Source organism: Amphiprion ocellaris, chromosome 19, assembly GCF_022539595.1.
Source record: "Amphiprion ocellaris isolate individual 3 ecotype Okinawa chromosome 19, ASM2253959v1, whole genome shotgun sequence".
Taxonomy (NCBI): Eukaryota; Metazoa; Chordata; class Actinopteri; family Pomacentridae; genus Amphiprion; species Amphiprion ocellaris.
Genome location: NC_072784.1, coordinates 30913754 through 31140288, shown reverse-complemented (window position 1 = coordinate 31140288; position 226535 = coordinate 30913754). Strand labels below are relative to the sequence as shown.

Genomic DNA, 226535 nt, shown 5'->3' with positions numbered 1-226535 from the left:
CTGAGAATATCTCCATAGGGGTACAGAGGAACATTTCCAGCAACCATCACTCCTGTGTTCTAATGCTACATTGTGTTAGCTAATGGTGTTGAAAGGCTCATTGATGATTAGAAAACCCTTGTACAGTTATGTTAGAACATGGATAAAAGTGGGAGTTTTCATGGAAAACAGGAAATTGTCTGTGTGACCCCAAACTTTTGGTCGGCAGCGTACTTTGAAACTTTATCGCCCCCTCACCTTTTCTGTTTCATTTCTTACACTTGTCTCATTTGCTCCAGTGTTTCCTCTCTTTTCCCCTTCATACCCTCGTGTCTCTCTCTCGCTGAGGATTATGTTGGCATACAGTTTCAGTTTCAGCCTGTTCTCAGAATTCTCCACCGGCCAGCTGCTGCGAGCTTTCGGGACACACCGAGGTCAACAGGAGGTCAAAAGCAGGATTGTGTGCACGTTTGATTGTGGGTTTGTCTGCAACCTTCGTGTGCGTCTCCATTGTCTGCATGCAGGTGTACAACATGTGGCCCTTGCTTTGTGGTGAAGGACGTATTCGGATGCTTTTGTTGCCACTTTTTTATCTGCAAAAAGGGCTGAAAAATTAGCTTTCTGGGATCATGTATGACAGTTTTGGATGGTTTTTCATGCAGGTGCATCAGTGTGTAACAGCATTTTCAAAGTAGATTACCTGAATGGTTTCTAAAAACTAAATAATACACCTGGAATCATATGAGCTCAGTAATGAGACAGGAAACAACATATTTTTGGAACAAATTTATTTAAGTTTAGAGCAACTCATTAAGAGCAACTTTGATATGGAGCAGCTACAGCTAATATAAAACAACTTTAATATAGAGCAACTTTTAGTAATAATATCAACTTTAGCTAATAAGGAGCAACTTTAACTTATGAAGAGCAACTTTAATGAATATACAGCAACTTTAACTCCTTTAGAGGAACTTTTAATAATATAGAGCAACTGTAATTCATTAAGAGCAACGTTAAATAATGCAGAGCAAGTTAAACTCATTTTTGAGCAACTTCAAATAATATAAGGCAATTTTAACCAATACTGAGCAACTTTAATTTGTGTACACTATTGTTCAAAAGTTTGCGGTCACACAGACAATTTCCTGTTTTCCATGAAAACTCCCACTTTTCTCCATGTGCTAACATAACTGCACAAGGGTTTTCTAATCATCAATGAGCCTTTCAGCACCATTAGCTAACACAATGTAGCATTAGAACACAGGAGTGATGGTTGCTGGAAATGTTCCTCTGTACCCCTATGGAGATATTCCATTAAAAATCAGCTGTTTCCAGCTACAATAGTCATTTACCACATTAACTATGTCTACACTGGATTTATCATTCATTTAATGTGATCTTCATTGAAAAAAATGCTTTTCTTTCAAAAATAAGGACATTTCTAAGTGACCTTATACTTTTGAATGGCAGTGTTCATATCAGTGGCTCAATCAGAGTCAGTACAAACATTGTGACATTTATCCACAACTGTGACGAAGAAACACTTTAAACAACCCACTGTCCGTCCACTAGGGGGCACAGCACCAGCATTGTAGCATCCAGGAAGTAGGCCAAACCTCAGCAGCGTGGGGCCATAGGTGGATCCAGTGCCCTACCTGATCTTTGTGGAAACGCCACACGTGGGCACATTATCAAGCTCCCTGGAGGTTACGACAAGGCCGAGCGGTGACGCCAGCACTTCAAAGGACAGGCGCAGTTCAAAGCAGTGTGCAATTTCAGAGCAGTAAAAGCAGCAGAACAGAAGCAGAGAATAGAGCCACAGGTGGGCACTTTATTGTGTTTAGCCCGTCTCTGTCAATGCAGGCATTTCTACTTACTGCTGATGACAGATGATTGCTTGTCTTGCTCCCTAGGTCTTCTGCCTCCTGCAGCCTCTCTCCCTGTACTTGTTTTTCACCTGTGTTTTTTTTTTTTTTAACTTTTATTCTGTTCTTATGTGTCTCTCGATTTGTCTGCTATCCCACCAGAGAGTGGCACCCGTTAACCAGTGCCAGGGCTGCAAGAAGAGAGAGAGAAAGCAGAAACTGACATGGGAGAGTAAGATGGAGGGAGGCGGAGGGGAGGCGTCCCCATGGCAACTGTGTGTTTTTGTTAGCGCTCGTGAGTCAGACAAGCAGTGAGTCACAGTCAGGAGGAAACACACACAGTCACATTCATACTCACTCAAAGAGAAGCCAAATAAGGACAGCTACATGCACAGAGCGAGAAGGCAGGAAAAATAACCAAAAAAAAAGAAGAGCGAGAGAGACAGAGAGAGGGGAACGGGGTCGGATAATTCACTCAAATCTAGAAATTAGCCAAACCAAAAAAAGAGATGCAGGATTAAAGGGTTGCAGAGTGTAAAATGGAGGGAAGCTGGAGAGCCAGAGGCAGGAGTGTGGGCGCAAACCCTCTCCCCAGAGCACCCTTCACATGGGTGGGGGTAGCGGAAACATACACACCGACACACCCAGTTTGTGCACACCTTGGCTTAACTCGCTAAACCACCCGTTTATTGTCTGACGCCTACACGCTTGGGAAGGCCACCTGGTCGTGCACAGCTTTAACTTTAAACTATCTGAAGTCAGCGTACGGGACATTTCCAGAACTGGAGGACATTTTACGTCCCACCCATCAAAATTCAAATAATCTACATACAAAATACTAAAACATGCCGTAGCTGTGTAAATGTACTTGTCCTGAGACCAAATCTAAAAAAAACTAGGAGAAAAGAATGTTTGAAAAGGTTTTTAAAGTACCAAATAAGTCTGGAGTTCCCTCTAAAATGCCATTTTTCTCTTGTCCCACCCCCCTGATGACCAAACTGAATTTCAAATAGAACAGTTAAAATGAAATTTAAATCTCATTTTTTTGGTTTTATTTTTTTCATTGATGTCTCTTGTAATTGTAGGAATATTTTTTAATCAACATAATATTTTAAATAATAACTAGAAAAGCACTCAGAGAGTGCAGTCCTCCTCCAAGGCTGCTCATTCCCCATATATCTGAAATGCAGCATTTGTTTATTAGTTATTGATGATCAGAAATTGCAGCCACATAGAATGTGTCCATATAATATAGATGTACCCACAAACAAAATGACCTTGTACTGAGCACAGGTGTGTGTTCTGCATGTGTACGTTATGTACGGATACCAAATCACATGATCTAAATATGTAGCGGACGGCGGGAATTGATGGGACTCAGAAACACCCCCACAATTTAATCAGTTGTTCCTTGAATAATTTCCAACGGATAAGTCCTGATAAGTCCTCAGTGGTGGATTTGTAATAGATCACAGTCATGTGATTGTCAGCAGGCAGCTGACGTAGTGTTCACTTGTTGTCATGGTTACAGTGATACCGTGTCACTATCTAAGAATGATACAGAAATCTTTAACAAATCCATAGATCCAGACTATAAGCTGCATCACTGCCAAAATCTAACCACTTGGTCCTTGTGTCATTTCTGACCTTCCCTGAAAATTTCATCCAAATCTGTTGGTCCGTTTTTGAGTGATGTTGCTGACAGACAGACAGACAGACAGACAGACAGACAAACCAATGCCGATCATCACAAAGCTCAGTTGTATTCCTTGGCAGAGTAATTGTTATACATGGAACATGTGTACCACAACATGTTAGCATAACCTGTTGATGAAATTTTTGTCATTTTCTGTCTTGCTTTTGTCGTGTACATCATCCAACAGTGTTCCTATAGAATGTGTAGAGCAAAGCTATGTCCTCTCTTCTATTTTTCATCTTTCCATCCCATTGTCAGCCTTGATTGAATGTCTCACTCTACCTCATATTATCAGGATCAGACTAATTCTTTGGACTGTTTTCCATCAGTCAGTTTGTCCTCTTGGTCAGCAGTAACAGCAGCTAAATATCTAGCTTCTACTGCTGAGAAAAAGATCACATTAGCATGGATTAGCAACCCTGTTACTGTGATTAGAGTAGGGTTAGCAAACAACACAGAAAACATGGAATAAAAATGCTACCATTGATGTGGAAGCTGAGCCAATCAATACCTATTATTGATGAATATGGAGCAGAAAACTGTAAAAGAGAAGGTTTATTTTTCAAACATTTGAAGCCCAAATGTCCTCCAGTTCTGGAATGAGTCGTTTACATTTCACACCTTACAAGTGGAGCGATTATTCTCAATCTCTGCTCCACTGTTTTCCCACGGCCTGGTGTTTCAGGCTTTTAGTGGGTGGAAATGACAAACTTTATTTACATGGAGGGGTCTGCAGATTTATGCTCATGGTGGCTGGGATTTACATGCAGCTACAGACTATAGTTCATCCCCTGCTAAAAGGGGTATTTTGGCTACTGCTGACCCCGACACAGGCCCCTTATATTCTCCCTGGAATGATGTGTATTTTTACAGTATCATAAAAATGGAAAATTCTCACCGCCTCTTTCAGTAAACGTCTCTATTAATACAAGCAGTAGTATTTAGAATGTAATATACAGTAGCTGGTGATAATCAGTCTCATATAGCCATATAAAACTATTGCAAAATTAGATTAATCTGCAACTTTAACCTACTTTCGCTCTCTTTCTTTGTGGCTGAAGTTCAGCTCTAAATAGCCGAGTCAGAGTTGATGATCCTTCTTGTCAGGTTTTTATCTGTGCAGAGATAAGACGGGAGAACTATCACCTGTCCTCCAACGGATGTTTCACAATGCAAGTGCAGCAAAGCCAAAGTACACGCTCGGTTAAAAAGCAACATGCTTGATAAAAATCTGTGTTTAAAGACATCGCAGATCTTACAGCAGGTGAGCAGCAGGTGGAGGAGGCACGGTGTGGGTTTTGGAGGTTTTATAGCCGGGTGGAGGTTGGAAGAGGGGCTAAGGGGGTCAGAGGTCGGCGCTAAGTGGGCAACGCCAGCTGGCCTATATCCAGCATATCTGCCCTCCCTCGATAGCTTCCCGGTTCCTCTGGCTCTTAATGAGTTCTTAATGAGTTAAGTTGCTCTATATTAATTAAAGTTGGTCTAAATTAGTTAAAGTTTTTCTATATTAGTTAAAGTTGCTGTATGTTATTTAAAGTTGCTCTAAATGGGTTAAAGTTGCTCTATATTAATTAAAGTTGCTCTAAATAACTTAAAGATGCTCTAAATAAGTTAAAGTTCCTTTATATTAGTTAAAGTTGCTCTATATTATTTAAAATTGCTCTATATTAGTTAAAGTTGTTTTATATTAGGTAAAGTTGTATGTTAGGTAAAGTTGCTCAGAAATTAGTTGAAGTTGCTCTACATGAGTTAAAGTTGCTCTACATGAGTTATAGTTGCTCTCTATTAGTTAAGGTTGCTCTAATATTAAATTTGTCCTTCTACAGGGCCGATGGAGGCTGGAAGCTATCGAGGCAGAGGGGAATGTGGTGTCGAGCTGTAAAGGCCGCTAGTGTGTTAGCCGCCTGTTAGCACTCCAGTGATTAATGAGATGGAGGAAGTCACTCGGCCGTGTGTCACTCCGGATGATGTCAGCGGTCCAACGGAGGAACACGTGGCCTCAGATAGGCTTCCTGACCACCGCAAACAAACACCGAAAAATGACCATCCCACGTGAGTACGCTGCTTTTCATCAGTTCCCCAAAAAACCAACCAACCAAGCTGGTTGCACAAGTTTACTTCATTCTCATTAATTATTCCTGGAGGTTCACTTCTTCTTCTGCTTTTTTACATCCACTGGGACATTTATTTTCTTAATGACTTGTTATGAGAACAGTCTGTACAGATGATTAGAGTTGATAAAACTGTTTTCTTACCCTGGTTTTGCCTCTCAGTCTACATGTAGGTCAACTTTTACTCATTTAGAGCAACTTTGACTAATATGGTTCAGCTTAAACTCATTTTAGAACCTTAACTAAATGAAAATCCAGTCTAGACATTGTTAATGTGGTAAATGACTATTGTAGCTGGAAACAGCTGATTTTTAATGGAATATCTCCATAGGGGTACAGAGGAACATTTCCAGCAACCATCACTCCTGTGTTCTAATGCTACATTGTGTTAGCTAATGATGTTGAAAGGCTCATTGATGATTAGAAAACCCTTGTGCAGTTCTGTTAGCACATGGATAAAAGTGGGAGTTTTATCATGGAATTGTCTGGATGACCCCAAACTTGAAACTTAGCTTGAATGCCAGTGTATAAGCTACCTCACCTTAGAGTTGTATGCAAACTAAAAGGAAAAAATTAGTGGTGGGACACGATTTTAAAAAATAATCTAATTAATTACAGGCTTTGTAATTAATTAATCGCAATATGTGATAACTTAAACTTTTTGCTTTTCTATTTATCTGCATTTTTCATCTGTCTGCTACATTCACAGATTACCGCAAACTCAAAGTGCAATTATAGCGATTTTATTCAACATTTTAAGACTTTCTGTAAACTCAAGCACTGTCTAGAAAAGTGGTCTATTATGGGATGGCTACACCATTAGCCGTTAGCATGACTCGTAGCTAACGTTAGCTCTGGTGCTAACAGCAACATGTTTTGCATTGAGGTGATACCGTCAGCTCTAAGTGCTGCAGTGATCAGAAAAGTCTTTGTTACACAATTTGCACACAACCAGGCTTTCATCCAAGCTGCCATCAGGAAGATTTTTACAAGAAAACTTTCTGCCCAACAAGCTCAATCTCGTCTTCCTTCACTGTTCACCAAACTTTCTTATGTCACTCAGTGTGTCCTGTGGATATTTTTCACGGCTACAAACAGACTTTAGGTTCATTACCCCCACCTACTGGGCTGGAGTGTTCATCAGTGCTACCGGTGTTCCAGAAATTAGGGAACTGAGAAAGGTGCAATTAAATGTGTTAATTTATTTAACGCGTTATTTTGGCTGCAATTAATTAATCGAAATTAACGCGTTTAAGTCCCAGCCCTAGAAAAAACTTCTACTCAGAAATGGAAAAAATCCCACTGAGGTGGTTTCACAGTTTAAGAAAAGTTCAAATATATACTGAAATGCTAATTAGCTGCTCATTTTCTCCATAAAAAGATGCTCAAATTGAGTAGGAGATAGTTAGTAGTAGTAGTAGCAGTAGTTTAGCACAGCTTATTTGCTATGCAGATTTACACCTGGTAATATTGAACTATTTAAATTAAACAGCCTTGACACAGAGCTTGTTAAAAAAAAAGTGAAAATACAAAATGGAAACTGTTCAAAGTGATGCTGTATAAAAAAAAGTATATGTGATTAAGTGCATCGTACTGATTTAAAAGCATATAAATTCTAGAAACAGCACATTTATTAGTTTGTTTCTCTTACTTGGCAGTATTTCCTTCCAGTTCTGAACCACTCTTTTAACCTTCCCCTTACTGACAAACAAGGATGATGGATAGAAACTGCTAATATCTTAAGCATATCTGCTTTTAATGTGTCCTCTTTGCACTCTCGCTCATTCCCATGTGATGAGCTCACTTGAAGAAAATCCACCTCCGCTTCTTCTTCACTGTTTGTGTTTCCTGAGAATTCATCTGTTTGCCGAGTTTCAACACAGGTCAGGCCTCCGATGACCAGATGGATGGACGGACGGATGAAGGATGGATGGATGGATGGATGGATGGACAGACGGATGATGGATGGATGGATGGATGGATGGATGGATGGATGGATGGATGGATGGATGGATGGACAACGGACAGACGGACGGACGGATGGATGGATGGATGGACAGACGGATGATGTATGGATGGACGGACAGACAGCTGGATGGATGGATGGATGGACGGACGAATGGATGAACAGATGGGGGATATTTTTTGAAGGCACCTCTCCAAAGGGGCTTGATAGGAGGAGTAGGTGGGAGCAGAAAGCAGAGTTAAAGCAGTCGGAGGTTAAAAAAAGCAAATAGCTGAAGATAATGAACTGGTGTTGAGTTCAACAAGTGAACAAGTGAGTGGGGGCTGCAGTCAAACGAGGGGAGCGAGGGCTGAAAGAAAACCAAAGACGGTGGCGGGGGGTGAGGGGTGCAAAGGTGGTCTTGGCAGGATATTTTTAGCATGGTGAGTGGAAGAGGGCGGTATCTTCTCAAGGGGTTTTTCCAGAGGAGTATATTTAGAGCCGGGATGTGTAAAAAAGACAGAGGGAGAACAGGAGGGATGTGCACTGTACACTCCAGTGTGTCTGATGTAAGAGTGTGCAATAGGACCACACACATTCCTTCTATTCTCCCTCTGTGGCGCTGCCCTTCACTCTATCTGCCTCTACAGAATACAGCATGCGGCCTCATGCATATTTCTACATATACAAGTCCAACGCTGATATTTTTCACCCTTCGGCTTCATGCAAACTCCACAACACACACTTTCCTGACCCAGTTTTGAAGCAGGGGAGTAGTTTCTCGACAGTGAACGCCCTGCAGACAGGTCGAAAATACTGAAAACGGGTCGATGCCCGGCTGCTTTTCAGCACATCCACCGACACCAGGCATTCCAGACACCACAAATCAGACAGCGATTTTCCAAACACCGAAGCAGCTAATGTGGTATAAAGTCGAAGAGAGAGAGAGAGAGACGGGCCGACAGCTGAAAAAGCAATGCTAATAATAATGAGAGAGATGAGAGAGAGAGAAAAGGCGGTGTGGTCTCCGGATAGCTTGCTAAGGATAATAGCATGCACGCTGGCTGGAGGAGAGAGAGAGCAGAGCGAGTGCAGAGCCGCAGTGACGCCATTGTGGTTCCACAGCACTTCCTGTCTACCGCCACAGTGTTTGTGTGTCCTGTCTCCACGGCAACTGCCAACACATAAATACCAGAGAGGTAGGAGAGAGGGAGTGAGAGAGAGAGAGAGGAAAGAAAAAATAAGGCCAGACCAGTCAAAGTCAAGTGGATCCATTCGGCTGCTCTGAGCTTCGGCTTAGACGTCGCTGGTCTTTTCGTGGACTTTATGACTGAGTTCTGGACCAGTTTCCAGGGACTGGGTCCAGCATGGATGAGGTGTAGAAAAGTTATGACCTCAAATGTCCCAGGACTGGGTCAAGGGGTGGATGGAGGAAAAAAATGGAGGCCAGGAATGAGAGGAAAATGCCTGAGGGTGCTAATTCAGGGTGGAGATGAGGATAATGAGAGGGATGAAGAGTTGACAGGTTGATTAGGAAGCTGGTTCTGTCATCCCTAGCAACAATACCAATACTGCTGGAGATCCCCCGAGTGGGATGTCAACTTATTTCATTCAGCTACACGAAAACATCCATATTTAAAACCACCTCACCTAGAAAAAGCTCCCAAAATGTGGAGTCGCTTTGTCGACCAAAAGCTTTCATGAGGGAACGGGTGCATCTTTAAAGACGGTATCCTGCTCTTCTTTAGACTTTTATGGTCTCTAAAGCACAGTGGGGCTTTGATCAACTGTGCAGATGTTTTGTACACAGAATTGTTAAAATGCAGTTAGAATCATATTGAATGAAGTTAAATTAATGATGCATCAATAGTCTCCACTGACTGTTTTGGTGGAACATTTGTTCACAGAAGAGCGACTGCTGTCAATAAAATGGTTAATTCAGCAACAAAAACTAAATAACAGGGTTGTCATTATCCAAATCTTCTGCACACTTGAAATTTTCAGTGTGGCACATTGCTAGCTTGTGTAGCTTATGTAGATAGCAAAAGTGAAGGAGAAAGTTGTGAGAAATGCATTGCCAGTAGCAAGCTTGAACCTGCAGTCTACTAAACACTAAAAACCAAGCCGGGGAAAGTTTTACAGGTAGGGTGTTTGCTCATAAACCAAAAAAAATCAACAAAATTGACACTTTGAGCTGCTGTGACTGTATGGAAAGTCAGTAGACTTATCGTCTTCTGTCAAAAATGACATATTCTGTTGCTGATTTTTGTTTTTAGTGGACAAAATGACATCCCCATCCATCCTTGCGAGGCTCAAAAATGCAAAAATGACCAAATCTAGAATGTTAAAAGTCCAAAAACTATCTTTACCCAGTGGACAGAAAGTCTTGCATGGCTTATATATGGGAAAAACTGATCAGGCAGGTATTATCTGCATGTGGTGAAGGGAGGCTGGATTGTTTTAATTCCAAAGACTGGCTGTAAAAAATGCAGAGAAAGTGTGCACAGGTTGTTTTTGTCAAGGTACCTTTGGGCGACTGAGAGCAGAAGAACACTATCAAACCTCCACAGGAGAATGTGAGAAACTGTTGCTGGTAAACTGGAATGTTCTCTCAGCCGGCATGTCTGGTTAAATAAGGGTAACGCTGATACCTTTCAGATCAGCTGGCACCGCTAGCAGCTCTTTCTCTCAGTCTCCCTGAATTTCCTTCCCTCTCCAAAACCATTTTCCACTGCTTGTTGCATAATTGGATCTGACTCACCATGACAACCAAATGGAAGTTGATTTTTTATTTTTTTTTCCCAGACCCTGTGGCCCAGATTAGAGCCACTTACTGTCATCTGACTCACTGACGAAGATGGTCACTGAGCCGAATGTCCCCTGTGACCAACCGAGACACGCATACAGTACATCCGTCACATGAAAACACATATTTACAGACTTGTATGCACGGAAAATGTGAACAAAAATGCACATGTAGTGTCAGAAAACACTGAAAACATGTTTTAAATATGTATATACGCTAGTAGACCTATAGATCCTTAGTAAAGTTCAGGCTAGTAGACTGTAGAGAATCTATAGTCTGCATATCTACACAACCATTCAAAAGTTTGGGGTCACCCAGACAATTCCATGTTTTCCATGAAAACTCCCACTTTTATTCATGTGCTAACATAACTGCACAAGGGTTTTCTAATCATCAGTGAGCCTTTCAACACCATTAGCTAACACAATGTAACTTTTGAATGGAAGGGTAATAAAATATAGTAAAATACAGTAAAAATATAGTAACAATATAGAAAAAATATAAAAAATACAGCAAAAATATTGGAAAAATACAGTAAAATATAGTTTAAAATACAGTAAAAAAATAGCAAAATTACAGTAAAAATATATAAAAGACAGCAAAAATATTGGAAAAATATAGTAAAAATATAGTTTAAAAAAATACAGTAAAAAAGCAGAGTTAAAAACACAGTAAAAATATAGAAAAAAAATAAGTAAAAACACAGTAAAAATATAGTAAAAATATGGTAAAAATGCAGTAAAAATATGATAAAAATATAGGAAAATTCCAGTGAAAATATGGTAAAAAATACAGTAAAAATACATTAAAAATCTGAACTACTGTTCAAAAGTTTGGGGTCACCCAGACAATTCCATATTTTCCATGAAAACTCCCACTTTTATCCATGTGCTAACATAACTGCACAAGGGTTTTCTAATCATCAATGAGCCTTTCAACACCATTAGCTAACACAATGTAGCATTAGAACACAGGAGTGATGGTTGCTGGAAATGTTCCTCTGTACCTCTATGGAGATATTCCATTAAAAATCAGCTGTTTCCAGCTACAATAGTCATTTACCACATTAACAATGTCTACACTGGATTTATCATTCATTTAATGTTATCTACATTGAAAAAAACTGTCTTTCTTTCAGAAATAAGGACATTTCTAAGTGACCTTATACTTTTGAACGGTGGTGTACATGAATTAAAGTTGCTCTATATTAGTTAAAGTTGAACGGTGGTGTACATGAATTAAAGTTGCTCTATATTAGTTAAAGTTGAACAGTGGTGTACATGAATTAAAGTTGCTCTATATTAGTTAAAGTTGAACGGTGGTGTACGTACACGTACAGTTGGTGTGACCTCTAACCAAACAGCAGAACATGTTGTGGAGACTATTTCTCAGTTAACTACTATAACCAAAGATGACACAACACCACCACCATGACTCCACAGAATCAACCACAAACGTTGACGGAGTTCTGCAGCCCACAGTGAAGCTGAAGGTGAAAGTATGCTCCACTAAATAGACATCAGGTAAAACACAGACACATGTTTACGTCTCATTGTGCTGATACATAAAGTCTAGATTACGGCCTTGAGGGGGAAACGAAGTGCAGAACTCTCTTTCAGCTCCATTTTCCAAATACCGCCACCCTCACTGCCAGCAGGAAAAAAATTCAGAACATTACAGTTTGCCCTCAGTAAACCAGCATGGGTGGAAAAGTTGCAAGATATGGCATCAGTTTTACAGTTTCACGTCAGTTTCGTTGAGTTCATATTTCAGAGTGAAAGAGCCGGTATTGGCCTGAACCGAAAGCTGTGTAAGCAACTCTGGAGATAAGTGGATCATCTCTGTTTCAGATCTCAGTCATTACAGTATTGGGGTTGCATGTGGCGATGCTAATTAGCATGTCTGCAAGGCAAAGTAAGAGGGCAGCATGCACAGCACGCACTGTGGTTTAGAGAAAGGAGATGAAAAGGTGTTCAACTTCATATTCTGTCAGCTCATCCAACGACGGAATCACACTCAGATGATTCATCGCACGTGTAGAGTGAGACGAGTTGGAAAAGATGAATCTTATAAGGCTTTTTGCAGCTCTGTCATGCAACCTTTGCTAACCGTCAATCAGAAAGCGAAGGCATTCATTAAACTTTGGCTGTTATGCAAAGTTGTAAATCCCCCCGTGAGGACAACATAGAAACTGAGGTCCATAAACAAAACATTATCCCATCTGAAGATAAACGACGTGTTGCGGTCATGTGTCTTACTGGCATAGTCATTTCACTAAGCTTGAGTGTGTGCGTTGCTAGGAGACACGCTGTGTGTGTGTGTGTGTGTGTGTGTGTGTGTGTGTGTCTGTGTGTGTGTGTGTGTGTGTGTGTGTGTGTGTGTGTGTGTGTGGAATGTGTGACGTCTGCAGGGGCGTGGTCGGTCGACTGTGCAGGACTTTGCCACTCACACTCACACACCCAGAGGCTTCAGGGGAAGAAGGGGAAGTTGTAAAGCTCCTAATAGCCCCTCTCAGAAGCTCCAGTTACCGTCCCTGTGCCCAGGGGGGTGGGGGGTGTTGAGGTGGAGGTAGTGGTGGGGGTTGGTGTGTGTTGAGGTGGGGGGGGTCCAGTGTTTGACAGGTGCAGATCAAACCAAGCGTGGACACCAACACCTCACATGTACGCACAAAAACAACCACCTTACTGAGATCTAAAGCTGCAAAAACAATGATTTTTGCTATTTTCTTCTTGAAACCATCACAACCATTTAATGCATTTTTGATTATTTATTATTATTATGTTACCACAGTAGTGTCGCATCTATTAATTCAAAGATCTCTGTCATTTTCATTATTACATCTGAGCTGAAGCTGTGTCTAACTTGAACTTGAACCGCTAAACCTTCACTCCAATCTCAGTTAAAGAACCTCTCTCAGCATGAAAAACCATCTTAAAGCTTCACCAAAAACTTCATAAATTAGTTTTTTGACACATTTTCTTCCTGGCTGCACAAATAAAAATGGATTAATGAGATCTGAAGTCGTGAAAACAATGGTATTTGCTATTTTCTTCACATAAGAAGTCCTGAAACTACCATTGCTACTAATTGCTATTTAAACATTATTGATTATGTATATTCTTTATATGTAAAACAGAAAAAACATGTTATCTTTCTGTGACAAAGACATTGATGTTACCACATTAAGTGTCTCACCTGCTGTTTTTAAGATCTTATTATTTCTGAGCTGAAGTTGTAACTTGAACTTGAACCACTAAACCTTCACTAGAATCTCAGTTAAAGAACCCCTCAGCATACAAAAAAGCACTTTAAAGCTTCACAAAACACTTAATAAACAGTTATTGTGCAACATTTTCTTCCTGGTTGCACAAAAACAACCACCTTACTGACATTTGAAGCTGCGAAAACAATGATTTTTGCTATTTTCTTTCATAAGAAGTCTTGAAACCATCACTACTATTAATGCATTTTAGATTATTTATTACTATTATTATTATTATTATTATTATTATTATTATTATTATTATTATTATTATTATTATTATTATTATTATTATTATGTTCCCACATTAAGCATCACATCTGCTGATTCAAAGATCTGTCTCTAACTAGAAATGAACTGGTAATCCTTCTCTCCAATCTCAGTGTAGAAGCACTTTGAATCTCCACCAAAACAAGAGACAAGACAACTTCATACCAACTTAATAAACTGGTTTATGCCTGGGCTGCACGGTGGTTCGGTGGTTAGCACCATTTCCTTGCAACTAGAAGATCCCCGGTTCGCATCCCGGTCTTCCCGGGATCTTTGTGCATGGAGTTTCCATGTTCTCCCTGTGCATGTGTGGGTTTTCATCGGCTTCCTCCCACAGTCCAAAAACATGCTGAGGTTAATTGGTGATTCTAAATTGTCCGTAGGTGTGAATGTTTGTCTCTATGTGTAGCCTTGTGATAGACTGTTACCTGTCCAGGTGAACCTTCACCCTCAGTCAGCTGGGATAGACTCCAACCCCCCCGACCCTAATGAGGATTAAGCAGTGTGTAGATGATGGATGGATGGTTTATGCCTCATTTTCTCACTTGTTGCATTTCATTATTTCATACAAAGCAAGATGTGCAGTTGTGATTTGACATCTTTAAGCTCAGTTTTAAAGACATGCTTTAACCTATATGACTTTTAACTTCCTTTTGTGTCACGTCACTATCAGGAAAAGTTCTGCATCCAAACAAAAGACAGAGACTCTCCAGGACAAACTTTGTGCAGCTTTCCTCTCAGACCGTCCCAGTGTTTGTCCCTCTGCACATTTAGCTTCATGCTCTTCCTGCCTGCTGTTGACTCAAACAGCCTTTGCTCATTTATTAGCAGCTGTGCGGCCAATTATCTCCCTGCCCCCTTTCCTGTGTTCTACCAGCAGCAGCAGCAGCAGCAGCAGCAGCAGCAGCAGCAGCAGCAGCAGCAGCAGCAGCAGCAGCAGCAGCAGCAGCAACAGGGAGGGAGCCGAGGGAGGCGGGGGAGAGAAGGGGAGGGTTCCTCTCCTCTGACATCGTCATAAAGGAATCCCCTCCGCTGGGCTGGACCCGCCCCCTCGCTTACTCTCACCCCGTCTGGCTCCCAGACACACTCGCGTTCACACACACTCCTGTCTGCACAGCCGAAGGAGAGGCAGGCCGACACGGAAGACAAAAGGGCGAGAGACACCGAGAGACAGTGGGGGAGAGAGGGGAGGCAGAGTGTGAAGTTCAACTTTAGAGTGTGACACTGAGGAGCGTCAAGAAAGTGAGACTGAGAGAAGGAGTAAAAAGTGTTGTCAGGTAGGTGCAGCATCGCCTCTCCTCAGAAGATGACTCTTGCCTTTTTTTTTTTTACTGTTTTATGACTTCATGACCCGGCAGAACTGTGCACTTTTCTTTGACTTTTTGTTGTTTTTTCACATCTCGAACCGCCAGTCTTCCCCAGAGAAGACTTTCTGCAACCTGTTGATCAGGACAGAGGAGCCCAGTAGAGTCCGCCTGCTGTTCTAATGTACTGTGATGTTGGAATATTGCCTGTTGTGAGCTCTGCCACTGTGGACCGGCTCCATTACAAAGGTCAGATGTAAATAGTTCCTTTAAACAGGATGGCTTCGTTTCTGCCTGTCTTTCTGCCTGCCTGTTGATCCAGAGATTATATCACCGCCCGTCTGAGTGATTTACTGCGTAATTACTTGGCCTCTACCTGTTTGACTGCTTTCTTTTGCAACCGTCTGCTTCCAGTGTGTATGTCATCTGTCTGTCTACACGTCCGTCAGTCTGTGGGGTGTCGCTGGCAGCTCAGAGTGCAAACACAGGTCATAAAAAGCCGTAGAAAAGCAGCCGAGAGGCGTAATGGTAGTGCTGAACGAGGCCGGAGCCGCTCAAACATTCCTCTCATTGTTCAGAGGCCCTGTAAGTCTGCGAGCTCCCAAACCTCCATGAAAGGAAGGGAATCCAGCGGCTACTGTAGCTAACCCAGTTAGAGCTACAGATCAGGGCCGGCTGTCTCTGCCTTCCTGCTCAACACCAATCTGGGCAGCTGAAGGCAGAAAACTGGAGGTGGAGGAGGTTCGGCTCAGAGAAGGGGCAAGACAAGTTAATTTAACCCAACAGGATCCGACTGATAACCTTTAAACCAAAGGACATGGGAAAGAGAAGGCGGAGGTCAGAGGTGTTGTTATTTTGCCTTCTACAGTGACTGGGGATGGATGGATGGATGGATGGATGGATGGAGGAGAGAAGGTGGGGATCCAGAGCTCTTGGCTTTGGTGGCTGGTTGAGTGGGTGGGTGTGCCCAGCAGAAGTCTGCAGGATTGGGCCTGGGCTCAGGAAACCGTGGCGTAGTGGAATAAAAGTGTGTGCGTACGGTTTCGGCATCCATTTGTGCATGTGTGGTTCGGTGGCAGCGGGGCAGCTGTACACTAAGTACAGGGCTGGTGGTGGTGAGGGTGTTTGGCAGTGAATCAGGCTGAGGATAGAGTTACACGCATCGGGCTACAGGGAGTGGACCATGGGCTTGGGCTGGGCTCCGCTCTGCTGAGGCTAGCTTTACAGCCCAGAGAGACTTTGAGCTTTTCTCTTTTTTCTGAATCCGCTCTGGAAATACTTTTTATTCTCAGACTAATGTCCCACATGTGGCGCGTTCCATTGATTCCAGGCCAGCCAATGAACGGCCGCCTTTAATTCAGGAAAACTGCAACAGAAGAAGGCCCATAGTAGAGCCCGAGTTCTCATTTGAATGTCACTGAATGTCACGGCCTTGGCAGTAATTACGCCCTCACACACAACACGAAACAAACGCATTCTTGCTCACACACACACACACACACACACACACACACACACACTCTGTTGTGTGGCAACTTGGTCAAGGTGTGGAACTGCAGAAGGTGTGTAGGATCAGATGGTGTTTTGCAATTTCACTGCAGGTTTAGAACAGATCTCAGAAGCATTTTTCCAAGAGGTTTGTTATTTTAGCCTTTACGGTCAGATTGATGATTGGGAATCCTGTTTTGACTGTTTAAATTGTTGAGTAAATCCACATTTTCTGCTGTGTCAGGTGTGATTGCGGCGGGCGCCCGTCTCCCAGTGTTTTCGGACTCAGGTGTTCGTGTACTTTTCCACGTTTTATTCCACTGTGAGCCCACACAGAGAGGCGTAATGGATACGACAGCAATTACGAAAAGCAAACCCGGCATATTTACACTTTCAGTAGAGAATTCAGACGTATTTGTGGCCCTTCAACTCCAGTGTTGACACAGCGTCTTGAATTATTAGACTTTAAACACACTGATTTCTCACGGGCTGGAAAAAAACTGCACCTTCTGTAAAATTCTGTGATGCAGTGGAAAGATACCAAAATAACTCCACTTCAATACATAGTACACCACCATTGAAAAGGTTGGGGTCATCCAGACAATTCCATGTTTTCCATTAAAACTTCCACTTTTATCCATGTGCTAACATAACTGCACAAGGGTTTTCTAATCATCAGTGAGCCTTTCAACTGTCGAGACTGTACTTCTGATCCATTTAGTGTTATCTTTATTGAAAAAAACTGCTTTTCTTTAAAAAAATACGGACATTTCTAAGTGAACCCAAACTTTTGAACGATAGTGGACATGAATTAAAGTTGCTCTACATTAGTTTAAGCTGTTCAAAAATTAGTTAAAGTTGCTTTCCAACAGTTAAAGTTGCTCTATATTATTTAAAATTGCTCTAAATGAGTTAAAGTTGACCTACACTAGAACAATGTCTAGACTGTATTTATGATTCATTTAATGTTATCTTCATTGAAAAAAACTGCTTTTCTTTCAAAAATAAGGACATTTCTGAGTGACCCTAAACTTGTGAATGGTAGTGTAGATAAATTATAATTGCTCTATACTAGCTAAACTTGCTCTATATGAATTAAAGTTGCTCTACTTTAGTTAAAGTTGCTCTGCATTAGTTACTTTTGAACGGTAGTGTAGTTCTTAATGAAGTGCACAATGGCAGCCGGCGGAGCGTCCAGTGAGGCGGTTCACAGCCCAGAGGTGTGAATGATGTCACTTTGGTATGTATTTGTACTATTCCTGTTTTATGAGACGGTGAAAAACCCAGCTAACGTTCATGCCATGTTCACCCAGCAGCCCACTGGCATAACTGTTTATTGATAGTGAGCATATTGTGTGTGGAGAAGGTGGATCATGTGTGCACTGCTGTGTGTGTGTGTGTGTGTGTGTGTGTGTGTGTGTGTGTGTGTGTGTGTGTGTGTGTGTGTGTGTGTGTGTGTGTGTGTGTGTGTGTGTGTGTGTGTGTGAGCACACAAGGGCATAGGGAGAGAGAAGATATGTGTTGAAACAACAAGGGCTTGAGATCCAGCTGTCTCAACAGAGGCTTTTCCACTTAACTGTGTGCCCTTGTATAAACGGCAATGTCAATTCTGAACTCCAGCTGAAGGGGAGAGAAAGCAGCCAGTGGCCACGTCCACACATGGACCTCCATGTGCATGAACGTATACACAGCAGAACACACACATAGTGTACACTGTACACCATTTAACAACCCGCACACAAGGCCGGGGCTCATGAAGACGCTCCCTGAAAACATTCTGAGTACATCTGCTGGCGATCGGCGCTCGGTGATACTAATTTTCCGACTCTACGCCTCGTCAGGATGCAACATGTTGGCACAGTCGTGAGCAACCAATAAGCCTGCATGCCAGAACCGTATGATTATTTCTAACCATAATAAACATCCAATTTGAGGAGAGCGTAACAACAGGATCGCCTGTCTCCTCAGTCAAAGTAAAAACAGGCCAAATGCAACAGAAAAAAAAGCAGGGAGATGTGTTGAGATCCTCACAGCGGCGAGTGTTTGAGGTGAGGTATTGGACGGCCTGTGTCAACCAGAATGCCGTCATTACAGGGGAAGGGAAGGAATGAGCTCATAGACATTAACGGCTGTGGGTTCGACTGGGGGAACGCGAAGGGGAAGAGAGAAACCGATGGAAAAGATGAAAAGGCAGAGAAAATAACACACAAGATGAGCCAGTGCCAGATGAAAGGGTGGCGGGATCGAGGGTTTTAGGTTGATGGGGGAGAGGAGCTAAAGGGGAGTTAGCGTGATGTCTTTGATGGCTGCTGCAGACCTTAAATGACCTTTTTTTTTTTTTTTGCTTCTTGAAGCATCTTGTTGTGACTGTGTAGAGACAGAGTGACAAGCGGAATTCAAGAAGATTACAGCTAAAATCCAGGAAAAAAATACCACCGTTCAAATGTTTAGGGTCACTCAGAAATGTCCTTATTGTTGAAAGAAAAGCAGTTTTTTCAATGAAGATAACATAAAATGAATGATAAATCCAGTGTAGACATTGTTAATGTGGTAAATGACTATTGTAGCTGGAAACAGCTGATTTTTAATGGAATATCTCCATAGGGGTACAGAGGAACATTTCCAGCAACCATCACTCCTGTGTTCTAATGCTACATTGTGTTAGCTAATGGTGTTGAAAGGCTCATTGATGATTAGAAAACCCTTGTGCAGTTATGTTAGCACATGGATAAAAGTGAGAGTTTTCATGGAAAACATGAAATTGTCCCGGTGATCCCAGACTTTTGAACAGTGGTGTACGTGCAAACTTTATGTAGATATTTTTAAATTACACAAATCTAGCCGAGGCTTCAGAAATGCTTTTGATCTGTAGCAGAATGTAACAAAAAAAAGAAAAAAAGGACCATGTTTTCCTCCCAGTAGCGCTAAAATCACGTGTTCTGAGGCGGTTCTAATTCGGTGTCATCAGTTGATTGGACCACAGATGGAGAGAGAGAACATTGGCCTGGAGAAAACTGCACGTTTTTTACATTTTCTGTGTTTTTCACAGCTGAGTTTTTAGAGGTTTTTGTGCTTTTTTTCGGAAGCTCTTTCCAAACTGCAGTGGTTTGTGACAACAATGATGCAGCGTTGGCGATAGCGCCTGAGTTCACCTTGTCCCTGGCACTGATCTCCAGCAGGCCCACGGTGACAACAGGCAGCCGGAGAACACTTATTTAGAGTCTGGAGTTCCCCAAAAGCGTCCCACTGACTCATACCTTGTACACGGCGGAATATTCATGCAGCTAAATATAAAAACAACTCAAGGAGAGGACGTCAAAGTAGCCTTCCGAAGCTCATTCAGTTATCTAAATGTGTCCCATCCAGACAAGTGAAGTCCAACAAGGAGGAATTTGGACGTATATGTTGGATTTTACAGTATGTTTACACAACATGAGAACTCTTCACAGTTTCTTGAGAGACTTAGAAGCGAGAGGAAACACAGCCTAGTGCTCTCAGGTCTTTTTTTTTTTTTTTTTAAAGCCTTCTTATATAAAGTGCATTTTTAGGCATCTTTTTTAATCAGGGAGGACGTTCTTTAATGCATAAGACCCCAAAATATGAAAATTTCTCAATATAAAATGCATTTGTAGGCATCTTTTTTATTCACCGGGGACCTTTTTTCATGCACAAGACCCTAAAACATGAAATATTCTTATATAAAGGGCATTTTTAGGCACCTTTTTTTAACCACTGAGGACGTTCTTTAATACATATAACCTCAAAATATGAAACTTTCCTAATATAAATTGCATTTGTAAGCATCTGTTTTATCAGTTAGAACCTCCTTTAATACATGAGACCCCAACATATGAAATTTATTCAATATAAAATGCTTTTGTAGGAACCTTTTTCAATCAGTGAGGACGTTTTTTAATGCATAAGACCATAAAACATGAAACATTCTTATGTAAGTTTGATATTTAGTCAGGTTTTTTTAACCACTGAGGACCTTCTTTGATGCATAAGACCTCAAAATAAAAAAAATTCAATATAAAGTGTATTTGTAGGCACCTTTTTAATGCACAAGACCCTAAAACACAAAACATTCTTATATGAAGTACATTTTTAGACAACTTTATAAACCACAGGACGTTTTTTCATACATGAGATGCCAAAAAATGTAATTTTCTCGATATAAATAGTGTTTGTAAGCACCTTTTTTAATCAGTTAGGATGCTCTTTAGTGCATAAGACCCTAAAACACGAAGCATTCTCATATAAAGTGCATTTGTAAGCATCTGTTTTTATGAGGGAAGACCTTCTTTAGTACCTGAAACTCCAAAATATGGAACTTTCTCAATCTAAATTGCATTTGTAAGCTTGTGGCAGTAAGAAATACAGTATGTTTACACAACATGAGAACTCCTCACAGTTTCTTTGGAGATTTAGCAGCGAGAGGAAACACAGCCCGGTGCTCTCAGGTCTTTTTTTAATTTATTTTTTTTCCACACAAGGGGCACAGATAAAGAGGCAGAACAGAGCAGGTCAAACGTCTTTAAAGGGAGTGCCACTCGACTGGCCACTTCCTCCTAACCCAATTCTCCATTCTGTCATTGAAAAGCTATTTTTATAAGAGGCCACGGGAAGTCTGGGAGCTGACAAGAGGCGAGCGTGTTCAGCACAAACAAGCAAACGGTACAGATGTGAGGACGGCGTGAGGTGGAGGTCCGAGTGTCAGCCGGGTCTCTGAAGCTTCTCTGTCGGCCAGGGGAATTCCTGGCAGAGTGATTTTTGAGACTACAGGACTGAATCACATTGCCAGGGATTTCCAATGGCTGACACGAAAGAAAGCGGCATTATTTCTCACCAGTCTGCTCACTCAGACGTCTCATTTGCGTATCCACACACAAACTGTCTCCACCAGATGCTCGCTCTGAACCCGGCTGTGCGGCAGCAGGACTTAACCCACATGTGAACAGTGAGTGTGTTCCATGTTCACAGTGGTTAAGTTCTGCCGCCACAGGGCTGCAGCCTGCGGGGGGGCAGTAAAGGTCAGGGAGGGGCCGCACTGCGTCAAAACCACCTCCCCAACATCATCACCAGACTTCAGATGACCACGACAAGCTGCACCACTGCTTCCTGTGTACGAGTCACATCCTCAAAAACCCCCAAAATATGAAACACGCACGAAATAAAATGCATTTGTAAGTTCATGGCCTCATTCAATACATGAGAGCCCAAAATATGAAACTTTCTCACCATAAAATGCTTCTATAAGTACCTTTTTAAATGCATAAGACCCTAAAACAGGAAACATCCTTATATGCGATGCATTTATAAGCATTTATTTTTATGAGTGATGCACGAGACACCAAAATATGAAACTTTCTCAATATAAATTGCATTTGTAAGTGTGTCGCCTCTTTTAATACACAAGTCCCCAGAATATGAAACTTTTTCAGCATAAAGTGTATTTGTAGGCACCTTTTTTAATCAGTTAGGATGTTCTTATTACGAGACCCCAAAATATGAAACCTAGTAATATAAAGTGCTTTTTAAAGCACCCGTTTTATAAGTGAGGACCTTCTTTAATACATGAGAGCCCACAATATGAAGCATTATCAATATAAATTGCATCTGTAGATACCTTTTTTAATCACTGAGGACCTTTTTTCATGCACAAGACTGTAAAATATAAAGCATTCCTGTATAAACTGCATTTTTAGGCACCTTTTTTAACCACTGCGGACATCCTTTAATTCATAATACCCCAAAATATGAAACCTACTCAATATAAAGGTCTTTTTAAAGCACTTGTTTTAATCAGTGAGAACCTTGTTTAATGCATAAGAACCCAAAATACGAAACTTTCCCAATATAAAATGCATTTGCAGGCACCTTTTTTAATCAGTTAGAACCTTCTTTAATGTGTATGACCCCAAAATATGAAACCTACTCAATATAAAGTGCTTTTTAAAGTGCCTGTTTTCTAAATACGGACCTTCTTAATACATGAAACCCCCCCAAATTGAAACTTTCTCAATATAAATTGCATTTTTAGGCACATTTTTTAACCACTGAGTATGTTTTTTAGTACGCGACTCCAAAATTTTTACTTTCTCGATATAAAATGCATTTTTAAGCACCTTTTTCAATCACTGAGAACCTTCTGTAAAGCATAAGACCCTAAAACACAAATATTCTTAATATAAATTGCTTTTGTAGGCACCTGTTTTATTCACAGAGGACCTTCTTTAATGCATAACACCCTAAAATATGAAAGGTTCTTATATAAACTGCATTTTTGACATTTTTTTTAATCACCAAGGACCCTCTTTAATACGAGACCCCCCAAAATATGAAACTTTCTTAATGTTAATTGCATTTGTAGGCACCTTTTTTAACCACTGACAATGTTCTTTAATGCTTGAGATCCCAAATTTGAAGCTTTCTCAATATAAAGTGCATTTGTAAGCATCTATTTTTATCAGTGAGGACCTTCTTTAATAAATGAGGCAAGCAGAAATGCAGATTTTATAGATGATCCTTCTTTCTGAGTGGAAAATTAGTGCCATCATTTATTTCTTTTTTTTGATTCACATAACTGTAGCAGATGGAAATTTGGCAATTTTGTGCTGAACTTGAACGGAAACCCAGCTGACGTGAAAACTGCGTGTCAGAAAGTGCTCTAATGTCGGTAATTTGTGACCGGAATAGAATAGAAACACTTTATGTGATGCCCGGGGGAAAATTCTGCTGTTAGAGTAGCAAGAAGAAAGAGTGAAATATATAAAAAATATAAAAGAAAGTGTCAGATACAAATATTACATCAGGCTGTTCCGGACTTGGTTTTTATGGACCGACTGAGCTTGACCTCTCACCTGATCACCTGAAAGCATGTGAGGTTTTTTTTTATGGGATGCAGGTATATCATAGCTGCTAATCTGCTGAATTAGCTTTAGTGCGGTAAATGTCAGCTGTCTCATTAGTGCTGGAGGCTGCTGCTGCTCCTGTAGGGCGACCGATGGGTCGTCTTCAAGGAAAGAAATATTTTGTTTGCACCTCCAGCTGTTGGTTTTCTGCATGAAGCATGGCAGTGTGTTTGTGTTTGTGTGTCTGCTGTATGTCTGTCCATATGTCTGTGTGTCTGTGTGTTTGTGTCTGCTATGTCTGTGTGTGTGTCTGTGTGTTTGTCTGTGTGTTTGTGTGTCTGTGTGTTTGTGTAGTGGCCTCTGTCCTCAGCCCCTGCTGGGTCGGTCTCCTGTGCCTGCTGTGCTGATAATCAGTGTGTGACGTCGGCTGGCTCAGTTCAGCAGGAACAGGGGACTGCTCTCATTTCCACACAAACACACACTTTCACATAATGACAGTATTATTAAGATGCTTTTTTCCTGCACTTTAAATCTACATCGTTCACAAACCAAGCAATGAATAAATGTAAAAAACATGAACATCTTGTTGCAATAAATTCAGTGTTTTTGTGTTGTTGCCGAGCTGCTGCAGCTTCATGTATAAATTCAGCATCTTCTGTTAAATGTGGTTCAATGAATTAAAAATTGCATTGCTCTCAGAAAAATCAGCATCTGTGTCCTGTGTTGTGTCCCATCATTGCTTCACCTCTAGAAAAGAAAAGCACTCAGAGAGCACAGTCCTCCTCCAAGGCTGCTCATTCCAACATATGGCATTGTCAGAAATGCATCATATTTTTTTAAATGCATCATTTTTTTATTAGTTATTGATGATCAGAAATCACGGCACTGTAGAACGTGTCCATTTAATATAGATGTACCCACAAACTAAATGACCTTGTGCTGAGCACAGGCGTGTGTTATGCATGTGCACGTTATGTACGGATACTGAATCACATGACCTAAATATGTAGCGGGTGGCGGGAATTGATGGGACTCAGAAACACCCCCACAATTTAATCAATTGTTCCTTGTATCATTTCCGACAGATAAGTCCTGATAAGTCCTCAGTGGTGGATTTGTAGTAGGATCACAATCATGTGATCATCAGCAGGCAGCTGACGTAGTGTTCACTTGTTGTCATGGTTACAGTGATGCTGTGCTGCTATCTCGGAATGATCCAGAAATCTTTAACAAATCTGTGGATCCAGACTATAAGCTGCATCACTGCCAAAATCTAATCACTTGGTCCTTGTGTCATTTCTGACCTTCCCTGAAAATTTCATCCATATTCAGACAGACAAACCAACACCGATCATCACATAACTCTGCTGTGTTCCTTGGCGGAGTAAAAACACAGTCATTTATACTGTAAAATTCCTGCAGCTGTGGTCACCAGAACACTATCGTAAAATTACGGAAAAGAAATGTATTGATACTGTTGATTTTACAGTGAAAAAAAAGTTTTAATCTTTAAAAAAATATTTAATTTTACTTGAAAATGTACACGTAAATACCATACAAAATTAAGTTTGTGTGACCTATTATATAATATATGACATATTACATATATATTATATTATATTATAATATTACAGCATTTTTTCATTATCAGCACAGCAGAAGTGAATTTAACATTTAATCTACAACACCATTCAAAAGGTTGGGGTCAAAACTCCCACTTTTATCCATGTGCTAACATAACTGCACAAGGGTTTTCTAATCATCAATGAGCCTTTCAACACCATTAGCTAACACAATGTAGCATTAGAACACAGGAGTGATGGTTGCTGGAAATGTTCCTCTGTACCTCTATGGAGATATTCCATTAAAAATCAGCTGTTTCCAGCTAGAATAGTCATTTACCACATTAACAATGTCTACACTGGATTTATCATTCATTTAATGTTATCTTCATTTAAAAAAACTGCTTTTCTTTCAAAAGTAAGTATATTTCTAAGTGACCCTAACATTTGAATGCGTGTACGTGTTTTCAGGATGTCATAAATGCAAAAATTGTGGTTATAGCTGTCTCTGTTTTTGAGTAATGATGCTAACAGACAAACAGACGGACAAACCAACGCCTATCGTCACATAACTCTGCAAAAGAACTCATTATCGTGTCATAAATCTCACAAATGCAGTGTTCACCCTTTACCTCTTTGTTCCCTCCATCACCTTGTTTGTCTGCTGATCTGTTGAGGTTAGAAACAGGAAATAAAAGACGCCACAGACGGGTGAGAAAAAAGCTGCAGGTTGAAAATTACAAAAGGAGATTTCTTCACTTTCATTTTTACCTAAGTTAAAGTCTGCAGGTGGGAAACTGAGTTGTTGGGTCATTTAGGAAGTTCTGCAGCTTAAATCAGATTTCTGTACAGTTACACAACGTTAACCTTTTACTTCCTATGTGAGAAGACATTTCCACACATTTACGTGGCTGAAAGTCTTTGAGCCGTTCTGTAGACTACAAAGAAGAACGTCAAGAAAACCGACAGACGTAACGAGCTTTCGGTTTCATGGTGGTGCTAATAAAAAAAAAAGAATGAAAACACAGCGTTGTGGTGCTAGCTGGCAGGAAAAGAGGATTCAAAGCCAAACTCGCAATAAAATATGTCAAGCAGGAGACAAAAGAAGATAATATATATGTACTATAGATCAGACAGGTTTAAATTTGCCTCATTTTGAATGCATGTTTATTTTTCACAGACTTATTTAACCCTGTAAGAAATAAAATCAGAGTTACAAGTGAAAAGCTTTTTCTAAGGAGAAAAATATGTCCTAAAAAATCTAAACATAAAAATCTGTCCTAAAAAAATAAATAGAAGTAGAAAAATCTGTCCTAAAAACATAAACATACATAGAAAAATATTTCCAAAAAATACAAATATAAGCAGGAAAATGTCCAAAAAATAATTAACATAAAAATATGAGCTAAAAACATAAATATAAATAAAAAATGTCCTAAAAATATGAACACAAATAGAAAAATGTTGTCATTTTTTGAACCACATTGTCACCAAATTCACCTCTTCTCTATAAAATCTGATAGTTTTACTGCCATGAAGACATTCTGCACATAATAAACTATCATTTAATCTAAAGAGAAGCTATAAAATGCGACTTTCTGTGCATCAAAGTGTGTTTACCAGACAAAGTCCAGGTTGTATTTGGTGAATTTTAACTGGTCCATGTTTGTTTTTGTTTTCAACTATCTTTAATCCACATATTTTATTCTAAAATTCATTAAAATACTGAGTTGCCAAGAAAGTAAAAGTTCATGAAACCTGCAAGTACAGGCGAAAAATATCAGAAATAAAACTATAACACAGCCTGTTTACATGTAAAGTCAATTTTCCAAGTTTGTTTTTGTGCATTTTTTAACTGAAGTTGACTTTTAGTTGTTTTGGGTTTTTTTTTTTCAGTTTTCTGAGAAATCTGAGGTTTTTGTATTAATTTTAACTTTAAAATGATCTGTAACCATTTTGAGATTGGAACGTGTGGAAATGTGGCTAAATGTGACAGGAAATAAATAATTCAAACCGATGATAAACTGCACATTAATGCATGAACGATGATAATCTAAAGTCATCATTTATTTCAGAGAAGCAGAACGATGATCACTGACGAGGATCTAAAGCTAAACAACCGCATGAAAGCTGGAACTAATTCTTCATTTTGGGGTCGAAAGAAACATAACCGCTGCTATCTGTCTTATTTTATAAATTATGTTTGTGTTTTTCTGTCAATAAAGTGTGCACTTTATGAACATGTCTGTACTGTTTTAATATATTCAGTTTAATTAATTTATTTTCTATCTTTTACATATTTTGGTTCAGTTCTTTCTTTATTGTTGCCTGTAAAACAAGCTTTAAATAACCATTGTGAGTGAAAAGATGCTTTCTAGATCAACTTTCTTGCTATTTTGAGACCTGAGTCTTCGACACTGTAAAATAAAATCATATATAAAAACGAAAATTAAATTCCGTATAATAAAAATAGAAATAAAATAATAAAAGATGAAAATCTGGATGCAAGGATGCCAGAAAAAATATGTAAAAAGAAAAATTTAAAAGAAAGGTTAGTGGAAGTCTAGATTATTTTTTTTTTTAGCTGTTTCAGGTATAGAAAAACTGATTAAAGAAATAAATTAATTAATATAAAAAATTAAAAATAGATAAAATAAAATAAATTCTGTGTATGTATATTTGATCTGTAATTAAACAAAATGGGGGAAATAACTGTTTGGAAAAATGATTAATCCTAATCTACATAATTTATCTTTCTAATAACAGCAAGTATCTGTAAAATATATTTTTTTATTTCTTATCCACATACAGTAAAAATGGTGGAATTTTACAGTCAAATGCTGAAAAATAATAATTATTTAATGAATAACATTTATTTAAAAATACTGATTTTTGATGAAGACATGATTTACAGTATTGGACTGTTTTTTAACGGTAATTTACGTTTTTTGTGTGATTTTATAAGTTATTTTTATTATTTTCCTTGAAATACCTAATTATTCTTTTCAATAACAGCAAATAATTCTAAAATAAAGAATAATAATATTAATAAATACAGTAAAATGGTGTAATTTTAGAGTCCAGTGCTGTAAAAGAACTAATTACTGGTTATAAAAGCTCAGATTTTGATTAGATTTTTTAAGGCTAATTTGTAAATTGATAATTTTATCCTGTGATTTTAAAAATTCTGAATAAAATTAGCTGTAAAATATCTAGCCTTAAAATACAGTTTCTCTTTGAATGACAGAAAATAAAAAAATAATTTTTTTGTCGACTTAAATACAGTAAATTCAGTGAAAAGGAAAAATAAGCCTTTCATTCTGTGATTTTATTAAATATTATCTATAATTTTTTCATAAATATATTTTTAAACCTATTAATAAATGTTAGTTTTTTTTACAGTGTGCTTTTCTTATCTAGAAAAGGTTTAATGTTCCACTGAATCCTGTCAACGCGGTCTGCTCGTTTATCCGTCTCCATGGCGACGCATGATAACGCGGTTTTCGCCGTGACACGGCAGCCGCCCAGATGTTTGTCCTCTGCCGGCAGGTCGCCATGGCAACGGGGGCACATGACCGTCATCACAGAGCGGCTGCGTCACAGGAGGCGGCGGTTCGACAGACCAGTTCCCGTTTCTGAGAAGCGACGCCGCTCCGGTTCCTCCGAAGCGTCTCTACCGCCGGAACGTTTCCTCCGGTGTCTCCGTTTATCTTTCCGGCCCCTCCTCACCGAGTACATGGCGTCTTTTTTCTTTTTTTCTATCCGCCCACGCACTTGCACTCGCTCACCTGCCGCCGCAGGTGGGGGGTTGCCATGGCAACACAACAGGTAAATAAGGGTGGAGATAAGCGGCGGGGACGCTGCGGCGGGGAGAGAGAGTGAGAAGAGGGCGTGGGTTCGGTTCCAGAAGACACACTAATGTGTTTTATAATGTTAATTATACTTTAATAATTAGTCTTAAATACATTCATTTAGCTCCTTTTCTGGGCTTCATCAGACAGATGATAGTGAAAAAGAAAGTAAAAGAGGCGCTCTAAACATTCATCTTTCTTAATAATTTATTGATCTATAAACGGAAATTGCTGAGCTGCTCCCATTCAAATTCTTAGAAATAATAATAATAATAATAATAATAATAATAATAATAATAATAATAATAATAATAATAATAATAATAATAATAACAACAATAATAATAATAATAATAATAATAATAATAATAATAATAATAGAAAAATAAAGTAGAAAAATCTAATAATAAAAATAAAAATCTAATAATAAATAATAATAATAATAATAATGTAAGTGTAATAAAATGTCCTAAAAATATTACCATGAGTAAAAAAATAAAAATAAACAAAATAATAATAATAAGAAGAATAAGAATAAGAATAAGAATAATAATAATGATGATGATGATGATGATGATGATGATGATGATAACGACATTAGTGTAGAATAATATTTCCTAAAAATATTAACATAAGTGGAAAAATATGTCCAAAAATAGAAACATAAATAGAAAAGCAAAAAAATACAAAAATATACATTGTGCTAGGACAATAAAAGCAGCAGAAATAATATATAATAATTATAAATAACAATATAAGTGTAGAAAAATGTCCTCAAAATATAAACGTAAGCAGAAAAATGTCCTAAAAATACACAGAAAAATATGTCCAAACAAATAAACATAGTAGAAAAATATGTCCTAAAAATATAAACATAAATAGAAAAGCAAAAAAAATCTACATTTTGCTAGGAAAATAAAAGCAGCAGAAATAATATATACTAATTTTAAATAATCATAATGCAAGTGTAGAAAAATGCTCTTAAAATACAAACATAAGTAGGAAAATATGTCCTAAAAATCTGCTCCCCTTTGCAGATATTCCATTAAAAATCAGTTGTTTCCAGCTAGAATAGTCATTTACCACATTAACAATGTCTACACTGGATTTATCATTCATTTTATGTTATCTTACTTTTTTTTAAACTGCTTTTCTTTCAAAAATAGGGACATTTCTAAGTGACCCCAAACTTTTGAACAGTAGCATACATGCAGTGGTGTACACAAGTTGCTCTATATTAGTTAAAGTTGCCCTACATATCCTATCAGTAGTCCTCTATTATGTGGAATGTGGTGGCTAATATTATTATCAGGATAGACTCAGAAATTACACACAAATGAACTCCAAATGTGACATAAATATGTAAATGTGCAGACATTTCTTTGTTTCCCTCCACACTGCAGCTGGTCAGCTCCGTCTTTCCCCTCCTGTTCTTCTTCCTCTCTGTCTGCCTCTTTGGTTCTCACCATGAAAAAGCTGCTGATCTGGCCGGGAGGAGACATAATTGCCATTATGACTGCAGCTCTCTGCACATCACAGTGTGCCGATTGTTCCTCAGAGGAGGCGTGGAAACACTGTCTGCTCTGTGCAGACGCCACACAATATTATCATAGCGTGACTTCAGCTCATCCACAGCTCGCTTTATTGCAGCCTCGCAGTCTCTCTGTAATCTTAACCTTAAGCACAGAGCAAACATGCATTTCTATAGGGCTGAGGATCCGTACACCGCCTCCTTTGAAGGGGAAAATCTTTTAACTGTCAAACCCTGGGTAAACAGTCTGACAGAGCCACCGCCGCCAGTAGGAAACGATAGCAGGAGAGTCCAATTCATCTTAGTTCAGGTCCACATTCAGCCCAGTTTGATCTCCAGTGATCCAGACCAGTAAAATCACAGCAGAATAACCTATAAATAACCACAACTCCTAATGTTTCCTTTGTTTTAGTGCAAAAAATATGGAAGCAAATCAGACTCATCAGATTCTGAATTTTAAAAGCTGCTGAATTTCTTACTTTGAATTTTTTTGTATCAAAATTACGTATGTGAATTTTTTATGCCTGAATTTAGCTCATCAAAATTCTAAAAACCAGTTAAAAATTCAATGTCTTCAAAATTCGCCATCAAAAAAATTTGATGTCTTCAAAATTCACCAAAAAATTTGTTGTTCACATCCGGGGGACTCAGGCGTAAAAAATCGATCCTGGCCAAAATCGAACCAACGCCCAGCCAATCACGTGGCGCTCCTCCGGTCATGTGACGCAGACGGTTCACCTCACAAGACCGGGGTCAACCACGGCTACCAGCATGAACGACGGCGCTTCAGTGAGTGTGTTAATCCTTTTTGTCCTGTATGTGGTTTGTTTTTGTGAGAGTCAGTAAGCTGTAATGCATGCCGTTAGCTGCGCTAGCACAGCGTTAGCCGCGCTAATACAGCGCTAGCACAGCGTTAGCCGCGCTAATACAGCGCTAGTCACGCTAATACAGCGTTAGCCGCGCTAATACAGCGCTAGCCACGCTAATACAGCGCTAGCCGCGCTAGCACAGTAATGAGGTCATACAGACAGCACGTTCTGCAGCTGGGTAGTTGAGTAACAATTTTATAAACGCACAAAAGGGTGGAAGTGTGATTTATGCGCCCGAAAATGCAGTTAAGTCACAGAGCAGTGTAAAGAAACTGGTCATCTAGCAAACTGAATTAGTCTAGGTAACACTTTGTTTAATATGTGTGTTTTCTGCTCAAGTTAATGTCCTGGTTTGATTCATTTTAAATTACTCCTGATCTTGAAAGGTTTTAAACTGTGCAGTCAAATTAGTTACAACTGTGAGGGAATAGCTTGAAATGAACTGCCCTAGACTGCCCTGTTCATAGCCCACCATTCTTTCACAGCTATATCAAGAGTTATTGTGCAATGATAGATAAATGCAGCCCATTTTTTCAACTGTTTCCTGTTTAGTATGCGTACCCTAGATTGTTTTTGATAATTTGTTGTAGCCATTTATTTAATCCATTTAATCCACTCCATAGCAACACCGTCTGAACTGACCAGTCTGGTGAAATTCTGGACTGGATGGGAGATTCTACCAAGAACTCTCTCCTCAGAAGTAGTGAATGGCAGATACCTGACAGCCTGCACCTGCTATGAGACCTTACATTCCCAGGACATTACAAGGTATACGCATCACTTAAGACTGATATCCTGGCCTGTATTTGCACTTGCCAGTCAAGATATGTTAGGTGTTGTTCTCTAGTTAGTTTTACTTGACTGACAAAACTAAGTGCACTTTTGGATTCCCTCCCCTACCTGTTCTCCCAACTCACCTGACAGGTTATCTGGCTCAAGTATGCGTGTTTCTGCCATACATTTAAAGTATCTGAAGTTAAGAATATTTCTGGTGAACAATACATGCAATCACGGCATTAAAGCAGGAGTTAAAAATGAACTGGACTGTACTGACTTTATTTTCTCACTGGTGAATGGGATGAAAATCCGTTGCAATATTACAAAACAGCAGCCTATATATATATATATATATATATATATATATATATATATATATATATATATATATATATATATATATATATATATATATATAGGCTGCCAAATACTGTCAGAGCAAAAAATATTTTTAAATTGCCTGTCACTGTCAACCTACTTCAACAGGCATTTTTTTGCACATTGAAATTTGAGGTTGTTTGAATTACACTATCTCAGAACAATGATGAAGAATCTATAATACTGAACAAGTAGATCAGTAATCTCAGATTATGGGTGAGTTGAAATATGAAAAAAATGAAGTGGTCTATGAAAAGTCCAGTCTTCGAAACCTGACATGTTGTTTTGTGTAATTTCTTTGTAAATTAGCCCTGCATCCAATCATTACCATGACATTGGCATAATGGAACCATGACCACATATATCGTTCTGGAGATAGTGGCATTTTTCCAATGGCAAATTTTCATGCTTTGACAGATACAGTGGAAAAAAGTTTTCAGGCACCTTGAAAATTTTCCACAATCTCAAATATTATCGTGAAATATTTGTTGGAAAGTCTTTTGTGTTTCAAAAGGTGTGACTGCATTAGACAGACACAAATGATGCTTTTTTGGTTTATTGTTTACGTGACTAACAAAACTAAATTCTACCAAAATGACCCAATACTCAAAATTTCTTATTTTTAAGGAACCAATGAATTTCAAGTTTTTATTGACTTTTTTAGGATTTGTTTCGTATTATGGCTGTGACTGAACTAATAGAAATTGCATTTGAAGACCTCAGAGAGATTCTTAATGCAATATTTCACAAATGTATGAGGTGTCCAAAAACTTTTTTCCACCGCTGTATTTAATAGCAATCGGATATGCTTATGTTAGCAAAACAAATAAGTAAAAATTTCAGGCTTTTATCTTGAATTATTCTTGAGATATTATATATAATATATATAGCATCAAATTTCAATGTGAGAAAAAAAATACTGAAACTAGGTCTACTGTCCACTTAAAAAAATCTAAAAGTATTTGACATACTCAGCTAATATTTCACAGATACCATTATCTATACATGGGACAGACATATTAAGTTCCAGTAAGTTACAAAGGTGCTCTGGGGATGTGACCATTCTTTGTCGCCCAGCTGCTCCTCTCTCTGAGTGCACAGTTGCAATGTACTGATTCCTGTTTTCTTTTTCTGAGCTGATAAGATGGTGTAGCTGTGTCAGTGCATTTAAAATAGCTGGGCAAACTTCTACTTGGTTGGATAAAGCATTTAAAAACACAAGTTCTTGTGTGCAAGTGAACTCTAAGAAGTCCAGTTCCAGAGGCATGCGTCCGAGAATATGCTCCAAACGAGAACAAAGTCTCACATAAAGATGATTTAACAATAGTTCCTAGAACAGAGAAAAACAAAGTTATATAATGCAAACCACCAATGGGAAAAATGACTTAACCTGACTGAAAGACTAGACTGCCTCATTAGACATTTCTTTTAGAACAAATTAAGAGGAGGTTACACATACTAAACAGGGAACGGTTGAAAAATGGGCTGCATTTATCTATCATTGCACAATAACTCTTGATATAGCTGTGAAAGAATGGTTGGCTATGAACAGAGCAGTCTAGGGCAGTTCATTTCAAGCTATTCGCTCACAGTTGTAACTACTTTGACTGCACAGTTTAAAACCTTTCAAGATCAGGAGTAATTTAAAATGAATCAAACCAGGACATTAACTTGAGCAGAAAACACACATAATAAACAAAGTGTTACCTAGACTAATTCAGGTTGCTAGGTGACCAGTTTCTTTACACTGCTCTGTAGGGTTGCCACCCGTCCCTTAAAATACGGAAACATCCTTTATTTGACAATTAATTGTTGTGTCCCGTATTGAATCAATACGGGACGCAAGTTGTTCCGTATTTTCATAAATGCCCCGTACACGTCTGTCACACACTCATCAAAACTGCATAATGAATAAAATAAAACACAGGAAATATTAAGGGCAGCCAATTTCATCTTCGTAGGACCTTTGTAGCGAGGACCCGATGCCAGGTCCAGTGGACAGACTTCAGACGTCTCTGTGTGTCCCGTCCTGTCCGGTCCTGTCTCTGGTTGCCTGGTTACAGACGCTGCTGCACCCGCACGTTTAAAAATGTCTACACCTGAAACTCCACCACGTCTAAAGAAGCAAAAACGTTTGCAAATGTACAGACTGGAGTAGGAAGAGTGGAACCCCTGGCAATGGATACAAGGCAAACTGTGTTTTCTGTTGCTCATGGACTGGCTGAAGTAAGGCAGCATCAGGAGACAAACATGGAGGAAATATGAGAACAGAGAGAACCCAACCAGCAGGTCACAGTTTATCATCATCTAATCATCTCCTGAAGTCCATATGGTAAGTGAACATCATGATGAGATCAGCTAGATTTCCTACAGTATATGGCTGTGAATTTACCAGAGGATGCTTATAATAATGCTGATGTGGCCGTAGACTCTACACTATTTTAGTGACTCAGTAAGTGCCTAAGTTGGTTATTATTTTTTAATGCTTTTTAGTTTTTAATAAAAATTTATTTAATAGCCTATATGTAATCAAACATGGCCTTTGCCTAAAAAGAATAATATTTTATTGCACAAGTAAAAGTATAGTAATTTTTAAAACTGTTCAAATTATTATATGTTGCTAAAAAACAAAAAAACACAAAAAACACATCATAGTAATATGTCAATTAAAAAAGCCTATAGTATAGCATGTTCCCAACAAACGTCATAGTATAGCATGTCGCTCTAAAATTGTCATAGTTTAGCATGTTGCTCTAAAAATTTCATAGTATAGCATGTCGTCCAACAAATGTTATATTATAGCCTTTGGTCTAAAAACATCATAATATAGCATGTGGCTCTAAAAACGTCATAGAAAAGCCTTTAGTCCACAAAACGTTGTTGTGTCCCGGCTGTCTGAAGTAGGTGAGGAGCAACACAAAAACAGTACAAACGCTGGTTTCCAGAGGGTTAGACAAGTATTTATTTGAAAGAGTAAGTTTACAACAACACAACATGTGAGGGGGTTAAAAGCAAATGGGTGTTAGTAAAATAATAATAAATAAACAGAACTAAAAGTGAACTTCATGTTGACATTGATGGGCATTCCAACCAGGAACAAAGTAAAAGATAATCAATACAAAAAAAACCTCTTCCTGTTCACCTCTTAAAACCCCAAAACACACCGCAGTAGCACCTAAACTAAAACTACCAATGGGTTCCCTGTTTGCCTTTCTGAACAATTCAAAGGTCCCTCTCTATCTCCCCACACATCCACCAACCACTGGAACACATCTCCAAAGTTCTGCCAGGCCAGCTCAGCTTCCCCTCAGAAGAAGTGGCGCCACCTGCCAGATGAAGGAGCCTTTTGAGAGGCAGCTGGCATCGTGATTGGACTGTACTTTGGTCTGTTCCAATCCAGCTTCAGCTCCAGAGACGGCAGGCGGGACGAGTCAACGGAGGCCTGGTGGACGAAGACATGCAGCTGAGTACAATCCAGAAAACAACAGAGGAGGAGGAAACAAACGTAGTAGTATAGTAGAAAATATACATCGTAGATTGTACAAATAACAAGTCAAAGGAAAGAGACATACATTGTAGAATTGTAGTAATTGTGGGCTGACTGATTTACTGATTATCAGTATTTTATTTTTTTTGCTGATTTATGGGAATAAATACATTTAAAAATGGCGCTACTTTGGCTCTGAATCTTTATCTACCTCTAGTCGCTCTGTCTTCTGGAGTGATTTGATTGGTTATACGTCACGAATAAAACTCCTTTAACTTAACATCTGTAAACAAAACAAAAACGTATCAACAAAGTTTAGAGTTTAGTTAGAGTTTGTGTTCTTCTAAGTAGATAGTAGTAAATATTTTCATTTACTGCAAATGAATATCTACTCCAAATGTTTCACTAATAATCATTATCAGCCTTAAAAACCCACAAAACACCCCTCTATACTCAACCACACTTAGTACAGTCCGGTTCCCCCTTCTATAAATCTGCTTGGAATCTTCCACTTCCTGTTTGTCAAAGTGGCCTTCTACCTGGACAGGTTTTGTTGGAGCTCATGCAACAAACATTTTGGGTAACTGCACTTTAATATGGATGGATGACACTGAATTAGAGTCTGTTTTAATGACACTGAGTTAAGATGTGTAGCTCTGTCATTAAATAGTAAATTATTTCTCAGAATTCACAGAGAAAAGTCTGAAATGTTTGCTAGGTTAGCGTCCCACATGTTCTTTGGCTCAGCTAAAGCTAACTCTCTCCAACTTCTGGATCTCTTGAGTTGCTTGTTGTTAAAATATCTTGCTAGAGGTGCTGAAGCTCAGAAAGTCTGAGATGTTTGTTCAAAATAAGCTCATTCTCAAGTCTGATCTGAACTGTCCTCTTTTGTTTGAACTTTCCCTAAACTTAGGAGTTAATGACAGAGCAGCACATCCAGACTCAGTCTCGTTTATGTAGAGATTAAACTTCAGTGTCATTCATTGATGTTAAAGTGCAGTTTTTCAAATGTTTGTTGCACATGCTCCCGACCAAACCAGTCCAGGTGGAAGACGATGTGAAGAGAAAGCTCCAGGGGATGAATATCTCACATTTACGTTGGAAATAAATGTCCTTTCATTAGACATTGTCATGCAAAAGTTGGATTTCCCTTTAATGATGTTCAAATCTTTGTTGAGTGTTTTGTGGATGTTGGTTTCTAAATGTTTCCTGACACTCGGCCCCAAAGATTAAAACCTTTTATGGCTCACAAGCTGCAACAATTCACACATTATCAACTATCTTTCTGACTAAACTAAGATAAAAAGTGAAAAACTGCCTGATTCCTGCATCATGAATGTAACTCTTTTTGGTTTTTATGACAGTAAACTGAATATATTTGGGTTTGACATTTTATAAACCAAAACAAGAAATGAATTACTGGAGAAAACAATCAACAGATTTATGGTCAAAGAAAATGTGTTTTCCAACATGTATGGCTGAATTACTCCAACATTACAAGATACATACAATTTTAATTCAATTTTATTTATATAACGCCAATTACAGGTGAAATTGTCTCAAGACACTTTATTTTTCCATTTTCTGTCATATTTAAAATATGACAAAGTAAGAAATTTAAACCTCTTGACTAATCCAATTTATTATTTGGTTTTTAAGAGACTAATCAACAACTAAAATAACTTTCTCCACTAAAACAATAAACATGAGGTGAAATAGAAGGAACAGTTTTAAATACTGCAGTCCTACAATGACAAGAATAAAGTTTGTCAACAAAAACTAAATCTGGTGGTGGATTCCATTAAAGTCCTAATAAATGATAAAGTGTGATACTAAAGGTTTGTGGTGCTAAAAATCTCAAAGTAAAGATATGAAGTTGAACATCTGTATGGAGGTTGATAAAAGTTGACCTCCCTTCATTTCTCTGGAGCGACTCCATGGATTTTATGGATGGTGGTTAAAGACCTGCTCTTCTAGTGGTCTTCCTTCTAGTCGCTGTAAAAAGTCAGTCCATCCTGGCCGACTTCAACACCTCTTCATGACAAGTTGTTCTGCCTCCGACCTGGTGGAAACTCCAGAAACTCGGGAAAACCTGTCGAGACTCGAAGAACTCGTGGAGACTCGAAGAACTCGTCGGGCGGGGGAAGGTGTGGTGGGTGGTGGGGGAGTAGAGGGGGGAGGCCGCCACCCACCTCCCCGCCTACTCTCCGCCCAGACTCCACCCAGACTCCGCCTTGGCTCCACCCATGTGGTCACTTCGGAAACTACGATGCCAAAGGGACGACGAATTTATTTCTTTTTATCTGATCTGTAGCTCAGTGAGTTAAGGATTTGCCTATGGAGCTGCAGGTCGCTGGTTCAAGACCAGACACTTCTTAAATTTTATCAAAATCCTGACAAAGACAAAGAAAGAAAAATGCCGCTGGTGGGTCTTGAACCGGCGACCTTCCAGTTGGTAGTCCTCTTCTTATCCTCCTGAGCTACTCGCTCAGATACTAATTCTTCTTTTTTTTGCGCATTTATCATCTATTTTTTGTCGTTTTCGAGATTTTTTTTAACTCGAGTCTCGACTCGACCGTTTTTCTCAGGAGGTTGGACTTCAGCGTTTGTGCTGGAGGGTTGAACCCTCAGTTCCAATACTTTCCAAAGCCTCCACACCTCCCGAGTCCTCAGGACCTGAGCTTTCACACAGTCTGAGGGCTGAAATTTTCTAAGTCCCACAGTAGTTCTCTGTTAGATTTGACTTTCAGACAGTCCAAGGACTGATATCCTCTAAGTTCCTGAGTAGTTCTCTGTTAGTTTGAACCTTCAGACAGTCCAAGGACTGATATCTTCTAAGTTCCTGAGTAGTTCTCTGTTAGTTTGAACCTTTCCACAGTCCGAGGACTGAAATCCTAGAAGTTTCTCAGTACTTCTCTGTTAGTTTGAACTTTCTGGTTAACAGAAGCCTTAAAACTTGTGACCATGAGTCTTGATTTCACATTTAGATCATCCATCTGAGTTCTTCTCAGACCTTCACCTGTGGGTTTTTTAGAAATACTCAACAAACTTTGATTCTCTTCACTGAACAGTAAAGTTTGTGGAGATCAGAAGGTAACATTAGTTTGATCAATGCCTTCAACTACTAGTAGACTTTATCTGGAAGCAGTTTTCTGAAATGAGTTCTTAGTAAATCTGTCCACAATCAAACCAAGAACATAGAAAGAGGAAACATTTGAAAAAACAACTTGTTTTCATTTCAGACTGGAAAACACTTTAAGACTTTTTTCTGTTTTTGCTCTTTTGATCATTTTATTGCTTCTTCTGTTTAATTTGATCTTCTAAAGTTTAACTGGTGTCTTTTCAAATGTTTTGTCTTTAGTTTGATTCTTCTTAAATGTTTAGTTTTGCTCTTTTCTCACCTTTTATTCTTTTCTAATGTCTGAATTGATTTCCAAATGTTTTGTCTTTTTAATAGTTTTTTCAAATGTTTTATCGGCTTGTTTGAAAAATTTCCTTTTCTTTCCCCGTGTTTAATTTTTCGATTAAATCTTAAAGGTTTTTCTTTTTAAATGTTTTACCACCTTTCAATGTTTAATTTTCTTTTTAAATGCTTCATTGTATTTTCTGTTTAATTCCTATTTAAAGTTTTATTGTCTTTAAGATTTAATTTTCCAAATAAACATTTAATTTTTAATTCAATGTTTTGTATTTTTAAAGGTTTAATAATCTAATGTTTTGTATTTTTAAAAAAATGTTTAATATTCTTGTTTAATTTTATTTTTTAAATGTTTAATTATCTAAAATATTTAATCTTTAATGTTTCATATTTTTGTTTAATAAATTTTGTTTAATTTCATAATTACATGTTTTGTATCTTCTGTTTAATTATTCAATTAAATATTTTGTCTGTTTAATGTAATTTAATTGTATTTAATGTTTAATTTTCTTTTTCAAAGTTTTGTTGTATTAAATGCTTTTTTCCTTTGATTTGATTGCTTTTTTAAGATGTAGTTTATTTCTTTAATCTTTTTTTTTCTGTCAAGATTTTAACCTCAACCTTAGAAATGAAACAAACCCTTAAATCACAATGAAAATACTTCTGTTGTCACAATCATGAGTTAGTCAATTATTCAGTTTATCAATTCAACTTTATTTGTTTAGCACCTTTCACACAGATGACAAAACTAAACAAGCAAAGACAAAAAACTATGCTAAAACTATGATTAAAACAAAAAACATATTTAAAAAAAAAGATTTTACATGGTAATAAAATCTGTTGTGTCCAGGGGATGGAGGGAGTTTATTGAAGTCTTCTTGGGCTCACATGAGAAATCATTTAAAATATAAACTTGATATTCAGTCTAAGGAAACTGCAGAGTGACAGAAGAACCAACAATATCTCCTGTTTTCTCCTTTAATGAGTCGATTCTTGTGCTTTCAGACTAAAGAACTACAGACTCTTCACAACCTGCTCAAACTCTTGGTACAGGACCTCACCACACGGGTCAAGAAGGTTTCTGTCTCATTTCTACTCTGAAGCTCACCTTCTCCTGCTCAAACTGCTGACAAATGTTTCTGCTGCTCTAAAGTCTGGTCTCCAGAACTTCCTAAAAACTCTCAAAGTCTCTTCTGCTGCAGGTTGCTTTGTAGAACTGTTCCAGAAAACCTCACTAAACCACATGGAGGGGCCTCAAGATAGTCGTCCAAATGAAACCATACAAAAACCAAACTAGCACAACCCAAACACTAAAGTCTCCTGCAGCCTACCAGAGAACCTCTGAGAACAGAGAATCAGGACAGGAACTCTTACCTTCTGGACAACCAACGCTGGTTCTCCAACAAGAATACAGAATGTGTCTGAGCAAAAACCTCTGAAGACTCACTACAACCAAGATAAAGACACAACTCAGCTGCACCAAACCCACTAATCACTGCACACATTAGCACCATGTGCTAACTGTGGCTAAAGAACCACCTTTACCAAGACAACTATCCAGTACAAAGCCCTAAAACACACCAAGAAACACATTAAAGACGATTTTACTGCTGGAAGCTGCAAGCCAACGCCTAAAGAACAAATTAAAGCAACGGAGCCAAACCCGGTTCAGTGGTGAAGGAAAGCAGAGGAAATGTTTGTCTGCAGCTAAATAAAGCAGGAAGACACTGAGCTGCTCAGGTGTTTCTGATAACACCAAGCAGCCACCTGGAAAGCCAATAGGAACACAGCTTACTGGAAGTCCAGAGGGCTGGCTTAGTCAAGGAAATTTAGTTTAATGTTGAAGCAGAAAGTTAATAAAGAAAGTTGAAAACCACCTTCTGATCCCTGAAATCTCTGAGTTTTCACACAAAGAACACCTGAACATGTCAAACTGGTTCCATAGTAGAACCATCACTGTAAAAACGTCATAGTAAGGTGTGTTGCTCAAAAAACATTACAACCTGGCTGTCTAGGGTCACAGAGGAGCAACACAAACACAGGTGGTATATTCCACCCAACATTCTTGAACATAAACTTAAAAAGTTCATTCAAAAGAATATTCCACCCAAAATCCTTCAATGTAGACCAAAAAAATCTTGGTGTAAAGGAGTATTTCACCTTAAATGTAGAGCTAAAGGATGGTTTGGAGTAATATTCTACTCTAAAATCTCCCAATGTAGACCTAAAAGGTTTATCTGATGGTATATTCTACCCAACATCTTGGAACATTTTCCTAAAAGGTTGGTTTAATGGTATATTCCCAGAAGAACCCTTGAACATTGGGCTTAATGGTATATTCCACCCTAAATACTTGTGCATATACCAAGAAGTCAGTGTAAAGGAAATGTAGACCTAAAAGGATTGTTTAAAAGAATATTTAAACGATTACTTTCATTATTTAATAATCTGTTATCAGTCAGAACCCTGGCAAACTTATTTTCATCTGTTTTTTTTAGTGGAAGTCACAAATAAAGGAGCTCTTGGTTTTTCCCGGCGTTACTGAGTCCAAAGCTGCTGTTTCAACACAGAACGTTCACATACATCCACAAACCTCTCAGCACTCAAACACCCACAGACAGGAGGCCGGCTGGACCGAGGCTCGGCGGCATCCTCAGACCCACGAGTCGGGGAGTCGCTGAACTTGTTGGTCCGGTTTGAAGGCCTCCATGTGGTCCAGTAGAAGTCCACGTAGTCGGTGTTGGCTTTGAACCACAGCGACTGGCCGCCATCAGGTGGACCGGCTCGTCCTCGTAGGACTCCTCCTGTAGCCTTGAGGGAACCACAGGAACATTCAGTAGCTGTTGGAGTTCTTCCTGTCAGACTCCTGGTAGAACGGCTCTGAAGAATCTTGTACTCGTCTTATCTGGAACAATCTAACAGCCTAAACTGTTAACAGCGGTGTAAAGAAGCAAACACACAGGCATTGATTAGGACACAAACTAGATTTATTTTAGAAAACAAATCAGCTTAGAGGCATTTGTTCACACGTGGCTGAATAGGAGGCCGTCCAATCAGATTCGAGGTCTTCACTCTGTAGGTTGTTTGTTGGGTGAGACTCTTGGACCTCCATCAGCTGACGTGGATGTTTGATGGTCTTCCTCTCTAGTGCCAGATGATTCATCCATGAATTCAGCAGCTACAGACTGAAATGAAGCTCATGCTGCCGTGATTGAATTCCTGTTCCAGATCAAATGTTCAGATCTCACCTTGAATGCAGCCGTCTGCTGTCTGATAGTTTTTCTCATTGTAGTCTTCAATAAAGTCTTTTTCCTCATGTCAGGATGTGGTGAGACTCTTTCTCAGTCGCTGCAGACGTCCCTCATTGTGCATTTCCAGAGAAGAAACAGAAAAACTGGTCACTGCTTCAGCATCACAAACGCTCTCCAGCATTGAGAGTGTTTTAGGAATTCATTCATTGTGTTGTGAACTTTGAAGAAGCAGAAACTTTACAGCTGCCAAAGATATGAGCTCCAATTCTGGATGTTTTAGGAAATGAAGTTCATCAAATGAACACTTGATTTTTGCTGATAACTCTCATTAAATTACTGAAGAAATCTAATATAAAAACCTGTAAACTCTCAGGCAGCTTTTGTTAAAGTTTGTCTATAATTCTATCATCATGTTCTGGAACCAGGACTCTGCAGAAGTTCCTTCAATCAGATACTTGTGTGTTTCTATTTAAGGCCTCAGGTTTGAACGTACAGCAGAGGATTAGAAAGGAGTGATTTTAATGTTTAAATCAGTCCAGTAAATGTTTGGAGTAAAAATGATTAAAATTTTGATTTAGATAGATTTGTGTCAAAGAATATTGTAGATTCTCACTTAAATATATCCAAATGAGTTCAGTGTATTTACATTTTATAGAATATTTGATTTCTTAATCTCAATACTGTAGAGTCTGACCCTAAATATTATAATGATGTAAATCTAAATAATAAATAATATTGTAGTGCAGAGTCATAAACTTTAATCAGTTAAACTTACATAATAAATATCACTGTACAATCTTAACCTGAACATTCATATTATTGAGGTAAATTTACATAAATCATGATATTCTAGGGTCTTAACTGGAATATTTCTAACATGAATCTTTTTGTATTGTGCTGATAAACAACAATAACCCGACTTTCAGATACTATTTATTCACTGTGTATTGGGTAGTACAGAACTACTGAACTGTGGCCCCAAGTCGCCGTGGTGGGCGTCCTTTATTTTCATTTCTGAAAGGTGGCAACCCTACTGCTCTGGGATTTAACTACATTTTCGGAAGCATAAATCACACTTCCCCCCTTTTGTGCGTTTATAAAATTGTTACTCAACTACCCAGCTGCAGAACGTGCTGTCTGTATGACCTCATTACTGTGCTAGCGCGGCTAGCGCTGTATTAGCGCGGCTAGCGCGGCTAACGCTGTATTAGCGCGGCTAGCGCGGCTAACGCTGTATTAGCGCGGCTAGCGCTGTGCTAACGCTGTATTAGCGCGGCTAACGCTGTGCTAGCGCTGTATTAGCGCGGCTAACGCTGTGCTAGCGCTGTATTAGCGCGGCTAACGCTGTGCTAGCGCAGCTAACGGCATGAATTACAGCTTACTGACTCTCACAAAAACAAACCACATACAGGACAAAAAGGATTAATACACTCACTGAAGCGCCGTCGTTCATGCTGGTAGCCGTGGTTGACCCCGGTCCTTGTGAGGTGAACCGTCTGCGTCACATGACCGGAGGAGCGCCACGTGATTGGCTGGGCGTTGGTTCGATTTTGGCCAGGAACGATTGTTTACGCCTGAGTCCCCGGATGTGAACAGCGAATTTTTTGACAGCGAATTTTTTAACATTGAATTTTTTGATGGCGAATTTTGAACATCGAATTTTTTTGATGGCGAATTTTGAAGACATTGAATTTTTTTGATGGCGAATTTTGAAGACATTGAATTTTTTTGATGGCGAATTTTGAAGACATTGAATTTTTAACTGGTTTTTAGAATTTTGATGAGCTAAATTCAGGCATAAAAAATTCACATACGTAATTTTGATGCAAAAAAAAATTCAAGGTAAGAAATTCAGCAGCTTTTAAAATTCAGAATCTGATGAGTCTGATTTGCTTCCATAAAAAAAAGTACATTGAGAACACATTGAGTATAATCTGAAATGTTCACATTTAAGGGATTATCTTTTTACAAAACATCATGAGCAACCTGAAATTTGTTAAGAAAAATAAATTTAATTTCAGCAACATTCATCCTCAGTTTATCATTTCCACATTACAACTTCCAGATCACAGAGTGTCTACAAAGGAACACAACATTTAGTCACCTGTATCTGGAATTCAATGATGTAGGACTTTATCATCAAAGTGACAAACAAAATTCAAAAAAGCGACAAAAAATTAAACAAAATAACAAAAAAAAACAGACAAACAACAAGCGAGACTGAAAGTATACAAAACAAAAACATGAGACAAATGACAAAAAAGACGAAACAGAACAAAGCAAAAAGAACCAAAAGTTTGACAAAAAAGGAACATAATGACTAGAAAATTGACAAAAAACATAAGTGACACAAAAAGGAAACACGAAACGACAAAAATGAGAAACAAGACAACAACAAAATAGACAAACACAAGAGAGAAAAAACACAAACGACAAAATTGATACACAAAACAATGAATAAACCAAAACACAAAATGACAAAAATAAGACAAACAACACAAGTGAGACAAAAAGGAAACACAAAACGTCAAAAATGACAAATAAAATGACAAAAACATGAAACAAATGACAAAAGTCAGACAAAAAAAGACAAAAAACATCAAAAACAAGACAAAATATTACAAAAATGAGTCACAAAATGACAGAACAATGAAGAATCTTGTATTTTACTTAATGATCAAAACAACTTGTCATGGTCTAGAAATTATTTTATAGTTTTACTCATTTACAATCTGCAGTTAATGTCTTCTCTGTAGTTTTTACACTTTGAGGACCGGATTGGACCCTCTGGAGGGCCGCTTTTGGCCCACGGGCCTCATGTTGGACACCCCTGCTCTAGAAGGACTGAATGGAAAAGCAGCACATGATGCTGAGGTTTTGGGAAAGCTGACCTTATCCCAGCTCCAGTTCCAATTCTCCACGTCCAAAAAAGAAAAGGTCACCAGTAAAAAAAAAAACTCAACTGAGATTTTAAAAAGACCAGAAAGCTAAATGAGGCTTCAGTGAACGAAACAAAAACACATTTAATAGAGAAAACGAGTCCAGATCTAAGTGGAGCTGAGTGAAACATCCATTCCTTATAGCATGCAGAGGGAAATGCTTTCATCACGGTGTTTGATTCAAAGGGAAGGAGTCCCACCGACACATCCACCCTCCGTCTGGCTGCACTTATCGGAGCTCTGGAGCGTCATTTGGTGGATTCTCACTGAGATGTTTGCAGCTTCTTGTACTTTCTTCTATGACTGGATGCAGAAATGGAGTGCATGACGGGCTTTTGTTTGTTTGGAATGTCGACTGTTTGGAAGCTGAGTCAGAGTTTACAGAAAGACGCTCAGATCTAGCAAGAGAAAACTGGTTATATAAAGAGAAGTTTATTTTTAGCTACAACATGACACAACCCAATGCAACTGTTCTGCCGCAAAATCTGCTTTTATGAGGCATAAAATGTTCAGTTACATTCAATGATCGGGTTTGTGGCAGAGAAATGGAAACAGAAAGAGACATTTCCTGAAACACCTCCTCACCTGTAAACATGTCATTAAAATACAGCTGAATTCACACATTTAAACTGAAAGGTAAAGGAGAGAAGCTGTTTTATTTCTAACCTAATAAAGTGCCCACTTTCTGCAGCTAACAGCCTTTGTTTTTCCTGAATATCTTTCAAATGCATCTAACTAGTGCAAAACAACACATGGAGCCTTTAACACAGAGCAGCTACAGAAGAGTATTTAATGTAAAAGTTCACTAAACCTCCGTTAAACACAGAAAGAACCTCCTGATTTATGAATTGCACAGACCACCTTTAATCCTGTAGCACAGGGGTGTCAAACATGCGGCCCGCGGGTCAAAACCGGCCCAACAGAGGGACCAATCCGGCCCGTAGGACGACGTTGTAAAGAGTAAAAATTACAGAGAAGACATTAAGTGCAGATTGTACATTTGTAAAACGCTAGTGTTGTCTATGTTTTTGTCATTTTGTGTCTAATTTTTGTAATATCTTTTGTTTTTTTTGTCTGACTTGTCGTTTGCCTCATGTTTGTCATTTTGTTGCTTGTTTTTGTTGTTTTGTTTCCTTTTTGTCTCATTTGTGTTTTTGTCCTTATGTGTTTTGCTTTATTCATTGTTTTGTGTATCGTTTTTGTCATTTTGTCTTTTTTTGTCTCATTTTTTGTTGCTTTGTGTCTCATTTTTGTAGTACGTTGTCTTGTTTTTGCCATTTTGATCATAAAGTAAAATACTATATTGTTCAGTTCCAGATCGCTGTGACTAAATGCTTTGTGCTTTTTGTAGATAAACTGTGATCTTTAAGTTGTAATGTGTAGATATTAAACTGAGGCATGATGTGAAATTGAATTTATTTTTCTTAAGAAATTTCCAGTTGCTCATGATGTTTTGTAACACGAACATTTCCAGAATGTACTTTTTTGCACTAAAACAAAGGAAACATTAAGAGTTGTGGTTATTTACAGGTTATTATGCTGTGATTTTACTGGTCAAACTGGGCTGAATGTGGACCTGAACTAAGATGAGTTTGACACCCCTGATCTAACAGGTTAATAATAAAAACATAGAAGCAGTGAGGTAAAATGAATGAAAACAGCAACCCGCTGTGTGTTAAAGTGAAATGAATTAAAACTCTTGGCTGCCTCGTCTCTCTCCTCAGCTAAAACCTCCAGACAGTCTCTTTGGTGCTGATGCTGTCAACCGTCTGAGCAGAAAGGAAAACACTGGGATGGAAGGCGTTAAAGAGGAAACCCTCACCATTGTTCCCTTACAGTTTCACTACATCCCACAACCGGCTGCTATTCTCAGCTAAAGGATTCAGACTCCTGCGTCCAATTACCCAGAGAAGGAACAAAGCTGCTTGTTGTTTCTGACGGAGCGTTTGAGGCCAGTTATTCTGTTTTGTTGCCGGCGGTCAGCTTGTGGGCCTGCAGAGCGAAGGTCTCGGCCACCATGAGAGGGAAGACCAGGGAGGCGTCGGCGTACACCTGAGAACAGAGGATTAGATTACTGCTCTGTCACACTCAACTAAAGCCAGCTACAGTCAACACATTTATGTTTGGGTGCTTCGATGCCACGCAGAGCAGGAACGCTGTGCAAACGCTGCCACCTTGAGGACAAAACAGGCGACACAGCTCATGATTACAGGGAAAAAATAGTTTAAACTTCCTTTTTTTCTTGTTTCACGTGTCCACAGCAAACTGTTATTTAGGATCCTTGTTTTGTGGAAATTTCAGATGTGATATAAAATCCTTTTTAAACACATTTCATCCCCCTGAAGCTGATTTCAATGGGAATGAAGGATGTCAAATGAAGGAAATGAGGAAAAATAGCAGAAGTTCAATAAAAACAAAGGAAAAGGTTTTTCTACAGTATTTTTCTACTTTCATTTATATTTTTATATTTATATTTTACAAACATATTTTTCTACTTATATTTATATTTTTAGGATATATTTTTCTACTTATGTTTATATTGTTAAGACTTATTTTTCTACTTTTATATTTTTAGGACATATTTCTGTATTTATGTTTATATTTTTCTACTTACATTTATATTTTTAGATAACATTTTGCTCCTTATATTTATATTTTAGTACATTTTTTTCTCCTTATATTTATATTTTCAGAAAATATTTTTCTACGTTACATTTTTAGGACATATTTTTCTATTTATGATTATATTTTCAAGACATATTTTTCTACTTCTATTTGTATTTTTAGGACATATGTCTATGTTTATATTTTTAGGACATATTTCTCTCCCTCTGTGTATTAGGTACAGACAACACTTATGTGTCTTTGTTAGTGCAGATTGTGTTTTATCTGACCCTATTGTATGCATATTATATACAGAAAAATCTGAACGGTTCATTTACTTGTACTTAATGCTGTACATGAAGCATGTTTAAATTTCATAAAACATCATGTTAAATGTTGTCATGGGTCTGTTTTAGAGGATTTTGTTTGACTAATGCTGACAAATCCTATCAAAACTCCATGTTTGAAAACCGTTCCAGTCGAGTCATCTGGGAAATGAAAAGTGACACAAACAAGAGGAAGGCATCTCAAAAATCGAACAAATAATCAGATGTTGTCTGAGAACATAACAGCACCAAATGGACGTTTTGTTGTTTGGGTCGTGGTTTCGTTCTAAGTAGCTGAAATAAAGTTGGGTACCTTCACAGGTTTGGCGTCTGTCCGGATCTTCCCCCAGGAAACGGCCTCATCGGGTCGAGCTCCGGAGTCCGAACCGTCGAACTCCTGACCGGTGTTCACGTAAACCACGTAGTCAGCTCCGTTCCTCTGCAGGGAAACCGAGGAGAGAGGAGAGGATTGGGACAGGAAACTGATTCTGCATGCTGTTTTAGGTTTATGAGGAGGTTTGTTTTGCTGGATCAAACTATTTTTCACGAAACCTCATCATGATTTTGCAGTTTCACAGAAAAAGCTCCATTTTATTGACAAGAAATGAAAAATATATAATGACAAAAGTACTTTGGGTAAGTATGAACTGCACTTTAAAAAAGTTATTAATATTAATCAAATGTAGTTAAATCATCAAGTAAATATATTCGTAATTAGGAAATACCGCATATTGAGTGTGATTCTACAAGTTAATTTCTCAAATTAACTTATACTGTGGGAAGTTTTTGTTGTTATAGTTGCAAGATGTTAATATTTTATATCATTTGAGCATCTTATTTTATGAGCTCATCATGTTATGAATGCTACGTTAATCTAATAACTAGTTATTAATAAAAGCTGTCAAATGAAATGTAGTAGAGCATAATTTACATAATTTCCTTCTGAAATGTGTAGTAGCCTGGAAACTACTCAAGGAAAGCACAGGTGTTAACTAAATGGACATGTGGATAATTTAATTCATGAGTTTGCAGAATTGCAGACAAAACCTGATTTAAAGTCGTACAGAAGAGAAAGCTAAAGATCACAGCGGATATTTACCATTAGATTAGCATTAGCTATGTGATGTTTGACCAGCCCTCCTCCCAGGATGATCATTCCCGTCCTCTTGGCAAAAACCGCCTGGTTGTTCATCCTGCGAATATCTGGAATAAACAAACACAGTCATGATGTGGCAAACTGAAGCTGTTGTGGTGATCTTTGTTCTGCAGCAGTGATGTTGTTCTTCACACCTTCAACGATGTCCAGAACCAAGCCAGGGTTCTTAAAGGAATGGAAGTAGATTATGTCGCCCAGAGAGCCGTCAGTCAGAGCAGGACTGAACACTGGGATGTTATTCTGAAACAGAGACACAATTATTCAACTCATCTGTAGCGAAAAACACGCAGTAGACACGAGGAATGGAGTTAGAAAAAGCAAGACAAAAACGTACATATATCCAATACCTAGAAAAGCACTCAAAGAGTGCAGTCCTCCTCCAAGGCTGCTCATTCCCCCATATGTCAGAAATGCAGCATTTGTTTATTAGTTATTGATGATCAGACATCACAGCACCATAGAATGTGTCCATTTAATACAGATGTACCCACAGACAGAATGACCTGCGCTGAGCACAGGTGTGTGTTCTGCATGTTTACGTTATGTACGGATACTGAATCACATGACCCAAATATGAAGTCATTATGATTACAATCCAGGACTGACCTTGTACGTCCAGTAGTAGACCGAGTCCGGATTATTGATCTCCTTGCCGAGCCGATGGATCATTTTGGAAGGAGTCCAACGGGTGCCCTGAGGAAGGAAATCTCAAAGTTTATAAAAAAATAAAAAGTCTCATGGAGTCAACAGCAATCTAAAGGCCATATCTGGAACATCCCAACTGCCCAGCTTTGGGCTCAGACCACCTCTGTGTTCTGCTCCAGCAGCATCTGGTCCAGGATGGGCATCAGCCAGTCTTCAAACTTACAGTAGTTATCGTTGGGCACCAGCAGGTTCCCGATTCTACAACCATGAAAACACACAGAAACAAGTTAGATGTAAAAGCTCGGATTTCTAATATGAACATCTACCTGCTAAACCCTGCATTGTGTCTGGTGAGGACCTTTGTGCTAAGCTAAGCTAAGCTAAGCTAAGCTAAGCTAAGCTAAGCTAGCTGCAGCTACATCCACACTGACAGCAGATCAATCTTCTCATTTAACTCCCAGCAAGAAAGAGAGCCAGCAGCTTTCACATTAGGACTGAATGTGACAGATAAGGTGTATCAGAAGGACAGAAGGAATTTGGTTTCAGCTGCTGGTGCCACCCTACCATTAAAGAAAGAGAATAATAACTATAGAAAGAAGAAGAGAAAAAAAATAGTAAAAACAATAGCAGTAATAAAAATACATAATAAAATAACTACAGAAAGAATAGCAAAAAACCCCACATAATAATATAATAATAATTGTAATAAAAATAATAAAATAACTGTGAAACAAAGAGTAAAAAATAAAATAGCATAATAATAATAATAGTAGTAAAATTAAAAATAACTATAGAAAGAGAAAAAATAAAAATAAAAAACCATCAATAATAATCGTAGCAATAAAATAAATAACCATAGAAAGAAGAAAATAAAAAAATTTAAAAAATAAAATAATAATAGTAATAATAAAAATAAATAATAAAATAACTAAAGAAAGAAGAAAAGAAAAATTTAATTTAAAAAGATAACAGTAATCATAAAAATAAATAATAAAATAATTATAGAAAGAAGAGAAAAAACAAAACTAAATTATAATAGTAGTAATAAAAACAAATAATTTAAAAAATACTTACAAAAATATACACAGATATTTACACATCTAGAATATACAAACACAGTAATGTAATACGGTCACCAACCTGTTGATGCCTCTCAGACGGAGCTCCTTTCCAGACAAACTAAATTCTCCCAAATATGTGTGAGCGAGACACTTGATCAGATCCTCCTCGATGCCTCCAGCCGTCGTCACGATCACATCCACCTGACAGGAAGTAGCACGAAGCGACAGATAAACTACCAGTTATCCTGTTAAACTGGGCACATTTTTATCCTTTAAGAAAAGTTTTTAGTCTTTAAAACCAGCTCTTTACTAAACACCTTTGCACTTAACAGACTGCAAAAAATTTTTCAAATAAATAAAACCTTTCTACAACATCAGCACTGCCTGTAGACACCACGGCCCTGTTATCACAATAAACTTGTTTTATCTCATCCAGGTTGTTTTCTCCTGATTAGATCTTTTCTGGTGTTAGATCCACTCAGATGTACGTCGCTGTGGATAACATATAAATGAAACCATAGAATTGTAGAAATATGACTAATGTTGAATTTGTACCATTTTGTGCTCGGCCAGGTAGCGGATGCTCTCTCTGACTCCGGAGCTGATGAGGTTGGAGGTGTATCCCAGGAAGATGGTGCAGCCGGATTTAGGAGGAGATTCATCGGATTCGTTTCCTTCAGCCGCCTCCACTGGCTCCAGACGCTTCTCTATCTGTGACGACCAACGACGGGTAAAAATTAGAGACATAAGAAAGGATTTCACCCTTCTGTTCAGTAAGAATATAAAAAATCTAATTTCAATTTTAAAAAAGTAAATATCAGAACCTTGATGATTTGGAGAGTCCGTCATTTTCCCATTGGCTCATTCACAGAACAAAAACAACACAAAAACGGAACCATATACAAACACTGTCATAGAAATAAATCCTTCTAATCACAGGAGAGAATCGTTTATCTCGCCATCAAGCGTAACGACTATTCATAAAATCCCTTTAAGTCTCTTTAATTATGCACACCCTAAAACAAATGCAATCCTCGCAGGAAAACAGTAAGAAACTAATCAGGCAATTGTGGAATTTATAACTTCTAAAAAGGTAAATACTTCTCCAGATATCAAATTAAATGAGCTACTGTTGAATAAAACTCCTGCTTCATCACTGTTTGTGTTCATTTTACATCTCTTTCATTAGTTTAAATCTCTCTATGGTCATTTTGTGTGTCTTTTTTACTGTTTTATGTCTGTCTGTAATTGGTTCTGTCTTTCTGTGATTGTTTGGTGTCGCTTTTGTGTGTCTTTGTAGTTGTGTATGTCTCTGTTTGATGTTCTCTTGTAGTTCTTAGCAGTTGTTTTCAGTAATTTTGTGCGTCTTTGCTGTTGTTTTGTTTCATTTCGCATCAGTTTAATCTCTTTCTGGACATTTTTTGTTTGTTTTTTGCATTTGTTCTGGTTTTATTATGCTGTTGTATTTATTAATCTTGAAATCACTTCTACTGTTGCAAGAAAAAACAAAACTACCTGCAAGGCTACTAGGGGTAAACAAGATCAATTCTGCATGTTTTATGTGTTTGATAGCAGCTCCTCTCACCATGTTGTTGATCTCCTGGATGGCCAGGCCTAAGCTGCTGGCCTGGAAGCCCGTGTGGAGGTAGGACTTCAGCACGGCGTGGAGATCCACCCCCTGGTTAAAGTCATAGCCGCGGATCTTCGGCATGTCCTCAGGAAGGTCACAGCTGGGCTTCAGGACAGCCTCTATGGCAACAGAAGGAGCCTTGTCTGCCATCTTCACTGCCAAAATAAAAGGGAACAATTTAGAGAAACCTAGTAGAGCCCTGATGGAGTAACAATGCAATCAAAAGTTTTAGTTAATTAGTGACATTAGTTAAAATTGCTCTACAAAAGTTGCTCTAAAGGAGAAAAAGTTGCTCTAAAATGAGATAAAGTTGCTCTTTATTAGTTAAAGTTGTTCTATATTAAATTTGCTCGAAATTAAAGTTGCTCTAAAGGAGTAGAAGTTGCTCCGTATTAGTCAAAGTTGCTCTAAAAGGAGTTAAACTTGATTTAAATGAGTTAAAGTTGCTATATGTTAAAGTTCCTCTATATTAAAGTTGCTCTATATTAGTTAAAGTTGAGCTATATTTGCTAAAGTTGCTCTATATCAGCTAAAGTTGATACTGATAGTTAAAGTTTGTCTACATTAAGGCTCCTCTATATTAAAGTTGATACTGACTGTTAAAGTTGCTCCATATTAGTTAAAGTTGCTCTAAAATGAGTTAAAGTTGCTCTATTTTACGTAAAGTTGCTGTTTCATGCTACAGAGAAATGTGTTTGGTGTGTGAACCAAAAAAAATAGATCCGATCTATCCATTATTAAATAGCATAAGACTAGAATGACTTAATGTTTCCACCGATATCCAGAAGGACAGGCTCTCCAGAAGACTCTCAGGAGGCTTTCACAGGAATTAATCTTCCTGCATGCTTTTAGTATAATTAGTGACATAATTACAGACTAGAAACCAACTACTGCAGAGAAGATCCAGTTTATCAGCCTGTTGGACAGACTGTTCCTCAAACATTTGTTTACTGTAGCGTGCAAAACATACAGCAACTTAACCTTGTGGTTTGATTCAGAATTCACAGTCAGAATAATAGAATAGAATAGAATAGAATAGAATAGAATAGAATAGAATAGAATAGAATAGAATAGAATAGAACAGAATAGAATAGAATAGCTTTATTGTCATCATACATGGGGGCATGACGAAAATATAAATAGCAGTTACTGGTGCATTGATAACAAGCTAAATGAAATAACAACAATAATAATAAAATCAAACGTACATGTAAAACAAGATTATATTAAGAATTAGACTAGATTTATAAAATACAGGGTGGGAGGTAAATAAAATCAAATAAAATCCAGTAAATATGGGCAGGAGATTGCAGTATTTGAACCACTAAAAGGGACACTGTGTTACTGTTTTGAGTTCAGGAGTCCGACTACACATAATAATCTAAAACAGTGATTTATTTTATTATTCTCCTTTCCTTTTTGGAAACAACAGATGAAACCAGATTTATTGGATGTTCTTGACATTAAAGCTGATTCTGATAAAAGCCTGCTATATATAATGACTGTTTAACCACCCAGTGTAAAGTAGCTCCATCTCCACCAACAGAAAAATGCATTTAAAACCTCAATGCATCAATAATAATCCAGTTTTATATGATAATCTACCAACACACAGGCAAATATGGGTTTACGATTGTTTTATTGTATTATATTTGTCTTAGAATCCTAACTTGTGCTAACAAGACATTATAAAAGATCAAACATTTTAGAAAAGGGTCATATTATTTAGCTGTTTAGTAAAATTTATGATAGAACCATCTGATATTTGACATATGAGACAGTTAAACTGGCTAACACAACTGTGTTTTTACAAATATAACATCAACTTTACCACCTAAAACGTATTCTGTAGATATTAAATTCCGCCCTCTGGGAAAAAATGTCATCCTAGAGGGATTTACGTTTCTAAAAAAATCACAAATTGTCCTTAATTGATGCTAGAACCTCAGTAAAAGAACAAAACCTGAACGAAAACATCCATGTGGTCTGACGCTAGCTAGCAGTCCGGCTAGCTAGCTGTTAGCTGCTTTTACCTTTAAAACGCGATTAAACGTTTAAAGAAAAAGTTAAAAACGAACCTGTTCCTGAGCAGATGTTAGGTGATGGAAGGGTTTAACAAGTAAACGGCTGCCAGGACGAACAACAACACAGATACTGACGATCTGTGCTCCTGTAAACATCGCATGGGTCGCAGTGACAGGAAACTCCCTCTACGGAAACTGCGAAGGGACAAATGTGGAGGCGTAGCGAACTACAAATTTTAAATCCACTCTGTGTGTGTGTGTTAAGTCGTTGCATTTTCTCATATTTTGTCTTTTTCTCCTTTATTGCAAATAACACAAAGCGTCCCCACCATTTGTGTTTCAGTTCTCAGCTCCAAAAATGCACAGATTACTTTATTTCAACATGGCCTTATAACTTGTGGTTTTAGGGCTTTGGCAAAGGGGCTGTTTTGCTCTCAGAACCAATGAGCTGCCGCTTCCTTCAGAACTAAAGTGCTTTTTACATCTTTTCGCATTTTGAGAAATCAGCAATTTTTGAGAATCTTTTGCCTCTATTGGACAATAATCCCGATTTAATCAATCTAAATATTGTGGTTTTAGATCTGGACTTGGTCTAATGTGGTTTATATGCCAAAAAGTTGTAAAATCTAACTTTTTTGCAGTTTCACAAACCCATAACTGTGCATTAAAGACTCTTTATCCTCTCTGCCACAATCTAGCTTCAGGTTTGACCCATCGAAGCAAAGTGGGTTTAAATCTGTACCTAATCCTATACTATTGAGATTTTAAAAAATACAAAACTCTCCTCTTTTTATTTCCATAGATACAATAAAAACACACATACTGTGTTGTAATTAATCCTTTCTACTTTAATCAGTTCAGATTTGACCCATCAAAGCATCATTATTTTACATCTGGACCTGGTCTGAGCACATGAAAAAGTAGTGAAATCTCCCTTTTTGCTTTTTCAAAAATCAGAAACTGTGTTTTAAAGAATCTTTGCCCTCTGCAGGATAATGTGGTTCAGATTTTCCTCCTCCAAAAATAACAGTTTTAGATGTCATGTAACCCTAATCCTGTCCAGATGTGAAAAGAAAAGAAAAATCTCCCTTTTGTTTCGTTTTCACAAATAGAATCTAGAAATCAGAAACTGTGTTTAAAAGAATCTTTAGCCTGTACAGGTCAGTCTAGTGCACAATAAACCTGTCCAAGCATAGCAGTTTTTGATCTGCAGGGAGTGCAATGAACTCCAGATGTGAAAAGAAAACAAAAATCAAGTTTTTGTTTAATTTTCACAAACAGAATAAAACTTTCACAAATCAGAAACTGTGTTTTGACGAGTTTTCAGCCTCTCAGGAGCAATCTAGTTTAGATGTGTTCAGTATAAATAATGGTTTTTGGTCCTTGCCTAATGCAGTCCAGATGTGAAAAAAACACAGAAATCTCCCTTTTTAGTGCAAATAGAAAAGTGGGTTTCAGACACCATGAACCTAAAATGTCGAACACTGTTTTTAAAATGTGGAAAAAAATGAAAATCGGTTCGTCAGTGAAATCTCATTTAATTTTTCCTTAAACATCAGAGCCAGAAGCTTCATTTGAACCCTCAAAATAATATTTCTCAGGACAAACATTCACTTATGAGTAGATTGTTTTTTTTTAATTCTTTATTTCATTAATTCTGTCATTTCTAATAATTTTCTCCCACACCTTATTAAGGTGTGGGGAAAAAAGCTATTTGAAAGCTTTATATATATGAAATCCTAAATGGAAATATTCAGTTTCATGTGCTGTTTTTATTTTAGTGCACATTTTTTGGAATAATCATCATATTTTAACATAAATATCACAATATCAGAAAAATTAAACTGTAAATTTCAGACATTTTTCAGGAAAAATACATTTATTGTAAAAATTAAATTATATTTCTAAGAAGAAAACAATGATTGCCCATTTTTTTGGAAAAAAGTACAATATTTGGTAGATTAAGTCAAAATTTGTGAGAAAAAAGTCGATATTTTGAGATTTAAGTCCTACTTTTGTAATTAAAGGCTCCAATTTTAAAATAATTTCCTTCTGCAACATTAAATAAATCATGTGAAGGAAAAAATCCTAGATTTATGGAATAATGATCATATTTTTTACATAAATAATTTTTAAAAATATAAAAAAATTTAACTGTATATTTCAGACAATTTTAAGGAAACAAAAGTCTATTGTAAAAATTAAGTTGCATTTTTCAGAAAAAAAATAAGTGCACATTTTTCTGGAAAAAACTATAATATTTGGAGAATTAAGTCAAAATTTGTGAGAAAAAAGTAAATATTTTGAGATTTAAGTCCTAGTTTTGTAATTAAAAGCTCAAATTTTAAAAAATTATTTCGGTCTACATTAGATAAATCAGTGAAAACAATAAAACAACTGTTTTGAAGGAAGTATGAGTAAGCATAATAGTGTATTTACTTTTATTTCTGTAAACTTTGAGCCAAATAATAACCTCAAACTTTTCTATTTTTGCAGGAAAAACAGGAAATCTCCTCTTTTGCAAAGCCTGTTAATAAAAAGGAGAAAAAAAACAAAGAGATAATTGTCAGTTTACGGCTCACCTGAAGGACTGAATCCTTCCATCAGAGCGGCTGTGAAGCGATGAGTGAAGTTTGTGACATTTCCGTTTGACCTTTTCTATCACAGAGGCTTTGAACCGACCCCAGCAGTGAATAAAAAGAGGTCAGAATGGGAAGTCGGGAGCTTCTCTGTGCAGAATCTCTGCTCCGTGGATCAGGTTAACTGCTTCTCGTTTAATTCGCTGCAGGACGTTGACTTTCTGTTGACTTTCTGTTGACTCTCTGTTGACTCTGTTGTGTGTTTTCACACTGGAGGCGATGTCAGGGAAGATGTGCAGCAGCAGCAACAGCATCATTCAGGCTCAGAAACTGGTGGATCAGCTCCGGGTGGAGGCGAACATGGAGAGATTCAAGGTATGGAAGGACCTGAACCTGCAGAATAACTAAATATACAACGGCAATTTGTAAATGAGTTATTCATAATCATTTCTGCTGTGATATTATCTGTATCTTTAACATAACAGAAATGCTGTAAAATAACATTAATTTGTTTTAACCATTTTTCAAAGTAATTATGCATAACTTTCTTTGAAATATTTGTAAATATCTGTAAAATAGCGCAATTTTTTACTAATCAAATGCAGTAAAACAGACACATTTTATGATCACACATTGTGAAAGAAAGAATTAGCATTTATTAAAAAAAGATTTTTGATGTGAATATTATTTTTAGTTTGGGGCCTTTCTTTTAACACTAAACAAGTAAATTAATAATTTTAATGTGATTTTACAAAATATTATTTGTATTTTTAACAAAACAAGGAGGAATTGCAAGACATTAAATTTTTGGGGATTTTTCAAACCTTAATATACACAACTTTCTTTAAAATATTTGAATATATCTGTAAAATAATTAAATTCTTTGATAATTAAAATGCAGTAAAACAGAGAACTTTCATGGTCAAACACTGTAAAAGAACAAATTACTAATTATAAAAAAATAAAGATTTTTGATGTGAATATTATTTACAGTTTTGGCCCTTTTTGTAAATTAATACTTTTTTCTGTGATTTTATAAGATATTATTTGCATTTTTAACAAAACAGGGAACCACTACAAACTGTCTGATTTTTTACATGATTTTTGAAACCTTAATATACAAAATTTTCTTTAAAATATTTGCAAATACCTGTAAAATAATTATATTTTTTTCTGATTAAAATACAGAAAACTGTGTAATTTTATTTTTAACAGGCAAGAATTGCAAGATTTTTTAATTTTGCAAGAATCAAGTCAAAATTTGTGAGAAAAAAAAGTCAGTATTTTGAGATTGAAGTCCTATTTTTGTAATTAAAGGCTAAAATTTTAAAAATATTTTCCTTCTACGACATTAAATAAATCAGTGGAAACACTAAAGCAACTGTTTTGAAGTAAACATGAGTAAACATAATATTGCATTTACCTTGCTAAGGAGACATTTCTGCAGTAATTATGTCATTTTATACTGCGATTGCTCCATTTGTGTTGATTTTAACTCCAGATGCATGGAATAAACTGACATTCTGCATACTAGGACTAACATCTGATTGTTTCTATTCAGACTCGTGCATTAGAAAGGTCTTTTCTTCCCTGCAGATTTCGCTCACAGCAGCAGATTTAGTCCAGTACTGTCAGGAGCACCGGCGAAGCGACCCTCTGCTGACTGGCATCGCTGCCTCGTCCAACCCTTTCAAAGACAAGAAGACCTGTGTGCTGCTCTGACACGTCTCAGCAGAAAAGACCAACTTCTGTCTGAGACTGAAGCCACAAACCGTCTACAAACGCAACCAATAATCCACCAAACACTAGAGTTTCACTACATTTAATGCATCTTCCATGGAAACTGTCTTTCAGTGTTTTTTCTGTCAAGTAAATGATTGATAGATTCAGGATTACAGAGGTATCCACACTATAAATATTGTAAGAGCTAATGCACACGAGGTATATTCAGACATACAAATGAGATGATGTTGAGTAGATGTGATGGTTGTGTATAAATAAACAGCTTTCAGAGGGTTTGGGAAACAAATGTCTCACTGTCACAATTTCAACAGAAGAAAACTAAATAGTAGCATTGAATTAAACAACTGGAAGCAACATTTTCAGTTCAAAACCTTTATGTTACCTCTTCTACCTCTCTCAATGTGGCCGGCCAGCCTGCAGGACAACAGAGATGTTCATTTTTAGGGTCTGACATGGACACCCATGCCCAAAACCCAACAGGAAGTCGGCCATGTTGAATTATGTGTCATATTTTGGACGGTTTTGGGTAATTTTTGGACATTTTCAAAAGCTGTAAACTCACACAGAGTAACCCCCGACAGCTTAAATTTGGCCAGGATGTCCACCAGGCATGGGTGATCAAAAGTTATCAAAACGATCCACAAATGTCTGACGGTGTTAAAATGGCGGCCGGCAGAATTTTGACGTTCCACCATGAAACAGGAAGTGATGCATAACTGGCCTGTGCATGCTCCAATCTGCCTCAAACTTTACATGTATGATCACAGTCCCATCTTCACCAGAAACATACATACAGACAAGCCGAAACACACTCTCCGTTGCAGCGCCACCTGGTGGACATGTTTGGATGCGAGGATTTGACCAACGCTGTTGCAGCTTTAATCAGGTTTTTATTTTAATCAGTGAGGTCAGCAGGTGTCGAGATGCTTCAGGTGTTGTCGCGTAGTCTTCAGGTTTTTCCCATTTTTATTTCCTGGGCCTCCAGATTTCCACACTTCCACAACCCGAGGCCACGGCGAGGACTCCAGCCTCCACGCTCAGCTGACAGGAGGAATATGAGGGAGGACGACGACACAGAGAAGAACAGATTAATCAGTTTAAAATATTTTTGAATGCAAAGAAAAAACACAAACAGCTGACAAGTTATTAATAGATCACAACTTTGCATAGACTTCAGCTTTATTAGTTTTACAATTTCTATTCACTGATATTTCTGTGACTAAAATCAAATTAAAGCTAGAATACTGTCAATAAAAATAGATTTTTCATCTTTATTATTGATATAATGTGGCACATAATGACATTTTCAGCTGATTTAAATCCAGTAAAATAGAGAAAAACTGCACTTTTATGTTCACACATCATAAAATGATTTATTTTACATATTGTTAATTAATACTTTCTTTTGCTCTGATTTTACTAGATATTGTTGGTATTTTAAATGAACAGGATTTATCATCAATCTATTAACTGTCTTTAAAATATTTGCAAATATCTGTAAAATAATAAAAAATTTTGCTAATCAAAATTTAGAAATAATGTTTCATTTTAAAGCAAAATATTGCAAAATAAAAATTGAACATTTGTAAAAATAAAGAGATTTGATGTGGATATTATTTACAGTACAAATTAATACTTTTTTATGTGATTTTAAAGGATATTATTAGTAATTTCTTTTCATAGCAAAACAGGGAAAGTTTCTAAAATAACATTTATTTTTCAATCCTCAATATACATTTTAACTTTATTAAAAATATATTTGCAAATATATGCAAAATATTTTTTTTGCAAATTAAAATACAGAAAAGCACATTTTTATGGTCACACATTGTAAAAGAACAAATGATTATTCCCAAAAATACTGATATTACTTACAGTTTTTTGCCTTTATTATTATTATTATTTTATTGTATTATTTTTAAATCTTTAATATATCTTTGTAAGTTTCTTTTTTTGCTAATTAAAATAAAGAAAAACTGTGTAATTTTACAGTAAAATATTGTAAAAGATCGAATTACTATTTGCAAAAGTACTAATTTACAGTTATTTTCCCTTTTTTTTTTTACATGATATCTGTACAAAGCTGGGAAAGTCTGTAAAATAAATTCACTATTTTTGAATCTTTAATTTTTATTTTTTTACAGTGGAAAATATTAGTAAATTTCTCTTTTACTACCAAAAATACAGAAAAACTTGCTATTTATTACTAATTTTACAGTTAAATATTGTAAAAGAACAAATTGCCAAACATTATTTACAGTTTTGGCCTGTTGTTTTAGGGTTTTACATGTAAATTAATATGTTTCCCACATGATTTTGCCAGTTACTGTCTCTAATTGAACTAAATGGGGGAAATGTTTAAAACTGCAGTTAACTGTTCATGAAATAAGAGTGACATAAAGTGCAGCACTAACCCCGTGAACGGCAGCTTGGTACTGCAGGGTGCACAACGTCCTCGGAGGCGAACAGGGAATGTGAACCTGCAGAACAGAGCAGAAATGATGAGTGACATCCGGCTGCAGCTGAATGAGCTGAAAGTGACTCCGCCTACCTTGATGGTCCAATCGGATGAGCAGGTGTAGAGGCTTCCGGGGGTCTTCTGTATGCCGGTGATCAGAGCTGTGTGTCCCACGTCAAACTGGGACAGGGGCTTGAAGGTTCCCGCCTGCATGGAGAAGGAGTGGAGCATCCCGCTGCTGTCTCCGCCCCAGATTTCACTGCCGCTGTAGCTCATGGACATCAGGTAGGAGCTCAGCTACAAAGACAAGGATTGGTTCGAACAGGTACAGGTGAGCATTCTGTATCTGGACATAAACATAAACTGCTAAAGGAACTGTGTGTTTGTTTCTGCATCTACCCGGAGTTTCTTCAAGCCTCTGCCTGCCCTGCGGTCGTACACGGCCACGGTGGAGTCTTGACTCCCAGAGATGATGTATTTGTCATCCGCTGCAAGGCACATCACAGCGTTACCATGGAGACGGAGGCTTTTAATCAGTGGCTCAGGAGCTGTGGATGAAATTTAAACACAATCAGCCTCAATGGTCCAGTCATTCGTCTTTAAAATTTAATAACCAGGACAATAAAACAAATCAGTACTCTGACAAATATATTTCAATAAGTCAATTTGAACTCATTTAGAGCAACTTTAACAAATACAGAGCAACTTCAATTAATGTAGAGCAACTTTAAATAATATGGAGCAACTTCAACTGATTTTAGAGCAACTTTAGCTAATATAGAGCAACTTCAATGAATATAGAGCCATTTTAGCTCATTTTTGAGCAATTTTTAACTAATATAGAGCAACTTTATCTACTGTTACTAATTAATTAAATTTTCTCAATCACACCAAACACATTTCTCTGTAGCATGAAACAGCAACTTTACATAAAATAGAGCAATTTTAGCTCCTTTAGAGCAACTTTAACTAATGTAGATCAACTTTAATGTAGAAGAACTTTTACTATTACAGAGCAACTTTGACTCCTTTAGAGCAATTTTAGCTCATTTTTGAGCAACTGTAACTCCTTTAGAGCAACTGTAACTAATATAGAGCAACTTTAACTCATTAAGAGTAACTTTAATTAATATAGAACAACTTTAATTATTACAGAGCAACTTTAACTAATTTTTGAGCAACTGTAGCTCCTTTAGAGCAACTGTAACTAATATAGAGCAACTTTAACTAATATGGAGCAACATTTAGAAAACTTTAACTTCCATGTGATGCTTTCTGAGCCGCTAAACTTTAAAGAGCTACGTGTCCCCTCACCTCTGGGGTCATACATGCTGACCCTCTTGTCGAAGGTTCCAGCCAGTAACACGTCCGACTGACAGGACAAGCAGAGGACAGCAGCTCCAGCTCGGATCAGGCCTCTCTCTGCACCGCCGGCCTGGAGGTCCCACAGCCTCACGGTGCTGTCGAAGCCCCCCGAGGCCAGCAGGGGCCCCCGGGACGCCAGGCACCAGACCCAGCCCCGATGGGTGCTGAAGTTCCCCTGCCCTCCCAGCGTGTACAGGAGCGCTCCGTTAGTTCCTGCCTGCAGATCCCACAGCTTCACGTTCCAGTCTCTGGACGCGGTGGCGCACACCTTCCCCTCCCCTCCCAGGAACAGGACCGAGTTGGTCTGGGCGATGTGGGCTGAAGGTAGCGTGATGCACTCAAGTGCTGGGGGAGGGCTGGGGCTTCTGGGGGACTGATGCTGCATCACCTCTATCTGTCCTCCGTTACCCAGATTCCCAGGTTCTCCCAGGTCCTGCTGGTGATTAAGAATTGCTTCTTGCAGCTCATCAGCCGGGAAAACCCTCCTGGGGTCCCTTTGTTCTCCATCCATTAGTGCTGCTGCGTCATCCTCCAGTCTGTCTTCCAACTCTTCTCTCAGTCTTGCTAGTTGGTCCTCGCCTTGGACTGGCTGTATTTCCCCGTCCTCACCTTCTATTGCCATCTCCATCTCTTCATCAACACCATAAGCCACCTCCTGCGCTGGAACTCCCACCCCTTCCACCTCATCCTCTCCGTCGTCTTCCTGTCCTCCTGCAACTGCTCCAGCATCTCTTCCTCCCCTCTGCTGCCGCCTCGCTTCCTCCTGCTCCTCCTCACCTTCTCGCTTCTGTTTAGCTACACGATCTGCTTCTCGAGTCCAGCAGGTTATCAGCTGCTCTAACTCCAGGCAAGCAGTCGGCCAATCAAAGCCCTGCCTTGGTCCCACTGGGAAGGAGGCTCTTGGTCCGATGAGTCTCTGAGCCCGGAGCTGACAGGCGGTGCTGTCATTACCCACATCACTGAGTGCATGACAGACCTAAAGAGAGACCAATGTTTTATCTTAAATCAAATTCTCAATATGAAACGCAGCAACAAAAGAAGCCAATGCAAGGACTGCTTACTAGTAAGAAGAATATAAGGATTAAAAATGTCTTTTCAAATGTTGTATGAAGAAGTTAACACATCCAACATTTCTGCTAGACTTCAAGAACACAAAGTTTGGGGTCATCCAGAAAATTCCATGTTTTCCATGAAAACTCCCACTTTTATCCATGTGCTAACATAACTGCACAAGGGTTTTCTAATCATCAATGAGCCTTTCAACACCATTAGCTAACACAATGTAGCATTAGAACACAGGAGTGATGGTTGCTGGAAATGTTCCTCTGTACCTCTATGGAGATATTCCATTAAAAATCAGCTGTTTCCAGCTAGAAGAGTCATTTACCACATTAACAATGTCTACACTGGATTTATCATTCATTTAATGTTATCTTCATTTTTTTTTTTTTAAATGCTTTTCTTTCAAAAATAAGGACATTTCTAAGTGATTTCAAATTTTTGAATGGTAGTGTACATGAACTAAAGTTGCTCTAAATGAGGTAATGTTGCTCTATATTAGCTGATCCTACACTTTTGAACAGTAGTGTAAATGTGGAAATTTATTCATGTTTCTTTGTGTATTCCAGAAAGCCACTGATTCCTGTGTGCAGTGAAAGACAGAAATCCAATAATTATGATTTAGTCATCGAGTTAGCAAGGCAACACAAGTGGGCAAGAAGATTAGATGATGATGTGACATCTTTATAGGCTTTCTATGGAAAAAATGGCCCCAGAAAACACCTGTAACTCACCTTTGGCAGCACAGTGATGACACACTGAGCTGGGAGGTGTGAGGCGATGTGGGTTAAGATCTCCCACGGCAACGACAGCAAGCCGCTCGGCTCAGCAGAAGGCGAAGGACTAACATCTGCAGAGGAAGCAGGAAGCAGCCTGGAAGGAATACGAAGACCGATGAGGCTCAGTTATCTTACACATGTTAAAAACAGGTGTAAGATTTTATTAAATTAAACTGGACGGTGGTGTTGGGTCCCGGCTACAGCCCTAAAAAGTTGTTCTCATCTTTCACTTGTCATCTGCGAATCATGTCACATTTTAAGGTGTTGTATAGTAACTGCTTGTAGGAATGTCTGTGTACTGGTCACACAATGTTTATTTATTTATTTGGTAGGGACAATGCACATTAATGAACATCTACTTAGGCAGCAATAGACGTAAATATGGCGGATTATAGCAGCAATGATCATTTATACCCCCGATGAGGGTGTGAATTAACTCTATAGTTTCAAATTTTTGCTTAAATGTCTGAATTTAAACTTTTTTCCAATTGCAGCTGCAGAAAGGGGATTTTTAACTTGTTCTGAGTCAGAAAACAACACCATGTGTACGCTGCTTTTATATTTTTGTGTCTCATGATGTGCAGTGACATGAACAGCCAGGTGTTTGAAGGTAAAAGTCCAGAAAACCTTCTCACCCCTGCAGGTTGAGTCTGGAAGCTTCACTGCTCTGGTCAGGAGAAGATCCAGTCTGGTCTCCATCAGCTTCTGTCTCCGGCTCATTCAGGTCAACCCTGACCTCAGACATCACCTCTTCCCCTCCCAACACAACACCGAGACCTCATGCACTGAAAGCCAGCATCGCACTAACCTCTAAATGTGTAGTGAAGGTTTGAATTCATTTTTAAAAATGACAAAATGTTAGCTCTTAGCTTAGCTTCACTTCCATCGGTTCAGATCCACAGGTACATTACTTTAAGAAAGATTTAGCCACTTGCCTCGAGTATGACGCCTTTCATTTATTTCGGTTTCTCAGAATAAGCTGTGAATTCAGCTTCTGTCTGTTAAAAATACATTCAGAGAAAAAACAGGAAATGTCTGAGGTAACTTCAGCAGGTTAGCGTTAGCTTTAAGATGCTAATAACGAGCTTTCACAACGCTAGCCACGGGTTAAAAACTGTCGCCAGAGCCAAGCTAAGAGAGCTGAGGCCACTATTATATAAAAACTAAATAAGACTGAAGTAATTCAGCAAAACCAACTGCTGTTTGTCTTCTATCAGCAGCGCAAAGTACAGGAAAACATTCAAAATAGTACTTCCGGTGTCGAGAGATGTCGTCATAAATCATTCCGTTACTTTATTTTTTATTTAATTTTTATCATCATTATTAATAATAATGCTATTAATAATTACTATTATTTATATTTTATTATTATATTATAACTAGTGTCAATAATAACAATAATAGTAATATTCCTGGGGTCACATTTTCCATCTTAAATGTAATTCAAACCTTAATTTTCCCACAAACACTGAATGATGAGCTCAGAAAACAACTGAATGCTATGTGTCAAATATTCCTGGGTCAATATATAACTGAGGGACTTTTGAATTCCATGGGATATATCTTGCATACATTTTTCTAAAAAGTAAAAAAAACAAAAAAAAAAACCTTTCTTATGTTCATTATGATCATGTCTTTACAAATTCCATAATTATTTATTATGGAAACAATCACTTATTAATAACAAATGAATGGATATCACAAAAATCTCAACTAAATAACCATCAGAATTTAATAACAACCACCTTCTAATTAGCTAAACAATAATAAAATGAGCTTATTCAAAAGCAGTTTTGATTGTGTTCTTTTTATTAAGTTGAGGTAATCATGACAGATATTTCTTTTCTGACAATATATCAAATTTTAGATGGAAAATAACAAATTGCATCAGTGTTCGAGAAATCACTTTCAACTAAGTTGCCCATTAGAAAAACACCTCTCAAGGATCTGTGTCAATTCCAAATCACATGACCTGCTCATTTTCTTTCTATTTTGGTCATTTTAGGTCCTTTTGTGGTCATTTTGTGCATTTTTGTAGTTATTTTGTGTGTCTCGTCATTTTGTGTCTTTATATGATAATTATCTGTCTTACTCTGTCATTTTGCACTCTTTTGTGGCTGTTCTGTTTGTGGTGATTTTAGGTGTTCTGTGGTTATTTTGTGTGTTTCTCTGATTATTTTGCAACTTTTTGTGGTTATTTTGTGTCTCTCATCATTTTGTGTTACATTGAATCATTTGTTATTCTATAACACAAAATAACAAATTGTATCTGTGTCCGAGAAATCGCTTTTAACCAAATTACTCATTACAAAAACACCTCTCAAGAAGTGTGTTAATTCCAGATCACATGACCTGCTCCACATGACGTCACTTCCTCCTGAAGAAAAGACTGGCCAGACTCCAAGGCTTTCTGAGTTATTTAATATAAAGTAGTCAACAGGTTTACTACAATATCTTCAGAAAAAACTTTCAATTTCACTCAATTGTATGTATAATATTTAGAAGAATCTTTCTGTAAAAATGCCATGTGGTGTTTGGTTATAGGCAGCCATGTTGATTTTAGGCCTGAAAACAGCAAAAATGTCAACTATGATACAAGAAAGTCCCACAAATATATATTGACCCAATTATCCCTGTCAAAACATGCAGCTGTGATCTCAGCAATGACTATTTGACAGTATTACAGAATAATGCCTTTAAACAAACAGTCATATCTCTCTTTATTAGCATCCCCACTCCCAAATGTTCAAAGTACTCATGGTTGTAAAAGACAAGCTGAAAATAATGTTGAGGCTATATAATTAGAATTAAAACTGGTATCTTTGTAAGGTTCAACAAAGTTTTCTGATTTTAACACATTTATTCAGCTATGCAGTCAGACAGAAGCTTTAATTGGCCCAAAATGTACTTAATCAGGTGTGCAGGAAGTTCCATTAAATATTACTGTAATTGATGGTATACAGTCGTATTCCCGGGTTTCCAACATAGTGATGACCACACAGAAAACAAAACATTCAGCTGACACCAAGCTTAATAGAAAAACTTTTATTTTCCCCTATTCACAAAAATTAAATAAAAAGGGATACATCAGATTACATCCCACCTGCACAACGGTTCAGCAAAAAAAAAAAAAAAAGGTACTACATTAAATTCAACTGCCAGCCGTGATATCAGATTGAAACAAAGTCATGAATTTGTTTTCCACATTCTTCCCTACGGTTTGCACCAAGCACCGACTCGCCTTCAGTCCAACCACGTCAAACCTGACATAATCAGATGGTCCGCTATAAAACAACGAAAACAAATAGTTCTTTAAATAAAAAGAATAAAAAAGGAAAGAAAAAAAAACTTGTAAAGTCCAAAAAAAATTTGTGCGCAAGAGCACAAAAAATAAAATATAAAACGAAATAAATAAAAACAAAACGTTCACATGAGCATTGAAACAAAAAAATTAAAAAATAAACAAAATAACAAAAAACGGACACCTTTGCATTTAAATTTCCTTCCATATGCAGCTCATTTATCCCAACGTGGCGAGAAATGGTGGAGCCTCGACTTCTTTTTACCACGTCTGTGGCACAGAGCTCCATCCTTCTAAACGTCGTATTGAAGGCTTCACTAGTCGCTGCATCAAACATCAGTCTGATCGCTGAGCGGCCGCCTCATGTCTCAACACTTCCCCACCGGCTAACCTGAACAAGACGTGATCACACCGGAGTGTTGCTGCTCATGAAAGTGGTTAAAGATCCAAAAACTCTCATCAGCAACCAACTAAATCCATGTTAGTTTGTTGATTTTTTTTAAAAAGAGAGACACTACAGGCAAAAATATGTCCTCTTTCCTCCATGCAAGGGGAGATTATTTCAGAGAAAACATCCAATACACACATGTAGGTGTGTAGTTTAGTACATTTTGTGCATTTGCATCTGCAGATGTCAATTATAAATCACAACAAACCTCCCCATCTATATTCTGAAGGTTTCTACTGAGGGGTTTGTTCATAAATCAGTCTTATGGAACATCTCATCCTTAAAAATATCACAAAAGTGGATTTGCAAGAACTACTTCAACAAAACGAAACCAGAATTTTGATTGTATCCAGTGTCAGTATCTAAATGTACGCCCCATTCTGCTCCAGAAACGTGCTTTACAAAAAAATGAAGTGTTACTGTGTGACCACCTGGTGAAGTTAAAGCTCATTCACCTGTAGTGTCTCCTCTTAAAGCTTAATCCATCTAATAAATGAAGCAGAGATACCAGCAGATATTAATGCTTCTGAGATGTGAGTGTTCATCCTAACAGCTGCTTGCACCCTGACAAACCGTTACCCGGCGGTAAAGTGTTGATACTCAGCGGCCACATCAACATGCACGACTCAGATATCCTCCCAAACATAACTCTAGAGCAGGGCCGGTGCGAAATGTCGTCTAAGAAGTACTCGCAGACACACCTTTATAGTAAAACACCAACAGGCAGACAGCCGATACAACTGTCCACTACGGACAAAGACTAAAAGATAAAGCTGAATAAAGACCACCGCTCCCTCTCGTACGCTAACCGGTGTCAGGGGAGAACTATTAGGACTCGGTGTATTCCCAGGCATTTCCTACACAGTATCGACGGGTGTATATATGGCAACAACAATCACTAGTTTGATCAGAAGCTGGAGGAGTACCGTATTAGTCCAGCAGTGAGGTGCAGTGCCATCGACAAAGCTCTTATAAGGCGGATCCCCCCAAAGAGATCCGTTAGAAAAATGTCTAAAAGGAACAAAGACCTGTCAGAAAGCATGCAATGTTCATGACGAGCAGAAGCCTCAATGTTGGATGAAAACGACGTCCTCAGACACAGATATGGACCGACGGGTGCAGCAGAATACTGTCATGAAGATGCCTCCCTCTTCTTAAATCCTATTCAGTCCATTTTACAGGAGCTACATTATAAAACTACATTAAGAGGCCTCAAGTCTTACCGAGTCACTTTTACCATTGCTTAACATTATCATTACGCTTACTTTAGCAAGCCGTTAACAGTCCTAAAATCATTTATCAAAAAACCTAGAGCTCAAGTTCAGTATATTATTACTGTACGTCTTAACATTAGAAATTCTAAATTTCTTACAAAAAGAAAAAAAAGTGCATTTATACCAGTAAGAACCAATTCATTCTTGGTGATGTCTTATCGCTCTCATTACGTCCGTTTTTGTAAATACTCAACAAAAAAAGAGAAGCAGCAGCAAATGTGATTCTGTCTACAGTATGTGAACTCTGGCTGCAGTGTCTCCAAACAATCACACGTGAGCTGATTCCTGCATTAATCTGCCTCCAATTAAACGCCACTGATTAGACGACACGCAAGAACGGGAGGACGAAACAACCGAGCACCTGACAGTTTCAAATTTATGGCAGCCTCCCCAAACCCACGACGATTAATAACATTCACTCAAACATGCGTCACTAAGAGGTGATCATATGCCATGCAATGTTCTGGTACTGCGGTGGTGTGAAAAGGAAAAGACGTACTGCATCTTTTTTTTTTGTTTGTTTTGCCTCTGATGAGGGGGAAAAAAACTCGAGAGGAATTCAGCAACCAAGGGAAGAGGAAGGAAAGTAAATTCAGCTAAATGTACATATGAAAAAAAAAGACCCATGTATATGATGCAGTAAAAGGTGCAAATAAATCTTGTGCACTTTAGTTACAGAGTAAAAGTTTATGTTTAGCCTCTGGCACAAGCCTACAGGTGAGTCATTCTACTGACTACAGGTGGTGTTTGGGACTGTGGCACCCTATGCTGGTTCGGATAATTCCTTTTTATGTACCTATCTGCCACCCCCCTCCCCTCCCAGCCGTCATCTATCGAATAATCAAATCGAGGAGGGGGAGGTCAAACTCTGCCCCCCGTTTTTTGCCCCTCGCCTACCTAGGATCCCTGCGGTGCTGTTGGCGAAAGTCACTTTTGAGCGTGTTGGATTTAGTGAGGCGTTTAATCCGAGAGGTATATGTATATATTCCCAGTTTACCCTCCCACACCCACCACCCTCCTCCCACCCTCCCTCCCTCACAGAGACAAACAGGGCGCGGGGGGAAAGGAGGCCGTCCGCAGAGTGGAGGGTTCAAGGCCAGTCACATCCCTCCAGCTCTAGTTTCTCCCCACGATCTGGGCAGTGCAATGAGTTCCCCTGGTACCCTCCCCTTCACAACCTGGAAAACAAGAGATCAGATCATATTAGAGGTCAAATTAGAGCCGATACGTCTCAAAAAGCGGCACAGTGTCGGAGAAAAGTGCGATTCTGGATCAGGAAATTCATTTGGGAACAAAGTGTATCACGGTTTCTCAATGAGCTGGGTGTTTCATCACTTCCAGAACAGGCTCTCGGGCCGATCTGCTGGACGACGTACCTAACAGGTCAGCGTCCTGCGTGGACCGAGGAGGGCGTCGGGTTAGACACCATAGCAGGCCGACAGGCGCTCCTTCAACAGAGGAGGGAACTGCTCAGAGAACTGCTGCCAGTTCTCCTCTCCGACCTGATCCTTGAAGCCGTGCAGGATCTGGGAAAGAAAGAAAACACAGTGAAGGTTTCACATTGGCAGGTTTCATTGGCATCATGGGTAATACTGGCTGCTGGAGTGTAAACATTCTCCAAACCATACCTAACGTCTAAACATTTCTAAATTCAACACATTTAAAGTTGCTCTATATAAGTTAAAGTTGCTCATAAATTAGTTAAAGTTGCTCCAAATTAGTTAAAGTTGCTCCAAATGAGTTAAAGTTGACCTACACTAATGGTGTATATATTTTAAATTTCTAAGACTTTGAACGGGAGCAGCTGGAACATAAAGTAATTTCCCCACAGGGATCGATACAGTATTTCTGATTTAGCCTAATTATCAAAGCAGTTTTTATGTTAACGATGTTAAACACACATTTACACACACAAATAAAAATAACCTTGATAATCATTTTCATTATGTGCAGCGAAACTACCAAACATTCTATCCAATAATATACTTATTGCTGTTTCTGGGACACATTGCTGCTATTTTATCACCCTGGTTTAGCTCATCATGACTAGTAATAATCCTAAATTATCCTAGATTAAGATGTTTACCTCCTCGAAACCTCTAAACTCTACCACACTTCTCAGACTCAAAAATCATCCGCACCATGTAATCAGATTTCGAATGTCTGATGAGTGATCATCACAGCGTGGAGAGTCAGTATTCTAATTAAACTGGTCATCTAAAGTAAGATGAAGTCCTTCTACTGAGGCACTGACCTTATAAAACATGTCTCTCAGGTCATCCTTGGGATTCACCCAGGAGGCCACAGCGTCACAGAAGAAAATAAAGTCCTGCACAGAGAAGGTTTGTTACTTCACCACTCACTGAGGTAGAGCTTTGATTATTTCTGTAAACCTTGAACATGTGCTCACCTGAACGACTCCTGCAGGGTTCACACCGATCATAACGCAGATTCCCCGGAAAGCCGAGTCCTTCTCCTCGTTATCTCTGATATTCCTCAACGACGTGCACCTGAAAAGAAGTAAAAAAAAAAAAAGTAAAAACTGAGGAATCAATTTGGTGATTTTATAAAATAACTTTGACACACGGGACTCACCATGGTCTGATAAAATGCTGCAGCTGTGGTGCTACTTCCTGGGGACAGACGAAGCCCAGTCGGCCGATCGTAATGGCTGCAGACACAGAAGACAAGAAAAACTGTTCACCTTCAACCTCCAACGTGACCATCAGACCTACGCTTGTTTTATGCTCGACAAATTACATCATTTTAGCAGGAATGATCTTCATCAAGCAGAAAATTTCCACTTCGTGCATCTCCAAACTTTTCTAACAATGCAGACGGAAACGCGCTGAAGAACAAGCGCTCCAAGCAGCAGAAGTTCAGGGATTTATACGACTCATCACGGAGATCACCAAGACAGCTGGGCTATGAACAATTCATGGTGTGAAATTTAAACTAACTGCCTGAATGCAGCTACACCAGGTCCTCGGTTCACGTCCTCAACCTACAGCGTTTCATGGTTACGTCGCCATCTCCCATAATTTTTAGGACTGGCCCGAATAGCAGTTTCTGGGCTCCGGATATTCGGGCCCTATTAATGACAAATATCCGAATATTTCGTCCGCTTGGGAGGGGGCGGCAAATAATCGGATCTCAAAATTAATATCCGGATACCACTGTCGGGACCGAATATTCAGATATTCGGGTCCAGCCCTAATAAATTTATTAACAAAGTCGGCGTTGGTCTGTCTGCCTGTCAGCAACATTACTCAAAAACAAACGGATTTGGACGGAATTTTCAGTGAAGGTCAGAAATGACACAAGGACAAAGTGATCAGATTTTGGCAGTGATGCAGCTTATAGTCTGGATCCACGGATTTGTTAAAGATTTCTGTATCATTGCCAGATAGCGGCACAGCGTCACTGTAACCATGACAACAAGTGATCACAGCTGCCTGCTGATGATCACATGATTGTGATTCTACTACAAATCCACCTCTGAGGACTTATCAGGACTTATCCATCAGAAATGATCCAAGGAACAACTGATTAAATTGTGGGGGTGTTCCTGAGTCCCATCAATTCCCGTCGCCCGCTACATATTTAGGTCATGTGATTCGGTATCCGTACATAACGTGCACATGTATAACACACACCAGTGTTCAGCACAAGGTCATTTTGTTTGTGGGTACATCTATATTAAATGGACACATTCTATGGTGCTGTGATTTCTGATAATAACTAATAAACAAATGCTGCATTTCTGACATATGGGGGAATGAGCAGCCTTGGAGGAGGACTGTGCTCAGTGATTTTCTAGTTTAGTGCTGTGGAAGATGTGTGTTTACGATACGCTGCTCCCTGCAGTTTGGGAGCAGAGTATAAAAGCCACCCGCGTTCTCTCGTGCTGATTAAAGCATAATCCATGCTTTAAACCTGTGTGACTGAACGTACCTGTGTTTTCCAGCAGGGTCTTGGGTGTGTTGGGTCTGTTGATGATCTCCACCAGGTGTGGCAGCACCATGCCCACATAAGGCTGCATCTCTGCACCTGAACACACAAACAGCAGAGTGAACACCTGAGGATAACAGGAGACTTCTAGTGCAGAAATGTCACGATGTTAAACTTCTGACAGAGATAAGGAGCCCAAAGAAATACAAATACAGGAATATAATCAAAAGGGATTGAACTCTGGACGATCATCTTGTCTTAATGAAGGGATGAATTGTCCGTAGTAGAAATCCAAGCAGAGTTTAGGCCCTTTACAGATAAAATTAACCATTTGTTCAATCAATTTAATAAATATTTTATTGTTTATTAATCGAGATATTACAAATTTCAACATTTTTTCCAAGGTGTTGCTGAGGTGATAAATTATGTTTTTGAATGCAACAGTTTGAGTCTATTCAAAGTTATGTCCAAAAAAGAATGAAGTACTCGAGTTACACATTTACTCTTAAATTGTGCAGCCAGTAGCCATACAGAGATCAAGCTCTAAATGATTAAAAACTTAGGTGACAATTCTACCGCTAAGATGTTAAATGAAGATATGTTGATGACGTACATAGATATTTTATACAGCAAACACTTTTAAACCAAAACTTAGATTAACTTCTTACCAACATGCTCAAATATTTTCACAAACGCATAAAATACAAGTTGATGAAACAGATTTTTAGCAGATCCTTTATATTTAGTTGGTGTCTTTGATGAATTCTCTATAAAAACGGACCCACCGAAGGCTTGGTGGACGGTTTCCCAGCTTTAAATCTTTCACTTGACAATGTCGTGACTACAGACAGCAGTTTAAGGGCTCAGAACAAACATCTTTTGTGGAAATTGAACTACTTATATTCACTTTTTCCAACAGCAACATGAGACTAGTAAACTGGTCAGAATAAATATCAAAAGATTCAAAAATCACAGACGGATGCTGGGATTGCTAATGAGACAAAGTGATGTGGATAATATCGGTTCCCTGATTGCTGACGTCTCTACGCTCACCTGGACAGCTGCCTGTCTGCTGCTTGACACCTGTGCCTGTAAGGATATCACACAGAGCGTCACTGGGCTGACTGGAATAACAGCCTGCTGGGCATGCACTCACACAAAGACATGCTCGCACAGCAACACACCGAGACTGGTTTTACTGCCGCGTCATTTCATGGCAGAGGTGTTAAGAGGAACAGCAAACTGCAAGACCCACTTCCACAATCAGGCAAAGTCGACCGAAGTCCTGACTGTGTGTAACGACTGCATACGTCCACAAAAAAACAATCTGCCTGGAGGGAACAATAGAAGACGTTCTGCCAAAAGCCAAAACCAGAGTTAACGATCAAGTCAGTGTGGTCTGATCTGTCTGACTGCACACGTTAACCTGCAGGTTTAAGATGACAAACACTCAGAGTCTGATGCAACGCAATATCTGGATCAGAAAACATTATGGGAACAAAACGTATCATTCTGTGTCAGTGAGCTGGGAGTTTCATCATGTCCAGATACCGGCAAGCATTTCTAAGAAAAAACAGGAAACCAGACAGAAAAGGCATCTCCAGTCAGTCCTGCTTTCTTACCCATTTGCATGGAGATCTCTCCAATGGCCCAGGTGGCGTTGTTACACACCGAGATAAACTCTGGGTTCAGGTTGAGCCCGAGGATCGGCATGAACTCGGCTGGAAGGGAGACGTGGACACACCAGTTACAACACAAGCAGTGACATCCAGTTATTTACAGACATGTTGTTGTTTACAACAGGAGTGTTCAACTTAAATACAAAGCGGTCCAGTCTGAGAAAATGTATTACAGCAAATGTCCAGAACATCATAATGTCTAACCCGAATTAGTGATATACTGTATTTTGATGTAACCTTGTATTTTTATTAGCGTCTGTATGTAATCAATAACTGACCGTCAAATCAAATAAATTCAGTACGACTCAAAAACATTTTGACAACATTTATTAACAAATAACTTCTGATATAACTATACATCTTAAAATAAAGTGAAAAATAATGACTGAACAACCTGAACCAGCTTATATAAATCTTTAACAATACCTAAATCTCAAAAAATTTAAACATTTTTACAGTTTTTCCTGTCTTCTATCACTCCCGTTATATCCCTGCTGCTTAATGGGAGAACTAAGCTGCAGCTTCTCCTGCCAGTATTTTTAATCTGCCAGTATTTTTAATCATGGTCTGAATGGTGTCAGGGTCGTTCTCAAACACATTTGGAGTTCATTGCTGAGTCTGGAACCATATTTAGTTTTGATTACGATCATAGCTGAGAAAACTTCTTCCTCTCAGTGTCATTTTATTTATTTCCTTTTTGTCTGTCCTCGTCTCATCTGTCCCTCACTTCTCAACTGTTTTCTTATCGCAGAGCTGTGATGTTTAGCAGCTACAATGCAGAGGCTTCATTAGATGAGTAGCGTCACATGGGACGGCTGAACTCGTACATGATTGGTCTCTGTGTTTCCTGAGCTGATAACCAATGCCGTAAACACTGGAAAAGCTGCGCCAGTAAAACAAAAGCGATCCGTCAAATTTGAAATCCCGTTACAATTTAGTGATTACAGGTCTGCATCCGGACCTGGACTGCGGTCCACCAGTTAGTGACCCCAGCTTTACAACTTTCTATCTGCAAAAATCGCATGTCAATAAAGACATCAGACCATATTTGGCCATAACAGATATCACAATCAGTCAACACTGGTTGTTCCCTGATAACTAAAACGCAGAAGACAGCTGACATGTGGCAGAGTTGCTCTGATAAAGAATACGCACCGATGCAGGGCTTCACGTGGAGGAAACACGCCTTCGTTAGATCACCCAGCAGAGCAAAGGAGCTTTGCCTCACCTCAGGCATGGTGTCCTGTGACAGAACCGGACACCTCAGCGTTACACTCATGTAGTTTATACACCACAGTTCAGAGAAAGCTGTCCTGATGCATGTAGAACTACAAAACCACAAAAACACACCTGCATGCACTGGAACAGCAGGGTCATGATGTTAGATCGAGCCACCAGCTGCTCCACGTGGCCCCCCAGACCCTCAGCCAGGCCGCTCAGCAGATCCAGAGCCACGATCATGAAGTCCTTATCAGGAGCCTCATACTGGTCTGGATGCTGGTTGTACATCTGAACGGACACAACAGGTCAGCGTCTCTTCTATACCGGTTCACAAAACATCACTAAATATGCACCGTATATATTTGGATTTGTTTGGATTCTCACCATGGCCTGAGCTAGCGTCTTCTGGACTAGCGTGACGCAGCGCTGATAGACCGGCTCGCAGTAAGGCAGGAACCCGCTCTGCAGGGCGGTGGCTACCGACGACAGACACTGAAAGACATTCAAGGACAGCACAGTTTGTTTTCTGGTGCGCATACCCATAAAAAACAACATGAAAGCAACTGAAAACTGAAGTTTCTGTCAACGGTTTTGTGAGGAGAGACAAATTAATTACTTGTGTCATTTTAGTATCAAAGAATCCAGAAAAAACACCTCAAGGTCATGAGTCTCTGTGTCAGGACACTCCACACGGTCGTAGATGTAAAAGAGACCTTTCTGCTTAACTGGTCCATAATAATCTAATTAAAAAACACTCACTTCAAGTAGCGGGAAAAGATCCTTGTCTTCGTCCTTCAGCTCATTCCACTTGGCAATAAGAGGGGGCATCAACTTCTGAATGTACTCCTGCAAAACAATATAAACTGGTAAGAGCTCACACTTTACACTACAGCTGCCAACAACCATTATTCTTATCGGATTAATTCGTTTTTTGGTCAATAAAAAGCCAAAGATAGTGAAAAATGTTCATCAGTGTTTTCTAAAGCACAAGATGACATCCTGAAACATTTTCTTTTGCCATAAGAATAAATGAACCGGACATTTATAAAGTCAGAATCAAAGAGTTTTTACTTTTTTCCTCGATTAATCGTGAATTGGAATAGCAGTTGATTAATTTATTAGTTGACAACAAATCAATAAATCGTTGCAGCTCTAGTTTACATTTTAAACTTTTCAACAGAAGACATGATTTGAGTACTACAGGCAGAACAATGTCAAATTCTTGTGAGGGCGAAGCAAACTATACGTAATGTGTTATTAAAAGGCAGAGGTGTTCAGAGGAACATCAAACTGCGAGATACTTTCACAACCAGGCAAAGTCGATCAAAATCCTAACTGCATGTAACGTCTGCACACATCCACAAATCATAGAAACATTCTGCCTGGAGGGAACAATAGAACACGTTCTGCCAGAAGCCAAAGATCAGAATTAAGGCAGGGTCAGAGCGATCTGCCCAGACATGTAGATCTGTCTGAACACAAGATGGCAAACGCTCAGCGGTGCCACCTACAGTCTGGTGAAACACGAGTTACACAATATCTGGATCAGAAAACATTATGGGAACAAAACGTATCATTTTGTGTCAATGAGCTGGGAGTTTCATCATGTCCAGATACCAGAACTAGTTTTCAGAGAAGGCAAGCAGAATGTTTCTATGACTTGTGGATGTGTGTAGAAAAGACAGGAAACAGAAACATTAATAGTGTCAATCAGTGAGACTTAAAAGAGGCAGATTTAGCTCTCTGTGGACAGAACCAGGCTAGCTGTTTCCACCTGTTCCCAACATGTATGATTATATAAGCTAAGCTAAGCATCTCCTGGCTTCAGCTTCACACTGAAGTAGGGCTGCAGCTATCGATCAGTTTAATAATTGAGTATTTTATCTGGGGCTTGCCATGCATGTTACAGCATCAAAAGCAGAACTGAGCAACAGAAATAACCATCCGGGCAAAACAGACGGACATCTGCGGTGCACTGTACATATATATAGCATAGTACAAGGGTATTCTACTAAAACTAAGGCCATGGGAAGCCCACATGTATTAAGGTGGCAATGTAGAAATCACATAATGTTTTTATGTTTGGTCCGCTAAAACTGCTGGTACTGCAGCTGATAGAACACAATTAAGAATCATGCATATTTAGTATTATACAGTGGATTAAATGAAGCCCTGAGGCAAAATTAGTAATTGAATTACTGGACGAATCGTTTCAGCCCTACACCGAGTGCCTCCGAGTATCAATTACCATTTTATTCAATACGTAGTAAGTCTGCACATCGGTGTATTTATTTCCTTCCTTTGCAGCTTCACTATGGACAAAATGCAAGTTTTCAAACCTGAGACCAATAAAATAATAAACTCTCGCTGTGTATGACCTCGAATGTAGCCAAAAAAACTTCAAACACACTCACCGGCTGATTGAGGTGGTGGCCCACTGAATCTGCCAGAGTTCCTATGGCATCATACAAGATGAGCAGGTTCTTATGCTGGTACTTCCCAAAGGCAAAGACCAGCGTGTCCAGGATGAAGCTCAGGTAGGGCACCAGCTCTGTGCACGCTTCCTCCTCCAGGGTGGCAAACGCACTGAGCAAGCACAGATCGTTGACATTTAAAACACAAATAGTACTTGGAGTGTACATAATACTCCATGCAGGATGTGGATCAGAGAACAATATGGGAACAAAGTGTATCATTGTAAATCAATGAGCTGGGGTTGTCATCATGTCCACATAAACAGGAGAGGATGAGTGTGAAGCTGCTCACCTGCAGGCCGCCTCCTGCACCCTCTTGTTGCTGTCCAGGATGCGCTTCAGGAGCTCCGTCATGAGGGGTTTGAGGTAGGAGTCGGGGGGCTGGGAGACCACCCAGTGTGCATAGCGGCTCAAGGTCCAGCAGGCGATGGAGCGAACCAGGGCCTTCTTATCACACAGACACTGGATGAGGTGAGGGATGAGCTCCGGCAGGTAGGGAACCATCCCCTGCATGCAGCCTGACGTACGGACAAAGGAGAATATTAACTGCTGAAGTTTAACAGACTATCAGCTTTTTCATTCTGCAGTTTACGATTTAGATCAGAGGTGTCAAACTCATCTTAGTTCAGGTCCACATTCAGCCCAGTTTGATCTCCAGTGATCCAGACCAGTAAAAATCACTGCATAATAATTTATAAATAACCACAACTTCTAATGTTTCCTTTGTTTTAGTGCAAAAAGCACAATCTGAAAATGTTGAAATTTAATGAATTATCTTTTTACAAAACATCATGAACAACCTGAAATTTCTTAAGAAAAATAAATTCAATTTCAACAACATTACGCCTCAGTTTATCATTTACACATAACAACTTCCAGATCACAGTTTATCTACAAAGTCTCAAAGGTATCTGGAACTGAATGATACAGTATTTTACTTTTTGATCAAAATGACAAAAGTCAGGAAAAAGATAAAAAACAAGACAAAATATTATAAAAATGAGACACAAAACATCAAAAAAATGAGACCGACGGCACAAAAAATTAGACAAAAAAGTTACAAAGCAACAAAAACATGGGCAAACGACACAAATGAGACAAAAAATTAGAAAAAAGGAACAAAACCACAGAAAAATAGACAAAAAAACCACAAGCGAGACAAAAATGTGAGACTGGATAAGTTAGACAAAAAAAACAACAAAAACAAGACAAAATATGACAAAAATGAGACAAAACAACAAAAGAACAATGAACAATCTAGTATTTTACTTTATGATCAAAACAACTTGTCATGGTCTAGAAATTATTTTAAATTTATAGTTTTACTAATTTACAATCTGCAGTTAATGTTTTCTCTGGAATTTTTCCTCTTTGAAGACTGGATTGGACCCTCTGGAGGGCCGGTTTTGGCCCGCGGGCCGCATGTTTGGCACCCGTCATTTAGAGCAAAACCTCATCATGTGGCAACTTAAAGTATGCAGACATATTCAACAAAGCAGAACACATCTTCATGCAAGTGTGTCATGGAGTTTCACATCGATGTGCATCAAATGAGGCGTTTTATTTTACATTTAGAGTCTGCATGGTCGGGTTCTGACCAGCGTTAGAGGTGCTGCAGCTCAGAACCTCACTTTGCTTTTGTTCTCTTGATCAGGATTCACGGCTCCTAGACTGTTGAGCTCATTGCACACACGGAAAGACTTGCATCGCTGTTTTAATCCCGTTCAACTTAAAAAACTACTGTGAAGTACTTTATGCCTCCTCTTAAAAGATGGTACATAAATTAACTTCTCCTACTTCGGTATGCGGAACATATGCTGATAATCTCAGCACAATACAGTGTATTCTGAATATTTCCTCATTCCCACTGAGAAAACCTGAAAGTACTGAGCATACGCAGCCCTGATGAAGTTAAAAAACAGGAATCAGCAGTGAGTGGTGCTGCTGGATGCTTTACATTTCTGAACACTTGACCCCTTAAAGAAGACAAATGTATGTCATATGAACAGGCTTTACAAAAACCAGTATCTGCCAACTTTAACCCAATTTGGCCATGATTAGCTTTTAAGTAGGTCAGTCAACTGCATAGTTTTCACTTCAAATGACTCATTATTGCCTCTCGCTCCGGTCCAGCCTCAACCCACTCAGTTTATCCCACAAGTGGAAACATTTGTTCAAGTGGAGACGCAGATTTTATGAGTTCAGTCAGTCTGTGCTTCTAAATGAGGAACTAAACAAGCTCGACGTTTACAACAAAGTTTAGATTGAGCTACAAATCTGCAGTTTGTGAAAGTTCCTACAGTCTTACCCTCAGCGATGGCCCCCAGCACCAGGATGCCGGACTCCTTGATGACCCAGTCTGGGTGGAAGAGCAGGCCCTTCAGGAGCGGCAGGAGGTGGGGGAGCAAATCATCGCGGAACACGTTGGCGAGGACATCCAGGGCCGCTGCCGAACATTTTCCTGCATCAGAAAGAAAAGCCCACTTACAATCACTCTTGAACACCCAATCTGAGACTCCTAAAACTAACTGCAGCCTTCTGAAAACAAAAGGTTTCCATTCCAAGTCCTGCTACATTCTGGGTGTTTAAAGGCAAATCAGTACAAAGATTCAGACTCATAGCCTCTGACAGAAAATAAGATTCTCCCGTCACATACGCAGGTTCCAGTCAGACAGCGTGTCGTCATCGTCGTCGTCGTCCTCTTCGATGTCCTCGCCCTCCTCTCCTTCGCCTCCTTCGTGCTGTAAGGTGACGGTGCGTGACTTGTGGAAACGGGGCTTGATGTCCTGATCGCTGTCTGGTACCGCCTCATCCTCCTCCACGTCACCCTGCAAACACAAATACGTGAGCTAAACCACCTGCACGTCTTTCCCCTTCTGCTGTCAGACAAACCTCCAGTTTGAGTGTCTACGTGGCCATGTGACAGTCAAAGAGTTTAAAAACGGTAATAACTGCACAGGACACACATCTAGAAAGCTCAATGACAGAATCTGGCATTTATTAGGAAAAATATCCAGAACTGCATCAGGGTTCAAAAGTTTGGGGGTCACCTTGAAATGCCCTTATTTTTGAAAGAATTTTATTTTTCAATGAAGCTAACATTAAATGAATGATAAATCCAGTGTAGACATTGTTAATGTGGTAAATGACTATTGTAGCTGGAAACAGCTGATTTTTAATGGAATATCTCCATAGGGGTACAGAGGAACATTTCCAGCAACCATCACTCCTGTGTTCTAATGCTACATTGTGTTAGCTAATGGTGTTGAAAGGCTCATTGATGATTAGAAAACCCTTGTGCAGTTATGTTAGTACATGGATAAAAGTGGGAGTTTTCATGGAAAACATGAAATTATCTGGGTGACCACAAACTTTTGAACAGTAGTGTAGATCCTCTGTGTTACAGTGGACATAAAAGGATCAGACTCAGGTTTGTGCAGATACCAATCAGCCCTGAAACGAGTTTTGCACGGTCATATTCTGACTTGCACTAAAAGTAAAGCAGTAAAAGAACAGAGATTGTGCTCACCTTCAGTAGTATGATGTCTATCTCAGAGTACTTCATCCCATTTACTAATATGGGGATCAGTCTATACGAAGAAGGTAAAAAACAAGACTTCAATGGTAAAAACGGTAAACAATACTTATATAGAAGCTGAAAAGGTGATTATAATGTGTTAAAATGCATTAAAGAAGCAAGATGTTTAGTAAAATTCAGCTTTTAGTGTTACAGATAATGCAAACGTATCACATTAGCTAAAAGTAAAGAGCTACTCACTGCACCAGGTGTCCAGACAGCATCTCTTTACAGATGGGCTGCTCTGCTAGAGTCAGCCAGAACTCACAGGCCTCCAGAGCCACGTTCTCATCAGGGTCCTGGGTCCGCTGCAGCATGTACTGCAGGAAATAAAGGTGGGAATGAGAAGTGTGAACTGATGACAGCAAAAATGAGCAGAGATTAGGAGGAAATAATACGACTGTGAAATAAGCTAGAATCTGGATCAGAAAATATAGGAACTTTAGGTATCATTGTGAATCAATGAGCTGGGTTTGTCATCATGTCCAGATGCTAGACGGCCTTCTGGGTAATTGTGGCTCACCTGGATGATGCTGTGCATGTGGGGGATGAGGCGGTCGATGCGGACCTCCAGCAGCATCACCAGGGCTCGGCACACATTCTTTCGAACCTCAGAGTCCTCATCTGCTGCCAGCGCAAACAGGCTCTAATGGGGGAGAGAAGAAACCAGACGAGGGAGAAATTAACTCCACATCTGGATAAAGCAGGTTCTGTTCAAACACAGGGATACAGTCGGATCAGTGTTCAAAGACGTGACTCACCTCTATGAAGGTGTCGATGTTGTCCATCAGGGCCTGAGCTCTGCCGATGATGAACTGGTTCACGCAGGCGATAGCATGAGACCTGACAGAGGGATCGATGCAGTCAGAGCAGTGATGAATGAGACCGATTAGAATGCAAAACACATGTTTAGAAACATCTGTACAGCAGTTCGCTTTACGAAAACATGCGACCAAATCAAACTGAAAGACGTCAGAAATAAATCAATAAAAATAATAGTACAAATTTAGGAATATTTAGTGTGTGATAAAAAATAAGTAAAATATCAGAAAATGTAAATGGTGCTGGTCTGTCACGGAAACAAAAGCAAAGCATAGAAGTCAAGATTCATCACTACAGGGGGTCCTCGGTTTATGATGGATGGCTTTTCATCGGAACTGGTTACGTGGAACTAGTTACGTGGAACTAGTTGGTGAGCAGAGTGGATGAATACGTCGTCACGCAGCGCTATAAGACAGCTTTGTTTACTTTCTCCGGTTGTACGCCACCTTGGATTGTGCTACATTCGCCAACGACTCTTCTGATGCTTCGAAGAAAAGGAAAGCCGTCTCCATGAAGTGAAATTAGAATAAAACGCTGAAGCTGTCAAAACTGTGCAACATATTCTGTTATCTTCTTGTAAAATGATTCTTACATAGGTGAAAGTCATTGGTATTCATGATTTTTCCGAAGAATTGATCCGATATTGTGATGCACGGAACGGCTTTGTTTACATTTTAGCTGGAGTTCTGACTTTTGGGGAAAATCGACTTTCATTGATCTCTAGGAACGGAACTCTGACGTATGTGGAGGACCTCCTATTTTGACGAACTGCTGCAACACTACTGGTCCTCCACTTTTACAGAGCACAAAATGCATTTTTCCAAGCTGAAAATTCTACTTGTTCAGGGTGTATGTTAGGAACTATTATTACTCCACCAAGGAACAAGGCAAATGATCGGCGTCTGTCTGTCTGTCAGCAACATTACTCAAAAACAGACAAACGGATTTGGATGAAATTATCAGAGAAGGTCAAAAATGACACAAGGACCAAGTGATTAGATTTTGGCAGTGATGCAGCTTATAGTCTGGATCCATGGATTTGTTAAAGATTTCTGTATCATTGCCAGATAGCGGCACGGAGTCACTGTAACCATGACAACACGTGAACACAACATCAGCTGCCTGCTGACGATCACGATTGTGATCCTACTACAAATTCACCGCTGAGGACTTATCAGTTGGAAATGATACAAGGAACAATTGATTAAATTGTGGGGGTGTTTCTGAGTCCCATCAATTCCCGCCACCTGCTACATATTTAGATCACATGATTCAGTATCCGTATATAACATACACATGCATAACACACACCTGTGCTCAGCGCAAGGTCATTTTGTTTGTGGGTATATCTATATTAAATGAATACATTCTATGGTGCTGTGATTTCTGATCATCAATAACTAATAAACAAATGCTGCATTTCTGACAATGCCCTATGGGGAATGAGCACCCTTGGAGGAGTACTGTGCTCTGAGTGCTTTTCTAGTTAACTTTGCCCAATAGACACTGAATCAAATTATCAATTACTGTGACATTCTAACTAAGCCATGTGTCAGTGTGAGAGGTTAAAATGACGTTCTGGATCAGACACTTTCATTGCCAATCCGATGTTAGCATGCTACATCCCCACACACAACCATCAGTGCCTCCTGCTCCTCCTGTACCTAATCTTGGGGCTGCAATGCTTGAAGAACTGAAGGAACTTAGGTATCATAATGTTGAGGGGTCTATTCAGAGCGTCGCTGTCCAGCAGCTCCGACGAGTCCTCGCAGATCTTCTGCAGTGCGCCAAACGAGCCCTGAGACACGGACATACACAGAGAGGCTGTCAAATAAACGCAAACATACAAGGACACAGAGGAGAGAACGACACGGCATCAGAAAATCAAAGTGGAGCAAAATCCCACTGAATGAACCGCACAGAAGCTGAGTTTAAAGTGAATATTTTTTACAGAGAAATGGTTTTGTCACGTCCAGAAGTTTTCTCTGTCGAAAATCAAGCACAACTAACATTTTAAATTTCAGTTTCATTATCAGAAGAAATAATGGAGATTATTTCATTGGTTCTACATTAAACTCATCACATCCATGTCACATTCAGGTGCGCCAGATCCAGGTCTCATGTATATGTCAGCTAATGAGAGCATCTAATTGGGAAAAAGCAATAACTAATGTTCATAGTTACACTTCCTTCCTTCCCAGTGTTGTTTTAAATGTATAAATTGTTATTACGATGTCTGTCGGTTCGTTATAAAAGGCTGTGCAGTGTTTCAGTACTCTGCCTGGTCAGACCTCTAACGCTCAGACTACTGGAGTTTTAAAAATCAGGCTACATCATGCACATAAAGAAGAACATTCAGATATTATTCTCTCTAACCTCAGTCAAGCACACACTACAGCATTTCAAAATAAGGGCGCACTGCACTAAAGCAGGGGTGTCAAACATGTCACCCGCGGGCCAAACCGGCCCTCCAGAGGGTCCAATCCAGCCCTCAGAGTGTAAAAATTTCACAGAAGGAATTTCTAGACCATGACAAGTTGTTTGGTCCTAAAGTAAAATACTAGATTGCTCTTTTGTCATTTTGTGTCTCATTTTTGTAATATTTTTTCTTGTTTTTTTCGTCTGACTTTTACGTTTGTTTCATGTTTTTGTCGTTTTGTGTTTCCTTTTTGTCTACTTTTGTCATTTTGTGTTTTGCTTTATTCGTTGTTTTGCATATTGTTTTTGTCATTTTGTGTTTTTTTGTCTCGCTTCTGTGGTTTGTCTATTTTTTGTCATTTTGTTTCTTGCTTGTGTCATTTTTTTGTCTCGTTTGTGTCATTTGTGTCTCGTTTTTATAATATTTTGTCTTGTTTTGTCATTTTTTGTCTTCCTTTTGTCGTTGTAAACAAAGTAAAATACTGTATCATTCAGTTCCAGATAGCTGTGACTAAATGTGTTCCTTTGAAGACAATCTGATCTGGAAGTTGTAATGTGGAAATGATAAACTGAGGCTGAATTTTGTTGAAATTAAACTTATTTTTCTTTAAAAATTTCAGGTTGTTAATAATGTTTTGTAAAAAGATAATTCCTTAAACATGAACATTTTCAGAACGTTTTTTTTTTTGCACTAAAACAAAGGAAAATGTGGAGTTGTGGTTATTTATAGGTTATTATGCTCTGGTTTTACTGGTCCGGATCACTGGAGATGAAACTGGGCTGAATGTGAACCTGAACTAAGATGAGTTGGACACCTCTGCACTACAGGATAAACATTATCATGCCACAGGGAGCAATCAGGAAGCAGAGTGCAGAACCAGAAGGTTAAACACGTCTGGATGAGGAAATGGTTGGTAGGATTTTGCTTACTCTTCTGCAAGAAGTGGAGGTGAGACTTTAAATATTAGTTTGAATATTATATAGATGGTTCGTCTCGAGGGCTAGAATGTTTAGCAGTGCTGTTCAGGAGGCAGCGTGTTTATCATAACTAACCTGATTTTCACTCTGCCGGAGGGACAAATAAAATCTTTATCTGCACTTCATGTCTGCTGACCTCAGTACAGATACACATTAAACAGTGCAGATAGTTGAGATATCTTGCTGTGTAGATCTCTAAAAAAACCTACAACCCTGCCTTTATAATAATAATAATAATGAGTGCAGACCTCGCAAGTGTTGTAGTCCTCTGAGTTGAGCAGGTTACAGAGCTGAGGCAGCAGCTCAGGCCAGGTTTGGAGCTCTCCTTTGGAGGCGATGGTAGTGATCAGGATGCCTGGAGGAGCAAACAGACTTCAGGTCAGTGGTTTATAACAGACAGGACTGCAAGCAGCTGCTTTTACAGCAACTCTGGATCAGACAGTATGAATACAAACACCTTCACGGGTACTCAGATTATTATGTTATACATCATCTCCAGAGGGCAGCAGAAGGTTAAACGACTGAGAAAACGCAGCATCGGATGTGTTTATAGAAGCTAGGTCACGAAAATAACAAGACTGATGCCAAACAACAAACTCACCGATTGTGGCACGGATGAGTGGCGACGGATCGCCGATGTTGTTGAGGCATTCCTGCTTGATGAAGTCAGCCACAGCTGGAGGGAAGTTCTGGTAGTGGGCCTTCACATTGTTCTTCAGAATCAGACCACTCAGGGAGCGAGTCGGCTCATCTGAGGGGAGGAAAGAAGAGAATGTTGGAAGTAAGAAAACAGCCAAATAATAAAAGTTACCAGTGTAGCTCTGGAATGGAACCGTTCTGTTGCAGCTAATGTAACATTTTACAAAGTTCAATGTTTTTGTATTTAACTGAGGGCATGTTAAGAGTGTCAGGAAGTAGAGCAGTATGTGATTGAAAACAGCTGTTCTGGTTGCATCTGGGCTAATCCAGCCACATCTACGTACATCTTATGCCTTTTGCAGCATCGTGGGGATGTAGTGATTTATATTGCCATTATGTGTGATTGCAAATGTTTTTTTTTGGGACAGTGGTACATTTGGGAAGTTTGTTGTTGCAAACTTTCTCCAGCTACTAGCGTTAACAGATGTTAATTGATTTTCTACAATCAGCTCATTTGAGAGTATTTACAAACAAACAGATCCAAAGACAAGTGATTTATGTTAAAATATGTTGATGTATATTTCAGGTAACATCCATGTATGGATTTCATTTATTTCAAATAGTGAGTTGAGCTGTATATCTGTACATGTTAAAGCAAGCACGGCATTTATCATGCCTTTTGTCTGTTTCAGTTTTTAATGTCAATTAACCTGTGGATAAGAAGTTGAATGTCTTCAGAGTCTGGATGTTCGGAAGGGGTTTATCTGACTGACTGGTTATATTCAGCTCACATACCGAGGACAGTACAGCAACATTAGCTATAAAGGTGAACAAAAGCCCAACTTTACATGCTTTTAATAATATTTAACTGTTTCCAGATGACCAGTAAAATTCAGCCTTATTCTCACAGATACTAGCTCTGAGTTCTACCTAAACTCAGGGTACTGGCCTTCTGGCAATAGTCATACAAATTAAAGCTAAGCAGAAGGTTCTTAATCTCAAGCAGCTCAAATTCCCCACAAAGCTAAAATGAGATTAAACATTTATCAGGGAATGTGAGTGGAGTTTACCTCCTCGACTGATTTAGATGAAGGTGTTTCCTGTTCAGTCTGTCTTCAAGATTTTTTTAATCTCTACAGCTGAATATATTTTATCAAGCCTGTCAGTATTTAAAGCAAGTAAAACATGTCGTACTAATTTGTTAAGGAGTGTCTGAGGGTGCTGCTGCATGATGAGCTGTTAATGTCGGTTTGTGATTATGAGTGGCGTTGATTTATGCATTCTTATGTGTGCATCTCTGGTAGAATAACTGCTGTAATAACTAAAGAGGATCACAAGTACTAAAATTTAACTATTAAGGATTAAGAATATAGGCCCAAGAGATTAAAAAAAACACCCAAATCTGACTACTCACCTTCAGTTTTGAGTCTTGTGAGCACAAAGATGAGATAGTTGTTGAAGTCGGGGAATTGGTTGAGCTGTTCAAGTTTCTAGGATGGCAGTTAAGGACCGTTTCATTTCAATTAAGCAGCCAAACCTCTGACATACACCCTAAGTACATATTCAATACACCACCTATTTACTTGGCAGTGTTTTATACCTGTCTACATATACCTCTATCTATCTATCTGCATTTGAAAAGTGTGCAGAGGTTTAAAAGTATGCAACACAAGTGCAATTGTGTGCAACTGTATACTTGGGTAAAGTAATACTTCCCAAAGCTTTGCAGATCACTCAAGTGTCAAATATCAGAGCTGGAACAACTGCTCACCCTCTCTGCTCCGGCAACTCCTCAACATGTGCCAAATATTCAACTTAATGTCACATTCAAAACTCAAAAAACGCCTCCTACACGAGCATAAAATCATATCATTAAGGAGGCATAATTTTGTAGAATATAACGAAGTAGCTTTCCAGTGCACCCCCCACCCTTTAGACAGATAGGATACTTGTTGGACAGCTCTCTGTGTGACTGTGTTGGGCGACTGGGAGTCTTTGAGCAGCTGGAGGACTTGCTGGAGTCCCTGCTCATCTGGCTGCCACTCCATCCTGAGGAACACAAAAAATTAATCCACACGTCAAATTCCTGCACAGCATTTCAGAAGACATTACGATAATTTACACAAACTACCGTTCAACAAAAGTTTGGGGTTGCTTAGAAATGTCCTTATTTTTGAAGATATTGGTGTTGAAAGGCTCATTGATGATTAGAAAACTCTTGTGCAGTTATGTTAGCACATGGATAAAAGTGGGAGTTTTCATGGAAAACATGGAATTGTCTGGGTGACCCCAAACTTTTGAACGGTGGTGTAGATATGCAGACTGTAGATTCTTGGTAAAGCTGAGGACTTTACCAAGAATCTACAGTCTACTAGCCTGAACTTTACCAAGAATCTACATTTTGTCTGGGTGACCCCAAACTTTTGAAGGTAGTAAATGAAGAAAAATGTACGCAGGTGGTCTCTGGATCAGACAGTATGAATACAAACACCATCAGTGACAATCAGATGTTTTTTAATGCATCATCTCCAGTCCACATGTACAGCAAACGAAAATCTCTTAAACAACACTCCTTTTTTTTCTTACCACTAAGCTTCATACAGTCAAACGTATCTCTAATAATTATTGTGTGGATATCATTTCATGGTCCTGGCTGCCAGAAGGCCCACCGCTTAATAATCTAAACCATGTTTTCTGTACTTAAAAGTAAAGAAAACGTTCAGGCTGGAAGGGTTTCTGCAGGAAGACAAAGCTGCACAAGGTTCAAGGTGGACCCCCCAGAGCTGGATCAGGGGTAATGTGAGAGGCACTGAACAGGACTGCCGGCATGCCAACACCTAAAATTGTAATTGGAAATCGGCTTGCAGCAGAAAAACGAGGACATTAGACAACACGACCTAGTAAAATCTCTGTGACCCGGCTTAACCGCTCCAAGTTAATCCCACCCCCACCCGGTCCAATTTACGGAAACGCTTTGTGTCTCCGTGTTTTTTCCCGGTCTGATCTTTTTTTTCTCCCCTCAACACCGCCCTGTCCAACACGTGGGCCCGGGATGAACCTGAGGGGTCGCCTGCCTTCAGCCGGTCATGGAGCGAAAAGTTACCAGGAAATAAGTTCGCTGCGGAGCCGGGCCGCCTGTCCGGCTCCAAGCTACAAATCCGGCGGTTTTATCTCCACTACATTTGACTGTTGCCGGTTGATTTATCCCCCATTATAAAGACCCCATCACCGAATAATCGATCGGTTAGTTGGGCTAAACACAGTTGACCCGATGCTAGTAAAGTTGTCCTTCTTGCTCGGGCCTGGTCGACGGGGCAGCTCCCGGCTCGCTGCTCGCGATGTACCCGGCATGAAAACGAGCAAATATCACCTTCACGTATCTAAACGAAGCTTTGTACCGCGACATCACTTAACAGAAGAGTAAGAGCTGAATAACAGACTAAGACAATGCGGTTAACACAACAATGACAGCCTATACTGGGTGGAATCTTGGCGAACACGTTTTGCAACCTGGCCTTAGCCGCTAAGCCGTGCGGCCGTTGACTTACACTGACTGTGCTAATGCTAAAGCTAGGCTAATGCTACCTAACCGACACTGGCTTCAGTATTTGCTTTTTTCAACGCCTTACCCGCGGAGACGGTCGGATGTACGTATTTAAGTTGTTTAGTCAAACTACAGGTGGGCTAATTCAATACGTACAATGTTGACTTAGAAGTTGAATGATCACTACTGGGCCGCTCTCCTCCCGTGCTTCGTAGCGGTTCCTCTTGTTCAAATGAGCACGCCGATTGAAATTGGCCTATGGCGGCTTCCGTTCAGTACACATTTCCCTAACCTCGCGAGATTACCGCGGAGCTTCCCCGGAGCCACTTCGCTTTTTTTTCATATCCCAATTTTTAAAATAACAGGTAATATAAAAACTCAGAGTGAAAATTACAAAAATAAAGTCACTTTACAAAACAATAATAAAGTCAAAGAAAATATATGGGTGCAGATAGATAGATAGATAGATAGATAGATAGATAGATAGATAGATAGATAGATAGATAGATAGATAGATAGATAGATAGACAGACAGACAGACAGACAGACAGACAGACAGACAGACAGACAGACAGACAGACAGACAGATAGATACTTTATTAATCCCGAGGGAAACTCAAAGTATTCAGCAGCTTACATACAACAACAATAATAACAAAAAAACAGGCAGGTTAGTAACATTAACATTAAAAGTTAGTATATACTAAAAGACTTGCTGTACTTTAAACAAAACACTTCTAATTTTAAAATCTATAGGAACACTAATTGTATTAAAAGTCAATGAACAGTATTTACACCTTTCAAGGCACCGTTATTGAAAGTGATTTAAAGTGACTTTGACAGGTAGTTAGGAAGACAGTTGTCGTAAACTACGTGAGGTGCATAAACATTCCACAGTCACACTGGATCAGTTCTAATGTGAGCCACACTGACCACTCAGTGATGAGTTGTACAGTCTGATGGGGACCAAAGAGTTCCTGTTAGTGGAGCAGGTCTGAGACAGCAGCCTGGAGCTGAACACCCTCCTCAGCCTGATCACAGTCCTGTGCAGAGGATGCTGGGTGTTGTCCAGGATGGAGAGAATCTTCTCTCTGCTGCTGAAACCAGAGTCCAGCTCTGTTCCCACCACTGAGCCAGCTGTCCTCACCAGTCTGTCCAGTCGTGCATATTTATGCATTTCTATAAAAGATACTCAAATGGTTTCCAACTTACTAAAATAAATATGATAAAATAAATGATAAACCCGTCCAAAAATTAATATGGTTAACTTTGTTGGAACTGTGTGGTCTTTACCTCAAAAGATGCTCAAATGATCAAGTCCTTATTATTGCAGCTTAGGCTGATCAGCAGGTCTTTTATGAGAATGTATCTCTTAAAAATATTTCAACGCTGATTGTCTAGTAAATAATTCAATATGCACCATTACTGTTACATTTCTGCTGATCTGCACATATAACAGGATGGACTTCACACTGTTCACTCTGGCAAGGCCGTGTAGTCATTTATTTTATCACATACGCCAAGTGTACAAATGTTCAATGCACACTTTACTTATGCAAAAAACTATAAGGTGCAAAAATATACATTTTTAAAAAGTATGCATGAGGATAATTTGAAATAGCACCTGATATCACGACATTTACATTCAGTGGTTCTAAAATAGCAAGCGCTAAGCCTCAGCATGAATGTTGGATGGTTTGTCGGGCTCTTCTATACTGCATACTATTTGGGTCTCCAGTCTGGATTAATGTGTGGATGATAAAACAGTTACAGTTTATTGCACATCCAGTAAAGTATCCAGTATCCATCCATATGAGACAAAAATGAGGAACTACACATGAGTAGACTTCAACTGAAATAGGAAAAGGAACAAAACCTGAAAGTTTACACCATGAGGTGACTCTGATTCAAATGGAATGTAGGTCAACCAAATACTAAAACAAACAAACGCAAAAGTCAGAATTCCAGACAGAAAGAGGGAGACTGGCTGACTGTCAGTAGCTTTAGCTGATGAATCTTTCCAGAGACCTGAGTGCACCCTACAAGGTCCTTCATAGAGAAGCTTCCCTGAAGGTAATCATCTAAAATCACATTTTCACACTGAAAAACTTCTGCACAATAAAAAAGATAACAAACATCTGAGGAGAATGTCCACGATCTGATGTGGAGAAAACATCAAAACTCCCCTATTTCCACAGCAGTTGGCATAAAATGTCTTTCGTAACCTGACGGAACGTCCTCTTCCTCCAAGGAGCTCCAGCAATCATCCTTCTCCTCGTCAGAGTCGACCATTTTGCTGTACGCCTCTTTTCCATACCTGTGGTCTGTCCTGTCAGACTCTTCTGTGACAGCATCCTCCTTCTCATCACCGTTCATCTGTGAGCACCCATCTCTCACCACCAGCTTGGTTAATCCATCAGAGGCCTCGGGCGTCTTTTCCACGACTTCCAACAGAGAGATCTTGGGTTGTGGCTCAGTGGGAATGCAGATCCAACCCATGGGCTCATTAAACTACAGCAGGACCACACACAGAACCAAGATCTTTCATGAGCAATTTTACAATACATGGCAACAAAAATCTGCATCACTCAAGATCAACAATCAGTATAAACCCTGGAGGAGAAAAAGATCAAGTATTTCAGCCCGTCTCACCTGGTGCTTCAGATGACTGAAGATGTGACTATTTCCAGGATCTGGTACTTTGTCATAGAGACATCGAGACATCAGTGGACACACTTTGTTTTCTCTTTGACAAACACTGGCAGAGAGACAAAAAAGTCATGAGACATAATATTTTATGCAAAATCACAACACTCCTATATGAATGTATTCCTATTTTTAAAGTTCACCAACATTTTATAGAAAAAGATTGGTGAGAATTTGAATTTCACATCTTTTTATTACTCCACCAAGGAACGCAGCGGAGTTATGTGACAAGTGGCGTTGGTTTGTTTGTCTGTCTGTCTGTCTGTCTGCCTGTCTGCCTGTTTGTCTGTCTGTTAGCAACATTACTCAAAAACAGATTACTATATGTGGATGAAATTTTCCGGGAAGGTCAGAAATGACACAAGTGATTAGATTTTGGCAGTGATGCAGCTTATAGTCTGGATCCCCGGATTTGTTAAAGATTTCTGTACCATTGTGAGATAGCGGCACGGCATCACTGTAACCATGACAACAAGTGAACGCTGCATCAGCTGCCTGCTGACGAGCACATGATTGCGATCCTACTACAAATAGGACCACAAATTTTTATTTATTGAAAAGGTTAGTAGAGAGACAGACAGGAAAGTAGGGAGAAGAATGGGGGTAAGACCTGCAGCAAAGGGCTGTGAGCTGGAATCGAACCTAGGTCTCTGCATCGGGGACTATAACCTCTGTTCATTAGTGGCCCACTCAACCAGTTGAGCTACCAGGGACCACAAACTCTTGAAAGATTTCATCCGTCAGAAATCATACGATTGAGCAGCCTTGGTGGAGTACTGCGCTTTCCGAGTGCTTTTATTTTTATTTTTCATGTTGTAATTTTTGAGAAACCTGATAAACTGACTGTAATAATAATCATTTACATACATTTTAAAGCATCACAGCAGTGAATAATAGTTTAGAAATGAGTAGATTCATGCATCTGTCTTTTACTTTGACTTATTTGATCCTTGCTATACAAACATGAGTAAAGAGTGAACAAACCAGGACTTTGGGTTTATATGGTGCGTGTTTGAAGGAAAAGCATGATAAATTCTGAAATACAGGAAGTAATTATGATTGTTATGACAACACATAAGCATCTTGGTAGAGAAAACGATTATTAGTGATGCCAGCAGCATTAAAAATTTGTACGTTTTTGTACAATCTTAAATCTAAGCTCGGGGTGTTTCTGAGTCCCATCAATTCCCGCCACCCACTCCATATTTAGGTCATGTAATTCGGTATCCGTACATAACGTACACATGCATAACACACACCTGTGCTCAATGCAAGGTCATTTTGTTTGTGGGTACATCTATACTACATGGGCACATTCTATATAGCCATGATTTCTGATCATCAGTAACTAATGAACAAATGTTGCATTTCTAAAAAAAATAAAATGAAAAATGCTGCATTTCTGACAATGCCATGTGGGAATGAGCAGCCTTGGAGGAGGACTGTGCCCTCTGAGTGCTTTTCTTGTAAATGAATGGATTCCTGTTATTAATGTTCACACCAACATTTTATTAAAAGAGATTAGTGAGAATTTGAACTTTTCATCTTTATTCTATGCACATCTATGCACATAGTTTTAGCAGACAGAGCATTTTTTTTGCTGGTAAAGGCATTTCCAGTGTTATCCACATTTTTTGAAAATGGATAATAACAATTAGGACAAAAACAATTGTGATTTACCACACCTGTGATTCAGACAAAGATGGAAGAAAAGCGCTTCAAAGGTATAATGAGGTCAAAAGAAAGTTTAATGTGATGATCTTACCAGAGTAAAAAAACAGCAAGGGATATGAAGAATACCACCGGCAGAACAAGTCCTACCGTGATTGCCGTTAATTGTCCTGAAAACAAAAAAGAGAAAAAGGAAGCCAGAGTGTAATTCGTTAATATTTCAATGTGAAAAATCAGGTTCATCCACTCATACACACTTTTAAGAAATACTTGTAACTAAGCTCATTATATTCAGCAGCAGAAATAAGGAAAAGCTGAGATACGATGTTGTACCGTTTTCACTCTTTGTTTTGAACCTTGTGGAGACACTTTCTCCAGGCCCAGCCACGGTCACAGCTTTGATCCACACCTCGTAATTCTGGCCTGGACGAAGATCTTGCAGCTTAAAAGTCATCTTTTCATGCTGTGGAGATGCACTTACGTTGTACACTAGAAGAGACGTATTGTTTGGAGTTAGGTGGCGCATTCAAAGACCAGCTGGCAACACGACAACTAAATTAGCTACTACCATATTAAAAGGGCAGGGCCCGTACTTATCAAGCATCTCAAGGTAAGAAATCAGTCATTATCTCGCTAATTATTATGATTATGTATTTCTTTCTTATATCTAGTTAGACAGATAGACAATCATCCATCAACTGGTCAGCAAGACAAAGGTTTACACTCCAGCCAGCCAGCTTAATCTGACACTATTACACTACTACTGCTACACTACAGCCTAGTATTTTATTTGCATAAGGACACATGGTTTAGTAGCATGTTTAATTCAAATTCAAATGCCCAATTCATATTTTTGCATTCATACATGCATACAGTTGTCTGCACTACATGCACACCAAGAGTGAGGTTATTTTCTGTATTCATCACTGCTACACCACACTACATACTTTTTGCTTTGCAGCTGAGACTGTTGAGACTTCTTGCTTACTATTCCCACTCTGGGGTAGAAGTCAGTGCTGCCAGATCTGGCGATAGAAACGAACAACCAGCTCAATGGAAACAAGCCCAGAAAAAAGTCCAACAGCTAAACTGAGACGTCTCTTGACAACAGAATAAATATGTACATTTATTTGTTTGCAGTAAACTGACAGTAAATGTAGTCAACATAAACACTTTCAACAGTGTATTTTGACTTCTTTGTCAGTGGAGGCAGATCCAACTAATTCACCAGGATGATCCACAGCTCTGACAGACGTGTGACAGGCTGTGGAAGTGGCTATCTTTAGCTCATTTATTTTGTAGCAGTGAAACCATTGTCAGTAAGCCTCATGGACGAGAAAGGTGCAGAGTTTTCCTGTGCTTTTCGGTGCCAACATGTCGCATTAAATCTGCACGGTGAGCACGAATCTCACATTCACAAAATCAGCAGAACGCCTTCAAGTTATCTCCCACCTGAGGTCAGATCCAGTTTTTCAATGCATTCTCTTTCTCCCACCCTTTATTATGTTTTTTGCCATATTTCCCCCACTTTTTCCTGCTCATTGTCACTGTCATGGTCACCATCATGAAGTTTGCAGATGACACCACTGTGGTGGGTCTTTATCAGACAATGAGACCCACTACAGGCAGGAGATCCAGCACCTGACCGAGTGATGTTCACAGAACCTGGTCCTGAATACCAGAAAAACCAAGGAGGTCATTGTGGACTACAGGAGATCCAGGAAGACGGCCCATGCTCCTCTTCTCATACATGGAGAGGACGTAGAGCAAGTTGATAACATCCACATCACCACTGACCTCACATGGACCCTGAAAGCCTCTCACCTGGTCACGAAAGCCCAGCAAAGACTTTATTTTTCAGGTGGCTCAGACGGGTTGGACTCAATTCTTGGCTGCAGACAAACTTCTCTAGAACCACCAGAGAGCATTCTCTGTCTCGTACGGTGGTCTGGTATGGCAGCTGAAGGACTTGGCCAGGGTGGTACAGACAGCTCAGGGGATTGTGGGATGCCCTATACCAAACTTGGACTCTGTTTATGCTGGTCACCTCCAGAGAAAGGCAGATTCAACCCACCCTGGTAACAACCCGTTTGTGCCTTTGTCCTCAGGAAGGAGATTCAGGTCTACTAGAACTCCAACCAACAGACTGAGGGACAGCTTCTTCCCCAGAGCTGTAAACTCTGTACAACCTCACTTTAAAAGCCTGAGAGGAGATGGAACTGAAAGTGCACCTTGCACTGCTGCACTTCATTCAGTCTGTTGCAGATATTTTCTTATTTTTAATGTATTTTTACTATTTTTAATGCACTGTATGTTTTACTGCCCACATCTTTTAATGTTGACTTTTAAGCCGGTACTACCAACAGAAAGTTCCTGATGTGACTGGTGAAAACTGATTGCATAATGACAATAAAGATCTTGATTCTGTCTCTCTCTGACACTCTCAGGTTGTTGTGTATGTTTGTGAGTTGTGGGTGGGGGCGGTAACCGAGAAACAGAGGAGTGGACGGGTCCTGGAAAAGGACAAACTGATGTGTTTTGCTTTATTGTGGAGAACTGGGAGAGCATCAGGAGGGGTTCATACGGGCAGCAAAACAATCCCAAATAAGCGACTACACTTTAGAAACCAGCCCAAAGACTTGAAAGCGACTGATGAGATTTTCAAGCAACTTTGCAGAAAAACAAGTCCGGAGTCGCTCATAATAAATGGACCTGGCAACATTGGTGCTTTTACTCCGATGTTATCATTTAGCAGAGATTCACAGGATTGATTCTAAAATATGTAGTGACTTTCATTATTTTTACCCAAATAGACACAGATTTATTTCTTCACTAGTTGCAAAGCAAAATCTTTGCTACTGGGCTATTTCTATTTTCTATGCTTCCTAGAAATGACTGTAATCTACTATACAATACAGAATATTGTTGCTGTGTACCTTTTTGTCCATCTAGTCCTATTTGGTAGAACAAGATCAGCCCGTTCTGCTTGGAGATGGGAACAGGCTCCCAAGACAGAGTCACATCAGTGGTACCAATAGAAGTCACCTCAAACACAGGCACTGCAGAGGGAGCTGTTTGAGACAGAAAGAGACACAAGGACGACAAGTTTATCTTCCACCTAATACGATTAGAGGTCAAAGTGAGCACAGAACTGTATTTTAAAGGATGGCATAAAAACAATGCAGAAACACTGACTGGTTTGAGTAGAATATCCAATCACTGATGCAAGCAGACGGACTTGGAGGTTGTTTGACACTGAGAACAGTAACACTTGGTATGCTGTAAAATTTTTAAATTGACCTGTAGGTGGAGACAAACACCAGGGTAAAATATCCACTCTGAAGGTAACCAACCTCAAATTAAAACAGATTTTATTCCAGGAAATGATTTTCAAGAATTTACTATTCAAGTTCAAACAATAATCATTTATGGTGATCATTAGGTTTCTTTAAATTAACGTCCTTTGACACCTAAATTCAGCATTTTAAATATTTTGCTGCTATGTGATGCATCTGAGTCAAACTGACCTTTAAAAAATGCTACCCTCTGGCTATTGTTCACTTTGATCCAATCAAACCCTCGGCCAGGAGAACACCCAGCTTGTTTATATTGCACCACGTATTCCTTCAGGTTGTCAGGGAACGGAGAGGGTAGATCCCAGGACACAGTGAGGTTCTCTTGGTTCATGTTGAGGTGAATCAGTTGATCATTTCGTTCTTTACCTTTACAAGAGACAAACATTTTGTTAGACATGCTGAGTCACAGGAAAAGGAAAATACATACACTACCATTCAAAAGTTTGGGGTCTTGGTAAAGTTCAAGCTAGCAGACTGTAGATTCTTGGTGAAGTTCAGAAAAGTAGACTGTAGATGCTTGGTAAATTTCAGACCTCCAGACTGTAGATTCTTGGTAAAGCTCAAGCTTGTAGACTGTAAATTCTTGGTAAAGTTCAGGCTAGTAGACTGTAGATTCTCGGTAAACTTGACCAAGAATCTGTAGTCTACATATCTACACCACCGTTTAAGAGTTTGGGGTCACCCAGACAATTTCACGTTTTCCATGAAAACTCCCACTTCTTTTCATGTGCGAAAATAACTGCACAAGGGTTTTCTAATCATCAATGAGCCTTTCAACACCATTAGCTAACACAATGTAGCATTAGAACACAGGAGTGATGGTTGCTGGAAATGTTCCTCTGTACCCCTATGGAGATATTCCATTAAAAATCAGTTGTTTCCAGCTAGAATAGTCATTTACCACATTAACAGATACTTTATTAATCCCAAGGGAAATTCAAGAAAGTTCTGCATTGGCCAGGAATTGAACCCGGGTCAAACTGCTTGGAAGGCAGCTATGCTCACCACTATACCACCAACGCATGTCTAGACTGGATTTCTGATTCATTTAATGTTACCATCATTGAAAAAAAAAGCTTTTCGTTTAAAGATGAGGACATTTCTAAGAGATTCTAAACTTTTGAACGGTACTGTAACAACAACTTCATTAAGTTTTGACAACCTGAAGTATAAAACTCTATTTTTTGTTTCAGTTGATTTGATTAAACAAATCAATTTTTTTGACAGGGAAATTCTACATTTTATAAGAGATATATAATGCATTGATTGCAATGAAATTGGCTTTGTGAATGTTTTCCATTTGTGATCTTCAACAGAACACTAAAAAAACCGTCAAACAAACATTTCAGCACCGGAAACTGCATTTTTCTAGCATCTGGCAGAGAGATGTGTAAACCGTTATCTCAGATGGTCTTGGATTGTTTCAGCTGAACTGATCCTGACTAGCTCAGCTGTGATCTAAGTATGACTGTTAAACGTTATAGTTCTGCAAAACACAGAGACACTGAGGCTCATTACGTGCATCATCCATCAGTGTAAAGTAAGTTTTTGGAAGTTACACATCTTTTGGATATTTTCTAATCTCTCTCTGACTTAGAAGCTGCTTCTGTTTCTAAAATACTTTGTGATTTACTCTCAGACTCCTAAGTTAGGACTGGCACACCCCTATTTTTGAAGTTATTAGTGTCTTCTAATTCAGGGGTGTTAAACATGCGGCCCGCGAGCCAAAACCTGCCCACCAGAGGGTCCAATCCGGCCCGTGGGACGACTTTGTAAAGTGTAAAAATTAAGTGCAGATTATAAATTTGTAAAACTATAAATTTAAAACAATTTCTAGACCATGACTAGTCGTTTTGATCATAAAATACTATTAATATTTTGTCCCTTTTATGTCTGACTTTTGTCGTTTGTCTCATGTTTTGTAGCTTTGTTTCTTTTTTGTCGCTTTGTGTTTCCTTTTTGTCTCACGTGTTTTTTATCTTATTTTTGTCATTTGTGTTTTGCTTTTTCCCTCCTTAGTGTATCATTTTGTTGTTTTGTGGTTTTTGTCTCACATATGTTGTTTGTCTACTTTTTTGTCATTTTGTTTCCTGCTTGTCATTTTTATCATTTATCCATTTTATTGTCACTTTGTAACTTTTTTGTCTAATTGTTTATCTCTTTTTTGCTGTTTCATGTCGTTTGTCTCATTTTTTGTCATTTTGTTCCTCGTTTGTCTTTTTGTCTCATTTTTGTAATATTTTGTCTTGTTTTTTGTCTTTTTTTGTCTGACTTTTGTCGTTTTGATCATAAAGTGAAATACTGCATCATTCAGTTCCAGATACCTGAGACTAAATGTTTTATGTCTTTGTAGATAAACTGTGATCTGTAAGTTCTAATGTGTAAATGATAAACTGAGGCTGAATGTTGTTGAAATTGAACTTGTTTTTCTTAAGAAATTTAAGATTGTTTATGATGTTTTGTAATAAGATAATTCCTGAAGAGTGAACACTTTCAGAATGTACTTTTTTGCACTAAGACAAAGGAAAGATTTGGAGTTGTGGTTATTTATAGGTTACTATGCTGTGATTTTACTGGTCTGGATCACTTCAAATTGGGCTGAATGTGGACCTGAACTAAAATGAGTTTGACACTCCTGGTCTAAATGAACCAGTTGGGAGCTACTTTTAACGTGGGGATGTTTTGTGAAAAAAGGCCCCTGATGAAAGGTTTTCCATAGTTTTAAGGCAGTCTGAGGAACTGATACCTGCTGTTTTTGGCACAGCTAGAGAAGAAGGCACTGTGGCACCCAGAGCGTTGTAGGCGGATACAGCGACTGAAGAAACGTCCTTTAGAGGGAAGTCCAGGCACCATTTTTTGTCATCACGCATAAACTGGCTGCTCGGTTCAGCTGTGGACACATTCTTCAGCAACTCGGTGCCATTGTTGTACAAAATTCTGACTTTATATCCCAGAATAAGTCTACGCGCCGGAGAGATTGAAAGTTTCTAGAGTGGATAACAAGAAGGAGATAACAGTGAGGGGTGAATCTGCGTAGAGTGAGACAGATTTACTGCATTCATTCCTAACATACCTTCCATGTCAGAAAACAGTTAAGACTTGTGGGGGATATCCCACAGTCACTCCATACATCCACCTCTCCAACTGGGACTAAACAACGTAAGAAGAAGTCATAGTATGAATAGAGGGGAACATTTCTCAGCTTTTTCGAAATTCTTCTGCAAACTTTCAAACATGACAAATGATGACTCACCTGACTCTGCATTTATAATTCTCAGAATTGCACTCCAGTCACTCTTTAAGCCCGTGTTACAGGCGCAACGGACTTGAAATTCATAGACTGTGTCAGGCTGGGCGTCCGGGAATGCATAGTTGCATAGGTGCAATCCAGTCACATTCTGTGTTGAAGAGAATTACAAGATTGAGTATGAATTCAATGATCAACACCTGTTCTTGCTCAGTTATGTTTTTTATTCATAATTTGTATTCATTCGTTCACTAGCTCATCAGGACTGTCACTGTATCTCACTACACTGAAGAGACAAAACCAAACTGACCCCAAACCAGACTTGGTCCTCTTCAGTGCGATATCGGACATCACAGGATCCGATAGACAGCTGCAGCTGACCACAGGTGGTGCTCCAGTGAATCTCCAATGGCTCCTGATGACTTGATGTGACACTAGGAGGTTGTGGCTTAACTAGAGAGGCAAGACAAAAAGATTGTTTTTCCATGTAAATCACTCAAATGTCCATCAATCCATTATCTATAATCACTCATTAGGGTCACAGGGGCTGGAGTCTATCCCAGCTGACTTAGGGTGAAAGCAGGGGACACCTGGACAGGTAACAGCCTATCACAGGGCTACACACAGACGAACAATCACACTCATATCCACACCTACCAGTTAACCTCAGCATGTTTTTGGACTGTGGGAGGAAGCCGGAGAACCCGGAGAAAACCCACACATGCACAGGGAGAACATGCAAACTGCATGCATGCAAAAGATCCCAGGCCCAGAACGGGACACAAATCAGGGACAATCTTGCTGCCAGGCGACAGTGCTAACCATGCAGCCCCACTCAAATATCTTACATCTAATTTTCATTTAACAGTTTTTATTGAATTTTCCATTAACTTTATTGTAATACATTTCGGAGAATATAAAACATAGAACTGCTGCCACAGTATTTTGTTTACAGTATCTAAAGTTGTCTCTCCTCTTCCCATCTCTATTCAGTGGGACTTGTAAGCTGTCGTAGAATTCTAAAAAAGAGGTCCAAGTCTTCCTGAAATTGTGCAAAGAGCCTTTCAGGGTGTATTCTACTTTTCAAGTTTTAGAAAATGCATGGTTTCTCTAATCCATCTAGTGAAGCTGGGAGGTGCCTGCTCTTTCCAGGAAAGAAGTATGAGACGCCAGGCTATTAAGGAGGTGAATGCTATTACTACCTGAGTATTTTCTTTAAGTAAAGAAATCTCCTGGCTATATCCAAATAAGGCACACATGGGATTGGGAGTGACATCTATTTGAAACATCTTCATATATGCACCAAAAATGCTAGACCAAAATGTATTAAGTCTTGGTCAGGACCAAAACATATGTAAGTGATCTGCACGTTGGACTCGACACACTCGAGCACATGAAGGATCTGTGTTAGGGAATATGTTCACCAGCCTTGCCCTGGTCAAATGCACCCTCAACACAATCTTAAGCTGCATCAGGCGGTGCTTAGCACAGGGGGAGGAGGTATTTATTAGTTTAAGCACTGCCTCCCATTTATTAGTTGTCATTTCTCTGCCAAGGTCACTTTCCCAAAGTCTCCTGATATCCTGAAGTGAGTGAGGAACTCATTTATCTATACTGCTATATAGGCCAGAGATTAGATGTTTGCAATGTGGGGATAATGGCAAAATGTGATCAACTGTGTTTTTTGCTGGGAGATTATGAGGTTAGGGATTGTATCTAATTTTCAAAGAAGGATCAGAAACTTCTGTTACTACTCTGCCAAGGAACGCAGCGGAGTTATGTGACGATTGGCGTCTGTCTGTCTGTCTGTCTGTCTGTCTGTCAGCAACATTAGTCAAAAACGGACTAACGGATTCAGATGAAATTTTCAGGGAAGGTCAGAAATGACACAAGGACCAAGTGATTAGATTTTGGCAGTGATGCAGCTTATAGTCTGGATCTACGAATTTGTTAAGATCTCTATGTCACTGCGAGATGGCGTCACGGCGTCACTGTAACTATGACAACAACTGAACGCTACGTCAGCTGCCTGCTGGGGATCATATCATTACGATCCTACTACAAATCCACCGCTGAGGACTTGATGGACATGAAGCTGAATACAGGGATCTGATTAGTGCCTTCAGTGACTGGAGTCACAAAAACTGCCTGCTACTCAACGCCTCAAAGTCACAGGAAGTGATCATAGATTTACGCAGATCCAAACCCCTTTTCAGCCAGTGAACACCTGTGGTGTGGACATCGAGGTGGTGACATCATATAAATATTTAGGTGTCCACCTTGATAACAAGTTGGACTGGTCTAAAAACATAGACTTCATCTACAAAAAGGGCCAGAGCCGACTTTTTAGCCTCAGAAGACTTCGATCATTAGACATCTGCAGTAAGATGCTGCAGATGTTTTATCAGTCTGTGGTAGCAAGTGTTCTGTTTTATGCTGCAGTCTGCTGGGGAGGCAGTATAAAAAACAAGGATGCAAGGTGTTTGAACAAACTCATTTACAAAGCTGGATCTGTGGTTGGAATCAGATTGAACTTTTTGGAGGATGAGGTGGAGAGACGGGCACTGAGCAAGATGGAGGCCATTCTGACAAACATGGATCATCCACTTCATATCTGCCTCAGTGAGCAACGAAACATCGGTGGTGGACGACACCTATCCCTGCACTGCAGGACAGAAAGATTTAGAAAATCTTTCATACCATCAGCAATTAGACTGTATAATTCTAAAGTAAACAGATGAGACTTCCAGACGATTGAATTTCCCTTCGGGGATAAATAAAGTTCTTGTATTGTATTGCATTATCAGGACTTACCCGTCAGAAATGATCCAAGGAACAATTGATTAAATTGTGGGGGTGTTTCTGAGTCCCATCAATTCCCGCCGCCCGCTACATATTTAGGTCATGATTAGGTATCCGTACATAACGTACACATGCAGAATACACGCCTGTGCTCAGCAGTCCTTCTGTTTGTGGGTACACCTATATTAAATGGACAGATTCTATGCTGTCATAATTTCTGATCATCAATAACTAATACACAAATGCTGCATTTAAAAAAAATAAATGCTGCATTTCTGACAATGCCATATGGGGGAATGGACAGCCTTGGAGGAGTACTGTGCTCTCTGAGTGCTTTTCTAGTTATTACTGTTGACAGTGCTTTTGTTTTTATTCATCAGAGGAAGGGCAGGGTTCACTCACTGATATCTTCTGTGCTGAAGTCAAGCGGGTCAGAATTGGCGGAACCATGCTGGTTCTTAGCCTGGACCCAAACACGAAGTTCTCCATGGTTGAAGCGGTCACGAGGAATAACGCTACTTAAATCGGTCCCATTGGTGGGATGCCCATCCCTGGAAGAGAAGACAAGTCAGGACAAAAAAAAAAGACAAGATAAAAGAAAAGGAGTCAACAAATTCTGAAGCCTAAAGTTAAAAGTTGTCAAATGATTAAGAGGAATATGTCTGTTTACTCGCTGTTTGCTGGCTGCCAGTGCAGGCTATAGTTAGTGGGGATTTTAGGGTCTGGCTTTGGATCCCACATACACTGTATGTTCATTGAACACCCTGTCCTATAACACTGTCTGTAGCACTGAAGATTAGAGGGACGAGCAGGGGGACCTGGAAAAACACAAAGAGGAAGAGATAAAAACAAAAGTGAGTACATGTTAGTAGCACTTCAAGACTCATGTGGGACAATCCCATGCATTTTCAAGAAAGCACACAGCATTCACCATTAAGAAAGCTAACATGGATGCTGAGAATCATGCATGAACACCTCATATGAACAGCGGCGCACATACAAGAGTCTGTCAAGTCTCATGTTTTCTGATGGATGATTAGAAAACCCTTGTGCAGTTATGTCAGCACATGAATAAAAGTGGGGGTTTTCATGGAAAACATGGTATTGTCTGGATGACTCCAAACTTTTGAATGGTAGTGTAGGTCAACTTTAACTCATTTAGAACAACTTTAACTAATATGGAGCAACTTTAGCTAATTTGTAGCAACTTTAAATAATATAGAGCAACTTTAACTGTAATAGAGCAATTTTAACTAATATAGAGGAACTTCAACTATTATAGAGCAACTTTAACAAATGGAGAGCAAATGTAATTCATTTACACTACCGTTCAAAAGTTTGGGGTCACTTATATATGTCCTTATTTTTGAAAGAAAAAAGAAAAACTTTTTTTTCCATGAAGATAACATTAAATGAATGATAAATCCAGTCTAGACATTCTTAATGTGGTAAATGACTATTCTAGCTGGAAACATTTTAGTTCAGGTCCACACTCTTCAGCCCAGTTTGATCTCAAGTGATTCAGACCAGTAAAATCACAGCATAGTAACCTATAAATAACCACAAATCCAAATCTTTCCTTTGTCTTAGTACAAAAAGTACATTCTGAAAGTGTTCAGGAATTATCTTTTTACAAAACATCATAAACAATCTTAAATTTCTCAAGAAAAACAAGTTCAATTTCAACAACATTCAGCCTCAGTTTATCATTTACACATTAGAACTTACAGATCACAGTTTATCTACAAAGACATAAAACATTTAGTCTCAGGTATCTGGAACTGAATGATGCAGTATTTCACTTTATGATCAAAACGACAAAAGTCAGACAAAAAAAGACAAAAAACAAGACAAAATATTACAAAAATAAGACACCGACAAACGAGGAACAAAATGACAAAAAATGAGACAAACGACATGAAACAGCAAAAAAGAGATAAACAATTAGACAAAAAAGTTACAAAGTGACAATAAAATGGATAAATGATAAAAATGACAAGCAGGAAACAAAATGACAAAAAAGTAGACAAACAACATATGTGAGACAAAAACCACAAAACAACAAAATGATACACTAAGGAGGGAAAAAGCAAAACACAAATGACAAAAATAAGATAAAAAACACGTGAGACAAAAAGGAAACACAAAGCGACAAAAAAGAAACAAAGCTACAAAACATGAGACAAACGACAAAAGTCAGACATAAAAGGGACAAAATATTAATAGTATTTTATGATCAAAACGACTAGTCATGGTCTAGAAATTGTTTTAAATTTATAGTTTTACAAATTTATAATCTGCACTTAATTTTTACACTTTACAAAGTTGTCCCACGGGCCGGATTGGACCCTCTGGTGGGCAGGTTTTGGCTCGCGGGCCGCATGTTTAACACCCCTGAATTAGAAGACACTAATAACTTCAAAAATAGGGGTGTGCCAGTCCTAACTTAGGAGTCTGAGAGTAAATCACAAAGTATTTTAGAAACAGAAGCAGCTTCTAAGTCAGAGAGAGATTAGAAAATATCCAAAAGATGTGTAACTTCCAAAAACTTACTTTACACTGATGGATGATGCACGTAATGAGCCTCAGTGTCTCTGTGTTTTGCAGAACTATAACGTTTAACAGTCATACTTAGATCACAGCTGAGCTAGTCAGGATCAGTTCAGCTGAAACAATCCAAGACCATCTGAGATAACGGTTTACACATCTCTCTGCCAGATGCTAGAAAAATGCAGTTTCCGGTGCTGAAATGTTTGTTTGACGGTTTTTTTAGTGTTCTGTTGAAGATCACAAATGGAAAACATTCACAAAGCCAATTTCATTGCAATCAATGCATTATATATCTCTTATAAAATGTAGAATTTCCCTGTCAAAAAAATTGATTTAATCAAATCAACTGAAACATCTGTTAATGAAACCTGCATTTTTTTTTTGCGTCTCTATTTAATGTTTTAGCTTTTTTTAAATCTAATGTAATACACTAGTTTCGTTTTTAGCTGCTGCTGCACAAGTCTTACTGATAAGATAAAGCAATGTGTGAAAATGGCCCCTGTGCTGTCATGATAAAAATAGAGTTTTATACTTCAGGTTGTCAAAACTTAATGAAGTTGTTGTTACAGTACCGTTCAAAAGTTTAGAATCTCTTAGAAATGTCCTCATCTTTAAATGAAAAGCTTTTTTTTCAATGATGGTAACATTAAATGAATCAGAAATCCAGTCTAGACGTGCGTTGGTGGTATAGTGGTTAGCATAGCTGCCTTCCAAGCAGTTGATCTGGGTTCGATTCCTGGCCAATGCAGAACTTTCTTGAATTTCCCTTGGGATTAATAAAGCATCTGTTGATGTGGTAAATGACTATTCTAGCTGGAAACAACTGATTTTTAATGGAATATCTCCATAGGGGTACAGAGGAACATTTCCAGCAACCATCACTCCTGTGTTCTAATGCTACATTGTGTTAGCTAATGGTGTTGAAAGGATCATTGATGATTAGAAAACCCTTGTGCAGTTATGTTAGCACATGGAAAACATGAAATTGTCTGGATGATCCCAAACTTTTAAACGGTGGTGTACATATATGAAAGCAAAATGTATATTCTCACGTTTTCTATAATATTCTCTTTATTAATACCTCTGTGATTGTCATGTCCCCTTAACAACCTCTCATATTAGAAAGACTGCTTTGTTTAAGATGTTTTTTTTCAGCATTTTCATGTAAAGCATTGTCACATTTTGTCTCTTCCTGTTCTTGCTAGCGACCGTTTATAAAACATCCTAAACACCGACGTGGTCACACAGCTAAACTTTCTCTCTGCTGATTTCTGGCAGACTTAAGGTTCTGCAGAACAGGAAGCCTAATAGGGCAATCTTAGGGGTTTCAGTTTGCTGCTGATAAAATCTCAGAAAGGTATACATCAGGCTGAAACAAGCAACTTAACTGCACAAAAGAGAATTTGCTTCTTGCACGAGGTCTATTATCTCATCGACACCTTGATCAAGCAGCTTTAAATATCCACTGAATCATTTGGAGCAAGGCTACAGATCCAACGGTTAATTTCACAAGAAGAAATGTGGCCAGTGGCAAAATGTGTGATTCACGGGTGAAAATAAACAAAGGCAGTGATCCATTGTGAGAAACTGAGAGGATATGAGTCACAAAAAAAACCACCAAAGATGTACGCAGGAAAATGAAAAGACAATTGGCCCGAGGAAATCAAATAACACAGAACTGATTTCCTATCACTTCTGGGTAATTTTACTGCTTACTTCATACTTCTTAATATTAATGGTTGTTTTAAGTGTTGTAATAAAGGAGACACAAAGAAAAGAGGAAGTCGGTTGTTGAGGGTGAAGATGAAAAAGAAGCTAGAAAGCAACACACAGAAGACTGTTCTCAACCACATTAAAAAAAACATGTACATTGCTGTTTGTAATCTTTTTCTGAATTCATCACAAGCCTGTCACCTACACCCACTTCTCGTAAGCCTGAACACGTTTAGCACCAATCACTTCAATACCTGCACACAAGACGTTTCAGGAAAGCAGAATGCCAGTAAAGCTAACAGGAAATGAACACTCTGAGCAGTTTGGGTCCAAATGACTGCACCCTTCCTTCGTGACCACTTCCCCTTTAATATATAGAATGACGCAAAATCATATACGGCCAGTTTACAGGCATGTGACGGGTTTTCAAAACACGTTGAGCTTGATGTAATGTGTTTACCCTAAGCAAAACTCTATTTATCAGCATGGAGAGTAGTTTTGTAGCAGTAGAACAAATAATTTAGGTCCTTTATTATCTAGTAGTTACAAGAATATTATTAACTTAGCAGAGATGCATCGCAAAAGACAAAAAAGCAGATTGGGAAACGGAGCAGAAAGCTCTCAGAAAAGACAAAAAAAAGAACTAAAGTGGTAAAGGGATGAAGAAGACTGCATAACCACCATCACCTTTTCCAGACAAGACATTCCCATCTAATCCGCACTTACCAACCTCGGTGTGAGACTGGACCCTCACCTGACATTCAACAACCACATCAAACATCAGTGCAAGTCTTCGTTTTTCCACCTCAAAAATATTACCAACTCTGTCCCACCCTTACCCTTTCTGACGGAGAGAAACTCGTCCACGTCTTTGTCTCCTCCAGGCTGGACTACTGCAACACGCTTCTCATCGGGATCCCTAGCAAGAGCCTGCAAAAGCTCCAATACATTCAAAACCGCGCTGCTAGGATCCTGATGAGAAGCAAGACCACATCACACCCATCCTCCACTCACTCCACTGGATCCCTGTCTCCTTCAGAACTCAGGACAAAATCGCTTTCCTCACCCATCGGTGCGTTCATCCACACGAAACCTCCGCAAGAATAACTGTGACCTCCTCCGTCCCCCAGAACCAAGCTCCGGACCATGGGAGGCCTTCTACTCACCTGCCCCTCACATCTGGAACTCCCTCCCTAACCACCTGAGAGCTCCACAGGCAGTGGATGTCTATTTTAAAAAAGGCCTAAAGACCTTTCTTTTTAACAAACCTTTTAATTAAACATGTCCCTGAATTTTTTTTTTCATTTTTATTTCAGTGTGTTTTGTTTTCATCCTATTATATCTTTAACATGGCACTTTGAAATTTTTCTGAAATGAAAAGTGCATGACAAACAAATGTTATTATTAAATTTATCATTATTATTAACTTTTAGACAGCATTTGCATGCAGTGTGGTATTAAATGTGACAATGGAGCTTCAACATACTTGATCTGCTCTTGGATAATGTATTCTTTAGAACATATGAGGTGCTTCACATGCAAAATATTACCAAATAGGTAGAGTTTAGTGGACTGTGAGTGGATGCAAAGAAGAACAGGAACACCTGAGCTAAGCGTCATTTCAGAGCCTACCTGTTGCAGCACAACAGTTGGACGAAGTGGCCAGCAGGATGGACAGCAGCCACCATATCTTAGGTGTGGCCATCACATTTGGACCCAGGGCTCTAGTGCCTGTGAAAAACACAAATACACTTGATAAATCCTAAACCCTCTTTTTGGTGTTTTTAAAACGGTAAATGCAGCAACCAACATGTGGAGTCGCTGCATCCTCACACTTGATTAAAAAAACGGCGGGCTAGACAGTTTATCTGCCAGAAACACATTTCCTGCTGGATGAACTGACATTAAATTAAGCTAATAACGATGACAAAAGCTAGCTTAGCGCACGAAAGCGCTCTAACGCGATAACGGTCCGAATAAATGGTACGAGAATGTGCCTCAAACTATAGAAAACCGTTCTAAATTGTATGTAATAATAAATTGCACTTAAGTGTGAATTATTTACCTCATTTCGAGACACACAGAGACGCCAGCTGTGCATTGTGCGGCGGTATGAACTCAGTTTGCTAGTTGTGAAGTTAAATTGTGCTTCCAGTTAACCGGCTGGCCCCGCCCCTTTCTGGAATTGCCGATGACGTGAGCGAGCACGCACACTACGAACACGCACGTACACATCTGAACCACAACAGCAGGGCACAACTTCCTGCTTCAAAAACCTGCATGTGACACCTTGTCCCTTTTAATTTTTTTTACAGAAAGAACACGTGTTTTCTTTTTTTACTGTTGTTTTTATTATCATTACAGGAAAACGTATGAGAAAAAAGTAAAAAATAAAGATAGTAGAGTACATTTACTGACTTTCTTAACCCTTAGATGCATCAGTGGGTGAAAAATGAGTCGGCGAGGTCGTTTTCTCGCAATATCTTTAAAATGAAAACTTTCTATTTTTCATTTTCCAGCTATTCCTCAAAAAGCATGCTTTTCTATATCATTCCATTTACATTTTAAGCTATTTTTTATACTTTTAAAGGAACTGTAATGTTTGTATTACTACCCCAAGCTCTTTATCACTGATAATATGATGCAATGCACAAACCTGGAAGGACAGAGAACAGGAACAGCTGGAGGAAAAGAGTGGAAAAATGTCATAAACATGATGTTGACATTCTTCAATTTGCTTCTTTCTTTTTCAATGATTAAAATATTCAAAATTTGTTAGAGTGAAAAATAAACATATTTCAAACATGAAATCATTCTTGTGTGGACAAAAATATAATATGAACAAATAATACAGATGGTTATTTTTAACCAATATGACAAAAAAATATATAAAAAGATGCTGATTCTCATTTTTGACCCACTTATGGAAGAATGTAGGGTACAATCACTGTAGCATCTAAGGGTTAAAAACCTACACACACTTTAAGCTAGTTTGCTTTCAGTTCTTCCTTTTATACAGTTTGGGATTTCATGCCACAGCTTACTACCACTATGATTCTACTATCGTTCAAAAAAACATAGTGTTATGACATCTAACTGAATGAAGACCTTTATTGTGCCAACATTAAAAACATAATAAAAATTTAATGAAATGAACTTATCTTTTCTAATTTAGTTAATGTACATATACACATAAGTATATGTTTTGATAATTTCTACTAAACCACTTACCACTTTTTAACTTCAAACTGTTCATTCTTTCAACTCGAAAGTCAAAATGCCTCAGGATGTAAGAACTCCTGTTTCTCAGTTCATTTTATAAGAAACAAACCGAACATACAAGCACACTTCCCAGAATAAACTGTTAGAGTTAAAACTCCTCAGAGATTCTTGGTTTTTGTTTGTTTGTTTTTTGTAGCTTGAGAATATACACATGTTGTTAAACTTGCTGTGTATCTTTACTGCATGTGAATTATGGTTATTTCCATTTATAAAAATCAAAAATCAAAACAATTATAATACTGATGAAGTAGTAGTATGCAATTCAGGCCCCTATAACAGTAGACTTAAAATGCAGTTAGATGCACACACATTGTTTTTCAACTCACTCTGGGTTTAGATAAACAGTTAGATAGATAGATAGATAGATAGATAGATAGATAGATAGATAGATAGATAGATAGATAGATAGATAGATAGATAGATAGATAGATAGATAGATAGATAGATAGATAGATAGATAGATAGATAGATAGATAGATAGATAGATAGATAGATAGATAGATAGATAGATAGATAGATAGAAGTTTGTAGTTCCTCGCTGGTTAAATGAGGTTGGAAGTAGAAAATGTTAAAGGAAGGTAAGTCTGTCTGTAACCATTGTTCGTGTTGATTCAACTTGTTTTTACAAGTTCAGTCAAAGTAAATCAGATTCTTTTACAGTTTTTCAACTCACAAGATGATTTTGAACCAATTAATCAACCAAAGTGCACATTTTTAAAGCAACAGATTTGTCCCAAACGTTGGCTCTCCACACTCGACAACATATCTGATTGTTAGTTAACAAAATAGGTTCCACCTGGTCAATCAGGTACTGTCTGGTTGTTTGTGTGGTCAAACTGTCAGGTCCCAGTAGATGAAGTTCTTGCTTGACCAAAATTCACTACACTCACAACCAAATATGGAAGCGTTGTTACCATGGTGAAGAGTAAGGGTGGAGAAGCTATTCTTTCAGATTTCTGAGATTCGTGCACAGGTCATTGTTCTTCAAAATGCAAACAAAAACTCAAGTATCCTCTGGGTGCAGAAGTGGTCTCAAAGGTACAATAAAGGAGGATTCTTCAAAGACTTGCCTAGCCCAAGACGTACATCTGGCCCAACTGCAAAAGCCAAGGATGCGATGAGAAAGGCCGAGGGTAAAAGACACCAGTCATGCCTGCAACGCAGTCAGAGGATGAAGAATCTTGGAGAAGATGTTACTAAGAGCTCTGTGCATTGTTATTTAACAGAAACATTGTGGCTGAAAGCTTACTAGAAGTAACGTATCACGTAACTCACCAAACTGCAGAAGGAGAAGAGGCTGGCTTTCACAAAGAACTCTGACTCCAAAACACTGGGAGAAGTGGATTTTATTTGGTGAATGCCCTCTCTACTTATTTCTGACACCCAACAGCCAAAACAACTGTATATATACAGATGATGGTGAAAAAGTACCATCTTCTGAGCAGTGAAATTCAGTGTCCATAGTATGGTTTTTGGGGCTGTGTCCACTTCAGGTCTTTCAGAGCTGCACATTTGAGCCTCAAGGTTCCACTGTTTATGCACAATATTAGACCAACAACATTCTAGAAAAGATTCTACTTCCATTTTTGGCTTAGATGAAAAAATCAGGGCATGTGACTGAACGGAAAATGTTAAACAGACATTTGGAATTGGTATTTATGCAAGATGGTGCTCATATGACTCAGTAATGGCGCTCTGAGCATCTACTTGGCTTTAAAGCGGAATGGAACCCAAACTCCCCTGAACCCAACCAAACTGACAACTATTGGGGAATCCTGAAGATCTTCACCAGTCCACCACTGACCACCATGAAACAGCTCCACTCTAGTAGGGGAAGATAGAACCATCCACACTCTAGAGCCTCGTCCATTCCACACCTGAAAGACTGAAAGCCAAGATCGAACTGAAAGGGGGAAATACTGGTTATTGAATAAACTGATTATGTTGCATATTCAGTCTTTGAGCTTTGTTTGTCTGGGGAGGACAAACTTTTAGGACAAGGTGTAAATCAAGTTAATATGACTGACAGTATATGCACCATAAAACTAAACCTCTATGCTATTTTCTACTTCAACTCATTTTACCTTCACAAAAGCTTACATGCCAATAGTTTGTATTCATAGAACAGACTGCCTCTACTTTTTAAAATGCCATATTTACATGTTTTTCCCCTGTTAAGCACATGGGATTAAAGCAGCAGGGCATTAACATTTGAAGAGTGGTTTATTTTTTTAAAATGCCTTTGACTGGGTTTTATTATTTACTTATTTTCACTTCAGAAATCAACATAACATGCAACAGCTTACAGCGGAAAACTACTGGTTCAGTGGTTTAGTTGTGACGCGGTCAGGCTGTGTTGTTGACACTTCTTTCAAAGAGTGATTTCCTCTCACGATGTGTCAGATAGTTTCATTTCAAGTAAATGTTGAATGCCCAGAGGGACTACATTTACCATTATTTCACAGAAAAAACAACAACTGGTCTCATTTCAAACACATACTAGAGTAAAATGCTGCTTTTATATTGTATATATAGTCATTCAAGTTATATATCTTTAATAATATAGGTTACCACAGAGGTCATGTTATGCAAATGCAGTACATCGATTCCTTCAGAATAGAACTTTTTGCTGATAATTCTTCTATTCTTTCACTCAAACAGGGTTTTAAATGCATGGCTCTTGGTGATGGAGAATTTTTACACAGTGGCATCTAAGTGAAGAATCTGAACTTCTTCCACCACTGACAGCATGTTGCTAAGGAAGTATATAAAACATGCCTGGACAGCATATTTCATGTAAAGTGAGGCTATTTTTTGAAGCTTTGGTGATCGAGGAAAGAAGACACGTCAACATATTCTTCAGGAAGACAGTTTTATGGTTGGCATAACATTTTGTTTTATTGTTGTTGTTATGGGCCTGAACCTCCAATTAATTTAGCACTCTGTGTGATGTGAGACAAACACAAAATACCAACAAAATATAGAATGATTTACAAACAGGACGAGACCTTAATAAACACGAGCGACTTCTTCTGCAGTTGCTGTCAAATTATTTGAACAAAGCATCTTATTCCTGTGAGTTCTCAACAGCAACAACACGTCAGCTGGTAATGAAACAAAAACAACTTAAGATTCTTCTTTATGAAGCATAAAATGCATTTTATCAACAGAAACATGTAAACACTTGTTTATATTTCCCCTCTAAGGAGATAAAAACCATAACATATAACTAACAGATTGTTAAACTGAAACACACTACTTATAAAATGACCTAAGATTCATGAGAAGTGGGGGAAACATGACAGTGTGTCTGTTTGTGTGTCTGTTTGTTTTGAACGTATTCACACAGCGACCCTCAGCACAGGGAGCTGATCTCGCTCTTGCTGCAGCCCCACTTGCAGCAGGCGTTGGACAGACCCACCACCACATCCCGGCCTTTCCGGTCGGCTTTGCGAAGAGCCTCCAGGATCTCCTCGGTGATGAAGGAACGGGTTGGCCTGCTGAACACTCCGTCCTGGTTGTCGCTCGATGTGAAGCTCAGATCTCTGTTTCTTTGGAGCAGATTCTCCACCACAAAGTTGTGGCTCGTGCCTTCTGAGGACTCGTCCTGACGGGAGCTGAATGGGTCCTCTGAAACATCTGCTCAAGTAAAACGAGAGAATGGAGTTAAACTAAATAAAAGTTTGTTGTCTATTATCTGTACTGCATTAAAAAATGACTGGAAATGACAACATGGAGCGACTGAATGTCAGAAGTCCCTGGAACATTGTCAGATTCACCTGCTGGGTCTGAGGCTCAAGTAAACATCTGGAAAGTGGTTTTATTACTTCATACAGTAGTTTAAAAGAGAGCTGCGCCTCTCTGAGTCAAGACTTTTATACTTTAAACACTGACAGTCAGACCAAACTACATGAACAATCAGTCAAAATGCTGCTCACAAATAATTTTCTTCAATTGCAATTTGTTTTTTTTTTTCTTTTTCTTCAAAAAGTCTGTCGTGGATATTTAGTCAATTCACATGGACCCAGAAAAACATCACTCTTAATTATGATCTAAGGAATTATATATTAAAATTAAATTATACAATTAATTAATACAATTCCGATTAAATCATATACACAGTCTAAAGATTAAATCCTGGCATATTAAAAAATATATTACTAGTAATATATAAATGTTTACAGAAATAAACTGAAAAGGTAAATACAATATTATATTTACTCATATTCACTTAAAAACTGTTGCTTTAGTGTTTCCATTGATTTACTAATGTTGTAGAACGAAATTATTTTTAAAATTCGAGCCTTTAATTACAAAACTAGGACTTAAATCTCAAAATATTGACTTTTTTCTCACAAATCTTGACTTAATTCTCCAAATATTGTACTTTTTTTCAGAAAAATGTGCAATGTGTGAAATTTACAGTTTAATTTTTCTGATATTGTGATATTTATGTTAAAATACGTTGATTTTTCCATAAATCTTGGATTCTTCCCCCTCATATTGGCTCTATTATCTCTATTACTTGATGAATTAGAAAGATGTTTGAAACGTGCTCCAGATTACTGAGCTCTAAAACACATTTCATTGTAGGATGAAAAACTCACCGTATCATAACTGCACTTATTCATATGTAAATGTCACTTTATCATAATGTACATATCCATATCTAGAATCATCGTGTCTGGTATATTTTTTTTTATAGCCTTGTTGTACTTCTTGTAATTCTTGTGCTTCTCTGTGCCTCATCTGTATCCAGCTGCTGTAAAATGTGAATTTCCCCAGTGAGGATCAGTAAAGTTTATCTTACCCTCTCTTATTTTAATAGAGAAGATGTAGCACCATCAGTCCTACCTGCACTCCTGAGGGACCGTTTCCATCGTGAACCTCCACAGGTGAAGATAACGGCTCTGATGAACTCGCGGCCACAGAGCTTCACGCCGTATTTTGGGTCCTCCATGGGCTGAACTCCAGCCACAAACAGACACACAGCCAGAACCACAGCTTTCCACATAGTACCACAAGCAGAAAACACCAGCAGGAAGCCTTTAAAATGGGAGATTATTTGCTTTGACCAACTCTTAGCTTTCAGTCTCCCAGTGTGCATCAGCTATGACTTCGTAGGTGACCCAGGTGTGGTTTATAAAGGGGTTCGAAACCTCGTGACAGAGACGTGCACACTGCGCATGCAGGCCTTCTCAGAGAGAAGAACAGATTAGAAAGAGAGATACAGTCAGAGACCTTTATGGAGACAAAAAGCGGACCAAAGGTGGCATAATTAACGAATATGTTAGAGGCCTCGATGATCTAATTTGTGTTTCACAATGTGACACACATTTGTCACCTTCCACATCCCTCAATATTATTATATGATTTCATCAGATCCCTCTGAGCAACGCTATATAGTGGTCATATTAGCAAATAAGACAAATGGCAGAATATTAAACAAGGTCAGAAAAATCTCTAATCTATACTACTGTTCAAAATTTTGGGGTCATCCTGACAATTTCACATTTTCCATGAAAATTCACACTTTTATTCACGTGCTATAATAACTGCGTAAAAGTTTTCCATGAAAAGTCACCCATTTCCAGCTAGAATAGTCATTTACCACATTAGTAATGTCTAAACTGGATTTATCATTCAGAACAAATCGCCCTTCAAGGGACAAATAATAAAGTTGAGTTGAGTTGAGTTAATGTTATTTTCATTGGAAAAAAAACTGCCCTTCTTTGAAAATAAGGACACTTCTAAGTGGCCCTAAACTTTTGAACAGCAGTGTACATGAATTAAAGTTGCTCTACATTAGTTAAAGTTGTTCTATATGAGATAAAATTGACCTACACCACCATTCAAAAGTTTGGGGTCACCCAGACAATTCCATGTTTTCCATGAAAACTCACACTTTTCTCCATGTGCTAACATAACTGCACAAGGGTTTTCTAATCATTAATGAGCCTTTCAACACCATTAGCTAACACAATGTAGCATTAGAACACAGGAGTGATGGTTGCTGGAAATGTTCCTCTGTACCTCTATGGAGATATTCCATTAAAAATCAGCTGTTTCCAGCTAGAATTGTCATTTACCACATTAACAATGTCTACACTGGATTTATCATTCATTTAATGTTAACTTCATTGAACAAAAACTGCCTTTCTTTCAAAAATAAGGACATTTCAGAAGCATAAATTAGGAGATAAACACTTTTCTTCTGATTTGATATTTTGTCATCAGTCATTCACTATCATGATCTCTGTTTCCTCACGGATACCAACCTTTGCAGTGGAATGTGTGAAACTATTCTCCAAGCGCAATAAAAATAAACTGATAATTTAGCAAAACAGCAAAATGTATGTTCAGTTTGTAGATGACACCAATAAAGAGCTTTGGGATGCTGAATGCACAGAGAAATATCCTGAATACTAAAAGAATTAAATTTATTTAACAAATAAACAGTGCAAACTAATAATAAAGGCAGTACCTGAACAATGAGCCTTTCAGGATTAGTTATGAATGTTGCCAGATAGCAACAATCACAGGAATATAGCTAGACTGTCGTGATTGATATTTTATTTATTTACATCAGCCATCTTTCATCCACCATATGTGCAATTTTTCCTTTCTCTTGAAAATGCCTTATTCTGTCAGCTGTTTGCCTAAAGGTGAACCGGAGGGACTGAGAGAGGACTAGTGACATTTTCAGTGTCAGATAACACAGAGGTCTTTCTATGAGTCAGACAAAAATAAAACACATTTTTATCTGTGTATCCACATAGCCAAAGGTCACTCATTTAGGAAATTACAATGGGGATGATGAATTTGTAATTAATGTGACGATAAAAAGCAAACTAAATGGCATTTTGGGAGGGTTTTCCACCTTGACACTCATTAACACAGTGTCATAGAAGCAAACCGTGGAGGTCACGGCAGCAATATCACAATGCTATGGACCAGACATAAATAAATAAACGAGGGGTGTTTCGAAACAGCCTACAAATTACTTTTATGCTCAGTATGCAGCAGATGTTGTTGTCTGTTGTTAGATGGCTGCGTTAAATATGAGGAAGAGTAAGAAAATTGCTATTTAGCGGTAGCAGCAGCTGAAAACTGGACTGCACATCTTTTATATGACGTGCATTCACAGATCAGAATCCCCCCAAAAATGTATTTATCCCCTAAGTGCAGTTAGGTAAATATAGATACAGATATATATAATGCAATCAGCTGTAATGTTTATAATGTCCTATAACCTATAATGTCAAACATAAGTGATGACAGACAAGAATCAGAAATGAGAGAAAACTGGCCAGGTACAGATTATTCATAGCTTGAACTACACCATCATTCTTATTCCCCTGCTTACTTTTTAAAATCTATTATTAATATTATTGTTATCATAATAATAGTAAGATTTATATACAATAATAACAACTATTAATTCTATATATATTAATTATATTATATTATATTTTCTATATATATACATATATAGATATATTATATATATATAGCTATTAGAAAATAATTATTGTTATTGTTATTGTTATTGTTATTATTATTATTATTATTATTATTATTATTATTATTAATAATAATAATAATAATAATAATAATAATAATAATAATAATAATAATAATAATAATAACATCTACTTGAGATTTTTTTATAATTTTGAAATTTGAATTTATTAAATTTAAAGCATATTTGTGCAGTTTTCATACTCTTTTTAAAATCACCTTGCTAGTGATGCCGATGTGCATATTCCTTAGATAAAATTAGACTGTGTGTTGCACATCTAAAATTTAAAAAAAAAACATAATAAAGAAGGGATGAAATTGAGATCACTGTTCATTATTTATCTGATAAGTAAAACTAATAGATGCTTAGTTTAGTTTCAGTGTGAACAAATGCACCAGAAAGATGTATCATCATTACAGATAAATGGTTAGTACATGTGTGTACTGGCTCTAGCCCCTGTTTATAAATTTTCCACAGTCACTATGACACTATCAAATCAATACTTGCAGAATTTTGACAAGCACTCAGGCGAACCTATCACTTTCACTGGCGTATCATCCGCCTCAGTTGTAAAAATTTAATGCTTGTGACAGACAAGGATTTTCCACAAATGGGCGTGGAAGGCTTTGTAGTGAAATTTCGCTGCTGCTGTCCCTTTAAGACAATTCGGCGACGCTCAGCCAATCAGACCGGCGCAGGGGGAGGGCAGGGAGCGGGTGGGTAGCAACAGTTGCCCTGGTGAGGACGAAGCGCCATAGCCACGGTAGCCCTGGCGACAAGAACCCAGCAACGAGAATCAACAACAACAACAACTGAATCCGCCATAAAAATAAAAGAAGACATTTTACCAGTGGGAAATACACACGTGGAACCAGAGGTGAAGCTCTTAACATACAGAAAATATTTCATGTCCTCTAATGCTTCAACTGAATTGTGCTATTGCTTTTTCCCTTGTTGTTTCAGTAGCCATAACAGGCAACTGCCTCCCAGTGTTCACTGAGGTTAGCCTGCCAGCTAGCCGTCGGTCCGATAATCGGCCGAGTGCGTTTCTTGAATGCGGCACTTTGTGTGTGCTACTCAGTCGGGTGACACTGAATTTTGCCTGCCATGACGACGCAGCCACAGATGCATACTCAAGCAGGCCGTTGTTATGGCGATGTCAAATGCAAAAGGTACAAAATGGCGGTTGTTGTAGAGACCAGTTAGCTTGCTGTCCGTGTTGCCTTGCCAGAGAGCTAGCATCAGTATTGTCACGACAGGCTAGTGCTCGCTGCTGCTTACTGCTAACGTGTAGAATGACCACAAACACACGCCGGTCAGGCTAACGGTACATTATGGGCTGCCGAGGACGGTTCGACACGTTCTGCTTTTCCCATTAGCCGCCTGAAACACACAGGCTACACAGCGTTAACTGCCCTAAAGGGGGAGGCCAGATGGGGATAGTTTAGTTCAAAGTGTGGCGGCTGATACGTGTTTGTGTTCGTGTTGAGGCAGGGGAAGAGCTGGAACGTTTACCGGCGCGTGAAACGTGTTTCTGTCGGTAACGGAAAGTTGAGGAAGCAGCGGTCTGCAGGTGGCAGACATTTAGCATGGAGGGGCGTGGCGAAGGAGGGCGTTCTGCAGGTGCTCTGCAGGTCTGACTCCAGTTTAACCTCTTTGTTCACCGGTTTGCTAAATAAACAACCATGCAGGTTTGTTACAGGGTTTCCTCTAGTTAATTAACCTTTAATTTAGTATGTAACGCCCTCATTTGGTTTTGAAAACGCACTCATAATAACGGCAGCACAGTTACAAAGCGGAAAAAACCCTTTCCTCCATCACGTGCTGTAACAAAGATGAGTAATATTTACAGACTCTCATTTTCGAGGTTAATATGTAAGATATGTAAATAGGAGTGGTGTTCAGGGACTCCCTGTACCTGCATGTGACCTAAAGGCAACAACACAATGCATCTGAGTGTGGTTAGGGATTTTCCCAACCTGTGCTACGGGCTCAGCTCTATACACGAGAGGCCAAAGGCTGTGTGATCATATTACAGGTAATCAGACACCAAAATGCTTGTTCCCATCAGTGCTCCTCCCCCACATCCAAACGTTAGCTGCACCACCAACAGGTCAGCCACAGCAGTGCTTCCAGGTGAGAAAAAAAAAGAATGATTTGATGTTGTTACACTTCAATTTCTGGAGACTTCCAAATTTTGCCTGTGCTATTACAAGTTGGTTTTCACATCCCAAGACATTACTAGTGTAGTACTAGTTACACATTTTAAAGGATTTGATTTGGAGCTATGATTTAGTGCATTTTATTCTGGTACATTTTCAATCCTTATACAGTCAAAACCTCCTCATCTCTGTCTGGATAATTGAACACTAGCTTGGAAACCAACATCCATCAATCCATCCATTATCTGTACACCACTTAATTTGCTCATTAGGGTTGTGGGGGGGGAGACACAATTTTAGAATTACCAATTACCTTCAGCATGTTTTTGGACTGGGCTGCACAGTGGCTTGGTGGTTAGTACTGTCATCTTACAGCTAGAAGATCCCCAGTTCACATCCCGGCTTAGGTCTGGGATCTTTATGCATGGAGTTTGTAGGTTTTCTCCAGGTTCTCCAGCTTCCTCCCACAGTCCAAAAACATGCTGAGGTTAATTGGTGACTATAAATTAATAATAGGTGTGAATGCAAGTGTGCTTGTCTGTCTATGTGGTGCTATGCTGGTCGAGACAAGGGAACCAATCAGAGGGCAGAAATATAGGACAGCTGTAAACATTGACCAGTTGCAGTGCCTTTTTTGGCTGCCTATAGAACCAGTCAGGTCCTTCTTTCTCTTGATTCCCCAAGGAATGAAACCAGCCATCCATTCAGAATTCCAGTTAGGAAAATCAGGATATCATGCTTGGAAGATGGCGATGCTATTCCAAACACTGGGGGTTGGAACGGATCAGCTTACACTGTGGGAAAGGACACGACTTGTGGGGCGCAAAGGGGATATATTCTGTATATTTTTTGTCTGTGATAGACTGTTACCTGTCCAGGTGAACCTTCACCCTAAGTCAGCTGGGATAGACTCCAGCCCCCTGCGACCCTAATGAGGATTCAGCAGTGTATAGATAATGGATGGAGTGCCTGGAGAAAACCTACATATGCAAAGAGAGAACATGCAAACTCCATGCAGAAGGATCCCAGGAAGGCCGGGACGCGAACCACGGACTTTCTAGCTGCAAGGCGACAGTGCCACCTAGCCACTGTGCAGCCTGAAACAAACATCTATACAGTATTTATTCATCCTGTGATGGTCGATCTAATCCAGAGTAACGTGCCTCTTGTTTCTTTCTCCCCAGTGTGATTCCCAGCTCTTGTAATGGCCACCTCAGGCTATGTAGGTGAGATCCAGCCGGCAGCCCAAACCCAGGGGGCTGCTGTTACCGTCACGCCAGGCCAACCTGAGGCCAGTTCCACCCCTGCAGCCGCCCCTCAGTTTCTGGCTGAGATTCAGACCACTGTGGCCACCCCCACTGTCGTCACACCCACAGGTCAAACTACTCCCACCGAACAAGCCCCCTCCATCACCCCCCAGAAGCCTGCAGCTGGAAGCCAGGCCCAGTCCACAGCGCAGGCCCCGCCGGCACAGACGCAGTATGTGACGGCGGAGATCCAGGGCTCCCCGACACAGTCTGGAAATGCTCAAAGCACTCCTCAGTACATCGTTGTTACCGTCACCGGTAAAGGCTCAGTGTCACATATATATACATACATAATTGGAAGTTTTTGGTATGAATGTAGATCAGGCCAGTTTGGGGCTATGCGACTACACATACGTGCACAGAAGCAGCACTTTACTTCCATAATTTAGTGGTTTCTTTTCTTTAAATTGGAGATGCTTAATCTTCTGCAGTCTACTACTTTAAATTCTGTAGTGTAACAGACAAGTATCAGGTTTTTTCTGCACAACCTGGACCGTTTGAAAATGTACGCGACTGCAAAACCATGTCATATTATTAACAGTGTAACTATAAAACTATGTGGATGTGTTTGGTTCTTTTAAACTAGCCTGGGACTCCTGTCTCAAGAGACCCTGAGAGGTTAAGAATTAGCATCTTTATGACAGAGGATTAATCAATTTTGAACAAAATTTTTTATATAGACATTTTAATGTTTAAAAGTCTACTTTGACTGTAACAAATTTAGTAAATGTATATTCTGAAGAGGTAAGATTCTTCACATTTTCTGTGAATTATAACTGCATAGAACTGAGTATCACACCTCAAAACATTGGAATTGTTTTAGGGACAAGAGGTGTAATTAGAAAATAGCTAATGAAAGTGAAATAATATCACTAAACTGCAAAGCTGCTTACATTCCCTCCTTGTCTCCCAGAGGGTTCCCTTCACTCCAGTGACAGCGTGTCGGACTCCAGCCCCCCTCCAGCTGTGGTGCAGACAGGAGTTCCCACCCAGGTTGTTCAGCAGGTACAGACAGCTCAGCAGGTAGAGTATGCACACAAACAACATCAAATTGTTTTTTCAATGACATTAAAACTCCCCCGTATTAACGGTATCTTCATCTCAGCAGAGGTCCGTGGTACAGGCCACCTCCCAGATAGCCAAGACCGAGCCAGGCACACAGCTGAGTGTCACCAGTCTACAGCCCGTTCATATCACCCAGGAGGTTAGTCAAACACGTCACCGTTCATTCCTGGTGTCCAGCTTTCATGTCTCACAATGACCTTTACTGTCACTGGCAAACAAACTAAACATGACAGTTTCACATCACAAAATGTGTAATCCGTAGGACCTCTGACACACTCAAAACATTACAACTTCCTCACAATTTATTTTTGGTATTATTCAGCTCATTATACTGTGGTCAAACCTGTCGCCTTTCAGCTTCCCCTTAGCAGTGAGGTGATCGGGTTAGTCAGGGATAAGAAACTAGCAGAATGTCAGCTGCATGAGGAGACAGGACAGCCAGAATGCCAGGCCCAGGCACAAGCAGACTACTGCTGCAAACCCTTCTACCTCCACTTGGATCCCCGTCAGTATTACCCGTCTCTGTACCTGCTCTCTGTGTACGCTGAGAAAGAGACAGAAGATCATTCTGCAGTCACCAGCTCAGACCCCAGTCAGCCACCGCTGCAGACTACAGCTGCCACTTTTCAAGTAGGTCAGGGAATCTGTCTGTGGCTAAGACAGGAATGTTATTTTCAATGTAAAAGACACAAAAGATAAGACAGTTAATTTGGTCAGACAAATTAGACCTTTCATAGCACTTGGTGCTGCTAGAATGTTTCTACATTCCATGATATTATCACACACTGAATATTGGATACCATGTTGGTCGCTGACAGGTGTAAATCCATGCAGAATCATAGAATCATTCTATTAAAAAAATCTTGAAAGATCTTCAATAGAAAACCGATGTCATATCATGTTTGTAATATCTGAGAGAAGTACTACTTATTGAGCTTTGAGAATTTAAAAAAATGTAAATTTGCTTGTTGGATCTACAAGCTGTTACATGGACTCGCCTCGCCCCCCATGTCTGACTTTAATAAGAGAAGGACTCTTTTTTAACCTGTCTAGGGACTGCGGATATAAATTAGTATTGTTGCTATAATCCGGCATATTTATGTCTACTGCTGTCGAAATAGATATTCATTAATTTGCAGTCTCCTTATCAAATGAATAAATAAAGAAAGAATTTACTGTATTTTTGTGTGTGTGCTCCCTCCCCAGGTCCAGCAGCAGCTCACATCAGTGCCAGTGCAACATGTGTACACCAATCAAGTGCAGTATGTGGAAGGAGGAGACACCAACTACACCACCAGCACCATGTTAGAATACAGCCGAGTCTATCAGTTTCTACCATACGCCACCATACAAAAGTCTGGGGTCACCCAGACAATTTCATGTTTTCCATAAAAACTCACACTTTTATCCATGTACTAACATAACTGTGCAAGGGTTTCTAATCATCAATGAACCTTTCAACACCATTAGCTAACACAATGTAGCATTAGAACACAGGAATGATGGTTGCTGGAAATGTTCCTCTGTACCCCTATGGAGATATTCCATTAAAAATCAGCTGTTTCCAGCTACAATAGTCATTTACCACATTAACAATGTCTTAATTTAGTGTTGTCTTCCTTGAAAAAAAAGTGTTTCTTTCAAAAATAAGGACGTTTCTAAGTGACCCCAAACTTTTGACTGGTAGTGTTTGTCCAAGAAACCTTATTTTTCTTTCCTTACAGTGTATCTTCTCCATCCTTGCTTTCTAACACGTCTTCATGTCTCTCGTCCAGCCGTTCCAGCACCTTCCCTTACACTGACACCCCCCTGTACACCCAGACCACAGCTGCCCCGTATTACGAAGGTCAGCCCACTTCAGGCACACAGGCCTCCACCCCCGGCACACCTCTCACCGTCTCCGTGACCGCTGGCACTACAGGGGGCGTGTCCATGTTTGTGGCACAGCCCACTAGTGCGGCGGGGGGCGGAGCCACCGTGGTGGCGGCAGGTGGCACCACCAACGGGGCAGGGGATGGGGCAGGCACCAACGGTGGCGCAGCGGGCAGCTATGTGATCCAGGGGGGTTACATGCTGGGCAGCAGCAGCAGTGGAGGGGCAGCTGGCAACAGTCAGAACTACTCACATACCGCCACCGCCCGCGCCTCCCCAGCCACTGTGAGTATTACAGAGGGCGAGGAGAGTAGCGTGCCGTCGGCAGACAAGAAGGTATGCAGAGGCGCCAAGCGCAGGAATTTCTTCTCGTTTCCTTCTCATCCACACAACCCTTTGGTGGCGCACACTGATGACGTCATAGTCGAGTTTTGTCGAATGGAAAGCACAATTAAAAATCTGACCAGAAAACTTCAGCTGATGTTACAGCTTTGAGTATTGACTGCATTCAAACCTGCAGGATTTTTTTAACTGTGATTTCCTCCTCAAAGAAAACCAAACCATGACCTCATCATTCTCATGTCATTGCAGTGCATGTGATGAGGGGCATTTTTAATTTGCCTGAAATGCCCCAACACTATATTGTTCATCCTAAATTCATCATATTGAATCCCATATGATAATGATAACCAAAATGTGTTTGGCAGACATCCCATCAGTATTCCAGGTCATTGATTCATTGCATACCAAAGTTGTATGCCGCGGCACGCAAACGGATGTATTTGTCTTTTCATTCCTGAATGATCGATTTGTGTTTGAATAATGTATTAATTAGAGAAATATGTGTGCATGTGCTGTATACGAACCCAAACGTCGTGTGTTTGCTAACGAGTGTGCAGATATTAAAGTGCTCCCATCTACTGGCTTTGCTAACTGCACCAGCTATTTTCTTTTTCCGTTGCCTGTGTGTCAGGTACAGTGGTTGCTGGACAACTATGAGACAGCTGAAGGTGTGAGTCTGCCTCGTTCCACCCTCTACTGCCACTACCTGCTGCACTGCCAGGAGCAGAAACTAGAGCCTGTGAACGCTGCGTCTTTTGGGAAGCTCATTAGATCTGTGTTCATGGGGCTACGCACAAGACGTCTGGGTACACGGTAAGACCAGCCGCCAGACTCCCAGACTCAGGTGTAGAAGACCTCATCGACCATGCGCACTAGAAACTGTAAAAGCAAGAAGAATCGTTTGATTTTCAACTTTCTGACATCCCTTGAACTCTGTTCTGTCAGAAAACTTAGCCAAATCTAAACTTAGAAAATTGCCAAAAATAAACTCTTTTTTTGAACTAGATTTTGTAAAAAACTAAAAATTCTGTGCTCCTAGGTGCAACTGTGAAGCAATTAGAGACTTATTTAAGACCAACGATCACATGACAAAAGTTTGTGTGACTTTTTAGCTGAACTAGGTTGAACTGCAGGCAGTTTTTACACAGAGTAGACAAGTATAGAAACAAGTAGTAGAATATTTTTGTAGCATGTTATTATGTTTTTTCATAGTATTTTTAACACCTGTGGGCACTTGGAAATACGTTGGACATGTTGATTCCATTTTTTTTTTTTTTTTTTTTTTACAGATTTTGTTGGATCAATAATGAAAATAAATCAACTTTAGATTTTTCTTTTCTTAATGATTTATGGCATTTTAACCTCCTTGTAGAGTTTTTACTACCTCTAGTCATGGGTGTGTTGTTACCATAAATGCCTAAGACTTTATATTATGCAGTAAAAAATGAGCCCACAGTGAGGAAAAGGTGCAGAAACTACTCGGTGTTCATCTAAACCCCAGAACCGTCATAAAAGGCTCATTGTCTTTTAAAAAACAAGAAGAATCATTGGATTGTCAACTTTCTGATGTCGCTTGAACTTCATGATGCTGTTCTGTCAATAAAATGGAACCAAATCTAAATTTAAAATCAGGATATTTATCTAAATCTAATTACTCTGCATGGGTCATTTAAAAATTGGCAAACATAAACTCTTTGTTCTAACTAGATTTTGTAAAAAAAGGAAAAATTCTGTGCTCCTCGGTGCAATTGTGAAGCAGTTAGTGACTCAGCTGAGATTGACAATCACATGACAAAAATTCTATGGCTTTTTAGCTGAACTCAGTTGAACTGCAGGCAGTGTTTACACAGAACAGATAAGAGACAAATATAGAAACAAGTAGTAAAATACTTTTATAGCATGTAAAGCTATACCATTATTGGATCAATAATCAAAATAAATCACCTTTAGATTTTTCTTCTTCATGATTTATGGCATTTCAACGTCTCTGTGGAGTTTTTACTCCTGCAAGTCACGGGTGTCTTGTTGCCATAGAGGCCTCAGAATTTATATTATACAGTATAACTGAGCCCAAAGGGTCTCATACACAGGTTCACATCCTCCAAACATGCTAATTTTTAAATATATTTTTCCGTCTAATTTGCTCTTTTATAGGCAAATATTAGTGTGACATCCCAGAGAGAGCAGGCAAACACATCTTTGTACTCGATCAACACGTATATCATCCACATATCTAAACTGTGGACATGTGTGCACAGTTTCCATCAGGAGACTGATGGAGATTTTTCTAGGAACATCTCCGGAGCTCTCAGGAGCTCTGCAAAACGTTGTGTAGGAAGAAATGTGGGTAGACACAAAGACAGACAGCATGTGTGTGGGTGAGTTTGACAAAGGAAGGGAGAGTGAGCGAGTGAAAGCCACTTTTCAGAAATACTTGGGAGTATGGGGCTTTAATTAACATATCTTTATAGATTTATAATACATGTCTTTAACCCTCTGAACCCACAGCAGTTTAAGGGCATTTTTTTCCTAATTTTTTAATTGTAATTTAAAGTCCTGCACCTCTATTGGAACAACACAATCATGGCTAGAAATAGAAATAACAAAAACTAAAAAATCTGTGTAGTATAATAATGTTATAATGCCATGAATCGTTCATAAGAAAAAAAATACTGTAAGTTGAACTTTCCTTGATTATTTATGTTACAGAAATTGAAATAAGTGGAATCCAAGTGCTTATACCAGTATTGAAAAAAGTGCCTACTTAACATAAATATTTTGCTATTTACATTTTTATTAGTTTTCCACACTTGTCTCCTATCTACTGTTTGTTCCGTTCAGCCCAGTTTACTTCCATTAATTGTCATTTCTGGATTTCACACTTAGATTTCCAACAGAACAGCACATTGCATCATAGATGATTAGTTAAAAAAATCTGATTCTTTCTGTTTACAGTTTATTTCTCCAATAAATGCCAACATTTTAGTGATTTTTAAGAGAAAAATTGGCAGATTTTGGAGGATTAAGTCAGTTTATATTCAGACTAACCATCAGGCCTCTTGTCTTCTTCTCTAGATTGAACTGATTTGAAAGCACAGGCTAAATTTTATTTTATTTTCTCTGTTTCTGGTAGGGGTAATTCTAAATACCACTACTATGGGCTGAGAATCAAGGCAGGCTCGTCCCTCCTCCGTCTGATGGAAGATCAGCAACATCTGGCCATGAGGCAACAGCCGTTCTCACAGAAACAGAGGTATGCACTAAACCGTCCCAGCACCAATTCAAGCACATCTTCTGTATCATTGCACCTTCTTTATTTCCATTTCTCCATCTGTATCTATGTCCTTTATGTAGTTGTGTTCCTGAATCTGGTTTTTCCTCTAATTCTCTCTCTATATGTGTGTTCTAACCCTCCAGACATCTGCTGCTCTTATGATCAGGCTTCATTATTTATAGCGTTTGTCTGGACCTGAATGTTTGATGTATTTTTCCTCCTGTTCCCATCAGGTTGAAGCCTGTGCATAAAGTGGAAGGAATGACCAACGGCACGGCGGCAGGAGCAGGCCAGCAGCAGCAGCAGCAGCAGGGGTCCGGACACGTGGACATCAGCACCCAGGTTCAGCAGTACCAGCAGTTCCTGGGTGAGTTCAGTGAACAGTTAACGAAGAACCAGGTTTATCAAGGTGCCATGGAAACACTGCATCAGGGGTGTCCAACATGCGGCCCGTGGGCCAAACCGGTCCTCCAGAGGGTTCAATCCGGCCCTCAAAGTGTAAAAATTACAGAGAAGACATTAACTGCAGATTGTAAATTACTAAAACTATAAATTTAAAATCATTTCTAGACCATGACAAGTTGTTTGATCATAAAATGAAACACTAGATTGCTCATTGTTCTTTTGTCATTTTGTGTCTCATTTTTGTAAAATTTTGCCTTGTTTTTTTGTCTGACTTTTATTGTTTCTCATGTTTTTGTCGTCTTGTTTCTCATTTTTGTTGTTTTGTGTTTCCTTTTTGTCTCATTTGTATTTTTTGTCCTATTTTTGTCATTTTGTGTTTTGTTTGTCTCACTTGTATTGTCTATTTTTTTGTTTTGTTTCTTTTTTGTCCATTTTTTTGTTGCTTTGTAACTTTTTTGTCTATTTTTTTTGTCTTATTTTTTTGTTTTGTTTTGTGTCATTTTTCTCATTTTTTTCATTTGTTTCTCATTTTTGTCGTTTTGTGTCTCATTTTTGTAATGTTTTTTCTTGTTTTTGTTGTTTTTTGTCTTTTTTTGTTGTTTTGATCATAAAATCATAAAATACTATATCATTCATTTCCAGATAGCTGTGACTAAATGTTGTGTTCTTTTGTAGACCCGCTGTGATCTGGAAGTTGTAATGTGGAAATGATAAACTGAGGCTGAATGTTGCTGAAATTTAAATTATATTCATGTTGTTCATAATGTTTTGTAAAAAGATAATTCCTTAAATGTGAACATTTTCAGAATGTATTTTTTTTGCACTAAACCAAAGGAAATTTTAGGAGTTGATGTTATTTATAGGTTATTATGCTGTGATTTTACTGGTCCATATCACTGGAGATCAAACTGAACTGAATGTGGACCTGAACTAAGATGAGTTTGACTCCCCTGGTTTACAGCCGCTGTACCATCTCAACCAGCATGTCCACATAAACACACTCCATGTTGTTTGCAGTTAATGCAGATTACTCTCTGCATTTAATGTCACTTCTCTCTGAGTATCCGGTGTTTTTGTTTCCTGTGTCCAGATGCATCCAGAGCTCTGCCGGACTTCCCAGACATCGACCTCCAGGGGAAGTCTCTGCCAGAGGGCATCGAGCTGGAGCACATAAAGAGCTTTCAGCTGCTGTACAGAGAACACTGTGAGGTAACCGACTGGCTGTTTAGAATTCTACCACGTTACCAGTGAGTCACAGAGGACTGGAATGAAAGTAGACCAACTGTAAATGTTTACCGGAGGAAGGAAATATCACATCGTTTGAGGTTACACAGCCTGAATCAAATGCAAAGTCTAGTAATAACAAATCTGTTGTCATCAGTCACTGAGATGTTTTCTCTGTGCTCCATCAGGCCATACTGGACGTGATGGTCAACCTGCAGTTCACCCTGGTGGAGACTCTGTGGAAGACCTTCTGGAGGTTCAGCCAAAGTCAGGCTGGAGATGCTACGCTGGCTGTGTGAGCGTTCACGTTTCATTCAGCATTCAGACTTTGTCCCAACGTACACTACCGGTCAAATGTTTGGGGTTGCCCAGAAATCTCATGTTTTCCATTAAAAATCAGCCTTTTCCAGTAGTCATTTATCAACATTATCATTGTCTAGACTGGATTTATCATTCATTTCATGTTATCTTCATTGAAAAAAACTGCTTTTCTTTCAAAAATAAGGACATTTCTAAGAGACCCTAAGCTTTTGAATGGTAGTGTAGCAATAAAATTTTCCATCCTGACTCTGGGTGTGTCTTTGTGTCTTTGCAGTCATGATGAGTCAGAGAAGCGGCTCCCAAAGTCCTGCCTGGTGTTGCTGTGCAAGTATGATCCGGTGCTGCGCTGGAGCCGAGACTGTGACAACAGCCTGTACCAGACCCTGGTGGAGATCCTGATCCCTGATGTCCTCAGACCCATCCCCAGTAAGGCCACTAGAAGCACAAACAAAGAACTGCAGCTGATTAGAATAAACCTGTTAGTTACATGACATTTCAAACAGTTCAGCATTCCTCTGAGATTATTTATTTCCTGGTAGAAACATCTGGACTGATGTTCTGGCTTTGATGTGAAAGAACTCAGTGTTTTCCATCCACTGCTCTGCCGTGGAAACTCACTGGAATTACACTTGTTCCTTTCTGTTTCAGTTACAGTTTTAGTCAGTCTTTGAATGGAAGAAATCCTGTTCTTTGGAATCATCTCTATTTTCATCCACCACAGTGCTGCCAGAGAAATGTTTCCACATATGAGTAATTTGGGCTTGCTTGAAATCTAGTTCTTTGTATGCATGGCCAATAAATCTGTTTATCCAGCAGAATTGTAGTCGTTCTGACCACATGCTTGTTAATCTTTTCTCAGGGGATAATAAAATGTAAACGTCCTCTAAGCTGAGTCTCCTCTTTCCCTCTGTGCCGCCCAAAGGTGCCTTAACTCAAGCCATCCGCAACTTTGCCAAGAGCCTGGAGAGCTGGCTGACCAACGCCATGATGAACATCCCTGAGGAAATGGTTCGCATCAAGGTACAGGCCTGCCGTATTAGCTCACAGCTACTGGAACTGCATGTTTGTTTTAGAAGATCAGACGTTATGAAAGCGTGCTTTTATTGAGTCTGACTGAAGGCTCAGACGTTATTACATGTCTGGGAGTTTCCCCGGTGTGGTTTGTTGAACACGGCCTGCGTTGATGTTACATAAAAGTCAGCCTCATTTTTTGCTGCTCTGCTGTGAAGCAAAGCAGCAACAATGAAAGTCAAGCAAATTACTGCAACCACAAAGCTGCCTGTTGTGAACATTTTTTTGATAATGGTCTCATCATGAAGCTTTGTTACAATGGAAATATCAAAATTTACTGAATCTGATAAGGTTATGTAAGGTCATCCATCTCTCATATTCCCCATTTGGGCTCACAGGAGAACTGTTCACACATTTCTCCTTCTAGTTCACTCAAAGCATCTGATATAAAAGGATGTTTGTAGCACTAAGTGAGTATATGGGTTCCTTTATGTAAAAAAATCCATCTTCTTGCTTTTCTTACTGTCACTTTGCTGCCGTGACGTTTCAAGTTTCCCCTTGTGAGACAAATAAAGGATTTTCTACTCCAGCGGTGTCAAACTCATCTTAGTTCAGGTCCTCATTCAGCCCAACATGATCTAAAGTTATCCAGACCAGTAAAATCACAATATAATAACCTATAAATAACCACAACTCCAAATGGTTCCTTTGTTTTAGTGCAAAAATGTACATTCTGAAAATGTTCACATTTATTATCTTTTTTCATGAACAACCTGAAGTTTCTTAAGAAAAATAAATTCAATTTCAGCAGCATTCAGCCTGGGTTTATCATTTCCACATTACAACTTCCAGATCATAGAGTGTCTACAAAGGAACCACAACATTTAGTCATCTGGAACTGAATGATGTAGTATTTGACTTTATCATCAAAACGACTAAAGTCAGACAAAAAGCAACAAAAACAAGACAAAATATTACAAAAATGAGACACAAAAAGAACAATGAGCAATCTAGTATTTTACTTTCTGATCAAAACAACTTGTCATGGTGTAGAAATTATGTATAATGTCTTCTGTGGAATTTTTACACTTTACAAAGTCGTCCTGCATTGGACCCTCTGGAGGGCTGGTTTTGGCCTGCAAGCCGCATATTTGACACCCCTGTTCTGTTCTGTTCTGTTCTGTTCTGTTCTGTCCTGTTCCATGTTCCTGACGTCTAATCCGTGGTCTTCCTCTCTCAGGTGACGTCAGCCAATGCTTTTGCCCAGACGCTGCGTCGCTACACCAGTCTGAACCATCTGGCCCAGGCCGCCCGTGCCGTCCTCCAGAACACGGCCCAGATCAACCAGATGCTCTCAGACCTCAACCGGGTCGACTTTGCTAACGTCCAGGTTGGTTTAGTGTCTCAGCTCTGGCAGCATCAGTCGCATGAGTTCTACTGGGAGCTGGTTTGGTTTTTTGTTCTTCACATGCAGCTGTTTCTGCTGTAGCTTGTGGTTTCAGAGAGTTTCAGTTGTTCTTCTTCAGTCATTCTGTCTTTCTTTTGCACCCCGGGAGCCCACTTGCTTTTTCTCAGAAATACTTCCCTTTTCTTTAAGGCTTACAGTGAGATGCAAACAGTCATGGTAGGCTTCAGTGTATCTCTGTATGGGCAGCATGTAGTGCTTTACTCTGTAACTGTAACCTGAGGAGAATCACTGCTGCCCTCTACAGGTAAAACTAATCACAGGTGTGAGAGCAGATAAAAAGCAAGCATTCAGGCGACATCAATACCTTGGCAAGATTCTCAGTGGGTGTGTGTGAGAGAGTAAATCTACATGCGTTTTTGTTTTCTTTTTCTGACCCAGACTGTCCACTTTGCCTCGCCATCACAGGTTCCTTAATTATTTCCATGAAGGAAGACGTCAACAAACACATTTGTTCCTCTTATTCAAGAAACAGAACAGTTTCACCAGAGATCACAGTTTTCCTTTAACTCATCCAGAATGAATGACACGCATTGGTCCTTTAATGAGACTATTGAAACTATAGTTTCCTGCTCAGTTTGCTGTGATGGTTCTGTGTACTGCACAGCATGGGTCATTGTCCAGTCCAAACCGGGATTAAATAAAGTCAGGTTTACTGAAATGATTCTCCAAGTTGCACCATCTCTGTTTCATGTTTAGATGTGACTGTAGTGAAGGTGTGCAGAGAGTTAGCAGCAGAGTGTCAGAAGGGAGTCTGTTGTGTTTGTTTTTCTGTTAGCTACTGATACTCACCCTTTGCCCTCCTCCTGTCTGCCCTTCCAGGAGCAGGCTTCGTGGGTGTGCAGGTGTGAAGACCGTGTGGTCCAGCGGCTGGAGCAGGACTTCAAGCTGACCCTGCAGCAGCAGAACTCCCTGGAGCAGTGGGCGGCCTGGCTGGACGGTGTGGTCTCCCAGGTCCTGAAGCCCTACCAGCACAGCCCCGCCTTCCCCAAGGCCGCCAAGCTCTTCCTGCTCAAGTGGTCCTTCTACAGGTGGGACGATGCAGCATTTACAGCAGAAGAGTCAAACTCACCTTAGTTCAGGTTCCACATTCAGCCCAAAGTGATCTCAGGTGATCCCAGCCAGTAAAATCACAGCATAATAACCTATAAAAAAAACCACAACTCCACATGTTTCCTTTGTTTTAGTGAAAAAAACTACATTCTGGAAATGTTCACATTTAATGAATAATCTTTTTACAAAACATTATGAATAACCTGAAAGCAAAATAAGTTCAATTTCAGCAACATTATGCCTCAGTTTATCATTTACACATTACAACTTATAGATCACAGTTTATCTACAAAGAAACACAACATTTAGTCACAGCTATCTGGAACTGAACGATGTAGGATTTTACTTTATGATCAAAACGACAAAAGTCAGACAAAAAACAAAAACAAGACAAAATAGTACAAAAATGAAACACAAAATGACAAAAATGAGACACAAAACGATAAAAAATGAGTCAAATGGCACAGAACAAAACAAAAAAGAGACAAAAAATTTGACAAAAAGCGCCAAAAATATGGACAAACGACAAAAATTACACAAAAAATGACAAAGGCGAGAAACAAAACGCCAAAAAAATAGACAAACACAAGCGAGACAAAAAAGAAACACAAAATGACAAAAAAAGACAAAAAAAAACGACAAAATATTGCAAAAATGAGATGCAAAATGACACAAGTTAATGTGAATGTGTTTTAACTTTGTACTTTGTACGGTGTCCTTGGGTGTTTTGAAATAAAATGTATTATGATGATGATGATGATGATGATGATGATGATGATGATGACGACAGTTAGACCCTCCATCTCTGCTCTCCAGCTCCATGGTGATCAGAGACCTGACCCTGAGGAGTGCAGCCAGTTTCGGATCCTTCCACCTGATCCGCCTGCTGTACGACGAGTACATGTACTACCTTATAGAGCACCGAGTGGCCCAGGCCAAAGGAGAGACCCCTATCGCTGTCATGGGAGAGGTATGAACACACACACACACACACACACACACACACACATATAACAATATACACTACTGTTCAAAAGTTTGGGGTTCAGTCGAGTGTAGTGCAGCCCTCAACTTTACCAAGAATCTACAGTCTAGACATGTACGCAACCATTCAAAAGTTTGAGGTCACTCAGACAATTCCATGTTATGGTCTGAGTGAGTCCACAATGCAGCATTAGAAGCCAGGAGTGATGCTTGCTGGAAGTGTTCCTCTGTACTCCTATGGTACAGAGGGGTACTACAAGTCAGGTCAGGCATTGCTTTGCTTGCTACGGGATAACCATGAAAACCGGTGCTACCTGTCCCATGGGTCGGGCCGTCGGCGACTCAACCGGCACCCCCCCCTTTCCGAGAGCACGGACTGGACATCCTGGCAGAAGTAAAAACAATATCTGCCACTGGTCTGTGGTGGACCACTCCCAGTTACATGGGTGAGACTGGACATCCTGGCAGGTGGAGTGTGCATCATGACATGCTCTACACAAAGAGCAGAGATAAACCAACCTATCGTCTGGTCTGTCACTGCAACAGATGCTGGAGTCAGTTTGTCTTTGCTTGTCTTTGCCACTGATAATACCTTTATCTGCCAGGAATGTGCTGCTAGTCCAGCAACAGCTAGCGGTACTTAAATACTATAGCTGCCATTCAGTGAGTTACTGACACAAGGCGTTCTTATGGGACAGGCATTTAATTTCACCTGAATTAATGTAAGAACTAAACAAACACAAACATAAATTAAACTGAGGTTACACAGAATACGCTTATAAATACAGAAATACAATGAAAAATATACACGTACACGTACCTCATTGGCCACATTAACCAAAGGAGTTAAAGAAAAGAAACTTTGGTCTTCATACGTAACTTGAACATCTTGCACATTGGGCAACGCTGTCATTTTTGCTTCAACCATAATGTGCGTCGATTAAAATGAACCTGATGCTACCGCAACAAAAGAACATTAGTTCCACTAGATACGTGTAAACATTTGTTCCTATGCATCTGTTAACTGTGACATAGAAAAGAACAAAATCCTCTTATTTATAATGCAAATTGTTCTAGTTATAATTGCTCAGATGGCATCTACAAATACTTTGCAAGCTGTTCCATGAAATGGTCGAGTAACTTGAAGAAGCTGGGTGTAGACAGGCTGAGGACAGAGCTGATCAGACCTAAATGAAACAGTCATTGTCGCCATGACAGACTGCTATGTATTGTATTATTATGTGTGTACCCCTATGGAGACATTCTGTTAAAAAATTCCAGCTACAATAGTCATTTACCACATTAACAATGTCTACACTGGATTTATCATTCATTTAATAATATCTTCATTGAAAAAAAATGCTTTTCTTTCAAACACAAGGACATTTCTAAGTGACTTTAAGCTCTGGAACGGTAAAGTGAATCATATTTTCAGGTCTAATCCGTTTCCATCTTGTCTCTAGTTTGCCAGTTTAGGCCGAGGTCTGAACCAGCTGGATCCTGACAAAGGTCGGTTCATTTCTGTTTTATCTCATGTTAATCACCGTCATGTTAATCGTCGTCACGTTCCCACCGTCGTCTGTAACCGTCTCTATTGCCTCCACAGAGGAGGAAGAGGAGGAGGAGGAGGAGAGCGATGAAGAAGGCCAGGAGCTGACCCTGCCCTCAGATGGTCCCGTCCTGGGAGACGAGTCTCTGGAGCCGCCTGCCAAGCTGGCCAGAACTGACCAGAGAGTCCTGTTCACCACCGGCTCAGCTGACAACTAGACACACACACACACACAGATGTACAAAGAACACTAATTTATACACCTGACATGTATATAGCTCGCTAGCTGCGTGCACACTCTTGCGGTTTTGATTGTGTGTGTTGTTCAGGCACACAAACACACAATCAAAGCAGCTGGTCGGTATCTGCTGCTGCCTCCTGAACATCCACCATCACTGGAGGTGGCTCAGACCAGAGAAACACGGAGCGTTTTATCCTTCAGTCCTATGAATCTGTACAAACCAACTACAGCTGGGCATGTTTTCAGTCCTGCCATCGCCTCGCTGAGACGCTTCTGCTCACCTTAGATCCTCCTCCACCGTCACTGCCGTGTCCAAGTGGTCTTTAGAATACCGTGAAGTGTGTAAAGGTAACTTCTACAGGAGGAGGAAACGGCTGCTGAACACTATGAGAAGCAGGCGGCCGGGGTTTTTAGTGGGTTTGTGAGTGGGTTTTTGTCTGCTTGTGCGAGCGCTGTGGCTCTGCTGGTGTTTCTGGAGGCTTGTTGTGTGTCTGGTTGTGTGATTGTAAGTCATGCCAAGTGTTGACTGTTCTGTAGATATTTTCTAATTCCTGATTTGGGAGGCGCGTGTAGAATTCCCGTTTGTTTTGTTCGCCTGTAAAAGAGCCGTTGTTGTGTTCTTGGAGTGCCTGTCGCAGCTGCTACACATCTGTACAGATACAGCTGTGGAATAAGGACTCCTGTTAGTTGCTGCAAAAAATCCTCTCTCCTTTACTGAACACCGGGTTCCAGAGAGAGGTGCTGTTTGTGTCATATTTCTGTTCAAAGTGATTCAATCCTTTCCATCTCTAAGTTCTTCTGTGGCCTCATTTCCTTTCACGTTATTTCCTTGCCTTATTTCCGTCTTTTTTCCATGTTTGTGCCAAACCTGTTTGCTTTGACCCTGATCCTGTTGTTTTTAATTCTGTTTTAAGGAGGACTGTGCCTGAGTAAGAACGCTGATATATTCTACTGTATATTTATCCACTATTTTGAATTTTGTTGTCACTAAGTGAACCTCTTGTGCAGTGTATGGTGCTGTGTTGTCACACATTGTAAGCAACCTCTGTGTGCATTACTGATTTGTGATTGTACGTTTGGTTATCAATCCTGTATCATATCTGAAGACCTTTCAACAAACAGGCTAAGGCCCTGCCTCTTTGCACATGTTGACTATTGTCTTTAAAACTCAGAGTAACCTGAAATGTTTGGTTTTTTTTATTTTCTTTGAAGTCTTCGGTGTTTCGAACGGTGAGGTGGAGGTGTCAGATTTGTCAGCGCGGTTCAGAGAATTTGAGCGCAGAGATCTGACGGCTTTTTTCTGCACAGTCCTCCACCGACACTCTTCTCCCTCGTCTCGCTGCGTTCCCACCCTCCTGCCAACGGCTTCGTTTTGCTTCAAACATCCATCTTCTTAAACACTGTTGGTCAAAGACTGGTCGTCATTTTTGAACTTTTCAATACTTTAACCGGCTGCAGTGAGGCAGCCTCAAACCAGCACATTATCCTTTCTATGGAGTCCACCACAGCTGAGTACATATCGCTCCAGTCTTTAATGATCTACAGCGTACAGAATGGCCATTGTTTACCCAGTAAAAAACAAAAAACGTTTAGTCATTTTTATAGTGCATCGTTTCTTATGTACAAAACAAATTGAGAAAAAAAAAGATGTTCGGTGGCAGTGTTTTATGAATTTGGTCTGCTATAAGTATGACTGTGCCTTTGGAGGTGGTAGAATGCAATTCAGATGTTTTTAATTTTAAAGATATAAATTAAAGAATTTTTAAAATTGCATCCTCTGGTGGATTTATTTGATCTTTAAAGTTCAGTGACGCTGGGCAGAGATGATGCTGTGAAATAACACCACCATCTTACTAAATCTTACACTGTTGGCTGGTAAACTGACGCTGATTTCCTGGGTGGTAATAACAAACACACACACACACACACACACACACACGTCTGCTGCAGTGATCTATATATGACTGGAACAGGAACCAGACTGTTTTATGAAACCAACACTCAGCTCGTTTGTGCAGAAAACAGAAACAGATCCGTTTTTGTGGCAAATTTGTGGAAATCTGGAAAAGTTGTCTCAAAGATTCACCTGTAAACCTTCAGAACAGTAAAAGGATAAAGACAAGTATAGTGTGTTTAAAACCACAAACAGATGAAGACCAACAACAATAACAGTTTGAATAAAGTGCTGGATCCCCACTGGGTCATCCTCACATATTAGTTATGTTCAATTCAGCTTTTCAACACAGATTTCAGGGTATTTTTGTCACTAAACTTTGCAGTCCGGCCTGATTAATGTGAAGAGTAACAGTGACATCTGGTGGTGTTTTCTCTCAGAGCTGCTGTTAACAGGTTATGTGTTCCATCATCTGTACACCTCTGAACCCTCATTAGGGTCATGGGGGGCTGGAGTCTGTCCCAGCTGACTGAGGGTGAAGGTTCACCTGGACAGGTATCAGTCTATCACAGGGCTACACATAGAGACAAACAATCACACACATGCACACCTACGGGCAATTTAGTATCACTAATGAACCTCAGCATGTTTTTGGACTGTGGGAGGAAGCTGGAACATGCACAGGGAGAACCTGTAAGCTCCATGCAGAAAGATCTCAGGAAGGTTGGGACACAAACGGGGGATCTTCTAGCTGCAAGGCGACAGTGCTAACCACCAAGCCACTGTGCAGCCTGCTTTTACAAGACTGAAAAAAACAAAAAGTAAAAAGTGCCTGAAGGTTGCACTTTTTTGTACGTACTGACAGAAAAGCTCTTTTTTTATGCCTTCAGGTTAGTTTTCTTTACTGAAATTAAAGATGTGTGATTCTGGATAATCTAACGTTTGCAGGTAAAACACTTTTCTGCCCTTTTTATTTTCTTTAACAGTACAAAGTGCTACCCACCGAGCCACTGTGCAGCCCAGCTATGTGTTCCGTTTGTAAAAAAAAAAGAAAGATAAAAGTGCACATTGTAAAGTAATGGACATTTTCCTTTTTAATTCAGATTATTGCTGCTGGTGGTCGTCTATTAACAACATCAACGCTGCCGCCAAAGGCAAGACTCACAGCTGCCGTTCAGAATACAAGAATCATACCTGATGCACACGTCTGCAAGTGGAAACCAACAGCTTTATATTGCTGAATATGTGGAATCATACAAGATATATTAAAGTGGGACACATTGGAAGACTAAATTCTCAATCTTCTGCACACAAACAATGACTGCGGAAAGGCAAAGAGATGTTGGCATTCCCTAAAAAACTAAATAAAAGACAATAACGTGCAACTTTGAGAGGAAACAAAATCACAACTTGGCTTGAATGTGGCCTTAGATGAAACTTTAGAAGAAAGTTCTGTGAATGCTCTGTGGCATTATGTTGGTTTGAAAAGGTCTGACAATCATTTTAATAACTGATCGTTCACTTCAAGCTGGCCGAATCTGAAAAAAGCGTATTTTTCCCTGCACTTTGGCCTACAGTCCACAATAAACAGGCGCTTTTCTAAAACAAAAACTAAAGATCTCAAGTGAATAAACTGCTTCAGACGCTGTAAAACTCAAACAGGAGTCTTTAAGTGACAATTATGTAAAAGAAACTTAAATCATGGCAACATAAATCACATTATCCACTTTTATACATAATCACATTCATCGCTCATGAATTTTACCGCTAGGAACTGTTCCACCAGTCAAAGGTAGCCCTGTTTTTATTCATGTTTCTGCCCAATAAACCTTCAGCAGTCACTAATTGTCCCACATGCATAATTCAGAAATGCAGAATCTCATTTGTACAATGTGAAGCCGTCTCAGTCGTACAAAATACTGCAGGTGAACACATTCATACGTAAAAAGGAAATTTACACAAGTCCAAACCCCATGCAAGCCTCAACGGAGGGAAACGTGACGATTTAATTAAAAGATCCAAACAATCATACGGGCCTTAAAAAGTCCTAGATGTGCCAGATATGCAGCATGATCATAGTCCTAAAAGCTGTGCAATGTAGTAAATAGAACACTGAGATATAAAGGTAAGTGTTTTAAAATGAAGAGAGTGAATCAACGATGACTTATTGGCAACTCAGTCATTGGAGTAAGCGTTTCAAGGCTTCCACGTATAGAGAAACGTTTGCAGAGGCGTTAAGAAGCTTCGCAAAATAGTGTGTCGTGATCGATCAGTCTTCTCCCTCCTCAGCAGCAGAGAACGTTTGTTCAGTTCACATTTTTATTAAAAAGGATCCGGATGATGTTTGGCGGGGAGGAAGGGCGTCATTTCTCCTTGCAACAAATAAAAAATAGATATATAACTTAAATGGCTAGATCCTGGCCTCGAGTTCACACTCCTCTTCTTTATCTTCTCCAGCGTCAGAGACCTTCTGCCATCAACTCTCACTGCGCCTGAAATGCAAATAGTTGACAGGATGTTTTATGAGTTAATCATACCGGGATAAAATGTGAAATGCAGCAGGCGGAATGAAACCAAACACACATGATGAGAACTACAGATCGATGGATACGAGTTCTGTAGGGCTGATCCTGATTAGATTCAAGTCTCAAGACCTTTATTTTCATTGTACAGCTGCAGACAACAACAAAACTATGGTGTTACTCCCTGAGATAAAATACAATAAAAGATAAGATAAAGTAGAAAAAAATAAGTAACAACAAAAGCACTCAGAGAGCGCAGTACTCCGCCAAGGCTGCTCAGTCCTTGGATCATTTCTGATGGATAAGTCCTGATAAGTCCTCAGTGGTGGGTTTGTAGTAGGATCACAATCATGTGATCGTCAGCAGTCGGCTGATGTAGTGTTCACTTGTTGTCATGGTTACAGTGATGCCGTGTCGCTATCTGGCAATAATACAGAAATCTTTAACAAATCCGTGGATCCAGACTATAAGCCGCATCACTGCCAAAATCTAATCACTTGGTCCTTGTGTCATTTCTGACCTTCCCGGAAAATTTCATCCAAATCTGTTTTGAGTAATGTTGCTGACAGACAGACAGACAGACAGACAAACCAACGCCAACCGTTTGATTGCTGTGTTTTGTGGCGGAGTAATGAAATACACAGTATAAGAAATGTATAAATAATATCTACAAAATGTAAACACATTTTGCACAATATGCAAATAAGAGTCGCCGATATTTGGGTCCAATAAACATTAAATGTAACGTTTTAACGCAATTCGGTATCCGTACATAACATACACATGTATAGCACACACCTGCACTCAGCACAAGGTCATTTTGTTTGTGGGTACATCTATATTAAATGGACACATTCTATGTTGCCATGATTTCTGATCATCAGTAACTAATAAACAAATGCTGCATTTCTGACAATGCCATATGGGGGAATGAGCAGCCTTGGAGGAGGACTGTGCTCTCTGAGTGCTTTTCTAGTAATTCATTGTTTTCCAGATTCTGTTTAAGATCAGTCTGTGGCTGCCTTCTAACTTATCCATCAGCATAGCATTGGCCACTGTGAGAGATGCTAATTTCCTGGTTTCTTGTTCAGTTTTTCTGCTTCAAAGACATTTCTGAGAGAGAGGAGGCTGCATCGTACCTGAAGTAGAACATCTATCATCAATAACTGCTCAATACTTTACCAGTAATCAGATAAATGACAAATACTGGCCAGGCTGATAATGGGTCTGTCCTTACTGAGAACCCGGCTGGAGCTCCTGTACCAACCTGTCCCTGCTGTGGAGTGGTCGGTTGGCCCGGAGCCTGTCCTGTCTGTCCGTAGTACGCCGCCTGCTGCCGGTAGTACTCCGCCCAGGCGGCGCTGTAGTCCGGCTGGCCTCCTGTCGAGGAAGCTGCTCCTCCTGCTGCTCCTGGAGCTGCAGCTGCTGTTCCAGGTACAGATCCACCTGTCTGGGCTGCAGGAGACCAACAACACGGGCATGAAGCTCACATGGCCTTCAGACAGCTACACTACACACTGGTTCTTCAGGGTTTCAGAGGATTATACTGTGGACTGTGACAGTTGGTTCTATAGATGGATGATTTCTGACTATTCTCCCAGAAAGTAACACAGAAAGTAAAAGATTTCATAAAAATAAATAAAGTATGCCGACCTTTTTGATCCCTGACTGCTAAAACAGCGTAAAATATTGATCAGAATGATGTAAATTTTGCACAGAAATAACATGTAGTGAGGCTCTAATGAAAATAACCACCAGATTCTCCTGATTAAGTATATTATTGAAGAAATAATGTACAAATCAGTTAATGGCTAGAAAGATGTGGACCTGGATAGCAGCTGATTACTAAACCAAAAATAAGCAAAAATCATGTACACTAATCAAAACAAAAACATCATACATAGAATTTATAATCAATAATTGTTTTCTATTGTTTGCCTTTTCTAAAGTAAATAAAACTGGATAGCTGCAGACAATTATTTTCAAGTGGCAATATCAATTCTTTATGATTACTCGGCATTAATTATGTGCAGATTTTCTGTTTAACTCGTATAAAACTGAAAGATAACCTATTTGTATCAACACTAAAGCCTCACTGAGTAGTTTTATTTATTGACTAAAAAAAAGGATATAATATTGACTCATCGATGTCAAAAATGACTTTTTAATTTATGCTTTTTTTAATTATTTGAAAATGTGTTTTATGTTTCACAGCTGTACATTAATTTTCCTTGAATAGTTCCTCTATTGACTGATTTATTGTGTACACTGACAGATTATTCCAGCACTCTTATCGATGTTTTTCTAGCTAACAGCAGGTACAGTTACAGGCATTCGTCTCACCCATCTTCTTGTAGTACTCCTCCCAGGCCTTGGTGTAGTCCGGCTGGCCCCCCGGTGTCTGTGCCGGCTGGCTCTGGTCTCCTGACGTTTGGGCTCCTCCGGCTGGGTTAGCGGGGTACTGGGCCGGCACGGCCCCCGATGGCTGCTGGTAGTACTGAGCGTAGTAGGCCGCCCAGGCCGCGTTGGGATCATTGGCTGCTGCCTTGCCTAGAAAAGATGCAGGGTGGAGGGGGTGAGGTCCTCATAGGGTGAGGGTGAGCTCCTGCTACTGGCCTGGAGACCGGGCTTGGAGACCAGGGGGGAAACAGAGACAGGGTTAGCCAGAGCTGCTACACAACAACACACTGCATCTCATCACAACATTTCCATCCTGCTGACCTTCCCAAGTTTAGAGAGAAGTGTCATTACTCATGAGGAATGTGCTGGGTGTAAAAAAGACAGCCCACATGCTTAATAAAGAGAACATTTATCCCTTAAAACCAGTGAAGTCCAGGGTGACTCACTGGGGTCGTGGGGTGGTTGGGGCTGCCACTGCTGGTAGGTGTTGCTCCAGCCCTGAGGGTTGTACTGGTGAGGACCTGGAGGACCCCCCCTGAGGAGAAAACAAGTCATTTATTAGTAAAACACCTCAGAATCATGTGTGGTGGACGTGTCTAAAGCTTGTGGAGCATTAGGTACTCACTGAGGTGGTCCAGGAGCCCCAGGTGGTCCAGGGTTGTATGGGTTGGGATTGTAGGGACCCATGGGACCAGCAGGACCGGGTCCACCTGGCCCCGGACCCACAGGACACAGAGGACCCTGAAACCAAACATTTAAAAGTTGTTTTTTTTAATTACACCACCAAGGTAGACGATCGGTATCTGTCTGTCAGATTTGAATTAAATTTTCAGGGAAGGTCAGAAATGACACAAGGACCGTATTTCTTCCACCAGCAGGGTTTTCAGATTTATTGCACGTTCTTTTGTACATTGGTTTCCTTGTTGTTTTTTGAATGTAACGTGTGCGTTCTTCTGGATAACTTGAATGCGGATGAATAAAATATCCATCCGTTTATATGTTGAACTCGATAAAGCGCTGACATCAAAAAAAATTATGGACACATGGTTTTGAACTTTCTGCTACAATTTTTTCGTTTTCTGATGTTTTTATTTCACTAAATACACTAGAAAGTACTCAAACTCAATTAAAATAAGCTTCAATGAAACTATATTGTTTGTAAGATGAATGAATTCTTTAGATTCATCAAAATAAATGGTAAAATATTAAAAATAGTATTTAACAGCAACCCTCTTAACCAAGCATATATACTCAAGTACAACTGACATATTCCATTTGTTATTTCCACTTTATGCCGCCATATTCTTGCAAATTTTGCCACACAACATTTAATTATAAATAACTACTTTGAAATAATGTAAAACCTATCATACCCGTATGAACTACAACATCAACAGCATTTTTAGAAGTTTTTATTCCTGCTCTTATGCTTGGGTATTGATCTTTTTAAAGTTTTTGTTGATGTTTTATCAATAGACAAACTAATGCTGATCGTCACATAACGTGGTGGAGTTATGTAACAATCGGCCAAAAAAAAATAATTGCTGCGTCTCTGACAATGCCACATGGGGGAATGAGTAGCCTTGGCGGAGTACTGCGCTCTCTGATTGCTCTTCTAGTTGTATTTATTTGACCTTTATTTTACCAGGTAAAAATGTTTGAGATCCAGTTCTCATTTGCAAACATGACCTGTTGACTCCGATGTGTGTAATTATGAGATAATGGAAGAAACAGTTCTGATTGTTTCTTCCAGCTGCTTCTTATCTCTTTTCCTGCTTGTTCAGCACACAAGTACCTCAATCTTCTCTTCAATGAGCTGCTTGGCGTGGTCGATCTGCTGCGGTGACCCCTGGATGATGAACAGTTTGAAGTTGGGGTCTCCGTTGGGGGGCGGCTGTCGAGAGATTTCCACAAAGGCTCCCGTCTGCTGGTTGATGGACTTGACGTTCTCTCCTCCCCGGCCAATCACCAGGCCACACTTGTGGGCAGGAATGGAGAAGGTCATTTCCCCACCAGGCGGACCCCAACCACCTTGTCCCCCGCCTCGGCCCCTGTTGCCTGCAGGCATCCCTGGAGGACCTGGGGGACCCTGGAAATGGAGGAGAGGAAGTCTCATGACTGTAGCTCAGCAGTATAGATGTCTGACTGTTAAAGTTGTTTTTAGGATTTGGATCCAGGGCTGCACAGTGGATCAGCGGTTAGCACTTTCGCTTTGCAGCTAGAAGATCACCAGTATGTGTCCCGGCCTTCCTGGGATCTTTCTGCATGGAGTTTGCATGTTCTCCCTATCTGTAGGTGTGAATGTGAGTGTGATTGTTTGCCTCTATGTGTAGCCCTGTGACAGACGGTTACCTGTCCAGGTGAACCTTCACCCTCAGTCAGCTGGAATGTGGATCCACTGATGTAAACATTTGAAGGCTTAAACTATAAAATAACTACAACTGCTGTTCTCAATGATGAGTAATTACTGTAGAGTCACTGTCTGTTAGTTTATGAGTGAACCAAAGCAGGCTTCAGTGTGGCTGTGGGTGATCTGTACCCCCTGGCCCTCCTCTCGGACCCTGATGCTCTGCAGCAGGTCGTTGATGATCTGGGCAGCGTGTTCGCAGCGGTCGGGCGGACCGCTGATGTGGGCGACTTTATCTGGACCAGTCCCATCGTCTGTAAGAAGGATTTAAATGTGCAGAAAGCAACATTTTATTGACATTAATAATTAATGACACCAATCGTGTGACAAAGCAGACTGAAGAGCTGATAATCAACATCCAACTCTGTAGCTCCTTATGAAACACGACCATTGAGTCAATGTTCATTAAACATCTGCTGGACGTCCTTCCTGGATGTTTTAGCAACGAGCAGCTTGTTGACAAGAATTTTTGGATGTTATCTTTTTCTTAATAAAAATTTTATGAGACGGGCGCCCTGGTAGCTCACTGGTTGAGCAGTCGACCAATGAACAGAGTCTATAGTCTCTGTTTATAGACTCGAACACATGACCGCTGGGTCATGTGTTCGAGTCCGACCTATGACCATTTACTGCATGTCATTCCCCCACTGTTCTACCCATGTTTCCTCTCTCTCTCTCTATCGCTCCACTGTCCTTTATAATAAAGGCCAAAAACATAACTTAAAAAAACATTATGAGACAAAAAGAAAATAAAAAAATCTAGAAATGTCAAAGGAATGAATATCATAGCCATGGCCTCAACATTACTAACACGTACTGAGCAAACAGGAGCAGAGGAACTCACATGATGAGACACGAATATAAGTTCCACATAGAGATGCATAAACAGTTTTTTTATATTTAAAAACACAGAGAATACAGAGAAAGTGTCACGTGGCTGTCTGATCACAACCATTTCTCAACTATATATAAACAAAGACATGCTTTGCTCTCTATGACTAATATTTCCCTGTTTGTAAGAGAAGCTCCGACTAGACCGTTATGATTCAGATCAGCAGCTAACATCACTGGTCAGAGACGCAACATGTTTGCTAAGCCAAGAACTCATATGAGCAAAGGAAGCTGCTAACAGTGGCCAGAAATCACTCAGTTTAACACAACAAAGAAGTCACTTGAAGTTCTTAAACCACTGGTGTCCTCTCACTGACTTTTTTTTTCCAAATAACGCATGTCAAGTAAATAAATTGGCAAAGAAACAGAGAAAAATGACACCTGCTTTGCACACAAAGTTATTTAAACAACCTGACAGTTTCTATTTAAATGAGAGATTTATTTGATTCTGCAACTGTTCAGTCCTAAAAAATCATTAACTACAGCAGCAGAGATGGTAGGAAAACACAGTTTGAAGGAAAAATCCGAAACAAAAAAAATGGCAGTAATGCTTTGAGTTGTCTTTGGGCAGTTTCCTGCAGTATCCAGCAACAAACTAATCAATCTATCTAAACTGTTCTTTCAGCTTCCTGATTTATTTTAACTGGTTTGTTTAGTGTGAATTTTCTCATCCATTCTTACTGGAATTGTTTGCATCTGTCTCTACGGAATTAATATAATACAGTTTACAATCTGAGTCTGATTTAAAGGAAGTTTAACCAACAAATCAATGAAATTCACTAAATCAGTAACTAAACTCAGGATTAAGAGTGACTTAAGATCACTTTAGGAATTTACTCTTTGTATCGATGGCTTCAAACTTCAACCTTTCAAGTTATTTTATCCTGAGATGATGACGAGAACGTGTTCGTGCACAATATTACACCAGCAACCGTGTGAGATGTACAGCTGGAAGGATCATACAGTCATCACTGCTCCTCACCTTGTTTGAACTGTATCCTGACTCCAGCATCATTCTGGATCTTCTTGATCATCTCTCCGTTGCGTCCGATAACCACGCCGACCGAGTGTCGTGGAACCGGGATCTGAGTGGAAAACACATCTCTATGGTAACAGTTTGGTGATGGTTTAAGGACCCTGATGTCACCTGTTCTCATTCAGACTTACATCCATGCCTCCTCCCATTCGAGAGCCAAACTCATTCCTGTCGCTGAAGCCGCCGTGGTCTCTCTCCCTCAGAATCTCCTGAACCATTTCCTGGGCTTGCTGAACAAAAGAAAGACTTGATTATAAGAGCACAAGGAAACTCCACTTCACATATTTAGCTGGAACTCGGTGAGGTGATTTAACAGCTGTACCTGGACTTTGTATGGATCTCCGATGATGCGTAGAGGCTTGTCAACGTTGGGTCCCTGAGAGGCGTCCTGGATCAGGATCATCTTCACGCCTGCACGCTCCTGGAAAACCAAACATTTAAATACGATCACACATGAGACGTGGCTAAAACCTCTGCAGATACAAAGATGGAGAAAGCGTTCAACAAGCTGGTTTGCAGAGATGCAGCTTCTACCTGCAGCTGTTTGATGGTCTCCCCTCCCTTGCCGATGACGAGGCCGGCCTTGCCAGCTGGGATCATCATCTCATGAACTGTGCCGTTCTGCCCGTTGGTGGACTCGTGGTAAGAAGACGGGGGCGTTCCCCTCCCTCGCGACACTATCTCATCCAGCAGCATCTTGGCTTTCCTAGCCGGGGAAGAGCTGACTAGTTACTCCACATTCATTTTACTATTTGAAACTAGTGGTGGAACGTGATGAAAAAAACTAATTACAGACTTTGTAATGAATTAATCGTATTTTTGTCAAATAGCAATATTTGACACAATAAGCAAAGTTTTTCAACTCAAATAAATGTTGGTTGATGACTGAATGAATGAATAGACAAATCCCTGAACTTAAACGACAAAAATGTTTGTTTCATTTCTATTTATCTGCATTTTTCATCTGTCTGCTACATTCCCAGATTACTGCAAATCTAAGTGCAATTATAGCGATTTTATTCAACATTTTAAGACTTTTTGTAAGCTCAAACGCACTTTGAATGTCTTGAAAAGTGGTGTATTATGGGATGGCTACACCATTAGCCGGTAGCAGGACTATTGTAGCTAATGTTAGCTCTGGTGCTAACAGCAACATGTTTTGCATTGAGGTGATCATAAAAGTCTTTGTTGCACAATTTTGCTACAACCAGGCTTTTATCCAAGCTGCCATCAGGAAGATTTTTAAAAGAAAACTTTCCACCCAACAAGCTCAATGAGGTCTCATCTTTCTTCACTGTTCACCAAACTTTCTTATGCACTAACATCACTCCTGTGCATTTTCTTCACGGATGGAAAACAGATTTTAGGTTCACTGGCGCCACCTACTGGGATGGAGTGTGCATCAGTGTTACCAGTGTGCCAGAAATTAGGGAACTGAGAAAGGTGCGATTAAATGTGCTATTTTTTCTTTAACTAATAATCTAAATTAATGTGGTAAAATCTACAAGATGAAAGCTGCTGACAGGTGAAGTGAATGACACTGATCATCTCGGTCCGATGCAATGTGCTGCTGGGAAAACTCAGGTCCTGGCATTCAAGTTGATGTTACTTTGCAACAACACCACAACACACAAACTAACCACAAACATCTTAAGGAACGCAACACACAGTTCCAACACCCCACAAGATCCAAGGGAGTACACCCCCAGAGGTCGCATGGCCTGATGGGTCAGAGACATTTTGCACCAACACAATATTAGGGCCAGATTACATGACAACGGTTTTCGGATGAAACACAAAGATTTTGTTGCGTCTCAGCCTCCCGTTTACACAGAAACGGCATTTTAGATGACCTAAAATGGAAACTTTTGAACGTTTTTCTGAAACGCAACAGTCGCCATCGCGGTGTGAACGAGGGGCCGGAGTTTTCAGTGAGAACGCTGTCCACTTTGTACATTACACTTTTATTCTCGTTTCCATGTGCAAACCGAATGACAGCAGTAACAATTGTGGACTTACTGCATCTTTTCCCGATGCATTGTGGGATACTTTGAGTGACTATATTGGGTGCAATAATTGGAACTTACCATTCAGACAGCATTATAAAATGCCAAAAACACGATATAGTTTGTAGCGACTGATTTTGGACACGGTTTATAACTAATTATTACAAGATGTTGCACTTATGGCACCAAAAAAAAATGTGTCATTACAGCTAACAGATCTAAAAACGACACAGGAAAAGAATACGTCCAATACAGAGCATCATAATGTGAAAAAAATGTTAGATCAGGTAAGCGAAATAATTAGCTTCCAAAATGGACTTACTGTATTGAGTCGGGGGACCCTGTGAGTGAGACGTTCCTCTCTGGAAGGCCTCCGCTGTCTGGACACACACCGAGAAAACATGTTACTAAATTCAAAATCCAAAAAGGAAAAGTAGAACAAAACCGTTCAGGCTAACTCCACACATTACCTGGAGCTATTTGAACCTTGCAGCCCGACTCCTGCTGGATCTTATTGATCTGTTCACCTCCACGGCCGATGACTGTGGATGAAGAGAGAAGAGTTGGGGTCAGAAAATGTGTCAGATCAATGGGTCATGCATCAGTAGGTGTCAGAATAAAGTCAGGCTGCACTCACTGAGTCCCACCATGCTGTCTGGAACACTGTACTCCTCTGTGGCGGAGGTAGGTCTGACACCATCAGCAGGAAAGAGGGAAAAGAGGCAACAGATCAGGCAATAGTAGACTTTCTAACTGTAGTTTCTGCAGCTATTTTTTTCTCTACATACTTCCACATAAAACACGGCCAACAGAAAGCTTCGAGTTCTCACCTTTGCTGTGCCAGAGCAGCTAACTGTGCACCGATAGCTGAGATGAGAAAACACAGTAAAGAGAGGTTTTGGATTACAGCTGGACTGTGTGAGGACGGAGTGACACAAACAGAGCAGATGAAGCAGACGACACAGTCAACCATGAGTCAGAAACATCACAGATCAAAAGTGTCAACGCAGCACGAAACGGCTAAATGAACTCACACAGCGCTTTGGCCGAATCCATGTCACTCTGCGCAGCAAGCTTTTTGCTCTCTGGTTCATCTGTGAGGTGAGGAAATGACGGTATCTGCTGTAAATCAACACGTGTGAGAATTAACCTCTGCATGTGAAGAAGAGGAGGTTCAGCCGTTACCTGCGTCCTCCAGCTGCCGTTTCTGTGCAGTGAACGGGAAGCCATCTGGAGCGGCGTTGTTGTTAACGGGAGGACCGGCATCACCTCCGATCTTAGCTGCAATCTAAAAAAAACACAAAATCAACATTAGTCAATCTCTGAAATAAATAACACTCACATGTACTGTTCATTCAGCTCTGTTATGCTGTAGCTATATCTGCTGGACGAGCACAGATGGATGCTTGCAGATATTGCGAACTGATTTAATTTTAAAAGTGAAGCTTCAGTTCAATATTTAAAAGATTTAAAACACGTGATGAAGCACTACCACATCAGACACCATCAAAAAAATACGACTGTCAGATATAAAGTTGTGAAAATCCTGGGTGTAAAATGTTCTAGATTTATTTATTCACTGTTTGTGATTTATTTAAACATAGAACAGTATCATAATGACAAAAAAGAGAAAATAAAATACACAAAACAATAAACAACCAAACCAAATCCTAAAATAATGCCTGAAAACGAGTCATCTCACATCTTACTGTTTCCAGTTTGCTCCTTAAAATTCATAGAACACTTTTACTGCTCCACATTATTATACTGTTCTTTAATTCTTTTTGAAGTTGTTTTATAGTTGTGCTCATTTTGGGATCATTATCCAGATTATTCCAGAAATTTACTCCCTAAAGCAGGAGTGTCAAACCTGCGGCCTGCGGGCTAAAAGCAGTCCTCCAGAGGGTCCAATCCGGCCCTCAAAGTGTAAAAATTACAGAGAAGACATTAACTGCAGATTGTAAATTAGTAAAACTGTAAATTTAAAATAATTTCTAGACCATGACAAGTTGTTTGGATCAGAAAGTAAAATACTAGATTGCTCATTGTTCTTTTGTCTCTCATTTTTGTAATATTTTGTTGTTTTTTGCCTGACTTTTGTCGTTTTGTGTTTCCTTTTTGTCTCGCTTGTGTTTTTTGTCTACTTTTTTTGTCGCTTTGTGCCTCGTTTTGTCATTTTGTGTCTCATATTTTGTCTTTTCTTTGTTGGTTTTTGTCTTTTTTGTCTTTCTCCTGTTGTGTTGATCATAAAGTAAAATACAGTTTATCAGGGAGGAACATGTTTGCGTTGAACATTACTTGCACAGCTCTAAATTTAAACAATATATTAGTGTTCATATATTATCCCTCATTATGTCTTGTCTTTGCAGCTTTTTTGTAGTATGTTTATTGGATGTAATGTAGTGTTATACCCCCACACTTCTGCACAGTAGGTCAGTAAAAACACTGAGCAGTATAATGTATAAGAGGCTCATCTGGCATTTAATGTCATTAGAATTGCACTGTGCATACTTGAAATACAAATTATATACTGAAAAATACGCCATCAATTAGCAGCCCTTAAAGATTCAATCTGTTAAAAACGTAATAAAGCTGAAATAGTGGCGTTAATGAAAAAGCACACCTCCTATATCCTAAATTATAGCCTTATTTATTGAGCCTTTAGCCTAATTATAAGAATAAATAGGCTTATTTATTCTTTATTATATTTTTTTGTGTCTGTCTTGGTTATCGTGGATGTTTATGTTATAATAGGGATGAGTTTCACATAACAAAACGGGATAATTTAGCTGTTATGAAACCTAAAGGTGTTTTCTGCACCACAGTTTGGCATCACACCTACATTATTTTAACACTTTTACACCAGCCAAGCCATTTAAAAGTCCTCTGTCAGAATTAACATCTTTACAGAGGGACTTAAAAAGAGCTAACACTCTTACGTTGTTCGATTGTGGTCACGTTTTAGCAAATTTTAACGAATGTCAGGAAGAAATAGTGACATTTATGGTCACACATTTATGAACGACTCGTAAAAAACGTGCGAATTCAGAACATTAATCCCCCCGTCAGGTGTCAAGTTGAGTCAAACGCGTTAGCTCCCATGCTAACTACTGGGCTAGCCGTCCCTCCAAACACGCTCGTGCCCGTCACATCCCCTCACCTGCCGGGCCCGCTGCACCGCGTCCGCAAACGCATCCTTCTTGATGCCTCCGGCTCCGTTACCGAGGGCCGCCGGTCCGCCGAGAGGAGCCCCCGAGCCGGGCGGAGGTACCGCGTTGTACTCCGACATGTCAACCAGGAGGCAGGCCGGGGGTAAGACGGAGCAGAAGACCGGGAAGAAGCTGCGCAGGAGTCGGAAGGAAAGTCAAGAAACTGACGGGGCAAGGATAGCGGAGACACGACGGTGGCCGGGAAGGATCATACGCCTTTTAATTATCTTACTGTAGGTTATTAAAAAATTACTAATATCAAGATTTATTTGGCATTTCTGACCGACTGAGTGCTTAACAACACTTAAATAAAATTTAAATATTTCAGTTAAGATCCTACATCATGGTACAAACTAGAAATTTAGCTGTCTAAGTCAAATAGTAACGTTAAAATCGTAAATTATTACCATTTATGCAATTCGTTATTATTATTATACCTTCTATATTTTAAATTTTTATTATACAATATTCTTAATTCTACATAAATTTACCTGACTAATTTATTATTAGGGTTTAAACACCACAACAAAATATAGAATACAAATTTTCCTGACTAATTTATTACTGAGGTTAATACCATACAATATTATTAATTGTACAATTTGACCAATAGTTTACAATTTAATATTATACATAAAATCCAAAATTACCTGTCAAAATTATATAGTAAGTTTAAAACCGTACAATATTGTTAATTCTGTTCAAATTTACCTGAATAATTTACTATTATCGTTATACCCCATAGTATAATAGAAAATACAAATCTACCTGACTCATTTATTACTAAGGCTAAAGACCAACCATATTATTAACTATGCAAATTTACAAGTCTAACATAATTTAACAGCAAAAAATACTCTACAATATTATATTAGAAGTACCAATTTACCACACCAATTTCTGACTAAAATTAAGACACTAAAATGTTATTTTTCATGCAAACTCCCCTTACAGATTAATATTAAAATTAAAGCCCTACAATATGAAATAAAATCCCAAACTACCTGACTAATTAAAGCCCTTCAATATTATTAATTTACACAAATTTACCCAAATAATTTACTATTTAGGTTTAAACTTCACAACAAAATAAAAAATACAAATTTACCCGGCTAATTTATTATGAAGATTAAGACCCTAGAATGTCATTAATTCTGCAAATTGACCCAACATAATATTTAAAAAAATATGAATAAAAACCCCTACATTATGTAACATAAGATTTTAGCATTCCAGTTTATTACCAATATTAAGACCCTAAAATATCATTACAAATGAAAATTTACCTTCCTAGTTTAATTTAAAGATTAAAACCCTATAGCATCATGTAAAATCCAGAACTGCCTGACTAATTTATTGCTAAAGTTTAGGCCCTTCAATATTATTTATTCTGTTAATTTATCTGAATAATTTACTATAAAATTTGAAACCCCACAATATAATATAAAATAGTAATTTAGCTCAGTAATTAAATACTAAGGTTAAGGCCCTAAAATGTTATATAAATGACAAATTTACATAATAGTATGGTTAATTCCCTACAGTATTATTAATTATGCACAAATTCTCCTGACTAATTTATTATTAAGGTTTAAGCCCAACAATATAATGTAAAATACTAATTTACCTGACTAATTTATTTCAACAGTTAAGAACCTACAACAGTATTATTTATGCAAATTTACCTCACTACATTAATATTATAAATTAAGGCCCTACAATATTACTATTAATGCAAATTTACCTGACAAATTTACTATCAAGGTTAAAAACGACCAATATTGTTAAAATAGTATTACACCTAACGAAGTTAAATATTCGTGTCAAGACCCTACAAAATCATTTATTATGTATATTTACCTGACTTATATGATATTAAGATTAAAACCACAATTAACTAACCAAATTAAATATTAATTTCAAGACCAGAAAAAGTTATTAATTGAAAATCCAATAAATCCAAAGATATCTTACTAACAAATTTATTGGTGACAATGGAAATGAACAACTCACCCAAACAGGATATTATATTATCCTTTATATATTAGTTGTAATAGAAATCATGGATGAAGCTGGCAAATAACTGGTCAAGTTGGGATTAATTTTATTTAATTTATATTTTGTTGTGTAAAGATTTCTCTCAGTTAATATTCAAGCTTTCTCTTATCCTGTCTTAATCCATCCATCCATCCATCCATTATCTATACACTGCTTAATCCTCACTAGGGTCATGGGGGGGCTGGAGTCTATCCCAGCTGACTCAGGTGAAGGCAGGGGACACCCTAGACAGGTCACCAGTCTGTCACAGGGCTACATACAGAGACAAACAATCACTCTCACATTCACACCTACGGGCAATTTAGAATGACCAATTAACCTCAGCATATTTTTGGACTGTGGGAGGAAGCCGGAGTACCCGGAGAAAACCCACGCATGCACAGGGAGAACATGCAAACTCCATGCAGAAAGATCCCGGGAAAGCCGGGACGCGAACCAGGGACCTTCTAGCTGCAAGGTGAAAGTACTAACCACTACACCACTGTGCAGCCTCTGTCTTAATCCAAAAGAAATTTACTTGCTGATTATATTTTGCATTATTAATCAAAATCTCCAGAGTAGGCCTCATAACTAGTAAGAATTGGAGTAGAACTGAACTTTTCACCCCTGAAGAATTCAGTAAATGACCCATTTGTTGAATACATATCACACCAGTATTTTACATTAAACCGGAATTTCCTACACCTACACAATAATAGTTATTCTGATGAAACGGGTTAGGATTTAACATAAAAGCTCTCCTGCTTCCACTCCAAAGTTTTCATGATATGCACAATTTGTCAAAAATGTCAATATTACTCAATTTGATAGAACAACATCGAGGCCTAGAACAGGTTTACAAGAACATCAAAGAAATTACACTCATGTTTGTTAAAAGAGCAGAAATAACATCATAAATGAACATCACCGGTTATAGATTTATAGTCGTGCCAGTATCTATTGAACAGTGTTCACTCAGGTACGATGAATGACTGTGATATCTTTCTCTTGGTTGAGGATTTCAATCACTGATTTAAGATCACTCATCCAAGTCCTCCAAGTGACTGACTGAGTGACTGATGCTGCCAAACCCCGAGGTGGCTTCAGATGTTCCACCTCCAGTGTTGAGCCACTGAGACACGTGAAGGTTCTTTCTCTGAAGATCTGATGTGCTCCCGAAGTTCGAGGGCATGTCTCCGCTCACTGAAAACACAAGTAAAGTGATGTCATTCATAATACCAATACACATACATTTAGAAATAAAGTTTACATACGCTTGTAAACATCATGTACACTAACGTTCAAAAGTTTGAGGTCACCCAGACAATTCCATGTTTTCCATGAAAACTCCCACTTTTATCCATGTGCTAACATAACTGCACAAACGTTTTCTAATCATCAATGAGCCTTTCAACACCATTAGCTAAAACAATGTAGCATTAGAACACAGGAGTGATGGTTGCTGGAAATGTTCCTCTGTACCCCTATGGAGATATTCCATTAAAAATCAGCTGTTTCCAGCTACAATAGTCATTTACCACATTAACAATGTCTACCCTGGATTTATCATTCATTTAATGTCATCTTCATTGGAAAAAAATGCTTTTCTTTCAAAAATACGGACATTTCTAAGTGACCCAAACTTTTGAACGGTAGTGATGATCACGTACATCTTTAGTTCCCAATGATTCCTACAACTGTTAATTTTCTAGGATGAAATCTTTGAAGCACATGCATCATTGTCACAAAAAACAATCATGGATTTTAATGCATTCATAGATCTATTATAGATCTTCTGGAAAAACAGCTTAAAAATATCCATTTCACAACTTTAATGATCAGTTTTGGTGATGTAGGAAGCTGTTTTAATCAATTTTTATTATTGACCTCTTAAGTTCTCGTAACTAAGATTGAATACAGCTGCTGACTCCTCAGAGACAATTCAAATAGTGCCAGTCTGATATACTCATCAAAGTCTGAGGAGCTCAGCAAAAATCTGAAAAAGCAGATCACTGACATGAACAAGCCAAGAAAATCACTTGGAGCCATTTCAAAGCAGCTTCAGATCCAAAAATCATCTGTCTGTCAGTATAAAGTTCATGGTCCAGTTGTGTTACTGCCACCATCAGGAAAAAACACAAACTATCACCTGCTGCTGAGAGACCATTGGTCAGGATGGTCAAGGGTCAACCAAAAACCATCAAAAAGCAGGTCTGATTGAATGATAAGCTGCTGGAACACAGCTGTCAGTGTCCACAGGGTTTTACATCAACATGAGCTGATGAGCTCCATGAAGAAGGAAGTTCTTGCTCTAGAAGCAGAACCTTAATGCTCCACTCAAGTCTGCTGCTGATCACATGGACAAAGAATAGGCCTTCTGGAGGAAAGTTCTGTGGTCAGATGGAAGAAAAATTGATCAGAATTATGTTTGGAAGAGAGAAGGTGAGACCTTAACCCCAATAACACCAAACCTACCATCAGGCATGGAGGTGGCAGTATCATGCTCTCTGGAACTGGAGCTTTATACAAAATAAATGGAATAAAGAAGAAGGAGGATTACCTCCACATTCTTCAGGAAAATCTCAAATCATCAGCAGAAGGTTGATCTTGGACACAGTTGGATGTTTCACCAAGACAATGAGTCCAAACACACATCAGACGTGGTAAAGAAATGGTTCCATCAGGCTAGAATGAAGGTTTAGACTGGTCTCCCCATAGTCCTGACTTAAACCCATCAAGAACATGGGGACTGTGGTGAAGAAACAAGATTATGTCAGAAAGACAATAAATTTAGTTGAACTGCACCAATTCTGTCCAGTGGAGACAAAGATGTAACCAAAAGCACCTGGATGAGGTAAAAATCATCAAAAGGACATTTATCCAAACATTAGCATTGCTATATTTTTATTTTCATCCAGGTGATTTTGTAATATATGTGCAGGTGAAGACGAAACATCCGCTGACACCATCTTGTTTGTGTAATAATTTTATTTCAAAGAAAACAGCATCTGATCAGGCACCATAGACTGCCCGATGGAGAATTCTCAGCCAATATGAACCTCACAGAATAACATTCTGAGCTCACTTAAATAGGTTTATAGTTGTTTGTGAAACTCAACATATGGTTTCTGTTGATAACAGAGCCCCACCGACCAGACAAAGAGCCTAATCCATCAACCCCCCTAGGCATACTGACCCCTTCGACCTCAAAACTGCAGAACTTACAAAAACACATTCCAAAAAGTAACACATGTCTCAGGTCAGATACTACAATAGTTATGTTTTATTCTAGCTTGATAAGTTTTCACTGGCAGAATTTATATGGGGGAGAATTTCCCACATTCAACCTGCAGAGGTCGCTGTGGATTTTTCCTCTCCGTTAAACAAGACACCAGACGCCATCTTTGTTATGGGCAGGCTGCGTCATGGGAGGGCGGAAGCGTTTCCTTCGCTGTGATTGGTGGAACCGTGGCACGTCAAAGGTCGCGTATATTTGGCGCCGTTCGTCCTCGACCGGGTCTGGCGCGTTTTTGAAAGAGCAGCAAACATCAGAAAAGCATGAATTTTGAATTTCAGTTCGAAGCAGTTTAAGAAATATCTGTCCCGCGCTTTGAGTCCATGTTTTCGCGTCCGACGGGGAAAATGTTTGGGGCACTTTTGGGAGCTACGAGGAGCGGAGCTGCTTTGGAACTAGCATCCAGCCAAGTGTGCTAGCTTGTTGTTTTAAACTTACACCGGTAACCAACAGCTGTCCAAAGCACACAATGAGATTTTCCGCTGTTTTTCACTCGCACACACGTACAAAGTAACAGTAAACGGCAAGAAAACTAAAGTTAGAGCAAGTTACCGGTTCAGCTTCGTGGGTGAGTGTCTTTGTTTTTGTGTTTGTCCATCTGTCATTTAGCATAAAAACTGGAAGAAGTGCTGGGCGCCATGTCAGGAGTACTCACCTATAATACCGCAATATTCATGTAAATGTGCTGTTTACTAACGTGTTTATACCGAGTTTACTTTACCAGAACACTGGGCATCACTGTATTAATGCTGTACTGTACGCAGTGTGAGACTTTAGATCAGAGGTGTCAAACATCTTAGTTCAGGTTCCACATTCAGCCCAGTTTGACCTCAAGTGGGCCAGACCAGTAAAATCAGAGCGTAGTAACCTATGAATAACAACAACTCCAAATGTTTCCCTTTTATTTTAGAGAAAAAAAAACATTTCTGTCAGACAAAAAAAACAACAAAACACGTCAAAACCTTCAAAAAATGACACACAAAATGACAAAAGAACAATGACTTGTGATCAAAATGGCACAAAACAACCAAAAAGAAGACAAAATATTACAAAAAGGACACACAAAACCACAAAAGCAACAAACAGTGGCAAAAAAAGAGACAAACAACGCAAGCAAGACAAAAAGGAAACACAAAACGACAAAAATGAGAAACAAAAGCATGAGACAAGCAACAAAAGTCAGACAATAAACAACAAAAACAAGACAAAATATTCCAAAAATGACTTACAAAATGACTAAAGAACAATGAACAATTTTAATTTATGATCAAAACAACTTGTCATGGTCTAGAAATGATTTTAAATTTATAGTTTTACTAATTTACAATCTGCAGTTAATGTCTTCTCTGGAATTTTTACACTTTTAGGGCCGGATTGGACCCTCTGGAGGGCCGGTTTTGGCCCACAGGTCGCATGTGCGGCATTTATTGAAACAGTTGTTAAAGTAAAATAAGGGTTTCTAATCAGCATTTGTGCTAGAATAAGACAAGATATGGAAAATCTTGTGTCATATTTCTCAGAAATAAGCAAAATGACACAACATGGGAAATGCAGTGCCTGAAACATAGAAAAGCAACAAGATGTTAGTACTTAAATAAAATAAGATGCCTAGAATAAGGCTAGGACAGAACAGCAAAAAGCAATGCTGGCAATTATACTGAGGTAATATAAGTAATATTGCACATGATAATGAAATATGATAATAATATGTTATCTATGAAACTGAAATATTGCATCAGAGGAATGAAAATATGAAATTACATACTAAATGTATTAAATGTACTGTAAGAAATAGGAAAATATGAATGTAGTAGAAAAATCTTCCGTTCGTGTATGTAAAAACAGTCAGATAGCTTATTTGTATTAACAGCAATGAAAACATTAACTGATGTTGCACATTGCTGAACATATAAGCATAAATGTACAACAATTACAGTTGTTGTGCAGCTGTATGTAAACGTGTAGATTCAGTTAATTCATACATAGAGTAGTAGGTACAAAGGTGCAGATATTTCCAGATTCTGTAACAGTGAGTAGATTAAATTGAGTTTAATACTAAATAAACCAAGGAATAAGACAGACAGGGAGAGGAAGCTCCTTTTCTGACATTGTTTTGAGGAATATTAGTTTGCATTACAGAAAACATCGTCCACTGGTCGGCCAGGAAACACAGTTATTGTTGTTGGTGTACAGCTCTTCCAGATGTGTGTATAATGATGCTTTCTTTTGCTTCAGGTCTCTTTGAATTATGGCTGGTGTTGTGGCTATGGCTTCTGTCATCGAGGACTTTGACACTCAGGTATGTTTACGACACTTATGGGGACTTTACATGGCATGCACCAGATGTTACATTGGAAATAGTTTTCCTTCATTCTTAGGGGGAAAAATGACATTGCATTATCTTGCTGTATATTTTGCGATATGAAAACATCCAGCAGTTTTCTTTGTATGACTGGAATAACTCTATGTGTAAGAGAAATAGTTTTGAAAAAGCCATTTGGAACTTTTGTCATTTTCTCTTTGAATAGCATTCTAACTTTATGCTTATAATGCAGAACTTTGTGGTGATGATTTAAATCAGAGGTGTCAAACTCATCTTAGTTCAGGTCCACATTCAGCCCAATTTGCTCTCCAGTGAGCCAGACCAGTAAAATCACAGCATAATAACCTATAAATAACCACAACTCCAAATGTTTCCTTTGTTTTAGTGCAAAAAAATACATTCTGGAATTATTCACATTTAAGGAATTATCTTTTTACAAAACATAATGAACAACCTGATTATAAATTCAATTTCAACAACATTATGCCTCAGTTAATCATTTACACATTACAACTTATAGATCACAGTTTATTTACAAAGGCACAAAACAGTTAGTCATCTGGAACTGAATGATGTAGGATTTTTTTTTTCACAAAAAAAGACAAAACAACAAAAACAAGACAAAATATTACAAAAACGAGATGCAAAACGACAAAAGCGAGAAACAAAGCAACAAAAAATTAGACAAAACACAAAATGACACAAAAAAGAGACAAAAAAGTTAGAAAGCAACAAATTTACAAACAACAAATATTTGACAAAAAATGAAAGCGAGAAACAAAGACAAAAAAGTAAACAATGCAAATGAGACAGAAAAAAACCCAAAACGACAAATACAGTACACAAAATAACAAAAAAACCAATGAAAACAAGACAAAATATTACAAAAATGAGACACCAAACAACAAAAGAACAATGAACAATCTAGAATTTTACTTTATGATCAAAACAACTTATCATGGTCTGGAAATTATTTTAAATTTATAGTTTTACAAATTTGTAATCTGCAGTTAATGTCTTCTCTGGAATTTTTACGCTTTACAAAGTCTGGTGGGCCGGATTGGACCTTCTGGTGGGCCGGTTTTGACCTGTGGGCCACATGTTTGAATCCCATGATTTAAATGGTCAAACAAATGTGTGTTGGCAAACACCGTCCTTTCTGTAGCCAACATATTTCATTAAAACTGTTGTCCCATGTCTTTTTGCAATCAAATTTTCACAGTTTCTCTCATGTTCTTTGTTCATTTTGATGCACATGTGAAGCTTGCTTGTCAACAAACCCTGGGTGTAAATAAAATTTAAAAAAACTCAACATATCCCAGAGACTTTCTTGAAGATTAGTCTTGAAAAATGAGAACTGAGCAAGTTTTCTTTTTGTATCAAGCAGCAAAAAATAAATGTAAATTAATATCTTGCTTGACATCACAGTTCCTGCAAGGCAACTGTTTCTCATGCATACATCACAATGTTAATGCAGAAATGATTCACTGTGCAGCCGTAATTCCTTTGCATTCTTGTGTTTAATGAACTTTATCTCTCTTTGAACAGCCTTGCAAGAAATCTCGCAAAGATGGAGGAAGTCCTGTTGTCAAGACAATCACAAACTATTTCTCTCCTGTGGTCAAACCTATGGAGAAACCCTTTTCCCCTCCTCGCTCCAACAACATCATGGACTACTTTAGCCGGAAGGCTCCGACCTCCAAAGAAAAGTCACCAGAACAATCTAAAGAAAACTGTCAGAGGCCTCACACTGCAGAGAAACACAGCAGTCCAGAGGAGGGGAAGCAGCCGCCTCAGAAACGGGGTAGAAAGGCGAGCAGAGCTGCAAGGAAACTTGTGACAGCTGCAACTGTTAGTTCCACTGAGGAGGAAAGCTGCATAATTGTAGAAGAACGACTTGAAAGCAAAGATTCAGCAGCAGAAGAAGTCAGCACCACTGGGATCCTTGGCAGCGATACAGCAGCTCTACTGGCCCAGCTCAGTGCTGATGGTTGTGTCACTGCAGGGAAATCAAAGGCTGATGAGTGGGCTCAGAGTCATGAAGGTAGTTCCAAATGTGGGAACAAAAGCGAACCTAAACCAGCACTAAACACCACTGAGTTATCTCCAGTTGCACCCTCAAGAGATGAAGCAAAACAAGTCAAAACTGCTGCACGACACACTAGAAAGAGGCAGCAACAGGAGGCAAAGCATTCAGAGATGGAGGAGAAAGAAGCAGAGAGCTCCTTATGTGATGTTAGCATGGAGGTCAATCTGGACGAGGACTCTCAGCTCAACAACAGCACAGTCACAATCTCCTTCGAGGATTTTGTGCGGAGTCAGAGTCAGGACGAGGCTGAAGAGGACGTAAAAGAGGAGCGGAGCAAAGAAGATGGAAGTAAAAACACAGCTGAGGCAGAGGAAATGCACTCAGACCAGCTGGACATCCCCAAAGCTGAAGAAAATCCAGATTCTGGGGAGCCGTCTGTCCAGGTCTCACCTCGAACCATCACCATCCAGGCTGAAGTTCACACAGTCTCACCCAAACCAGAAGCAGCCAAGGCAGTGGGAAAGTTAGCGTCGATCTTCAACCGAAGAAAAGGAGTGAATAGTCCCGCAGAGGTCACCTCGTCTTCTCCAGAGCCTGGACACCAACTTCCGTCTCCTTCTCTGACCGTCAAACGGAAGTCCAATGTGGTTCTTCAAGAGGAGGATTTAGAGTTGGCGGTGCTCGAGAGCGAATCCATTCCTAAGTGCAGCGAGGCAGAGAGGAAGCAGTTCATGGCTGCCTTCAAACAGCCGAGCCTGGATGTGTCCAAAACCAAAGCGGTCAAGAGCCAAGGCAAGCAGAAGCAACCTGGAGAGAATGTTCTGGAAGCTGCTGAAGATCATGATGTAATTCCAGTCTCTGTTGAGGAAGCCTCTCAGGAACAGACAGCCACGACAAAGAAACCGGCAAGACGAGGCAGAAAAAAAGCTGAAGAGGAAACGGAGGCGACATCCATCTCAGCTCCTGCTGAAGAAGAAGAAACGATTGTTGAGATTCAGGACAAAACGGAGGAGCCTCCCGTCACCTCAGCTCCATCTGTTCCTGCTGCGAGGAGATCCAGACGTCAGGCTGCCATCCGACCAGCTCCTGAAACCAAACTAACAACTCCTGTCAGAAGAACCAGGAAACAGAATGAGCTGAAGCATGCTGCAGACGCTGCTTCACCTCTGGACAGCCCTGCAGAGATGTCCACTCCAAAGACACGCAAGTCCAAGAGAGGCGTCTTTGTAGCTGAGATGTTGTGTCCACCTGATGCAGAAGAAAGTCCAATCAGGTGACTCATGCATGCAGTTAATTTTTCATTTTTTAAGCTATGCATCTCTAATGTGCTTTAAATGTTCAGTTTTATTAATGCTCCAATTGTTTTATTTCCATTTCTGCATAAGGATTAAGTTTACTAGAGTCCATAGAAATGCTTCCAAGACTGAAGGAGGAAATGGCATAAACACGACTAAAGTAAGTATGGCGTTTTTCAGATTCAAAATTTAATTGATTAAAAAGATTGACATACAGTATTTAGATGTTGTTCTAATATCTTTTTTCAGACATCAAATGAGTCTAAGAAAAGGAAGCAGGCAAAGAAATTAGTGGAAAAAGCCAAAGTGATCCAGCAGAGTAAGAAAAGCTCAACGGAGGAGAAGAGCAGCTTAAGGCGGTCGTCACGAACCGAGGTGTCCGTCAGGAGGAGCTACTGTGAAGACGAGGTACAGTGGACCGGCAGCGAGGAAAATAAACTACCATCATTACTTTATAGTTTTAAAGTGAGGAGGCAGAAGTAAGATCATTGTACAGATGGAAGAAACATGAGCTACGACCCGTAATGTAGTCAGATTCATTTAACTTGTCATCCAAACTTAAATACTTGGACACAAATACATTTAAACATGATGTTCACATTAAAGTCTCAGCCTTGTTGTGGACTTCATAATTTATTTTATCTTCAGTAAAACATCTATTTTTTTGTTGTAACCATGACAACAACACATTCTATGTTGCCGTGATTTGTAATCATGAAAAAAATTGAAGCATTTCAAGACGCTCCTGAAATCACAGAAAATTTTTCCTAAATGACTCAAAAGTTACCCAAAATTTCTTAAGATGTGTCAAAAATGGGAAAAAAAATTGTCATAAAGTACTCAAAACTCATTTGAAATGACAAAATCTTGTGCAAGAGGACTTAAAATGTGTCCAGAATGAATACATATGGGTCTAAAATGAGAGAAATGTCCTAAATGACTCAAAACTTGTTTAAAATTACTTGAAATTTGTCCAAAATGAGTCAAGAATTGATCCAAAAAAACTTTGAGACATGTCAAAATGCTCCTATAATAACAGAAAATTTGTTCCAAATGACTAAAAATATGATTTGAACCTCTGATAAGAGAAGTGTAGTCTGCAGGTGGTGGGTTTTTATTAGTGCTGAATACGATACAAGAACTTTATTTATGCCCAAAGGGAAATTCAATCAGACTAACTAATAAACAAATGCTGCATTTCGGACAGTGCCATAAGGGAGAATGAGCAGCCTTGGAGGAGTACTGCACTCTCTTAGTGCTTTTCTTATTTATTATGTGGTTTATTTTGTCAGGATTCTATCATCTGTGTGGAGGAGGACCAGACTGATGCTCCTCAAAAGAGCACAACCCAGAAGCCTTTACGCAGCCTTAATGACGTTCTGGGAAAAGCCTCACTTTCCGGCAAAGACGCCAAGCTTGTCCTAGGTAGTCCTTCACACTCTAATATGAGCTATTCTGTGTCATTATTTTGTTGTAACTTTGTCTAACTGTTTTATATTTAATGTGTGACAGACTCCAAAGTGGCCTCTTTGGGCCAAGAGAAGGCTCCTCGTAGGGCGTCGGCAGTGATTTCCATCTTTGACGAGAGCAGCCACGAGGGCTCCGAGAACTCCCAGGACGACGAGCAGTTCAGGGCACGCAGGGAATTCTTGAAGAGCGGTTTACCCGAGTCCTTTAGAAAACAGATTGCCAAGACGGCTGCCACGAAGGAGGCGTACTCGCTCTCCTGTTCCACCTTCCAGCCAGTCGCACACACGACGCAGCCACCAGATGGTACGTTACTCCTTCTTAGAAACATAAATGTTGTAGCTCTGAAGGTACGTGCCAAGCTACTGGGTGGAGACCAGCTGTTGTTTTTTCACAGATTGCCCTCTTTGGAGTCTGTCATGGCCTGAGTCTTCATTACTGAGCCATCTGAAGGAGTTTAGTAACCGAACATCCAAACCGCTTCCATCTGTTGGTGGTTCCCTTTGTGTGAAGACGACTCCCGCCTGTAGGAGCTTCTGTGAAAGGGTGTGTTGAAATAGTTGTCCAAGCTCAATTGTTCTCATCGAATGACACAATTGTCTTATTAATAGGTTTGTCTGGGATGTTCTCTGATAAATAAACCAATCGCAATATTTTCTTTCTCTTTTCAGGGTTCCGGCTGGAGACCTGAGATCTCTGAAAGTGTTCGTCAGCTTCTCGTCGAAGAGCTCAGCACCTCCAACCCTCAGTTTCCTGCACAGAAGTTCATCACTCGCTTCTTGAAGAGACGCACTGAGCATCAGCAGCAGTTCACGGCTTCAGGTCGGTATCCGATGAGCTGTTACTACAAGGCATGAGGTTGCATTAGCAGTTTATTCTAGCTTGTTAAGCACAATCTCTTTTGTCATTTCTATCAGCATCAGATTGGTGAATGAGTTCAGAATTTTCCTTTTTTTTTTTTTTTACTTACTAGAACCAGAAGGTTTAACCAGAACCACAAGCACCCCGCTGCCAGCCGAGCCAGCAGGAGGGAAGAGGAAGAGGAGGGACGACAACAGGGAAAACACAGGGAAGGTGGCTAAGAAGCAGCGATCCAGCCAATCAGAAGAGAAAATCTCCATGGCAGAACCAGAGCCGATGAGAAGGGGAGGACGTACGAGACGAGCTCAGAGGTCCAAGCTGGAGGAGGAGAACGCGAAGCCTTCACTCAAAGCTGCTCCCGTCCCGGCCGAGGACGATTCTGTGTTAATACTAGACAACGTCCTTTTGGAAGCTGGAAACAAAGGTGTGGAGGCAAAATGTGTGAATTGAATCATTGAATTCTGATATAAATGTATAGCTGGCAAAATTACATCTGAGGAAGCTGAAATCAGGCAATCGGCAAATGAGGTATAACCAGGAAACTACCACTCATAAGTTATGTCAGTTCTTGTTATCAGAGTCAAATACATCTAAATTCTTGGAACGAAGACAGGAAAAGCCACCACTTCACTGCAGACGGTGTATTATTATCTAAACATAAGATGTGCGTGAATAACTCACCCACTGAACTGGTCAGACAAATTTCATTTAAGAGATTTGGTAGTAAGGTCATTATGTCCTCATTGTTAGAGCTGCTTCTTATAACAGCGTTTTAAATTACTGTAAAACATGCAAACTGTTTTTGTTGGTTATTGCAAACCCCAGTTTACCTCCTGAAACTCCTTTTTCCTGCAGATGTGGTGAAGGAGGACGTGTTGTGGACGGACAAATACCAGCCTCAGCACTCCAGTGACATTATAGACAACGGCGCCTCAGTGAGGAGGCTGCACAGGTGAGGAAACCCACCTGTAGCTGTAAAATGATAATCACTGTGTTTGGGATAATGGTTGACTGCATGGATCCTTTTGTTTTTGTCCAGTTGGCTGAAGGAATGGAAACTCCGTGCAGACCGAGAAGAGAGAAAAAAGCAGAAAGACAAGAAACTAGAGGAAGGCAGCAACGGTGAGAGATGAGAAGAACGCTGATCTTCTTTTCTTCTGCTGCTTGTTTTGGGGATGCACAGTAGATTGGTGGTTAGCACTGTCGCCTTGCAGCTAGAAGATCCCCGGTTCGCATCCTCGCCTTCCTGGGATCTTTCTGCATGAAGTTTGCATGTTCTCCCTGCATGTGTGGGTTTCTCTAGGTTCTCCAGCTTCCTCCCACAGTCCAAAAACATGCTGAGGTTAACTGGTGATTCTAAATTGTCCATAGGTGTGAATGTGAGTGTGATTGTTTGTCTCTATGTGTAGCCCTGTGATAGACTGTTACCTGTCCAGGTGAACCTGTGACAGACTGTTACCTGTCCAGGTGAACCTGTGATAGACTGTTACCTGTCCAGGTGAACCTTCACCCTCAGTCAGCTGGGATAGACTCCGCTCCTGTGACCCTAATAAGGTTTAAGCGGTGTATAGATGATGGATGGATGGATGGATGTTTTGACTCCACTGTGGTTTGTTTGTGTGCAGACTCAGACTGGGACTGTGGAGAGGAGGACTCCCAGGATTTAGAGGACATGTGTAATACGATGCTCATCACGGGACCCACTGGAGTTGGAAAGACGGCTGCAGTCTACGCTTGTGCTCAGGAGCTCGGCTTCAAGGTACAAATGTTTGACAATCAATCCATGCCATTCAGCGTAGGCCATCATTTCTCCATCTAATCCAATCTTTAGCTTTCTGAATTGTGACTGTTGATTGTTCCTTGTGTAGCCATGATGTCAGTCTGTCTATCATCTTCATTCACTGTCTGTCTCGGCCTCTCTTTCCATTCATTTTTCCAGTTGTGATGATATATTAGAGGTGCTCTTTCCTTATGATGTTGCTTGTCTTTTCCTAATTTTGTTAAATAAATGTGTGACATGCATTTCAAACAGCGGTGTTTGGTGGGTGGACAGCCTCATAACTGTGTCCTTATTCCCTCTAAAGGTGTTCGAGGTGAATGCTTCATCTCAGCGAAGTGGTCGTCTTATACTGTCGCAGCTGAAAGAAGCCACTCAGTCCCACCAGGTGGACAGTCAGGGGGTCAACGCCCACAAACCCTCCTACTTCAACAGCTATGGCACCAGCAGCAGCGCTGGAGCCGCCAAACCTGGAACATCTCCAAGTACGTGCAGAGAATACGATTTGTCATGAGTGGGAAATGATCTGTTTTATGGAGACCGAGCATGAGCTTATGTTCTGCCTTCTTCGTGTTTCAGGGAAGGTTAACTCTCCTCGCAGGGTGGTTTCCTCTCCCAGGAAACATCCTCAGTCACCAAGAGGTTCCAAAAGAGGAAATCTGGCTCCGACCTCTTTGGCCAACTTCTTTAAAATGGGTCAACCTGCCAACAAGGAGCCACCGAACACTACAAAAAACGAAAAAACAGGTAAATATACACCACTGTTCAAAAGTTTGGGGTCATCCAGACAATTCCATGTTTTCCATGAAAACTCCCACTTTTATCCTTGTGCTAACATAACTGCACAAGGGTTTTCTAATCATCAGTTAGCCTTTCAACACCATCAGCTAACACAATGTAGCATTAGAACACAGGAGTGATGGTTGCTGGAAATGTTCCTCTGTACCTCTATGGAGATATTCCATTAAAAATCAGCTGTTTCCAGCTACAATAGTCATTTACCACATTAACAATGTCTACACTGGATTTATCATTCATTTAATGCTATCTTCAATAAAAAACTGCTTTTCTTTCAAAAATAACGACATTTCTAAGTGACCCCAAACTTTTGAACAGTAGTATACATTTAGAGTGTGAACTTTTAATCTGTTTGATGATTCAGCCTCCATGCAAAGCTTTCATCAAGTTTTTTCCAGTTTTTCTCATCACCCTCATGTCTTCTTGTAGCTGCTTCTAAGAAAAAGGCAAATGAAGGTGTCGGTAAGCAAACAGCCAAGTTATCAGCAGCTGCCACGCTGAAAGAGAAGAACAGCGAAGAACAGAGCAAGAAGACGGCAACGTCGCTCATCCTGTTTGAAGAAGTGGACGTTATTTTTGACGATGACTCAGGGTTTCTAGCTGCCATCAAGACGTTCATGACCACGACCAAGAGGCCAGTCATCCTCACCACCAGCGGTTAGTATGAGCAGAAGTCATTTATTGTATTTTTATGCACCGTCATGTCTCTGAGTCTAAAATAAATCTCCTTTGTTCTTTAGATCCAGCTTTCAGCTCCATGTTTGATGGAAGCTTTGAGGAAATTCATTTTAAAACACCCTCCCTGGTGAGTGCAGGATTCCTGAACCTGATTGTTTTGTTTATTGTGGCTTCATTTTAATTAAATGTTTCATTTATCCTTTTGTCTCCCTGCTCCAGTGGAACGTTAGCAGCTACCTGCAGCTGCTGTGTCTGGCTGAGGACATGAGGACGGACCCAATGGACATCAGCTCTCTGCTTAAACTGAACAGCTGTGACATCAGGCAGAGTTTACTGCAGCTGCAGTTCTGGACTCGCAGCGCAGGAGGACGCCGTGGTGCACAACCATCAGTGCAGACGTCCAAAAACGGTAAGAAAATGAGCTGGAAAAATCTAAATAACATCGTTGTCAGTATCCTGCTAGGTTTGCATCATAATTAGCCTCTAATGTATATGTTTTTCCTTTTTTGTTGAATGTTTTAACAAGTGTTTTCCCTCTTTTTGTCTTAAAAGCTAATCTGAAACCAGAGACTGAAGAGGCAGCAGATGATTCTGTTCTGCCTCCCTGTGATGCTGGCTGCACTGAGAGCAAACTGGGTCTGCTGAACATTCAACCAGAGGCTGACATCTGGGAGCTGCTCAGGGTAAACTGCACATAAACATTACTAAGCAACAACCTCCTAAAAGAGCCACAACACTGGATTTATAGCCCAGTAAATCCTGTTTATTTACAGTTCACATATGTGGCAGGGTATAGGTCTCGTAAAGCTTGTCTACAAAGTTTATTTTTGTTTATTATCAAACTGAAAGTTGCTCAACACAGCTAATTCATCGTATTGAAACCCATGATTATATTCGTTTATGTTAAAGTTACTGAATTTTACAGGTTTAAAAGTGTTAATTCCTTCCTGTTGGTGCATTCAGCTGCCACCTAGCATTGTGTGTACAGGCAGTAATCTAAAAGTCCACATTGAATTCAAGTACTTCATGTTTGCAAACATTTTGGCAGTTAGTCGCACTAAATGGTCTACAGCAGAGGTGTCAAACTCATCTTAGTTCAGGTCCACATTCAGCCCAATCTGATCTCCAGTGATCCAGACCAGCACAATCACAGCAAAATAACCTATAAATAACCACAACTCCTATTGTTTCCTTTGTTTTAGTGCAAAAAAGTACATTCTGAAAATGTTTCTATTTAATGAAATATCTTTTTACAAAACATCATGAACAACCTGAAATTTCTGAAGAAAGGTAAATTCAATTTCAGCAACATTCAGCCACAGTTTATCATTTCCACATTACAACTTCCAGATCACAGTGTCTACAAAGGAACACAACATTTAGTCACAGCTATCTGGAAGTGAATGATAGAGTATTTGACAAAAAAGTTAGAAAGCAACAAAAAATGGACAAATGACAAAAGCGAGAAAACGACAAAAAAAAAACTGACTAACAACATAAGTGAGACAAAAAAAAACGCAAAACGACAAAAATGACACACAAAACCAATTAGGGCTGAACCCGAATATTTATTTTGAGATCCGAATATTTGGAACCCCCACCCCCCCCACACACAAAAAACACCAGCAGAACAAAAAGGAAACACAAAACGACAAAAATGAGAAACAAATGACAGAAACATGAGACAAACAACAAAAGTCAGACAAAAAAACAACAAAAACAAGACAAAATATTACAAAAATGAGACATAAAAGAACAATAAACAGTCTATTATTTTACTTTATGATCAAAACAACTTGTCATGGTCTAGAAATTATTTTAAATTTATAGTTTGACAAATTTACAATCTCCAGTTAATGTCTTCTCTGGAATTTTTACACTTTACAAAGTCGTCCTGCAGGCCGGATTGGACCCTCTGTAGGACCAGTTTTGGCCCACGGGCCTCATGTTTGACACCCCTGGTCTATAGAATATTCTGACTTTGAATATATGTAGCTGCACAACAACAAATAGATGCATATTTTCTCTTAGAATGTGAAACACGATGTGCTTCACAGATCAGTCTGTACAGTCCAGCTCAGTGTTTAGTCTCTGTTAGGATCCCGTACGGACCGTCTGGCTGCAGGTCATGTAAGAGCCTCTTCAGACTGTTGTCTCATTAACACGGAATTACTCAGGAGGATTCTTTATCTGAGTCATGGTAATAAATCTGAGAGGAAAAAAAAGATAATTCTAGTGAAATTATCATTAATGTGACCTGTAAATGCAAACAAAAGGAGGAATAATTTTTCAAAAAATATTGCAAATATGACTTGGTTTGTTTTGGAGGCGATGTTGACGAATGAATGATTCATTTCAAGCTGTAGCTGTTTTACAATAAATGGATGTGTGTTGTTTCATCAGAGTCCAGGAGAGGAGGCGGTTTACTGGGAGCTGCTGACAGACAGCCGACAACGAGGAGTCGACCTGCTCTATTCCAACATGGAGAAACTCTTACCTCTACCCCTCACACAGCTGACCACCTCCACATTTAAACCAGAACAGAGCGTCCTTGTATCACAAGATATAAAAGAGCAGCCGTCACTCACCTGCCTGCAGTCAGACACGATGCCACCCGATAGGCTGCTGCACACGACTGATTTAGCTGATTCCTCAGAAGATGCCAGTCCAGTCAAAGTGTCCACCAGAATGAGGAAGAACAAGAGGCGACACCATCTAGCTGACCAGGACGGCCTGCAGTCAGACTCAGAAGATGAATTTGTGTCTCTCTCCAAGCTGCCGGGCGCTCCTCAGGCTAAAGAGGACATCAAAGAGACTACGGTTTCAGAAAGAGTTAAAAAGAAGCCGCTGACTCCTGAAGAACAAGAGAAAAGCCTCCCAGTGTCACAGTGTCTGGAGTCAATAGCGGACTTCTTTGACAACATGTCCTACATGGACTCGTCATTGATGCTCCACCCACATGGAGGTGACCTCCACAGAAGAATGTCACCTGTCAGTGCAGTCCTTAAAGATGGGATGACAGATGAGCTGAGGGTTGAGGCTGACAGAGGAAGCTGGATGATGGGAGGTCATGTGTTGGAGATCCAGGCAGCTGTGGAGGCTCTGAGCTTCCGTAAGTGTCGGGCTTCAGTGGCAGAGTCGTGGGAGAAAGCCCAGCAGATAGGACGGGAGCTGGGAAAAGAGGCTGCAGCTGAACTCAGCCTCCCTATGGCGGCTCATCGGGACGGTTACAGCTTTACTCAGGACGGCTTCTGTCAGCCACAGTGAGTCTTCACACAGCGTCACACATTCTAATCATGTTCAGTATTCACCCCGCTGTTCCAAGCGCTTCCCTGGCCTCCAGTTCTACAATTTCATTTAGCTTTCATCCACAGCGACGTTCCTCTGAGAGTAAACCAACACCAGCTAGTCAGGAGAAAACAGCCTGGATAAGAGCCATAAAACAAAGTGCAGACGTAATGGGAATTTTTTTCTTTTTTTGCATCTGTCAAGTGCAAAGGTGTTCAGAGAAGAGCTGGTTTTAGTCTTTTCTTAAAAACTGAGAGAGACTACAGATAGAACATAGTCTGGTAACTGGTTCCACCACCGGGGAACCACAGAGGAGAAGAGTCCAGCTGTGGACCGGCCTGTTGTGGTGGTTGGATCAGGAACCTTTGGTTGGAGGGACGGAGGGAGGGAGGATAGACCTGAATGAGAGTTCAGGTAGAGGGGAGCTGTTCTCACTGTAGTTTTGAATGCCAGTGTGAGAGTTTTGGATTTTATGAAGCGATCTAAACAGCGGGGTGACATGAGCTGTTTCTGGCTGGTTGAAAACCAGACGTGCTGCTGCATTCTGGATCATCTGCAGAGGTTTGACCATGCACGAGGGGAGGCCTCCAGTAAGGAGCTGCAGCAGTCGGTGAGTGATATTACAAAGCTTCCAGTTACATGAAACTCAAAACTCTGATAAGCGCATTCAAAACCACAGTGATGGTTTTCAACCAGGCAGAAACGGCTCACGTCACCCCGCTGTTCAGATCGCTTCACTGGCTTCCAGTTCCTGCCCGCATAAAACTCAAAACTCTGACACAAAACCACAATCAAAACAGCTCCCTCCTACCTGAACTCTATCATTCAGGTCTACACTCCTGATCCTGATCCAACCTCTACAACAGGGCCGGTCCACAGCTGGACTCTTCTCCTCTGTGGTTCCCTGGTGGTGGAACAAGTTACCAAACTCTGTTCCATCTGCAGAGTCTCTCTCAGTCTTTAAGTAAAGACTAAAAGAGTTATCTGAAAGAGACTAATGAGGGATTCCACCTAGACATCTGTGACTCTGGAAGGAGTTAGAAGAAAGAGAGTAGTGAGGGAGTCTCTCGGTCTTTAAGAAAAGACTTCTCTGAACACCTTTGCACTTCAGACTGCAAAAAAAATAATTCCTATCCCCTCCTGCACTGCCTGTAGTCACCAAGGTCCTATTATCAATCTCAAACTTGTTTTATGGCTCTTATCCAGGTTGTTTTCTCCTGACTAGATCCTTGCTGGTGTCCAATCTACTGTCAGATGCACGTTGCTGTGGAAAAGCTAATTGAAATAGCAGAACTGTTTTTATTTTTATCCTCAGTCAGTTTAACTGAATTAATATCTGTTTGGTTCCAGGCTGATCCAGCGGAGGAGAGAAGTGATGGAGAGTCTGATGCTCAAAGGAGTATTTGGCAACAAACCGGCAGCCGCTCTGGACTATTTACCAATTATACGCAGCATCTGCAGATCAGAGCAGCTGAAGGAGCGAGGAAAAGTGAAGCGACGGTGAGCGTGCAGAAATCATTCTGGTCAGCAGCAGCTGCAGCTTTAGGTTTGCTGGGTGGGCAGGATGTGGTGGAGATGATGTTTAGGTTTTGTTTTGACACAAGCACAAAAATAACAGTGTCAGAGTGCAACCAGATGCAAAGCAGTGCATGCATGCAACACCTACAAATACATAAATGCCTGAAAAGTGACACAAAAGATGTAAAAAAAACCTACCAGAACGAGGCAAAAATGTCTGAAAAGCGACACAAAAGGGTGAAACACAACAAAAATGAGGTAAAAATATCTGAAAAATGACACAAAAGGGTGAAAACAACCAAAATTAGGCAAAAATGTCCGAAAAGGGACACAAGAGACAAAAGCCAACCAAAACGAGGCAAAAAATATCTGAAAAGTGATACAAAAGGGTGAAAACCTCTAAAATTAGGGAAAAAAATATCTATGAAGCGACACAAAAGAGGTGAAAAACATCCAAAATGAGGCAAAAATATCTGAAAAGTGACACAAAAGAGGTGCAGGTTGTTGAAATGAAGACAAACACTAAACTTTTCCTCTCCTTCCAGGTTCCTGCACTATCTAGATGCGATCCACTTGGGTCTTGACAAAAGCACTCTGCAGGACCTTGCTGAAGATTTCCCCTAATCTACAGAGAAGAAGAAGTGTCCTCATGGTCACGTACGGGCCTCAAATAAATACTTTAATGTTGTATAAACTCTGATGGAAGAAGGCACTTGGTTACAGGTCTGACAGCTTAAATCAGACTTTAGTTTTATGGTTGTAATCGTCTGAGGATGTTTTCCACACATTTTACCAGCATGGAAGTGACTGACTCACTGAGCACACAACTAAAAACCTCACATGCTGCCCGGTGCTTTGAAAGACTGTGTTAAATTTTACAGCTTCATGTTAATTTTTTAATATTCATCTGTGTTGGAAGGTCGTGTGTTTTTGTACAGTAGCTTCATAGCCTCACTTATCGGCGCTTTGCATTTGGCAAAGTGTTTTTTAGAAATTGAAGTGTGAATGATTAATAATGTGTACCAGAGATTAATGTGTAAAATAGAATTTGCATCTGTATTTGTAAAGGCTATGTGTAAATTATCATCCTGGTTCTTACACTTTATAAAACGCCAGCAGTTTCTGACAGACAGTTCTGCTGCATTTTTTTTTTACCATAAATGCCACTTTTACATTCATCACAGGGATTGTTTTTTCAGCCTTAAATACTGAATGTACGGTATTGACATTATTCATAGTGGATTTTGTGTCGTAACCAAATAAAGGTTTATCACAACAAAATAATGAAATGGTCTCACTGTTGGGCTGAATTAAATATATGATCAGTAGGCTGCAGCTATTCACGTCCTTTACCTAAATAAAAGTGCTGTATTACAAGCACCTTACCTCAATAGAAGTACACCTGTTGGAGTCCAGTTAAATCCATCATTAAGAAATGGAGGGAATATGGTTCATAAATGAGAGCAGGTCCTCCTTAAAATATGTGCAAGTAAGTGACTAGTGAGAGAGGCCACCAAGACACCTATGACTCCTCTGAAGGAGTTAAAAAGAGACTAGTGAGGGAGGCCACCAAGACACCTATGACTCCTCTGAAGGAGTTAAAAAGACTAGTGAGAGGCCACCAAGACACCTATGACTCCTCTGAAGGAGTTAAAAAGACTAGTGAGAGGCCACCAAGACACCTATGACTCCTCTGAAGGAGTTAAAAAGAGACTAGTGAGGGAGGCCACCAAGACACCTATGACTCCTCTGAAGGAGTTAAAAAGACTAGTGAGAGGCCACCAAGACACCTATGACTCCTCTGAAGGAGTTAAAAAGACTAGTGAGAGGCCACCAAGACACCTATGACTCCTCTGAAGGAGTTAAAAAGAGACTAGTGAGGGAGGCCACCAAGACACCTATGACTCCTCTGAAGGAGTTAAAAAGACTAGTGAGAGGCCACCAAGACACCTATGACTCCTCTGAAGGAGTTAGAAGCTGAAATGGGAGAGGCTTTGCATAAAACAACTGGATTCTGACCCCAGGTTCTTTACCAGTCTGAGGCATGATGCTTCCACCACCTTGCTCCACTCAACACTGAAGCAGCATCAGCAATAAATACTGACTTGCAGTTGGTGAATACTGGCTCAGTCACTTATGTTTTACATTGTTAAGTAATTGAGATTACTTTGCATAAATGTGTTTCACTTTGACATGAAAGAGTCTTTATTTGTATATTTTTGTAAAAATGACCTGACCATGATTCAGTGTTGAAAAGGAGCCAGGTTTGTGGGTTAGTTTATCTCTACATCACTGAACGTGTGAAGGGAGGCGGTCTGTCGTAACAGGACCTCCCTAAATTAAACCACGTCACTGTTTCCTGCTGGACGCGCTCCAGAGGAGGAAGGTCGCTGTTGAGACATCAGCAGCTCATCTGTCGCAAGTTCCAGGTTTCACATGGACGTTTTCTCAGCCGCCCTGTCTATGTGACCAACATGCTGAGTTTCGACCGCCAGATCCGTCGTCGTTTGAGAAGAGAGCCTGATTTTTCCGCACCGAAATGGCAAACCGTGAGCGAAACAAAAAGATCTTACTGGAACTGGTGAAGCTGCAGGACAACAGCCGGTGCGCGGACTGCAGAGCGCCGGGTGAGACACAATAGACCGGTCTGGGCTGTTACTGTTCAGTTTATCTGTTAAATCAGCAGGAAACTCACACAAAGTAGATAATCTGATCCGAAAACCTCGAGATAGTCTCTCAGTTTAATTGTATTTTTAGAATGATGTGCTGCAGTCTAGGAGTTTGGTTGGTGTCATTTATAAAGCACTGCAATCCTACACTGAATTATCCACTCTGGAGCACATCTCAGAATAAAACTTTAGTCTCATGCTGCATATTCATAATTAGTTCAGCCTCATTACACTTAAAATCATATTAAGTTCATTCAGCTTCACCTGCTGCCTTAAAAATATAATTTAGCTGCATGTAACTGGTTCAAAATCAAATTATGAGCTGTGAAAATGCAGATTAACTCATTTAAATTAACTGAACTTGAGAAGTGACTAAAGGCTTGTAACTCTTTTTTGTCTTTTCTAACTTTAAAGAGTTTTTTCCCTCAACTGTTGAAACCATTTTTCAAATTATAATTATTAGAGTCAGTACAAAAAGTCAGAAATGATACAAGGACCAAGTGATTAGATTTTGGCAGTGATGCAGCTTATAGTCTGGATCCACAGATTTGTTAAAGATTTCTGTATCATTGCCAGATAGCGGCACGGCGTCACTGTAACCATGACAACCACTGAACACTGCATCAGCTGCCTGCTGATGATCACATGATTGTGATCCTACTACAAATCCACCGCTGAGGACTTATCAGGACTTATCCATCAGAAATGATCCAAGGAACAACTGATTAAATTGTGGGGGTGTTTCTGAGTCCCATCAATTCCCGCCACCCACTACATATTTAGGTCACGTGATTCGGTATCCATACATAACGTACACATGCATAACACACGCCTGTGCTCAGTGTAAGGTCATTTTGTCTGTGGTTACATCTATATTAAATGGACACACTCTATGCTGTCGTGATTTCTGCCCCAAATTTTTTCAAGATTTCAGCCGTCGGAAATGAAACAACGACTGAGGAGCCTTGGAGGAGTGCTCTGCTCTCTGAGTGCTTTTCTTGTTATCTTGTATGTTTAAAAGGGAGAAAGTCATCCGGAATTTCATTGTACGCTGTGTATAATGACAATAAAGCTTTCTTATCTTCTCTTATCTTAAAAATATAATTCATTCAATGGGACACTTTCAGATGTACTTTTGTTGCACTAAAATAAAGGGAAACATTTGCAGTTGTGGTTATTTATAGGTCATTATTCTGTGATTTTACTGCTTCAGAACACTTGAGATCAAATTGGGCTGAATGTAGCCCCTAAACTAAAATGAGTTTGACACCCCTGATGTAGGATGATGGACATAGACTTGGAGGAACAGTTTTGCGTTTGAATCCTCAGATCCAGACTGGGCGTCCTATGAACTGGGAGTGTTTGTGTGTCTGAACTGCTCTGGGATCCATCGCAGCCTCTCCAGCCGGGTCAAATCCATACGGCTGGACTTCTGGGAGGACAAACTAGTGCAGGTATGAGCTGCACCCTCCTCTGCTTTTAGCTTTTCAGATGAAATTACCTAATCTTAACGTGTGTCTTCTGGGGTTCTGGGCAGTTCATGAAGTCCAGTGGAAACGCCAACGCCCAGGCTTTGTATGAGAAGGCCGTGCCACCGTACTACTATCGGCCTCAGCAACATGACTGCAAGTAAGTGGCTTTCCCAGAATGTTGACACTCTTCTAAAAACTTTTCTTTATGTCTCCATGGTGGGATTTTTGGTAAATCCTGCCAGAATTTACGAGCACTACCAGACTGCTGACTGGGCAGCGCCGCAAATATGAGAGAGAAGTGCAACTAGTGAGAATAGAAGTGAAATCTGGATGATTTTCTCCAGCTCGGTCAGAGTTTAATGAACCGTGTAACTGTTTTTCACCTGTTTGTCTTGAACTGCAGCGTCCTGAGAGAGCAGTGGATTCGAGCTAAGTATGAGAGGAAGGAATTCACAGGAGAAACCAAGTACCCTCCAGTTTCCTACTCCACAGGTGATCATTTCTACACTTGTTCACTCTGCTGCACAAAACCTTGCAAGGCAGTTGGTGCAAAAATAGTTGGAACAATGTGGTTCCTCATACGCATGCAGAACTGAGCAAGAAAAACCTGTTTTTTTATTTGCATCATGAAAGAGCCAGGAAGTGAAAAGTGGCCGCTCTTTGCAACACGTTTTGACTGACTAACTGACACATTTGCAAGTGCAACCTGCATGTATCAAAGCAGAAACTGTGATTCAGTCGTTCTGCTACCAGGTTTCTATGAGGGGATGCTGTGGAAGAAAGGGAAAGAGAACACACAGTTTCTGAAGAGGAAGTTTGTACTGTCAGAGAGGGAATTTACACTGACATACTACAACAAGGAAAATGTGAGTTTCCTGCAGCTCTGACACAGTTCATCTGCACTGTACGGTATAAATAATTCCTTCATATTTCAAGATTTCTTGTTAACAACATTTGCAAGAATTGGTGTACAAACAGCAGCATCCGGATGTGCCCTTAATACACTCCCGCTCAAAATCTTAAGAGCAGTTGAAAAGTTGCAAGAAACTGCATTTTGAACTGTTGGATCTAAAGAAGGTTCTAAGTAGAGCTCAGAAAATGCAACAAGAAAAAATGGGAGTGAGAGAAAAACAAAATTGACTGAGCAATGTCTTGAAAACAACAATTAAACTGAAATAAGCTGTTCATCAGCTGATCAAAAATTTAAGTCCACAGCTCAAAAAACCTGAAAACCCTCAAAACAGAAACATTAGTGTCAATAAAGGACTCAGTAATGAGGAGCTCCATTGTCCTTGTGGATCACTTCAGAAATTGGTTTAGGCATGATGGATGTTTCCAGGAGACCAGTGGGAACGCTGCTCCAAGTGGTGAAGATGCTTCATGAAGGGCATCCACTGTCTGAACTGATGTCTGTTTTTGTAGACTTCCTTTGCCAGCCATCCCCAAATGTTCTCAGTTGGATTTAGTTCAGGGGAACATGCAGGATGGTCCGAAAGAGTGTCGTTATTCTCCTGGAAGAAGTCCTTTGTGAGGCGATACTGGGAACTGCAGCGTTGTCCTGTTGAAGAACCCAGTCATGACAACACAGATGAGGCCCTCAGTCATGAGGGATGTCCACTGCAACATCTCCACATAGCCAGCAGCTGTTTGACACCTGCAAACCTGAAGCTCTATCATTACGTAGAAGGAAAAAGGACCCCAGATCATGACGGAGCCTTGTAGGAAACATCTCCAGTGGATCTCCTTGTCATGCCAGTAGCGTTGGAAACCATCAGGTCAAGGTTGCATTTTTTCTGGTCAGAGAATAAAACTTTCTTCCACCTTTCATTGTCCCATGTTTGGTTCTCCTTGCAGAGTCCAAATGGGCAACTTTGTAGCTTTGAAGGAGATGTGGACCGTTTTTAAGCCCTTCCCTCGCAGATGCCGTCTGATGGTTATTGGGCTGCAGTTAGTACCATTAACAACCTTGATTTGGCTCGAGGATCGTCCCGCGTCTTGACGGACAGCCAACCAGATCCTCTGGCTCAGCGCTGGTGAAAGTTTTTTGGGTCTGCTACTTCACTTTCTTGTTCCATAACCTTCAGGATCTTTTAAGAAATTCAAAATGACTATCTTACTGCGTCCAGCCTCACCAGCAATGACATGTTGCTAGAGGCTTTGCTTATTCAGCTCAACAATCCTACCACGTTCAAAGACAGAAAGCTTTTCTGCCATCAGGAGGTCATGACAGTGTGAATACCTGACAGGAAATGGAATCCAAATTTTTGTGCAGATTTTGGCTTTTAAAGGCTGTGGTCTTAAACTTTTGATCAGCTGACAAACGCATGTTTTGGGTTTAAATGCAGTTTTCAATAAATTACCTGCTCACATTTGTTTTTCTCTTGCTCCCATTTCTTCTTGTTGCATTTTGAAGCTCCACTTAGAACCTTCTCAAGATCCAACAGTGCAAAATGCAAATTCTTGCAACTTTTCAACTGGTCTTAAGATTTAGATAGGGAGTGTATAAACTCTGAAATCTGTGTATTTGTGATCAAGGAGTCCAAAGGCCCTAAAGCTGTCATCGCTATAAAAGACCTGAACGCCACCTTTCAGCCACAGAAGATCGGTCATCCTCACGGGCTGCAGTTCACCTTCCAGGACAACGATCACACCAGGAACCTCTATGTTTACCACGAGAGCGCTGAGGTGGGACTGTGTGAGGATAAATAACAGCAACCTGCAGCTCTTTCACTGATTGAGAGAAACTCAGGATTTCTTCTTTTATTCCAGGAAATAGTCACATGGTACAACGCTATTCGTGCTGCTCGCTATGCATACCTGAAGACGGCGTACCCAACTGGGACCGATGAGGAAGTAATGTTAAACCTTCCAAAAATAAATAGAAAAACAGACTTTTAATGCAGGTTTTTCCTTAGATAGCACAGCTAATGCATCCCGAAATTGAAACCAAAATGTGGACTGTTTTGCTTAAATTTTCTAAAGAATAACAAATGTACTGTTACGTATCTTCACCAGCTGATACCAAAGATCACAAGAAACTACCTCAAAGAGGGATACATGGAAAAGACAGGACCACTGGTAAGTTATTAAATCAAATAAATGCTATTACATGAAATTCATTCACACATTTATTCTGATTATTATGCATATTTTAAGGGAGGCTTTCAAGTCATGTTTGTGGTTGTATCAATAGTGTGTCAGGGGAGTGCATTTCAGTTTGTGTTTCTGTTCCTCTTTCACACACACAGACCCACACTTTGCATGAACACGTTTTTAAGACTTGACCGTTATGATAGGAGGAGTAAAGTTTAAGAATCAGCTAAGAATCATCACATGTTCCCTGATATGAAAAACACATTTGTTTCAGGCAGATGTTATATGCAAACATGCAGCCTCTTGTTCAAAAGTCATCACTTGGTTTTTGCATCTTTTTTGTTGCTGGCCGTTGGATTTTAGTCGGCTTGGGTTGCTTTGGTTTGTGCAAAATAAATAAACTGGATTGAATTTCATTACCTGAATAAGATCAAAACCAGGACAACACTCAAAATCAGAATAGTAATTTGCAGTTACGTTCACTCACTGCTTTTTGCTTAAAAAAAATAAACAAAAATGTGATGTTAAATGTCAGTAAAACACACTTTACTACTACTATTATTATACTATCCTGTGGTATATATGCTATACTAAAGGATGCTATGCTATTCCATGCTGTACTATGCTACTATACTACGCTACATAATACTATACTACACTATATTATACTGTAATACACTATATGACACTACACCACACTATACTTTACTATACTATACAACATGACACTACACTATCTTACACTATGGTATACTACATTACACTATACTATACTATACTATACTATACTATACTATACTATACTATACTATACTATACTATACTATACTATACTATACCATACCATACCATACTATACTATACTGTACTATACTATACTGTACTATATTATACTGTGCTAATCTATACTATGATATACTGTGCTATACTATACTATGCTATGCTATGCTATGCTATGCTATGCTACACTACGCTAGGCCAGGCTAGGCTATGCTATGCTATACTATACTATGCTATGCTATGCTATCGTATGCTATACTAGGCTATACTATACTATACTATACTATACTATACCATACTATACTATACTATACTATACTATACTATACTATACTATACTATACTATACTATACTATACTATACTATACTATACTATACTATACTGTCATACTACTATATAACTATATACAGTATAAGAATTGATTGTTAAAAATGTGATAATGTAAACTTTATTTTTATGCAGTGTTGACATCAAATGTGTTTTTCTACACAGCAAAAGGAACCGTTCAGGAAGAGGTGGTTTATTTTGGACTCTCAAAATCGGAAACTGTTCTACTTTAAAGAGCAGCTGGTGAGGACCAAAACTCTTCTAATCCCATGCAGTACGCTTCTGTGATGTGTTGAACTCTGTTTGAATCTTTTCATGTGTTTCTAATGCAGGATGCAGAGGAGTTGGGGGTGATTTTCATTGGCACTGAGAGCAACGGTTACTCTGTGAAGGAGTGTGTCCCAAAGCATGCTCGGGGAAACAAGTGGACCTGCGGTGTTTCGGTGGAGACGCCCGAGCGACAGTTTGTCTTCATGTGCGAGCAGGAGAGGGAGCAGAGAGAGTGGCTGGAGGCCCTCAGGAAGGTCATGTCACGGCCAATGGCACCACAGGATTATACCAGTGAGCACGACTTCACAATACTGTTCATAGTGAATGGGACAGAGGCTGCAGTTTCCCCCAAATCTGCAACAGTTTTTTTTTTTAGCAGAAAGGCATAGAAATAGTCCAAATTCATCATTAACACCTCTGACAAAATGTCTCAGTGTCTTTTGTTACTTATAGTAGAGCTGCCCGATACATTTTTTGTCTAACTTTCTTTTCAAATAGTTAACCTTGGTTCATTAAACAAAGTATTGGACAATTGATATTCTGATGTGATTGTTGTTTCTGAGGGGAACGGGAATGTCTTCATCAGTTTTCAGTGCTAGAAAGGCCAACATCATTGGGATAAAAGAGGAAAAGTCACCAAAATTCCATGAAGGAACTATGAAGATCTGTTGAAATATGCCACTCCATCCAGAAGATGTGGAATTATTTACTTTGATAAGTGATAATTCTGAGCTGCTGGTGGTTTTCATTGGACCAAAGTTATGGGGATTCTTCTACTGGGGAAAGCAAATAAATAAAAAAAAGCCCCAACATTCCTGAATTAATCAAAGCTATAGCTTTAACTCAGCAAAGTTACCCCAGATAACAAATAACAGCAATATTCCTGCTGCAGAATCATTGTACATCTGTATTTTTGTTTGCACAAACCTTCTTAACATTACCATTAGCACACATGCTCTATCAGCACATTCTGCATCTGAACCCACCACTAATCCTCTTGTGCCTAATTCCAGTTGAAGCCAACATGAAGTATAAAAGATGACCTACAGAGCGGTATGACAGCTGGAGGATGGTGAGAAAACTGTATGGCTGAACCTCTGCAGCTCATCAGATGGACGGCAACCTGCTGCCCCTGCATTGAATCACCACTGATCTGTGGTTGTTGCAGTGAAGCGTCTTTAATGGTGACTCTGACGGTGCTCTGTGCCACAGTGTGGGTTAAACACTTCCATAGACTCATTTCAACTGACGCTGAATCTGATGCTCAACCACACACTTCAGAATTTACTGTAAGATCCATTCTTTTGTCAAATTATGGACACTTCAACTGATGAAACACTGTTTATTCTGGGGTATGGTCACTGCATATCGCCAGACTGTTTTTGATGCATTGTAATTTACAATATTCAGTGTATATTTTTATTAATTTTCTAATAATTATATAATTAAAAAATAATAATTGGGATCAGTGAACATGTATTATAATGCTGTGTCTAGAAAAAATAAACTAAGAGGCGATACTACACTATGCTATACTATATTCCTATGCTATACTACACTATACCATACTATACTGTGCTGTTAGCAGTATAGTACTGCTGTGCTGCACTATACTATACTATACTATACTATACTATACTATACTATACTATACTATACTATACTATACTATACTATACTATACTATACTATATTATACTATACGCATAGTGTATAGTATAGTATAGTATAGTATAGTATAGTATAGTATAGTATAGTATAGTATAGTATAGTATAGTATAGTATAGTACAGTATAGTAAAGACTGAGCTCCTTGTCAATCACCCTCCCAACCAGTCCCTCTATACTATATACTATACCATAAGCATAGCATAGTATATAGTATAGTATAGTGCTGTTGTGCTGTACTGTGCTGTACTGTGCTGTACTATACTATGCTATGCAATATTACTATGCCATGCTACACTACGCTATGCTATGCTATTTTATGCTATACATAGGCATAGTAATTATACTATACTATACTATACTATACTATACTATACTATACTATACTATACTATACTATACTATACTATACTATACTATACTATACTATGCTACACCGTATTATAAGCATAGTATAGTATTGTATAATATAGTATATTATTTTTTATTTTATTATATAGTATTCTATCTTGTATAGTATATTCTAGAAGAGTCTAGTATACTATACTAGACTGTACTATGCTATAATATAATTTAGTATAATATACCATACCATACCATGCCATACCACAGACAGTGTATTGACTGTGGAGCAGTCTGACCGATGCACTTCCTCTCTGTGGAGCCAGAGAGCAGCACAACGCGTTTTTCCTGCTCAAATGAAGTTTGTCCTCTGCGGCTCGCTGTAGTCTCCCGGTACTGGAGGTCGGGCATGCTCATGGAACATCCACTGCGAAATGCTATGCAAACGTCCAAAAAAGAGCGCGATTAACGTGAAATTACAGGGCTATGTGACACGGGCGACTGTTTAAATCGCCTTTCTGCTGAGCCGGTAAACCGGGGAGTTGAGGAGAAGCGCGAAGAAAAGCCGAAGGAGCTCCGAGGAGTGCCCGTCCGTTTTGTCCTACAAAGGCGCCCAGTGTTTGACAGCGGCAGGCCCGGAGTTTGCTAACCTGCCGGCGGAGGACGGCACCCGAGAGGACTACATGAAACAGTAAAGGCTGTCCTTTCTCTAGAAGGAAGCGAGCTCAGCCATGAGGAAGGACGTGAGGATACTACTTGTAGGGGAACGTAAGTAGATTTTAATCCCTAAGCGGCTGTATTAGCTGACATGCTAATGGCTAATGCTATCAGCGAGTCCAACAATACAGAGCTGTCAGGGGGATTACATGTGCACTGAGGGGCTGTGGACTTCAAAAAGGGGATGGTTATTTTATTCTACAAGGTATGAGGATCACCCACTTACTGTAAGGCATCCAAAACCTGTCATTAATCGAAGCAAATTAAATTAAATTTATCTATATAGCACAATTTATACAACCAGAGTTGACAGTGATGCACAAGTTAACAGCAAAATATGTACAAAAAGCAAGAGGCTAAAAACTTATAAAATTAATTTGTAAGACCGATATATATTTAATTTCTATTTATAATTAGGTTAGTTTGGTTCCTGTACAGTAATAACCAAATAATTATCACATGACAGCAAACTCACGAGTGTTTCCATTTACTACTAAGTCTACTCACCACTACTTATAACCAGAGGAAATGTGAACACAAGGCAGCCACGTAGTGTACGTTGTAGGCAAGCACATTACTTTCCTTTTGGATGATCTATCTTACCTCTTTTCCCAACATGCCATTTCCTGCAGGTGTAAAGGGATAACCCTAACCCTGATAAAGGGGATATACACTCACCAGCCTCTTTATTAGCAGCACCTCAATAGTACCACCTTCAGAACTGCCTCAGTTCTTTGTTGAATAAATTCAACAAGACGCTTTCTGAGAGATTTTAGTCCACATTGGCATGAAAGCATCACACAGTTGCTGCAGATTTGATCCATGATGCCAATCTCCCATTCCACCACATCCCAAAGGTTCTACTGGGTTGAGATCTGGCGACTGTGGAGGTCGTTGGAGAACAGTGGACTCATTGTCATGTTCAAAAAAACAGTTTGAGATGATGTAAGCCTTGTGACATGGTGCTTTATCCTGCTGGAAGTAGACTCAGAAGAAGGCAGAAGATGTGCCAAGAAATTTTCCCAAACACCATTACACCAGCAGCAGCCTGAAGTGTTGACACAAGGCAGGGTGGATCCATGTTTCATGTCATTTACGCCAAATTCTGACTCAAGAGCAGCAGAAATGAAGACGAATCACACCAGGCGATGTTTTTCCAATCTTCTGTTGTCCAGTTTTTGTGAGGTTTTTTTGTAGTCTTCTACATACTTTGGTTGTAATGAGTGGTTAATCGAGTTTTTCTTGTCTTTCTATCATCTTGAACCAGTCTGATTCTCCTCTGACCTTCACCCAGAGAACTGCAGCTCACTAGATATTTTCTGTTTTTTCAGACTGTTCTCTGTAAACCCTGGAGATGGTTGTGCTTGAAAATCACAGTAGATCAGCAGTTTCTCAAATAGTCCAGCCTGTGTGGAACCAACAATCAAAATGCCACATTCAAAGTCTCTTAAATCAGCTTTCTTGCACATTCTGATGCTCAGTTTGAACTTCAGCAGGTCGTTTTGACCACGTCTCCATGCCTTATTGCATTATGTTGCTGCTACGTGATTGGCTAATTAGATATATACGCTAACAAGCATTTACCAGGTGAACCTAATGACGTGGCCGGTGAGTGGATATTACATGACTGCTGTGCTGGACTTGATTGGATTGAATGCCTCAAATAAATTGGAATAATGGAGGAAAAATCCAATAGCAAAATACATTTTCTTTGCTGTGGCTTTTAAAAAGTATGAATTTTTACAGCAGCTGCAAAAATATTGGGTTAGCTGTCAATCTGTCCATTGCTACACTACCGTTCAAAAGTTTGGGGTCACTTAGAAATGTCCTTTTTTTTGAGAGAAAAGCATTTTTTTTCAATGAAGACAACATTAAATGAATGATAAATCCAGTCTAGACCTTGTTAATGTGGTAAATGACTATTCTAGCTGGAAACAGCTGATTTTTAATGGAATATCTCCATAGAGGTACAGAGGAACATTTCCAGCAACCATCACTCCTGTGTTCTAATGCTACATTGTGTTAGCTAATGGTGTTGAAAGGCTCATTGATGATTAGAAAACCCTTGTGCAGTTATGTTAGCACATGGATAAACGTGGGAGTTTGCATTGAAAACATGGAATTGTCCGGGTGACTCCAAACTTTGGAACGTTAGTGTTTGTGTTTATTTTACAAAATGGGCATCTAAATAGTGAAAAGCTTCCATGAAAAGCTCCTAAAGCCCAAAATAATATCGTCACGTTGCTTGTTTTGTCCGACCAGAGTTTGGTAACACAAACAAATTCAGTTTTTTATGACAGAAGTTAAAATAAAGTTGCAAAATGTCGCAGCTGAAAAGCTGGAAGCAGAAAGTATTTGGTATTTTTGATTGATAAATGCCATGAACTGTTACTCCGTTCTAAAAAGAGATGCTCATGCAAGACCTATTGATTGATTAACTGTTTCTGCTGTAGTTAGCAAAGGTCTCAACCTTTCCCAGGTCTGTGGAATGATGATCTTATCTTACTAAACCATATTTCACCTGGTCTGCTTGTTCTCTTAAAAGCACAAGTGTTGTCGGTACTATTTATATTTCAGTTGTGGCTCTGCATGATGTCCTACTTTGCCACATTAGGCGAGTTGGTATCGACTCTGACTGAGAGAGACGCTGCCAGAACGCTACGTGCCAACTTGTGTGTAGTGAAGTTCAGGAGGGTTCAGTTTTACTCAGCTGTTCTGTAAAGACACTGAGAGGCAGGTGGAACTGAGAACTAGAACATTAATTATTCCTTTAACTGGAATCCACCACAGTGATGCCACCACAATGCTGATTTCTGTCCAATCAAGTATCCAGATTGCACTTACAGTGGAGAAAAAGCATCATTATCCTCACAAATGGTGCCAAAAGGATTTTATTAAAATGATTCAATTATCAGAGTGCTGCAGTTAGGTATTGATTTTGTCCTAAACAACCTTGCATGTGTTTTCCTTGAGCTTTTTCATTATTAACGCATGTATGTGCTGCAGTTCGTTGGAAAAGGGTGTTGTTGTTTTAAGTATTCTGTTTGAGCCTGAGGCAAAACTGAAGCAAAAGTGTAGTGTGTGTGTTTATTATTAAAAATGCAGGATGAATGCACGCTATTTGCTGTAATGTAGTAAGTGGAGTTTTACTTTTCCCAAAGTGAGGAAGAAAACCTTGGAAAATTTTAGGGATTGGGCACTTATTGAAAAATTAATGCTATAAATCTCTCCTGAGTAGCAGTCCAACTCTAGTTTTTCTATTGTAGGCTTGTATTTCTCCAGTGAGTGTTCGTTTGAGGTTCATGGCATTCGGCTGCTTCTCTTAACCCTCTTCAGCTGCTCTTATCTGTTCCATGTTGCTTCACACATTACCCAGACTTCGCAGTAAAAATGACAGTGAGCTGACATGTTTAAAAATATTAACGTCTGAGATAAAAATGTGATTCTTGTGCCCATGCAGCCAAGGTGGGGAAGACGTCGCTTATAATGTCCCTGGTCAGCGAGGAGTTTCCTGACGAGGTAGGTACCAGATTTATGGTAGAAATCATCCTCTTGGCTGCTTACTTTTGCACACACTTTCTGGTTGTATGCTTGGAACATGAGGTTTGCCCGCTATCAAGTTTTGGCATCTTTGTTTCCTGTCCTCCAGGTTCCCCTACGAGCTGAGGAGATCACCATCCCAGCCGATGTCACCCCAGAGAGGGTTCCCACACACATCGTGGACTACTCAGGTAACACCCACCTAATCTGTGAGTCTACTGCAATGACAGACTGCTATGAGATAAACAAAGCTCATTCTGATACTCAAATGACCCAGAATCTGTATTAATTAGAGTAAATTCAAGTAGTAATTGTTAGAAAGGCTTGATAACATGTGAAACGCTCTGCTGATGTGCCTTTTCAACATTTATAGAAGCAGAACAGTCGGACGAGCAGCTGTATCAAGAAATATCCAAGGTTGGTTTGATTTAATTCTTACATTCATCTGGTATTATAATGTTTGTAACTAGTGGAAAGCTTTAATTCTGGAAAATACCGGTAATTAGTTCAAATTAACCACATATCTATAAAAACTCAATGTGACTTCTCTTGGCTACTGGCATATATGTGAATATCACAGATGTGTGTATTTCCCCTAAATAACTCACTGAGAGTTTATCATCAAAATCATGGAGGCCATTATGAGGCCAAACTGACAGTCAGTTACTCATTTGACTGGTGAATGTCTATAAGATTTTAAGGAAAACTTGCCACTTGATGAACCATAAACAATAATAAGTTTCCATATGACCCCTCACAAAACGCGGAATTTTCCATGGATTATATTGCTTGCATTGTTGTAAGTCACAAGTGGCTGTTTAACTATCCCATCCATCCATTAATCCATTATCTATACACCGCTTAATCCTCATTAGGGTCATGGGAAGGCAGGGGACAGATCGCCAGTCCATTACAGTCAAGCTTACATTCACACAGAGTTAACAATTAACCTGAGCATGTTTTTGAACCCGTGGGAGGAAGCTGGAGAAGCCAGGGACCTTCTAGCTGCAAAGCAACAGGCAACCACCAAGCTACTGGGCAGCTCCTGTGTTTAACCAGCATTTTCTAAACATTTTGTAAATACCATCAACAAGCTGCTATATTTTGTATCCAGGCAGATCACACAACATCCTTCCAGCTTTGCAGCATGATTGACACTGACAGACAAAAGCAAGTAGGAATAAGGAGGCTAATCTGCTGCATGTTGAGAACAGAAAACTCAGTATTTTGGAGCGACTGAAGGCCCAAAGTGGATGCATGTTGATGAGTAGCTGCAAAATACAGCAGATGACCTGAAGACCAGGACAGTGAGAGAAGAAGTGACGTATGCCAGAGATACCTCACCATCATGACCCAGAACAAGAAACGTCTTCAGGATGTTCAACACTGAAGATGTTTCCTCCTGAACAGTTTGGTGACAACCTGAAGGTTCTATCAGGCAGAACCAAGGACAGGTCTACAGGGTCACTGAGAGACTTTAGTTTAGCCGTGGAGCTGCTCCTCTTACATTAGGTCTTGGCTGAATGAGCCTTTTGTGTGCCAGACACGTGTTTTTGTGGTTGTTTTGTGACTCTTTGTGGCTGTTTTGTGTTTATTTGTGGTTGTTTTGTGTCTTTTCCTAGTTGTTTTGCATCTATTAGTGTTTTTGTGCCTCTTTGTGGCTTTTTTGTGCTTTGTTTGGCCATGGAGCAGCTCCCCATACATTAGGTCTTTAGCTGAATGAGCCTTTCGTGTTCCAGACATACAAGGATGCATGTTGAACGTTCTTTGGAAAAATTTTGAGCGTAATAGTGGTATTTCATAAAATGCCAGTAGCCGCAAGAATCAAAATCACACAGAAAAATAAAGCTAGGATATCTGCTTGTTCTGCAATAAAGATTGATTTAAACTCATTAGCGGGTGTTTTTACCCCCTAAAGGCATTTATAGCCTCCCCCGTTTGTAACCCATGTAGTTAGTTTGTATCTGCATCACAAACTGACTTTGCTATCTCTCTTCATAGGCAAACGTTATCTGCATAGTTTATTCTGTCAACAACAAGAAGTCGATTGAAAAGGTGAGTCTGCCCTCAGTGCAGTTAATCAAATGCATAGCTGCAGTGCATGCTGTCCATCTTAATTTGTGAGGATTAATGTGTGTTTATGGTGAAGCCTCCAACTTTGATGCTATGTTTTTCTCCCCAGGTGACAAGCCACTGGATTCCACTCATTAATGACAGAACGGATAAAGATAGCAGGTGTGTATGCAGTAAATATAAAATCATACAGACTGTCTTCTTGCATAACTGAAGAGTTAGGTGATCTGTAAAATGTATAATATTTAATAAATGACTTGTTTTGTGTTTCTGGCATTCTAACACCTAAACATATCCAGTTTACAATCATATAAAAGAGACAGATTTTGGAATAGCTGCAACCAGAGATTTTGTTTGGGAGTTTTAGCTGAAGCAATCATGAAATTAGTTTCAGTTTCTGTCCGTAATAAATGGCTTTAATTGCAGGGTGCCGTTGATTCTTGTGGGAAACAAGTCGGACCTGGTGGAACACAGCAGCATGGAGACCATCCTGCCAATCATGAATCAATACCAGGATATTGAGACCTGCGTAGAGGTAAAATATGAACACACACACTGAAGTTCATATCAGTTTAAAGTTGACTTTGAGGCAGCAGTTTGGATCAATCAAACTGTAAATTAAATCTGAAAGGCTGATTGAAAATACGGTCAGACTGAGATAGGCAGCGTCGGGGACAAATCGGCCTCCAGCTGATCCAGATCCCGACTCCACTTACACTCCGACTGAGTCATTTATAGATTTATATCACCGACTCCTGCTGACTGATGAGTTGCGAGTGTGCTGAAAGGCTTGGCTGTCACGGTGAGAAGGGATTGGCCTCCGTCTGCATTACTGTCTAATTCAAACTTCCCTCTGTGGCATGAGACGGCCAGAGTGGCCTCCCCCGGACGGATCGGTTACAAGGTTAAGAGGGGGAGTCGAGGAGGACGTGAGGGACGGCACACACTCAGAGGACACAGTTCAGGACAGTCACACAGCTGGAGAGAGCTGGAATGAATCACATGTGAAGCAACGTTTTACTGTTTCCACCGGGACCAGGGTTGAGTTCGACTATTCTGTGTGATTTTTAACAATGGTGGAAGAAATATTAGAGTCTTCATCTCGAATAAAAGCAGCAGCATCTTAGTTTATCAATACTGTTCTTATTTATTAGTGAAAAAATAGTCTAAAAATAGTCTCTTTCACTGTTGGACTAGTACAGATGATGATTACTGCTCTGCCAAGGAACATGGCAGAGTTATGTGACGATTGGTGTTGGTTTGTCTGTCTGTCTGTCTGTTAGTTAGCAACTTTACTCAAAAACGGACTAATGGATTCAGATGAAATTTTCAGGGAAGGTCAGAAATGACACAACGACCAAGTGATTAGATCTTGACAGTCTGGATCCACAGATTTGTTAAAGATTTCTGTATCATTGCCAGATAGCGGCACAGCGTCACTGTAACCATGACAACAAGTGAACACTACGTCAGCTGCCTGCTGATGATCACATGATTGTGATCCTGCTAGAAATCCACCGCTGTTGTTGATTTATCAGGACTTATCCATCAGAAATGATCCAAGGAACAACTGATTAAATTGTGGGGGTGTTTCTGAGTCCCATCTATTCCCGCCACCCGCTACATATTTAGGTCACATGATTCAGTATCTGTACATAATGTACACATGCAGAACACACACCTGTGTTCAGCACAAGGTCATTTTGTTTATGGGTTCATCTATATTAAATGGACACATTCTATGCTGCTGAGATTACTCCGCTGTGTTCCTTTGTGGAGTAATAAGAAAAAATAAAACATCAATGAAAACATTGCAACCTTAATAGGATCAATAACCAAGCATCAGAGCAGAAATAAAAAGTGCTAAAAATACTGTTGGCATTGTAGTTTACATGTACATCATAGGTTTTACATTATTTGCAAATAAGTAAATGTACTATAGCAAAATGTACAAGTATATGGCGGCATAAAGTGGAAATAACCAAATGAAATATGTCAGAATTGTACTTGAGTATATACGCTTGGTTACCAGGGTTACCGTTAAATACAATTTTTTAATATTTTACCAATTATTTTGATTAAAGAATTGATTCTACTCATTTTAATTGAGTTTTGAGCATTTATATAGTGTATTTAGTGGAATAAAAACGTCAGAAAACAAAAACATTATAGCAGAAAGTTTAAAAACCATGTGTCCGCTTTGCGTCAGTGCTTTATTGAGTTCGACATTTAAACAGATGGATGGATAATTTATTCATTCCCATTCAAGTTATCCAGAAGCACACACATGCTACATTCAGGAAAGACCAGGAAACCAAAGTACAAAAGAACGTGCAATAAACATGGAAGAAATACGGTGCCAAAATTGCTGGTATTTATGATAAAAGAAGGAATATTAAAATGTCTAAGTGCAGTTTTAAAGTAGAACTAATAATAAGCAGATAAAGAAAAACATTCCTGTTATTTCTGCTCAAGAGGTGCTTTCTTCAAGTATTCACTCATTTATTTTCCCTCTTTTTCCTCAGTGCTCTGCCAAAAACCTGAAGAACATCTCTGAGCTCTTCTACTACGCCCAGAAGGCTGTTCTTCACCCGACAGGACCCCTGTACTGCCCGGAGGAGAAGGAGGTGAGTTTCTGTTCAATAGATGCAAACACTGCAGTTATTTTAACTTGTCATAGCAGGAAAAACTGCAGTGCTTCTTATGGAATTACAGAAACACGTTGCTAGTTATCAGTAGTTTTTAAGCCTATTGCAGTCAGGAGGAAAGCAGAATTTTTCCAGCATCTGTCCGAAACATGAAGTTCAACAGTGAAAGCTTATTTATGCAGAGCTCCAGACTAACAGCTGTGGATAGAATAGAATAGAATCGAGAATCCAGTGTATATATATATATATATATATATATATATATATATATATATATATATATATATATATATATATATATATATATATATATATATATATATATATATATATATATATATATAAAAAACAGCTGATCTGTGTGCATCTCAGGGACACATTTAACCAACTGAATGATTTCTTCTGTTTCACAGCTGAAGCCTTCTTGCATTAAGGCTTTAACTAGAATATTTAAAGTGTCCGACCTGGACAACGACGGCATCCTGAACGACAACGAGCTCAACTTCTTCCAGGTAACGTCACATTCACAGCCACATAAGGGCTTGGATTAACTTAACTTTGACAACCTGATTAGTGTCAGTTAAAAGTAGAAGTAAGATATTAGTGAGAAAGCTCCAAACAAACACACTGTTCCCTTCAGAAATATAAAGATAAAGAGGATGTCTCTTTCTCACGAATGAGGTAAAACAAGCGTTATATACGTTCAAACTCAAGTAAAAACTGGGACTGCAGATACCAATAAATTCATATTTTTACATTTAATATAATCTTAAGATAATCTGCAGTTTGTGCACCCAGGAGAATAAAAACGTTTAAGATGCAGTGATGGAAAAACTTAATATTCTAGTAGCTCAGGCAAACTATAGCAACATAGAAAGGCACTAGCTCCTCAAATGTTTGTTTATTTTTTGTGAAAATATCACAAACAGTTGAAATAAATGATAAACGGTGCTTAATAAAGTCTCCTGTGATTGTACAGAGAGGCTATTGCACTTTTCAAAACTGAAACTTCACGCCTGTGGTCAGTTGCTGTCAATGAAAGTGAACTCAGTGGATCAGATCAAACCACAGCTAAAAAGGTCAAGGGTTTAACAGAACTATGACTAGTTTATCTGCAAATAATTACATTTGTGTAGCATTTTATGCATAACAAAGAAACACAACCTTTAGTGCCTGAGGACGAGGTAGTTTTTAATTCAAATATTCAAATAAATTAAATGCATCAATATAAGCCGACCTCAACTCCAAAAACACACAAAAATAGAAAATAAAGTGCATCTCTCTCTCTCAACAAAAGGCATTTACAGAATTAATGCAATTTAGTGCCAACAAAATAAATGTACATATTTATGCTGTTATCAAGATGCCTCTCATTTTCACCATGTGGCCGTTCAGCTATTGGGCTTTTTCATAGAGCTGCCATGTGCACAAAATATGCGGAGATATTCTCAGATTTTGCCTAAAAAATATATTGGATTAGAATGGCTCACTCCAACTTAAAGCCGTGTATTATTGCATAAGAGGTAAATGCAGGGCAGTTTTGAAAGGAAGCCAGTCTAAGACAAAATAAGATAAAACTTTATTAATTCCGAAGAAAATTCGGTGCCAGATTTTGCTCAGAAAAAATAAATGACATGACGTAAGAATTGCCATGCCTAAAAAGTAGAAAGCAATAAGATAAAAGTGCATCACTGATATATAAGATAAGACTAGAAGTGAATAGTATTTCTGGCAGTTATACTGAGGTAATATCACGCTTGAGAATTAAATATTGCACCTGAAAAATTAGATAAAAAGTAAAACGAAATATTGCACTTTACTTACTGATAATGTTGTACGTGAAACTGAAATATTGCACGTTTAATCAAAGTATAGCACACGAAATGAAACGCTACACATGATACAGAACAATTTAGACCTGCAGCATCAGATCATGTTTCTGTTTCTGATTGTGAATGTAGAGAACGTGTTTCAACACACCGCTGGCGCCTCAGGCCTTGGAGGACGTCAAGAACGTGGTTAGAAGGAACATGACGGACGGAGTCAAAGACAACGGACTCACTCTCAAAGGTCAGACATACTGCAGCCATTCCTGCCATTGTTTCAGGACATTGTGATGATCTTTATCATTTCTGAGTGTGTTTCTCATCACTGGGTCTTGCAGGCTTTCTGTTCCTGCACACCCTCTTCATACAGCGAGGCCGACATGAGACCACGTGGACTGTACTGAGAAGGTTTGGTTACGACGACGACCTGGAGCTCACGCAGGAATACCTCTTCCCCATGTGAGTGTGGATTTTAACGTTAATTAGTGGTATTTAGCTCATTTGTTTTAAAAACAAAATACAGTAGAAACAGGAGTGAGGAGGATGTATGTACTGAACAATATTGAACGATTTTTGGGTCATTTTGGATTATTTTTTGAGCGATTTGGGGAGGTTCTGTGTTATTTTTGGATGTTTTTTGTCATTTTTTTGGACAGATTTTGTGACAATTTTCTGTAGTTTTGGATGGCTTTTGTCATTTTGAACAATTCTTTTAGCAATTTTTGACAAAATTGAGGGGTTTGGGATGGTTTTTGAGAAGGAATAGAAGAAGAAGGAATAAAAGAAGGAATAAAAGCAGAAAAAGAAGGAATAGAAGAAGGAAAAAATAAGAAGAAGGAATAGAAGAAGTAGGAATAGAAGAACAAGAAGAGGGAACAGAAGAGGAGGTTTACTGGGACTTTGGCAACCCATAATGTAATACATGTGTAGTTTACTGCAAAGGAGGACAGATGTAAAATATTAAAAACAGCAGTTTGTTTAAATTTAATTTGAGGGAGAAAGTGATGCTGACTTTATATTGGGAGGTTTTCTAGTTGTGGTTGCTCAGACCACATGCTTCCCTCTCTTAAAGAGCTCTTGGAAATGAGAGATGCTTGAGGCCGATTCACAGTGATGCTGTAGAAACAGTAAATATTGCAGGTAACACCTGTGCTTTCCTTACAAGAAGTCAAAATCTCTGCTGGGGAAAAGTAGTGCTCACATCTTTGTAGCTGTTATTGTTCTTGGTCTAGCGTCATTACAGTGTCTTGATGAGATTCTGACCTCATGATTATCACAGTTCTCATGTCATTTCCTGTCCTTTACTGATGTGCGCTAGTTGTCTTTATAAACTTGAGTGAGTCAGGTTCTGTCCGTTCTGATTATCTCAGTCATCCTCGGTCTTCAGAGACTTACCTTTAATGAATGTTTGTGTCCATGTTCACATTCCAGGATCAAGATCCCACCAGACTGCACCACAGAGCTCAACCACAACGCTTACCTCTTCCTCCAGAGTGTCTTTGACAAGCATGACAAAGTGAGTGCTCATGAACATGGCAGCATTTTGATTTCTTTATTGTCTTCTGCTATTTTATTTTGCACGGATGATGCGTTTATGTCCACCGAAAATCCCAAGAGGTTTAAAATTCTGCATGTCATTTAGGACAGAGACTGTGCTCTGTCCCCCGATGAGGTGAAGGACTTGTTCAAAGTGTTTCCCTACATGCCCTGGGGTCCAGATGTCAACAACACAGTGTGCACTAACGATCAGGGATGGATTACATACCAGGGATACCTCTCCCAGTGGACGTGAGTGTGGAACACACACACCTGTTTTAGTTTCATCCAACCTAAATACTTCCACACATGTAAATCTCAAACTCTGTCTGCCTGCTCCTGACCTCTGTGTGTTTCTTTTGAAAGGTTAACAACATATTTAGATGTCCAGCGTAGCTTGGAGTACTTAGGTTACCTTGGTTACTCCATCATCTACGAACAGGAATCCCAAGCGGCTGCTATGACCGGTAAGACGTTGTGATTTCATTTGAACCTTCTTTGGTGTTTCCGTTGTTCGTGCTTACAAAAACGTGCACCTCCTGTTCTTCCAGTGACTCGTAACAAGCGCATCGATCTGCAGAAGAAACAGACACAGCGCAGCGTTTTCAGATGCAACGTGTTGGGAGCACGGGGCAGCGGCAAGAGTGGCTTCCTCCAGGCTTTCCTTGGCAGGAACCTGCAGGTCGGTGGACGTCATAGTTTCATTTAAAATGTCTTTAAACACGTATTTTTGTATTTTGTCGAACTGCAAAACATGGAGAGTTGTGCAGCCGTATCACCTGTTTTAGGTTTTAGGCTCCACACCAGGTTACAATGCTCCTGCAGGGATGTATACTAGCAATGTAGAGCAACTTTAGCTAAAATAGAGCAACTCTAACTAATATGGAGCAACTTTAACTCATGTAGAGCAATTTGAAATAATCTAGAGGAACTTTGATAATATCAACTTAAGCTAATACTGTATAGAACAAATTTAGCTAATATAGAGCAACTTCAACTCCTTTAGAGCAACTTTAACTAATAATTTGCATGTGGGGATTTTTTTTCCAGTGTTACCCTGTTTTTTTACGGTCAAATTGTAAATTAGTGTTGTTTTTCTAAGAGTTTTGTAGATATTATCTGTAATTTAGCACAGAATTTTTATTTCAAACATATGCAAATATAAACAAGTAGCTAATATATCTAAATGTCTAAAATATCAAAAAAAATCCTGATTTAAGGACAGCAAAAATAGGGGAATTTTAAAATTAAAATAAAACACCTTTTTTTCTTTTTTCTTGTTTTTTTCTACTTTTTTTTTTTTTTAAACTAATTATCACCTCTTATTTACAAAAATACAGTTAAAATACAGATTTCTTATATGGAGAATTTTATTGTTATAGTTTTGCCCTGCTTTTTACAGTTAGCATTAATATTGTTTTTTCTAGGATTTTAGTAGATACTATCTGTAATTTAACAAATCAGGTAAAAACTGCAAACAGACTTTGGAAATCTTGTCTAATAATTTGTGGACGTGAGGAAACTTTGGTGCCTCAATAATAACAATCTGTCTAGATGGCATCTTTCCTCATTAGTGCTGCACAAGTAGAAATACATAATTATACATAAAATGAGGAAAATCTATGATTTTCTAGGTGTTACTGACTCTTTTATTGTCCATCACAGCGACAGAGGCAGATTAGAGAAGATCACAAGTCCTTCTATGCCATCAGCACGACTTATGTTTATGGTCAGGAGAAGTACCTGCTGGTAAGAACCGTTTAATCGGAGGAATTATCTTCTCCGCTGCCCTTTGGATTAATGTTACATAATCTGAGTATCAGCAGTGGCAATCCGTTCATGTGCACACTCCACTGATCTCTCTTTCTGCTCCCCGTCTCGTCTAACCCTCTACAAGCTCCACGAGGTGATACCGGACTTTGATTTCCTGTCAGAGGCCGACCTGGCCTGCGATGTGGTCTGCCTGGTGTACGACGTCAACAACCCGCGCTCCTTTGAGTACTGCGCAAAAGTGTACAAGGTTTGTAAACCGAGGATGGTAGAAGCATTTCATCACACTTACTGAAGGTCCGATTCATTCGGTTGAATACGCTAAAACGATTGAAATCTCTCGTTTTTCTCAGCAATACTTCATAGACAGCAAGACGCCCTGTGTGGTGATCGCTGCCAAGTCAGACCTGCACGAAGTACGGCAGCACTACAGCCTCTCACCACACGAGTTCTGCCGTAAACACAAGCTCCACCCGCCCCAGCCCGTTCACGTGCAACTCCACCGACGCACCCAGCAAAGACATTTACACCAGACTCACCACCATGGCCATGTATCCGTGAGTATTACAACTCATCCATGTTCACTTCACTCATGGAAGAGCACACAGAACTTATCATAAACACGCTCTACATCTCAACACTTCCTTATAAGCTGGTGCTGTGCGTTTGTTTGCAACCATGAAGCTCCCCGCTGAAGATATTCTGTTGCCGATCCTTTTACCGATGGGTGTCTTAACTCCCCGAAGCTCTGGTCAGATTAGATTTTGGAGCAGATTAACGAGCACTTAAGGGACGCGCCTACTAAATCTAATTGTATCAGCTCAGAAATCCTGTTGCCTAAATTCTGAAATCAGCTTGGACTTGCTGCACACTGGGGCATGAGTTTGAGTAACAGTGCTTTGATTTACACGGATGTGCTTATGGAGAGGCGAGCTTCAGAGTCCTCTCAACGGAGAGTGACCTGGTTTGGTGACTGAGGGTGAAATCTGGCTCAAACTGTGAATAAATTAATCACAAAGGAGGATTTTACATTCTGAACTACTTTTTAAGTTAAATTCATTCACACTACTGTTCAAAAGTTTGGAGTCACTTAGAAATGTCCTTATTTTTAAAAGAAAAGCAGTTTTTTTTCCAATGAAGATAACATTAAATGAATGGTAAATCCAGTGTAGACATTGTTAATGTGGTAAATGACTATTGTAGCTGGAAACAGCTGATTTTTAATGGAATATCTCCATAGGGGTACAGAGGAACATTTCCAGCAACCATCACTCCTGTGTTCTAATGCTACATTGTGTTAGCTAATGGTGTTGAAAGGCTCATTGATGATTAGAAAACCCTTGTGCAGTTATGTTAGCACATGGATAAAAGTGGGAGTTTTCATGGAAAACATGGAATTATCTGGGTGACCCCAGGCTTTTGAACAGTAGTGTATATATCATGAACTCCTGTTATTGATTTTTAGGCTTTTATTCCTTTGGATTAAGGTAAGAGTTGGAGGTAAACAGCAACAGTGCAGGTTTGGACTCAGAAGTAGCTCCTGATTAGAGGGTAAACATCGTTAGTAGATATTTACCAACCTGGCTTCAGTCACCTCCTCTTCCTATTTGTGTTTAATTCACTTTAAACATCAGAGGTATTAAAGTAGTTTATTGTAGATTTTTATTTTATTTATTTATTTAGTTATTTTTTTGGCGTTTTTCAGTTTTATTGACAGGAAAGTGGGGAGAAGAATAGTTGAAAGACCTGCAGCGAACGGCTGTGGGCTGGAATCAAACCCATGGCTGCTGTGTCAGGGACTATAGTCCCTGTTTATGATTACAGAGAATTATATATATGTTTAACACCTTTAAGACCTACAGTTGTGCAAGTCCACTAGGATATATTCTTACATTTTTACAGACTGTGGTGCAATTTTCTGGAGTATTTTTTTTGATTTACATCAATATAACCCTTACATCCCACGTTTTTGTATGTATTGACTTGTGTCTTAACTACTACAATAAATTGCTTAAAAATGCAATAAACCTCAAAAAACATATATTTCAAAATACAGAAATAGCATAGCTGTATCCCTCAGATTTTTAGAAAAGTTGCACAATGTCCTGTGGCCTCGTACATAAAGATTTTTGTTCTGTGCGCTTTATTGTGTATTTTTACAAACCCATCACTGCAAACACAAAGTGCTCTGAGACCTGGTGAATGTGTGAAGTGTTAGTCTGACTCACCAGGTTTTATACGCAAAAATAGTAAATGATGTATCTTATCTGGTTTCAAATCTACCAACAATCAAAGATAGATATGCAGTCGTAGCGCCGTCTGGGCTACTCTGGGCTCTACAGGGTTTTAAACAGAGTAGATTTTTATCCTTCTGGCTTTGTGTGTGTGAGTGTATGTGTGTGTTTTGGTGCGTGTTGTCTTTGTACATTGGTGAAAACAGGCGTTTCTGTGTGTCTTTCCGCAGCCACGCCCGTCTCCGCTGCATGTGTGCCTGCAACAGGTGCACCTATTGCCTGTGTCAGAACCTCCTCAAGTTGGAGCTGCTGCGCAGTATTAAGGCCCAACTCCGCAGGGTCGTTTTCAACAGGTTCATACTCAGAATAAGCTCTAGTGTTTAACATAGACTCTCTCCTCCTCTCTGGTTCCCATCCTGGGGTTGCAGCTCCAGGATTGGCCACAGAGAGGCTCCTGTTTTTACCCAGGCTCACTTCCACTCATGATGGTGACAGCTCCTCTGCTTTCCTGTAGCGGTCTGGTTTACGCTGCAAATCCACTGCAGGCAAAAGGGATGATTAAATACGAGAGCAGTGACAGCTTGTGCCAGCACTTCTTGTTGTAGAAAGGTGTATGATTGGTTGTTGTTAGCTCTGTGTTGCCTCAAAGTTGTCGCCTGTAGGACGCATCTGTAGACGATGAACTATCCTGCTCAGCTGCACATTAATAAGATGGACACAAACCACCATTTTCCACCATATTCTAATTAAACGAGATGCACCTGTTTCTGTTCAAATAATCTAATACAAAGTGAAGGTCCTTTGCTCTCAGTGCTTCTGTAAAAGTTGCTTTGTTAAGAGCCGTTAAGCAGAAATTTGCTCGAGCATTTCTCATAATTTAGGACTAAATTATGGGAGAGCTGACATTATATTCCCTTCCGACTGGTCATGTCAGATGTCTTGGTTTCTGCTCCAGCTCCAGCCGGCCCAGCCGCTCTCTGACCACGCTGTGCCGGCTAACACACAGCCTGCTAGCCAGGGAGGTACCGGTGTGTCTGCGTGGAAATTAAAGTTGCATGACCTTTTATTTGTGCAGCACAAAGTTAACTCCTAACACTGACTTTGATGCAGAACGCTAACATGCTGTAGATTTACATCAGGAGGTTTGGAAATGGAAAATATTGTAATTAATATACAATAAATAATTTACGCTCTGTTTCCAAAACCTGGATTAAGCTTAGATCCAGACTAAAAGCTGTTTTCTTTGGAGATCTTCATTGATTTTTTTTTTCTTTTACTTCAGGCCGAGACTGGCTGATAGTGTCACGTATGAAGCGTTTCAGTCATTTTTTAAATACAAGAATGCATAAAATTAAGCATTTGATTAATGTTTTATACAAAAATACATAAAATTAAGCATTTTATTAATTTTTTGTTGTACAAAAATGCATAGAATTAAACATTTGATTATTTTTTATACAAAAATGCATAAATTGAAGCATTTGATAATTTTTTTTGTAATGCAAAAATGCATACAATTAAGTATTTGATTATTTTTTTAATGCAAATATGCATGAAAATATTGTGCATTTGTATTTATAAGGTGTGTTTATTTATGCCAAGCAGCTATTAAACACCACTATAATCAAATTTTAACCCTGATTAGTCCCGACCAACTATCAAAAACAGCTACAAAACGCAAGAATAGCAGATTTTTAAGTGTGTGAACACTTTATTAGAGAAATATTTGCTCCCTCCTGTCCTGCAGTGGAAATGCAAACAGTAAAGTGACCAACAAGCAAACAAAATGAGAGAAAACCTGCCTCTTTGGTTTGTGTTTCATTCAAACTGAAAATCTCATTCTGCATGTCTGCATGTTTGATTTCCTACCAATCACTGAGAATGATTAAAATGCATTGTGTGTTAATTTTCTCTTCAATCGCTTGATCGATGATCTCTGGTAATGTTTTCAGTCTCATTTTGTTTTCATTTCCTTCATCCTTGTAGCTGAAGTCTGCACCCTCAGGAGACGCTTTGTTTCAGAAAGCACACTGTTAATTGGATAATTTATATATAACAAACTGAACGTGCTCTTTTGTTCTCCTGTGGGTGAAGACTTGATGATGTGTTTTACAGACTGATGTGTGAAATCTGAAAATGTTTTCAGTTGATTGTATTGCACTGAACCAATCACTGTCATTTCATCCTGTTTTTCTCCGATCCTGTATTTCCTGTCTTTGTTTTCTTTTTCCTTCCACTCTGTAGGTGTTCATATACATGGTTCTGGCTGCCCCTCTTCCTCTTCCTCTTGCACGTGCTCACTCTTTGCTAATCTGCATGCTGCTCTTTTCTTTTATGCACCTTTAATTAAAGGCATGCCCTGGGTAATTGGTGAAATACTGCCACCTATTGGCGGCCGGGAGAGGTTTCCCATCTGTGGGGAAAAGGGAGCTTGGTGTTTGAAGGGAGGTTTGTGAGCTGTGAATGGCCAGTGATGGTGTTTTTAGTGAATATTTATTCCAACAAAGCTTCTAGGAAGAGCTACGTTTAGTGTAAGACTCTGTGGGATTCTAATAACAGCATGTGTGAAGAGGACACACCAGACTGAACAGCTGGAGTCGAGCGCGCTGTAAATGCATCGAATGCAGGGGTGTCAAACTCATCCTAGTTCAGGTTCCACCTTCAGAACAATGTGATCTCCAGTGATCCAGACCAGTAAAATCACAGAATAATAACCTATAAATAACCACAACTCCAAATGTTTCCTTTGATTTAGTTCACATTAAAGGAATTGTCTTTTTACAAAACATGAACAATCTGAAGTTTCTGAAGAAAAATAAGTTCAATTTCAGCAGTATTATGCCTCAGTTTATCATTTGCACATTACAACTTCCAGATCACAGAGTGTCTACAAGGGAATAAAACATTTAGTCACAGATGTCTGTAACTGGATGATATAGTATTTTACTTTATGATCAAAATGACAAAAATCTGACAAAAACTTAGAAAACATCAAAGAAATGGACCGATGACAAAAACGAGACAAAAAAATGACAAAAGCAATAAAACGACCAAAAAATAGACATCACAAGCGAGACAAAAAACAAAACAACAAAAACGCTACACGAAACAATGAATAAAGCAAAACACAAAATGACAAAATAAGACAAAAAACACAAGCGAGACAAAAAGGAAACACAAAATGACAAAAACATGAGACATCAAAAATCAGACAAAAAAAGACCAAATTTTACATAAATGAGACACAAAATGACAAAAAAATAGGCAAAAAATATAAGCGAGACAAAAAGGAAACAAAATGACGTAAGAAACAATCGACAAAAACACGACAAAAAAAGACAACAGACAACAAAAACGACAAAATATTACAAAAATGAGACACAAACGAACAATGAACAATGTAATATTTTACTTTATGATCAAAACAACTTGTCATGGTCTAGAAATTATTTTAAGTTTATAGTTTGACAGATTTACAATCTGCAGTTAATGTCTTCTCTGGAATTTTTACACTTTACAAAGTCGCCCTGCGGGCCGGATTGGACCCTCTGGAGGGCCGGTTTTGGCCCACGGGCCTCATGTTTGACACCCCTGCTCTAATTATTCAGTTGATATTGTAATCTAAGTTATGTTTTCTAGTGTATAATATTTAAAAAGTCAAGCCACAGAGGTCAAAAACATGAGGAATTAGTTTCTGTTTGCCTGCAGGAAACGATAAAGAGATTCTGCATTTCTAAAGAAACTCAAACCTAAATGAGAAGGAAATTTTTACTAAACAGATTCCAGCGACCAGATCCGGCTGCCAGGTGGTGTGTACGGCTCGTTTACGGCTCGTTTACGGCTCGCGTGTTCGTTCAGGTGTGCAGTGAAGTTTGTTCACGTTTGTTTTAGCTTTAAGGGTGATTGTTCTTGAGTTTTCAGGCTGGGTAGAGCTGGGTGATACTGACCAAGTTCAACATGGTTTTCAATTAATGCGTCGCTAATTGACAATATTTATGTTTAAATCTCGTCAAAAAAAAAAAATAGCAAAATGAGACAGAATGAGCAGCAGTGTGTCCAAAATACCAATTATACAGTTTTAGAGTACCATTATCTTAGTGAACATAAAAATGGAATATTTAACAGAAATACTATCACTGTGTTCACAATAGAATCATTTACAATCTAGAAGATCTTATTTTCATGTTAAAGCATTTCAATGTACAAACAAATATATCATGAATATATATTATATATACTATTATATATCAATAATTATATAGGATAAATAATTTACGCTCTGTTTCCTAGACCTGGATTAAGCTTGGTTCCTGACTGTTTTCTTTGGAGATGTTCATTGATTTTTTTTCTTTTGGTTCAGGACGAGACTTAATCCAGGTCTGGGAAACTGGTTGATTGTGTCACATATGAAGCGTTTCAGTCATTTTTTACAGTCATTTACATACAATACAAAAATGCATAAAATGAAGCATTTGATTATTTTTTTTAACACAAAATTGCATAAAATGAGGCATTTGAATATTTTTTTTTAATACAATAATGCATCAAATCAAGCATTTGGTCATTGTTTTTAACACAAAAATACTTAAAATTGAGAATTTGATAAATTTTTAAGTAAAAAATGGCATAAAATTGAGCATTAGATTAGATTTTTAATACAAAAATACCTAAAATTAAGCATTTGGTTAATGTTTTTAATACAAAAATAGCATAAAATTAAGCATTTGATTATTTTTTTTTAGACAGAAATGCATAAAATTAGCTGGTTTTAGCCTCTACCATGTGAATATTAGCAGGTTTTTCTAATCTTTCATGGTTGGTAAAGTGAACGAAACATCTGGAACATCACCTGGAACGCTTTGATAGTATTTTCTGAATAAAAACAGTGATTTGCAGCCCCTCTATGAGAGTATCTCCCTGCTTTACCTGCTGTATTGGAGTGTGTGAGAGTGTGTGAAAGTGTGTGTGAGTGTGTGACAGTGTGTGAGTGTGTGTGTGTGAGTGTGTGTGTGAGAGTGTGTGTGTGAGAGTGTTAGCTCAGCCAGGGCTCTCTCTGTAACTGTGGGGTTAAGGCTGCTGGGTTTGGGTGGAGGTTGTGGATGAGGGTTTCAGGCTGAGCCAGCAGGTTTCAGACGTCTCCAGCCTGGAGGGTCCGTCTGTATGGAGGCCTCTGAGCAGCAGATTCCCCCTGAGAGGTAAAGATCCACAGGGAGAAGGCTGGTAGGGTTTTATACCGGGACAGAATGCTGTATGAGCTGGTTTTATTTAGAGTTTCTGGTGTGTTAGGCTGGTTTCTCTTCAATCCTGTGGGAGCTAAAAGGTTCTATAGGTCCTTCAGTGTTGTACTTATCGAAACTTTAATATCGATCTGTATAGAAAACTTGAGTCTATTTTTCTTCTTTGCTGCCTCCTTATTGCTTTTCCCCCTTTTATTGCTGCCTGCTGAGTTCACCAGTGTTTGTTTCCTGTCAGCTCAGTGGTGTTTTTAAAGGGCAGGAGTTGACCTGAGCTCTGGAGGTGTCATGAAAAAAACAACAAAAACACCTTTGAATTTGGATTTTTTTTCTCATTTTAGGATAACTTCATGTTTACCTCTATCACTATTAATTATTAAGATTTAATATGAGATGAATTTACGCAAATCTTTTGGTTTTGTTATCAGTATCGATAATTCATTAAGAGCAACTTTAATATGGAGCAACTTAAAGTCATTAAGAGTAACTGTGATTAATGCAGAGCAACTTTAGCTCCTTTTTGAGCAACTTTCACTAATATAGAGCAACCTTAACTACTTTAGATCAACTTTCACTCATTTAGAGCAACTTTTAAAACAAACAAGCAATAAATCGTGACATTAGTTTTGTTTTTTCGGCTGCTTTCTCTCCAGAAACACCTCCTGGGCTCCACTTTGTCTCTTTACAGTTTGTGAATTTGAGCTTTTTCCTTCCTTTTGCTGCTTCTATCGTCTGAACCCGTTCCCCTGAACTAAAACTAAACCAAATGTCAAGAGAAAGCACGTGTTCCTGTTTCAAGCTGGTGTCACTGGGCGCTGATATTCCTCATTTGAGGTCCTGATTTGGGAAGTTTTCACTCGAACGTGACTCTGTTTAGTCATTTGGCTCCGCTGAGGTTTCACCAGCAGAGAAAACAAGGCTCTTTTCTTGTCCTCTCACCGGCTGTCTGTCTGTCTCTGCCTCCCTCTGACAGGCACATGGCTCAGGCCGACCTGAAGAACTCCACCTTCTGGCTGAGGGCGAGCGTCGGGGCCACGGTGTTCGCCGTGCTGGGCTTCGCCATGTACAGAGCTCTGCTCAAGCAGCGGTGATCCCACGGCATGATGCTTCCTCCTTCTGTGGACTCTCCCCTCCTACCTGACAGACTCCAAAAACAAAAAAAGATTACACCTCATCCCTTCCTCACAACGCAAACATGGGCGAGAAACAAATGTGCAAAGTCTTGGTGCATTTTATACCAGAGCGTGGGTTAGTTTCTGTTTGTCCTGTCAGGCACTAGTGGACGATTTCACCTCAGGTCAGTAGAAGTTAGACGTTCTCCGACCAGAGACACACCGCAAAGGGACTGGAACCTGTTCATAGATGTGTATATGCAGTATATGATGTATGTATTGGAGAGTTTTAGGACCTGTAGACAGAAGCTCCGCCACCTGGAGGCGTTAGAATGCAAACAGTCTAACGCTGGAAGGTCACGGATGATCAAGCACCGTTAATTTTGTGTGTTAATTTATTAACCCCATTTTTTCTCTTTGTTTTCTGTTTTGAGTGCACCGCATGGAACGGATGAAGACATTTTTCATGTATTTTTGTATTTAGCGTTATCAAAGCTGTCGCGCCTCCTTCACCCGCTTTTTACTTTTCTGATTTTCAAAATAAGAGCTTCGTCCTGCATTCTATTTTTCTGCTATCAACAGCTGCACCTCTCCCACCTTAAAACCATGGAAGTGTTTCTTCTTCTTATCCTCTTTTCCAGCATTTACAAATAAAGACGTGTATGATGTGACGACGGGGTGAAACCGCAGCTGATTTAACAGCAGGAAGAAAACAAGTGGTTTTAAATAACTAACAATAAATGACATTTACACCCTCTGATGCCAGCCGTGTGTGAGAGTCCTTCAATAGCAGCTGATTTTTAATGGAATATCTCCATAGCAACCATCACTCCTGTGTTCTAATGCTACATTGTGTTAGCTAATGGTGTTGAAAGGCTCATTAATGATTAGAAAACCCTTGTGCAGTTATGTTAGGACATGGATAAAAGTGGGAGTTTTCATGGAAAACATGGAATTGTCTGGATGACCCCAAACTTTTGAATGGTAGCGTAGGCCAACTTTAAATTAAATTTAGATAAATTTAGTTTAAATTTAGAGCAACCTGAAATAGTACAGAGCAACTTTAATTAATATGGAGCAACTTTAATTTTTGAGCAACTTTAGCATAGAGCAACTCTAACAATATGACTAATATAGGGCAATTTTAACTCTTTTAGAGTAACTAATGTAGAACAACTTTAATTTTTGAGCAACATTAACTAACAATATCTACTTTAGTTAATATGGGGCAACTTTAACTCATTTAGAGCAACTTCAAATAATATAGAGCAACTTTAATACTATCAACTTTAGCTGATATAGGACAACTTTAATGTGGAGCAACTTTAAATAATATAAAGCAACTTTAACTCCTTTAGAGCACCTTTGATATGGAGCAACTTTAATTTCTGAGCAACTTTAAATGATGTAGAGCAACTTTAACGTAGAGTAACTTTAATACAGAGCAACTCTAACGATATCAACTTTAATATACGGCAACTTTAATACGGAGCAGCTATTTTTGAGCAACTTTAACTCCTTTAGAGCAACTTTAATTCATTCTGAGCAATTTTAATATAAATCAACTTTAATGTAGAGCAACTTTAACTCATTTAGAACAACTTTAATATGGAGCAACTTCAATAATATCAACTTTAGCTAATATAGGTCAACTGATGCCACTGTGTGTGTGTGAGTCCTTTAATAACAGCAGCAACCTTTGTTCATTCCAAAAGTTGACGGATCGAGCATAAGATTGACTGTTTCTGAGAACAACTGTGAGTTCTGTGGTACTAAATAGAGAAGTGAGTGAGTTCTGGGGGCTGTGGACGATACTGCCTACTCGATGTGAAGAGGAAGTCACACAAACAGGTAGAGTTAAAACAGCCGTGGTGTGAAATTATCCACAGTTAAGGGTGAACATGTCGGCAGACGGGACCAAGTTATTATTCGAGGGCTTTCTGCAGAAAAGAAAGGACACTCTGGTGAGTCATACACTCTTCTACCACTTTAATTACAGCTGATTCAGAAAGAATCTCAGGTTGTTTTGTATGTTTTATCCATAGAAGATAATGTGGGTCACTTATTGGTTCAGACTCCAGAACACCACCTTGTTCTTCTACACTAAGAAGAACGGCAGTGCTGTGAGTACACATCCACTGAGGCGTTAAATCCTCTAAATGTGACACATTTAGGCTTCATCTGTCAAATGTCCCTTAATAATTACCTGCAGATGACTACAGTACATAGTGAAATACATGCTTTTATCATTTTAAAAGCTCTCAATATGTTAAATACTGACATTATTCTCTCCACAGTTGCACCTGAGAGGATATTACTACATCTACACAGTGAGTCCTCCACTCTTTATTACACTTCACACAGGAGGAATGGATTATTCCTGCTTTGGGAAGTTCCTAAATGCTTTATTTCTGATATAAGTGTGGCATTTTGCCTTTATTTGACAGTAATAGTAGAGATATAGATGAGTGGGAAAGTTTCGGTCACTAGTTCTGTGTCATATTGACATTACTCATATGGAATGTAGTCTTACATATTTATATCTATGCCATGTTATTTACATTTAATGTTCAGCATAATGAATACTTCTGGTATTTGGTGTATTTTGATATTTACATGCAGAGTAATGTGCACAGTACAGGAATAAGGCTGCAAAATTAAAGCGAGGATGCTTCAGAAATCATGCAGTAAATTAAAGAAATCCAGTCAGTTTGGTTTGAGATCTGTTTGTGTTGATTGCAAACAGTTTTTCAGTGTTCTTGGAGAACTTCTGTGTTTCTTTATGGATTCAGGTTGTCTCAGTGTCTCTTCATGTGCAGGTCAAGCCTCTGAATCAGCCTCTTGCAGGACTCTTTGTTCTCATTGTGGCTGGAGACGGTTGTTTCTAACTCTGCTTGCATGTTTGAGGTTGTTGTCGAGCTGCAGAGTTAATTTTGGACGATCAGATGTTTACCTAACAGCGCTGAGACAGATTAGAAGGTTCACCATTCACCTGGTGTTGGGCCTGCTTTCATTTTTACTTCACTCTGTGTAAAGGGCTTCATTAGGACTCATAATAGTGATTTAAGGTCTGTCTGTTCAGGTGCAGTCAGTGAGAGAAGTCCAGAAAGCTGACAGACAGCGCTTCATGTTTGAAATCATCATGACGAGTGGAAAAAGAAAAGTGTTGGTGAGTCACAGCTGTGCTTTGAGAGTCTGCAGGTCCAGTGACCAGCTTTAACCAGATTCTTGTCCTGGAAACTTCCTGCAGGCAGCAGAGACAGCAGCTCTGAGGAAGGAATGGGTCAGGACACCTCTGGAGAGCCATGAACCTGTCCACCAGCAGCTCAGTCTCTCAGTGAGTAGGAGGTCGTTGGGCTCAGGACAGCTGGGATCACCAAGAGTGTCCAACATGCGGCCCACGGGCCAAAAGCGGTCCTCTAGAGGGTCCAATCCGGTCCTCAAAGTGTAAAAATTACAGAGGAGACATTAACTGCAGATTGTAAATTAGTAAAACTAGAAATTTAAAATCATTTATAGACCATGACAAGTTGCTTTGATCAGAAAGTAAAATACTAGATTGTTCTTTGTTCTTTTGTCATTTTGTGTCTAATTTTTGTAATGTTTTGTCTTGTTTTTATTGTTTTTTGTCATTTTTTGTCTTTTTTGTCGTTAATCTCACATTTTTGTCGTTTTGCGTTTCCTTTGTGTCTCGCTTGTGTTTTTAGTCGTTTTTGTCATTTTGTGTTTTGCTTTATTCGTTGTTTTGAGCATAGTTCACGTCGTGTTGTGTTTTTTGGTCTTGTTTGTGTTGTTAGTCTACTTTTTTATTGTTTTCTCTTTTTTTTGTCAAATTTTGTCTTTTTTTATTTTGTTTTGTGTCATTTGTCTAATTTTTTTCATTTTGTTTCTCTTGTTTCATTTTTTCTTAAATTTTTTGTCTCGTTTTGTTTTGTGTCGTTTGTCTTGTTTTTGTAATTTTGTCTCATTTTTGTTGTTTTTTTGTCTGACTTTTGTCGTTTTGGTCATAAACTACTACATCATTCAGTTCTAGACTAAATGTGTGACTAGATGTTTTGTGTCTTTGTAGATAAACTGTGATCTGGAAGTTGTAATGTGTAAATGATAAACTGAGGCTGAATGTTGATGAAATTGAATTTACTTTTCTGAAGAAATTTCAGGTTGTTCATAATGTTTTGTAAAAAGATAATTCCTTAAATGTGAACATTTTCAGAATGTGCTTTTTTGCTCTAAAACAATGGAAACATTAGGAGTTGATGTTATTTATAGGTCATTATGCTGTGATTTTACTGGTCTGGATCACTGGAGATCAGACTGGGCTGAATGTGGACCTGAACTAAGATGAGTTTGACACTTCTGGGTTAATTAATCCACGTTTCCAGCCTCCAGATGTGCGAGCAGCAGCCAGACAGAAGACACAGCAGCAGGACACCTGTCAGTGTGATCGAGCTGCTTCCTGCTCGGCCTCTTTCTGCTCCTCCACCTTCAGACCACCTCCAGCCTGAAGCCAGAAGCATCAAACCTGCCGTGGACCAGCCTGAGGAGCAGAGCGGAGAGGAGGAGGCCATCTACCAGAACACACTGTTGGCCTGCAGCTACCAGGACCACAGCGGTAAACACTGACAGAACCTCTGCACCTTCAGGCTGTGAGTTTCCAGCTGCATGATGCTGAACTTCTGTTTCAGATGATCCTCAGAGGTGCAGTGAGCTGAACGATGCAGAGAGCAGTCTAGAAGGAGACTATGACGTTTTACCCGTTAGAAACAGTAAGATCTCAAGTATGCATTCAGTAATTAGCAGTTTTCTGTCACCATGCACTGACTCTGGTGTGTGATTTATCTTTAGAAATATGTGAGGCGAGCATTTCAGCAGAGATGGATGAGAACATCTATGACTTCCCTCAGTCCTACAGGACTTCAGCTCAATGTCAGGGTGAGATAGAGTTTACACTTATGAAGAGCTGGTTATATTGAAATTATAAACATGTTTTCTGCGGTTTTGTCGATTTCAGACCTCACAGAGAGCATCTATGACGTACCGAGCTCTCTTCTGAGGAAGATGCCTGAAGACAAAACAGGTAACATGTCAGCATTAAATGGACGTTAGAGCAGCAGGAGAAATATTATTTAACTAATATAGAGCAACTTTAACTAATATAGAGAAACTTCAACTCATTAAGAGCAACTTTAACTAATGGAGAGCAACTTTAACCAATTAAGGGCAAATTTAAATAATATAGAGCAGCTTTAATTCATGCACACTACCGTTCAAAAGTTTAGGGTCACTTAGAAATGTCCTTATTTCTGAAAGAAAATCTTTTTTTTCAATGAATATACCATTAAATGAATGATAAATCCAGCGTAGACATTGTTAATGTGGTAAATGACTATTGTAGCTGGAAACAGCTGATTTTTAATGGAATATCTCCATAGAGGTACAGAGGAACATTTCCAGCAACCATCACTCCTGTGTTCTAATGCTACATTGTGTTAGCTAATGGTGTTGAAAGGCTCATTGATGATTAGAAAACCCTTGTGCAGTTATGTTAGCACATGGAGAAAAGTGGGAGTTTTCATGGAAAACATGGAATTTTCTGAGTGACCCCAAACTTTTCAACGGTGGCGTAGGTCAACTTTAACTCATTTAGAGCAGCTTTCATTCATTTACACTACTGTTCAAAAGTTTGGGGTCACTTAGAAATCTCCTTATTTTTGTATTTTAATGTATACTATTATCTAAGATAAACAAAATTAAATGAAATTATCCAAAGAAATGATGCTTATTCTGCAGAGGAGAAGTGTTTTGCTGTTACATATGATGTTTCTGCATTAATATTTCTGCTGGATTAATGTGAATGTTGCTTTCTATTGCTCTAAATGTTGAAGGCTGAGCTAATTTTAGCAAATTTTTAAATCTTTTCTGTCCTGTGAGAACTGCAATCATCTAAATAGTCAATTTTTGACTTGCTCAGGAAAACATTTTAGCTTTGTGATGATGTATTTTACAATTAAGAGTTGTTGTTGTTGTTTTAATAGACCTTAGGAAGTAGGAAAATGCTTTCCACTCATAAAGGAGCGACAAATCTTTCACTTTGTCAGAAAAATACAAATTCAGAATCATCAGATGTGAAGAAATCTTTTTCCCTTGAGGGGTACGGCACTTTGTGATCCTGAAAAGATTGAATGTAGAGGAGTAAAAAGCACAAGTTGAATGGTGACGGAGCTGAGTGGAGGCATAAAGTCACACAAAATAGCTCAAGTCAGGGACAAGCAGCTGAAGTTTTCATTAATTTAACTACTAACTGTTTATAATGTGGTCATTCTGAAGTGTGCTGCAAACATTTTCTCATGTGTTTGTTTGTGGTTGCAGATGAGCAGCTGGAGGAAGAATCGAGCTGGAAGGTGTCGTTTGAGGACAGCAGCAGCACATTTAGCTCACAATGCATTTAACTCTTCCATTCTTTGTACACAAGTTTCCGCTTAATGCCTCCGAGTTTCAGGTTCGAGTCAGACAAACTGTATTTATGCAACAGATACAACAAGTAAATAACTCTTTTTTTGGACGTTGTTCAGCTTTTCTGCGTTTGACAACAAGCAAAACCACGACAGAGAGATTCGACTGTGGGGTTTATTTCAGCTTATGTGATCATTTTTAACTATGGAGGACACGCTGTACAGAAGAGTCTACAGAGAAGCACTGTGGCTCACAATAACTTTCCATGCCACAAGGTTCACTGCTGAAACGTTCACACCATAAACATCCATATTGCTGTTTCACACACTTTGGATTTAAGGGGAATGATCTGAGCTTCAACCCTTCATGGGTTTTATGGAACATAAAAAAAAATACAGCATCTCTTTTATCGTTTCCTGCAGGCAAATAGAAACTGCTAATTCCTCGTGTTTTTGACATGTTGCCTGATATAATACACTAGAAAAAAACTGAGATTAAAATATCACCTGAACAATTAGAACAGGGCTGTCAAACATGCGGTCTGCGGGCCAAAACCGGCCCTCCAGTGGGTCCGATCCGGCCCACTTTGTAAAGTGTAAAAATGACAGAGAAGACATGAACTGTAGATTGTAAATTGGTGAAACTATAAATGACAAGTTGTTTTGATCATAAAGTAAAATACTACGGTAGATTGTTCATTGTCCTTTTGTTGTTTTGTGCCTCGTTTTGTAATATTTTTGGTTTTTGTCTTTTGTCGTCTCATGTTTTTGCCACTCTGTTTCTCACTTTTGTTGTTTTGTGTTTCCTTTTTGTCTCGCTTGTGTTTTTTGTCATATTTTTGTCATTTTGTGTTTTGCTTTATTCATGGTTTTGTGTATCATTTTTGTGTTTTTTTTGTCTCACTTATGTTGTCTATTTTTTTGTTGTTTTGTTTCTTACTTTTGTCATTTTCTGTCAAATTTTTGGTGTTTGTCCATTTTTTTGTTGCATTGTAACTTTTTTGTCTAATTTTTTGTCTTGTTTTGTTTTGCATCATTTGTCTCATTTTTTGTCATTTTGTTACTCGTTTTTGTCATTTTGTGTCTCATTTTTGCAATATTTTGTCGTCTGTTCTTTTTGGACTTTTTTGTCTGACTTTTGTCGTTTTGATCATAAAGTAAAATACTACACTGGTCAAAAAAATTAAAGGAACACTTTTTAATCTAAGTATTGCATCAAGACAGTTAAACTTCTGGGATACTGATCTGGTCAAGTAAGTAAAAGAGGTGGTTTTTAGTCAGTTTCAGCTGCTTTGGTGTTCATGAAATGAACTGGTGCTCTGTGCTTTTCACAGATGAGAGCAGGTTCATCATGAGCACATGTGACAGACATGAAAGGGTCTGGAGAAGCTGTGCAGATCGTTCTGCTGCCTGTAGTATTGTTCAGCATGACCGGTTTGGTGATGAGTCAGTGATGGTCTGGGGAGACATGTCCATGGAGGGACACACAGACCTCTACAGGCTGGACAGCAGCACTCTGACTGCCATTAGGTATCAGGATGAAATCCTTGGACCCACTGTCAGACTCTACACTGGTGCAGTGGTCCTGGATTCCTCCTGGTACACGACAATGCCTGTCCTCATGTGGTAAGAGTATGCAGGCAGTTCCTGGAGGATGAAGGAAGTGATACCATTAACTGGCCCCCATGCTCACCTGACCTGAATCCAATAGAACACCTTTGGAACATTATGTTTTGGTCCATCCAACACCACCAGGTTGCTCCTCAGACTGTCCAGGAGCTCAGTGATGCCCTGGTCCAGATCTAGGAGGAGATACCTCAAGACACCATCCATCGTCTCATTAAGAGCCCCGACATCATGAGGCTGCATACAAGCACATGGAGGAAACACCAACTACTGGGTACCATTCTGAGTTGCTGCCAAGGAATTTCAGAAAGATGGACCAGCCTGCACCATCAGTTCTTCACTTTGACTTTTGTCTTGAATTCAGCCCTCTGTAGGTTGATCATTGGTGTGGCATCTTTTCATTCCTAACACATTATCCAGTCCATATCAACGTAAATATCCAGTTTGTTTTTTCACCGCATTGAAATATGTGTTTTCAAAGTGTTCCTTTAATTTTTTTGAGCAGTGTATATCATCAGTTCCAGATAGCTGTGACTAAATGTTGTGTTCCTTTGTAGATAAACTGTGATCTGGAAGTTGTAATTTGTAAATAATAAACTGAGGCTGAATGCTGCTGAAATTGAACTTATTTTTCTCAAAAAACTTCAGCTTGTTTATAGTGTTTTGTAAAAAGATCATTCCTTAAATGTGAGCATTTAAAACAAAGGAAACATTTGAAGTTGTGGTTATTTATAGGTTATTATGCTGTGATTCTACTGGTCCAGATCACTGGAGATCAAACTGGGCTGAATGTGGAACCTGAACTAAGATGAGTTTGACACCTCTGGTCTACTTGTTAGAATTAAGGTATTACTGAGGGTTTAGTAAATGTAGTGACTGGTCAAAGAGTGAATGTTCTGTTTGCAGTGAAGCCGGTTGTAAACAGGAAATAATTAAAGTACACACCATATCCATAAAGTACACGCAGACACTTCCAGTATGTACATACAGTAGATAAAAATAAAAAGTAGTGCAGGTTGTAAGCAAAAACAAGCTCTATTTAACAAGCAATGCATAAAAGTGATTTGTGCATTTGCAATATGAAAACTAGTACAATCAAAAAAAGAACTGAACAATAATAAAACAGTATTTGGACATTAAATAAACATTTGGATCAGTTCTATGTTGAGATCATTGTCAGTCTGCAAAACACTAGAAATAATATTTGGTTCATAGTATCGTTATGTACACACACAAACACACAAACACACATAAACAAACACACAAACACACAGTCCATGCCTACAGCTGCATCTAAAATGATTTGTATTCAAATCACTCTTTTATGTTTTCATATCTTAGTTTCTAATTAACAACTTAATGTCAACACTCCGTCCTGTTACTGATCCAAAAACTACCACTAGTCAAAAGAAACGACAGATTAGCTGAGAAAAGGTGAATGTTCAGTGTTTTACAGTACAGATTACAGATCTAACCACCACTCCTCTGTCTCTGGAGCATTAGTAGAGCCAGCAAAGGAAACTTTTAGAACATGCATTTAAATTGTGGAGCTGGCGTATTCAAATGTTTTATCAGGGAATCTAATGTTTTTGATGGGATGTAGTGTAGGTTTAGGTAGCTGTTATAAAGAACCTTCATGTGGTGGAGTCATGCCTGAGCCTGTTCCCGTTCCCTGAGGAACTCCTCCAGCACGCCGATGATGCTGCAGGCTTCAGGCAGGTCGCTGTGTTCCGCTCGGGCGTTCTGCAGCAACACGTCCCCGTTTCCACATCCCTGCAGGAACTGGCAGCAGCGGAACAGAGCGTAGTGACTCATCTCAGCCTGCCGCACGAAGCGCTTCAGACTGTTCATGTCCTGGATGGCCTGCATCACAGAGGAAGTGAAAAATGGCAAGAGATGAAGATGAAAGAACGAAACGGAAAAAAAGAGGATATATTCAATCCTCCTGAGACCTGGCCCGTTCATTTACATCAAGGGTGTCAAACATGCGACCCGCGGGCCAAAACTGGCCCTCCAGAGGGTCCAATCCGGCCCACAGGACAACAGAGTAAAGTGTAAACATGACAGAGAAGACATTAGCTGAAGATTGTAAATTAGTAAAACTATAAATTTAAAATAATTTCTAGACCATGACAAGTTGTTTGGATCATAAAGTAAAATACTAGATGACAGAAATCACAAAAACAAGTTAAACTGAAAAACACTTTTTCCCTCAGTTCTCAGTAGGATGGATTTGCCAAGAGGAAGTGGGAGCAAACATTTCTCCAATTTGTGGGCTGGTGGAAGATGTCTGAAACTAATAAAGGTTTGAACGATTTCAAATACAGAACTGAAATCTATTGGAATTGTATGTTATACCAATAGATATTCTACTAATTAATTAATGGCTAGGTGTCTTTTTTTAATGTAATTTAGCAGATGCGACATCATTAAAGCATGTTGTGCTCAAATTTACATGACAACTTGATTTTAGGAACAGAAAACAGGATCCAGAGACCACAAAGAGCTGAGAAAACCCCGCTAAAGTGTGTCTTTGTGTGTGTGTTTTCTCACCTTTAGTTTGAAGTTCTCCAGAATCTGCCTGAGCAGGAAGGGGTTACAACGCTCAGCGGCGTTTAGAAATGCCTGAATCCAGTCATCACAGAAACGATTACTGACTGAGGGGAGAAGATATCTTTATTAGACTGTTAGAAACACAGACGCAGCGTGTTTCTATGTCCGAGGACAGGACTGACCAGTGTTGGTGAGACTGGGGGGGCTGGTGGAGCAGTCTATGATCAGGTCAGACTGGGTGTCCTCTGAGATGGCTTTACACAGAGACGCTGTGGTGGCGTCCTGCTGGGAAAGACCCTGCAGACTGGCTGCTTTGATGAACCTGGTGCAGAACACAACAGACAGCTACTACACACTGCACTACACGCTGCACAACACACTGCACAACACACTGCAAACAACAGGCTGGCAGCTCTTTGAGGATGTAAAGATGAGGCAGGTTTGGTACTGGAGCCGTCACCTGGTCACGTCCGTCTTTGTCCTCTCGTCTGAGTTGATGATGTCCACATGAGTGTGACTCAGAGCCTGTAAACACAAAGTTTAGTAGCTGAAAGGCATCACTAAGGACGACATGTGGGTCATTCCAGAACTGGAGGACATTTGGGCTTCAAAATGTTTGAAAAATAAACCTTCTCTCTTACAGTTTTCTGCTCCATATTCATCAATAATAGGTACTGATTGGCTCAGCTTCCACATCAATGGTAGCATTTTTATTCCATGTTTTCTGTGTTGTTTGCTAACCCTACTCTAATCACAGTAACAGGGTTGTTAATCCATGCTAATGTGATCTTTTTCTCAGCAGTAGAAGCTAGATATTTAGCTGCTGTTACTGCTGACCAAGAGGACAAACTGACTGATGGAAAACAGTCCAAAGAATTAGTCTGATCCTGATAATATGAGGTAGAGTGAGACATTCAGTCAAGGCTGACAATGGGATGAAAAGATGAAAAATAGAAGAGAGGACATAACTTTGTTCTACACATTCTGTAGGAACACTGTTAGATGATGTAAACGACAAAAGAAATAAGACAAAACGACAAAAACATGGCACAAAACGACAAAAACAAGAGACAAAAAGACAAAAAAGACACAAAATGACAATAAATAAGACGCAAAATAACAAAAACAATTGACAAACAACAAAAATGAGACAAGAAACAATCAATGAAAAAAATAACAAAAATAGGAGATTTAAATTTAATTTGAACTGTTTTATCTGAGATTCAGTTTGGTCATCAGGGGGGTGGGACAAGAGAAAAATGGAATTTTAGGGAGAACTCCAGACTTATTTGGTATTTTTAAAAATATTTTCAAACATTCTTTTCTGCTACTTTTTTAGATTTGTCTGTAGATCTATCTGTGGTGAACTGTTTTAGGTGAACTGCTCCTCTTTGCTGATTTCTCTGCTTCTCACATTGTGTTAGTTGTTGTGTAATCTAATCATATATTTATTAGTTTCTACCGTGTATCTTAGTCCCAGTATCTCCTGGAAGCTTTTTTTAATGTACTGTGGTGCTTAAAAAAGACTCACAGCGTGCAGCAGGAAGCTGATGTTGTTCTGGACCAGCTGTACCACTCGATAAATGTGCATCACAGACTCCTCGAACCACTGGCTCAGATAAGGACGCACCTCCGTCTCAAGGTTCTGCAGCTAACACACAAACACACACACACAAATAGTAAGTCATTTCAACCTTACAGTAACAATACAACACCAAATATGTGGCTTCACTACACTGTTACTGCATTCTCATACCTCTGGGGTTTGCAGGCTGCTCTGAAGGCCCTGGACGTATTTATCAAGCTCCAGTCTGAATGTGTGTCGGGTCAAGGGGTCTGAAGTACTGCTGCCTTCTTAGAGCAAAGTTAAAATGATGCAGAACAACTGTAACAATGCAGCGAAGAACATTCTGTAATAGCAAGGATCCTGTACAATATTAATGCTGGAAAACGTGTAATGTTTCTTATAAAATGTGCAGCTCCTCGACGCAAAAGGATATAAGTTCAGCCCTTTTTCAGACCCTCCCATGAAGCAGATCACATATCCGTTTCCATCAGCGTCCGGCTGTTCAGGAGATCTTTCCTGTTCCAGGAGACAACAGTAGCAGCCGACTGCCTGCTCTGGAATACTGCAAAGAGTAAATATCAATAGAGTTGTTTCTTCTTTCCACCTCTAAATCTGTTTCCAGCTAAACACAATCAAATAACACTCTGAGAGTTTATCATGTCCCTGCAACAGACTGGTGACCTGTCCAGGTGTCTCCTGCCTTCGCCCTCAGTCAGCTGGGATAGACTCCAGGCCCCTGTGACCCTAATGAGGATTAAGTGGTGTATAGATGATTGATGGATGGATGGATGGATGGATGGATGGATGGATGGATGGATGGATGGATGGATGGATGGATGGAGTTTATCATCAAAATCTTGTCAGTCTTCATAAGGTCAAACTCAATTACTCATTTGACTGGTGAGTGTCTACAAGATTTTAAGGAAAACTTGACACTTGACAGACCATGAACAATATTAAGTGTCTATATGACCAGTAACACAACCCAGAATTCTCCATGTATTATACTTCTTGCATTGCTGTAAGTCACAAGTGGCTGTTTAACCATCCTATCCATCATCTATACACCACTTAATCCTCATTAGGGTCGTGTGGGGCTGGAGTCTATCGCAGCTGATTTAGGGTGAAGTCAGGGGACACCTGGACAGGTAACAGTCTATCACAGGGCTACACATAGAGACAAACAATCACATTCACACCTACAGATAATTTAGAATCCTCAATTAACCTCAGCATGTTTTTGGACTGTAGGAGGGACCCGGAGAACCCAGAGAAAACCCATACATGCACAGGGAGAACATGGAAACTCCATGCAGAAAGATCCCAGGAAAGCTGGGACGCAAACCAGGATCTTCTAGCTGCAAGACGAAACTGCTAACCACCGAGCCACTGTGCATAAAACCTTGCTAATGGCCTTGATATGTTTTTCCTCTGAAGCCTTAATGGGATTATTTGTTTGGAATTAGACAGCAGGGAGGCTGTTCTTCTTCCCTTTTCATTACTGCTGTCTGAAAATGACAGAACACATGTTTCATTCTTGTTTTGTCCCTAAATCAACTGTTGCCCTTTAACAATGGGACCACATGCACTGCACCACCCCCTACAACGCAGCACCGTCATTAGATAACGACCTTTCCCAGGTAGATCTATAGCAGTCCACCTGAATGTCTGTCCAAGCCCAATGAATGAAACAACAGTTCTTCAACTGTGCAGCCTAAAAAAAAACTTTAAAAAAAGATTATTTTTTTTGCTGCTGACTGGAAGGTTGTTGGGGAATGTGAAAGCTTGTTACCTGAGTTCCACAGTGGCGATGTTTCCCATCCCTCCAAGCAGGGCTCCTTTGCTCAGCCTCCTTGAAATGTAGGTCCGCAGCTCTGGTTCCGCCTCCAGCGGCAGGCTGCTGTCGACCAGCGTCAGGCTGTGGGCAGGACACAGAGTCAGAACGGATACAAGCAGCCGGGCTGGAAATTTGGAAGCCAAACCAAGTCAATGGAGAGGAGATGAAGAAAGCTGATGACCATAAGCCACACATGATCCAACACAACACACCACTAAGCCACGATGCTGGAACTGTGCCTGGGTGTCACTTTAAAGCTTCACCAGATGATTCACTGCCAGCTTCACATGACGCATGGAAGTGAAGACACCGTTGAGATTGCAACCGAGCAGCACAGCAATGAGCAATCAGAACGAAATCACGAATGAAAACAGCACTGATTCCATGTTGACTGGACGTCCAGTGGCAGCCCGTGGACACACCAACGCACAACAGTGAAAGCCAGAGAAGACAGGAGCACTGAAAGCAAGGAGAAGGTGGACAGATGGCTCCTTTGTTACCTAAAGTCATCCTGACTGGTTGTGGAGTCTGCTCGTCTCTGGTTCCATGCCACATTTTCCCCAGAAGCCTCAGATCTAAGACAATTGACAGTTTACTCATCATCTGGTTAGTTTTTAACGTATGAAGTCGGTTTTTACCTGCATGAGTTTCAGGGACAAGCAACTACAACAACTGAAGAAACAAATAGAACTCATAATAATTCCACGTCTGGGATTTTTTTTCCTGGTTGCATTCAGGAAAAAATGATGCCTTCTGGAATATGGGTGAACAACAGTGCATACTAATAATTAGAAAATAAAAACACATTTTAAAATAATGACTACATAACAGTAACAACATACCGTGGAAACAAAGCTAACTGCAAAATTCTCGTTATTTACGGAGATAAAACACAGAAAGATGTCCGCAGCAGGAACCAGGGCGAGTAATGTCCACCTTTACCTGGTGCCTTGATACAGATAGATGGTGTAGTAGCAGTTGAGCTGAATTTTCTGGCTGTATCCCGAAATTTCCTCGCTGTCAAAGTCATCTCTCTCTTCCACGTCAATAGAATCCTGGAAGGACGAGGTCTGGGAGGTGAACATGCTGCTGCTAAACCCGCAAAACACGGATTTTATTCTGTAAATGCGCTGTTTAGTGGATATTAAAGCTCGTCTCACTTGCTGAGATTTTTTTTTAAAAAAAAGCGTAAACACAACTGCTCGTACAAGCAGCAGATACTTTCGTTTACGTGTCTACTGCGCATGCCCAGTGTGTACGTTCTGAAATATGTCCGAGTACAACATAGCGTTCTTATGTTAGTTCCTACGTCAAACGTGTTATTGCTAAAACTGTAGATTTAAGCTCTGCCTGATATTTTTCTGAAAACAATGTCGTAGTTTAAAGATTTAGCGATAGCTGACACTTTTAAATTCTAGCTGTTTAAAATGCATTACTATGAACTGTAGCTCGATGTAGATGTTGCATTAAACTGAAAATGTGTATGTTTCAAACAAGCAGTCATTTTGAATTATAGAGCAAATGGGAAGAAGAAAACAATTTCAGAATTAATTGCAAAATAAAGCAGAATTTTTAAAATTTAATTCTCATTATTTTTAGCACATATAACGTATTGGCCATTGTGTCAAAGTGCTTTACACAATAAACAGATTTGTGTTGTTTACAGTGTTATTTATGATGTAAATTTACCTGAGTAACTTAAATATTCAGGATTAGCCCTACTGTATTATAGAAAATACAGTTGTACCTGAATATGATAAATCTTAAAGCTCAGACCCTATATCATTATTAACCATGGAGATTAACATAACTAATACAAATATCAAGGCTGAGGCCCCACACTATTATCGATTATGGTGGTTCACCTGACAAATTTAAAAATAATGTTACGACTCTCCAAAAACAAGTAACCCAACAAATCCAAAAATTCTCTGGATTCCAATATATGCTTTCCATTCTTTTTAAAGATAAGATAAGATAAAGTTCTTTATTTCTCCCCACTCCAGGGGAAATTTACATTGTTACAGCAGCTTTATTTACAATATATACAAGGGTGGCAAAATTTTTTAACAGAAAAAATAAAAATAAAAATAAAGTTTAAAAGTGCAGAGATGTGCAGTGCAAGAATGTCAGTGCAAATTTTATGGTTTGGGGTGGTAATGATATGAGTCCATTTATGTTAACATCAGCCAGTGATGCTGATGTTGTAAAGTCTTACAGCAGATGGAATGAAGGACCTGTGATAGCGCTCCTTCTTGCAGGGTGGATGTCTCAGTCTGCTGCTGAAGGAGCTGCTTAAAGACCCCACAGTGTCATGCAGTGGGTGAGAGGGATTGTCCATGATGGATGTGAGCTTTGCCAACATCCTCCTCTCACCCACCTCCTCTATGGAGTCCAGGGAACAGTCCAGGACAGAACCAGCCCTCCTGACCAGTCTGTTTAGTCTCTTTCTGTCCCTTTCAGTGCTCCCTGCTCCCCAGCAGACCACTGCATAGAAAATAGCAGACGCTACCACAGAGTCGTAGAATGTCCTAAGCAGAGTCCTGCACACTCCAAAGGACCTCAGTCTCCTCAGCAGGTGGAGACGACTTTGGTCCTTCTTGTACAGGACCTCTGTATTGTGTGTCCAGTCCAGTTTATTATTGAGGTGAACACCCAGGTATTTGTATGTGTCCACCATGTCAATGTCCAAACCCTGGATGTTCACCGGTTCAGTCTGGGATGTCCTCCTCCTGCTGAAGTCCACGATCATCTCCTTCGTCTTACTGGCGTTGAGCTGCAGATGGTTTAGCTCACACCAGTCAACAAAGTCAGAGATGACCATCCTGTACTCCCGCTCGTCCCCTTCAGATACGCACCCAACAATGGCTGTATCATCGGAGAACTTCTGGAGGTGACAGCTCCCAGAGTTATAATGGAAGTCCGATGTGTACAG

The 226535-nt window shown here is 39.5% G+C and overlaps 13 protein-coding genes, 2 long non-coding RNA genes and 3 other non-coding genes across 37 annotated transcripts; 9 read left to right on the top strand and 9 right to left on the bottom strand.

The window, feature by feature from the left end:
- Positions 1-15038: 15038 nt before the first annotated feature.
- On the top strand, positions 15039-27378 carry LOC129347494 (uncharacterized). Its single transcript, XR_008599631.1, has 2 exons — positions 15039-15211; positions 15347-27378. It is a non-coding gene; the product is annotated as an uncharacterized LOC129347494 (long non-coding RNA).
- Positions 27379-29383: 2005 nt separating this feature from the next.
- On the top strand, positions 29384-43815 carry LOC129347630 (uncharacterized). Of its 2 annotated transcripts, none has more exons than XR_008599819.1 (4): positions 29384-31313; positions 32017-32161; positions 34510-34880; positions 40459-43815. It is a non-coding gene; the product is annotated as an uncharacterized LOC129347630 (long non-coding RNA). The 2 variants fall into 2 exon arrangements; XR_008599820.1 differs by lacking the exon at positions 40459-43815 and adding an exon at positions 35777-36217.
- A 2239-nt stretch (positions 43816-46054) lies between these two features.
- On the bottom strand, positions 46055-55301 carry dhps (deoxyhypusine synthase). 2 transcript variants are annotated; one of them, XM_023270823.3, is made up of 10 exons: positions 55144-55301; positions 53021-53220; positions 51991-52146; positions 51515-51636; positions 50536-50632; positions 50336-50422; positions 49864-49969; positions 49673-49776; positions 48887-49012; positions 46055-47695 (listed from the first exon to the last, which is right to left on the bottom strand). In XM_023270823.3, the coding sequence occupies exons 2-10, from the start codon at positions 53213-53215 to the stop codon at positions 47600-47602; spliced, it is 1089 nt and encodes a 362-aa protein (XP_023126591.1). In that variant the 5' UTR covers positions 53216-53220; positions 55144-55301; the 3' UTR covers positions 46055-47599. The 2 variants fall into 2 exon arrangements, with proteins under 2 accessions (XP_023126591.1, XP_023126590.1); XM_023270822.3 differs by having other exon boundaries at positions 53021-53215; positions 55144-55288.
- A 2328-nt stretch (positions 55302-57629) lies between these two features.
- Positions 57630-59402, top strand: LOC111568942 (guanine nucleotide-binding protein G(I)/G(S)/G(O) subunit gamma-7-like). The gene is made up of 2 exons (XM_055005500.1): positions 57630-58043; positions 59265-59402. Exons 1-2 carry the CDS (start codon positions 57948-57950, stop codon positions 59388-59390), a joined length of 222 nt encoding a protein of 73 aa, XP_054861475.1. The 5' UTR covers positions 57630-57947; the 3' UTR covers positions 59391-59402.
- A 72-nt stretch (positions 59403-59474) lies between these two features.
- On the bottom strand, positions 59475-66322 carry fbxw9 (F-box and WD repeat domain containing 9). The gene is made up of 7 exons (XM_023270835.3): positions 65708-66322; positions 65028-65166; positions 63184-64210; positions 62269-62417; positions 61963-62166; positions 61826-61891; positions 59475-60452 (listed from the first exon to the last, which is right to left on the bottom strand). The coding sequence occupies exons 1-7, from the start codon at positions 65815-65817 to the stop codon at positions 60378-60380; spliced, it is 1770 nt and encodes a 589-aa protein (XP_023126603.2). The 5' UTR covers positions 65818-66322; the 3' UTR covers positions 59475-60377.
- A 1154-nt stretch (positions 66323-67476) lies between these two features.
- On the bottom strand, positions 67477-91713 carry LOC111568929 (transportin-2). 4 transcript variants are annotated; one of them, XM_023270807.3, is made up of 26 exons: positions 91555-91713; positions 89804-89903; positions 89269-89344; positions 87817-87966; positions 87464-87570; positions 85484-85617; positions 83759-83840; positions 83521-83643; positions 83199-83317; positions 82950-83010; positions 82077-82248; positions 81729-81881; positions 79713-79938; positions 79361-79532; positions 77706-77792; positions 77331-77438; positions 77076-77234; positions 76881-76968; positions 75669-75767; positions 75100-75135; positions 74050-74145; positions 72691-72766; positions 72506-72605; positions 72350-72424; positions 71472-71621; positions 67477-71273 (listed from the first exon to the last, which is right to left on the bottom strand). In XM_023270807.3, exons 2-25 carry the CDS (start codon positions 89900-89902, stop codon positions 71514-71516), a joined length of 2706 nt encoding a protein of 901 aa, XP_023126575.1. In that variant the 5' UTR covers position 89903; positions 91555-91713; the 3' UTR covers positions 67477-71273; positions 71472-71513. The 4 variants fall into 4 exon arrangements, with proteins under 4 accessions (XP_023126575.1, XP_054861187.1, XP_023126576.1 ...); XM_055005212.1 differs by lacking the exon at positions 91555-91713 and adding an exon at positions 91484-91502; XM_023270808.3 differs by lacking the exon at positions 75100-75135.
- On the bottom strand, positions 90318-90386 carry LOC111568944 (small nucleolar RNA SNORD41). Its single transcript, XR_002746158.1, has one exon. It is a non-coding gene; the product is annotated as a small nucleolar RNA SNORD41 (small nucleolar RNA).
- A 267-nt stretch (positions 91714-91980) lies between the features above and the next one.
- il12rb2l (interleukin 12 receptor, beta 2a, like) lies at positions 91981-111634 on the bottom strand. The gene is made up of 15 exons (XM_023270820.3): positions 111509-111634; positions 111076-111174; positions 105851-105998; positions 105583-105731; positions 102689-102831; positions 102385-102529; positions 102205-102281; positions 101878-102118; positions 99303-99497; positions 98971-99075; positions 98712-98846; positions 96109-96264; positions 95870-95945; positions 94051-94156; positions 91981-93909 (listed from the first exon to the last, which is right to left on the bottom strand). Exons 2-15 carry the CDS (start codon positions 111146-111148, stop codon positions 93574-93576), a joined length of 2085 nt encoding a protein of 694 aa, XP_023126588.1. The 5' UTR covers positions 111149-111174; positions 111509-111634; the 3' UTR covers positions 91981-93573.
- trnag-ucc (transfer RNA glycine (anticodon UCC)) lies at positions 100081-100153 on the bottom strand. Its single transcript has one exon. It is a non-coding gene; the product is annotated as a tRNA-Gly (tRNA).
- On the top strand, positions 108407-108478 carry trnag-ucc (transfer RNA glycine (anticodon UCC)). The gene has a single exon. It is a non-coding gene; the product is annotated as a tRNA-Gly (tRNA).
- Positions 111635-115596: 3962 nt separating the features above from the next.
- On the bottom strand, positions 115597-117848 carry rln3a (relaxin 3a). The gene is made up of 2 exons (XM_023270834.3): positions 117580-117848; positions 115597-116364 (listed from the first exon to the last, which is right to left on the bottom strand). Exons 1-2 carry the CDS (start codon positions 117830-117832, stop codon positions 116081-116083), a joined length of 537 nt encoding a protein of 178 aa, XP_023126602.2. The 5' UTR covers positions 117833-117848; the 3' UTR covers positions 115597-116080.
- A 3120-nt stretch (positions 117849-120968) lies between these two features.
- On the top strand, positions 120969-140295 carry rfx1a (regulatory factor X, 1a (influences HLA class II expression)). Of its 10 annotated transcripts, none has more exons than XM_035948444.2 (18): positions 120969-121124; positions 123594-123974; positions 124630-124721; positions 124825-124920; positions 125988-126085; positions 126557-126989; positions 127627-127808; positions 130129-130248; positions 130503-130636; positions 131765-131883; positions 132087-132193; positions 132494-132645; positions 133142-133239; positions 134471-134620; positions 135518-135726; positions 136565-136718; positions 138196-138241; positions 138339-140295. In XM_035948444.2, the coding sequence occupies exons 2-18, from the start codon at positions 123614-123616 to the stop codon at positions 138497-138499; spliced, it is 2712 nt and encodes a 903-aa protein (XP_035804337.1). In that variant the 5' UTR covers positions 120969-121124; positions 123594-123613; the 3' UTR covers positions 138500-140295. The 10 variants fall into 10 exon arrangements, with proteins under 10 accessions (XP_035804337.1, XP_035804340.1, XP_035804336.1 ...); XM_035948447.2 differs by having other exon boundaries at positions 124822-124920; positions 126557-126938; XM_035948443.2 differs by having other exon boundaries at positions 124822-124920.
- A 1189-nt stretch (positions 140296-141484) lies between these two features.
- LOC111568927 (far upstream element-binding protein 2-like) lies at positions 141485-155072 on the bottom strand. Of its 3 annotated transcripts, none has more exons than XM_035948448.2 (18): positions 154839-155071; positions 152864-152966; positions 152713-152772; positions 152509-152545; positions 152316-152368; positions 152149-152220; positions 152001-152058; positions 150207-150393; positions 149995-150093; positions 149804-149902; positions 149619-149721; positions 147878-147999; positions 147134-147427; positions 145964-146079; positions 145785-145873; positions 145282-145488; positions 144206-144393; positions 141485-142908 (listed from the first exon to the last, which is right to left on the bottom strand). In XM_035948448.2, exons 1-18 carry the CDS (start codon positions 154965-154967, stop codon positions 142900-142902), a joined length of 2025 nt encoding a protein of 674 aa, XP_035804341.2. In that variant the 5' UTR covers positions 154968-155071; the 3' UTR covers positions 141485-142899. The 3 variants fall into 3 exon arrangements, with proteins under 3 accessions (XP_035804341.2, XP_023126573.2, XP_035804342.2); XM_023270805.3 differs by having other exon boundaries at positions 150207-150378; positions 154839-155070; XM_035948449.2 differs by lacking the exons at positions 141485-142908; positions 144206-144393 and having other exon boundaries at positions 145348-145566; positions 154839-155072.
- A 5332-nt stretch (positions 155073-160404) lies between these two features.
- Positions 160405-177542, top strand: atad5a (ATPase family AAA domain containing 5a). Its single transcript, XM_023270838.3, has 22 exons — positions 160405-160787; positions 162455-162518; positions 164091-165844; positions 165957-166026; positions 166116-166274; positions 167159-167291; positions 167379-167639; positions 167731-167879; positions 168005-168155; positions 168307-168618; positions 169050-169146; positions 169234-169316; positions 169820-169953; positions 170279-170456; positions 170551-170718; positions 171199-171426; positions 171510-171574; positions 171667-171856; positions 172000-172130; positions 173851-174710; positions 176086-176235; positions 176799-177542. Exons 2-22 carry the CDS (start codon positions 162468-162470, stop codon positions 176875-176877), a joined length of 5403 nt encoding a protein of 1800 aa, XP_023126606.2. The 5' UTR covers positions 160405-160787; positions 162455-162467; the 3' UTR covers positions 176878-177542.
- A 1078-nt stretch (positions 177543-178620) lies between these two features.
- Positions 178621-186391, top strand: adap2 (ArfGAP with dual PH domains 2). The gene is made up of 11 exons (XM_023270821.3): positions 178621-178880; positions 180252-180376; positions 180460-180551; positions 180798-180886; positions 181148-181260; positions 182930-183079; positions 183164-183247; positions 183410-183472; positions 184762-184839; positions 184929-185157; positions 185880-186391. Exons 1-11 carry the CDS (start codon positions 178793-178795, stop codon positions 185906-185908), a joined length of 1140 nt encoding a protein of 379 aa, XP_023126589.1. The 5' UTR covers positions 178621-178792; the 3' UTR covers positions 185909-186391.
- Positions 186392-187252: 861 nt separating this feature from the next.
- On the top strand, positions 187253-210325 carry LOC111568930 (mitochondrial Rho GTPase 1-A). The gene is given in 21 exon segments (XM_023270811.3): positions 187253-187643; positions 191053-191111; positions 191242-191323; positions 191506-191549; positions 193134-193187; positions 193315-193367; positions 193632-193740; positions 195731-195832; positions 196267-196365; positions 197815-197923; positions 198018-198138; positions 199111-199195; positions 199322-199467; positions 199582-199682; positions 199767-199897; positions 200881-200964; positions 201113-201235; positions 201339-201467; positions 201469-201542; positions 203450-203572; positions 209427-210325. Coding segments are annotated over 21 exon segments (1983 nt in total). The 5' UTR covers positions 187253-187606; the 3' UTR covers positions 209545-210325.
- A 138-nt stretch (positions 210326-210463) lies between these two features.
- LOC118470326 (uncharacterized) lies at positions 210464-216127 on the top strand. Of its 3 annotated transcripts, XR_008599726.1 has the most exons (8): positions 210464-211529; positions 211611-211688; positions 211863-211895; positions 212648-212734; positions 212816-212902; positions 213948-214177; positions 214251-214642; positions 215935-216017. XR_008599726.1 is itself a non-coding variant. In XM_055005123.1 (7 exons), the coding sequence occupies exons 2-7, from the start codon at positions 212871-212873 to the stop codon at positions 216012-216014; spliced, it is 576 nt and encodes a 191-aa protein (XP_054861098.1). In that variant the 5' UTR covers positions 211932-212734; positions 212816-212870; the 3' UTR covers positions 216015-216127. The 3 variants fall into 3 exon arrangements, 2 of the variants coding, with proteins under 2 accessions (XP_054861098.1, XP_054861099.1); XM_055005123.1 differs by lacking the exons at positions 210464-211529; positions 211611-211688; positions 211863-211895 and having other exon boundaries at positions 211932-212734; positions 214251-214331; positions 214411-214497; positions 214577-214642; positions 215935-216127; XM_055005124.1 differs by lacking the exons at positions 210464-211529; positions 211611-211688; positions 211863-211895 and having other exon boundaries at positions 211932-212902; positions 214251-214331; positions 214411-214497; positions 214577-214642; positions 215935-216127.
- Positions 216128-216174: 47 nt separating this feature from the next.
- On the bottom strand, positions 216175-224847 carry c19h17orf75 (chromosome 19 C17orf75 homolog). Of its 2 annotated transcripts, XM_023270825.3 has the most exons (10): positions 224543-224847; positions 224101-224175; positions 223556-223681; positions 222197-222325; positions 221953-222013; positions 221728-221847; positions 220657-220721; positions 220379-220518; positions 220197-220300; positions 216175-219506 (listed from the first exon to the last, which is right to left on the bottom strand). In XM_023270825.3, the coding sequence occupies exons 1-10, from the start codon at positions 224683-224685 to the stop codon at positions 219291-219293; spliced, it is 1179 nt and encodes a 392-aa protein (XP_023126593.1). In that variant the 5' UTR covers positions 224686-224847; the 3' UTR covers positions 216175-219290. The 2 variants fall into 2 exon arrangements, with proteins under 2 accessions (XP_023126593.1, XP_023126594.1); XM_023270826.3 differs by lacking the exon at positions 224101-224175.
- Positions 224848-226535: the final 1688 nt, after the last annotated feature.

Bases quoted from the DNA above. Each gene is read 5' to 3' on its own strand.
- LOC111568927 (XM_035948448.2), bottom strand. From the start codon at position 154,967: ATGTCGGAGTACAACGCGGTACCTCCGCCCGGCTCGGGGGCTCCTCTC. The intron at 152,221-152,315 runs GTGAGTGCAGCC...CTTCATCCACAG, and splicing joins AGACAGCATGGTGGGACTCA to TCATCGGCCGTGGAGGTGAA. The intron at 145,489-145,784 runs GTGAGTCACCCT...CATCTTTTCTAG, and splicing joins CCAACCACCCCACGACCCCA to GCAAGGCAGCAGCCAATGAT.
- adap2 (XM_023270821.3), top strand. From the start codon at position 178,793: ATGGCAAACCGTGAGCGAAACAAAAAGATCTTACTGGAACTGGTGAAG. The intron at 180,552-180,797 runs GTAAGTGGCTTT...CTTGAACTGCAG, and splicing joins CCTCAGCAACATGACTGCAA to CGTCCTGAGAGAGCAGTGGA. The intron at 183,248-183,409 runs GTAATGTTAAAC...TATCTTCACCAG, and splicing joins CAACTGGGACCGATGAGGAA to CTGATACCAAAGATCACAAG.
- c19h17orf75 (XM_023270825.3), bottom strand. From the start codon at position 224,685: ATGTTCACCTCCCAGACCTCGTCCTTCCAGGATTCTATTGACGTGGAA. The intron at 222,014-222,196 runs ATATCCTTTTGC...GACCCGACACAC, and splicing joins TCTGAAAAAGGGCTGAACTT to ATTCAGACTGGAGCTTGATA. The intron at 221,848-221,952 runs GTATGAGAATGC...TTTGTGTGTTAG, and splicing joins GCAGCCTGCAAACCCCAGAG to CTGCAGAACCTTGAGACGGA.
- atad5a (XM_023270838.3), top strand. From the start codon at position 162,468: ATGGCTGGTGTTGTGGCTATGGCTTCTGTCATCGAGGACTTTGACACT. The intron at 167,292-167,378 runs GTAGTCCTTCAC...AATGTGTGACAG, and splicing joins AGACGCCAAGCTTGTCCTAG to ACTCCAAAGTGGCCTCTTTG. The intron at 171,575-171,666 runs GTGAGTGCAGGA...TCCCTGCTCCAG, and splicing joins ATTTTAAAACACCCTCCCTG to TGGAACGTTAGCAGCTACCT.
- rfx1a (XM_023270830.3), top strand. From the start codon at position 123,614: ATGGCCACCTCAGGCTATGTAGGTGAGATCCAGCCGGCAGCCCAAACC. The intron at 124,740-124,821 runs GTAGAGTATGCA...TCTTCATCTCAG, and splicing joins AGGTACAGACAGCTCAGCAG to CAGAGGTCCGTGGTACAGGC. The intron at 135,727-136,564 runs GTGGGACGATGC...TCTGCTCTCCAG, and splicing joins CTCAAGTGGTCCTTCTACAG to CTCCATGGTGATCAGAGACC.
- fbxw9 (XM_023270835.3), bottom strand. From the start codon at position 65,817: ATGTCTGAGGTCAGGGTTGACCTGAATGAGCCGGAGACAGAAGCTGAT. The intron at 65,167-65,707 runs GTGAGAAGGTTT...TATTCCTTCCAG, and splicing joins TCCAGACTCAACCTGCAGGG to GCTGCTTCCTGCTTCCTCTG. The intron at 64,211-65,027 runs GTGAGTTACAGG...GTCTCTCTTTAG, and splicing joins TCATCACTGTGCTGCCAAAG to GTCTGTCATGCACTCAGTGA.
- il12rb2l (XM_023270820.3), bottom strand. From the start codon at position 111,148: ATGGCCACACCTAAGATATGGTGGCTGCTGTCCATCCTGCTGGCCACT. The intron at 102,530-102,688 runs GTCAGTTTGGTT...TCTTCAACACAG, and splicing joins AGGACCAAGTCTGGTTTGGG to AATGTGACTGGATTGCACCT. The intron at 102,119-102,204 runs GTATGTTAGGAA...TATCCACTCTAG, and splicing joins ACTGTTTTCTGACATGGAAG to AAACTTTCAATCTCTCCGGC.
- LOC111568929 (XM_023270807.3), bottom strand. From the start codon at position 89,902: ATGGAGTGGCAGCCAGATGAGCAGGGACTCCAGCAAGTCCTCCAGCTG. The intron at 83,011-83,198 runs GTGAGTAGCTCT...TTCTTCGTATAG, and splicing joins CTGTCTGGACACCTGGTGCA to ACTGATCCCCATATTAGTAA. The intron at 79,939-81,728 runs GTAAGACTGTAG...TCCGTACGTCAG, and splicing joins GCTGGGGGCCATCGCTGAGG to GCTGCATGCAGGGGATGGTT.
- LOC111568942 (XM_055005500.1), top strand. From the start codon at position 57,948: ATGTCAGGGAAGATGTGCAGCAGCAGCAACAGCATCATTCAGGCTCAG. The intron at 58,044-59,264 runs GTATGGAAGGAC...TCTTCCCTGCAG, and splicing joins CGAACATGGAGAGATTCAAG to ATTTCGCTCACAGCAGCAGA.
- LOC118470326 (XM_055005123.1), top strand. From the start codon at position 212,871: ATGAACCTGTCCACCAGCAGCTCAGTCTCTCA. The intron at 212,903-213,947 runs GTGAGTAGGAGG...CCACGTTTCCAG, and splicing joins ACCAGCAGCTCAGTCTCTCA to CCTCCAGATGTGCGAGCAGC. The intron at 214,178-214,250 runs GTAAACACTGAC...CTTCTGTTTCAG, and splicing joins CAGCTACCAGGACCACAGCG to ATGATCCTCAGAGGTGCAGT.
- dhps (XM_023270822.3), bottom strand. From the start codon at position 55,245: ATGTTTACAGGAGCACAGATCGTCAGTATCTGTGTTGTTGTTCGTCCT. The intron at 50,423-50,535 runs GTGGTCTGAGCC...TTCCTTCCTCAG, and splicing joins TGCTGGAGCAGAACACAGAG to GGCACCCGTTGGACTCCTTC. The intron at 49,013-49,672 runs GTAAATATCCGC...GTTTCCCTGCAG, and splicing joins TAGCTAATGCTAATCTAATG to AGGAACGGAGCTGACTACGT.
- rln3a (XM_023270834.3), bottom strand. From the start codon at position 117,832: ATGCACACTGGGAGACTGAAAGCTAAGAGTTGGTCAAAGCAAATAATC. The intron at 116,365-117,579 runs GTAGGACTGATG...TTACTTGAGCAG, and splicing joins ACGGTCCCTCAGGAGTGCAG to ATGTTTCAGAGGACCCATTC.